Raw genomic sequence first — 276913 nt, 5'->3', positions numbered from 1 at the left:
TATGACGCTCGTTTGTGGCATTTTTTTGCCGAACAATTTTGTTGTTAATAGGTGAGGTTGCTAATTTAAATTGATTTTGTATATGGCTCTAATGGACTATCATTTATTATGTCTTATTGGTACCCATTTGCTCCAACTGCGCGGATTGATCTTTTCGGTGTTATAGTCTCATTCGTGTAAAACAAATTAATAAGGACACTGGTGTTAAACGCGTCTCCAGTCAATTGGGATCGGTGTATTGCATTGTGGTGTTCAATAACCTGTTCCCGTTAGCAGGAAATTAGTCTTGGCACTCCTGTCGCATCCGAATCAAGGGCCATCAGTAATGTTTTTCGATTTTATTTATTCCTGTTTCAGCACCCATTTGCAGTATTTTAATTCCTATTTATGTAAAGCTTGCACCAATTTGCACCAAAGACTGAGATGTTAAGGAGTTGCTAACGATGTTTATTTATACAAAAATGTATATTTGGCTATCAATACTGAAATCTATGAATTTTATTGAAAAAAAGAAAGGCGACGCTGGCCTGGGACACAGATATATTGAGTCCAATATCATTAATGAGTTTTAATATATCAAATTTAAAATCGAGTAGATTTGTACCCATATTTGACATTTTATGTACGATCATTTAATGGTGCGATTCTTCTGCGTTTAAGTATATTTAAAGTGCAACAATTGATCCTTATGCAAACTATACAAAATCAATATTGAAAAGATAACTAAACCATTTTATAGGGACAGACAAAATTCTATATAAATAGATCAAACGAAAGTTTATCATCTCAATGCACATGAATAGTTCTGTTAATGTTCGCATCTAGATATAATCAAAAGATGAGTTAGACGGGGGAGGGCACTGTTGTTGTTGATAACTTGTCGTTTACATAATCAATGCTTTAGCTTTATCAATTTATTCCTTTCCGCCTTTCATATCAATAGGAAAAAAGAATAGAAAACAACAAAATATTTTTCGATAGCTACAATAAGTCTAAAATAAAGGCAACAGTAGTATACCGCTGTTCGACATTCATAAATCGATTGAGAGAAAAAAAACAAATACGGGTTACAAGCTAAATCTGAAGGAAACACATCAAATATAAGAGAACTCCGACACAACAGAAACACAACATTAAAATATAACACACACAGAAGCGAACTATAATATAGCAATGGCCCTTTTTCTAACTTAAGTACAGGACATTTAAAAAAAAACATGATGGGTTGAATCTAGTTTTTTGGCTAGCTAAACCTCGCACTTTTATGGCAATGTTAAATATAACACTAAACAAAACAATTAAATGACATGAATACAGTACAAGTAAATACAAGAGCATTCAGGACAGAGAATTACACAAATAAACAATACCAGATAAAGTACATTTCGACAACGAAACAACAGAAACACTGAAGTGAACAATAAATAAACGACGATGCAACACAAACAGAAACAAGCTATACGATAACAATTGAAATTTTCCTGACTTGGTACAGGACTTTTTTGTAGAAAAAAAAATGGTGGGTTGAACCTGGTTTTGTGGCTAGCCAAACTTTCTGCTTTTATGGCAATGTTAAATATAACTTTAAAATGACAGAGCTATAATACAAATAAATGGGTGAACGTATAGGACAGAGAAACACACAAATAATAGCTAACAAAATGTACCAGGTTTAAAATTAAATACGTTTCGTCCACACAACACTTACCATTGACGCTCAAATAAAAAAGTTCGAAAGTACAAAGTTGAAAGAGCATTGAGGACCAAAAGTTCCAATTATGTTGTGCCTAATACAGCTAGGGTTTTCTGCCTGGGATAAGAACATCCTTATTATTTAGAATAATTCATACTTTACATACAGTTAATTTATAAAAATGACTTTATAATAGATATATATGATAACACCGAAGTGGTGACTAACTACAGAATAAAAACGGATACATAAAACAACATAAACCAGCACATTAAAATTCACAGCCGTGTTAGCCAAAGAGATCAACGCACAAAGTGACGTCACATTTGAATTTCTAAAAATGTCCAAAAATAGGATAGAATTTATTATAAGGTTTGTAATACTGATAAAACAATTATTAATAAGAATGAAAATTACTATACTAATTAATATAAAATTGTGGTAGTAATTAGATAAATAATATTGTATTATCTAGCTATGTCGGTGTTTCTACTAAATCAAACTGTAAATTAAATATATCGTTTTAATTTAGTTGACCCAAACTAAAATCTAATATATGAACTCAGTGATTATTTATCTTTTCCTTAACACACGAATACAGCAGAAACAAATAAGATTTACGATTACAAACGAGTTGGTAAAGTCCTTTACGATACTTAAAGTGTGGCAGAGCAGTACATTGTATATTAATCAACTGTGGGCATTCCTGGTGCATATGGGTCAATATTTGTAATAGAATTCTAATAGACGGTAAACATAACGTTATTTACTATAGCTCAATCTATATCGTAAATTTGGATATGCATGATGTCTCGTTTCGAAGCTGAAACATTTTCACATATGTGGTTAAATTTATGGTGTATGGAGTGATATTACTTTTGCCGTAAACTTAGCATATATCCTGACTTATTTTGTGATGCGGCTCTTTGTAGTAACAAATCGATTATTTCACACAATTAGTTCTTTAAAGATTTAAAACTTAGAATACATTTAATAGCTCAATAGTTTTTACACATATATTTCCATGGTCATTTACTTTCAAAATCAATAAATATTTAAGCTCAGTCACTTGTTGAATATAGAACAATATCCAATATCACTACATAAATTTGTTTTGTTAACACAGAACTTTTCAAATAGAGGCGCATTATGAATATTGACCTATGTGGGTTCTGAGCAGCGTTTCGGACAAAAAGAATATTTACGATGTTGTTTAAGTTTTGTTTCTGGATTAAGCCTCATCAGTTACGTATAGGTCTCTAGAATTTTCTTGTTTTTTTTAAACATGGAAGCAATAGTTTTGTGTAGGTGTTTAAAATGACAGATGTAGTTTTCATATTTGATGTAAACGAGTTGTTTTTACCAAAATTATTTGTCAGACAAAAGTGCTGATTTTTTTAAGCTTCTAAACCCTTATAAAAAAATTCTACATGAGAATACTACGTTCATTATGATATTTTGAAGTTTTTGTACTGGTTTGATTAGCATAAGGTTAGCTATATCAATAATGATTGCAACCAATCTCTTCTTTATATCAATTGCATAAATTGTGCAGGCCTGTTGAAATCGTGAATTGTACTTAGATAATAAAATAGAAATAAATATCAGTATTTCAAAAGAACAAACTATTTAGATCTGAGCGTCACTGATGAATTTTATGTTGACGAAACGCGCGATATGCGTACTAAATAAAACGTCTGATTCATTTGATAACTAAATGATGACGCTTTTAATTAAACCAAAAATGAAATAAATCGATCTTCAGATATCTATATACAGTGTACATATATATATATGTATATATGTCATTTTTACTTTTCAAACATTTACTAACAAGTCAATATATCGACACACTGGTACATGTATAGTACTAAACAGTGTCGATATGCCAATTTGTGTTCCATGTTGAAGATAGTTATTTGGTTTTATAGTGATAGTGCTGACTGGTGTACCTCAAATGTTGATATTTTTCCTAATATGTCTATTTGTATGCTCACACATTGTGGTCAATGTAATGCTTTTATATGTGACTCTCATATAAGAGAGAAGTTTGGCTATCTTTACATCCTATAATATGAGGTTTAATACATATGTTTCTTTATAAGGAAATGCTTGTACTAAGTCAGGAAAAGACTGTCGTATTTAATTCGTTTGATATGTTCTGCACCTGAAATAAAATACAAAATGTATATCAGAAAGTATATTCATGGGAATGTTGTTGTCGATTCTCCATCATAAAATGTTGCTGAAGCTACACAAAAAGGGTATAATTTATTTAATTTTACGAAATGTATGGTACTATATTTTAATATATTTTTTTTATCTATATGAACTGATAAACATAGCTTAACCTATTTCTAAAATAAACAAATCCAAAATTCTTTAACAGTAAATGTGTAATAAAACAAGATTATTATGTCAATAGATAATTGCTCAACAAATATGATATATGCCATGTTATCACAATTTAATACTGTATCACATACACATTCCTTCTGTTATAAAGATTTCACATTAAATATGATATATGTTTTTCTTCTTTCTAAACTTTAATTCATATAAATTGTAGCCATCGTTCAAGTAAGGTGAAAGTAGACATTTCATTGAGAATTATCACAAATCTTTATCAATCTTTCTGGTAATCATAATAATTGAACACAATATCTGATTATACATATGTATATGATAATATATGTGTCTCTCAGTTTTAGTATGTTACCTGGATTTATTTTCACTAAATCGACTTAAAACTTTTGAACAGCAGTATACTACTTTCTAAGTCTTTAGTTTTCTATGTTGTGTATTGTGTACTATCATTTGTCTGTTTATTTTTTTATTTTTTAGCCATGGGGTTGTCAGTTTATTTTCGATCTATTAGTTTTACTGTCCCTTTTGTATATATCGCCCCTCCTTTACAGTTGCTTTTTTCAGCACTTTTTTGTCTAATTTAATGATAATTTGTCGGCTCTAAAAACATTTAACCATAACATGGCAGTCTAAATCTATATCGGAAATTACTGGATTCTTTGTGCTGTCTTTAGAACCAAAAATAGGGGACTCACAATCTTTTCAATAACATTTAAAGCTATATTTTGTTTTACAGTAATTTATATTTTGTGTTCTATATATTTTAAATACTGGCAATAGAAGTATACCGCTGGTTAAAAGTCATAAATCAGTTTAACAATCAAAAACATGGGAAGCACACCAACTTTAAGAAGAAAACAACCGAAAAACAGAAACACTGAACGGCTAAAAAAAACAAGGTTACAGTGGCGAAAGCAGGATATTAAAAAGATGGGGAAAGAAAGCTAAGGTACAGAAGAAATAAATCAATAACATGCAATATACCATTAATGTTTAACTTAAAGAGGTCTTAGGCTACTAAATAGAATCAAGGTAACTATCATCATGGTGCTTCATTGCTTGATCATAATCCGTATTTCCGTAGTTTCATTTGAACATTGTTTTGTTTTCTATATCTAAAACGATAAAACAGATTATCATCGATACACTAAGTAAATGAAGCAATCAGGATAAAACCACGTTTTTGTATAGCTTGCGTATTGAATTTTAAACCTGGCACCTTTTGTTAGCTATTAATCGTGTGTTTCTCTGTCCATATATATGTTCTCCCATTTATTTGTATTGTAGTCCTATCATGTAATGTTGTCATGTTAGTGTTATATTTAACATTGTCATAAAAGCGCGAGGTTTGGCATGCCACAAAAAAATGGCCATTGTTAAATCATAGTTCGTTTCTGTGTGTGTTACATTTTTAATGTTGTCTTTCGGTTGTGTCGTAGTTCTCCTCTTATAATTGATGTGTTTCCCTCAGTTTAAGATTGTAACCGGGATTTGTTGGTTTTTTACCCAATCGATTTATGAATTTCGAACAGCGGAATACTACTGTTGTCTTTATTGATCGACCATTTTTTTAATAGATAAATGTATATACCAAGTCAGGAATATGACAGTTGTTATAATTTATCAAAGGTACCCGGATTATTATTTAATACGCCAGACGCGCGTTATGTATAAAGACTCATATCAATAAAATTATAAATCCAAACAAATACAAAGTTGAAGAGCAATGAGGACCCAAAATTCAAAAAAAGGACCAAAATATGGCTCAGGTAATCTATTCCTAGGATAAGAAAATCCTAAGTTTTTTTAAAAACAGGAAATTTACTTAAATGACCAAATAATTGATATTCATGTCAACATCGAAGTGCTGATTACTGGGCTGGTGATACTTTGGTGACAAAACGTCCTCCAGCAGTGGCATCGACCCAGTGGTGTAAATAGTTATTAAAGGTACCAGGATTCCAATTTATTACGCCAGACACGTTTCGTTTACGTTATCCATTCTCTTGATGTGTTTGATCTTCTGATTTTACTATTTTATCATGAACTTTCCGTTTAGAGATCAATATTTCGCTATTTTACATTTTTCTGTTAAAAAATTACTAACCCGCTTAACACAGCTTTGTCTAAACATAACAGTGTTTTGATTGATGCTTTAGTCTGGGAGAGCATGATTTATTTATTAATTGTAATTTGCTTTGAACTAACTCTCAGTAACTACGAGTACTCATATATCGGTAATATGTGGCAATTTTGGAAGGCCAATAGTTGTCTCGTCGCAACTCATACCAAATCTCCTTACTTTTATATAATTTATGTCTGTGCTGACATACGTGTTGTTTACATCACGGATATTTACTGTATGATATCAATATTTGTACCCTAAAATGAATTTGTATAATAGTTTTTCTTGTTTTAACTAATCCTTTGCAACTATAAGGGAAAGCAACACATTTTTTTTTAAATTGCATCTTATGTCCTGTATGTTACATTTAAATTTTACCGAACATTCCGGAGAACTCATATGACAGTTATATCGCCCTTCTGTTTTTCAAATAAACGAAACACTAGATATTGACCATTGCTATAAATTCATATTCATACATGATAAAGCTTTTGAATTATTTGCATTATGTTGGTAAACATATATTGCTGAGACGCTCAACAGATCAGCCGAAATTCACTTATTTGATTGAATAAATATCAAGAACCATATTTGTTTTGAATCAGTGTGAAGTGGCCTATCAAATGGAACCTGAAGTGAAAACTTTTAACTGTAAGTTGCAATTTATCTCCCTTATTTCAAGCACATGTATTTAGAAATAAATATTTTTCGAATCGATGTAACTTTTAAAAGTCACATATTTGAACCGGTATCCCTAAATTATCTGCCTTTTATTGACAAAAGTACATAGAAACCATATAGTTTTTGAATCAGTGTGAAAAAAAACCTAAAATTTGACAACAATAGTAATTATGAATAAACTGCAGTTACTGTGGCGAAAGAATAAACTATTAGTTTCTGATTAATGTTCTATTAATAATATAGATGTTACAACAATACATTGATACTGATTTAAAGTTCTGTTTGTTTTTGTTCGGCCCACGTTTTCAAGGGAGATAATTTCTGTCTATTAAAAAACTTGCTAAAATAAGTATCACAAATTTCTGATAATAAATGTAAAGTTAAACTGAATTGAATTATTAATAGTCCATAAAGAAAAATATTGTTCACAGATTGTCAGTTAATAAAATAAACTCGCGTCCTTCGCGACACTCCCAAGGAACAGAAAGTATTTGACACAAATTAAAGTCAATGTTCACTATCAAGACGTCCACTCATGGATTTTCTGTTTTGCTTGTACCGCAGCAAGTCTCTGAGGTCTAGTAGATGAGGTTTGCGTCTCACACTTTGAGTTCTGTTCAATATTATTAACATTGTCAGTTTGTTCAAAATTTTCATCATGACATTCCAAAGGATATAAGAAGTTCAAATTTCTGTTTAATGTTTTCTTCGATGGCAATAATACCTTTGCTGATCTACATTGTTCGTCACTACTTTTGGATAAGTTTATGATTTTACCAATTTTCCACATTCCTCTCGGAAGATTGTCCTTGATCAAAACAATGTCACCAATCTGTGGATACTGATTTGAGCGCACTCTTTTCTCTTTAAGTTTCACGGTTGTTCTTTCACGAATGCTGAGCAGATAATTATCACGCCACACTTTCTAGAATCTGTTTAAATGTTTTTGACCTTTTTTCCAAATTTCCAAAAGATTATCAGTTGAACTAAACTGTGATTTATATTCTGGATCTTCATCATTATCGATTCGCTCTGGTATTCCGGTGTGTTTATTTAGAGTGAGGAAACAAGACGGTGTTAACACAATATTAGAGTCAATATCCTCACCAATGTATGCTAACGGTCTACTATTTACCACGGCTTCAACTTCTGTTAAAAGTGTTTGTAATTGTTCAACGCTCAAACAAACCTTTCCTATGGTTTTTCGCAATGAACGCTTTGCACGTCCAACTAGTCTCTTGTAAAAACCACCCATCCAAGGGGCTTATTCTACTATGAATTTCCAACTTACGCCCTTGTTAGACACATAGTTTTGAATGTCCGAATCATAAAGAACCTTTTTCCATTCCTGTTGTACTACATTACTTGCAGCTTTAAACTGTAGAGCATTATCTGAAATAATTTGTATTGGAGTTCCACAACGGGCAACAAATCTTCAGAATCCAAGTAAAAATTGATCGGTAGTCATATCAAGCATCAGTTCCAGATGAATTGCACGCACAACTAAGCAGGTGTATAAACAGACCCACACTTTTTCAGATCCATTCACAGTTTTTACATAAAGTGGACCAAAATAGTCTATTCCGGTGTACGTGTACGGACTTGATTCGGTTACTCTGTTCTTGGGGAGTGGAGGGATGAGCGGCATCTTATACGGCCCTCCTTCATAACGGATGCAGTTTCCACAAGTTCGTAAAACATGTCGGACTGTCGATCTACCTTGCGGAATCCAATATTTTTGTCTTATTTGTGATAACGTTTGAGCAACTCCAACATGTAACAAGTTCCCATGGTAGCTGTAAATCAGAAATTTTGTAAATGTTTCTTTCTTCGGTAATAAGATAGGTCGTTTTGCGTTTTCGGAAATGTCTGCATGTTCAATTCTACCTACACATCGAATTAATCCGTTGTTGTCTATTGTAAGACCTAATTGACGTATAATATTACTTGACTTGTTTTTAGTTATATCATGAATCTCCTTTGCAAAATGTTTCCTTTGAATGTGAACAATCCACATGAATTTTGCATCTTCAATTTCCTTTGCCGTAAGCGGTCCAGAAATAGTGTCCTTTTTTAGTTTTTTAATAAATCTTTGTACCTAAGCAGTTATTCTCAATTGTCTAATCAAACTAGAAAAGTTTTCGCATTTCATACCATATGGTGATTCTAATTTACGATCGCAATTAACTCCTGAAGGGGGCTCCCCAACAAAAAGTTCGGTCTGTTGGTAACTAGTGCTTGGTTAAATTTCTGATTTATAAAGATTAACATTTTCAGTTGTCAAATTATAAAACCAAGTTGGCCATCGATCGTTGGAAAGCAGGAGCCAAGACGGTCATTTCCACCATAGATTGTTCAATTTAATTTCACTGAAATGTGTTCCACGGCTTGCAATGTCAGCTGGATTTATATCGGTTGATACATAACGAAATTCGGTATCAGTGCAGTTTCTGATCTCTTTTAAACGATTTTCGACAAATGTTGACATTTGTTTTTTCGACGCTATCCAATGAATGACACATTGCGAATCTGTCCATAAAGTTTTCTTCTCTACAGTGATCTTTAGATTGCTTTCAATAAATGCTAAGCATCTTATTCCAATGATGACGGCAAGGAGATCTAATCTCGGTATGCTGACTTTCTTAATTTGAGCAAGGCGGGTTTTGGAATAAATCAAGTCGACTCGGCATGATTCATCCATTTCATGACGCAAATAAATTGCACAAGCATAGGCCTTTGTTGATGCATCACATAAACAAAGTAACTGATATGAACATTTGCCATCTAATCCTATGCACCTATCAAAGGTATGGGTTTGTATTTGTTTAATGTCAAATGCAATTTCTTTCCATAAGTCGCAGTCATTTTCGGATAACTTAAAGTCCCATTCTACTTTTTTACTCAATAATGTTTGTAATAACAATTTTCCTAGCAAAGTAACTGGTGAAAAGAATCCTTACGGATCAAATATTGATGCAATTGATTGCAAAATTTCTCACTTCGAACTTGACAATTCTAAAGTTTCTAATTTAGGTCCAGACATTGAAAGTTTATCATCTTTGATAGTCCAATTAATGCCAAGTACTTTCATTTTCTCTCTGTTTGCTTGATCCTGCTTCGGTATATCGGACATGAACTGTGCTGAGTTTGAACACCAATCCCTAAGATTCATTGAAGCTTCATGAAAAATGCTTTTCAATTCCGTATACAGTTCTTTCAATTCATCACTAGTATTGACTCCTGTAAGCAAATTGTCTACATAGATATTATCTTGAATCTTCGTAGCAACTGGTGTATTGTAATTCCGCAGATGCAAATCAATGGTTGCGGCCAAGAGAAACGGGCTTGAAATTACCCCAAACGGAACAGGGCAAAATCTATATATCTGAACGTTATTGATATTAAATAACGGAATTGTTCCGTCTTTTACCCAGAAAATCTGGTCACATCTCTGTCTGGGTTCTGTAAGCCGAGTTGCAAAAAGGCTTTTTCGATGTCAGCAACAACGGCATATTTGAACATTCGGAAACGGAGTAATATTCCACAAAGATCTTTCAACATCACGGGTCCTCTGTATAAACAGTTATTCAGACTTTCATAATCATCTCTTGTTTTCGCTGATGCATCATACACAATCCTAACCTTTGTTGTCGGCTTTGTTGAATCTACAACTGCATGATGTGGTATATAATGAGTTATATGATCCTCATGTTTATTGGTCACATCTACCGTTTCGATAATCCCTTTTTCGCATTGCTCATTGATAATTTTATCATAATTTTCAAAAAGTTCCGGTTTTTTTCTCAATCTATGCAACAAGGACCGATATCTTCCGTACGCAAGTTCCTTGTTGTCATTAAGTGTTTTTAGTTCGGATTTCCACGGCCAACATACCAAGTATCGTTCATTCGTGTACTCAACAGAATTGTTAAATTTTTCTAATGCCTTCGTGTCATTAGAATAATTAGACGGTTCACTGATGCCTATAGTTTCAAGGTTCCAAAAATCGTCTAGCGGTGGTTTTATAGGCATTGATTTGTCAATAGCAGTAACGGCACACGAGTATAATAATGGGAGAGCATTTGTTCCATAGTTTAAGATTAACATACTGGGCTCTTCAAAGCCGTCTGATTTTTCAGAAGTTCGACCGGTGATAATCCAACCACATTTTGAACCTAACAAGTATATTCCTGGCTGAATTTCAATTTTCTCGGGTAAAATTATGTCTAAGTAATAATCGTTACCTATGAGCAGCTCAATTGTTGTTTTCTCGTTTTCTGTTGAAAGGGTGTCCGCAAAACTAAAGTTATTCCACAAATATTCATAATTTTGACAGTTTTTAATCTAAACGGGTCTCCTAAGTACACTTCCTGTAATTTTCGAAACTACATTTTCACTTATTTTCATTTTTGTCCCATCCACTAATTTCATCTGTAGTGTGACCTTTTCTGTTTTCACTAATTTCGGCTTATCGGACGAAAAGGTAATAACGGATACTTCTTCAACGGATTCAACTTTCAATCTAAGTTTTTTAGTTAATGTTTCAGAAACATATGTGCGTTGACTTCCGGAGTCCAGCAACAGTCTTATTTCCTCATTACAAGTGTCTGACATATTGGTAATAACGGTTTTTGCAGTCTGCATTAACACAATATCACCCGACGAAAGAAAGGATGGCTCAGTTGTAATACTAACGTTAACGGATTCTGTTGATTTGACAGCTTCATCTACTAAATTAGAAATTACAGTTCTATTCGTGGGAAATTTCTTCAAACACAAACTTCTGTGGTGTTTTTTCGTTTTACTAAAATAAACACATTTACGGTCGCTTGAACACTCACGTAATCTATGACCTGACTTCAAACAAATATAACATAATCCATTAAGTTGTGCTTTTCTGTCTTCAACAGTTTTATACAGACTACACTCATCTGACCAGTGGCTGCCTTTGCAGTAAATGCATAATTTCTTCACTTCAGTTCGGGTCGGTGTAAACGGCATATCATTTGTTGCGGAAAATAAAGCGTCACCGGAACTTCTCACCTTTTGCGGTTTACCATATGACGGTTTATATCTAGACTGCACGTTTGCATTAGACGGCTGCTGCGGTTTAGAATCATTAGTTTTTTCTTTTGACTGAATTTCTGCGGCTTCACGTGCGGCTATGTAGGATTTTAGTAAATCACGTAATTTGTCGACTCTCCATCTATCAGATCCTTTCTGGATTTCTAGTTGAACTAACACCGCTTCAGGAAGTTTGGTTGTTATCATTGAAATAAAAAAATCTTGATCTATATTCTGATTAAGCGCTTCAAGACTTCTCAAATTACGTTCAATCTTGTCGTAGAGAAATCTGAGTTCTGATGTACGGTTTGACGCGCACGACAAATTCATAAGTTCAACGTAATGTGCATTCACTGCGTTCTGTATATCACCAAATCTGTCTTTTAGAATGTCTATCGCAATATCATAATTTTCATTTGATAGCTGTAACCCAGATATTGCACTTTTTTCTGTGCCATGTAATTTACTCTTTAAGTATGAAAATTTTTCAACATTTGACAGTTTAGTGTTTTTGTGAACAGTTACTTCAAATTGGTCCCAAAATTCTTTAAATTTCTGTTTATCTCCATTATAACCCATTATTTCCAGTTTTGGTAATTTTACAGCTGCTTGATTTAGTTCATCATGTTGAGGTTTAGCATTTTGTAATTGCATTTGTTGCATCATTTGTATTTGTATTTCTATTAATTGTTCAATTTTAGAATCTTGTTCTGGTTTTGATAAGTTTTTGTATTTTTCCTGTAGGAAATTGTCAATCAGTTTGAGCTCTTCCTTGCGGCTTGTTACCTCTGTTATTATATTAAAGTACAATTCACTTTCTTTTTTAAATGTTTTCATGTCTTCTTCGGCTTTGACAGTTTCTAATGCGAGTGATAACCTTTCTAAAGGTTCTTCAAATTTTGGGCCAAATTCATCAAATCTGCGATACGATTTGTTTACCTATCTGATTTGGGATTCAAGATCAAAATCGGACACTTCCCTTGTCAAGAGTTCTTCAGATTTACCAAGTTCGACTTCTAATAAATTTGTATATCGTGTTTTAAGGCCTTTCAGATATAAGAGTGACATTTTGAATGTTTACGTTTTGTCGTTTGTATGTATCGGAAATTCTTGTCAGTTTCTATCACTTACTCCCGGGTTTCGGCACCATTCAATGTGGCGAAAGAATAAACTATTAGTTTCTGATTAATGTTCTATTAATAATATAGATGTTACAACAATACAGTCCACATTGATACTGATTTAAAGTTCTAATTTTTTTTGTTTGGCCCACGTTTTCAAGGGAGATGATTTCTGTCTATTAAAAAACTTGCTAAAATAAGTATCACAAATTTCTGATAATAAATGTAAAGTTAAACTGAATTGAATTATTAATAGATATAGGAAGATGTGGTGTGAGTGCCAATGAGACAACTCTCCATACAAATAACAATTTAAAAAGTAAACCATTATAGGTTAAAGTACGGCCTTCAACACGGAGCCTTAGCTCACACCGAACAACAAGCTATAAAGGGCCCCAAAATTACTAGTGTAAAACCATTCAAACGGGAAAACCAACGGTCTAATCTATATAAACAAAACGAGAAACGAGAAACACGTATATATTACATAAACAAACGACAACTACTGTACATCAGATTCCTGACTTAGGACAGGTGCAAACATTTGCAGCGGGATTAAACGTTTTAATGGATCCAAACCTTCTCCCTTTTTCTGAAACAATAGCATAACATCACAACAAAGAAAAACATACGATAAAATATCAATTGGCAGACTTAACTCAATCAAAAAACGTATGATTAAACAATGAACGAATAAATTTGATCTGCGATATCTGAATACAAATGTAATAATCCATAAAGAAAAATATTGTTCACAGAATGTCAGTTAATAAAATAAACTCGCGTCCTTCGCGACAGGTACTGCTGTATAAAAAAAATGATCTGGTGTGATTGCCAATGAGACAACTGTCCACAAGAGACCAAAATTATACAGAAATTAACAACTATGGGCCACCGTACGGCCTTCAACAATGAGCAAAGCCCATACCGCATAGTCAGCTTTAAAAGGCCCCGAAATGACAATGTAAAACAATTCAAAGGAGAAAACTAACGGCCTTATTTATGTACAAAAAATGAACGAAAAACAAATATAACACATAAACAAACGACAACCACTGAATTACAGGCTCCTGACGTGGGACAGGCACATACATACATAATGTGGCTGGTTTAAACATCTTAGCGGGATCCCAACCCTCCCACTAACCTGGGATAGTGGTATAACAGAACATCATAACAACGAACTAAAAAAAATCACTTTAAAAAGGCTTAACTTATAAGATGGACAAAAATACAAGTGGACATGGCCGGGTTCTTGTACATCCCAACAACAAAATGACACTAGGAACAGATCTGAGAGTACTTGCAGTTATCTGACAGCTAGTTCAAAGCCACTAACAACTAACAAAAAAAGCATGCATCTAAAACTAAATAATCAATCCGTACACATCCAACATCCAATGAATTTAGTGTAAAGACGTCATCAACATTATGTCTGTTAAATGTTGAAAGACATTCAATTGGTGTCTAAACAATTGGTTTTCAAATCTAATCAAAATAGATAACAACTTATTGTCAGTCGTTGTTTGTCTAGATTTGATCACCTTTACAATAAATAAAAATAAAAAAATGTGTCAGTAGTACACGCATGTCCCAATCACACTATCACTTTTTATGCTCATTATGTCTTATTTTCCATTAAAATTAGAAAGATCATGTCATAAGGAACATGTGTACTAAGTTTCAAGTTGATAGGACTTCAACTTCATTAAAACTACCTTGACCAAAACCTTTTACAAAAAACTTTAACTTGAAGCGGGACACACGGTCGGACAAACAGACGGTCGGACAAACAGACGGACGAACGAACGAACGGACGCACAGACCAGACACATAATGCCCATAAATTGAGCATAAAAACATGTGATACATCACACTTCAAACTTCAATCTAAAAAGCAAAACCTATCTTTCAACATAGAGGTGTCTAATTGATTTTCATACATAACACATTCGACGAACCATAATAAATCGTTCATAATGAAGGAGGAAGTTGAAAACATCACATGGACATTTGTTCATTTACAAGTAAAATTAATTCTTTAAATAGTCTTTTTTATTTAATTCTAAACGAAATGATGTAACCCTACTACTATGGTATGTATGGCAAACGCAACGGACCAGATCAAAATCAGTAATCTTTTTGCAACCTAGCATCCTATTGAAAGAATAGAATTTTTAGAAAATGTCAAAGGTAAAGAAAATTTAGCAAAATGCATATTTGGAAATAAGATGTCTAAATGAGAAAAACCCTGTATTGCATAGTAGACTTTGAGAGTCAGACCCCATATTGAATCCGGGTGAATACGTTTGCATCGGGACTCTTTTAACGGCTGCATTGCGTAACAATGCCCACACTTTAGATAGTCATGGTTCCCTTTTCGTGTAAATCAAGATGTATTAATTTCCATCAGACTTCTGTAAAATATATAATGATCTGTTACTTATTTCAACGCGATAGGCCATTTTTTATTTTTATGGAGATTTTGATTATCATGCCCGGAAATTTAAAAACGATCATTGTAAACTTGCCGATCCTTTAAATAAACTTATCATTCAACACTACATAAGATCTTTCAATATTATGTCAATTGGTATTATTATTAATCTTGTTATCTGTAAATTAAAAGCAAACTAATATTATTTTTATCAACATTTTTGAAAATATGCACTTTCATGAATCTACAATCTGTCGATTCCTGTATTTTGACATTGCACAATGTCATGTTTTTCGCTGTCTGTTTAAGACGTCTTTACACTAAATCCATTAAATTGTGGATGTTTATTGATTGATTATTTAGTCTTAGATGCATGATGTTTATGGCTGACTATACAGTATTGGCTTTGCACATTGCCGAAGGCCGAATAGCTGTAAATTTCTGTGTCATTTGGTCTCTTATAATACCACATCTTCTTTTTTATATGATTTTTAACTGTTCATTGCTGCAAAACTTATAAAGCATGACATAAATATATTACAACAGTTTATTAGTTAGCAGCGAGACATGAGATGCAAATGGTTATTGCGATAAAACTTCTCTCAGTCTATCCCAAAACACTGTATCGCCAAATTCATCGTTCGGATATTCGATATAAGAGCTAGATTGAACTAGCTCTAAAACCATCATTGGTAAAACATTCGGTGCAATTTGCTCAAGAAATACTAGAAATAATATGTTTTCCTTATTTCTCGAATAAATGCTTTCCACTTTTGCCATGTTGTATTCAAACATACACCAATACGAATCCAGATAATTATGTGACATAACAATAACCACTTTTCGGCTGTTGTGAATTGCAGATGTGATATTTCCCGCAATGTCATTTCCAGGTAGAAAATCTCGTTTATGGATACACAGCTTCAATCCAGCTTCGTGTTCTAGACAATGTAGCAGTTTTTCGTGAACGAAACCTCGATCTTTGTTTTCGTATGATATAAAAGCATCGTACTCATATTGGTTGGCATCGTCGGGTTTTCCTTTATTTTGCACTTGATATTTATGTTTTATCATGTAATACATGTATCGCAAGCGCCACCTATTGCGATAAGCCATGCCCCAAATTAGAACAAACAGAAAAACGACCAATGATGCTGCAGTGCCAACAATTAATGACGAATACGACGAACATTCTAACTGAAGCTTTTCGTAAACTGACTTCCCTAACGATTCCCGGTTTCCGCTATCCCTTTCACAGTACGTTTTGTTTTCATTATCAATCTTTAATTTCGTCGTTGTTATCCATTTAATAAAATCCTTTGTGCCGCAAGTGCATTTCAACGGATTCCCACTTAAATCTATTGCAAACTTGTTGTTCATCTTATACACATCTTCTAATTGACTACGAGCATTTTCGTCTAAACTGAAAATTCTGTTGTTAGATAAGTTCAAATTTGTTAAATTTTTCATATGATTAATTTGAAAGGAAATATTATCCATCATATTTTCTCCTAAATTAATGTCTTTCAAATTCAACTGAGATTTGAAAAAACTGTATGGTAAGCTAGTGATTCTATTTTGTGTAAAATTGACGAATTGAAGACTTGGAATATGCTGCATTATTTTTCCACCTGTGTCCTCGGGCAGTATGAATCCAAGTAGATTATTTTGTAAGAGTAATGTTTTCAAATTCGGGAAGCTTTTAAAAAAAACATTCGACACATTCGAGCACAAGTTATCAGACAAATCTAAATGATAAAGGTGTTTAAACGTTAGTAGTGGACCTGTCCATGAATAGAAAATGTTACGACTCAAATCTGCATATTCTAGCATATTATTAGAAACATATGCTTCTTGAAGTTCATATCGAAGATTGCATCCTCTGTAATGAAATACTTTTAGTCTCATAGGAACAGGTAAAACCGGTAAATATGAATTATATATGGTTTTATCGGGATATTTTTTTTGTTCGCAGACCTGATTACAACACGATTGTTCAGAATGTTCGCAATTTTCTTTTTTTTCAATATCGAATCTTGAATTAAATAAAAATGACACGTTTACAAATTCAGCTTGCACAACTATTGAATCGTATAAATATTCTCCATACGACAATTCATTGTCAGACAAAAAGATTTTTTTAATAGTAATTGGAAGCTCCTGTAATGTTCCCTTTTCTATGAGCTGTATCTTATTACTATCTGCATGCAGTTCCGTCAACTTTGTTTGTTTTAAATGCATAAGATGACGCTTTAGCACTTTCGTATTCATTTCAAATGTTTTATGAATTTTATTAAATTTCAGAACTTTAATCGACGTGAATGGAAGGTCAATTGTCACATTTTCCAAACCATCAAACTTAAGACATGTGTTAAATGAAAGATTTAAAATTGATAAATTTCTCATAAAACTAAATGAACCATTGTACACGTAATTTACTTTACAAGCAGAAATATCTAATTCATGTATTTTTGGTACAGATCTAAACGTATTCGGTTTCACGGTGTGTATGTAGCAGTTACCAGATGATCCAGAGACGTCTAGATACTCTAAATGAGGCATTTCAGGGAGATTTTCATGAGAGACATTATAATCAATCTTCAATTTGAGTAAAGATGGAGGAAATGTAACGTTGTGATTGCTCCAGCTAATATTATTCTTCTTAACATCTAAGTATGATAGTGTTCGTAGGTATAAAAACACATCTTTTGTTGTTTTTGAAATAAGGTTATTGTTTATCACAAGTTTTAAAACACTATTCAGACCATAAAACATTTTCTTTGTAAGAAAGTGTAATTTGTTTTCGGAAAGGTTTATTTTCCTTAAAATATTGTTATCCTTAAAATGTTGTTCCGGTATATTAGATATATTGTTGTAACTTAAATCAACACTGCTTACGTTTCCTGGCAGTTTCGGGATATAACTTAAGCTTAGTTTTGAACAATCGACCTCGACATACGTTTCATTTATAGTTTTACATCGACATTTGGCATTGAAGTAACACGTGATTTTCAACTGTCCGTTTACTTCCGTTCGTAGCATAAAATATACGAGAATATGAATAAGCTCTGTATTTACCATTTTTCTGAAATGAAAAAAAATATATAAACTATAATCAAAATAATGAAGATGTTTAATGAATTTATCAAACGTTGTGCCTATGAAATAGTCCTTCTTTCTGAAATTACACAATCAAAGCTTGAACAAATATATGACTGTTGTCCTGTGACTTTTACATATACAATAGCCTTAAATTACAATTTTATTTTTTATTGTTTTCTTTATAATCTTATAACAAATCTGGAAAAAGAACAATGAATATCGGCTATTCTTGACACGGCGTGGCGGTTTTGAAGTGGAGAAAAACGTTCAAGTATCAAAACTATTTTTTTTAGAATTGTTAGTACCAAATAATATATCGCCCGGAAGAAACCGAACCGTAATCAGTTTCCTGCAAATAGAAGTTGACGTTTTTAGTGACTTGTTTTCTCAAACACCTCTCCCTTGTTTTCCGTATTACAGATTTCGAAGCTTCATATGCAATTTCAAGAACAAATACTACTTTTGACGATTTTCCTGTATGATTTAGTTCGTGTTGTTTCTTATCTATTATTTATAACTGTTGATGTAAATGTCTTTTGGTTTTTTGAGTCTTTGTTTACTCCTTGGGTTTTTTTTATCGTCTTATATATAGTATAAACTAGTAATTGTTTACTAAGAAGTTGTCATTTAGTTAAATTCTATAATAGGAATTCATTTCTATATAAATCATATAGGAAAAAATCGTCAAATGTAAAATATTATCCTGAAACTTGCATATGAAGCCTAAAAATCTGTAACACGAAAAAACTAGGGAAAAGTGTTTGAGAAAAAAGACCACTGAAAACGTCTACTTCTGTTTGCAGGGAACGGATAATGGTTCGGTTCCTTCCGTTCAATATATCATTTGGTAATAACAATTCTCAAAAAAGACATGTTGATACTTGAACTTGTCGTGGTCGTTTTTCTCCGCTTGGAAACCGCCACCCCGGTTCAGGCATAGCCGACACCCACATGTGGCGTTCTGCACGGTGATATATGACATAAATAATCTGTCTAATTTAGGAATAATTCAACAGGGCTTAAATCTATACTGATTGTAACACGGGTAGAGTCTTTATGGTGAATATTTTACCACAAACTACAGCGAGGGATAAACTATCAGCATAACGAGCAAACTCGTTGTAAAAATAAGTATGAATTCAAGCCCTATTAATTATTGTTACTGATAAAGGTAAAATATGTCAATTCTTTTCAACCGAAGCGCTATAGGTGAATAATTATACTTGAGTTCTGTAAACAAACGCACTCTAACATTGACGCAAACTGATCTAGTGACATGCTATTTACAATTGCGTATTTAGTTAGGTTTGGATGAATTTAAATGATGATTTTACTTATATGTAAAACAAATAAACGGATTTTAAAGTCATATGAAACGAGTGACTGGTGAAAAATAATGTTTATCCAATTTTTGAACCAATGCATATATATATCATAAACTTAGTCTTCTGTTCACGATTTTATTATTATTTTCACAAATATATCGTGTAATCGTCAATTTTTTTCTCTCTGTCTGTTATGATTTAACAAATATGTCAGCTCGTTGAATGATGTGTTTTTACTCCGAAGTTTACCGATTGTCACCTTATAATAAACAATCAACAAAAAAGCATGAATATTGAGCACGTGTTTAACATGTACAATCAGATATTTGTTTATTTCAGTGATAGACCCATGCGTATTGCGATCACCAGATTTTTACGAGCAGGTTCACGCTAAGGTCACTTTGCATACGGAAAAAATGTCGGCGAATTGCTTCCTGGAAGCAGGAATTAAAAAAGTAATTTTTTTCTAAATGTGGACAAATAAAAGAATTTTCTTCCAAAAAAGTATATGTACATAAGTTAAATAATGAAAACTGTCCAATTTGTCATAAAAAAACATATGCATCATTTTTTTTTTAAATTTGATGTTTCATATGACTTTAACACATTTGATCATTGTTTGTTTGTTGTGATGATTTTCGATTTCACAATCGTGCATAAAAGATTTATATTCTTAGTCATCGTCAATGACGTCGGGTAGCTCATTCATAAAAAAAGCATATCACTTTGGAGTATGACCAGAACAGCACAAACAGTTTTTTTTTTTACATTTTACCACATGTGTGTCCTTAAAGCGTTTAAAGAGCATCATATTAGAATTCTTTATCGATTTTAGTTAACAGTATTGCATCAAGGTTTTGCGACACGAATATACCATGTGGATGAATCGTTATTAAATAAATGTCTTTATTTAACATGCCGTTAGTTGATGTAATACTCGTGAGGATAGGAAAGCGATACATTTTAACTTTTGTATTTCAACATTAATATAATAATGTAATTCAACCGAACGCTAAGTGATGGTGTAGAATTTTTGTTGAAAGGTACAATATGAAATATGAGCTACAATAAAACCTTGTTTTTCACTAAAATTCTCATTTGACTTCCGGATCGTTATTATAATATTATAAGAGTTAGTATGCACAATGAATTGTTTGTTTTGTATTATCAAAGAAAATTACGGTTTTCGATATTTTCCTCTTTCAGTTATGTTTATTTCCGTAATTAAAATATATATTAAGTGTCATCTACAAAGGAGGAAGCCCAGTAAGACCCCTTTTTTGGCCCCAAAAAATAGCAGTTTTACAAAATTGTTTAAAATGAAAATTTTAAGTTATTCATTGGAAAGTAGAATGCTTCTGCTACATAATTATGGGCTGTTTTTGACAATACAATTAACATATATCGGGTACTAGCATCATTCAGTCATGCTAAATTACTGAAATCTTCCCCATTTTAACAGTTTAGTTAAATTTTAGACGGTTTCCGTCTGAAATGAAAATGGCCGCATTCGTGTTCATTCTTAATTGAAATGCAAGTTGTATTTAATGATAATACATAAAGGTTGAGGATGAACACGGATGCGGCCATTTTCATTTTTGACAAAAACCATCTGAAAAGTGACATGTTTTGGCATATTTGATAGATTTTTTATATTTAAGCTTGAATCGGAGCGTTTTTAATTACTTAATGAGTTACAATCTTTCACATAAACTAATTGAATCAACTGAAATACACACTTTTAAGTGTTTAAAAAGTGTCCAAAATCTTTCGTCAGATGAACCTGAAATTTGAGGTCAATATGGCCAGTACTGGACCTACACCTTTAAATAAATAATGATAAAAAAAACCAGGTTATGTCATAAGAAAGTAGGACTAGCAGGACTACTATAAGAATCGAACAGGAAAAATTATTTACAAGGCAAAGAATTATCGTAATCAGCAGAAAAGTTTCATTGTCTTTAAAATCGTTATGTATGTATACAATGATGTATGCGAAATTAGCACATTCCTTTCAACCTTTAGATTGTGTGACTACATGCGAGAACCAATTTTGAAAATTACCGCTCTGTCTGTTTCTATGCAAAACGCCTAACAAGTAAATATGTTGACGTTTTTTATTTGATTATTTCTAATTTTAATAGGACAATTGAAGTTATTATCAAATCAACGTATATATACATATGTTTTTTCAAAGATCTTACTGTAACTTTTTACAAATTATTATATATATATATAACAAAACGTTTCATTTTGTAATACAAAGCTTTCTATGCCAAATTAACAGCTATCCCCTTTGTCTTGGCAGTATTTAATATCTGCCTTTTATTTCAAAATTGAAGTATTAAAGTTTCCTTTTTTAAAACTAGAATTAAAATTAATATTGCTTAACTCTACTTACCTAAATGGGTATTTTGTACACCTCATATATGATGTAATAATGATTGACTTCCCGTTAACAACTGGGTTTAAACGAACAGAATGCTATCCCTGTTGTTTTGCTGAACCGTGAAATCACGTTAACAGTAGTCGGAGCATTGTACCAATCATCAACCGATCATTAATGTTATGTAGTACTAATTATTTACACTTATATTTCTATCACAAAAGAAAACAATCTTTGTATCAAAACTCCTAGCAATGACACTGGTATTGAGAGAGTGTAATCTATTAAGTGAAAGGTTTATTTCAGTTAAGATATCGTTGTCTTTAAAATGATGTTCCGGTATATTATGTATATAAAGTAAAAGATGATTGTTCAGAATTGTACGTTTAATAATTTCATTTGCCGACATGATTGCAGATAAAAAAAAAGTCGTAAATAAAATAAAACAAAAAACAAATATGAGAGAATACATGTGCATTTAATAATTTTATGCCTTAACGTGCAGTAAAAAAATATATTAATACTTAACCCTAACATACTTTTTGGCTTAATGCGAGTTGATAAGTTTACAGTGTTGCTCCTAAATGATGAGCGTTTGGAATACATCAGAATTGTGTATGTTTAATAATTTTCTAGCTTAATTTCTGCATAAAATTATCAGAGTAACAAATAATATTGTTTGTTACAAATCATATATGACATCTGAGTTTATAACTTTTACTTTTAAAATACATTTATAACATTTGTCTAAATACTCGAGTAACGGTCATCATCCAAAATACTATAGTTGAATTTACGACCATCACACATTTAAATAAAATTAACGGTACCAATTTTCTTGCACCAGATGCGCATTTCGACAATATATGTCTCTTCAGTGATGCTCGTGGCCAAAATATTTGAAATCCAAAGCTTATATAAAAGATGAAGAGCTATAATCCAAAAGGTCCAAAAAGTATAGCCAAATCTGTGAAAGGAATCAGAGCTTTGCATGAGGGAGATACATTCCTTAATTTATAATAATTCTATCATTTTGTAACAGTAAATTTTACGACCATCATGCTCGAATTTTTTAATGACTATTTTACGAAAATTGGAATGATTTTGTCTATCAAATTTGGTTGGAGCCTCTGGTCTTTGTTAGTCTTGTATTATTTTAATTTAAGGTTCTTGTATACAATTTGGAAATTAGTATGGCGTCCATTATCACTGAACTAGTATATATTTGTTTAGGGGCCAGTTGAAGGACGCCTCCGGGTGCGGGAATTTTTCGTTACATTGAGGACCTGTTGGTGACCTTCTGCTGTTGTTTTTTCTATGGTCGGGTTGTTGTCTCTTTGATACATTCCCCATTTCCATTCTCAATTTTAATTTTATTTCAATATCAACGCACTCAGGGTTAGTGTATATGAGACAAGAGGTTTAGCTCAAACGAACTTTTTACTGCACAACAAATCGGAAAAGAAAAACTTATCCCCAGAGTTGTCTCCCATATCCTGGATGGTCGTAACTTTTAGTTACGACCATCCGCTTACCACCCGTGGTTATATGATCTTTTTGTTATATGTTTTTATCCTGCAATTTGCCTTTTTACTATACAAATACAGGTGTACAGATAACACGAACCGATATTTTTATACAATATAATGTCCTGGTAATTCCATTCTTCCTAGGCTGTATATAATTATTTGTAATTATGTATAAGATTATATATGGATGTTGTATTTTGTTCACCATGTCTTGCAAACATTGTACAAAACCCTTGATTTGAGATCAGAGGTCGTGAAATATATATTATAGATTAATATAAATGAAAATAATACAGGAAAATAAGAAACAGTGTATATAGATAAATATATATAATTCGTCTTAACATCAGCCCAACATTGTTAAATCTGTAAATTGGTGGAAGAAATTATTTTTTTTGTGTTCGTCGCTGGCAGGGATTCGAATTATACTACTGAGTTATGGCGGAACCAAATCGCCTTGCATTGTGTCCGACGCTTTAGACCACTCGGCTACCTAAGCTCCACTATAACTAAGCTTTCGGTGGCCGCGTGTTACCTTTCGTCGTCGTTTTTTTTTATCTAGCGTCGTATCACAGTACATGGTATATAAGGCATGAAAATAAAACTCTTACAAATCAGCTCAATTATCTATCGTACATGATCCTACAATAAAAAGCAGGATGTAGTTACAGAAATGATTATATTTTAATTACGTCTGAACCAGTGACAATACTACGACAAATTTCATCCGTCAAATCCCAAGTGATGGTTTTACAAGACTGAAAACACACTCTGTATATATAATTCGTCTAAACATCAGCTCATCAATGTTAGATCTGTAATTGTTTTTGTTCTTCCCTGCTCGGGACTTGAACTCATGCTACTGAGATATCGTAACACAAATCGCCTTGTATTGTGCCCCACGTGCTATTGTATATATGTAGGACTCTGAAACGTGTCCTTTCCCCCAAACGTGTCCACATAACGTCACTTAACTGCAAAACATGAATAAATGTAAAAGGACGCCACAGCGTGTCATTTGTATAAACGCCAAAACGTATTCAATCCCATAACGTGTCCATATCAAGATTTTGTTTCCTCTACTGGAACTATCTTTCGTGTCAATTTTATAATTACGTACTAGGTTATTTGAAAATATTGTTTTTTTAAACGTATACTCATTATACTACTTCGTTAAGACAAATAGAAATAAACTACTTTAGGCAGTATATCCCTGGTAAAAGTGTCCGTTCGGATATATTTTGAATGTAAAGCCATGCTCAGTTAAATTGTAGATATTAAATCAGATACTCGTGTAGATGAATGTTTAAACTCTGTGCATAAAAACTTTGTAGGATTTATCTCTTTCATTGTGCCATATATAATTTTATATACATTTTATTTTGACCGAAGCATTCCGTAGAATCCATATAAGAGTTATATCGCCCTTCTATTTTTCAAATAAACGACACACTAGATATTGACAATTGCTATAAATTCATATTCATACATGATAAAGCTTTTGAATTATTTGCATTATGTCATCAGATGGACAAAAATACAAGTGGACGTGGCCGGGTTCTTGTACATCCCAACAACAAAATGACACTAGGAACAAATCTGAGAGTACTCGCAGTTATCTGACAGCTAGATCAAAGCGCCACTAACAACTAATAAAAAAAAGCATGAATCTAAGACTAATTTATCAATCCGTACACTTCCAACATCCAATGAATTTAGTGAAAAGACGTCATAAACATTCATTTTTTGTTAAATGTTGAAAGACATTCAATTGGTGTCTAAATAAATGGTTTTCAAATCTAATCAAAATAGATTACAACTTAATGTCAGTCGTTGTTTGTCTAGATTTGATCACCTTTACAATAAAAAAAAAATTTAAAAAATGTGTCAGTAGTACACGGATGTCCCAATCACACTAATATTATCACTTTTTATGCTCAGTGGAACGTGAAATAATGGTGAAAGTCTTATTTTCCATTAAAATTAGAAAGAGCATGTCATAATGAACATGTGTACTAAGTTTCAAGTTGATAGGACCAAAACCTGTTACCAAAAACTTTAACTTGAAGCGGGACAGACGGGTGGACAAACAGACGAACGAACGAACGAACGGACGCACAGACCACAAACATAATGCCCGTAAACTGAGCATAGAAACATGTGATACATAACACTTTAAACTTCAATCTACAATGCAAAACCTAACTTTCAACATAGAGGTGTCTAATTGATTATCATACATAACACATTCGACGAATCAAAATAAATCGTTCATAAGGAAGGTGGAAGTTGTAAACATCACGTGGACATTTGTTCAGTTACAAGTAAAATTAATTCTTCAAATAGTTTTTTTATCTAATTCTTAAGGAAATGATCTATCCCTACTACTTTATATATGTATGGCAAACGCGACGGACCAGATCAAAATCAGTAATCTATTTGCAACCTAACATCCTACCGAAGGAATACAATTTTTAGAAAATGTCAAAGGTAAAGAAAATTTAGCAAAATGCATATTTGGAAATAAGATGTCTAAATGAGAAAAACGTTCTATTGCATAGTAGACTTTGAGACCCTATATTGAATCCGGGTGAATGCGTTTGCATCTGGACTCTTTTTACGGCTGCATTGCGTAACAATGCCCACACTTTAGATAGTCATGATTCCCTTTTCGTGTAAATCAAGATGTATTAATTTCCACCAAACTTCTTTAAAATATATAATGATCTGTAACTTATTTCAACTGGATAGGCCATTTTTATTTTTATGGAGATTTTGATTATCATGCTAGGAAATTTAAAAAACATACTTGTAAACTTGTCGATCCTTTAAATAAACTTATTTAAAAAGGTTACCATTCAACACTACATAAGATCTTTGAATATAATGGCAATGGGTATTATTATTTATCTTGTTATCTATAAATTAAAAGCAAACTAATATTAATGTTATTAACATTTTTAAAAATATGCACCTTCATGAATCTACAATCTGTCGATTCCTGTATTTTGACATTGCACAATGTCATGTTTTTCGCTGTCTGTTTAAGACGTCTTTACACTAAATCCATTAAATTGTTGATGTTTACTGATTGAGTATTTAGTCTTATAGTCGCCGTCAGCTGAAATTCGTAGCGGTTATCGGTAAAAATAATCTAAACTATCAATCGCGTTCACTCGAGATATAGTTTTTCACATTCCATTCATAAATCGCAAACAGAAAAACCACTACTGACCTACCTTTTAAGTGATCGCACTGTAATAATCCTGACCTTCACTTTTCATAGACGATTTTGAATGGTGGAATCAGCCATTGTTTTTACCGGAAGTGTTTCCGTGGAGTTCAATTTCATAAAATTTGCATAAAGCGCGGGAAACCTTATCACATCAATGAAAGGAACATTTCAGGAAACTGCGTACAGTGACGAATGTCATATGTAAACAAATGATCCTCATAGAAACGAAGATGGCGGAATTACAATGGAAAATATTCTGGAAAATGTGAAGGTCAGGATTATTACAGTGTGATCACTTAAAAGGTAGGTCAGCAGTGGTTTTTCTTTTTGCGATTTATGAATGGAATGTGAAAAACTATATCTCGAGTGAACGCGATTGATAGTTTAGATTATTTTTACCGATAACCGCTACGAATTTCAGCTGACGGCGACTATAGATGCATGATTTTTATGGCTGACTATGCAGTATTGGCTTTGTACATTGCCGAAGTCCGAATAGCTGTTAATTTCTATGTTTGGTCTCTTGTAAATAGTTCTCTCAGCAACAATACCACACCTTCTTTTTTATATGATTTTGAACTGTTCATTGCTGCAAAACTTATAAAGCATGACATAAATATATTACAACAGTTTATTAGTTAGCAGCGACACATGAGAAGAAAATGGTTACTGCGATAAAACTTCTCTCAGTCTATCCCAAAACACTGTATCGCCAAATTCATCGTTCGGATATTCGATGTAAGAGCTAGATTGAACTAGCTCTAAAACCATCATTGGTAAAACTTTCGGTTCCATTTGCTCAAGAAATACTAGAAATAATATGTTTTCCTTATTTCTGGAATAAATACTTTCCACTTTTGCCATGTTGTATTCAAACATACACCAGTACGAATCCAGATAATTATATGACATAACAATAACCACTTTACGGCTGTTATGAATTGCAGATGTGATGTTTGCTGCAATGTCATTTCCAGGTAGGAAATCTCTTTTGTGGATACACAGCTTCAATCCAGCCTCGTGTTCTAGACAATGTAGTAGTTTTTCGTGAACGAAAACTCGATCTTTGTTTTCGTATGATATAAAAGCATCGTACTCATATTGGTTGGCATCGTCGGGTTTTCCTTTATTTTGCACTTGATATTTATTTTTTACCATGTAATACATATATCGTAAGCGCCACCTATTGCGGAAAGCTATGCCCCAAATTAAAACAAACATAAACACTGCTAATGATGCTACTATGCCACAATTTATCAATGCCGAATACGATGTTTTTTTTAAGCTCTTCATAAGATCTAGTGAATCCTCGTAACGTTTCCGGTATCCCATGAGAAGTCAGACAGGAGGTTTTGCGTTTATTCAGAATCTTTTTTTGTCGTTGACATCCACTTCACAAATTCGATTGTCTCACAACTGCATTTTAACGGATTTCCACTTAAATCAATGGAAAAATTGTTTTTTACTTTGTACACTTCTTCTAATTGACTCCGAGCATTCACACCTAAGCTAGACATTCTGTTATTAGAAAGATCTAAATGTGACAACTGTTTCATGTGGTTTATTTAGAAGGTAATATCATCCATTATATTTCTTCCTAACTTTATGTCTATCAAATTCGCCTGAGACTTAAAAAATGCATAAAATAAACTTGGAATCCTATTATCTGCCAAATTAATGATTTGAAGGGCTGGCATATGTTGCATTATTTCCCCTTCAGTGTCATCTGGAAGTACAAATCCAAGTAGATTATTTTGTATCAGTAACTTTATTAGATTTGGGACGCTTTTAAAAAATACCTTTGACACATTCGAGCATATGTTATTGGACAAATCTAAAACATGCAAATGATTAAACGTAAGAAGTTGACCTATCCATGAATAGAAAATATTATGACTCACATCTATATAATTCACTTTGTTCTCGGTAACTGTATATTGTGGTATTTCATAGCGAAGAAAGCAGTTTTTATAAAGAGCTGTTTTCAAGGTTCGAGGAATTGGCAAGAATTTCCATTTTGAGGTAACTCGGGATACTGTATCATCAGCTATCTGAAATTGTTCACAAAATCGATTACAACATGATTCATCAGAACGCTTGCATTTTTCTTCTTCTTCGTTGTTTCTACGCGAACTGAACAAGAACGACATATTCAACAATTCAACCCTCAAAAGTATAAATTCGGAAACATACTTTCCATACGAAAATTCGTTGTCGGAAACATAGACTTTCCGAATGGAAGATGGAAGTTGGTGTACAGCTCCGCTTTCTATCAGCTGTTTTATATTACTGTCGCCATGTATTTCTTCCAACTGTGTATATCGTTAGTGCGCCAAATGCCTCTTCAAAACTTTCGTATTCATTTGAAAAGTTTTGTGAATTTTATTAAATTTCAGAATTTTAATAGACGTAAATGGAAGGTCAATTGTCACATTTTCTAAACCATCAAACCTTAGACATGTGTTAAAAGAAATGTCTAGACTTAATAAATATCGCATAAAGCTGAATGAACCCTTGTACACGTAATTCACTCTACATGCAGAAATATCTAATGTATGTATTTTTGGTACAGATCTAAACTTATCCGGTTTCACGGTGTGTATGTCGCATTGTCCAGATGATCCAAAGATATCTAGAGTCTCTAAATGTGCCATATCAGGCAGGTTTTCATGAGACGCATTGTAGTCAATCTTCAATGTGAGTAAAGATGAAGAAAATATAACATTGTGGTTGCTCCAGCTAATATTATTATTCTTAACATCTAAAAATGATAGAGTTCGTAGATTTAAAAACACATCTTTCGTTGCTTTAGAAATAATGTTATTGTTCGTTTTAATCTTTGAAACACTGTTCAGCCCATAAAACATTTCCTTGTTGAGAGAGAGTAATCTGTTTTGAGAAAAGTTTATTTCAGTTGAAATATCGTTGTTTTTAAAATGTTCCGGTATTTTATGTATATTATTGTAACTTAAATCAACACTGCTCACATTTTGTGGCAGGTAAGGTATATCCCTTAGTTTTGCATGTGAACAATCAACCTCGACATATGTTTTATTTGAAGTTTTACATCGACATCTTTGATTAAAGAAACACGTGGTTTTTAACTGTCCACTTACTTCCATCATTATAACAAACATAGCACAAAAAAGAGTAAGTTGCGTATTTGCCATATTTCTGAAATGGAACAAAATGCATAAATTATTAAAGGACAAAGGGACTAATACATTCATTGGCTTGTCGCTTTTAGACAAATACTTGATTACGATTTTTGATCGCGAACTTCTTACACTTTTTATTGAATTTTCATGATCATACACAGATTTGGTTTAGAAAGATTGTTGTGCCTTAAGAATCATTGTAACAAACGATATATCACTCCCGTTTTTTACTTTTTTTTCTATATAGACCGCAAGTTTTGAAGTTTCGACAATCAATGAGTCCTCATCGATACTTTAAGTTTAAATACTAAATAATCTAAACCAAATACAAACTTGATTAGCTGATATAACCGAAATAAACGAAAGGTATAGGCGTCAAAGCAGTAAATAAATAAACATCATCAACGACCGACCATATTTGGGAGAGCTATTTGGAAAACACTAAAGTCCTGGGCCTGGAGTTTTATATTGAATTTTAGGGCTAAAGTTACATTATAAGTTATCATGATTTGACCCAACTAACATGATTAATTACATAGCGACGAAAATTGTTGATCGGATCGGGCATTTTATTGATTTTCCATATAGCGCATAGTTGATGTTTGTTTATACTTACTTTTAATGATCTGGGATTGTACTGGCCATATCTATATTTCTGGAATATTCTGATTTCAAATACAGCTTTAAAGATTTTATGCCTGACTTTAATTCCATAATCTTATCTTTTACCACTCCATGATCACTAAGGTCCTCAATGGTCTTTAACAGACTGTCACATGCAGTTGTGCCATCTGCAGCCATGTTGTCCAATCCACTAAGGTTGGTTCTTTTAGCTGCTGAACATGTTGATAAGATTTTATACAATGTTGAATCAGCTAAGGGAGTAAATTCTGATTCTTTGCAATATGTCTTGTACATCTGCACAAGAGATGAATGGCATGAGGTTCTCACTACTTCTGGTATAGATACAGTCTCTCCATTATCAAACTTCAGATTTCTGGTACCATAGGAACAAATTTGAACAAAATTTGGATCTAAAATAAAATCTAATGCATGTTCCAGTTTTTCTGGATCCATTCTGTTTCTATAGAAACTACCCTGGGTCTGCTGGGGTACACCTGCACCACAAGTAGCAATATGTGACCTACTTTGGTCAATTTTCCATTTTGACAAACCAGGTATGAGAGATTGAAGGTTTTCCTTTGTATGCATGTCTGGTGATGAAATCATGGAGAGTAATTGGCATTTGAGGGTATTGTTGTCAGCTTCCATGTAGAGCTTTGCAATCAAATTTGTTAAATCTGTGTTGACTGTGGATGTAGTTGGAATATTAATAATACTAGTTTCACGAGCCAAAAGATGTAATAGTTGAGATGATTGCCCTGGTGCAATGTGTTCAAGTACAGAATGTACAGCCTCATTTTCCTTCCGTTTCAAATAACGCACAGTACTGTCTTTTACATGTTCAAGAGGCGTTTTAAGTTGAAATTTAATAGGACTTATTGAACCTTTTCCAAGTAGATCAAGGGCTGAATTCATGCTATGAAGTCCTTCTTTTAAGATACCCTGCGCATTTGATGTTGCACTCCAGTTAGATTCTTGAGAGATTTGTGAGGAAGACAAATTCTGATTTTCTTGAGATGAATCACAGCTTACATTGTCAATCTGAAATTATTATAAATTCTAATGCAATTTGGATGTAACAATTTTTTTCATTGGATAAAAGTTGACGTCAAATCCACAGTTGACTAAGAAGGGACCCGCAATTTTGAATTGATTAAATCAACAAATGTTCGGTTACTACTATATAACCGAAAATAAATAACACCTACTTCGAATTCCCGTTTTAATGTAATTTTATCCGAATTTGAAGCATGGTAACGTAATAACCTCCAGTTTGTAAGTTTTTATTTGTACGACTTCACGTTTAGCCATGACATCTTTGTGCCAAAATCATTCATGAAGTTTTGCGGATTTTTTTCTATTTGTCAAATTTACACATTTTTAAAGTTTTATCAGATTTTTTTCTTTTTGTAATGCACTAGAATCGGAATAACAGTACTGTAGTTGAAGAGTTGCCACCGTCAATTGTACATTCTTGCTGCTTACAATTATCTCTAACTATAATAAACTAGGCCCAGTAGTTTAAGTGGAAAATATTACTGAAATCTACAAATTTTATGAAAATTGTTTAAAATTGACTATGAAGGGCAATAACTCCTTAGAGGGTCAATTGACCATTTTGGTCATGTTGACTTATTTTTAGGTCTTACTTCGCTGTACATAATTGCTGTTTACAGTTTATCTCAATATATATAATAATATTCAAGATAATTACAAAAAACAGCAAAATTTCCTTAAAATTACCAATTCAGGGGCAGCAACCTAACAACAGATTGTCTGATTTATCTGAAAATTTCAGGGCATCCTAATGCTTTTGCTTTTGAGTTATAAGCCAAAAACTGCAATTTACCCCTATGTTCTATTTTTAGCCATGGCGGCCATCTTGAATGGTTGGCCGGGTTACCTGACACATTTTTTTAACTAGATACCCAAATGATGTTTGTGGCCAAGTTTGGTTAATTTTGGCCCAGTAGTTTCAGAGGAGAAATTTTTGGAAAGTTAACGACGACGGACGCTCACTCAGGACGCCAAGTGATAAGAAAAGCTCACTTGGCTCTTTTTGCCAGGTGAGCTTAAAATGGAAATTATTTAATGTTATTAAATGGGTTGCAATGAATTACATAGATTTCCCATTCATCAAAATCTTTTTTGTCCCTGTCAGATTATTTTAATAACTTAACTAATAGTTTTCCAGATAATAGATATGACTTGATTTTTCCCCCTGTGATTATTTTTAAGAATAAACATCCATGTTGGTTGTCAGGTATTTTAATCAGACACATTTTGATAACATTTTTTGATACCACTGTATCACCTTTATACAGTGTACTGCCTGGTTCTTATAAATAGCTGTACTTAAGATGGAGTCTGTTAAAAAACGATTTTGATTTTTGAAGTATTGAAGATATCGAACAAAAACGTTTGAAAACGAGTGCAGATAGAACAAATTAAACAGAATTTACAGACGGGTGCATTCCTTACCTGTACAGCAAGTTAACTTAATAACCCCGTCATTTGGACTGATCAATGTTAACCTGTGACAGGATTTAGGACTGCTCCGGCCAGTCCTCGGACCACAATCTAGTTAACACGAAAAGCGGACTTGGTCCTAGGACTGTTGTTATGTCTGCCAGTTTATTTGGTGACAGGTCCGCTACTGATATAAGTTAACTTCGAAACTAATTCTTCCCTAAAGTTAACATATTTTTGTTTTGATATTTTTATGTCAGAATAGAATGTATAAGACTAATTTCAGCAATATTGGAACACAATGATTACAAGATTTTGTCCGCATAAATTTAGAGTGTCCTTTAGGCAAAGTATGTATGCATGCATGTACAGTATGAGCATGCACTAGTGTAAAGTACTAGTAAAAATTAGGAGATGTAAACATCATCTTATTGATCTGAGGTAATGTTACTGCTAAGTAATTGAACCTTGACCGTTGGGAAATTGAATCATCACGGTCGACATCAATCTAGTTGTCCATCTGTGTCAATTTTGAGGAAAAAATCAGAATATAAAACAAACATTCTACCTTGGTTAGTATAAAAAGTTAAATCACAAAAATACTCAACTCCGAGAAGAATTTAAAACGGAAAGTCCAAAATCAAAGTGAACAATATAAAGCTCAAACATATAACCTGAATGGACAACATTTGTCATATTCCTGACTTGGAAAAACAGGCATATTAATCAGTAGAAAATGATGATTTAAATCTGGTTTAGTAGCTTGCTAAACCTCTTACGTGTATGACAGTTGCATTAAATTCCATTCTATTGACAACGCTGTGCGAACAAAACAAACAGACATAATAGGTAAAGATGTCAACAATAGGGGTACAGCAGTCAACATTGTATTCAATTATTCACTATAAAAGCAAACAAATATGTTAACAAAACTTGGCAAATACGGAATGTTTAAGTACAAAACCACGTCATATAAGAATTTACACAAAAAGGCATATAGACAAGGCATATTAATAGCAAAAATGAAATATAACAAAACAAAAATTATAAATTCTATCTCCGGTATATTCGTTTTTGGAATCGGGGTGGTTCTTCACAAAATGATTTTGTTAATGACCTATTTTATCGACATTTTCTATTTTTCTATTTCTGTGGTGGAAAACACAAACTGTTTTTGATGGAACTATGTAGTTGATATTTGAATTAATGAGAATTACTATTTAATGTGTAGATAATCGAAGGTTTTGATATAACTATGAATGTTTCTGTAGATTCCTCCGTTATTCTACAAGGATACAGTGAAATCACTGAATACTAAATAACGGGATTAATGTGTCACAACCGTATTTACAAAAACATTCCCACCCCAATACAAAGGGAGCTCTAGTGGATGTATGTAGGAGGATGATAATCCCCGCTTTGGAAATTTTCAGCGCCAAGAGTCAGAATCGTTCCCATGACCTTTAACACTGCAGCTATTGGTCTTCACAACAATACTATGATCGCTATTAGTTTTAATTACGAGAGCATCCATGATCCCACTACAATTATAAATTTCTTCACAAGCAAATAGTCCGATTTTTTCTTTAAATAATATCGTCGGATTTTTTGTCTGCCTAAACGACAAAGTACTTTTGTACTTGAAAGCTGGATAACGCATCAAGAAATATCTTTATTTTTGAAAGGGTCAGGCACCCGTTAGTACATTGTTTATCATAGATATAGAATTCGCTTCTGAATACACGAACGAAAAATTTTCCTTTTGTTCTTTTGTTTTCCTTTTATAGTTGTGTTTCTCTCGATTGTAGTTTGTAACCCGAATTTGTTTTCTCTGAATCGATTTACGACTTTTGAACGCCGGAATACTACTGTTGCTTTACTGGATCCATTTGGATAACGTTCCAGTTTAAGTTAACTGACTCGTGGGTTGCCCATTTTCTGACATATGCCTCAACTGCCCGCCCCAGTCAGCTGAAGCTCCACTTCCAGTTGATAGCCTGGGGAATGTGATATTTCAAGCATATGCCCAATATCCCTTAAGTTTGCCATGGTCACCAGTGTGATTATATTTGTATGCTGACGATGCATAAGAGAAATAAAGATATTATATTCCTTAAAATTTTCTGTGTAATACGTTAGAAATTACAATTTTAATATGCTTATTCCGAGATCATGCAGGATAGCTCTTGGAATTTATCTTTATTTATTCTACGTACAAGGTTGACTTAGTTCATATCAAGCTTCCAACTATTGAATCGCTATGGTTTGGACAATACAGTAAATTAATAATTCGGAAATCTAAAATGTACTTACCTCGTGTAAGAGTTCATAAATCAAAACTTAACATAGGAAAAACTCCTTTTCTAGTCAAAACATTCATTATTTCAAACTATGTGCAGCGATCCCATTAAAACTTCCTCATATTTAACATCGATTGTAAAGATTTTAGTCTCGAATGTCAAATTTGAATACAAGACTTAAATACAAACAAAAAAGAATAGTTCAATAGAATATTTTTATATAACCGACTTTTGACTCCGGATTGTATAATTTGTCGACTGATTTTATGTAATTGGACATCCTGGTAAGAGCAATCTAAAGATGTTAACCCAAGCTTTCAATCGGTTCAATTTTGGGTATTTACTGCTTAACGTTTATTTTGCATGACAATATCATCGGAAGACTTTCCCCTCAAATGACACCGATCATGTGTTTGATTTTACTTATTTAGGTTGCTTTTACTTGACCGAGTATCTTGATGTCCAACCACAGAAAAGGTAATCTGTCGAAAAATTATATAATCCGGACTCAAACGTCGGTAATATGAAAATAGTCAATTGCTAATACTAGTACGATATGTATTTCCAATTGAATGTGCAAAAGCTGTAAAATGTAAATGAATTTTCTACTGAAACCTTTTTAATAAAAGATTTTGAATAAACATCTTTCGTTGTTCCATGATAAAATTCTTATTCTTTTATTCTTAAAATACAAGAAATTTAGTCATATCCTGTTAAAAGAGGATAGTAGTAAGAACAAAAAGAGAAGTTAGATTATGTACTTTTGGCTATTTAGATAGTAGATCAGTTTTATTTCGTCGATTTTGACGTAATTAAAAAACAATATAGAGAGGTTCATTTACATTGATACCATTACCTATTTACATAGTAAAATGTGGATCCCAAGAGTTTGAGTCTTGCTTTGAGGGAAGGTTAAAGCCATTTTTTGAACTATTTATACTGCTTTAATTATATTCTTAGAATGAAAAACGTGCATGCAAACAGTGACCCAAATAATACCTAATTATTGAAAAGGAGGATAATAAATAAAATCGGTATTTAGTTCCTACTATTTTTTTCAAATTAAACATGAATAATAGCAGTTATAACCAGTCACTCAATAACAATAGAAAACTAACTTGATCAATAGTATGTGTACCTTTGAGTTCGTGAAACTGATTACAAATAATTGTTAAATACAATGTTGTGGAATGTTTGAAATGTTATATGTTAAATTGTGAAATGCGTGTTTTCTTTTTCTCATATTTACCTAGTACTAAAAGAATAAAAATCACTATCTCGGGCAAGGTTCACAGGAAATATTATGTTACTTCGAGGAAAATAAGAATAAACTCTTCATGGATACAAGGATTGCAATTATGTACGCCAGAAGCGCTATGCGTTCACAACAGAGCTGTAAATGACGCTCGAATCAGAAGCCAGTGTTGATATATATGGATCGAGTTACTTCAGCCATGGATAATTTGATCTATTGTCAGTTTAAGTGTATGTGCGCCGGTGTATTATTATATTTTTTATTTTTTTTTTGTATGTTGTATCTTATATAAATTTGTTTGTCCCCTCGGTTTGACGATTTCATGAGGGGTACCGTTGATGTATATTGACATTTTGTTCATTGTAGCTTATTCATACCATATTTGGTATAACTATATTTGATTCCATTATTATATTGAAAAACATCTTCCGCCAAACACTATAAGTTGCCAAGTGCGTACAATGGGAAGTAGCTCTCATTGTACCTAGTAATTGATAACGCCTTGTGAGGGTTGCCTTTCCTCGATACTTCATCCAGGTTGTGTAATGCTGTTCTAGTAAGAAAAACATGTTACAGCTACTTTTCATTATCTAATTGATTTGTTTTTCTTCTTTATATATTGTAAAATCACAAAAATACTGAACTCAGAGGAAAATCAAATCGGAAAGTCCCTAATTATCAAATGGCAAAATCAAATGACATCAAAAACGAATGGACAACAACTGTCATATTCCTTACTTGGTACAGGCATTTTCAAATGTAGAAAATGGTTGATTAAACCTAGTTTTATAGCGCTAAACCTCTCACTTATTATTACCAACAATGGTTAATGTGCTTCATATTGACACTTTGTTTGTTGTAGTTTATTGATACCATGTTTGATATAACTATATATGATTGAATTGTTATAATAAAGCACTTTTCGCCGAACACTTTTAGTTGTCAATTGTTACTGCATGATAAAACCTAATCTATCTTTTTCATCTGAAATTGTTTTATACATCTGCCGTGTTATACTTAACTGTTTGAAGTGCATTTAAACATATTTTTTTAGATGAAATTCTGATGGAGAATTTAAGTCATATTCGCTTCACCTGAATCCGTACTAAACCTCTTCTGGAGGAAGGTTTTCCTTTGAAGTATTGGACAGTCCCGTTCGTGTATGATATGTGAGAACGAGGCACACGGTATTACGGAATGGGAAAGATTCTCGGACAGAATCTCAACAGTTGCATGAACTGGAAAGCTTTTTCAGTGCACCCATAATGGCATCGACATCATGGAAACGTTGTAGTTGACAGATGATTTCACAGCTTTTGTATTCAAGGCGCCAGACAGACCAAAAATCTTCATTGAAATAAGAAAAGGGACAGTACAGATCTTGAAATTTCACTAAAAGGGAGCATTGATTCATTTAAGGTAAAAACAGGATAATTTCATAGAAAATCGTAGTTTACTGTAGGTCATTTAAAGGTCAATTGATAGAGTGTCCTATTTGGTCTTGTGTTTAAAGGGCCTTGAATTACATGCATGTGGAAATCAAGAAAACAAGGCAAGTAACCTGTTGGTTGAAATGTTCCAAAAGAGTACATCCGAAGACTCCAAAGAACGCAGCCTGAAATAGTTTTAACGTAAATACAGCAGAATCTGCTGTTTAAATGTAATTGTCGCATTAGGTATCGGACGGGACATTTAGGGACATAAACCTTAAAATACATATCGGATTTCCGAAATCAGTGTTGTCCGATAGGCATGAAGCTGACAGATGGGCTGGAGATGGCAGAAATAAATTCAGCTTAAATTTATATAACAATTTCACTTTGTGACTTAAAACCACCGGCAAATGTATAAGCAATGTCATAAAAGCACCAACAGAAAGTGTACCACTCGTCAAATTGTAAATTTATTGACTGTAGATAACTATAAAGGATACACCACAGATACATGTACAAGAAATGCAAATAATGCAATTTGCAGCTCTGTCAGTGTCCGTCCTGTAAATGTTGTACAGAGTGTACAAACAACTGTACTTGTCAAGAGAGGAATAATTTAGTGTAGTAGAGTTTAAAAAAACACCGAGAGTTTAAAAATTGCATTTTTTTCTGTAACTATTCCCTCTAACAACTGACTAACTTCCTTTGTATTTACTCGCATTTTGCAATACAGCTATTCCCTCGCCCTCTCTTATTCATTTCTATTCATACAAAATAACTTGGTCAAGAAAACGTTTGGTGAATGAGAATTGACTTGCTCTCCAACGTTGTATGAACTCGTATTTTGAAAGACATTTATTGCCTCGCCCGCTCTACCACTTCCACTTGATTTCTATTCATGCTCAACAGCTTGGACAGTACAACTTTTTGAGAATGACTCGCTCACCCCTGTTGTATGAACACGTGCTTGGATATTCACTTATCGCCACGTTCTAAGTAAAATATTTTCAATAACATTTAAAACACTTACGGGTAAATGAATAATGGCTGAACATTGTTACTATATATAGTATTAGTTCATGAATGTTCGAACTCATTTTTTGAAAGATATTTATCGCCTTGCCCGCTCAAAAAATGACAATTGATTCTGTTGATGCGTAACAGCTTGGGCAAGAAATCTTTTGGTGCATTGCTCCCTCGCCCTCGTTGCGTATTTTGAAAGACATTTATGGACTCTCCAGCTCCGACAACTGATAATTTCTGTTGTTGCTTACCTACTGGCTAAAGGGTGCATTTCTGTAAATATTGACAATGCAATTCCCCATAGAAACTCTTTTTACGACTAAAACTGTACAACTTTTAAACTTTAAAAATATTATCCTAGAATTGAAAGTTCATATGCACCACAATTTTTTTCAAAGGTCAAAATATAGGGCTGTCCAGCATATTTTCAACGCTTATATGCCCTGAACTTTTCAGAGTTTAAACTAACACTACTTTTCTTAACTACCCCTACCTCGAATGAAAGGTTACCACAGATTTCAATGTAAACTATATGCACATGTTTATTTACTGGTAACATTCCCAAGTTATGTCTCTGTGAGATGAAACACAGAGAGCATAACTGGGAACCAGTATGTAAACAAAATTAATTTTCTATAAATATTCAAGTTCTCCCCAAAAGAGGCGTGTTTTGAGAAACAGCTGTATTTACAAAGTGCAACCTATAGAATTTTTGGAGAATTATAATTGGCTAGCTTACACTCGTTGTGTGATTTCGTATCCCGAAAGACATTTGTGGCGTTGTCTTCACAACTGACAATTATTTCTGTTGATGCGTTTACAACTTGGACTACAGAACTTTTGGTGAATGGCTCGACCATTCCCGTTGTATGAACTCGTATTCTGAAAGACTTTCATGTTTAACCCGCTCTCACAACTTGCATTTAATTTCTGTTGATGCTAAAATTACTGAGTAGGGAACTTTTGGTGAAGGAGAATTAGCTCACTCACCCCGTCATGTGAACTCGTATTTGAACATTATATTAGTATCGACTCATCCGCTATCACACTGTACTGTTATGGTATTACAACTACATATTAGATTTCCCAAACTAATGAACACGTTTTGAAATATAACGAGAATTGACTCGCTCACAAGAAGTTTTGGGAACGAAGGATCTGACTCGCTTTATTGATAATTTATACTTCAAATTAAAAGCAGTTGCACCTGAAGGTATGTTTTTTAAGGTCCATCATTTCTGTATTTTGTTTTTCGCACATCTTTTTTATTTTTATTTTACTATTCTTTATATTCATGATAACTTTATTCTGGGCATTGTTCTTTATCTGTAAACAGTATATTTATACCCTTTTTTCTATTTCGCAATACTTTGATAATTCATGCAATTGGTGATTACGTTGTACACACATGCAATATGTATGTACTATGACCTCTTGTGAAGGGACATCTAGGCAACATGATTAGACGAGGGTAGGAAATATATACTTGAGGGTAATAGTTATAATATCAAAAAAAAAGATGTTGATGACAATCATTTTAAAACATTCTAATTGACTTAAAACCATTCCATCAAGCCTGATTTTTGTTTAATGCATTTTGTTATCTTAACATGTAAAATTTTAATATACATACTAAAATCAGCAGCTACAATATTTGCATTCTGGAGTTAGGTGCCTTTACGAATAGTCGAGTTTATGTTTGAATAATATATAAACTATTTTTGAGTTCCCGATTCGTGGTAGCTGCATTTATTATCTCAAGATAAGGTTATGTCACAAATTGATCAAACATAAAAATTATGAAACTAATAAATTTACATAAGATAAAAACTAGTTGATGAACTCTCTTTCACAATACATGTAAAACAAGAAGCCATCAAAATTTCCTAGTTTTATTTACTTAATTGGGTGGGGTTTAATCGGTTCGATTTACATAGACAAGTCCATCTATAGACAGGTGTGTTGGATTACACCGGTAAATAGTGCGACAGACCCGTTGATTATTTTGTTAAACAGACTTTAAACACATGAAAAATGTCGTTTTTTGCGTTGTCGATATGAAAGTATATCTTCGATGATGGCAATTGCAAAATATGAAAATGTAGTTATTCTAATAATAGTTTTTGGCATATTTGCAGATGCGTATACGTCAACGTTTATGATACGGCTGATACGTTGTTAAATGACCGACCTCTACTAGCAGGTGATTAGAAATCAGTAATAATAATTATAACATGAGTCCTCCTTGTCATACGCATCTTCAATCGTCTGTGCTTATGCATGTTAAACATAAGTTCCGACCGATTAGTTGAAAGCCCCCTTGAAACACCAGTGGTTATAAATGTGTGGTAAATTGGATAGTCAATAAAATGATATACACTATTAAATTATGTGTTCGGGGCAATCTCATCGCTTTAGTTTTATAGTGTTGACCTGTCAAAGACTAGCTATTCCTCGAAAGATTGATTTGTTTGTAACTTTTACCTCTATCACCACGCATTTCAATGTTTTGATACTGTTTAACATGTAAGATCATGGTTTCAAGTTACATGTATCTTTACATGCGTGTCTTCCAATAAAAAAAATCCTGCACATGCTATTAAATTGGTTCTACGCATGGTTCTGCTGTTATGAATTAATTAATTCCGTTCGTTTGAGAGTCCACTCAATTTTTAGTTCATATTGTAAAGTGAATAATGTTTCCATATTGAAAGTTTTGAGATAAACCGGAGTTACTATTTGGATAAAAATTTGACATTCCGTGTTTGACATTTGTGCATAAAACACTTTGTATATAATTAGTCTGGCCTTTTGATAAATGTAAAAAGGTAAAAACGATATTGCTTATAACAGAATAGATATGAATACACTGTCCTTCAAAATAAAGGACCATGCAAGATATGGTTATGTGCACAAGCGAAAATTAGTGTTTTGGGAAATTAATAATCCGCACCATCAACAGTTGTAAAATAAACATTCAATTTGCGAAAAAAAATCCCCTTACCCAACCCCTCTCCATTATTCCACTCAAAATTCAAATTTATTTCCCCTCTGAGAAATAGCAAGCGTGTATTGTTAAGACCCATAATTAAGTTTGTGATATATCAATTAGTATATAACTTGATGCATAGTTTTATTCTAATCGTTTTTATCAATAGATGTTTCTGTCTTTAATATTCCTACAACAAATAACGTACTAAAAGTCTAATTGTGTGTACACATAACCTGCACAAGGCCTACATTGACTATCGATTGCATGTCACCAAAACAAGATTTAAAATACATGCAAATAAAGACTTTTACAAATGACAATGTTTAGGTGTTGAGGACAAACCACAATTCACCGAGTTAAGCTCAAAATAAACTGCTTCGGATTGGTTATGTTTTATCCGTGTAATTAAAGTTGACTAACAAGAGGCTTTAAACTAAAAACCATTTGCCATATCAACTTAAACCTGACGACGAAGTTTATAAGATCGCTTGTCACACGGAAAAACGCGAACAGATAATTTCTCTAAACATAGACGCATGGTATATTCTGCAGTAGTGTAACGTCCAATAAAGTTGAAAATCCCTTTTCTTTGTCATTCTAAATAATCTGTAACGTGAATAAGAATTTAAATATAAATGTTCGCTCGATAAAGATGGTACGCGGACACTATACTTTTATATATTGTATACGTATATCGCTTAGTAATATCTGTACACCTATATTTTGAGAGTAAAATGAAAAATGAGTGATGCACATATATGCATAAAGCAGTGCACACAAATTCAATATTACAAATATACTGTTCAAGTAAACATAATATGTTTAACCCTGCCATATTCTGTATGTATGTGCCGATCCCAAGTCAGACGCCTGTGATTCAGTGGTTGTCGTTTGTTCATGTAGTACACATTTATTTTTCGTTCATTTTTTGAACATTAATTCAGCCGTTAGTTTTTAGTTTGAAATGTTTTGCATTTTAATTTCGGGGCCTTTCATAGCTGACACCCCGTTACGGTGACCGATAGTTATTAATGTCTGTGTCATTTTGTCTCTTGCAGAGAGTGGTCTCATTGGCAATCATACCGCATTTTTTTTATAAGTCAATTCTGGAGTCTAATTTATTGACATGACATCTAAACTATAAAACTTTCATTTTAAATTCAAAAGAAGGTAGATTTAGTAACATAAACTTTTGTAAACATCAAGTTTTCAATAATGGATACATTAATCATTCCAACAATCAGTACTTGCCAATAATATTATTGATATCAGTATTTAGAGGTTGTCACATTAAGTGTTCATTGAATTATTAAGATCTTTTCTTTGTGGATTGATGAAAAACATATGTTTGTTACATTGAGTGCTGATTGAGTTGTTTTCCAAATAATTGCTTACAATCCTTTATTAAATTTCAATCTCGTTGAACAGTTTAATCCGTCATGAATTGATACAAATAAAATCACTAAAATTGATATCAATCGAAAATAATGAATTCATAGTATATCATATCAAATGCGAATATTTATTACCTCTACATGTAAGGAATTGAGTAAGTACATTTCATCCAAAATCGGCATATATATACATAGAAACATATAAAACATAAGCTCTGATGGGCTTTTAATTGACTATCATATAAAAAAAATCATGCAGCTGCGACTAATAAATAAGAATTAAAAAAAAGCATTCAAATATAATGAAAGAAAATTATTATTGATTTATGAACCTTCAGGGTAGCAAATCACTGAAATATCATAAAATACTAATAACCCAAAAACATAAATAAGAATATTTGGTTATATTTAAACTAACGCTTTCAAGGATATCCTTTTCAAATCTCTCTTTGATATCTCCGATTCTCTTTTGTTATCGTTGTGATTTAAAGAAAGAGACTTTCAATAAGCTTAGTGCATATTCAAATTGGCTAAAAGACTTCGAACATTTATTTTTTTTTAAATTCAATCAGACTACTTGAGTATCCTACACTCTAACTAAATTCAAAAATAGCTAATGTGAATTTAAGTTTAAAATAATATTCACATGTAAGTATGCCTTACACAATGTATATATTTAGTATTTCAGTTAATCGTGGGAAAACAAAAAAAAATGGTTACTGCGATAAAACTTCCTTTAATTTATTCCAAAACACTGCATCACCAAATTCATCGTTTGGGTACTCGATGTAAGAGTGGGATTGAACTAGCTCCAAAACCATCATTGGTAAATCCTTTGCTGTCATTTGCTCTAGAAATACTAAAAATAATATGTTTTCCTTATTTCTAGAATAAATACTTTCCACTTTCGCCATGTTGTATTCAAACATACACCAATACGAATCCAGATAATTATGGGACATAACAATAACCACTTTTCGGCTGTTGTGAATTGCAGATGTGATGTTTGCTGCAATGTCATTTCCAGGTAGAAAATCTCTTTTGTGGATACAAAGCTTAAACCCAGCTTCCCGTTCCAGACAAGGCAAAAGTTTGTCATGAACGAAAAATCTATCATTGTTATCGTAGGATATAAAAGCATCGTATTCATACTGGCTATCATTGTCGAGGTTTCCTTTATTTTGCACTTGATATTTATTTTTCACCATGTAATACATATATCGTAAGCGCCACCTATTGCGGTAACATATGCCCCAAATTAGCACAAACACGAAAACGACCAATGATGCTACTGTACCTTCAATCAAAGATGAATACGACGAACATTCAATTTGAAGCTTTTCAAAAATTCTATTTGGTTTTAATAATGATTCTTGGTCCCCACGAGACGTCAAGCATGCGGTTTCGCGTTTATTTAGAATCTTGACTTTTGTTGTTGACATCCACTTAATAAATTCTATTGTATCACAACTACATTTTAATGGATTCCCACTTATATCAATTGAAAAATTGTTTTTCACTTTGTATACCTCTTCTAAATTACCACGAGCATGTTCATCTAAACTAGAAATTCTATTGTTAGAAAGATCGAGACTTGATAATTGTTTCATGTGGTTAATTTGGAAGGTAATATTATCCATCATATTTCCTCCTAATTTAATGTCTTTCAAATTTGTATGAGACTTAAAAAAATTATACGGTAAACTGGGAATTCTATTTTCTGCCAAATTCACAAATTGAAGGGCTGGCATATGTTGCATTATCTCCCCTTCAGTGTCATCCGGAAGTACAAAGCCAAGTAGATTATTTTGTATCAGTAACTCTGTTAGATTTGGGAAGCTTTGAAAAAATACCTTTGACACATTCGAACATATGTTATTAGACAAATCTAGCAATTGAAGATGGTCAAATGTAAGAAGTGGACCTATCCACGAATAGAAAATATTATAACTCAAATCTACATATTCCACTATGTTTTCGGAAATTGTATACTGTTGTATATCATATCGAAGAAAGCAGTCTTTGTAAAGAACTTTTTTCAGTTTTCGAGGAAGTGGCAGTAATCTCCCGGCAGTGCTGAATCGGGATATTGTCTCATCAAATGCATAATTTGGTTTAAAGACTTTATTACAAGATGATTCATCAGGACGCCCGCATTTTTCTTCTCGTTCTTTATCTCTTCGCGAATTGAATAAAAACGACGCATTTACAAATTCAATTTGCGTAGTTATAAAATCTAAAATATATTGTCCATACGAAAATTCATTGTCGGAAACAAAAAGTTTTCGAATGGAAGCTGGAAGTTGTTGTATAGTTCCTTCTTCTATGAGTTGAATTCTATTGCTATCGCCATGCAGTTCTTCTAAGTTTGTATAATTTAAATGCAACAAATGCTGTTTCAGAATTTTCGTATTCATTTGAAATGTTTTGTGAATTTTGTTAAATTTCAGAATTTTAATCGAAGTGAATGGAAGATCAATTGTCACATTTTCTAAACCATCAAACCTTAGACATGTGTTAAAAGAAACGTCTAGAATTGATAAATTTTTCATGAAACTAAAAGAACCATTGTGAACATAATTCACTTTGCACGCAGATATATCTAACTCATTTATAGTTGGTACAGATCTAAACGTATCTGGTTTCACGGTGTGTATGCTACATTGCCCAGATGATCCAGAGACGTCTAGAGTCTCTAAATGAGATATTTTAGGTAGGTTTTCATGCGACGCATTATAATCAATTTTCAATGTGAGCAAAGATTGAGGAAATGTAACGTTGTAATTGTTCCAGCTAATATTGTTCTTCTTAACATCTAAATATGATAGTCTTTGTAAATATGAAAACGAATCGTTCGTTGTTTCAGTAATGTTGTTATTGTTCATATGTAGCTTTCCAACATTTTTCAGTCCAAAAAACATTTCTTTTTTGAGAGTATGTAATCTATTGACTGAAAGGTTTATTTCAGATAAAATACCGTTGTCTTTAAAATGATGTTCCGGTATGTTATGTATATCATTGTTACTTAGATCAACACTGCTTACATTTCTTGGTAGTTTGGGTATATTCTTAAGTTTCGAGTTTGAACAATCGACCTCTACGAATTTCGATAGGGATGTTTTACATCGACATGCATGGCTAAAGCTGCATTTGGTTTTCAAATGACATTTAACTCCTATCATCAAAACAAAACATACAAGTAAATGGAACAGCTGTATGATTACCATATTCCTGAAATAAAAGTTTATATATTGATTTAAAGGGGAGGGAAATAAGGGCACTTTCAACATATTCAAAAGTAGTTCAATGTAAAATCATATTTAAAATAGTTCTGCTTTAATTATGGTCTTTGATTATTCTAACACTGTTAAAGGAGTTTTGATACAGAAAAAAATGTATGTTACTATTTTCCAAATTTCTAATTTTTTCGAATAAAATTGAGAATAAACGGGGAATGTGTCAAATAGAACACAGCCCGACCATACAGCGGAAAACAGCCTTAGGCCACCAATGTGTTTTCAACACGGCAAGAAAAACCCGCACCTGGAGGCGGGCTTCCGCTTGTCCATAAACAAAAATCTATACAAGTTAAGCTAAAATGGACGATACACTAAACTCCCAAACAGATATCAATATCAAAATTAAAAATTAACAAAAAGTTAAACAACAAAAATACAGAACTCAAAACGGAAAGCCCGTCATTAAAATCGAACGAATGCAAAATAGCCGTAATATTCTTCTTTGGCACATACGTGTTATTATGTAGAAAATGGCGGGTTAAAGGTGTCATACCACCAATTAAAAGTCCCTATCTGTTCAACCAAATTTTGCAATTTTCACAGATTTCTAAATATTTTACCTTAAGTTTAACTTCATAGAAACTAGGTATATCCTGGTGTCACCTTTCTGCATGCCAATTTTTAACATACATTCAAAATCATATAAGAAAGCAGAGAGCTTCCGAAAGGAGGTACCACTAAAAATAACCCCTGGTTTTCTGGAAATCTTAAATTAGTATACTATGGAGCGCATTAATCCTCAATTTTTAATGCAAACTCATAGACAGGTAAATTTTGGCTCAAAATGGTCTTAATATATTTCTCTTTCAACAAAACTTTCATTTCTGCAAATTTGTTGGTTAGTTTAGGTGAACAATGACATCAAATGCACTATTTTTGTCCGAGTAGGCCTACTTTCACATACGTTCTAAATTTGAGGGAGTAATTGGTGGTATGACACCTAAAACCTAGTTGTATAGCTAGCTAAACCTGTCACTTGTATGAAAGCTCGTATGAAAGTCGCATAAAATGCCAGTATACTGAATAACAGAGGCTAGAGGGTGCTTACTTCAGACAGGTGCACAAATGTAGCAGGGTTATACAGTTCGTAATATCTCAATCCTCCCATTGACCTTTATCTAATGTATAATAAACCAACAGGTATAATTAGTCAGGAATATATCCCATATGTTATTTTGATTAACTTTTTCACCTAAAAAGATCACAACACATCAACAACAAGAATATAGCACGGTGACCCATACTTTTTATTAAATTTTTGAAAAGAGCATAGTAAAATCTTCATTTTGGCAAATTATGAAAAAATTCTGTCTCAAAAAATATATACTTGTGATCTACCTTAAATTAAGGTCCCAGTCAGATCTCATAATAGGTAACAATGATGCAACAAAGAACTACTAGCAGTTACTGACATGCCAGACCTAGGCGACAATCAAACGAATTAAAAGATTATGTCTTTATCATTATAAAATCAAGCAGAATCTCTCCCGTTAGGATATTCTAAATGCATCAAATAAACTCGTCATAAAGAGATAATAGATACAAAGTTGACTAAATACCTGCTTTCAACAATAGTATTTAATTTCTTTTGAATTGTTCAATATTAACTTACCTCGTGAAAAAGATAAAATAAAAACAAATACTTTTAAAAAACAATTCCGTATAACAAAGAAACTTTTGTGCAAGACAAACAGTTTGTGTGATGAAACTACCTGTACATCCATTACAATATAACTTCCTCCTTCGATAAATATAGATCTTTTAAATCTACGTCGCAAATATTAATTTTTAATCCAAGAATTGAATACCAAACAAACTCAAATCAATTTTGAATAAATTCAATTCTAATAGAATATGCACACCTATCTCTTCAATTTTATAAAGAATGAAAAGTCATTTGTACTTAAAATTGTTAGTAACTGCTAGTTATACTCAACAAAAGACTTAAATCCTTTTTATTCTTACTAGAAATGAAATTCATTATAGATTTGTTGATAACAGATATTGCTGCAAGTATAACTTTCCGAAGAAGCTGAATTGTGTGCTGTTTGGCTACAGTTAAAAGGAACCGGTCTTATTTTCTTTGATTTTGGCGTTTTTAGATTAAAAAATACAGAGTTTCCGACACACCGAACCCCTCTCATGTATACGGCTTTACATAGTAAAATGTTTAGACTGACAAAAATAATTCAAATATTTGATTGGCGGGAAACTTGAACCCATTATTCAAAAACATTATCTGTATTGCTTAAGAAATATTTCCAATGTTGGAAGCGTGCATGTTAAATTTGTCTCAATCAGTACCTAGTCGTTTTAAACAAGGAGAAAGATTTATCTTTTTCCTTGTTTCAAAATTCCTTGAGAATTTTGGATCCTCAATGCTGTTCAACTTTGTACTTGTTTGGCTTTATAAATATTTTGATATGAACGTCACTGATTACTCTTATGTAGACGAAACGCGCGTCTGGCGTAGTAAATTATAATCCTGGTACCTTTGATAACTATTTGCATCGTGTTTTGTTTTGTCTTTTTCTTTTCAGAACATATACCTACCTGTAAATTAGGGAATTATTGCGTGCATTTAAATATTGCATTTTTTTTATTTGGGGTTAGTTTAAACATATTTATTTATAGTGGATTGGGAAACAAGTTTTGCAACTTCTATTAATCCCTTTCCAATTTGGGGTTAAAGTGCGATTGTGAGTGTGAATTATTGCATTTATAACCCTGTCGCAGTTTTCGCTATAATAAAAACATCTCAATATTTTCAGAATATACAGTAAATAATCGCAGTTATAACCGGTGACTCCAGAACAATAAAACAATAACTCTTTTCTCTTAAGGTAAATACGGATCAATATTATTTTAGCCTTCGAGTTTGAGAAACTCATTTTAAGCGGAGTTTTGGAAAAGTTATATTTTGAATTGTGAATTGTACACTTTCTTTCTTACATTGCTAGTAGTTCTCGAGAAGCAAAATAACTGATTGTCATATCATTTTCAATGATTACAAGGTAAATATGTTTTTGTGTCTTAGGAAGTAAGATTTATAATTAAGCTATCGTAAAGCATATCAGGATCAATATCTTAAGAATTTTAAAGTTCCATTCTGTTTGTATCAAATAAAGGCATCTTATATGAAGGCAATGTAGAATACCGATGTACAATAGTAAAGATTCAATTAAGCAAAAACAAATCCGGCTAACAAACTAAAACCGTGGAAAACATATCGACTATAAGAGGAAAACGATCGCACAACAGAACCACTGAACTACAACAAAGGCAAACACCAACATAATATAGAAACGAACTGTAGATAACGATTGCCATAGTGTCATGATTTGGTAAAAGACATTTTAAGAATAAATGGTAGGTTGAACCTGGTTTTATAGGTAAACCTCCTGCTTGTATGTTAGTGAAAACAATACGTGACAAGTACAAACAAACGTAAGAACGCTCGGCACAGAGGAAAATATACCAGTACACAAAAATTGTGTTATGTTGGACTTCAACAGGTCCTGGTAATAAGATAATTATATATGTTTCAAACCTGTTCAACATTTTTGAAGAAAACACAGAATTCATAACTATATGCTTGGCTAGATTTGAGATCTATACAAAATTAAGGTAAAGTTTTAATTCTTACCTCTTGAAAATATTTATATCGTTTATAACTACAAATATTAAATATTGTTTTTATTTAATTTTTCCTGTGTAATCAAGTAATACGGAGATAAAAGAATGATAAGATTAATAAAGTCCCTATATAACTTCCTTCTCCTTTTTCTTCCCTGCATGAAACGTGGGTCTTTTTTTTTATCTGTTTTTAAAATATACTTTTCAAATTTTTTATCTGTTTTTTAAGTATACTTTTCAAATTTTTATCAATTTAACGTGTTATACTTTTGGAGAGGACTTTTAATCTTTTTTTCCCCAGATAAATGCCCCAATCAAGTTATAAAATATTTTAATGACATACAGATAAATCTTTAATACAGGGGCTCGCAGGTGCCTAAATTGTTTGTCTGGATTCAAATACCCTGTAGGCTCGTGTGGAAACCTTTACAAACCACAAAGTATACACTTAAAGTAATCTTTCCTCAATTCACGAAAATTGGAAGACACGAAAATAAAGGAGACCACAGTATGACAGACAGCAATCAACAACGTCCACTTTTCAATAAAGAGACATTGATTGTCAAAATGCCTATCTGGTGCAAAAAACGTATATGTTATTGACCAGATGTGAATATCATAGATATTAACGTACACTACACTACAAGAATCAAAATCGATTATCACTTCAGACAACCATCTATATCAAGAATGTCTACTCAATATCAAATAGATAACGAAAATGACATAAGCAAATGATATCATTGTAAGATGTCTAAAATAATTGTAGCAATTAATATAGTTCATTTAAATTTCGGAAAATTCTATATTCCTATATTTACATGTTTATTTGTTCTGTGTTATTGTCACGTAATGTTGTCAATTTAACGGTATTTTTAACATTGCCGTTTAAGCGGGAGGTTTGGTAAGCCAGAATTCCAGGCTATTTTTTTCAAAATGTCCTGTAAAAGAGGGGCGATATAATTGTAGCAATTAATATAGTTCATTTAAATTTCGGAAAATTCTATATTCCTATATTTACATGTTTATTTGTTCTGTGTTATTGTCACGTAATGTTGTCAATTTAACGGTATTTTTAACATTGCCGTTTAAGCGGGAGGTTTGGTAAGCCAGAATTCCAGGCTATTTTTTTCAAAATGTCCTGTAAAAGAGGGGCGAAAGATACCAGAGGGATAGTCAAACTCATAAATCAAAATTAAACTAACAAAGCCATGGCTAAAAATGAAAAGACAAACAGACAAACAATAGTACACATGACATAGAAAACTAAAGAATAAGCAACTCGAACCCCACCAAATTCTGAGGGTAATCTCAGGTGCTCCGGAAGGGTGAGAAGATACTGCTCCACATGTGGCACCAGTCGTGTTGCTCATGTTATAACAAATCAGGTAAATAGTCTAATTCGGTAGGTCACATTCGTGAAAGGAAAGTGGATTGTAGTTACGACGTGAGGAACAAGTCAGGAACAGCGCAGTTGTTATCAAATAGTATGTTCATATATGTATGTTGACGTTGGTTTTTGTTTTAGTTCAGTGTTTCTGTTGTTACTTTGTTTTCCTCTTTTATTTGATGTGTTTCCCTGGGATTAAGTTGGTAGCCCAGATTTTTTTCGCTTAATCAAACAATGGTAAACTGTTGTTGCCTATATTAAAAACCTCACCATTTGGCAAATGAATACAGAGTATTTGTTTAGCAATTTGTAATGTCAATATTCAAATATCAACAATCTGGACCTACGGAGGCAGAACTTGTCAACAATGAAATTGTGTTTGTCAATATTTAAACCAGAGACAAATGCAAACAGTGGATGTTGGTAGTTCAAACGTGAAATCAACAATATGCATGACAACGAATGGATATCTAAATCCACTTAAGCTTTATCACGACACTCTCAGAGCTATAAATACCCATGTGACAACAAAATGGTGTCTTTGACATAACTCAATGTAAGATCAAGAGTGGACTTAAGCTTTATCACGACACTCTCAGAGCTATAAATACCCATGTGACAACAAAATGGTGTCTTTGACATAACTCAATGTAAGATCAAGAGTGGACTTAAGCTTTATCACGACACTCTCAAAGCTATAAATACCCATGTGACAACGAAATGGTGTCTTTGACATAACTCAATGTAAGATCAAGAGTGGACTATGATTTTGGGGTGATGGCAGGTGCATTATATCACTGTTAATCTATACTTGGAACGATTAGAACCTGACATTTTGTATACACATTTGTCTATTGTTGAAATCAGAATGCTTTTCTCTAAATGTATGATATGTATTATACCCATGTGACAACAAAATGGTGTCTTTGACATAACTCAATGTAAGATCAAGAGTGGACTTAAGCTTTATCACGACACTCTCAGAGCTATAAATACCCATGTGACAACAAAATGGTGTCTTTGACATAACTCAATGTAAGATCAAGAGTGGACTATGATTTTGGGGTGATGGCAGGTGCATTATATCACTGTTAATCTATACTTGGAACGATTAGAACCTGACATTTTGTATACACATTTGTCTATTGTTGAAATCAGAATGCTTCTCTCTAAATGTATTATATGTATTATACCCATGTGACAACAAAATGGTGTCTTTGACATAACTCAATGTAAGATCAAGAGTGGACTTAAGCTTTATCACGACACTCTCAGAGCTATAAATACCCATGTGACAACAAAATGGTGTCTTTGACATAACTCAATGTAAGATCAAGAGTGGACTATGATTTTGGGGTGATGGCAGGTGCATTATATCACTGTTAATCTATACTTGGAACGATTAGAACCTGACATTTTGTATACACATTTGTCTATTGTTGAAATCAGAATGCTTCTCTCTAAATGTATTATATGTATTATACCCATGTGACAACAAAATGGTGTCTTTGACATAACTCAATGTAAGATCAAGAGTGGACTTAAGCTTTATCACGACACTCTCAGAGCTATAAATACCCATGTGACAACAAAATGGTGTCTTTGACATAACTCAATGTAAGATCAAGAGTGGACTATGATTTTGGGGTGATGGCAGGTGCATTATATCACTGTTAATCTATACTTGGAACGATTAGAACCTGACATTTTGTATACACATTTGTCTATTGTTGAAATCAGAATGCTTCTCTCTAAATGTATTATATGTATTATACCCATGTGACAACAAAATGGTGTCTTTGACATAACTCAATGTAAGATCAAGAGTGGACTTAAGCTTTATCACGACACTCTCAGAGCTATAAATACCCATGTGACAACAAAATGGTGTCTTTGACATAACTCAATGTAAGATCAAGAGTGGACTATGATTTTGGGGTGATGGCAGGTGCATTATATCACTGTTAATCTATACTTGGAACGATTAGAACCTGACATTTTGTATACACATTTGTCTATTGTTGAAATCAGAATGCTTCTCTCTAAATGTATTATATGTATTATACCCATGTGACAACAAAATGGTGTCTTTGACATAACTCAATGTAAGATCAAGAGTGGACTTAAGCTTTATCACGACACTCTCAGAGCTATAAATACCCATGTGACAACAAAATGGTGTCTTTGACATAACTCAATGTAAGATCAAGAGTGGACTATGATTTTGGGGTGATGGCAGGTGCATTATATCACTGTTAATCTATACTTGGAACGATTAGAACCTGACATTTTGTATACACATTTGTCTATTGTTGAAATCAGAATGCTTCTATCTAAATGTATTATATGTATTATACCCATGTGACAACAAAATGGTGTCTTTGACATAACTCAATGTAAGATCAAGAGTGGACTTAAGCTTTATCACGACACTCTCAGAGCTATAAATACCCATGTGACAACAAAATGGTGTCTTTGACATAACTCAATGTAAGATCAAGAGTGGACTATGATTTTGGGGTGATGGCAGGTGCATTATATCACTGTTAATCTATACTTGGAACGATTAGAACCTGACATTTTGTATACACATTTGTCTATTGTTGAAATCAGAATGCTTCTATCTAAATGTCTTATATGTATTATACCCATGTGACAACAAAATGGTGTCTTTGACATAACTCAATGTAAGATCAAGAGTGGACTTAAGCTTTATCACGACACTCTCAGAGCTATAAATACCCATGTGACAACAAAATGGTGTCTTTGACATAACTCAATGTAAGATCAAGAGTGGACTATGATTTTGGGGTGATGGCAGGTGCATTATATCACTGTTAATCTATACTTGGAACGATTAGAACCTGACATTTTTTATACACATTTGTCTATTGTTGAAATCAGAATGCTTCTATCTAAATGTATTATATGTATTATACCCATGTGACAACAAAATGGTGTCTTTGACATAACTCAATGTAAGATCAAGAGTGGACTATGATTTTGGGGTGATGGCAGGTGCATTATATCACTGTTAATCTATACTTGGAACGATTAGAACCTGACATTTTGTATACACATTTGTCTATTGTTGAAATCAGAATGCTTCTCTCTAAATGTATTATATGTATTATACCCATGTGACAACAAAATGGTGTCTTTGACATAACTCAATGTAAGATCAAGAGTGGACTTAAGCTTTATCACGACACTCTCAGTGCTATAAATACCCATGTGACAACAAAATGGTGTCTTTGACATAACTCAATGTAAGATCAAGAGTGGACTATGATTTTGGGGTGATGGCAGGTGCATTATATCACTGTTAATCTATACTTGGAACGATTAGAACCTGACATTTTGTATACACATTTGTCTATTGTTGAAATCAGAATGCTTCTATCTAAATGTATTATATGTATTATACACATGTGACAACAAAATGGTGTCTTTGACATAACTCAATGTAAGATCAAGAGTGGACTTAAGCTTTATCACGACACTCTCAGAGCTATAAATACCCATGTGACAACAAAATGGTGTCTTTGACATAACTCAATGTAAGATCAAGAGTGGACTATGATTTTGGGGTGATGGCAGGTGCATTATATCACTGTTAATCTATACTTGGAACGATTAGAACCTGACATTTTGTATACACATTTGTCTATTGTTGAAATCAGAATGCTTCTATCTAAATGTCTTATATGTATTATACCCATGTGACAACAAAATGGTGTCTTTGACATAACTCAATGTAAGATCAAGAGTGGACTTAAGCTTTATCACGACACTCTCAGAGCTATAAATACCCATGTGACAACAAAATGGTGTCTTTGACATAACTCAATGTAAGATCAAGAGTGGACTATGATTTTGGGGTGATGGCAGGTGCATTATATCACTGTTAATCTATACTTGGAACGATTAGAACCTGACATTTTTTATACACATTTGTCTATTGTTGAAATCAGAATGCTTCTATCTAAATGTATTATATGTATTATACCCATGTGACAACAAAATGGTGTCTTTGACATAACTCAATGTAAGATCAAGAGTGGACTATGATTTTGGGGTGATGGCAGGTGCATTATATCACTGTTAATCTATACTTGGAACGATTAGAACCTGACATTTTGTATACACATTTGTCTATTGTTGAAATCAGAATGCTTCTATCTAAATGTATTATATGTATTATACCCATGTGACAACAAAATGGTGTCTTTGACATAACTCAATGTAAGATCAAGAGTGGACTTAAGCTTTATCACGACACTCTCAGAGCTATAAATACCCATGTGACAACAAAATGGTGTCTTTGACATAACTCAATGTAAGATCAAGAGTGGACTATGATTTTGGGGTGATGGCAGGTGCATTATATCACTGTTAATCTATAATTGGAACGATTAGAACCTGACATTTTGTATACACATTTGTCTATTGTTGAAATCAGAATGCTTCTATCTAAATGTATTATATGTATTATACCCATGTGACAACAAAATGGTGTCTTTGACATAACTCAATGTAAGATCAAGAGTGGACTTAAGCTTTATCACGACACTCTCAGAGCTATAAATACCCATGTGACAACAAAATGGTGTCTTTGACATAACTCAATGTAAGATCAAGAGTGGACTATGATTTTGGGGTGATGGCAGGTGCATTATATCACTGTTAATCTATACTTGGAACGATTAGAACCTGACATTTTTTATACACATTTGTCTATTGTTGAAATCAGAATGCTTCTATCTAAATGTATTATATGTATTATACCCATGTGACAACAAAATGGTGTCTTTGACATAACTCAATGTAAGATCAAGAGTGGACTATGATTTTGGGGTGATGGCAGGTGCATTATATCACTGTTAATCTATACTTGGAACGATTAGAACCTGACATTTTGTATACACATTTGTCTATTGTTGAAATCAGAATGCTTCTATCTAAATGTATTATATGTATTATACCCATGTGACAACAAAATGGTGTCTTTGACATAACTCAATGTAAGATCAAGAGTGGACTTAAGCTTTATCACGACACTCTCAGAGCTATAAATACCCATGTGACAACAAAATGGTGTCTTTGACATAACTCAATGTAAGATCAAGAGTGGACTATGATTTTGGGGTGATGGCAGGTGCATTATATCACTGTTAATCTATAATTGGAACGATTAGAACCTGACATTTTGTATACACATTTGTCTATTGTTGAAATCAGAATGCTTCTATCTAAATGTATTATATGTATTATACCCATGTGACAACAAAATGGTGTCTTTGACATAACTCAATGTAAGATCAAGAGTGGACTTAAGCTTTATCACGACACTCTCAGAGCTATAAATACCCATGTGACAACAAAATGGTGTCTTTGACATAACTCAATGTAAGATCAAGAGTGGACTATGATTTTGGGGTGATGGCAGGTGCATTATATCACTGTTAATCTATACTTGGAACGATAAGAACCTGACATTTTGTATACACATTTGTCTATTGTTGAAATCAGAATGCTTCTATCTAAATGTATTATATGTATTATACCCATGTGACAACAAAATGGTGTCTTTGACATAACTCAATGTAAGATCAAGAGTGGACTTAAGCTTTATCACGACACTCTCAGAGCTATAAATACCCATGTGACAACAAAATGGTGTCTTTGACATAACTCAATGTAAGATCAAGAGTGGACTATGATTTTGGGGTGATGGCAGGTGCATTATATCACTGTTAATCTATACTTGGAACGATTAGAACTTGACATTTTGTATACACATTTGTCTATTGTTGAAATCAGAATGCTTCTATCTAAATGTATTATATGTATTATACCCATGTGACAACAAAATGGTGTCTTTGACATAACTCAATGTAAGATCAAGAGTGGACTATGATTTTGGGGTGATGGCAGGTGCATTATATCACTGTTAATCTATACTTGGAACGATTAGAACCTGACATTTTGTATACACATTTGTCTATTGTTGAAATCAGAATGCTTCTATCTAAATGTCTTATATGTATTATACCCATGTGACAACAAAATGGTGTCTTTGACATAACTCAATGTAAGATCAAGAGTGGACTTAAGCTTTATCACGACACTCTCAGAGCTATAAATACCCATGTGACAACAAAATGGTGTCTTTGACATAACTCAATGTAAGATCAAGAGTGGACTATGATTTTGGGGTGATGGCAGGTGCATTATATCACTGTTAATCTATACTTGGAACGATTAGAACCTGACATTTTTTATACACATTTGTCTATTGTTGAAATCAGAATGCTTCTATCTAAATGTATTATATGTATTATACCCATGTGACAACAAAATGGTGTCTTTGACATAACTCAATGTAAGATCAAGAGTGGACTATGATTTTGGGGTGATGGCAGGTGCATTATATCACTGTTAATCTATACTTGGAACGATTAGAACCTGACATTTTGTATACACATTTGTCTATTGTTGAAATCAGAATGCTTCTATCTAAATGTCTTATATGTATTATACCCATGTGACAACAAAATGGTGTCTTTGACATAACTCAATGTAAGATCAAGAGTGGACTTAAGCTTTATCACGACACTCTCAGAGCTATAAATACCCATGTGACAACAAAATGGTGTCTTTGGCATAACTCAATGTAAGATCAAGAGTGGACTATGATTTTGGGGTGATGGCAGGTGCATTATATCACTGTTAATCTATAATTGGAACGATTAGAACCTGACATTTTGTATACACATTTGTCTATTGTTGAAATCAGAATGCTTCTATCTAAATGTATTATATGTATTATACCCATGTGACAACAAAATGGTGTCTTTGACATAACTCAATGTAAGATCAAGAGTGGACTTAAGCTTTATCACGACACTCTCAGAGCTATAAATACCCATGTGACAACAAAATGGTGTCTTTGACATAACTCAATGTAAGATCAAGAGTGGACTATGATTTTGGGGTGATGGCAGGTGCATTATATCACTGTTAATCTATACTTGGAACGATTAGAACCTGACATTTTGTATACACATTTGTCTATTGTTGAAATCAGAATGCTTCTATCTAAATGTATTATATGTATTATACCCATGTGACAACAAAATGGTGTCTTTGACATAACTCAATGTAAGATCAAGAGTGGACTATGATTTTGGGGTGATGGCAGGTGCATTATATCACTGTTAATCTATACTTGGAACGATTAGAACCTGACATTTTGTATACACATTTGTCTATTGTTGAAATCAGAATGCTTCTCTCTAAATGTATTATATGTATTATACCCATGTGACAACAAAATGGTGTCTTTGACATAACTCAATGTAAGATCAAGAGTGGACTATGATTTTGGGGTGATGGCAGGTGCATTATATCACTGTTAATCTATACTTGGAACGATTAGAACCTGACATTTTGTATACACATTTGTCTATTGTTGAAATCAGAATGCTTCTCTCTAAATGTATTATGGTTGATTTTTTTTAGTTGCTGTCTTACTTACAGAACCTCCATTTTTTGTGTGTTATTTATGTTTGCATTCAATTGCATCCTTAAAGAAGATGACTACTGTAGATGTTTAAAACAACATGAGAATAAATTACAAAAACAATTCCTTTACAGCACATCTTAGTTTAGCAGCAGTAGCATTGATGTAACATCTTTAAGATGCTACCCCAGAATCTCACTGACTGATGGGGATATTTAACAACTCTTTGACTATCAATAAGCTTCACTATCAATGAGCTTGACTATCAATAAGCTTGACTATCAATGAGCTTGACTATCAATAAGCTTGACTATCATTAAGCTTGACTATTAATAAGCTTGTCTATCAATACGCTTGACTATCAATGAGCTTGACTATCAATACGCTTGACTATCATTAAGCTTGACTATCAATAAGCTTGACTATCAATAAGCTTGACTATCAATGAGCTTGACTATCAATGAGCTTGACTATCAAAAAGCTTGACTATCAATGAGCTTGACTATCAATGAGCTTGACTATCATTGAGCTTGACTATCAATGAGCTTTACTATCAATGAGCTTGACTATCAATAAGTTTGACTATCAATGAGCTTGACTATCAATAAGCTTGACTATCAATACGCTTGAATATCAATACGCTTCACTATCAATGAGCTTGACTATCAATACGCTTGACTATCATTAAGCTTGACTATCAATAAGCATGACTATCAATAAGCTTGACTATCAATGAGCTTGACTATCAATGAGCTTGACTATCAATAAGTTTGACTATCAATGAGCTTGACTATCAATGAGCTTGACTATCAATAAGCTTGACTATCAATACGCTTGAATATCAATACGCTTCACTATCAATGAGCTTGACTATCAATACGCTTGACTATCATTAAGCTTGACTATCAATGAGCTTGACTATCAATAAGCTTGACTATCAATGAGCTTGACTATCAATGAGCTTGACTATCAATAAGCTTGACTATCAATAAGCTTGACTATCAATAAGCAAGCTTGACTATCAATGAGCTTGACTATCAATAAGCTTGACTATCAATGAGCTTGACTATCAATAAGCTTGACTATCAATAAGCTTGACTATCAATGAGCTTGACTATCAATGAGCTTGACTATCAATGAGCTTGACTATCAATGAGCTTGACTATCAAAAAGCTTGACTATCAATGAGCTTGACTATCAATGAGCTTGACTATCATTGAGCTTGACTATCAATGAGCTTGACTATCAATGAGCTTGACTATCAATGAGCTTGACTATCAATGAGCTTGACTATCAATGAGCTTGACTATCAATACGCTTGACTATCAATACGCTTGACTATCAATGAGCTTGACTATCAATAAGCTTGACTATCAATAAGCTTGACTATCAATGAGCTTGACTATCAATAAGCTTGACTATCAATAAGCTTGACTATCAATGAGCTTGACTATCAATGAGCTTGACTATCAATGAGCTTGACTATCAAAAAGCTTGACTATCAATGAGCTTGACTATCAATGAGCTTGACTATCATTGAGCTTGACTATCAATGAGCTTGACTATCAATGAGCTTGACTATCAATGAGCTTGACTATCAATGAGCTTGACTATCAATGAGCTTGACTATCAATACGCTTGACTATCAATACGCTTGACTATCAATGAGCTTGACTATCAATAAGCTTGACTATCAATAAGCTTGACTATCAATGAGCTTGACTATCAATGAGCTTGACTATCAATACGCTTGACTATCAATGAGCTTGACTATCAATACGCTTGACTATCAATGAGCTTGACTATCAATGAGCTTGACTATCAATACGCTTGACTATCAATAAGCTTGACTATCAATACGCTTGACTATCAATAAGCTTGACTATCAATACGCTTGACTATCAATAAGCTTGACTATCAATAAGCTTGACTATCAATACGCTTGACTATCAATAAGCTTGACTATCAATACGCTTGACTATCATTAAGCTTGACTATCAATGAGCTTTACTATCAATGAGCTTGACTATCAATGAGCTTGACTATCAATGCGCTTGACTATTAATACGCTTGACTATCATTAAGCTTGACTATCATTAAGCTTGACTATCATTAAGCTTGACTATCAATAAGCTTGACTATCAATAAGCTTGACTATCAATGAGCTTGACTATCAATGAGCTTGACTATCAATGAGCTTGACTATCAATGAGCTTGACTATCAATGAGCTTGACTATCAATACGCTTGACTATCAATACGCTTGACTATCAATGAGCTTGACTATCAATGAGCTTGACTATCAATACGCTTGACTATCAATACGCTTGACTTTCAATGAGCTTGACTATCAATGAGCTTGACTATCAATACGCTTGACTATCAATACGCTTGACTTTCAATGAGCTTGACTATCAATGAGCTTGACTATCAATGAGCTTGACTATCAATAAGCTTGACTATCAATACGCTTGACTATCAATAAGCTTGACTATCAATACGCTTGACTATCAATAAGCTTGACTATCAATAAGCTTGACTATCAATAAGCTTGACTATCAATGAGCTTGACTATCAATGAGCATCTCTCATAGTTGGTCAATAAAATCCTATTAAAACTATTTAGTCTCTTCAGTCTGCTATTGCTTATTATTAGTGTTGTCAAATTGTACACTTTTGCCTAACCGGTTACTCGGATAATCGTTCGACCGATTAACCGGTTAACCGGTAGTTTGAGTTGGTGCTTGCAAGCCATATCAATAGTACCCTTCACATGGATATTAGATGTGGTATGAGTGTCAATTTGACAACCTGTTATCCAAGTCATAAATTTATGCTTTTAAAATTGATTTATGGCATTATCAGGCTTGTCTGGGAGGATTCTTGCGAAGTTTGACTTTTAATAAGCAACTACACCGTATCAACTATAGCGTGTGTACCAACTTCAGATTGAAAAATAGAATAAAAAAAACTACTTGATGTCGTGAAATTGAATATGTTTTAAATGATTATTCTTTCCTTTTCACTTGTTGTCTCCGAAAATGATGTGGAGTGTTTCATTTTGAGCGATTAATTATAAAAAAAGAAGATGTGGTATGATTGCCAATGAGACAATTCTCCACAAGAGATCAAAATTACACAGAAATCAACAACTATAGGTCACCTTACGGCCTGTTTCTTTACTTTGTTTGCATGTTACTCTTACTATCACGTATGCATTGAGCAAATTCACATTGGTTTGCATTTCACAATTTTTGAGTTAGCATTTCGTTTAGAGTAAGACTAAGCCTTGCACGACGGAGGTTGCACATTCTCTGTAACTATGTAATTTGTAGTTTATGAGAAATAAAATTCATTCATTCATCACATTTAGATGTAGGTTTACACAATATTAGATCAGAAACAAAATAATGAAGTAAATCGTAAAATTTAATCGCATTACTGATTTAGAGTTACTGTTAAAAAAACATGTATACTAATTATGTTTCTTTAAGATCCTGCCCCGAGCTGAGAGACAAATTCTAATTAATTTTATGTTGATGGGATTAACAATAGCAATCAATTTTCTGTCAAATTAATTACCACGTCTGACGACGACACTTTTAAAGTAAAACCTAACCTTTTTATATAAAATCTATCAAAATTGAAAAAAAGTCCGGTTAACCGGTTAGCGTTTTTGGTATTCGGTATTCGGTCGTTCGACCGATTAACCGGTTAACCGGTTAACCGTTGACAACACTACTTATTATGTCTGATCAAAATCAGATTACTAAGATTTGAAGACAAACTAATATAGATATCAACATTTATTCATATTTGTTTGCCATTGGTCAAAATAATACAATGCAAAGTCTTAGATAATTGGTCTAAAATGATATAATGTTTTGGTTGCATTATATTGCCTAATACAGTCTTAGAACAAAACATGTATTATTGAATCTATCTCTGCAGTATTTTCTCAACATAGTTTCTAACATTAACATGAAGCATACTCTTGGTCTCTTCATAGACTTCCTTGGCAAATTTCTTCATTTCCTCAGAACTCTTCATTAAGGCTTTGTATACAGGTAATGTGTATTTCTGTTTTCCTGCAATTATACAACAATGTCTGATGTAAATGTCTTCAGTAAGGCTTTATATATTGATTAATTTGACTAACGTTTAATAACAAAAATATGAATTCCTTATGAAAAATTTACGTTTTTCTTTTTCAGTTTGGTGTCATTATTCAAACACTCCATATCATATGTATGAAAATGCCTATAAAAAATATTGGGAATACAGAACTTTCATAAAACTCACTTCTAAATGCATGAATCTGATTTTAAAATTATAACTAAATACAAATTATTTCTCTTGTTATGAATTTTACTGGAATACATATTGGTTCTTTGTAGTGCAGAACAATATTGAGAAGTAATTAAAAAACATTATTGCACTTACAATGTGTCACTTTAACTAACATATGTTTCCAGATTTATCGAGTTTCATTAAAAGTATGATGGAAGACAAATGACCATTGTGAAGCAGTTCTAATATCCAAAAACGGGAACAACCTACTTCTTGTTAAAATTTCAGTATAAAAATCATAATTATGTAAAACACTTGAAATTCTTGAAAGGGACATAGATAAGTCAATAACACAGCAACCAGATGATATATTAAACAAAAAATAAATATTAATTATTTAGGTCAACAACCCTCTTCAATAAAATATTGGTTTCTTTACATTATTCTGTAATTATAGAATAACTAATCGAAGAATTCAAATAGAGAAAAATATTCAACGAGTGACCGAACAACACATTATTCACGAATGCGCATGTTTTGATCCGACGTTATCGACATCTTGACAACGCCTATTGTTGTATGACGTCAGAGAGTGAAATAACCACGTTTATTTCACATGTGAAATTATCGGTTTTTATTTGACTTGGAAATCAATGTAATTCATTGCAAACAATGTAATAAACAAATTTATTTTCGTGAATATTTTATTTGGAGTTAAGCTCTTTCTACCCCATCGTGCAGGATTTAATATTCAATGTTCAAATTTACTTCATGTATACACCTGGAAAAAAGTATTGCAACACCAAATTGAAATTGAATTAAAAAAAACACTCATTATTTTTTTGTGATATAATTTGGTAAAATAGAACTAGTTAAACATTATTTAAGTATCACCTGAGTTTAATCAATAAATATCGACTCGATAAGTTTTTATCTGCACATGCAGCTACTGTACCCGTAAACAGCAAAAAAGATGTTTTGATCCTCATTGTTTTCAGCACTTTAAATAACCCAATTTTTAAAATTATGTGATTGACACCTTATAATGGGTCCTTGACAACTCTTAAATGCAGCAAGATGGCAGATTATCAGCATAAGAGAAGCAGGGATGTCGCTGTAACAACTGCACGCATTGTTGGTCATCACCATTCCACTGAAGTCGTTTTGAGAATAAAAATCAGGCAATAAACGCTGTAAAAGACCTTCCGAGATAATGAAGACCCCCTATACCATTTGCTAGAGAAAATCAAGCATAACGAAGGTTGGTCAGAAGGAAACCCATTGCATACAAGACAATCCTAAAATGAGAGTGGTGGCCATACAAGAGCCTTTTAACAAGAACTGTTCAAGATCAACTCATCGCTACTGGTTACCGTGCGATAATACCATTTCGGAGACCTTTGCTAACGAGCAGACTTACAGTTTTCCGTATCCAATGTAGTGCACAGGTCGCCAATGTTGGAAATTAGCATCGTGGAGGAAGATCAAATGTTCAAATGGAATTTGGTTCATCTTCCTTGGCCCGATCGTAGCCCGGCTTTGAACCATATTGAGCTTATATGGGACACTATTGGGCGGAAAGTGAGCGAAAGAACACCCCAGTTCAAACACAACATGAAATAAACAATTCCTTTCATCAGAAATGGTTGCTGCTACCTTAGCAACAAATTAGTCGATTTATGGCAGGAATCAGAAGACGTTAAGATGCGGTTATCCATTTAAATGAAGGCTGCGCACAAAGTACTAATTTTTTGGCGTATAACGATCAACCATGATGTGAACAGTCATCTGAAGATTAATTTTGAAATGTCTGACATTGTAAAGTTCGACTACAGTGAAACTTGTCAAATGCGTTTTTTTGTACAAAAAACACTTCATTTTGTTATTGAAATTGTGGTTATATAAATCATTTTTTTTAAAACATTTTTTGTTCGTTTCAATGCCAATGTTATCGTGAACTATGTTTCAATAATATTATACGCATATTTTATTATATTCCATAAAAAAAAAAGAGGCTGATTTTTCAAATTTTAAAAAATCAAGGTGTTGCAATACTTTTTTCCATGTGTATAGATAAATAAAAAGAAATCCAAGTTTTCCATATTCCTGACAATTCATATCTATAATACTAAAATTATGAGGTCCAATTTGTCAGCCGTCATCGGGTAAAAACGACAAATCAAAGAATTCAACTATATATATAACTAATATAGGACAATGGTGTAGATTAAAAATTACACCACTCCAGCCCCTTTTGTTTTCCACATAATTAATATTGCCAATAATTAACAAGTTCCAGGTCTAATCCAATACCGATACCAATAGTATATTCACCTGTTAGCTATTACCTTATCTGTACGTTCCGCATTTGACAGGCGCACCACCAAACGGTGTATTTAGGATTTTGCTATATACACGGTTCATAATCAAAGGGCTGACACTACTAAATTCAATCATTGTCAAATTGTTCCCTATTGTAGCTTTATTCAGCAACCAGCAAGACTTTCTAAGATAACTAATATAGGACAATGCTGTTGATTAAAAAATAACCCATTCCTGGATAGCCTGGACCTTTTGTTTTCCAAATAATTAATATTTCCAATAATTGATAAGTTCCAGGTCGACGGGTTCAAACAGAAAGATTTGAGAGCAGAGAAAACTGTGTATCTTATAATCGACATGACTTTATCAGATGACAATACCAATTACTAAAATAAGGCTTATGATAGTTATATACTTTAATTCAGTCACGGACCCGCGATATCACGGGTGTGTACTTGTACATATTATAAATCTATTGGCGAAAGTCACGAATATAAATTGCTTGTGAAAATTAGTTGGTTTACAGTAAATAGCTCACTGGTATTAAGTATGTATTATGTCCTCACAACTAACACACTGGTGTTGTGAGTATAGGCATATATCAGTTTCATTTTAAATGTCAACCAATCAAAACTAATCCTCAGAGCAATAGAATAAGCTCATGAATCATCCTTGACAATTTAACCCCATTATTCACATAATTATCATCGAATCTTGATGCTGATCTTACCTTGGCTGACTAAGAAAGCCTTAATATTGTGTAGTTGTTCTTTATATTGATCTGTGACCATCTTAGACGTACCTGTCATAATAAAATGGACATTTATCAGTAAATCACTCAGATATAGATTACCTAGAGAAGGGGGTCATAAACTTGATTCACGAAAGTTTCTGCTCATAAAATTCAAATTATCATAATTCATTAACAAATGCAAACATTTGACACCTACTAACTTCATATATATACAAAGGAACATATACTACTCATAAAGCACCTAAATGTTTAAATGATATATAGTATTTTGCTAAACAAGAAAAGAAAAATATTTTAAACTAGTCAGGGCATAAAATTAAGAAGCATACGACATATGTTCCAAAATAGAGCTTATATCATTTGTTTCTGAAAAAGACAAAAGTCATGTGTAAATGACTGCGTGAAATTGAGCTCTCATAAATAAAATAAATACATAGCACTTGTACTACAAATAAACAAATACTTGTGTACTACAAATAATACAGAACTTTGCGGAGAAACGACTTTCAACTGCTCTCTTGTAAGTGAAAAGACCTAATCACAAAAGTCATGATTTATGAAGAATAATAGTAGTTTTGTTATTCAAAAATTCACAATCAAATTTATCATACCTCAGAATTATGTGTTTGTGAAAAAGATCGATATTGTTCGATCATCTTTTTAATAGAACTTTCAGGTACAATTGCTTTATTCAGGACTTTAATTTGTCCAAGAAATGAAGAACTTGATATGTCGTCCACTTGTTTCGAAACCATATATTTTGGGAATCAGTACTAAACACAAAACAACTAAATGAAATGTGAAGAGACAAAACATACAATGATCCAATCACTAAAAGTGTAGTGGGTCGATTCCCTGAGGGATAGCTCAATTGATATATTCAATGCTTCTAAGTTCATCGATTGATTAAAACTGCATAATTTATGAAAGCACAATTTAAGTCACACAAAGATGACAGACATGAACCATCCAAAAATAGCATGGTGACACTTAATTGATTTGGAAGATATTGATTCTACTGTCCTTTCAACAAATGGAAGTTTTTAACGACCTTGACTGGCTATACAGCCCTTGCACGGTCTTTTAATTAAAACATTTATGACTTAAGGCCTTGGACTATGAAGTCGAGGAGCAAATTATCGTCATATTATTACGTAAAAATAAAAAGTTCTTTAGGATTCCTTTAAAATAATTGATTTTTACACGGTATACTATTTGTATGCAAGCATAAAGTGCTGTTGAGGGCATTTTCTGTACTGATTCTATTATACAGTTATTTCATTGAACTTTAGGCTATTCGTTGTATTTTTAAGACTGTTATAAAAATAAGGGGAAGCTTGGGTATAAAAAAAAAACTGCGTTACCGTCTACCGAAAAATCTATGACACCGTGCTAGTTTATTTGAAATATTCAAAAATAAAGTTTAGGTAAATAGATTTTAAAACAAAGACTTCAAGAGATGTAAGCACTTATATCATAAAAAGGACGTGTTTTTCTACTATAGTACAGAAACAAGTATGGTAGAAGTAACTATTTGAATATTGGTTGCCTCCTGAAATATCATTCCACTCAACTCAACGCATATGTTGTCAAAATGATCAAGAGTATAGAATTTTTGTAATATTATCTTCGGTGTATTTGTTGTTGGAATCAATGTGGTTCTTCACAAAATAAGGTTTTATATGTCCTATTGTATCGAAATTTCTATGTTTTGTGGAAACCGACTAACTGTTTTATGAAATGATGTAGTTGAATTTAAAACTATGCATGGGGAATAATAGTGTTATGTGAAGAACAATCAACGATTTTCGATATTACTATGCATATTTTGGTAGTTTCCTCTGTTATTCTGTGCGGATACAGTGGATTCCATGTATACTCCTGAATGGATTGATAGCGATTTATCACCAACGTATTTGCAACAGTATTTATAAGAGTAAACCTGATCCAGTAGAAAGGGAGTGTTAAGCGATGTGTTTTTGAGGGTGAAAATCACCTTTCTGATGTACTGTCCTGGAATTTTGTGCGCTCTCAGTCAGAATCGAGCACGGGACCTTCAGCATTGCAGCTATCGATATTAACCACTTCACCATGAACCCACATCAAAATTTTAAGAGTCCTTTTTTTTTCAATATTCCAAATAATAATTGATGCATTGAATAATATTATCAAAGGCTTTTTCTGCCTAACCGACAACACATTGTCGTTAAAGGTGAATAATGCATCTAGAATTTCCGTCCTGAAAGGGTCAGAAACCCCGAAAGCTTATTGTACATCGTAGAAATTTGAATGCGTTTAGTAAATTTTGCATGAAAACAACTACATATTTATCATCTTTGGAAGATTTGTTTTTGCCTGAGAAGCGTTATAAATAATTATTGCATCTAATTTGTAATTAGTAGATCTTATACTTTATCTTATATTTAGATATGGAAAAAATTTAGTTTGAATATAGAGCGTTTTTCTAGATTTAGGTTTATGAATACAATAATTAAGACAATGCTAGAAAATGACGCATTAAAGTGTGCGTCAATTTTGAAACCATAACTAACGTTTTTATCTTCCAATACATGTCAATTTTACCTTCTAACAATTTATGAAGGCGACTTCGGATGCAATTCGAGGATACAATGTTCTATAATAGTTAACCATGACAGAACTAACACATAAGAACTACTGGACAGCGATAACGATTTCTTTTTTTTTTATCATTTTATGTACAGGATTGCTTTGATACCTGCTTCCAACTAAAGTATTGAATCGCTATGGTCTGTTGCAAATTGTAAAACTGTATTTCAAAAATCTAAACTGTACTTACCTCAAGAAAGAGTTTATACATCAAATTCCTGTTTAATAAATTAATAAATTAACATAGAACAAAGCAACTGATAGTTATATTAAACTATGTGCATCGATCCCAATAAAACTTCCTCTTATTTGAATTTACGTCCCGAATGTCAAACTTGTTTACAAGACTTTCACACAAGAAATAAATTAATTCAATTTTGTATACTAGTACAAGAATTGCCAAAAATTAATGAATCAACATTTTGTTCTTTTCCACTAAAAATTCATTTTTGTAACAGATTTTGAACATCAGTAACATATGATCGACGCTTATAAAAACTCTGATTTGAAGATATCTGGGTTGAGTTCAATATAGTACTACTATATTGAACGCAATTTTTTTCAACGTTTTGAGCTTTAGGTATTTTAACCAATGTTATAAGTTTATTTGAAATTTTTCAGAAAAGGGGATGTCTTTTATGCAGGTATGAATGGGTACAGATAAATGTAGAACTGGGCATGCCAAAAAAGACAAAGATCAGATTAATCGGGCATGCATAATTCAGCCAGTTTTATAAGTTCCGAGCACTATTAGCAAAATGCTGCATGTATCGTATTACACGATTAATTTTAGCAAACATTTCAAAATGATTGAAATTCAAATGCATTATTTTTTCAACTTTTTGCATGGTTTTATTTCAAGTGCACGGTTTTACAACTTCTTGCATTATTATCCATGGTCACGATTATTCAAGGCTTTAATTCAAGTGCACCTGCTTCCAACTAAAGTATTGAATCGCTATGGTCTGTTGCAAATTGTAAAACTGTATTTCAAAAATCTAAACTGTACTTACCTCAAGAAAGAGTTTATACATCAAATTCCTGTTTAATAAATTAATAAATTAACATAGAACAAAGCAACTGATAGTTATATTAAACTATGTGCATAAAACTATCCCAATAAAACTTCCTCTTATTCAACAAAGATTTATTTGAATTTACGTCCCGAATGTCAACCTTGTTTACAAGACTTTCACACAAGAAATAAATTAATTCAATTTTGTATACTAGTACAAGAATTGCCAAAAATTAATGAATCAACATTTTGTTCTTTCCACTAAAAAATCATTTGGATAACAGATTTTGAACATCAGTAACATATGATCGACGCTTATAAAAAAATATTCTTACTGGAAAAGAACATCGGTTATAGCTTGCTGAAAACAGATACGCTTTTTGACTGTTTTAAAAGGGGATCAGTCTTATATTTCTTCAATTGGATGTGGTATGAAAAACAAAAACAATATAGAGAGGTATTATTTGATCTCATCCCCTTTAAAAGCTGACCGCAGTAAAATGTTTAACCAAAAAATCGAGTCATGGCTTTAATGAAGTGTAACGGTCATTATTTCGAAGAACCATTTCAAATGCCATTGCGATATTCGCAATAAACGTGCATGCAGAATTTGACCTAAACAATACCTCGTATAATTTTTTTACGTCCTGCTTTGTTTTCAATAGTTTACCTTAAAAATAGCAGTAATAACCGGTGACTTGAAAACAGTACTAACTTTGTTTTCGTCTAAGGTAAATACGGATCAATAGTGTGATTACCTTTGAGTTCATGATACCGATTACAAGGAATTGGAAAATTCTATGTTTTGAAATGATTGAATTGTTATATGTTAAATTGTGACATGTATATATTCTTTCTTGCCATAATTACTTCAAATACTGAAATAACTTCAAAATCATTATATCGGTCAAGGTTTGAATATGCTGTTGCATCTAGGGGAAAACAAAAACAATATAGATATTGACCTATACTGGTTGACTTGGGTTGAAAATTGTCTCATTGACACTCATACCACATCATCTTCTTATATCTAAATAAGGTCGTTTAGGATAAGTGTTAAGTCCCAAAATATCATACTTATTATATCACGATAACTTTGGTTTTAACTCCAAATGAATATGTAAACCATATGCCATAATTGTCGTTATTGTAGATATTGTCTTGCTGCTTAGTTTCGTTCATATTCTAGTTTCTGTCTATCGATTTTAATTTTGCAGATATAAAGAAACCCAAAAACTAAATGAACAAAATCAAAGGGCAATAACTCTAGTAAGGACTTATCTATAAACAACAGTTTAAATCAACCCCAGGTCGATGAGAGCCGCTAATGGTATATTGAGATCCTGGTATAATAATCTTCAATAATCTTTTTTATATAAAACATTTAGTAATTACTAATATAAATTTGGTATTCACTTTCATTTGTGACCTTAAAGTACGGGTTTTGAAAACTATGATTTGAAGATATCTGGGTTGAGTTCAATATCGTACTACTATATTGAACGCAATTTTTTTCAACGTTTTGAGTTTTAGGTATTTTAACCAATGTTATAAGTTTATTTGAATTTTTTCAGAAAAGGGGATGTCTTTTATGCAGGTATGAATGGGTACAGATAAATGTAGAACTGGGCATGCCAAAAAAGACAAAGATCAGATTAATCGGGCATGCATAATTCAGCCAGTTTTATAAGTTCCGAGCACTATTAGCAAAATGCTGCATGTATCGTATTACACGATTAATTTAGCAAACATGTCAAAATGATTGAAATTCAAATGCATTATTTTTTCAACTTTTTGCATGAGTATGCATGGTTTTATTTCAAGTGCACGGTTTTACAACTTCTTGCATGATTATCCATGGTCACGATTATTCAAGGCTTTAATTCAAGTGCACAGTGTTACCATTGTTTGCATAATTCTGCAATCATTTAATTCAAGTTATTAATTCAACAATTACTTTGAATTCCTAATTCATTCAATTTTGTTTAATTCAAAACAGGTTTTTTTCTTTGAATATCAAGTTAACAAATTCACGTGCATATTTCTACAATTGTTTTCATAATTCTCCAATGATTAACTTTAACTGCACAGATTAGCATTTTTTTTTTATGATTATGAAATGATTTAATAATAATGCAAGTCACAGTTTTTGGATTATTTTCATAGTTATGCAATGATTCAAGTGCACAGTTTTGCATAAATCTGCAACGATGCAATTTATGTTCACAGATTAGCATTTTTTTGTATTATTGTAAAATGATTTATTCCAATAGGACAGTTTTACAATTATTTTCAAACTTATACAATGATTTAATTCAAGTGGTTTGTATAAATATGCAATGACTCGATTCAACACAGTTTTACAATTATTTGCATTCAAATGAAATGATTTATTTTAAGTACACAGTACCGGTTTGAATCTGCAAGTCAGAAACTGTTTTGACATTTTGAACATTATTTTACACAATCATTTTGTTTTTGTCTGATGAAGTTGGATGTGAACATTTTTCTAACTTTTGTGTTGTTGCGACTGTTTTTTTTTTTTTTTTACTTTTTCTGTTTCGTTTTGTTACATCAATATCCATACTAAAACGACCTTTTTTTAAAACACAAATATCTAACACCATCTTCGAGCTGTGCTTTTTTCATATGTGTCACATGTTTGAGGTTGCATGTATGCTATTACGTGATTGTAGATGTCTGCCATTTGTAGTATGTTTTTTGTTAATTCGTGTCTATTTATCAGTTAGCTAGGTCTTATAAGTTGTATGTAAAACAAGTTGCTTTCTTTTAAAAGAAAAGAAACTTGTTCCACATTCAACTTCTAAGACCTATCCGGTTAAATTTGTAAGTTATAAATTCATTCAGAAAAACACCAACTTTACGTCTATTTCTGTATTTTTATTTTGTAAACTTTTACAATTTTCGAATATGATATAAAATTGCTAAAGTGACATATAGGTCCAATTGGCCGGGTGTAAATAATATCAAATTGATATGTATATAATTGTATAAATGTATTTTATGATTCACATCATATGTCAATGACATGTTTCTATATAACATGCCCATTTCAACAAACTTTGCTAAATTGCGCATTCCATAATAATAAACGAACGCATAGTTTAACAATTGTTTGATGATCTAGGCTTCATTGTTTTATATGCATGTATGAACTGCTCAATTGTACTATTTCCTGGGGAATTGTGCATGATGTACATATCATATGAAAATTGTAAAACAACGCATGCCCAGTTCAACAAACTTTGGTAAAATTGCACATTCCATAATAATAAACGAACGCATAGTTTAAAAATTGTTTGATGATCTAGGCTTCATTGTTTTACATGCATAAATATGAACTGCTCGTTTGTACAATTTCCTAAAGAAAAAAAAGTATAATGTAAAATGAATCATACCAATCTATTTTTATATAGCTATAAAAACCATTATTCTGTACAATTGAAACCAAATACAACAACGCTTGTACAATTTTAAAAATAATCCAAAAAAACACAGGTTAGCATTTTTTTGTATTATTGTAAAATGATTTATTCCAAGTGGCCAGTTTTACAATTATTTTCAAACTTATACAATGATTTAATTCAAGTGGTTTGTATAAATATGCAATGACTCGATTCAACACACTTTTACAATTATTTGCATTCAAATGAAATGATTTATTTTAAGTACACAGTACCGGTTTGAACCTGCAAGTCAGGAACTGTTTTGACATTTTGAACATTATTTTACACAATCATTTTGTTTTTGTCTGATGAAATTGGATGTGAACATTTTTCTAACTTTTGTGTTGTTGCGACTGTTTTTTTTTTTTTTTTTACTTTTTCTGTTTCGTTTTGTTACATCAATATCCATACTAAAACGGCATTTTTTTTAAAACACAAATATCTAACACCATCTTCGAGCTGTGCTTTTTTCATATGTGTCACATGTTTGAGGTTGCATGTATGCTATTACGTGATTGTAGATGTCTGCCATTTGTAGTATGTTTTTTGTTAATTCTTGTCTATTTATCAGTTAGCTAGGTCTTATAAGTTGTATGTAAAACAAGTTGCTTTCTTTTAAAAGAAAAGAAACTTGTTCCATATTCAACTCCTAAGACCTATCCGGTAAAATTTGTAAGTTATAAATTCATTCAGAAAAAATTCTCTGAAACCGATATTATCAAGATGCTTGATTTCTTGATTGACAACATATTTGTAACGTTCGGAGGACGTGTTTTTCAATAGACTGTCTGCATCCCAATGGGAACAAACTGTGCCCCTCTACTTGCCGACTTGTTTCTTTATTATTATGAGTCTGACTTCATGCAGGAACTTCTTAGGAAGAAAGATAAGAAGTTAGCAATATCCTTTAACTCTACTTTCCGCTATATAGATGACTTTCTTTCACTAAACAATTCAAAATTTGGTGACTATGTGGAAACCATCTATCCCATCGAATTGGAGATAAAGGATACTACAGATACAGTTAAGTCGGCTTCATATCTTGACTTACATCTAGAAATTGACAATGAGGGTCGGTTGAAAACAAAACTTTACGACAAAGGAGATGATTTCAGCTTTCCAATTGTGAACTTTCCATTTCTAAGTAGCAACATTCCAGCAGCACCTGCATACGGGGTATATATCTCCCAATTGATACGATATTCCCGTGCTTGTATTTCCTATCATGATTTTCTTGATAGAGGGTTACTGCTCACAAGGAAGCTATTAAACCAAGAGTTCCAAATGGTGAAGTTGAAATCATCCCTTCGTAAATTTTACGGACGCCATCACGAGTTGGTTGACCGTTATGGAATAACCGTTTCACAAATGATATCGGATATGTTCCTTACGTCGTATCTACAATCCCCTTCCCTTTCATGATGACCTACCGAATTAGACTATTTACCGGATTTGTAATCACATAAGCAACACGACGGGTGCCACATGTGGAGCAGGATCTGCTTACCCTTCCGGAGCACCTGAGATCACCCCTAGTTTTTGGTGGGGTTCGTGTTGTTTATTCTTTAGTTTTCTATGTTGTGTCATGTGTACTATTGTTTTTCTGTTTGTCTTTTTCATTTTTAGCCATGGCGTTGTCAGTTTGTTTTAGATTTATGAGTTTGACTGTCCCTTTGGTATCTTTCGTCCCTCTTTTAGGTATATCCAACAGAAGCTGCATCAATATGCTTCTACAAAAAGTAATGTGTCATACGAACTGGTACATTTCGAAAATTTAATAGGTTAACAAAAGTTAAGATATAACAACAAAGGCTGTGTAGAAATACATTCCTGAATGTATAGCCAACCGATGTTATCAGGGATAAAAACTTAAATATAAAATTTTACATCGGGAAAGTAATTACAAAAGTAGCAGCACATTAACACATCCCAAATAAATAGCAGTTTGATAATGTTTTTTGTTTTAACTTTTGTCAAAAGTAGCATACTTTTTTAAACTTTTGTCAAAAGTAGCATACTGTGATGTAAACTTGTACCGAATTAGACTATTTACCGGATTTGTAATAACATAGGAAACACGACGGGTTCCACTTGTGGAGCAGGATCTACTTACCCTTCTGGAGCACATGAGATCACCCCCAGTTTTTGGTGGGGTTCGTATATTCTGTTTTCTGTACTATTATTTGTCCGTTTGTCTTTTTATTTTTAACCATGGCGTTGTCAGTTTACTTTCAATCTATGAGTTTGACTGTCCCTCTGGTATCTTTCGTGCCTCTTGTGTATTACTTGAAATTGAGATATGACAAATGTAAAGGAATAGCAACAGAAACTGCGTATTAAGATGCAAACTGACCCAAAAGAAAAGCGCTGCGCGAACTTAAATCACGCCTTTTCATTGATGACATTTGTGACAAAGTTTTTAATTTTCTTATCTTAAATCTTTCCATAGTGAGTCTACCATCCTGTGACCAAGCAGTTTTGTGGTCTATGATTGTAATAGTCAGTCGATTCATGTCTGCATTAGTATGGCCAGGGGATCTCACATGTCGACTGAGAGGAAACTCTGGCTACTATTCATAGACGCTACGATGGCCGTCCCTACGTTTGTGAACTTGTTGGTCTGACTCATAAATATACTGTTTACCACATTTAAACTGTAGAAAATACACATTATTTGTAGTCTTGCAATTAATATCACATAATACTAGAACACACCCATGATATCACGGGTCCGTGACTGAATTAAAGTATATAACTATGCGCAAGCCTTATTTTAGTATTAGTATTGTCATCTGATAAAGTCATGCCGATTATAAGATACACAGTTTTTCTCTGCTTTCAAGTCTTTCTGTTTGAACCCGTCGAACTGAAACAATAATATTAATTATTTGGAAAACGAAAGGTCCTGGAATGGAGTATTCTTTAATCAACAGCATTGTCCTATATAAGTTATAAATAAAGTTGAATTATTTGCTTCGCTGTTTTACGTCATGCCCACTAACAAATTGAAAACTGTACCTATACGCCTTATTTTTTGTCCAGATTTTTAGTATTCGTATTGTTATCTTAGAAAGTCTTACTGATTAAAATACTACAATAGGTAACAATTTGACAATTTAGTAGTGTCAACCCTGTGGTTATGACCCGTGTAAATAGCATATTAATCCTGAATACAACGTTTGGTGGTGCGCCTGTCAGATGCGGAATGTACAGATAAGGTAATAGGTAACAGGTGAATATACTATTGTTATCGGTAGCGGACTCGACCCGGAACTTCTTAATTATTGGCCATATTAATTACGTGGAAAACAAAAGGGCCTGGAGTGGTGTAATTTTTAATCTACACCTTTGTACTATATTAGTTATATATAAAGTTGAATTCTGTGATTCGTCGTTTTTACGTGATGACGGCTGACAAATTGGACCTCGTAATTTTAGTATTATAGATGACATATTCCGAACCAGTGGAGTGGCTGTTAAAAGTATATTCAGTATTTGATTGCAAGTCAGACATTGTTTGTTTCCTCATCCTTTACAAGAACAAAGAAAATGATAGCCTGAATTAGGTGACAAATAAGCTCTCAACAGCAAGCCTTTATAAGGCTTTTGGGCCTACGGAAAGCCAGTACAGCTCTAACTAATAGCATAAATGTGTACGACTAAAAAGCTTTAATCAGAAACACATTAAAACTTCGTTAAACGTTTTAAAGTCAGAAATGATTGCTCTGAAACATCCTCACCTCCTCCCCACACACCCCTATCCACTCCCCCAAAACAACAAACCCACCAGAGTAGCTATATATCAAAGTATTATGCAAATTGGGATATGCATTTCATTCAGTTTTAAAGAGCTTGCAGCTCAGACATAATAAAACGTCACGTATGTCTGAGCAAAAAGTTGATGAACCAGGATTATGCCAAAAACGTCTTGTCTCGTCCTTTTTCTAAAAGCAAATCATCGGAAGATGTTTAGAGCTTGTAAATAAATCTTCCGCATTATCTTTACAAATAATATACGATGGTATTGAGGTATAGATTTTAGGTACTGACGTTAGTTATCGTCTACATTACATGTTATGATGTTCCTATACATTTCTTTGTGAATAATAACTTTTACTTAAAGCTGGGTTTATTTAACTTTCATTTACTGAATATGTTTACTATGTTCAACAAGCAATCACACAGACTTTTGAAGAATAGGATAGTTTTCATATCTACAGATAAATTTATGATGCAACATTTACAAATAATTAACATTTTTGCAAGAATTATTTTTCGACCGTATTGTCAAATAAACTCATAATAGATATCAGGATTGAAATTTTATATTTACGCTAGACGCGCCTTTCGTCTACAAAACATTCATCAAAACTACAGAACGATGGTAAATGTAAATCAATTCATTTAAGAGCATATCCAACAGTTTATTTTTGACGGTGAGAATTTTTTCCCTTTAAAAGATATATAGGCTTTTTTTACCTGTTTAAGGAGGTACCTAGGTGAAGTTTTGGAATATGTGTTAAATGTTCGGACTCCTCGGTTTTAGTTCATACCATATAAGGTAAAATATTTTCCCCCATAACACCCATTTATCTATTCATATAAGACTTAACAGCACACAAACGGTCAATTGCCAAAATTTATGCAGATTCTTGATTTTGTTTCTTTTGATTTGAGACCCAAATTATTCCAGTGCAATTATAAGGTGGAAGTCCGAGTATGCCTTTTCGCACCATATTTCAAAAATCAAATGTCTTGAAAGGGAGCCCCATGACCTATCAATATTTTTAGCTAATTTTGTTCCATAATATATGCTCTTTTCATATACAGTATCAATTTTGATTTCTTGATTTTATAATTTCACCTAAGTACATCCTTAACTCAAATATGTAATAAAGTATACCTTCGTGTGTTTTTTTTAGTAAAATGAGGTCGAAATTTCAGATATTTGCTCAAAATTTGGATTTGTTGACGTATTTTCCCTCCCGATAGAAATGCATAACTTTTTTGTTTTAAAAGATAAACACAAGCTGTCTTTTTATTAAATTATTTATAAGTTCTCTTATATATAAGTATCCTATAAATTTATAAATTGTTTTGTTTAGAAATAACTAAAACTTATCAAATGTTCAAGAATGTAGAAAAAAAACGTCAATTTTTGTTGTATATTTATCAAATTTGAAAAAAATTGCATCATTGACTTTTTCATGAATTTTGGTACAAATAATCTCCATACGTAATCAAACCGAATGTCATTTTAAAAAAGAGGGATCAATAAAACTCGTTTAAAAGTTAAATCAGTTTAAATGATAAAATTCAGTCGAAAACTGCATCCTTTCCCGATATGTCATAGTTTGACGTCGCTAAAATAACATCTCACGTTAGCAACGTTACCTCCCCTGTAACTGTAACTTATGCCCTTAAGTTGTAATTTTGTTTTTTTTTACCAATCTTTGAAAAAAAAATGTACTTATATTTTTATAATATAACATTCACCTCATCCAGACCCCACCCACAGAAAAATAAATGTGAAACAATAGCTTTTCTTTTATTGCTAAGCACGTACACAAATACTAAGAATACGAGTTGACAACATTTTACATTAACTTTTGTCAAAAACATAATCCCTGATTATACAAATTCACTGTAACACATATATATGTTATATCGACCTAATACAAAAGCAATATTTGCATCATATCGCTTAGTATTATATGTGCACCTGTATTTGTATACTGACAATATCAATTACAGGATAAAAACATATACAAATGTAATTATAAGATCATATTACAGAGTACTGCACTAAATCCAGTGCCATATAAAATTAATATTACAAATAGTCTACTGTTCAGATAAACATTCGCTACTTCAAAAGTCTATTCTAAAAATAAATCAACAAAATATCAAATGAACATTATATTAACGTTTGCGACAATTAAGTTTTATTGTTATGTAATTGACTCGTTATACAAAAACTAGAGGCTCTCAAGAGCCTGTATCGGTCACCTGACTCTACTTTGGTTTTTGAAATCATATAAAAAAGATAAAATTTGGCTACAAAGTTACAAAACTTGGTCAGCACCTCATAAGGACCATTCATGCTATGTTGGGTTCCATTCCATTCAGTAGTTCTCTGAAAAGAAGACTTTTGTATGCATTTCCCATAGGGTCCTATGTTAAACTAAACCCCCGCTGGCGGCCATCTTGGATGATGGAACTGCTACAAAGTAAAAACACTTGGTCATCATCCCATAAGAAACATTTATGCTATGTTTGATTTCATTCCATTCTGTGGTTCAATTTGAATGTATTTCCCATAGGGTCCTATGTTTTACTAAGTCCCCCCACTGACGACCGTCTTGGATGATGGATCGGCTACAAAGTAAAAACACTTGGTCAGCATCTCATCAGGAACATTCATGCTATGTGTTGTTTCATTCCTTTCAGTAGTTCACTAAAAGAAGTCATTTGTATGTATTTCCCATATTGTCCTACGTTAAACTAAGTCCCCCACTGGTGGCCATCTTGGATGATGGATCGACTACAAAGTAACAACACTTGGTCAGCACCTCATAAGGAACACTCATGCCATGTTTGGTTTCATTTCATTCAGTAGTTCTCTAAAAGAAGTCATTTGTATGCATTTCCCATAGGGTCCTATGTTAAACTAAGTCCCCCGCTGGCGGCCATCTTGGGTGATGGATCGGCTACAAAGTAACAACACTTGGTCAGCACCTCATAAGATATATTCATGCCATGTTAAGTTTCATTCCATTCAGTGATTCTCTAAAAGAAGTCATTTGTATGCATTTCCCTTAGGGTCCTATGTTAAACTAAGTCCCCCGCTGGCGGCCATCTTGGGTGATGGATCGGCTACAAAGTACCAACACTTAGTCAGCACCTCATAAGGAACATTCATGCCATGTTTGGTTTCATTCCATTCAGTGGTTCTCTAAATTAAGTCATTTGTATGCATTTCCCAGAGGGACCTATGTTAAACAAAGTCCCCCGCTGGTGGCCATCTTGGATGATGGATCGGCTACAAAGTAACAACTCTTGGTCATCACCTCATTAGGCACATTCGTGCCATGTTTGGTTTCATTCCATTCAGTGGTTCTCTTGAAGAAGTTCAAAATGTAAAATGTTAACGACGACAACGACGGCCGAGGACGACGGACGACGGACGAGAACGCCAAGTGATGAGGAAAGCTCACTTGGTCCTTCGGGCCAGGTGAGCTAAAAAGATAACAACACTTTTTGAAAAACTATTTTGAATTTACCATCATCAGAAACGCTCAAAACATAATATTTGAAAGCAAAGGTTTTATTTCTTTTGTAGCTCCGCCTTTCTTTTGTTTACTTTATGTTTTACAGAAATCGACATTGCCTCAAAACCAAATGCAAGGGAAGTGCGAACTCTGATGTTAAAAGTAATATTCGTACAAAAACGAAAGATGGAAAGTGAAAGACGATAATTCTCAGTTTACCATATAGTGAATAGTGTTTGTTGAACTAACTATAATAATTACAAATTGGATTTCAAAATATAAAAAAAAATATGTTTACATATCAAACTTTGTGTTCACATTAAGTGTATAAAATCAAACTGTCAAGGGTTTAAAAAAAATCCTATAATGTCACTGAAGACAGATATCGATCAAATGGTCTATAACGCAACATCACACCAAAACAAACGAAAGTGCAGAAAATTTACAAGTTAGAAACAGTTTAAGCAATGCTTAGCTGGAGAAGTTTTCGTCTAAATGATAAAAAGGTTTTACAAAATAAATGATTATCCTTTAATTTTACTGTTTATTGATACAAAATTTATATGGATATGTGTGTGACATATCTATAAATGTAGAAATACCTTAGACAATGTTTATATTTAGTGTTTACGTGACTAGCTGAACATGAAAATTAGAGATTGTAGTTACTGCGATAAAACTTCCCTTAATTTATTCCAAAACACTGTGTCACCAAATTCATCGTTCGGATATTCGATATAGGAGTGGGATTGAACTAACTCTAAAACCATCATTGGTAAATCTTTTGGTGACATTTGCTCTAGAAATACTAGAAATAATATGTTTTCCTTATTTCTCGAATAAATGCTTTCCACTTTTGCCATGTTGTATTCAAACATACACCAGTAAGAATCAAGATAATTATGTGACATTACAATAACCACATTACGGCTGTTGTGAATTGCCGATGTTATGTTTCCTGCAATCTCATTTCCAGGTAGAAAATCTCTTCTATGGATACACAGCTTCAATCCAGCTTCGCGTTCTAGACAAGGCAAAATCTTGTCATGCACGAAAAATCTATCATTGTTGTCGTATGATATAAAAGCATCGTACTCATATTGTCTCTCATTGTCTGGGTTTCCTTTATGTTGCACTTGATATTTATTTTTCACCATGTAATACATATATCGCAGTCGCCACCTATTGCGGTAACATATGCCCCAAATTAAAACAAACAAAAAAACGACCAATGATGCCACTATGCCTACAATCACTGCTGCATACGAGGAGCATTCCATCTGAAGCTTTTCAAAAACTCGGTTTGGTTTTAATAATAATACTTGGTGCCCATGGGAATTCAGACAAGTGGTTTTGTGTTTATTCTGAATCTTGATTTTTGTTGTTGACATCCACTTTACAAATTCTATTGTATCACAACTACATTTTAATGGATTGCCACTAATATCAATGGAAAAGTTGTTTTTCATGTTGTACACTTCTTCCAAACGACCACGAGCATTTTCATCTAAACTAGAAATTCTGTTATTAGAAATGTCTAAGTTTGACAACTGTTTCATGTGGTTCATTTGGAAGATAATATTATCTAACATATTTCCACCTAATTTTATGTGTTTCAAATTTGCCTGAGACTTAAAAAAATTAAACGGTAAACTTGGAATCCTATTCTCTGCCAAATTAATGATTTGAAGGGCTGGCATATGTTGCATTATTTCACCTTTCGTGTCATCGGGAAGTACAAATCCAAGTAGATTATTTTGTATGAATAGTGTTGTCACATTCGGAAAACTTTTAAAAAATACCTTTGAAACATTTGAGCATATGTTATTGGAGAAATCTAAAAAATATACATGACCAAATGTAAGAAGTGGACCTATCCACGAGTAGAAGATATTATAACTCATATCTATATATTCCACAACATTTGTTAAAACTGTATACTGTGGTATTTCATAGCGAAGGAAGCAGTTTTTGTAAATAATTGTTTTCAGTTTTCCAGGAATTGGCAATACTCTCCAGGTAAATCGGAACATTGTCTCCTCATTTGTATAATTTGGTTTATAGACTTGATTACAGTATGATTCATCAGGACGTAAGCATTTTTCTTCTCGTTCTTTGTTTCCTCTTGAACTGAACAAAAACGACGCATTTACAAATTCTATTTGCATAGTTATAAAATCGAAAACATATTGTCCATACGAAAATTCATTGTCGGAAACAAAAAGTTTTCGAATGGAAGTTGGAAGTTGTTGTATTGTTCCTTCTTCTATGAGTTGAATTCTATTGCTATCGCCATGCAGTTCTTCTACGTTTGTATAATTTAAATGCAACAAATGCTGTTTCAAAATTTTCGTATTCATTTGAAATGTTTTGTGAATTTTATTAAATTTCAGAATTTTTATCGAAGTGAATGGAAGATCCACTGTCACATTTTCTAAGCCATCAAACCTAAGACATGTGTTAAAAGAAACGTCTAGAGTTGATAAATTTCTCATAAAACTAAATGAACCATTGTGAACGTAATTCACTTTACAAGCAGACATATCTAATTCGTATATTTTTGGTACAGATCTAAACGTATCCGGTTTCACGGTGTGTATGTAGCAGTCCCCAGATGATCCAGAGATGTCTAGAGTCTCTAAATGAGGAATTTCAGGCAGGTTTTCATGAGAAGCATTGTAATCAATTTTCAATGTGAGCAAAGATTGAGGAAAGGTAACGTTGTGATTGCTCCAGCTAATATTGTTCTTCTTGGCATCTAAATATGAAAGTCTTTGTAAATATGAAAAAGCATCTTTTGTTGTTTCGGTAATGTTGTTATTGTTCATATTTAACTTTCCAAGACTTTTCAGTCCAAGAAACATTTCTTTCATGAGAGTATGTAATCTATTTACTGAAAGGTTTATTTCAGTTAAAATATCGTTGTCTTTAAAATGATGTTCCGGTATTTTATGTATATCGTTGTTACTTAGATCAACACTGCTTACATTTCTTGGTAGTTTGGGTATATTCTTTAGTTTTGAGTGCGAGCAATCGACCTCTACATATTTCTTACCAGACGTTACACATCGACATGCATGGCTAAAGCTGCATTTGGTGTTCAAATGACCGCTAATTCCTATCGTCAAACAAAAACACACAAGTAAACGGAACAGCTGTTTGATAACCATATTCCTGAAATAAAGATTATAAATGAATTTCCAGACGAGGAAGGAAACTCCGAAACATTATATTATTAAATATTAAACATACGCAAATTGAAAATCATACAAGACTGACAGAGGTTCCTGACTTGGGCCAGGGGCAAAATTGCAGCGATGTTTAAATGTTTTGTGAAATCTCAATCCGCTCCCTATACCTTTAGTCAATGCAGAATAAACGAACACACAGCGATACGCAATGTAATACTCATTTTAATAGATGTGAGAGTCCAATTTTAGAAACACCAAAAAGACTTAGCAGTATGACAATGATCAACAGAAATTAACAAAGAACTACTAGACGTTATTGACATGCCAGCTCCAGACTTCAATTAAACTGATTGAAAGATTCTATAAAAAAAATGTTGCATAAAAGCAATTGAGACAGCTCTACACAAGGGACCAAATGACGTAGAAATTCACAACTATAGTTCACCGAACGGCCTTCAACAATGAGCAAACTCCACACCGCATAGTCAGCTATAAAATGCACCGAAATGACAACTGTAAAGCAATTCAAACGTGAAAAATAGCGGCCAATTTCATGTACAAAAAAGGAACGAAAAACTAATATGTAACGCATCAACAAACGACAACCACTGAATTACAGGTTCCTGAATTGGGACAGGCACATACTTTAAGAAATGGCGGGATTAAAGATGTTAGCAGGATCCCAACCCTCCCCTAACCTATGACATTTGTGTAACAGTACAACATAAGAACATGATAATTCAACAAATGATGTGATATTGAATGTGATGATCTTAACGAAAAAAATCTTGAAAAAGGCTCAACTCTTTCTGTCTTGATTGTTACAAAACATCAAGCACAATCCCTTCCGTTGGGGGTTTAGTATCATGCCATCATAATTATACGAGAAAAACATAACTCGTAGTTTGACAAAAGCTTATTTAAGAATATATTTAGTATTTCCGATGCAAAGACCCTATGAGTTAATCAATATTAATAACAAAAAGGCCATCTTTAATTATTGATAACAGAATCGTGTACGTAGCTACGACATATATTCTATTGAAACAATGAAGTGCGTCTTTACAAAAAGATTCTGACGTTTACCAATTGTAGGAATATGTCTTAAATAAAAGAATGTAATCTACAACAGTAACTAAATGATTTCTGATAAATGTTTTAATGTGTTTGTAAATGTTTGTGTTTTGTATAGAATTTTACTATAAAAGATGGGATGTGAAATACTAGAAGGTATAAGATGTGTTTACGCTCATATATATTTATGAATAATAACCTTGTACCGATGATGCAATCTATTAATTGTTTGTGATATCGAAAACCCTGGTGTTTAAATGTAATGGTAATACAGAGAATTTTTTTCGTTAAGATCATCACATGTACATTCAATATCAAATTATTTGTTGAATTATCATGTTATTATTTTGTACATTGATCAGACTGTTAGTTTTCTTGTTTTAATCGTTTTAAAGTTGTTTCGGGATCTTTAATAGTGGTATGGTGGACGATTGTCGCATAGGCAATCATACTTTATCTTCTTATTTATTCTCTAAACGTTCAAAACGAAAAACGAGGATTTTTATTTTTACATATAATAGTCTTAAATTATTTTTATTCCAAATTTCTTTAAATTCATTGTTGAATTTATATATAAGTACTTATCTTTATTTCATAGTTCATTTTATTCCTATTTTGTTATCACACAATTCGCAGAATTTGCTAAATTGCTCCAAATCTTGACCGTATGACTCGCATTTTCTAAAACCCGATTCTATGCAAAACACTCTTAAGTAATGAAGAGTGTTAAAGCTTTATATTTATGAAAATAATTAATCTAGTCGAGAAAATACATTTAAATTAGTTTCCAGTAATATATGATCACATACATAAAGAAGCTTGTAGCTTGCTAACCTACATATATTTTCATTCCGAAAACACCTCCTGCAATATGCCCAGCACTATAGACCACTTTAATGTGTGGTTAAGACTTATTATTCGGTGCTTGACTCGGCCATTTGTCAACACCATCATGCAATTATCAGCATATCTTTCATTGTCTCTTCGAAAGATTCTAGAACTTCCATGCCATGTTACAATGTATTGTCTGCTTTCATTTGATAGTCCTTGTCCTCCATTACTATTGACGCTTTTCAAGTCCAGAACAGTTGGTATTGGTGAAGACGAGCTATCCGGACAACATTCCAGACTGGAGGACGATATCCCATATTGTTGTTATTGAAAGTAAAACAGTGATGCACCTTTGACCTTTTGTGTACTCTCATTTGTAAAAAATTTATGCTTTCAAAGAGAAATATTACAAACAAATAAAAATGTATGAGTGCATTCAGTCTCAAAAACACAGTTTCTTAAACAAAATGCCTTGAAGTAGGACTATACCATAAATATTAGTATGCAGAGCAGGCCATGTTTTGGTGAGTTTTTTCTTACCTTTTCAACTAATACTTATACTAGTATTCTATTCTAAAAGAAAACTTTTTCCTAAGATACACTTTAAGAAATGCATAGTTATTAATAAATAAAATTATTTTGGAGTAGTAACAACAAACTACTTTTACTGTCCTTCTTTGGAACACAGTTACGAGTTTTACGTAAGGACCTACTGAAATGTCCATGAAGTTAGTAAATTTTCATTTGGATTGTTCATTCAGCTTGAATACTTCAACTACTCATTTACTATCACATTTCTTTCAGAAAAGAGTTTAAAAAAAATTATTTGACCAAAAAAGTTGACATTTTAAAAGGAAATGAAGGGTATAAATGGATCAAAAGGGGTACTAGACGCACGAAGTCAATTGTATGGGGAAACATTGTATGGGAAAATATAATGCCACATCTAAATGAACTGAAATTGAATTAATCAATCTTTGTATATTTAACCATATAAAAATTAACACATTCACAAGGACGTACACATTAAACCAACCAACATTAATAATTTTTAAAAATTCAGCAAAAACCAAAACGAACGTCTTTTTTCCAACTTGACAAGAAAAACATTCAAATGCTCACCAATGATTTCAGGGAACCGAGTCGACCTTGAGAGGACTTACCAGCTAGTTAAGGTAGTTAAACACCACCTAGTTAGATAGTCCCCTCACAAGGAATAGTCGCTGAAACTATACTAAATGAAGTTTTAATGTAATAATTTTTGCCGAATGAAAGAATTGAACAGTCAAATCACTCTAAAAATATATTAAATGGCAAATCGTTTCAGTTCCGCCGTGTTGCTGGTCTCATATTGTTTCTTCTTTTTCAATTTGATCTAACAGTGTTCTATGGATGCGTTAGGAATAAAAATATTTAGATGGTGCTAAAGAATGTATGCTGGACAGCTTTAAAGATTTTATTTATATTGTCTTTGTTCAAAGCTGAATTGATACATGCTTTCAACTAAAGAATAGAATCGCTATGGTTTGCTTAATATTGTAAAAAAAAAATCACAATTCTAAACGATACTCTGGTTCGTGTAAGTATTAATAAATCAAAAACCTTTATAAAAGTTCAGTAGAATAAAGAAAATTTAGTCCAAGATAAAATGTTTGTTTTATGACACTATGTGCATCGATCACAATAAAATTGTTTGTTGAGAAACATATGGAACGTTTTTATGTGCGACTCGAATGTCGAGTTTTGCACACCAGAATTAATACACCTTTTCAAATTATAATTTCTTTCCAAATGACGACGATGAATTGTTCCTTTTCTATTTAAACGTGAATGCCTAATAGCGGAAAAAGATTATGCAAAATTCTCCAATAAAAACATGACCATAGCATTACGTGAACATATTTAAATATAAAATTAGGATCATCGAAGTCTACAAATCCGCTTAATCAATATAAGTAAGAGACAAATTAAGGTCGAATGGAATAGATCAACACCTAATATAGGAGAGAGGCCGGTGTATCGATAGGATAAGCATATTCTGTCATACATGCATCAGCTGTCATGCGAATTCGCACAGTAAATATGATGAGGGCAGGAACGGAAAGATGAGCCTACTTTTCTGATATATAAAGATCTCGGACTACCAAACAAAGCCTTCAGTAGTATACCGCTGTTCGAAACATGTTTCTAGTGAGCTAAAACACAGACACATCGTATAAGTTAACCAATTGTGACGGTGACCGTGAAACTGATTTAGTTTCTATTCAATCCAGTCGTTCTTTTCTGTCAATGTTCTGTGTATTGAGTTAGAATAAGATTTTTTTTTTTCTTTTAAGACATCTTAATTACTCGACAATAATGATTTTTTTTTTGAATATTCTAGATACAACAAATAAACTCATCATAAAGGGAAAATAGATACAATATTGACTTAAATAAAATTGAGAATGGAAATGGGGAATGTGCCAAAGAGACAACAGCCCGACCATAGAGCAGGCAACAGCAGAAGGTCACCAACAGGTCTTACAACCTGCTTTCAGCCACTGTATTTTAATTGCTTTTGGATTCAATATAGTGAAACTAAATTCGTTATTGTAAACTGCACTTACCTCGTGAAAAAATTCATTTAAACAAAATCCTTTTTTACAAATTAACGTAAACAAATTTTTGTTCAAGACGAATGGTTCGTTTTATCAAAATATGTGTGTCGATCCCAAAAAATACTTCCTCTTTCAATAAACATAGATCGTTTTTAAAAATCTTCGTCGCAAACATTAATTTTGAATACAAGAGTAGACTACAAAAAATAGCTCAATTCAATTTTGAAAAGAATATGTACACCCACCTGTAAAATTCCCAATGAAAGGAAAGTTGTTTGTGCTGAAAACGTTAGTATTGATATTCATATCAATGATATAGTAATTTTTATGAATTTACTGTTTGTAAAAGTATGAATTATTCGAAATATTAAGGATTTTCTTATCAGAGGCTTAGATTACTTAGCCCTAAATGGCACAACTTTTTTGAATTTTGAATCCTCAATGCTCTTCAACTTTATACATGTTTGGCTTTCTAACTATTCGATCTGAGCGCCACTGATGCCTCTTGTGTAGACGAATCGCGCATCTGGCGTATCAAATTATAAGCTTAGTAACTTTGTTAACTATTAACTGATAATCAAAATTAGAAAAAAAGTTTTTACTTTTACGAGAAAAGATCCTCCATTATATAATGCTGATAACAGACGAAGCTGAATTGTGTGCTGTTTGTCTATCGTTAAAAGGAACCAGTGTTATTTCCTTCTATTTTAGAGTTATTTAGAAATATTCCCATGTTAGAAGTGTGCATGCCGAATTTGACTCAATCAGTACCTATTTGTTTTCAACAGGAAGAAATATTTATCTATTTCTGACTTTTGCTTCTTGCTTTTGTTTTCTATTCAGACAATATCTAAATAATCGCAGTTAGAACCGATGACTCCAAAACAATAAAACAATAACTCTGTTTCTTTCCTAAGGTAAATTCGAATCAATATTAATTTTCTAGTTCGTGAAACTGATTAACTGAGTTTTTAACTATATTGTCGTGGAATGTTTGAAAAGTTTTATTTTGAATTGTGAATTGAACACTTTCTATCTTACATTGCTAATAGTTCTCAAGAAGCAAACTAACCAATTCTACTATCATTTTCAATGATTATACGGCATATATGTTTTAGCGTTATTTTATAGGGAATTTATACTTCGCCAACCACATAAATTCGTGGAAATAACCATAAACAAGTTCTTTGAGAGGGGTTATTTCCACGCACTTATGTGGTTGGCGAAGTATCAATTACTTATAGGCTGGGGTGAAAACGTTCGCAAAACCACAAAGTATCTACTAATACATAAACTTTCCTCAATTAACGAAATTGGAACACATAAATAAAAGAAACCAGTTTGACATCCACTTTTCAATGAAAATATCACGTACTCGTGGTAGTGACTTCTGGGTATCGTACCAAATTTACCCCTGGATATAGGAAGCTGCACCGTTTCTTATATTTTTATCTTTAACTTGTTAACTTTGGCCTCTGACACATAATAACAATTTGTGGGACGTGTTGCTGTCTTTGAACAGACCTTGTGTTAAGCAACATCCAGTGCTTACCTGTGCACTATTCCAAACTTTGCTAATTTCTACCTATGCGCTACTATCCTGTGCACCGCTATCCTGTGCACTATCTGGCTTATTCAGCCTGTGCACTGTCTAACCAGTGCACGTATTTCCGCACAGTCGCCTATGCACCTATTGCCCGGTGCGTAAATACAACTTTAATACTCCTGCAACCTTATTCAGGTACGCAGATAGATTCTTATTCAGATTCTATTAATTCTTTTATAAAGTGTAAATAATTACCTTTTAGTTTCTTTAAAGACTTCTTATTATCCAACAAGCGACCCTTGTTTTGACAGCGCATCAGCTTATATACTAAGGTTTTGGACCATACCATTTACGTTGGACGATACCATATCTTATTCCTATGAGTGTTTATATATTGCTAAACTACTATTGCTAAACGTTTGAATAACGGCCCTTATGTTTACAACTACCGGGTTTGCTAACCACAACCTGACCGTTACTGATTCTAAATATTATACATTTCCATAGCAATGTAAACAAAACAAAACGGAAAGTAGACAACCGTTCAATTTTAAACTTAAAGAGTTCCCACTACAATGTTTTAACGTGATACAATTAATAAGAAGATGAACCTTAGTAAAATAAAACCGATGAATCATGTTCATCACAAAAAGACATTGACTGTCAAAATGTGCCTCTGGTAAGGAAAAGTTGGTATCATTCATGTTCATGATTGCCCTGATGTGAATATCATAGATATTAACTATGTGAACACTACATAGAAATAATTTCAACAATCACTCCAGACAATCATATTATGTCAATATTGTGACTGTCCACTCAGTATTCAAAAGATAACGAATCTGACTTGAGCAAATAATATCAGTGAAAGATGTGGATAATTGAAGCAGTAAATAGTTAGTTCATTTTAATTTCAACTTTCAAGAAATTTTAACTGCCTATATTTACACTTTTATTTGTTCTGCATGCCTGTCACGTAATGTTGTAATTTTAGAGGTATTTTTAACATTGCCATATAAGAGAGAGAGTTTGGCAAGCCATTAAACCAGGTTCGACCAACCATTTCTTTCTTAAAACGTCCTGGACCAAGTCGGTAACATTGCAGTTGTTATCAAATAGTCTGTTTCTAGTTGGCGTTTGTTTTTGTTTCAGTTCAGTGTTTCTGTTTTCCTCTAATAGTTTCCCTTGGATTTCGTTGGTAGCCATTTATTTATTTTCGTTTAATCGATTTATGACTATTCAACAGCTGTGGTATACTTCTGTTGTTTTTATTACAGACATCACCATTTAGCAAATGAATAAAGATGAGTAAAGGCTTTTTCAAATGATTTTTATAGTTCGTTCTTAAGTTGTACTGTTATACCACTGTCCCAGGTAAGGGGAGGGTTGGGAACCCGCTAACTTGTTTAATCAGGAGCTTGTAATATAGTGGTTGTCGTTTGTTTATGTGTTACATATTTGTTTTTCGTTCATTTTTGTACATAAATAAGTTTTCTCGTTTGAATTGTCTGACTATGCAGTATGGGCTTTGTTTATTGTTGAAGGCCGTATGGTGACCTAAAGTTGTTAATTTCTGTGTTATTTTGGTCACTTGTAGAAGGTTGTCTAATTGGCAATCATAACACATCTTCTTTTTTTATATATATACAGTTGTTCAAAGAAACATATCATGAGGTCAATTTTTCATGTCAATATTCAAATATTGTTTGTATCAAAATCTTTAAAAAGAGAACCATAAGGATGCTAACTTGTCAGCAATGAAATCGTGTTGTCAATATTGACACCAGAGACAAATGGAAATAGCTTCAACTGAGAGCATTGAATTATAATAGAAATTTTAAATGTGGATATTTGTTACATTTAAACATGATATCAACAATATCTATGACATCAAAGGGATGGATATCTAAATCCACTTTAATTAATCAGAACACTCTGAAATTAGACAAGAGCTATAAATATCAATGTGATTACAAAATGGTGTCTTCGACGTAACTCAATGTAAGATCACAAGTGAACTATGCTTTTCTCTTTAAGGTCTGTGTGTAGATGATAGGTGCATGATTATATGCATGATTTCATTGTTTTACTCCTAGTTTATACTAAGGACGATTTTGAACATGTCATATCATATACACATTTCGTTAGTGCTGAGGAAGAATTTTTACCTCAAAATGTATTTTGATTATTTTCTTGAGTAGCTGTCTCACATACACCGCCTTTTTGTTTGTTACCAAATGTTTAATAGTACAATACAGTCGGGTCCCCAGTGTCAGCGAAACACCTGATAATGCGCATTCACTGATTTCCTCATATTAGCAACGTCATTCTTGTAATTATTTAAGTCTTCTATTAAAAGGGACAGAAAATATTAAAATTGATAGGTTGAAGAGTAAATTAAAACTCCAATCCAAAGCCGGGATTCCCTTATTTGGAACACACATTACAAAAAACCTTCAGGGTGAAACCATACATACAGAAGATTTTATGAAATAAAAGTATGTTTATGAATTTGCTCACACAATATTATCCAATTATTTGTTTTATTCATTCAATAAAGTGAATTCAAATGTCTTAGGTGCATGGATACACCGGACTACAACATACATAATTAAGGTACACATTATAAGTCTCCTGTAAAACTTTGTTAGTTCATTAGAAATATCAAAATAACAGTTATTATAGAGATACATGGTGAGTTATACAAAATTCATGTTTCCTTTATTCCTAAAATGCTCATCTTAATAGTTGACTAGAACTGGCATTGATGTATCACCTTACAGAACATCACTGACTGATAGGGATATTAAACAACTCCTTGACTACAAAAAAACAAATGGTTGGTGGTCCATAGAACCATTTTAGAAGTATTTAAGACACAAAGTCTGCCATTGCTAATAATGTTCTGTTTTCTTAAGGATGTACTTAGGTGAGGTTAGGTAAAAATTAAGAAATTAAAAAATTAAAATTGATACTATAAGCTGGTAGAGCATCAATTAAGGATAAAGATAAGCTAAAAATATTGATAGGTCATGGAGCTCCTTTTCGAGATATTTGAGATTTAAAATATGGCGGGAAAAGGCTGACTCAGACTTTTACCTTATATTTGCATCGGTATTATTTGGGAGTCAAAACAAAAGAAAGAAAATCAAGAATCTTCTAAAATTTTGGTAAATGACCTTTCATGAGCTATTAAGCCTTATATGAAAAAATAAATGGGTGTTATGGGGCAAAATATTTTACATGGTATTGTATGGAAAAACAACAAGGAGTCCGAACATTTTACACAAATTCCAAAACCTCACCTAAGTACATTTGAAATTTGACTGTATCTTTAACAGAAAAAAACAATAAAAAATAATTCAGACATTGTCTGGTCAAAATCAGATTACTAAGTTTTAATGACAAAATGATATCTATACCAATATTTATTCATATTTGTTTATCATTAGTCAAAATATCACTGTACATAGTCTTAGATATAAACTTGTCCCAAAATAAGATAATTTGTTCTGAAAGCATTATATTGCCTGATATAGCCTTGGTACAAAACAGGTATATTTCCATATCTATCTCTGCAGTATTTCCTCAACATAGTTTCTGACATTAACATGAAGCATACTCTTGGTCTCTTCATATACTTCCTTGGCAAATTTCTTCATTTCCTCAGAACTCTTCATTAAGGCTTTGTATACAGGTAATGTGTATTTCTGTTTTCCTGCAATTATACAACAATGTATGATGTTAATGTCTTCAGTAAGGCTTTATATATTGGTAAAGTTTGACTAACATTTAATAATAAAACAAGAATGTGTCCATAGTACACTAATGTACCACTTGCAATATCATTTTCTATGTTCAGTAGACTATGAAATCGGGGTCAAATCTCTAATTTGAAATTAATCGTAGAAAGATTATATCATAGGGAACATGTGAACTTAAGTTTCAAGTTGATTGGACTTCAATTTCATCATAAACTTTCATCTGAAGAGGGGCAGATGGACAAATGGAGAGATAAACAAACAGATGGACTGACAGACAGACAGATGAACAGACAGATGGACAAACAGACAAACTGACAATTGCCGGCCCAAACCCAAAAGACATAATGCCCCTAGGTGGGGCATAAAAATGAATTGCTATGTAAAATTAATGTTTTCCTTTTTCAATTGGGTCTCAATTATTCAAACACTCCAGATTATATGTATGAAAATGCATAAAAAGAAATGTGGAATACAAGACCTTCTTGAAACTCGATTCTGAACGCATGAATCTGAGTTTAAAATTACAATTGAACACAAATAAGTTCTCTTGTTGAGAATTTTACATGTATACATATTGATTCTCTGCAGTGTAGAACAATAATAGTGTATCCCAAACTCTATATGACTGACAAAATGTCTGACAAAATTTCTGACAAAATGACAGATGAATGAACTCACATACAAGAAAACATAATGCCCCTCTACTACATGTATCGTAGGTTGGGCATAAAAATAGATCTGTAGGTCATCTTATCTTAACTCCTATACATTTATAGGAAAATGATTGGTTAAAATTGAAGACTGTGTATATTTCATATTAGGTTAGTAGGGAGGCGGGGCTTATTTCATACACGGTTAGTAGCGGTGTTAAGTCCCTTTATATTCGATAGTAGGTTAGAAGGGAGGTGGGGCTCATTTCATAAATGGTAAGTAATGGTGTTACGTCCCTTTATATTCCATATTAGGTAAGAAGGGAGGCGGGCTTATTTCATACACGGTTAGTAGTGGTGTTACGTCCCTTTATAAAAACAAAACGGTACTGAGAAAAAAATCTTCAATGTTTCAACAGACGAAGAAATTCATGATTAAGATTGAAATAAATTCATAAAACCTAACAAGTTGTTATTGTTGGCATCTGTTTTTGTGAGATCAATGGACGTAGTTTTTTAATGCTACCAGTTTTAAAGACTTGCTCATTTTGATAGGTCACTAGTATAAATTTCACACGTTAAGATAGTCGGTAAGATAAATTCGTTACATAGTGTGCTAGTGACGTAATACAGTATATATGGGGGTCAGTAAATTCCATATGGGGATTTGAGCTTGGCTCTCACCCCATATGTAATTTACTGACCCCATATATACTGTATAAGGTCACTAGCACACTATGTAACTAATAAACTCTCTTCAATAGGATACAGGTTTCTATACATTATACTATAAACCAACTTATTTTCGTTAATATTTTACTTCGTGTTCAGCTTCTTCTTGCCCATCTTGTAGGATTTAATTTCGCGATTTAAAAATTTGCTTTATGACGATGAATTAAAAAAATTAAAGTTTTAAATATTTGCAACAATTTATGTTCACGTTATTTTTCTATTCTTGAAAGTCATGAAAAAAAATCATGTGCGAAAATTAGTTGGTTTACAGTAAATAGTTCACCTGGTATAGATAGATATAGGAAGATGTGGTGTGAGTGCCAATGAGACAACTCTCCATACAAATAACAATTTAAAAAGTAAACCATTATAGGTTAAAGTACGGCCTTCAACACGAAGCCTTGGCTCACACCGAACAACAAGCTATAAAGGGCCCCAAAATTACTAGTGTAAAACCATTCAAACGGGAAAACCAACGGTCTAATCTATATAAACAAAACGAGAAACGAGAAACACGTATATATTACATAAACAAACGACAACTACTGCACATCAGATTCTTGATTCTTGATTCAACCTATCTAATAAGCAGACTTCTTTACTCACAAATACCTACTGTATTGTGTATTTTGTCCTCATAACTAACACACTGGTGTAAGGAGTAACGGCATATTTGAGTTTCATTTAAACTGTCAATCAATCAAATCTCATCCACAGATCTAGACTAAGTAGATTAAGCTCATTAATCATCCTTAAAAATCTGATCCCATTTTTCACTTAAGTATTGAATGCTTCTTTTTGTAAATTAATTGGGGTGTAAAAGTGTTGACCGAAAGACATTCTGTATGAAGCGCAGAATGGCTTCATTCTAAAAATGTGCACACCGTAAATACTTTTACAACCCCATAAAATTACTAAAAGAAGCATTCAATACTTCTAATTACATTTTTTGGCTAGTATCATGAAAAATGATTTCTACCAAGTTTTTCTCTTATTTACCTGTGCACTTTATTGCGGAAGCATGTATCATCAAGAATATTGAAATTCATTTTGAGATTGCTGTTAACCAATCAAAATTATGTATTATGATGAAACAAACATGCAATGTAATCATATAATCATATTCTTACCTTGGCTGATCAAGAAAGCCCTAATATTTGGAATATCTTGTGTGTAGTTGTTCTTTATATTGATCTGTGACCATCTTAGACGTACCTGTCATAACAGAATGGACATTTATCTTTAAATTGCTCAGATACAGAATACCTAAAGGAGGGGATCATATACCTTATACAATATAGTTACTGTACATAAAATTAAAAAAAAAAAATCATTAACAAATGCAAACATTTGACACCTACTTACTTCAAATACAAAGGAACATTATATATTACTGACAAAGCACCTAAATGTTTAAATGATATATAGTATTTTGCTAAACAAGAAATGGAAAATATTTTAAACTAATCAGGGCATAAAATAAAGAAGCATACAACATATGTTCCAAAATAGAGGTTAGGCCATGATTTTTTAATTTGTTAGTTTACGGATCCGCCAACCAGATTTTGCCATTTTCCAGAATAAAAATAAAATTGACTTTTCATGCTTTTTTATTCCCGCCTACCCTAACAAATGCATTATCCCTGGAAAATAATTAAAATGTTTTTGTTTTTTTTATGAAATGAATTGCATTATTCACTAACAGAATTGATAACACTTTCTGTTGTGAAGAAATAAAACTTCCAGTTTACATTTCTAACAAGAGGCTGTCACAACGACAGCAAACCAGATTTATTTATATTTATTTGTGTCCTGGCAATATCACAAGAACCATTACTGAAGAATGGTGAAAGTGAAAATCGTCAATATCAAATTTGACCTCCATTTTGTCATCAGTATCAACATATTAAAATTTGAAAAGCTTAGATTGAATGGTTCATGAGTAAATGCAACAACATGAATGGAAATGCCATTTTACAATCTTTCAAGAACCATAACTCCTGAACGGTAAAAGTCAAAATCGTCATTATTGAACTTGACCTCTATTTTGTCATCAGTAACAACATATTAAAATTTGGGAAGCTTTGGTAGAACAGTTCATGAGTAAATGCACGGACACGACTGGAAACTCCATTTTTCAATCTTTCAAGAACCACAACTCCTGAACGGTAAAAGTCAAAATCGTCATTGTTGAACTTGACCTCCACTTTGTCATCAGTAACAACATATTAAAATTTGGGAAGCTTTGGTAGAACAGTTCATGTGTAAATGCACGGACACGACTGGAAACTCCATTTTTCAATCTTTCAAAAACCATAACTCCTGAACGGTAGAAGTCAAAATCGTCATTATTGAACTTGACCTCTATTTTGTCATCATTAACAACATATTAAAATTTGGGAAGCTTTGGTAGAACAGTTCATGAGTAAATGCACGGACACGACTGGAAACTCCATTTTTCAATGTTTCAAGAACCATAACTCCTGAACGGTAAAAGTCAAAATCACCATTATTGAACTTGACCTTCATTTAGTTGTCAGTAACAACATATAAAAATTTTAAAAGCTTTGGTTGAACGGTTCATGAGTTAATGCACGGACAACATTTGATTGCCGCCCGCCCGCCTGACCGACCGCCCGACCAGCCGCCCGCCGTACATCCCAAAATAAATAACTGACATTTTTGTCACAAAAATCCAGTTAAAAATAGACAAATCAATTGACCTTGAAATATCGTTTGCGCAAATAATTTTGTGGAACGAAACCTGTGTTTAAAACTAAATACACAATAAGTTTGTTGCCCTTATTTGTCATCAGTCCGTAAGATGCATCATCTCATAGAAATACTATACTAGTCCAAATGTTGACAGGTGGAAGTTCAAAACATCAAGTTAAAGTATTGAATATTAACAAATCATTTGAAATTTTCATAGATAATAAAAAAATATCGCTCATTTGGATAAAAAACGGGAATGCATGATAACAGATTAACCCGATATTCTCGTTTTTCCAGTGGACGAGTCTATTAAGTTTTTGACACGTGTATTGAAACTTATTTTCGTACGACGTTTTTACATTTTTTTCTTTATCAGTTTTCGTGCTTGAAGATTATTATTCACGGAATCGATTAAGAACTACGCGAATCTGTTTTTCTTGTTTGTGAAATGACGATTTAATTTCGTCTTTATCCGTGCACCCCCCTTTTTACGGGAAGTTATTAGACAATGTCATGCGATGTTTATGACAGCTGAGCAATAATATTTCATCGAACTAAAATTTAAGAAATTATGACAAAATAGCATAACAAACATATTATTAGAAAGGTGAAATATATATTTATTTTGCATATTTTTCTGTCTTGAAAGATATTTTTTTTTATTTTTTTTCCAACCGACCGACCCGAAAATCCGTAAACCAACAAATTAAAAAACCGTGGCCTTATATCATTTGTTTCTGAAAAAGACATAAGTCAAGTGTTAAAAGACTGTGTAAAATTGAGCTCTCATAAATAAAATAAATACATAGCACTTGTACTACAAATAAACAAATACTTGTGTACTACAAATCTTTGATCATATTTGTATTTAATACAGAACTTTGCAGAGAAACAACTTTCCACAGCTCTCTTGTAAGTGAAAAGCCTTAATCACAGAAGTCATAATTTATGAATAATAATAGTAATTTTGTTATTCAAAAATTCATTATTAAATTTATCATACCTCAGCATTTTGTGTCTGTGAAATGGATGGGTATTGTTCGACCATCTTTTTAATAGAACTTTCAGGTACACTTGCTTTTTCCAGGACTTTGTCCAAGAAATGAAGAACTTGATATGTCTTCCACTTGGTTATGTCTGTGTCACCCTGTAATATATGTTCACATTTCAAAATGGTAATAGGTTACCTCCCTTTAATCACATATTGCTTAAAATTCTACTATACATCTTGCAAATAAAATAAATGTAAATTAAGTTGAGCTTTAGGACCATTAATTACTTCTCATTTAGTAAGATACTGCTATTTGAACTATCAGTGAAAGTAATAACTAGCAAATTTAATTATTTTGAACAACATAACTTGAATAATGTTGATGAAATAAATGTCAGTATGTTGGAAAAAATCACCCCTGTTTTACAAAAAACAAACTTTAAGTCAGTGTCATCGATCAGGACTATATTTGAAATGAACCTATAATGAGAAGAAATTTTATGATGGACGTAATCTAGTGGATATGCCCTTAATCACAACTGTTAATTCATAAAACTTTCTGCAATGTTTATATAATTGCAAAAAATAACAAATGGGATTGTATTGCAAAAGATAAAAAAATGCATTTTAAATTCTAATAGCATTATTTTTAAGCAGCATTTTCTAAAATTGAAAAACTTATCATGCATTTGTTTAACCATTGCCATAATAAATGCTTATTAAACTCAGAATTTTCATGTTGCTCAGTCTTTAATTTTGTATGTTGTTTTTTTGTGTACTTTTGTTTGTCTATTGGTCTTTTTCTTTTTTAGCCATGGCGTTCCTTTATTTTCGACATATGAGTTTAAATGTCCCTCTAGTATCTTTCACCTCTATTTGAATATATAAACCCTTATATAATAGCTAACATATCATATCTGTTATAATTAAGTATGATTCACTTATGTAAAAAAAACTGCCTTCACAAACAATTACTGAATCATACTTCCTGATTTTGTTGTACTTACCCCTTCTGTTGTTTCTCCTGCCCAGAAGTTGGCAAGTTGTTCTGCAGGCTTTGTCAATTCCTTCCCAGCTGATAAATCTGGAACATATGGTGGCCATCCAGGAGTGTTCAACCATTTATCAAACTCAAGTCCTTCTCTGTGAACAGAAAACATTTACAAATATAATAAATTTCTCTAATTCTACGCAGATCTAGGCTGTTTCCAATCTGTTATTATCTTTTTTTAATTAATGATTGGTTTATTAAATCTCAATGGATTCAATGTGATTATGACATCATATCTTCTTACTTTCTCCTGCTTTTGTTATTGTAACTTCATGAACAGGGCAACAATGCCTGATGATGTCACATATAAAGAGCACATCTTTTTTGCAGATCATTGAAAAAAAACATCATCTAAAATCAATTAGAGAAACAGATTGCAATACCAAGTCTTCTGTAATATAATTTTCATGAACTCTTGACACAAATTTTTACATTTCGATTTGAAAACTTAATGGACTTGAGTGGAGGAATATTGTATTACACTAGTTGCAATGGTGGAATCTAAACAGAGTCAAATTTTGCTTGTGTGATATTCATGTTAATTTCATATGAATTTCACAATAATATAATACACTTTGAGCTGATTCACAGTTTATACTTTGTTAAACCATACACATGACAAGACTTTTTTCAATTCAAAGAAAAACATAAAAGATATAACATAGAAAAATTAAAAATAGCTTTTTTAAGAAAATAGCAGGAGTTCCATAACTTCAGAAAAACCATTATATTATGAAATGAAAAAGCCCATGCTTTGTTGTAGTGAATTTCAAAATAAATTTGAAACAATGACAAATAAAAAATGTATTTAAAGGACAACAAATCCAAGATGTGTGTTTCCTTGGCTAAATGTTCAGTAATCTATGACCTAAATTATACTAACTTTTTATCTACTTGTTTATTTTTTAATTCTGGAAATGATTCAAAAAAGAATCCTAAAGTATCTTCTGCTACCAAGCTCTAAAATTATAACAAAAATATTGTTAATTTACACATCTGAGATCTTTCTGCTACATCATGACACATAATTCCTGTAAATGTATTTTTTATATTACTGAATAATTTCTAGTTAATTTAAAAAGAATTTAATTAAGAGTATTCAATCTGTTGAAAATACAATTATTACACTTTTAAAAACATTACCTGAATAATGTAAACCAACTTTGTTGTCTGCTCTATTGTTGGGTTGTTGTCACTTTGACACATTCCCCATTTCCTTTCTCAATTTTATTGTTTTTGTGGAAACCTTATTTAGTATTTAACCCTTTTCAGCCTACCGGTATTTTGTGGTCCTCTAAATTTCACATATTACCCAGTAATGACAATTTGAATTCATTTTTTTTTTGTCTACTTAGGAAAATAGATTGCTCACGAAATTGCCTTGGTAAACAGTTTATCGCCGTACAACAATTTCATCAATGTGCAAGTAAAACCTCTTTTACCATGTTTATTATAATACATATATTCATATTTTCACATGCAATTTTTACACTTCCAAATTATTTACATACCTTAAATTGAAATTTCTTCACATAAGATTTAAGAAAGTTGTCAAATTTGTCCACATCTCCTACAAGGTGCTGAAGATATGAGACAAAACAATATCCTTTTTCATATGGCGTCTCATTGTATGTATCATCAGGGTCTACACCAGGCTCTATGATCACTCGTAATCTGTTCAGTGGATGATCCTATTAATAAAGAAAATACAATATTTCATGATAAAAAAATAAAATCTACAATTTTAATGCCTAGTGCTGTTTAAAAGTAATTCAATCATTCTTTTTGTCTATAAATTTTTGTAAATAAATGAAATTGCAATTCATTCAAGTATTTTGTTCATTATCATTGTTTAAATATACAGGGAACTGTCTCACAATTAGACTATAATATCAAACATGTGTATCTTGCAACACTTTTCTCTCTTGTTTCATGACAGGTACACATAAAAACTAAATTAATATCTCCCAATCCTACTTCAATGCATACAAAATTTTATTCAGAAACATTTTGCCATCTTTAATTTAGGTTTTGATTTTTAGTGTCATTTTGGATTGTAAAATATATCTGAAAATATTTGAATTATTGAAAAATTACCTCCCCTGAATCATCCATGTGTTGTCGAAGTAATGCTAATCCAGTCTCAGCTTCTAAGCATGTGTATGCTGTTCCAAATAATTTGTCCATGATTCTTCTCTGTGCAAACATGGTAAAACCCTAGAAATAGTTTCAGTGTTCATAAAATTCAACTCTAAATAAATGATTGAAAGAAATTTTAATATCAGCCCCAGAATCAGCCCAAATCTAACATTATAAGGTTGACAGCTTTAGTTTGAGGACTGATATGATAAATGATATAAGATTATGAGACAGGGACCTACTTCATATGGTTTTCTCACTTTTAATATTTACACACAGGGTAATTGATATGACTGAAATTGTATTATGATTCTACAGTTTACCTTTTTTGATTGCAATAAAAATTTGCTATTTTGTCTCAGTTATAAATAATACATTTCAATATTTCTAATATCATATCAAGCAAAACAAGAATGTGTCCATAGTACACGGATGCCCCACTCGCACTATCATTTTCTATGTTCATTGGACCGTGAAATTGGGGTCAAAACTTTAATTTGGAATTATAATTAGAAAGATCATATCATAGGGAACATGTGTACTAAGTTTCAAGTTGATGTAACTTTAACTTCATCAAAAACTACCTTGACCAAAAACTTTAACCTGAACTTCACACTATCATTTTCTATGTTCAGTAGACCATGAAATTGGGGTCAAAACTATAATTTGGCATTAAAATTAGAAAGATCATATCATTTGGAACATGTGTACTAAGTTTCAAGTTGATTGGACTTCAACTTCTTCAAAAACTACCTTGACCAAAAACTTTAACCTGAAGCGAATGGACGGACCCACAGACGAACGGAGGCACAGACCAGAAAACATAATGCCCCTCTACTATCGTAGGTGGGGCATAAAAACAATTCACACTTAACTTATCTATTCAATTGTAACATAGCGTGTTAAAGTTTTTTCAGATGACAACAGTCATAATTCAGAATGGTCATTTTCAAACAATGGTGTGTTGAAAAGTAGCATGATACCTGGTGGCCATAACACAAACAGCACAGGCATAATAGTTATATTGTTGCATTGCAGAAATTATAACAAGTAACTTCACCCTGCCCCTCAAAAATCTAAAGTAAAAAGAGTAACCAGCCTTCACCTTTAAATGAAATAACTAAAGAGTTATCCTTAAAGTTGAAGAGCAGGGTTGAGTTCAATATCGTAGCAGCTACGTAGTGCTACATAGATTTTAACTATTGAACGTGTAGCTATAGACTAGTTGCTACATAGATATTAATAGCAGATATGTAGCGGTTACGTAGCTGCTACAAAATTGAACTCAACCCAGCTTAATTAATAAGCTTATGGTTGTAAGTAAAAAGCATAGGCATATACATGATGGTATAATGCAAATGTATATATAGTATATTTATTATTTAAAATACATGGTATACCTTTTGACCTGATAATTACCTCATTAAGAGAAAAACTGCAAAAAAAAATCCCACTGTTGTATCAAAAAGAATACAAAACATTATTTTAAATGAAATATTTGCCACTGGACATTATCATTTTTCGATTTACCGATTTTCATAAACTGACAACTATAGTCATATTCATATTGATAGAAAATAAGAAAAATAAACAAACACAAACACAATCACTACGCTCATACATTATTAGAATAGTAACAAGAGTTATATCCTTTTCTATAACAATAAAATGATAAAATCTAAAATTTGTACTAGAGGATGTCAGTTAGACAAACACACACAGATTATTGTATAATTATATATATGCACATCCCAGCACTTCTGTTTCGCTGACATTCTCTGTACTTACAACAAAATCAAACAATGTCATTGTTTTAATAATATACTGGTATAATTTTTTTCATATTTTTCTATTTTTTGCTCCATTTATATATTATATATATATATATCTAAATAGGCGATTAAGGGTATAGGTAGGGGTGATTCCTCGTTCAATGACGGAAGTGCTTTTTTCTCGTCAGGGAATGAGGAATCACTAAATACCAGTATGTCTTTGGAAATTTATTTGGAATAAAATGACGCAACTTGCCGTTATGGAAAAGGAATAACTTCAACCAATCCTTACTATAAGGATTCATTATTTGCTACATCAATTGAGGGAGACGTCCTAACATTGGTTGCATTTAACTAGCACATGTCTTGTTACATGTTTCTAAATATACTTTTTTTTTTTTATATAAGTATATCACAGACGACACAAAGGTGAATAACCAGATTACATTTCTAAACAATTTTATGATACCTATCTATAAATAATGCATTTCATTAGGGACTATCATTTGCTTTTTTTTGCTTTTTTTTTTTTTTTTTTTTCATTTTCCTATTACATGTATCTTCTGTTATGTGTTTTTTTTTTTTTTTTTTTTTTTTTTGTCTCTCAAAATATATATATATTTCTGAGTAATTCAGTCAACCACGTTCGCCAAAGTTTGACATAAAACTCGCCAAAACGCAATACTAAAAATAAATTAAGGACTGAAAGTATATATACATAATACTTATGTTATATGAATTTAAGACGCAATTACTACATAAGTAAGTCGCCTACCAAAACCGATAACAACAACATTATATAATGAAGATTATGCTGACCAATAGCAATTGTTTCTAAACCTTAACATGTCTGTATTGTTGTTTAGTTGCTGTCTATTTGTCCTATACCAAACATTTACCAGTAATTCTATTCATATTTAAGATGATAATAGTGATATCAAACATGTTTTTAAATGGACTTGTTTTAAAATGGACTGGAATGAAAAACTTACTCAATGTAACAATAGTGCAAAAATTCCAGCCAATCCAAAACATATTAAGTGTAAAATCACAGTTTATTTCACATGTGAAATTACTAGTTTTTATTTGACTTGAAAATAATTGTATTTCCTTGCAACCATGACTGTGACTTTATATGAAATCTATTGTTTAAACCCTAAGATTTATGAGGGTAAAGAGGGAAATTAATTACAGATCAAGTTTGAAGGTCTCTTATTTAACACACCCAATTATTCTAGGTTAAAAATTTAAATAAATAACTGTTTAACCCTTTCCACCATAATGATGCCTTTTGGCGTCAACCCCTTTACTCCATAATGACACCTTTTGATGCCTGTGAAGTACCTCATTTGAAACGCTTTGACTACAAAGTATCTGCAGAATACTTAATAAAAGTTGTATCCAATTTGAAAAGGAATATCAAAGGAATATCCAACTTAAATTTATTTGATGAAATATTTGTTTTTTGCAATGCATTAATACTTTAAAGCATATTTTCAGCATTGTTTTTAAAAATCCTATGCGGATCAAGTATGCAAAAAAAAAATCAATGGAGGAAAGGGTTAAAAAGTAATGCTATTAAATTTTTTAAAGAATTATAAAACATTACTTTCAGACTTGTGCAGTCTCCAAACATTTTTTCTTCATAGGTTCTCAAGTATTTCAATATCTGAGTACCCAAACTAGTTCTGTCCATTTTAAGACTGACTGAAATTGCAAAAACTAAAATTTTTTTCAACTTATCAAACTTTATTTTTATATGACTTCAAATGATGTAATTGAATAAGCTCCCTTTGTCCATTACTTTTAAAATACCTCAAACATACCTCATTCAACCAGAATTCACTCCAATTAGCATTTGTCACAAGGTTACCAAACCAACTATGGGACTGAAATATGATAAAAGAAAAAAATCAATGACAAAGAATCAAACATTCATACTTTATGTCCAATCTAAAAATGTATATTTCAGAAAGGTTATTAAAGGAAGTTGAAAAACATGTGGTATGATTGCCAATGAGACAACTATCCACAAAAGACCAAAATGACACAGACATTAACAACTATAGGTCACCGTATGGCCTTCAACAATGAGTGAAGCCCATAATAAATGTATTAGACACCTGTACACACAAAGTGAAAAACAGTGGTGATTAAGCATTCTTTTCTTCCTTTGGAATGAGGGTAGAAAAGTGGAATTTATTGATGATCAAATAAGAGAAAATTATATTGTAAATTCAGAAATTATTGCATACTTTTATTATTGCAATTTTGTCAATTTAGACTTAAATCCAATTTTAATTTTTGTAATACATTGTATAGTGAAAAATCCTGTTGAATTCATAACAAAAATATCAAAATGCAAGTTTAAATTATTGCAATTATAACCCTTTCCCATTTTTTTCGCAGTAATAAAAACATCCCAATCAATTATCATTTCTGAATTTACAGTATCTAAACTTACAATCTCATGAATGACTACATCTGTCAATGACTTGTCACCCACTAGTAAACATGGCGTTACAAAGGTCAAACATGGGTTCTCCATGCCACCAAAAGGGAATGATGGTGGCATCACCAAGATATCATAGGTCTCCCATACGTAAGTTCCAAACAATTTCTCTCCAGTCTGTATAAAATCTTCAACGACACCATCAAATTCAGCCCTGGCTTTTTCCTAAAATAAAATTTGAAAGATGTACATAAAAGTTTTAATATAACAGATCATAACACTTAATAAGTAAATACCAAATTCAAATTGAATCACCATTATTTCTATAAAAATATTTCTAGTGTCCTTTTGGTAGGTAAATAGGTGTTATGTCGCAAGGAAAGATAACTGCCCCTAACTGACATTACCTCTTTTTTTCAGTTTCAGCTAAAACTTCTGACCCTTCCATCAAGTTGACCAATTTTACAGAAACTGTAGAGTTTTTATTATACTGTAACTGGGAAAATAGTATGCATTTTCATCACCATATTTATGAAATTTTACAATAATCTAAACTATGGAAAAGCACTGGGATATTTGAATATAAACAAATCCAGTTTAAGGTGTAATAAAATAGAAAATATGTAATCATGACAATACAGCTAATATTTACCAGTACACATGGTTCTGTCCATACACGACTTCTTGGTCCTATCTTAGCACTCTGTAAATCTCCAACTGCCAGTGCTACAAGATAAGCTGGAATGGCAAATGGTAAGTTAAAGTAAACATTATCTGTTTCCCCAGACATATTAGGTACAGTACCTGGCTCTTCCCTTTGACTGGTACTCATTACAGCAGTAAACCCATCTGGTACCTGAAACAAAAAGTGGGTATTTTTTGGCATTGTACTAAATCTGTTATGTTTATTCTTCATAATGATTTGTTTTCATCATCTTAATTTTATTTTTTTTTGAAAATATTTCTTGCTTGACACCTTTCTACCTTTAAAATTAACAATTACACTGTATCCATGAAATAAAACATATTTCTGCAAACATGCAACATTAGATGACAATTAACAATGATTAAAAAATGATACAAATATTCTTCCAGACAATAAATGATAAATGGAGATCTAACCTTAACATTGGCACTATAAGTTGATTTAATAGCAGGAGTGTCTTGACAAGGAAAGAAAGATCTATTCAGAACTGCCTGGCCTTGTGTGTAAAAGTAAGGTTTTGTCTTTCCTGCAATTATAAAGTATTTTGGGCTTCATAATTCAATCTCACTATTGCATTTACCATAGTGACTAATTGATGTCAATATTCTCCACACGGATAATGTTTACGGCAGATTTTACAGTATTGTGTTCTGTCTCCTACTTTCATGTTGCTAATGTGACGGAGACAAAAATGAGTAACGTTAGCGACATTTGGACATGTCACATGAGCAACAACATCTTTAAAAGTTAAAATGTATGCACACAGTGATGTTTAATATATGCCTGGAGTAATAAAATTGTACAGTCTGGTTTAGAATTTCTAAATATACAGAATGTCATTTGCAGGTGTACTTTATATCAAATGAATACACAAGAAACCAAAAAATTAGTAACGTTACCGACATTTGGACATGTCACATGAGCAACAACATCTTTAAAAGTTAAAATGTATGCACACAGTGATGTTTAAAATATGCCTGGAGTAATAAAATTGTACAGTCTGGTTTAGAATTTCTAAATATACAGAATGTCATTTGCAGGTGTACTTTATATCAAATGAATACACAAGAAACCAATTCGTAATAGTAACATTAGCAACATCTACTATCATGACATTATGTTTTGTTGCGAACGTCTTTTTGATGGACGGAATACATTTAAGGTCCTCTTGTAACGATATTACATACAACTTACCTTCTTTGCTTCCCCATCATGTGAAGGAACTGACTCCGAATCTATTTCTGCAAAGGGCGATATCGTAACTCCTATACAGGAGAGTTACAGATATAAATATATGTTGCTCACGTGACACTGATTTGGACGGAAACCTCGAACAGTAACGTTCGCAAAAAATAAAACAGCCAATGATATTGATTCCTCAAGTCCTTTGACCCCCTTACGTCATCCAAATTTAATATGATTGCTATTTTCAATTATTTATAAAACCCGGGATAAAAATAACTACAATGGGCTGTCTGAGAACTAACAAGAAAATTGCGATCGTGACATACCACAATGGACGGAAAAGACGTGACGTTAGCAACAATATTATTAAATTACCAGGCTTCTCACAAAAGAAATCTAAGTTACTCAATTTTATTACGGCACAATATATACACAAGACAAACAGATATATTTCACAGCACAGGACAAACACTCGACTGTACCACTGACAGTCACATAAAACATGTAAAGTTAATGTTCAAGAGCAAATATAGCGTCTAGCCATTAGAAATGATAAATAAATTCATCCAAACAGCTCGAATAAACACATGAGCTAGCCACAGCATACACAAGCACATCTTATAAATAAGTACACAAAATACATTAAAATTTATAACTAACACAGTTGTATGCGGCGGGTGGGAGGGTAAATAATTTCAATGAAAAATTTCAAATGTACCGCGAATCCCGAAACAAAGAAATATATAAGAGCGTCCTGTATCCAGGTAACAATTGACCAATCAAAATAAGGAATACTCGGAACAATTTCTTCCGAGTAAATGTAAACAGTGATTCACGTGGTAATTATCCATTTTTATAAAATCAAAAATTACACAATTACCAGGCTTCTCACAAAAGAAATCTAAGTTACTCAATTTTATTACGGCACAATATATACACAAGACAAACAGATATATTTCACAGCACAGGACAAACACTCGACTGTACCACTGACAGTCACATAAAACATGTAAAGTTAATGTTCAAGAGCAAATATAGCGTCTAGCCATTAGAAATGATAAATAAATTCATCCAAACAGCTCGAATAAACACATGAGCTAGCCGCCAAGCCAACGGCCGCCAAAAAATAAACAAACAACTGTGCTGAACAAAGAATTAAGCAGATTAATTTTAACTATCATATAAACAATACACAATTTAAGCTTGTTAATCTAGCATGCAAGAAATAATATCAAGCAAAAACTAAATAATAAAAGCAAGCAAGGAAGAAACAATATCAACCCTGAACATAAACTTTTCTCCATACAAGAAACAATATCTCATATGAAAAGAAACTGCACCCAACAGTGTGAACAATACTCACTGAAAAGAGTCCCTTACCTGCAATATAAAATAAAAATATTAGTACATATTAATATAAATAAACCTAACTACATCTTAACCAAACAATCTTAAATAATACCAATACATATTAAGGAAAATAAAATAAAAAATAATCCAAATTTTAGTATGGAAGAAATAATATCAACCATAAACTAAAAAAAACCCAAAGGAAGTATGGTAGAAACATGAAATTCAACCATATCTAATCCTTTAACTCCACTTAAGAAATTCATCTCAAATGACAAGTTAACCTATCTAAATTAAATGAGCAACCCTTCTTTTAAAATATAAACCTAACTGCCTTGTACCTTCACAATTGAGATGTAACCCACCATCTTTATAGGCAAATAGCTCCACCTTTGGCTTTCCACATTTCAAAAACCATCTATACGAATGAATGAATTCGACTTCATAACTCAAACATAAATTTAACAAAGCCATATTTACATCCTTTATCTTCTTACCCGTTTCCTCAAAATCAACAGGACGAGGAAGAATACCAGACAAAGCAATAACCATAGAAGGAAACAATAATTTGGCGGTAGAAATTAAATTACAATAGGCAGACTTAAACTGATCAATAGATAAAATATGAATATCATTGGTACCACAATGAATAACTAAACATTTATAACCTCCATAAATACTCCCCTTGTTCTTGTTAAGCTGATAGGTTATTTCTCCAATGGAAGCCCCCCGAAACGCATAAACATCCGCATTCTCAAGCTTCACATATTTTGCAATTGAGTCTGACACTATCAGAAAAGTTCCTGGTTCTACAAAGAAACGATATAAATTAGTAACCTAACAAGGAAACACTCTTCGACATCATTTGCGAAACTTGAAGTTTCTGTTCCAAAGTAAATTCTAAATACTTTTTATAAGCATCACTATGCCAATCTCCATGAAGTTGAATTAATTCCGTAGAAACCTCAGCATCAAAAGCTAAAGTTGCCCCCCCTCTTCTAAAACTATGCGTAGAGTAAAATAAAGAGTTACGACCTGTTTTTTGTATTAAATATCGAAGCTTATTCTGATACTCTTTATAAGTAATGGGTAGAATGCGCCCCTTTTTAACTTTACAAAATGCAGGATCCTTTTTAACCGCAGGAATAGCTTTGATCATATTCTTGTATGCATTAACCGGACATAAAATACTCCCCTGAATACTAGAAATGGGAATTCTCAACTTTCTTTGTCCAAACTGAATTGTTTTAGACCATTTCAAAATAATTATTAAAACATCATTCTCAATAATAATATCCCCTCTACATAATTGCTTATTTTCATCAAAATCTTTTTCTGAATTTGGAACAAGATTAGATTTTCTACTCATCATAAAAAAGGCTAACAAAAACAAACTCCAGAAAGTCTTATCCTGGGTGTCATCTAAATCCATAAACTCATAAATTTGTTTTAAAATCAAAGGAGTTATAGGAAGCGCTTTCCTTGGTAAATAAGGATTTAATCTCTGTAAACCTTTCAATGTAAGTTTTAACGAAAAACTTTGTAAATAAGGAAACTCCAAATCATTGTATAAATGCAATAATCTTACTCCATTTAAATAATTTTTAATAGAATTCACCGATTTAAAAGACCTGCTCAAAAATTGAGCATACAAACACACAGTATTCAAAGATGCTGGTAAAAATTTAAAACCAAAATAAATACAAAATGTTAAAAAAGTCCTCCACTGAACTTTAATGTTTTCAAAAGTGCCATGAGCAAAGGCTGACTTGCACGATGTCTGTTGATCCACTTTCAACAAATTCAGCTGTAAATCTACAATAAATTACCAATCATGAGTAAACTGAAAAAGACCTGAATAGACAAATTTCTCAAAACATTTACCTAATCTCACAACAGGCAATTCATAAAATAAGTCTTCAAATCTTGAATCAGAATGCCATCTTGACAAAATATCTGCTGTTCTATTTTCAACTCCAGGAAAATGAACAGCCTTAATTTCAAAATTATACTTTGCAGCATAAAACAAAATTTCTCTTAAACAACATTGCATATATGCATCTCTAGTACAACCAGAATTCAAAACCAACACAGTAGATTGATTATCACATCTCACTAAAATCTTTCTATTTACAAAATGTACACTCCATACTTTAACACAAATCATCAAAGCAATCAACTCAAATTGATTTATATGTAAATTCAAATCCATCAAAAAGGAAGGAAATTGAACATGAAAAAACTCTCTTTTTTCAAGAAACCAACCTCCACAACCACTCAAAGTAGCATCCGTCTCCAATATTTCATCTGGCTGAGACCAATCCTCTAAAGCCATCATAGAAACACCATTGTAAGACTTTAAAAAATGATACCACCAAAATAAATCTTTCCTTATATACAAAGGAATAATATGGTCACATTTGTCATCTGGTAAACTACGAAGCCAAGTAAGCAACCTAGAAACAAAAAGCCTTCCTGGTCTTACACAGTTAGATACAAAATGTAATTTACCTAACAATGACTGTAACTGTTTAACTGTAGCAACCAGTAAATTTAACCAAGTCTTTACCAACAATAAAATCTCTTCCACTCTCTCAGTTGTTACTGAAATTGTAAGTTCCGAAGTGTCAAATTTCACTCCTAAAAATGTCATAACCGTACTTGGAGAGCTCGCCTTCTCCACTGATTCTTCAAGACCACAACTGTCTAAAAGTCTACCTAATAAATCAAATACAACATTTGCATCTTCTGATTTTTCTGCTCCAGCAAAATCATCTAAATAATTTAATAATGAATAACCAGACTGCTTCATCATGTAAACTACAGATGAAGTCACTCTCTGGCAAATATGAGCTGATGACCTAAGTCCCATACTTAAAACTCTATCTACAAAAATGTGATTTTTCCAATGAAATCCAACAAAATTAATATCTCCAGGATCAATTGGAATTTGGCGGTAAGCCCGCTTCAAGTCCCTCTTAAAAATACCACAATTTCTACCTTTTAACTTAATAAGATTAACAAAATCATCTACAGATGGATAAGTCAAATTAACTGACTCACCCAAATAAATATCTTTATCAATACCTGCATTAATACAATTTTCAGAAGGAAAACTTAAATCTAGTATTACCCTTCTTTCACCTGGTGTACTCTTTGGAACTGAATTTAAAGGAGATAATACTAATGAAGAATATATAAAAGGGTTCACTTTTAAAGGCCCAATAACAGCTTTATATTCTAACTCCTTTTTCAAATACTTCAAAATGAAATCTGGAAAATCTCTGGCCCCCCTATGATTACGCGGCTTTTTGATATCTACTATATCACCTGCTGTATAACCAATAGGAAAACCAAATTCTAATAAGTCACACAAAATGTGATCATTATAATCAACTAACATAGATCTAAAAAATTCTATTTTTAACTTTGAAAAAACTGGTATTCTACAACCTTGATAATTCGGTAAACCTGACAATTTAATTTCTCTCTGAATATCCACAAAATACTGCAAATCTAAAGAATTAACATTCAAATCACAAATTAAACACTTTTTGTGTTTATGACAAAATTCATCAATTTTTAAATTCAAAACTGATTGAACTGGTAAAGATTTATTTACCACCCTTTTACTAGAAATTCTATAATTATCATTATTAACTGTACAAGTATCAGTTTTAGAAACCTCCATTGACTTAGAGAATTCACCTTTCTCAATCAATATTTTGTCCTCAATATTTGAATCTAACAGTAACCATTCAGGATAAAAAGTATCTATCACTTTTGAATTTAAATTCCCAATGCTATTAACAGCTTTTTCTAATTCTAGTCATGGCATATGAGGACAAGCCGATGAACTCTCTGGATGTTTCATTTTAGCCTTATCCTCCCTTAAACATGTGGCACAAATGTGCTGGACAAATCTACTTTTGCCTGCAATATCCAAATTATGTCCATCCTTCGAAATATTACATTTATTTCTCTGATACAAAGGACAATACCAAACTTTTCTATCAAAATTCTTTTCAGACGATTTATCTGAATATTTACTTGCTGTTTTATTCAACACTTTCTTTCCTATTAACATTCTAACCTCTAACAGAGAAGTATCATCAGACCATACATTCTCACCCTTTTCAATCAGCTTTACCCATGCTGCATAAAAATTTAACAGTACAGACCATTCAAATTCACTAGCATAATAACAAATTTTGTTCAATAATGATAATCTACCTTCTCTTTCTTTTTTACTAATTTTACAATGCCTTATAATTTCTAGTTCTCCAGCACAAAACTGGCTCATAGTTAGCTGTCTAAACTCCACAGCCTTTCTATTTGTAAACTCATATTTAAGCTCAGATTGAGGCCAGTTCATCTTAATTTTAACTTTATCATGGGGTCTATCTTTGATACCCGATCTGACCTTCTTTTTCTTATGCTTATTTTTCTTTTTATGTGTAGTTTCACTATCAGAATCAGAACTAGACAAAAAATTTGGCTCTGACCCACTACCCGTACTACTATCAGAACTTGAACTACTACTTATAGAAGAATCAGACTCTGAGTTAGACTCTGTGGCTAGCATTTGTTTCATATGTTTATCTACAATTTTCTTAGTCTTTGTATCTTTTCTCAAATGTTTAATATTTAAATTAGAAAGTTCATCACCTTTGCTATCTTTAACTGAGTCTTTGTCTTTATCTTTATCTTTATCTTTACCTTTATCTGTATCTTTGCTTTTTCCTTTATCTTTTCCCTTCTTGGACTGTTCCACCTTCTTGACGGATTTCTCCTTCTTCGGCTTAGAAGCCCCTTTTAACTCGAGCTCCTCCAACTCCTCCAATTCCTTCATTCTCTTCTCTATTTCCTGTCGTAATTCCACCTTTCTCTTCTTGTTCTTCATTACTTTTTCCTTCTTCTTAACTTCCTTGAGTTTCCTCACCAATTCTTTTGTTTCTTCATCGGTGTCCGACTCCTCGGAATCCATATAAATCGCAAGACGATCTTTCAGATCTTCAAAATCCGCCTTTGACATACTGTCATTTCCACCAGTCGCACCGTGCACAAGCTCGTCACCAACCTCCGATTCTCCTATAAGTGCATCGGACTGCATCCCCAGTTGATCGAAAACTCTGTAATTAAAACTCTTCTTGACACGCCTGGGTAAAACTGCCCGGAATTCCTGGTTAGCGCTACTCATGTAAATAATTTCAATGAAAAATTTCAAATGTACCGCGAATCCCGAAACAAAGAAATATATAAGAGCGTCCTGTATCCAGGTAACAATTGACCAATCAAAATAAGGAATACTCGGAACAATTTCTTCCGAGTAAATGTAAACAGTGATTCACGTGGTAATTATCCATTTTTATAAAATCAAAAATTACACAATTACCATTTTTAGCCTTTACCAATAAAAATCTGCCTTAAAGTTATGATTAAAACACAAAAGAAGACTTTTTATTAAAATATAAGTCCATGTTATTAGGCTCCACTTATAAATAATACTTCAAAATTCCACTCCAAATAAGCTGGATGTCAGTAAAGTAGGTCATGATGTCTATTCCATGTCCAATATTTTGAAATTGAAAACCCTCTAATTCTAACATAAAACACAAACACAGAGTAATTTTTATTTTTATTTACTCAGAAAGACACATTTTATTCAATAACATAATGCATTACTCCATTACACAGTCTGTTTCACAGTTTCAGCAATTGCTTTTTTGATGGATACAAAAAACAATAATTCCTTCTTATTGTAAAATCTGCCATACACAAGTCCTTTTTTTGTTGTTGATAATTCTGTTTAGAACTTCATTTGTAGCCAGTTATCCTGTTTTTTTTTTTTTTTTGTAGAAGAAGGAACTAAAAAGCACTTTTTGAAAATTGGAACTGATCAAAAAAAGCTTAGAAACCATGCATGCAGCTAATCATAAAACAACCCCCTAAAACAGCCATGGCTATTATCTTTAAAAACCATATACAAATATCTTATGAGTCGAAAAAAAACTCAGAGGAGAGGTCTTTATTTATAAGGAGTTGTAATTCCCAGCTTGTTTCAAACTGCACTGTAACTGAGTTTAATAATGTATCAATTTGGGAAAGAATATATACATGACATGATTTATGATACAATTAAGTTGATTTTGTATACACTGAATAGTTATTGCCTTTCTACATTAAAAAAAAACTTGCCTTTGCAATAGAAAATCTGTAAAAAAAAATCTATGGGAACTCTGTCATTTATGTGGATAATGATGGTAAGGGATAGTGCATGGAAAGAGGCATATTTGGTCCACCAATTTTTTAATGAGAACCTACTTTAACATTTCATGGTCTATCATACATAAATATGGTTAATGAGAAAATTATTGTTTTGTAGCCAATTAGTTATGCTTCGTTCTTTACACAACCTATTGATCTAAAGTTAAAAGACACACACAAAGAAAAAAATCTAGTATAAATCTAGTGAAAAACTACACATCAGAGGAAAATTATCTGTAAGCTTTGTTTGTATGATCTATTGCAACAAAGCTATCTAAAGGACTTGTTATTTTGTAGTCACTAACAGTTCTTGTTAAAAAAAGAAGAATGTGTCTATGGACACATATGCCCCTGCTCAAGCTTCAAACAAACAAATATGAGTTGGACAGGCAAAGAGAAAGACCAAAAGAGGGACAGTCAAGGGTAACACTTAATGCTCCATCACCAGGGCATAAAAATAATAAGATTAAAAAATGCTGTCAACCTAATATAATTCAGACCTGACTGGGTTAGACAAGACAGCCATAAAACATATAATAACAGCAACAAGATCACTGTACAACTCTTCGCAAAACAAAATATAGATAGGAAAATACTGGAGAAGGTGGGCCCATGAGCATTCCAGAACTGAAACTTTACAAAATTCTGATCTCCAAGTAACAATGCCAGTTGATTTGGAAAGACCAGACTACATGTATAGTTAAACAAGAATTTGACCGTAGTACACGGATGCCCCATCCGCACTATCATTTTCATGTTCTGTAATTTCTAATTTGGTATTAAAATTAGAAAGATAATATCATAGGGAACATGTGTACTGAGTTTAAAGTTGATTGGACTTCAACTTTATCAAAAACAACCTTGACCAAAACCTTTAACCTGAAGAGGGAAAGATGTACCAACAAACGGATGGGCGAATGACTGACGGACAGACAGACGAAAGGAAGCACAGATCAGTTACAAGAACATAATACCCATAAAGGGGGCATAAAAAAATATGAGGTAAAAAGTTTAATAAAAGTTTTGACATTGAGGAAAACAACACTACATACATCCCATACACATGATAAAACTGACCTTAACATTTGCATCATGAGTGGCCTTGACTGCAGGTGTGTCTTGACATGGGAAAAATGCACGATTCAGGACAGCGAAGCTTGGGGTGTACATAAAAGGTTTTATTTTTCCTGAAATCGTTTTGAAAAGGATTACTCTCAGTTTCTATTCAACATAGTCTACTGAATATTATTTCTGTGAAGAAATGCCAAAGGCTAATTATAAAATCATTTATCAACCATTTATTTTTCTAAGTATTCCCCTGTTCATATAATTTTTAATGATACCTGCAAAAACTACTGTTTATTTTTTCACTTTGTTTGGTTAGCTTATTTTAATGGGTTGCTGTTCCAATTATGTTTACCCTTCATTTCTTTTTATTTTATATATTAAAAATATTTTATTTCTTAAGTCTTCACATTAGACATAATAAAACTTGAATCTAGTGCCTGGTGTATTGATTTGTTCCATAAAATCCAACAAATCACATAACTTATTATATCTAGGCTAACAAGTATTTAGCAGACACATTCACTAAATATATAAAGAATTTCCAAGAAAAAGAATTAAATACAATAAAAGCATGAAAAGATAAAATTTCTTTTAATTTTACAAATAGAATGATACAAAAATCCATAGAATACTAGCTATAAACCAAATATTCTCTACTCATTTTCAATTGCATAATTTAACAGATTAAATGATGAATTGGATTTTCATTTAATAATTAAGACACAAGGTCATCACAAACATACCCTATGTCTGTATACTCTTGTGGACCATCAATATATATGATATTTTACCTGCAGTCTGTTCTGGGTCCAGCCATACCACACCTGGCCCATCTCCTGTTACATAAGTTATAAAAAGACTGAAGGTGTCACCTGTCTTCACATTTGTATTCAACTGTAACATAAAATATGAAATTTTTAAAAATGACATTTTAAAAGCACTATACCTTTGATATATTTGTTTTTGTGAGAAAAAAATGGTTGATTATATAGGCAATCAATGAAGCATGACTGGGGGGGACCCCCTCTTTGGCAGTTGGTGGGCAGCCACTTATGAAAATTTCTGGATCTGCCACTGAAATGTACCTGAAATAGTCTTCTATTATGTCTATTATGTTTATGAAAACCATTATATCATAAGTAGATAAGACGTTGGTAACAGCTGTACAAAAAATTAAGGTATTTCAAACCATGTAAAATGTCATCATAGTCATAGGATGTAGCAAGAGGAAAATCTCTGATGAAAAGTGGAAAAAATAGTTGTGCTAGTGATAGCAAAAATTAAAAATCATCTCTTTTTGTAATTTTTTTGTTGGAAATTTTCCATTGGACAATAAATGTATTTACTTTAATCATAAGCTTTATTCAGCTAACAATCTTTTTGAAATATATATTAAGCATGTTTTATAAACTGAGTATTATAAACAGCCAGTGATTTGCCTTTGAGTACATAAAAAGGGTATTTACTGTTCTTGTTTAAAGTGTCAATTAGTTTACCTTAACTTGTAACTCTGACCCATATCCTGAAAAAGGTTTCTTCTCAAACTGTAAATCAGGTTTTTTTTCCCCATCAGAAAGCTGTACAGTTTTCACAGTTAGTGTTTCATGGATGTCAAGTTGTACTGTAAGAAATTTATAAATAATTCAATATTCAACAGAAAGTTACCACATGTTAAATAATAGACGGAAAAGAGTAACTAAACAAGATACTTTTAAGACTTTGTAATAATTATGCTCAACCTCAGCAATAATTAGTGTAGTGATATGAAGTAGTACAGAACGTATTTGAGATCTGCTTCAGAGCATAGAATTACAAAATTCCTTATCTCCCCCAGGGCTCGAATTCGGACCTCTGTGCTACAACAAGGCACCTCATATATCAAACGAGCTAAAAAATACTTTCTTAGCTCAAACACTCATGACCGACTAAGTATTTCGACATTTAATCTAAGGGAAGCAATCCCGTCTGACACACTTCTCCTATCTCAAGAGTCATCATACCATTATGACTCTAACACACACACACACCAGCTAAAATTCCTCTCTCATCATCATGGTTTTTTTTTTTTTTTTTTTTTTTTTTTTTAGTTTGGCGCCAGATCATTCAGATGTAACCAGACAGCATGATTCTTCTTCCAAAATCATCTCAGTCTCTACTAGGAATTAGAATTAAGGACCTCTGTGTTACAAGGCAGCGCGAATACAGAGTGAGCTAATAAAAGTACTTTGTTAGCTCAACTGCTTACGGCCTACAAAGTATCTACCACATTTATTAAGCATTTGTTAAGGGAAACAAATTCATTCAAGCAATCCTGTCAGGAGTATTACATTAAAAGTATTTATACATTAAAAGTGTATTGTCTACCTGTCAATAAAGTTAATGTTAATATTTAACAAATTTAGCTATAAATGGGTACTACAGTCAATTTCAATGCAGAAAATTCCACATCTAAGAGGGGCATCAAAAGGGGGTTATCTGCATGGAAGAAAGCGAAATAAAACTGCTATTTTATTTATTTTTACTATAATGTACATGATGTATGCCCTGTAAATAATATTCAAAACTTTTTTAAAACTTTATTAATAACCTTTAAATTGTGACATATTTTTAATGTACATAGAACATGTAGAAGTTTATATCATGTATATTATTATTATCTTTGCAGGGATTTAACTGTACATATTTTTTTTTATGTTATTTTTAAATAGTTAGGTTTTCACTTTATAATTTTTATAAGGATTAACCAACCTTAATTCAGTAAGGTTGGTGTACTCTAACTATTGGAGGAAGATATAGAGGAAAGAAGACATGATGAACGAACAATCCAAAATTTATTGCACATTGATCTTTTTACCAATTTCACGAAACAGTGATTGACGGCTGCACATGAAATAAAAATGGAAATGTTGCACAAAAATAACCCTTTACCACCCTCATAAAAATGAGGGCTAGGCATAAAATTTGTCTGACAGTTTGGGTATACTTACCAATTCCTGAATCTTTGCAACACTTAAAGTCAACTTTCACAGCTCCTGTTATTTCTTTTCTGTCAAAATTCACATCCAGATCAAGATGGTAATGTGTCACAACAACCTCTCTGAAATTTGAAACAGAAGCAACATCTGTTGCAGAATCTGAGAAGAGCGTCATGTTTGTCCCGTCTACTTTCTGTTTGTAGTCATGTGCTGTCACGAGTCACGTTCTGACTTCTGTGTCACGGAAACAGTGAGATAAGACTCAGTTTAGCATTTAATTAACGATTTAAAAATAATACGAATGAAATTTAGTGTAGTTTGTGTAATCAAATTGCAAGGACAAAGGTTTATCACAAAAATTTAAGAAACTGTCGGTGGATTTTAAATTGAAAATAAAACCGGAAGTACTGAAATTTATAAAATTGAAAAGTCAATTTTGCTAGAGGCAAATCAACACTCAAATATATGGAAGTAAACAACTGGAACTTTAAAAAACCAAACTTCTGTTGGAGCAGTGTCAGAGATAATAAAAGAGATGTTAGCAAAGGGATAATAAAATCCAGGATACTTACAGGAACTTACAAAACCCAAAGTATTACCAACCGATTTGACGGAACAAAATCTGCAGAATGCAAATTGTGCATGGTAGGACCTGAGGATTATAAACATTTCCTAATCAACTGTGAAAGTCTGAATTGTGTGAGAAAAATTCATCAAGATAGACTAAAATCCCTACTAGAGGATAATCATATCCACTATTGCAGTATAATTGATTCTGATGAGGATCTTCTAGAATTGTTGGTTGACTGTTCTAGGAACGACCTTATAACTGTGCCTCACCAGAGAGACTTAGAACGAATCTGCAAAGACTGGATCTATGCATTGCATGCTAAAAGAACCCAACTTTTGGAAAACAAATGAACAATCAGTTGAGTTCTGAGCTTAAACTACAAGTGGCTGTCAGTCGTGGGAATGTAACATATAACAAGTATTATACTACTTTGTCTATATACTTAATTAATACTAAGTAATTCATAGTTAAACCATAACTAGAGCATATGTATTAATTACCCCTGTAAAAAATCTTATAGACCCAAATTCTATTGACAAACTCTACTGTTTTACTTAAAACTAATTTTTACAAGTCTCTTGTTTTATTCGTATCCCTTACCATTTTATCTTTTAACTACATATATTTAAACTTATTAAGAAACCATACTAGTCCATAAATTTAACCAATTACTAGTACAGTTTAGTAGTTCCTTTCACTTTCCGTTGTTAAGAGAATAATTATAAACAACTGATAAGATTACTTTTATCCATTTTATAATTTTAAATGTATAGTGTACATACAAGTTCCTGTTTTAACTAATTTTTAGTTTTATCCTATTCTAACTGTTAATATTATTTTAAATTTTAACCAGTAGATAAAATTTTAAACAACGCAATTTTAAAAATAAACAAAAATTTTTAAATGCGGTGACCCTGCAGATAGGGTGGACTTCCAGAAGAAGAAGAAGAAGAAGAAGACGACTCATATCCGGAAAACATATGAAGGTGAAGGTCACATATCAGATCACATATGAAGATTTGAAAGGTTACGAAAACGAGGCCTGAGCAGCGTGGTTGTGGATTTTCACAGAGAAGAAAATTTGAGAGTTTTTCAGGAATTTCACAAAGTCACACCCTATTTGCCATTCATTTAACCTTACAAAACATTTAATATACATTTATTCCAAATTACTATGTAGAATAAAGCATAATTAAGTAAACTAAAATCTTGGGTTTCTGCCCGTGCAGAACGAGATTAAATTTCCCGCCATTTGAAGGGTAAATAGTAAAATTTACAAAAGCTTCCTTAAAATAGTGTAAAGTTTAATTAATTACATTCTTAAAAGTTAATAATTTAACAAGCTATACAATTAATTAATTTTTTATTTTTATTTTTATTTTTGTTTCTCCTTGGAATAACTTTAAAAAAGCATTCTCTGCTGAATAGTTCCACCATGTAGGATTATAAACAAACCAGGTGACCTCATTTTATCTTTTATCTTCGTTCTTATTTTTTATCCTTGTATTAATACCCCCCCCCCCTTTTTCGATAATAGTTATTATCCTTGCTAGGCAAGACTATTCCCATGACTGATAGCTACATTAGAAGGAGCTTGAGGCAGATTAAAATCCAAACATCAGGTCTTCAGCAAAAATATATACCGGTTTTGCTATCTGATAGCAAAGGCTCATATATTAAACGTGAAGTTACCAACTTAGATGAGCTAAAGATAGAGTTTATAAACCAGTCTGGCTCTCGACTGAGAGATTCTATACTCTGGGTACGTAACAACCTTCACAAAAGAACCAAAAGATATAAAAATATCCACGTTTATGTATGGCTTGGAAACTGTGACATTACTGTAAAATCTGGTAGATATTTAAACCTACGCTTTCAGAATACCTCCAGTATAATCAAATACATAAAAGACAAACTTGAGGATATTATTTTAGCCATAAAAGTGTCCAGAAAGAAAAACACACCAAGAGTTACTTTGCTCGAAATCCCTCATTACTCGTTAGTGGAATACAACTCTTCTCGTAAACACCCTGAACCTCGTTCTTTTTATGAAGACGACATCAAGCTTTCAAAACAAATTGATTCTATTAATAGTGTAATCCGTCAGCTTAATACCTCAGCCTTGGATAACGCCAGATCACCACGATTTTCATTAGACTTAACCCGCCCAACCAAAGGTCACAAGGGACAAAGAGCAAAGGCTCGTAGCCATTACAATTTCAAGCACGTGTACGTGGATGGTGAACACCCCAACCCATTGCTTGCAAAACTCTGGTATCAACGCATTGGCAGACAGATGGTGTTTGACTGTTTCACAAAATCCAAAAAGCATCGCCACAGGCACAGAAAATCCAAAAACTCAAAATTTGAAAACTGAGCTGTAAAAACTGTTTTGCTGCTCATACAGATTTTTCTATTGTCAGTTGAATTAACATCATTACAACCAATAAGTTAAGGATGCAACTTTAATTTTGACTAATATCACACAATCCAACATAGTCTGAGGGAAAAAAAAAAGGGGGAATAACTTTAGTAAGGGTAGTAAAAACAGTTTTGCTGCCTAATTGCTATACAATCCAAGTGAACCTGAAACAGTTATAAATAAGGAAAAGAAGTAAAAGATTGCCTACGTCATCCCATCATATATAACAACATAATAACACCATATCTCTGACACAGCTTCATCACTATAGTTATAATTGCTTCTGCATAATATAGATAACAAGAGTTTGGTTCAGAAAATTTGGATAGTAAAAACAGTTTTGCTGTCCATTTCTATATATCAGACAAATTCAGCTTTGCATTACTATCAACATACATATTCTGAGAAAAAAAAAGAAAAAAAGGGGGAAATAACTTTTAGTAAAGGTAGTAAAAACAGTTTTGCTGCCTTATTGCTATACATTCCAAGTGAACCTGATACAGTTATAAATAAGGAAAAGAATTTAAATATTGTCTACGTCATCCCATCATATAACAACATAATAACACCATATCTCTGACACAGCTTCATCACTATAGTTATAATTGCTTCTGCATAATATAGATAACAAGAGTTTGGTTCAGAAATCTTGGATAGTAAAAACAGTTTTGCTGTCCATTTTTATAAATCAGACAAATTCAGCTTCTGCATTACTATCAACATACATTCCGCTAAGAGCATTTAACTAGATATTTTTATCATAACCCTATATTTATTCTATATTATAATCATCATATAACCTGATTCTTCAGCTTTATCATCAAGATAGTAAAAACAGTTTTGCTGTCCATAGGGATCACCCTATCTTACACATAGCTTACATACTCTGTGTCATCTGTGCACCAATTTATATATGTTCGTCAAACGTCAAGGATAGTAAATACTGTTTTGCTGCCCAAAATCTACCAAATTTCTTAGAGAAAGGAAAACAACAAAGTCAACAAATTTATCAAGTCACATTAGCTTAGGAATAGTAAAGATTGCTTTGCTGTCCAAAATTTATCCAGAGTTATTGAGAAAGAAAAGGCACTCCAGTAATAAATCTGTCAACTTATATTGGCTTCAAAATAGTAAAGACTGCTTTGCTATAAAAAAAAAAAAAAAAAAAAAACAACAACAAACAACAAATAAATTTATCCAGAGTTATTAGAGAAAGGACAGGAACTTCAGTAAAAATTGTCAAGTTCATTGGCTTCAAAATAGTAAAGACTGCTTTGCTGTCCAAAATTTTATCTAGTCTAATTGGAATAAGGAAAGGACCCTCAGTAAATAATTTTTGTCAAGATTTAATAGCTTCAGTATAGTAAAGACTGCTTTGCTGTTATCTGATCTAAAATGTCTTCTCCAAGGAGATCACACAGAGAGAAAATCTCTCCATATAGATATACACCAAGTCTAGCAGTTGCAAAACATAAAGCACGACAAAAAAACAGGGAACGTTTGCAACTATCTAGTCAATTTACTCCAAATAGATTAACTCAAGGGAAATCAACAGTGACTAATTACTCACTAAATCCAACCAAAGCAGCCCAAAAAATGATTGATGCTACTGAACAGCTCAATGTACAGGCTGAATTCAAAAGAGGGACCCTTGTTATGAAATTCTCTCCTGCTGCGTTTCTGATGTTTCACAAACATACTCTTGCTTACTATGAAAAATCAAGTAGATTAACAGCTATATCTCATTTCAAAAGGGACAAAAACAATCTCATAGTGGAAGAATCACTCAGTATTAAACCAATCACAAATGATAAGGTTGGTAGGAGACAAGTTTACAGAATCAATTTATACAAAACTGCATTCTCTGTTGAAGCAAATGGTAGAGAGATTAAGGACTTTATTAAAAATGACCTACATGAAATTTTAAGTACATTACCATCTATAGAATTTTTAAACAATATGAACACAGCCATACAAGATTCATGTAAATCTTTCTTGTCTGATCAGGACTCTAACAATTGGATACAATCAGATAACATTTCTTCCCATTCTGCAATCGTACCTACATCCAGTAGAGATGAAAATGATCCTCTCCTGACCAATTTAAACAGAACTCAAAATTTGACATCAATTGAGACAATAGTAGCAACAGATTCTACCCAATCTCACAAAAACTGTGCTAGTTGCTCTGAGAACATAATCGACTTCGAATTTATCATGTGTATCATAGACAAATATAATCATATAATATAATCAAAATGAGGATGTTAATTTGATGTATGCCTTTTTGTGCTTCTTCGTTACATTTGTTGTTTTTATAGTGATTAAGATGATAACACAATGTTGACTGCTGTACCCCTATTTTTGACATTTTACCTATTATGTCTGTTTGTTTTGTTCACGCATCGGTGACTATATAATGGAATTTGATGCGACTGTCATACAAGTGAGAGGTTTAGCTAGCTATAAAACCAGGTTCAATCCACCATTTTCTACATTTGAAAATGCCTGTACCAAGTCAGGAATATGACAGTTCTTGTCCATTCGTTTTTGATGCGTTTTGTTATTTGATTTTGCCATGTGATTATGGACTTTCCGAATTGATTTTCCTCTGAGTTCAGTATTTTTGTGATTTTACTTATCACTTGTGAAGAAAAATTCCATTTTCAATGTCAAAACATAACTTCTGATCAATACAAATCTATGAGTATTGATGAATTGGAACAATTCAAATGCACACAGTGTAATTCGTTAATAAATGACCTATCCATCTCAGAAATAGAAACAGATCCCGGAAACATGGTTCAATTTACTGGTTCCTCATGCTCTCCAGATACTTTGGTGAAAACAGTTCAGATAAACAGAAATCTTGAAAAATCTCCAAAATCAGACCCTTATTGTGGGAACTCTAAGGACATGCAACAAGACCATACAGGAAAACAAGTTCATACTGCTCAACAACAATCAACTAATATAGGACCTCTTAGAAACAACTCTTCTCCAATTTTGCAGACAGATAATAACTCAATAAAACAACCTAAACAAACTGGACTAAAGAAACAAAAGACACTGAAGCAAGATGATTTAAAATCCAAACTCGCCGTAGCAGAAGCACATATTGCCGCTCTAGAGAACACCATACTAGATAATAATAACTTAATCAGAAACATGAAACTGACTCACTATTATCGTATAAACTATGGCGGACTTATGTTATACCAAGAATGCTCTATGGAATTGAAATTCTCAACATTACTAAAACCGATATACAAAAATTAGAAGCTTTTCAGAAAAAAACTTTTAAACAAATTCTATCCTTACCACAAAGAACTGCAGATGCTGCTATCTATATCTACTCGGAGCCGAATCTATTGAGCAACTCGTACATAAAGCTGTCATTTCCCTATTTCTAAGAATATCAAAAGATCCCAACTCAATTGAGTGTAAAATTGGAATTAGACAGCTAGCTACAAAAGATGATAAATCAAATAGTTGGTATATAAATGTGGACAGAACTCTCAAATCTTATGATCTTCCATCCGCACATGAGATTATACTAAATCCTGAGAAAAATTGGAAACGATTGACTCATGAAGTTATAGACAAAACCTGGAAAAACAAATGGACCGAATCTGCTAGAAGCAAATCAACACTCAAATATATGGAAGTAAACAACTGGAACTTTAAAAAACCAAACTTCTGTTGGAGCAGTGTCAGAGATAATAAAAGAGATGTTAGCAAAGGGATAATAAAATCCAGGATACTTACAGGAACTTACAAAACCCAAAGTATTACCAACCGATTTGACGGAACAAAATCTGCAGAATGCAAATTGTGCATGGTAGGACCTGAGGATTATAAACATTTCCTAATCAACTGTGAAAGTCTGAATTGTGTGAGAAAAATTCATCAAGATAGACTAAAATCCCTACTAGAGGATAATCATATCCACTATTGCAGTATAATTGATTCTGATGAGGATCTTCTAGAATTGTTGGTTGACTGTTCTAGGAACGACCTTATAACTGTGCCTCAGCAGAGAGACTTAGAACGAATCTGCAAAGACTGGATCTATGCATTGCATGCTAAAAGAACCCAACTTTTGGAAAACAAATGAACAATCAATTGAGTTCTGAGCTTAATCTACAAGTGGCTGTCAGTCGTGGGAATGTAACATATAACAAGTATTATACTACTTTGTCTATATACTTAATTAATACTAAGTAATTCATAGTTAAACCATAACTAGAGCATATGTATTAATTACCCCTGTAAAAAATCTTATAGACCCAAATTCTATTGACAAACTCTACTGTTTTACTTAAAACTAATTTTTACAAGTCTCTTGTTTTATTAGTATCCCTTACCATTTTATCTTTTAACTACATATATTTAAACTTATTAAGAAACCATACTAGTCCATAAATTTAACCAATTACTAGTACAGATTAGTAGTTCCTTTCACTTTCCGTTGTTAAGAGAATATAAACAACTGATAAGATTACTTTTATCCATTTTATAATTTTAAATGTATAGTGTACATACAAGTTCCTGTTTTAACTAATTTTTAGTTTCATCCTATTCTAACTGTTAATATTATTTTAAATTTTAACCAGTAGATAAAATTTTAAACAACGCAATTTTAAAAATAAACAAAATTTTTAATTGCGGTGACCCTGCAGATAGGGTGGACTTCCAGAAGAAGAAGAAGAAGAAGAATCATGACCTGAAAATGCGAGATTTATTCTCAGATCTGCAGTGACATCACAACATGAAACTGACCAATCAATGATTAGCATTTAAGTTATGTAAACAATGCTGAGAGGTGATGCCAATTAGAATCCTCTAGATTTTCCATAGACTTCAATGCAAATTAATTTAATTGATATATCGACTGAGTATATCGACACCAGTTGAATATAATAATTTTACTCTTTTAATATTGTTAAAGACACTATATAATATCTCCAATGTTATTTTTATCATACTATATCCTCTGGTTAAAGAATAATCGGCAATATAAATAATCAGTTATCACCTTCAAATAGATGAAAAATCTAGAGGATTCCTATTGGCATCACCCCGCTTGTCATCTCATTAGTTTACAAAAAGGTTCCATTTTCATTTGTTTGTACATGAGAAGTATATTCATGCTATTTGTTTACAGATTTACGATTTGAAAAAAAAGCTTATCATGGTTCTACATTTAAATGGGCTTTAGGAGCCGGGGTCCTTACCTAGTGACATATCTTTATCAATGGACGTAAACTTGAAGCAACCAACATACAATCAATCAATCAATCTGTCGTATTTGAATCCTGTCGTCATTTCCGTTATGATATTCTACTGTCGGAAAGCTACAATGGTACCTAAGTGAATTTCCTTGACATGATTTTAAAATATACTACTGATGATTGTTTATTTAACTTGAAATGGGGAATATGTCAAAGAGACAATAAGCGGCCACCAAAAGAGCAGACAACAGCCAAAGGACAACAATTGGTCTGGTTATTGTCACCATGAGACCTTATTTTAATAAACGAATACATAAATAATTGTATAATATAAGTGTAGAGTATATTGTTGTCTATTAATATTCAACGGAAGATTTCTATATGACTTCGTTTTATGATATTGTTGGGTTTCTGTTTATTTGGGTATACGGCAATGTCTCCTTTTATCAAATTTGATTATGATAAATTGTTTTATATAGCTGCTTTTTTGTCAGATTTTCGGAATTCTCTGGTGTTATCCATTTGAATGCCTTAACAAATTTTCCCCATGAACCCAACTTTTTCTTTTTATAAATCTTTTATATGTATAATTATAAGCCATTTGTAAAAGTCTTATAAAATTTTATTTATTTTTTAATAGTATTTGAGAACCTTAACTAGTCAATGATAAAGCTATAATAAAATCAAGAGAGAACATATTCCCGCCAAACTTCCAATGGCTAATATCTCGAAAACAAGCACATTGACCCCAATATTTTTTTTGCTTTTTTGATTCCTCAATTTAATCCCTATCAATACATACTAGTTTTATGAAAAGTTATTTATTTGGAAACTGAGCAGCGAACATCCTTAAAGGTACAGTATATTACGATGATTAACAATTTATATATATAAAAAAAAAAAGAAGATGTGGAATGATTGCCAATGAGACACTGGCCTCTTCATAAGCAACCAAATGGCATAGAAATCAACATATATAAGTCACTGTACGGCCTTCAACAATGAGCAGAGCCCATACGGCATATCCAGCTATAAAAGGCCCCGAAATGACAAATGCAAAACGATTCAAACAAATAAACTAACGGAATAATTTATTTACAAAAAATAATAAAAACATAGATATGTAATTAACACAGCAACAAATGACAACCACTGTATTACAGGCTCCTAAATTCGAACAGGCACAAACATGTACATACAGAATATGGCGAGATCAAATATGTAAGCGGGATCCCAATCCTCCCCTAACCTGGGACAGTGGTGTAACAGTACACTATAAGAACGACCTATAAAAATGCGTTGAAAAGGGCTAAACTCATCAGATGGATACAAATAGAAATGCATCTAACAAAAACACAGAGTGGATGTGGTCAGGTACTTTTTGTGTGCTATACATTTAAGGGGTAGGCTCAGTATGCATCACTATGACGTTGGCTTGATCAGATTGGTCAGTGTAATTCGTCTCCACTACCTTCTCAACATTTAGAATAAAAGCAGACACATTGGCACGGAGTAACACTACTGTGATCAGCAATGACTCGTATATCTTTTTTAAACACGCAAGGGTATTTTTTTAAGATTAACTTTATCAGAAATTATTGTAAACAGGTTCCCTGCCCTTTTTCGCTAATTTTCCCAACTATTAATGTCAGACATACTTGTCTTTTTTTCTGTGGACTAAAGTATAGCTCAGTGTCAAAGATGTCCAACTCAGTTCGAAATATTTCTTTTGGCAAGGAGGGAGTAATGCTATACAGTATAAGTGGTCCATAAAAATGAAATGAGCGAGTTCAGATAGTTAAACCGAATATTTTCATGAGACTCGGAATATTTCAGTGACATTTGATTAACTTTTATCAATTTATAGTGATTCATATGTGTAAATTAATCCAGTAATTTTTGTAATTAAGACGTACTTGGATAATAAAAAGTGGTTGATTGTCCTGAGATAAAATTGACATACCATGTCCAATTTCAGGAAGAGCTGACGAGGAAAATTGACCATCATTTTCAGAATTCGTATTGCATTCCTCTGGGAATTTATTTCGAACATAAGAATACCAGAAATACTTGACCGGAATCGACTTCTTCTTATAATTTTCAGAAAAGACAAGCCGAGTTAATTTGAAATTAATTGGTAAACTGGGAAATCAGTTGATGAATTAACAGATTAATAAATGGTCATTTATCACATTTTCATATTTCACAGTTGTGTTTAATTTACTGTATCGTATTTTTGTATTAAATGCATACCCGCAATCGGCGAATATTGGATGCATTTATAATTAAGAAAGGTCAAATGTTCAAGATGAAACAAGATTTGGATTTTATTTCATACATGTGTGCTCTTTTAAATAGACTGTAATGTCCGTAAATATAAAAAGAAAGAATAAACTAAGGGACAATCAAAAACCATAATCAGAAGAAAGACAAAAGAAGACGAACAAATAAACTCATAAGATGGGTTTTAGAGCTTTAAAATATAATAGTTCAGAGTAGATATAAAAAAGAAGATGTGGTATGATCGTCAATGAGACAACTCTCCCCAAAAGACCAAAATGACACAGAAATTAACAACTTGAACTATAGGTCACCGTACGGCCTTCAATAATGAGCAAAGCCCATACCGCATAGTCAGCTATAGAGTTTATATACGGAGACGGAATGATATTGTTCAAACCTATAAGGAAAACGAATTTGAGTGTGTCTTCGTCATCAAAGGGAGAATGCAGGGTTCAAAAAAGATAATACCGCTGAAGGTAGCGAGACTAAAATTTTTGATTTTCAGCGATAAAATGTTTTGTTTTTTTTTCGAACAGACCTTTATACCTCCTAAATTCATTATGTTGTAAGTTAAATTTTTTTAAAGATAAACGTCAAAGTTTCGATAAATACAAATATACAAAATGCACTTTTTCACCCAAAGACACATATTGCAGCACGATTTATATGTGCAAGTGTCCAAAGCTATGTGGAATTCTTTAATTAGAATTCATGAAATTAATAACCCGGAAAGATACTTGCATTATCATGTTTGCTTACTGGGAACAGATGTTTATTCATACAGTTTAAAGTAATCTCTTGCACAGAGAAAGAGCTGAGCACTTGTTTGTGATTGAAAGTTTGACTTTTATGTTTAAACCATTGTCGAACTGAAAATACATTAGTGCTATAAGAATGCAAATACTGCAAATGATGCGAACTATAGGTCTTGTATGCAAATAAATTGTGAGAATTACAGAGGAAGGAAAGATCTCACATTACATATGTAAGGTTGTGTTAGGTGCGTTAATTTGTAACTGAAACCATCTGCTCTATAGATTAAATAATGAAGAGATACTGCTTTTCTATGTGGACTTAGCAGATGCAAGCAGCAATGACAGAAAACGTTTCGTCATGATTAATTAAATTAGATAGTTTATGTTATAAGAAATGTTCAAAATTATCATTTATTTGTTATGCCATTGTTTTACATGCAGAAAGGATGTCCGGTGTCAGGAATAACCACTTTCTATCCCAAGTGTTTATCATCAGACAACAACTAATTAAATATACTGATGCTTATACAGTTTCCTCATATGTCTGATACAAATTGGTCCTTCTCTCCAGGGATTTTATGCATTATTTTGAAATTTCAAAATCGAAAAAGTAAAACTATAAGAACTGCTTCTGAAAACAATCCACGTCTGTTTTTTTTCCAACTGAGCTTGACTTGACACTGCGTCGGTAAACTAGCGTCAAAACGAAATGTTGTAAAGATTCGATCACACTGGATTGGCTGTCTAACTGTTTTGAAATTTTGAAATGCATTCGTATTCAAATAATTATGTTTATTTCTATAAATTTACATGAAATTTACCACAAATATATCGATAAAAAAGAATTGTTGCTTAAAGAACCCTTTTTTTTTTTTAAATCATAATTAAAAAGACATCAAACATGTTAAAAAGAAAGTCAAATTTGTTATAACATGGCAATGAAATGAAACATATAAATACGTATAGTCCTGTATCTAAACTAGAACCTGTTACCATTAACGATGGTTGTGTGGTCGCTTCACATATTTAAATCATCATCTATATAGACATATTTTTGCAATTAAAAATAATCAGCAGAAAAATTTGAATCATCATTACTCCTTGGTATTCAAATCTGGGAACCATTTAATTTTATATCCTCTTAAAAATTCGTGCGGTCCATAATCTTTAATACTTTTTATAGTCTATTTTAATAAATGCGTAAAATTATAATGAAGTTTTGTATCCTCTTCGATCAAATATTTACGTTTTACCCTAAAACTTCAAACGAATAACTGTCAGAATAAATCTGGATATTGATGGTATCTGTCGGTTTATAATCTTTTTTGACAAGATTTTGTCAACCGTATTAAATAGTATGATCAGAAACTATAAATTATGACAGTTTTACAGCCAGCATCTGGCTAAAGACTATTTACACATTATCATTTTCCAAAAGGTCTCGACAGGGAACTGGTCATCTTTTTTTAATAGCGTAAAATTTCTCCTATTCTTTGTGGACATAAATTGTTATTTGTATGGAGAGTTGTCTCATTGGCACTCACACCACATCTTCCTATATTTATAGATTATTAGAGACATTTCTGTTTGCTTTTCCCAATTCTGTAAACTTAACTCGGGAATGAGTCGGGATTAAGTGGGGTATAAGTATAATGTATTCAAATCTTGCCTGAACGTATAATATGCAGAAAGTTGTTTATACATGCAGTTCCATTGCATTGACATTTTTTTTTTTAAAGTATTGTTATCGTTACTTTTCGTGAAAGTCAAACCATAACTCTTTGACTATATGATATGCAAAAATTTTAAAACACACCTTAGACATATATAATTTTGTCAAGATATATATACAGGGAGAATTTGACAACAGGGATCGCCAGAAATGTTAGACAGTACAACATACTATATACATGCACAAACCACTTACACCGAATTTCTGTGAAAACATGGACGTACAAACAATTTTCCCCTAGTGTATATGTTCTCTAGCTCATTTTCGGAGAAGACGTATTCATCTTCTACAATTTAAAATGTAATGGTTGCCTGCATGCAGTTTTGATATAAAACGACTATATATATTGGGAAAACGTGTTGCCAAAAGTAACAAAAACATTCTAGGATTTAAATTGTAGAAATTAAATTATTCATTTAAAATTCAATCCAAATACTTCGTGATAATAATCCATGAACGGTCACTTATTCATAGTTATATTTTAACGATCAATAACTGTCGTACATACAGACATTGACAATGAGAATCGGTTAAAGAAAATATAATGAAAACGAATATATATTTACGACAAAAGAGTGGTTTTCGGCTTTCCACTTGTGAACTTTTTTATATCTATGTATAGCAACATTCCAGCAGCGCCTGTATACGAAAATATAGCTCCCAGTTGATACGTTATTTCAGAGCTTGTACTTCATATGATGATTTCTTTTATAGAGAGTTGCTGCTCAGAAGGAAGCTATTAAACCAAGAGTTCCAGTGGTGAAGTTGAAATCATTCCTTCTTAAATTTTACGAACGTCATATGGTCCAAGTGTATAGTTACTACAATATCGTCCCTTTTCTCGATTGTGACTGACCTACCGAATTAGACTTTTTACCGGCTTTTTACTAACATGAGCAACATGACGGATGCCACATGTGAATAATATACGATCTGCTTACTCATTAGGGGCTCCTGCGAGCATCCCCAGTTTTAGTGGGGTCGTGTTGCTCAGTCTTTAGTTTTATATGTTGTGTTTTGTGTATACAATATTTTGTCTATTGATCTTTTTTTTTTTTTTTTAAGCCATGGCGTTGTGATCGCCACGAATCAACCTATGCAGCCAGATAATAAAAACGTGTTAATTTAAAAGAGAAGAATTTTCCAATTATATTTATCAGTAAATAAATGATCATTCCTGTGAGTTTAGCATTCTAGTATAGTTTCAGCGAAGATTTTTTGCTATGTTGCTGGTCGATTATCTCTGGAACATGGATGTGGTTATTATCAGGATCGTATACTTAATTATTTTCAATGTGTATGATACAACATACTATTATACATGACTCTTTATAGCCATCTTCCCTTGCCAAGGGTTACGATCCAATGCACTCCTCTCCACGTTAAAAGAAGGGGACTAGATCGTAACCCTTGGCTAGCGAAGATGCTCTTTAGCATGCATTATCATTGCATAAAAACAGATATTATGTTAATTGCGCTAATCATTGTACTGATTTTGCCCATCGTGGGTCTTATCTTATCTTCATAAAAATGCAGACGTATCTCAACAACAGAAAACCCCAAAAAGACATTCAGAGGTGAACATATAGTCTTTCTTACAATTGTCTTTTAATATCCAAGATGCAAACTCAAAATTGCACGGAGTCTAGAAGAGTTTTGATACCGAGTCATAGAATCAACAGAATACTACTATACCATATACTATAGTTTTCAATACCACACCCCCTTAGTGACTTAAATATAAAATAGAATCAAGATATAACTAAGAACAACTACAAGAGGGAGTCATCATGACTTATATAGGAATGGCAAATGAACATATGGACAAGACAACTAGATTTTTAAGATTTCAACCTTTCGCCTATTTCAACTTAATTAGTCAGATGTAACCATCTGAATATAAAGCGCAAAACACAAATGTAAACAGGAAACCCACTTATACGCTAATATATGATATAATTATTGAAATAATAAAAAAAAAAACTGCACTTGAAAACACTATAAGCATACTACACAAAAAATGCTTGAAAACACTAAAATCAAGTTTTAAATATTTAAAAGAGAGACGAAGAATAAAAGGGACATTCAAACTAACAAGTCATAAACTGACAAAGCTAAAAACGAAAAGGACAAACAAACAACAGTACACAAGACACAACATAGATAACTAAAGACTGAGCAACAAGAATCCCAACAAAAACTTGGGTGCCCTGGAAGGGTAGACAGATCCTGCTCTACATGTGTCATCCGCCGTTATGCTCATGCCTGTACAAACCCGGTAATATGTCTAAATCGGTAGGTCCCATTCTAGTGATATGGGGTGATTTAGAATTACGATAATTGGAAAATATCGGTCATCACGTATGAAACTGGTAATCAATAACGGTCGACTAACTCGTGATTGCTTCTTAAAATTTACGAAATGATGATCTCAACTTTACAACTTGGAACTCTTGGTTTAATAACTTCTTTGTGAGCAGTAATCTTTCAATGAAGGAAATCATGGTAAGAAATACAAGCCCTAGCTGGTACGTTGCATCAACTGGGAGAAACATACTCCTTTACTATGCAGATGTCTCTGGAATGTTGATATACATAGAAATGGAAAGTTCGCAATTGGAAAGCTGAAATCCTCTCTTTTGTCGAAAAGTATTGTGTTGAACCTGGTGAAATCTTGTCGTCTATATTTAGATATAAGTTGTTGTACTTCGAAGTAGAGATCCAACTATCCAACCAACACTAGTCTGCAATCCGTTGTATCACAAACACAATTGTCGTCACCTTATTCCATTTTCTAGTTAATACATGTGGCAGTTGTTGTTACTTGCATACTTAAGTTCATGCTAATTGTGTTTGACAGGCAATGCAATAACAACAGTTTTACCAAACTTTGAACAGTTTTGACATATTACAGCATGATTAAAAAAACTAGCTATCGGGAACTATAACAAGTCTCTTGAAATGTTCGGGCTATTTTGCAGGTACGACAGACATCTCCTAATCATCAAATCATTAAAATAAATGTTTTGTTGTCAATTATTATAATTCTTGCACCATCATATAACGAACCACCGATGTACAGTTACAGCTTGATTGATAGTTCCGTCATAACATCAAATCGAACCTGCCAATCACTAGCCTTGGGTGAAGAGAAGGAGTCACTGAACCGTGACATAGCAAATCGACTGGTACTCTTCGTGTGTACATCACTTACGTATGTTTAATGTTGCTGGTACTGTAGGATAACGACAGATTCTCCGATACAGTGTTGATTTCATTTGTCACGTGTGAACAAGATAAATAGTACGGAGTTTGAACTGTTGAAAGCTATTATCGAGTGGTTTTGTCCCGAGGAAGAAATATACTGTTTGATATCTTATTTAATGATACGGTTGGAAGAATGATAAAACACTATAATCTTGTTATATTTAACAGAAAACAGCGCAAACAGGTAAATATTTTAATCTTTTATTGGAATTTATTTTTTTAAGTTTCTTGTAAAGTTTCCTTTAAATGTTATATATATTCATTTCTCATACATTTTTATTTTCTTTTTGTTTTCTGAAATTGATTAGATTTATTAAGTTACTCCAATTCCTTGTTATACTTTTCAGTTTGAAATGTTAAATATACGTAAAATTATTCTCAAATACTAAATCAAACTCCTATGTATTTGTGCATTAGTTTAATCTGAGGAAACACGGACAAAGGTCCAAAACAATACAACCGGACATCAAGTTACATGTCATTTTTGCACTAATTAAACCTTTCAACAATTAAAAACCAGTTTAAAATCTTAATTTTTCAAGTATCAAATTCTGTTGCTTTCTGATCATAATCGATCAATTATAAACAAAAATAAACCTGCCAATGTTTATAGAAATACTAAAGTAATAAAATATTGTCCTGACTTAAAAACTTCATTAAATCAGAGGATGGACAATGGTCACCTCGAAGAATGACCAGCCCGGGGGTCAAGATCAAACTAGTGATATGTCAAACCTAGTAGATGGCTTAATTTTTACTGATGAATACTGGTAAAGGACAGCCGTTTTAATCATCGCCAGTCAGTTTAATGATTTTTGTACACAAATAGAGATTTATGTGTTAGACGGACATTTTTTATGTATGTTTGACCCTGGAATTTGATTGTTGTGGTCATAGTTTTGATGTGTTTATGTGATTGTATGTCTGTTTTGTCCTGACCTCTTCAATTATGCTACAAGGATGAAAATTGAGGACTATTTCACCTATAAATCAGGTAAATTTGAGAGTTTTTTTGGGGCGGTTCTTCTATACCTATGTTTTATTATGTTTCTAAAGGAGAAATAAAAAAGAGAGGAAAGATGAAGAAAATGTATTTGGCAAATCTGGATAATTTGTCGGGGAAAAAATATTTAAATTGTATTCAAATCTTTTTATACAAAATATGACACTATGTAATGAGATTTGAATGTGAAACAAATTTATGGATCATATTCAATTATATTCCTATTTTACTTATAAGTAACAAATTTATGGATCATATTCAATTATATTCCTATTTTACTTATAAGTAATAAAAATTGTGTTTCAAAAGATTTTAGCGAGTCACGGATCAAAGAAAATCTTTGATGTCTTACTGTCAAATTTGAAATGCAAGAACTCTATACAGATGGTTTTGTATGCAATTATGGCCACATGTTAAGAATTAGTGTTTTATCTCTTCCGCCTCATTTGAAGTAAAGTATAAATAGTCAATATTTTATATACTTACAACATAAACAAGCTTACCTAGATAAGTTGTATTGATATAACCTGTAGGTAATTATTATTAAATTATTCATACAAATATACGATAAATGTGAGACCTAGAATAAATCTTTTCTTGACATATATTTCCTTCTAGATATCGTAATACCGTCACAAAAAAATATCTATGTGTCTGCGTATATTGCCTACAAACTAAGGGACATCAATATATAAGTATTTTTTTTTATATTTAAAGAATCTGCAATCAAGTATCTTATCTTCGTATTGGAAGCGTTTGAATCTAAAAGTGTGAAAAATTCGACAATAACATATTAAACGTTTCCTGCTTATAATACCGTCACAAAATATCAATGTGTCTGCTTATACTAAAGGACATCAATATATATGTGTATTTTTTTATGTTTCAAAAATGTACAACTAAGTATCTTATCTTGTTATTGGAAGCCTTTGAATCTAAAAGTGTGAAAAATAGAACTTTGTTAATATTTCAACTGATAATCATGTGTCAGGACTTGTCATTCATCTTTGTTATCCAGATTCCTGCTATCAGAACCTACATTAAAATCAGAAGGCTTGTTTTAAGATGTCAGTTGAAAGAAGCAAGAAATGCCAAACATTATAACAAGCACATGCAACAGAAAATTAGTAGATTATATAAACAGATACTTGGTGTTAGTGCAAAACTAAAAGTGTTAAGATTACAACAAGATAAGAACACAATCTTTTCTGACAATGTTACAACTTTCCAAAAAATTTCATATTTTTGAAAGAAATTTAGAATAAGTAACTAAATACGTTTTATCAAATTAAACAAAGTTATGTGCAGGATCAGGCCACTCTAAAAAGGGGGGATTCAACCGAGGATTAATTGGGGTTCCAACCATATGTCCCCATTTGAAAGCATTGATCGTCAAAAAGGGGGGTTTAAACCCGGATATCTCCCCCTTTTTGGATTCTGCAGATTTTTTAGTTTTAGCTTAATGAGCTTTCAAATTTATCTCTTCTAGCATATATCAGAGACACGTACCTATATGAATAATATCTTTTGGTGCGTGCTCATAACATTACATAACTTTGATTGGACGTTTATTATAGCTGTACATCTGTACATGTATAGCAATTGTCTGACTGCTGTGAGTCTAGTTGTAACACATTCAATTTTGTAATGATCTTTAACAGACAGCACCTAAATGGACCAGGAATTTCTGTATATTAAAACAGTCAAGGTCGTTAAAAACTTGCATATATATATATATATTAAAACTACTTAAAAAATGATCGAATCAGGTTTCAAATGAAAAAGATATAAGAAGATGTGGTATGAATGAGCGCCAATAAAACAACACTCTATCCAAGTCACAATTTGTAAAAAGTAAACCAAAATAGGTATGAATTATAAAGGGCCCCATAACAATTCGAGCAAGAATATGTTTGTCTTTGACTTTTAAGGAAAAACCTCGTTACATCTATATTAATCACATATACTCTAAAGTAAAAAAAAACAATACCAGTCAATATTATATAATTTGTCCTGTCTTATCTTTTGGGGAAGAGTTGTCAACCTAGAGATATTTATATACGACTGACATATTTACATACGTTTTCTCACTTTGATGAACTTGTCACACAAGTCATCTGTACACGTCAGATACTAATATTGACATATTTGGGGTTGTCTTGTATTCCGGGTGTAGATATGTTTGTTACCTGTTATTCTATGATTAAAGAAAGTACTCGGAGAAAAACAACAAACATGTTATAAAGGGAGAGTTGACAAATTACTAAGCTTCCTGATGTAACGAAAGGTTCCGAAAGTACGTTTTGAAGAAATAAACATGACGACCATGTTTGGTCAAATTATTCGTTGACCACAATGACATGAATTTGTTTACAGTAGATTCGGAAAAAAACAATAAATACTTAAACCCATGTTTATCATTGTTAACAATGACAGTTCCTTCTGGTACTGTGAGAGCATGGTACCTGTAAAGCCAACCTAGTCTCGTTGAAAAGATCGAAGTATGTCTTTGCATTGTTTTGTTTGTGTAAAACTTTTCATGTGTATGCCTTATGTCGACCTTGGTCAACTTGGTCCTGCACTGAGTACGTATTCCATAGCGCTAATTGGATATGGACTTAGTTCTAAGTGGCTCGCTTCCGCTGACTAACTTTTGACGGACTGCAGATCAATGGCAGGCTTCGAAACAAGACATGTCAATTATGAGTAAGCAGGGGGTAAATGTTGTACATTTCTTATAATCCTATACTGAAAGACTTTTTGTTTGCTAACCAATTAAATGACCAATACAACAAAGTAAAACACACCAATCCGCCACTGGCTATATTCAGGGAGTCAAATTGCTACAAATAGATGGGAGTGTGTTCTTTGTGTTAGGGACGACATCAAAAGATCAATGTAAGATAAAAAACTTAATTCAAATAGTTTGGGGGTGGGGGGGGTTGAACTGCTGCAAGATTTGGTTATCCGACATTGATTTTTACATATATCCATATGGGTCAATCAATTTTTCCCAAATTAAGTTAATAGGGGGGTAGGGGGGTCAGTGAAAAAACTATTTGAATTAAGTTTTTTATCCTTCATTGAACTTTTGATGTCGTCCCTTATTCTATATGGGAAATATCTTCTAAAAAAGGTAGTTGAATACAATTTAGTTTTTCAATTACAAGTAATTACTTCAAATTACTCGGGTCACGTGTCAAATTTCCCTATTTTGTGTATGTGAAAATTGTTGTACGAAAAATTGAATATTAAACTTTTACAAACTTGTCACAAATGATTGATTATCAAGTGGAAGAAAACTAATATCTGTGATAGTGGTTTTAATTTTGAATTATGCTTTAAAATTTTAACAAAAATGTTCCCTTTTGCTGTTCAATTTAGAGGACGCTGGATACTTTACAAACCTATACACCGTATACATAGAGTTAGTATAGGACAATTGGTGTTTACAACTTTAATAAAATATGAAGAGACTTAAAAGATGTATAAGACTTTCATTTATAAAGTTGTTGAGGCTTGAAAAATAAATTCTCCACAGGAAAGAGTCTTTAATTTCGTATACAGATTTAATTTGAACTCAGTTTAATCCAGAGTAAGGGTAATGTAGTTTGTACAACTTTCAATAATTGTGTATGCACAGGTTTAATCCATTGGCCTATCGACAGATTCTGTTGATTACTGTAAGTAATTTTAGATATGTATTATTGGGCTATTTTTCTAAAAGTGGAGATCTATTAACCTTGCAGATTTTGCAGATTTAAAAGAATGTCGATAACTTCGAAAAGTTGATTTCTAGTTCTGTGTCTTTTGATTTATTCTGCTAAAACATTGATCAGAAAGAGTTTGTTTACAAATATTTATTCAGTAGAAAATACCCTAATGGTTTCTTTTGCTACCTGTGTGCAAGTGTAAACGAACGAAAATGGATCCAAAAAGCGAAAAAGTAGAATAAATACAAAATTAGGACACGAGCGAATATAACTTGGTATGAGATCAATGATTTTCTTTTATGATATGTTATCATTTTCTGTTTAATATTTTACACAATAATCAAAGAAGAAAAACGTGGTATAGACCTACAAGTTGATTCTTTATTTATACTTATCCTTTCAAGTCATTTATATATTATAATTTGTCGGTTTCTATTTGTTTTGTTCCGAAAACATAGCCATTTAGATGATTACCGACAAATCCATCTGTAGGTCAAATCTTCCAAACAATTCAGCGTAAAAATCGTCCTTAATCAAAATTTGTCTGTTACTTGGATGACGGAAAGATTTTTTTCTGATAAAGAAAATAATAAAACGGCAAATAATTGGAAGTTATCAATTATAGAAGATTTCTGATACATAAACTCAAGATTTACTGACTTGTAGTCTGACGGTTTTATTCGTATGAAGGCCGTTTATATGATCTTTAATCTTCAGTTTGTCCCAGAAATAATCTTAATCGAATTTAAGTAAATTAAATCGATTTAAGTTCAAACTCGTATCTTAATTGAAGTGAATGAGTGACTACTATTTGGCCATTTAAAGGGGAGGGGTAGCTCTTCCCATTAGGGTTCAAATGTTGCAATTTAAGCAACAAGTTAAAAGTAACCAAAACCACTTTGTGTGAAGACATTGTCCAATTAAAATATCGTCATGAACATGCATGAAATATTTGCCACTGTACGTTAAGCAACCAACAATCAATCAATCTAATTAAAATATAGAACTCTGATTTCTTTATACTCCATATACAGTATAACGAAATCAGAGTTCTATACTTTAATTATATACTGCAACCGCTTCTTTTACATCTAATCACAGCCGCTCAGTTCAAAGTTGCATTTCATTCACAGCATGCTATAAACTTTGTTAATCTTAGCATAAACATTATAGTTTAAAAAATATTCCAAGATATTAAAGGATCATTGACTTTTCATAAAATAAATATTCCCATCACGTTTTTCATTAAAGGTGCAAGGAAATTGTAAATTAATAACAAGTATTTGAAGTGGACTGAGACGTTTTGTTTCCTACAATGAATTTATCGGTGCATTTCATGACTTCCTATAGTTTCGTATATCTAAATACGATGTCTTCAAGCAGATTTAAACCACAGCTTGTTCATTTGCGCAGGTCAACACGCACATTCTAATCCCGTTCCAGTGCATTCTATGTTGTCCGGTATCACGATCGTTTTAGAGTTTCTTTTGAACCATATTGCAATATGTTGCAATGTCTTATAATACCTCGTCTTTGAACCGTGTCCAACGGTTTGACCCCTGTCACCCTTGATTAATTTGGTAACATGCAGACTACAAGTCGGTATATTAAAACATGACCGGATGAAAATTACATGCATTTGAATTTATAAAGTTCAAGCAAAATTCAAAGTTGAGACATTTTCATTGATGGGTTACAAGATTTGAAGTCATGCAGATCGAGCTTTAGTCAAAATGCACAAACACTTTAATATCAAAGTCGACAAGGAAATTATAGATGTCTTTACTAAGCATTTATAAAACCTAAGTGAATCATTTCTTAAGCCCTTTGGTGCTTTTGAGTTCTACAAATCTTTTGATGACGTCTACTCATTATGTTTAGTAATTATGTTGTCAGCTTCCAGCGTCGGAAAAGATTACATTTGATAAGAAGTTGACCAAGAAACTTCTGCAAAAACAGTAAAAGAAATGTTTTTGTCTAAACATTTAGAGTCGCAGGTGCTTTATACTTTATTTTGAACTTCAAAAATAAATTATAATCCGATTTGGGGATCGGCATCATTAACATGTAATTAGAATTGAGTCTAGCTAAAATTTAATGCATGTTATTTGTGGTTTAGAATTTTGCAATATGCTGCTCTTTTTATTCCTTATCATTGTTTTAGCTTCAGTTTGAAGAAAAATTCTAACAACCAGAATTACATAATTTTGGTTAATGAGGAAAACAAGTTTTGACAGTATTCCCAGCAAGCATGTAATCAGAAAATAATATATTCTTCAAGATACTTTTGAAACTGTTTTCAAATCATTCTATCATTAGTAATAAGATAAAGAGTATCTGTATATCCTCTCTAACAATGCTAATCTTTTTCTCCATGTTAATTACATCCTCTGACAAAAGGTTCGTCCAGTTCAAGAAACAAATCTTGTATAATCCTCTAAAAAAGGGGGACCAACCATTGAACTCAGTTATTATCATCAGATCAAACGAGAGTATAAAACCTAAAGATCAATTGTTCGCGCCATAATCGGATGAAAGTGTTATAGTCCGAGCTTATACAATACACAAACTGGACAAACTTAATGTGAGCATCGGCGGGAACAATAGAGAACACCCACGGTTAATTTTAAACCATTTTTTGTCGGGAATGTTTTTAAATTGTTTAACAAGCGATTTTAAGTGTGATGAGGGACAGTTAAAAGAATTCGTCACGTCCCACAATGAAAAAAGACGATCGCCTTTGGTGAAAACAACCAATTAATGTAAAATTTCTTCATTTACCGTTATGTCAAAATTAAATAAAATTGAGAATGGAAATGGGGAATGTGTCAAAGAGACAACAACCCGACCAAATAAAAAACAACAGCAGAGGGTCACCAACAGGTCTTCAATGTAGCGAGAAACTCCCGCACCCGGAGGCGTCCCTCAGCTGGCCCCTAAACAAATATATACTAGTCCAGTGATAATGAACGCCATACTAATTTCCAAATTGTACACAAGAAACTAAAATTAAAATAATACAAGACTAACAAAGGCCAGAGGCTCCTGACTTGGGACAGGCGCAAAAATGCGGCGGGGTTAAACATGTTTGTGAGATCTCAACCCTCCCCCTATACCTCTAACCAATGTAGTAAAGTAAACGCATAACAATACGCACATTAAAATTCAGTTCAAGAGAAATCCGAGTCTGATGTCAGAAGATGTAACCAAAGAAAATAAACAAAATAACAATAATACATAAATAACAACAGACTACTAGCAGTTAACTGACATGCCTTTGTTTGAAAATATTACGAAAAACCGTCTGAATGGGGTGAGATTTTTTATATTGATACGATTGGATTTTTACTAAGATTTTGTTGATAAAGATTCCAGACTAAGAGATAGTTCATAAAGTAGTAAGTTTACATTTTTTTTACATAATTGTTTAATTTTAAATCGATAAATCACATGAAGGTGTTTTTCTCGTATCGTAAATATACACGGACCTATCGTACAATAATCTTAATTTACCGTATCTTCTCATCTGATCGAAATAATTAAAATTGAAAATTATTTTTTTTCAACTTTTATCTGAATAAAAAATGAAATAATGCTTAATGTAGGTATTTTAACCACTTTTGTTGCCGAAATTCAGATCTTAAAATTGTTGAACATTTTGAGTGACACACCGTGTTCAGGATATTTCTTCGTATTTTTGTTTTCAATTTCACAAAATTGTCCAACTTATTTAAACTGACCATTTAAACACCTGACCATTGAGATTAGTCAGTCCTCATTGTGTCAAGCTTCTAAAATTTTCAAATTTTACAAACTTGTTTATGAAACGATGCGTGCCCTTTGTCTAGGATTGTGTTCGCAGTGTATTTGCCATAATTGAAATTAAATATGATAATAATTGAAAGTAAATTGAAATTTTCTGTAAAATAATCAGAAGTTATCGCTGTCAATATTTGAAGTACTCTTTAAATTTCCGTCTTACATTATAGTGCTGTGTGTGCTCTGTGATTGTAGCTTTGATTTAGCGAGTAGTTATTATGTATAAAATTGTCAAATAGGAGAATAAATTCCATAGGATTTTAGATTTTAGGTGTGGAAAATCAATGGACTTTGATGTAAGTTAGTTTTTTATTCTCCATTTAGAAAATCAATATCAAGGTTTCATTTGTAGATAATTTTTAAATAATTTTCAAATGAATTTTTGTGTGTGAGAATTTTATAAAGGACTATGGCAAATTTTTATATTGCTCGAGTGCAAAGTTAACAATGCAACCAAAAAAGACAAACTTGTCTATTAGTTTTTAGGATGCGCTTCTCTTTTATGTTTGTCGTCAGTCATTGCACAAATATTAACACAGATTTACTAAGCGAGGTCAGCTTGCTCTTTCTTGTTACTCTTTGGATGGTCTTTTGATAGTACAAATGTTCAATGATAAAGCTTTGTGTAAAAAAATCTCTGTTATTGATATATTTCTTTTACATTTAGATTTTTATCTTAACATTCGTCAAAACACGTCATATGGAAAACTATAATATCTTTATTTTCTTTGTACAGTTGATTAAATTACGTGTCTGCATCTTAAATAATTGGATTTGCGCATATTGTGCATGGTTAGTGTTTACAACCAAATGTTCCCATCAGCCAGGCATGTTTTGACATTACTTGTAAATTAATCCTTCAGTTACAGCTGGTTAACGTAGATTAAATACACGTTTGTAATTTCTATAACTGTATTATTTGGGTTTGGTCTCTATAGTGTTTCCATATTATTTGATTTGATTTTGCTTTACTGTCAGTAACTTGTCGAAATATACGTCGCTGATCTAATTTGGTCGATATGATTTTCGATATTAACAGTGCAAAGTTTTTAATTTAGCATCAGCATAATTCTAAGAGGAAAGTTTTGTCCTACATTCAAATAGAGTCGATGCTCTTAACTTTATTTTCCTTTTGTTATTATTTTCATTTATTTTCAACTTTTTTTGGGGTGTTTTTGTAGTTTTAGATATGCTTGCGGTATACAATTTGTTTTGTTTATAAAGACCAACTAAAACAGTATTCCATATTCCATAATAATTCTGCTGCCTTCATGACAAATCGATGATGAATAATGTTAGTTTATCAATAATCTAACAATTTCTTAATATTTTTCATCAGCAAGATACTATAAGCGTGTACTCGATTGGTCTTACACGACTTTTCACTATGCTTGATTAGTAGTATTAGAATCAATGAAGACTTTGAATCACCACATGTTGACAGTTGCATAATCATAATGCATTTGTTCCGTATTAAAAATTTAATGAATTAATATTGTTATAATGTATGATATCCGCTGTAGGGAAAATATGATCGACATTGTATGCCTGATTTATAGTACTACGACTTTATGATACGCTGCGACAAAGTAGTTAAAACCTGAGGATGTACATGTTACCAAATTTACAAATGGTAGATTTCAAAACCTTATAAATCAATCTGATCACAGAAAAAACAAAATTAAAAGTATATGTTTTAGTTTTGTTTTGTTTTTAGTTCACATATTCCATAGGGGTGAGTATGGTATAACAATATGGTTACCGAACGTAAAGTATTATGTCATGTGTTCGGACAGTGTGCCTCTGTATGCCAAACAAACTCTGATAGAGTCCTTCGTTGACCAGTTTGGAGGGGAAGCCTCTCTTTTTCATGTTCAGCACTCTAAATATATTTGTCTATCATCCTTATCGACGTACTTGTTTGACCTATGTTTGATTAGTTCTTGTCCGTATCGTTATTCGCTGCATGAAATATTTGGCTCTAGACGTAAACCAAACAAGATTATCAATTCTGCTAAGTTACGGTGGATGAAAAAAAGTCTATAAAAAGTAGTATACTGAGAGCAATATACAAATCTGAATATTACACTTATTGCAATTTTAACAACTTAAATATTAGTTAAAATTAAATTGAAATGAACTCCCGCACTTAACCGTATTGGATCTATTAAAAATTGACAATTAATCTTTAATTTATCAGATAAATCTTTACATGATTATTAGTTATTATTTAATAATTCGATACAATTATAGCTTCATTTCAAATACACGAATTTCGCATAAAATCCGTTGAAATAGGCATAAAATATTTATAGCCATGTTTACCAAATTTTAAGAAATTTGTATTATAAATGTATGTATCATACACCTGCTATTTAATTGAAAGTAAAGGAAAGGTGGGATCTTCTTGAGTAGATTACAAGACTATAGGCGGAGAGAGAAAGTAATAGGTTTTGCAGACAGATACTGTTTTCGCGTAAAATAATTATTTTGCCACTTTGAATGCCGAATGGTTAGCTTTAATACCTATATCGGTAATTATTTTTCATTCATTTGACAAGTTTTTTAACAAAAGTTTACAAACAATCCGTTAACTTTATTTACATAGCAATCAGATTACATGTGCCATTTAATACTTAATGCCATTTTCTGTATAAATATTGATCTAATATTACATTTGCAGGGATGTGTGGTATGACGGTCTGACCAACCACCGACAAAAACAGTGTTTTAGCACACACAGCCATTGCCTTGAGGTGCTATACTTACCAGTGTCTAACATTACACAATCATTAATTGGAATCATAAAAAAAAATCGGATTTTAGAAAGACTTACAAATAGTCACAGGAAAATTGTATTTCGTGAATGATTCAAATTGGATTTAAAAATGCTTGGATGAAGAAAAAAGTATGAAGCACTTTTGGACAGTATGGATGTTGTTAATGAATATTGCTTTAAGTATATCCGATGTTGTGTATCATGTTCCAGAAGAACAGAGTGCAGGAATTTTCATAGGAAATATTGCATTCGATTCAAGCTTAAATGTAAATATGAGTGATGATGATTTTCGGACGTTGAGATATAGTTTTTTGACCGGAGATAGTCTGGTGCGTTCGATGTTCACACTTAATCAGTCAACAGGGAATTTGTACACAACAGACAAAATCGACAGGGAAACAGTTTGTCAATATTTAGAATCATGCTTATTTTCATTTCAAACGGCAGCGCAATCTACAATCAAAAGTTTCTTCAAGAAAATAACAGTCAACATTTTCATAGATGACATAAACGATCATTCACCTCTTTTTGATTCTCCAAAAATTGACCTTGAAATAAGTGAGTCTGTTCTCGTGGGTACAGCATTTAACATTAATGGAGCAAGAGACTTAGATACCAGTCCAAGTTACTCCCTACAAAAACACATACTGGAGCCTGATAATCTTCCATTTTCATTATCATCAATCAAAAATTTAGATGGAACTTCCGTTGTAAGATTAGTAGTAGGAGGGCCGTTAGATCGAGAAATCCGAAATTCATATCAACTCAAAATTATTGCACAAGACGGTGGTCTTCCAATCCGAAGTGCCGAATTACATGTGAATGTGTCGATTCTGGATGAAAATGACAATGCACCAATGCTTAGCAATTCAATTTATAACGTTACAGTCAAGGAAGGAGTTAGTTCTGGGTACGTTGTATTAAAGTTGCAGGCGTATGATCTAGATTTAGGACGAAATGCAGAAGTTCGTTACGTTTTAAGCCCTGTTCAGTCTGACACTATCAAAAGTTTGTTTTCTGTCAATGCCACATCAGGTGAACTTTATGTACTTAGTTCATTGTCTCACGGCACATACAAAATTATTGTCGAAGTAAGTGACATGGGTGTACAGCCTCTCACGACACAAGCGCATGTTTTTGTAACGATAGAAGATACTGGAAACAATCCACCAAAAATTCATGTAAATCTCCTGAGCGCTGGTGATGTGGCCAGTATATCAGAGGGTGCCACCATGGGACAGGCAGTGGCACATATCGTCGTGGAAGATCATGATTCTGGAAATAATGGAATTGTAGCATGTTTGCTGAATACCAAATATTTCGCTTTACAAGGTCTGGATATCAATGAGTTTAAAGTTATCGTTGTAGAGCCGCTGGATAGAGAAACATCTTCCTCACATTTAATTACAGTGACTTGTCGTGACGCTGGGTATCCCCCGCTCAGCTTCAGTCGAGCATTTTTAGTTGAAATTTTGGATGTAAATGACAATCCCCCTATTTTTAGTATGAATGTTTATTCTGCTTCCATTGCAGAAAATAATGCTGTCGGGGACTCCCTAATTCGAGTTGTCGCAAATGACGCTGATTTTGATCAAAATGCACACGTCCGGTACATGATACCACAAATCAACAGTTCTCTTGTTCAAATCGAATCAGAAACAGGCCTTGTACGAACTAATGCTGTACTCGACAGGGAGCTTATGCCAAATGGATTTACGTTTAGTGTAATCGCCTTCGATGGCGGCAGTCCCGCACTCTATGGAACTGCAACTGTCTCGGTTAAAATAAATGATGTTAATGATCATACACCGGAGTTTGCAGAGAATTTATTTATATTCATTGTTGAAGAAAACGTTAAGTTAGGTTCAAGGATCGGGAGCCTGACTGCATTTGATCGTGATGAAGGTGATAATGGGAAGGTAGTGTTCTCTTCCGGAAGTGATACAATATCGTCACCATTTGTACTCTACTCTGATGGTAAAATTAAAACAGCGAAACCAATAGATAGGGAGGTCACTAAATCGTATAACTTTACAGTCACGGCGTCGGATCTAGGAAGTCCAGCACGCAGTAGTACAGCACGTATTAATATTTTCATCGCTGATCAAAATGACAATTCGCCTATTATCTTATTTCCAACCACAAATAATAAAACAGTAAGAATCCCAAAGACTACTTTACCAGGTACTGTTGTTTCAAGGATACGTGCGGTCGATCCCGATGAAGGCATGAACGGGTCACTCGAATACTTAATTGATAGTAGAAATGATTCTGGCGTTTTCCTTATATACCCGCAATTAGGAGATATAGTACTCCAGAAGAGTGTGGGACATTTGTCTGGCAAGAAATTTATCTTAAGTTTGATAATTTCTGACCGAGGTATTCCGAAAATGTCTAGTTATGGAAATTTGGAAATTATAATCGGGAAGGAAGAGACTTCCGGTCTGCAGACTAACATCGTGATTGTTGTTGCTCTTGTTGGTGCTACAGTAATAACGTCAGCGTGTATAGTTGTCGCCATATGTATCGTTCGAAGACTTGATTTTCATAGAAGAAATTCTAAAAATAAACAAATTGCTCAGGTTAGCAATTCTACAAATTCAAACAATGTATTGATAAATGACAATGGTGCTACTGACGATCAGAATTTAGAAAATGAACGAAAAAAGAAGGAAGTGACTTTTGCCTTTCATGTGATTGATAATCCTCAAAATCAAATGAGATTTGAAACAAGAACAAACATTAATGGTCCTGTTGGAACTTATGGGGTGAGTTTTTAGACTTAGGTATATTTCAGTTATCAGTTAGAACTGTAAATGAGTCCTTTATAGACATACATAAGCATTACTTTGCATTATGTATTTCCTTAACACTTAAAGAAACGCCCACCTCATAGTCAAATGAGAAATAGGTAACACGAGAAATGTCACACAGCAGATAGATAAACAATGCTTTATTTCTATATATATAACAGTCAAATATTCAACAGAGGCGTCAGGCAAGCTCAACTCAACTCACTAGTATTATCAATTGGGTCTGTTATGATTTCATAGTGAGCAAGTAAATCTTTAAATGCTTATGCGCAAAAACACTGAATTCATTTTGATCACCAGCAATTTAATTGGAGTTATAACTGTGAATTGAATCCTACATATAATACAGTAGATGAAAACACCCACAACCCAACACACACCTGTCATTAGATGTAAGCGTTGTATATCTGAAATCTATTTCAAAGTCAAAGTATCCCTAAAACATGCAAATATATAAATGTGTTAAAATGGTGTTTTTTTTTCAAGCCCCTTCATTTATATCAAACACTTTGCTCATTGTGTAGCAAGTCTTGCCATCGCCAACTGGACACTGGCTGTAAGTTTACTTAATGTAAATTTCGTCAGCGCTGTACTGTAAATGTACCGTTAGTTTATTTTTGACGCCTGTGTCATAGTTTTACGTTTTATTAGGCAAGGTCTAAAAGTCAGATAGTAAACAGACCACCTCATCTCGCTTCGTCCGTCATTTTATCGTCAGTTGCCATCTGCACTAACAGGCATTTCATACTTCTGAAAGATGTTTGACACGTTTGTCATTCTCATGTGTGAAATTGATTTTCCAGATTATGATTTGGTATATATACTACTTTACCAGATATATTTTATGCATCGATCATTGACCAGAAAAGTAACAGCTATTTTACAAGTGAAAATACCAGTTTTCTCGACGGGATGTCCAATCAGTAGATATCTCTCACCACGTGGAATTAATTCTATAATGAAGAAAATTGTTTTCATTTCGCTCGTGTTTTATGCACTGAAAATTAAGTATTTATTTTGTTATCTTTGATTGGGAAGATGGTTGGAATATATCACTTATTTGATCAATCAAAATTTTAGTATTTTTGATAAATAAACTATTATCAGACACATATGATGAGCATCAATTCTGTGCAATTTGAACTGAGTTTAATCAAACATTTCATATCTAACCGCGAACAAGATAATTGAATTTGATAGATGCGTGCATTTTTACAATTTCTGACCGAACTTCCGTAATAAAATGCAGGTTTGATGAAAAGTCCTGTCTAAACAGACTGTTTTGAACCTTAAAGTTATCAAAACTGATAAAACTTAATCTAGTATGATTCTTAAATACGTGCTTTTCTAAATAATGTTTTTGCTTATCTCAAAACTATCTTTTCTCTATCTTTGAAATATAGGATAAAGATCTATCAAAATGTATTTTCTGCCGAACTACAAAAGATTCCAAAAAACGTGTTTATAATTTCACCGACACAGGAAGACAGAACAATTCGTCTTATTCCAGTTTAATGCCAAAAATTTCTCAAAATATGTTGTAACGTCTTCTTTGTTTTGGACCATTTGTTCGCAAATTTGTATTTTGTTGTATTCCAGTTTAGATTTACCCCACATGTCTGTCCAATTTATAAGAATTGATCCCGCCTTTTCCGTTTGCAAAGAATGTGTAGTATTTCTTAAATCGAAACAGAAAGGATCTACAAATATGGATATGATGAAAAGGAGGCTATTTTCTTACAGTTCAGTCAAACTTCAAATTTTAACATTGCAATCGGCATACTTGTGAAATAATTTTGACGATTTGCATACTTATATAAGTACTTAAGATTTCTTTTTAATATTTTGATATTTTAAATTTAATTTTAGAAAACATACAAATAATTCTGTATAGCATAAGCATGATAAGTATCAACACTTTTGTTATTATGCAAACAGATAAATTGTATTTCAACAGCAATTTAAACGTACGGAACAATAACGAATAAAAGTGTTAAACCAGATATTAAATTATAGATACACAATGACAAATACAAGAAAATCATTATTGTCAACACAAGTATTGCACATAAATGTGATTTAAATTTGTCAGAAACTTACTAAAATTGTCGACAAATTGATTTGTATCAACCTCGTTTGTACTTTTATATACTGTCTATTTAAAGCTCTGAAAGTCTTCTATGTTATCTAGGACCCAGAGGCAAAGGTTTATTTTTGATGGCGTAATACTTCTCAATTTGGAAAATATAATTTCGCGCCTGAACTGTGAAGATTTAAAAACATTTGTTCATAACAACTCTTTAAAATTTTCTATATCTTTGAATTTATTATAAAATTTTCTCGTCGCTATACAAAAAATGCTAACAAATATACATTTTAAAATATATAAAAGAAAAGAAGATGTGGTATGATTGCCAATGAGACAACTCTTCACAAGAGACCATATATAGACAATTTTTAAAACAGTCGAAGAATTATATATAAACTATACTGATTGAAAAGCCCGACAGAATGACTTTAGTTAGGCAAATACAGAAAGATGTATCTTCAAACATACAAATTGCTCACTACCTTTTTATTTGCAATAATGTACAATGATGAAAGGCTTTAGAAAAAGTAGATACTGAAAGGATGCTTAATATTTACGATTAGCAAATTCTTCAAACAAACACAACATCATCTTAAATTTTGGATTACGAGCCAGGTTGCGACAAAGATTATAAATTTTATTTGTGAATTGAAATTTATTATTATTTGGTTTAAAAGTTCCCACAATTAAAAATGTGAAAAGTCGAAAATGTGTTCGAAAATATATTTTGAATGCATTTTGATTTTACATATAACGGTATTGGAATTTTCAATGTTAAATAATCCTTTCTCAAAATGGATATATAAATAAGACATTGACAAAATATCCAACTTTTAAAACGCATTAAACCAAGCTAAATTAAACAAATATGTACATATTTTTCACACTCAAATTATTTCTTTGTATTTTCGTTTGTAAACCGATTAATTTAGATAAAACTTTTACGTGACCATCACATAGATAAATCTGAGTTGCCCTCTTGATCTCCGTAAAATATGGCATGCTGATCCGTATTTGATATGCTTATTAACTTGGCCGTTAGGTAGTTAGAAGTTAAACGTTGACAAGACACCTACTTAACATTATAATATATACAAATGATAAAAGATGACTTATGGCTCTCAGAATTGTAAATTTAATCCTCTGAAAGCCGTATCTGTTACATGATCTTCAGAATATTTAGTTTTATTCATCGCTTGTAGATGATATTCAAATTCTTTTTCAAAAGGTGTAGGTGGGATTACTACAAAAAGGGGTCTCATTTGGGGGGGGGGGGGGGTTCTGATCCCGGATCCCGCTTACTGTTTTGACAGATTCCCGTATCCCGCTTACACTATGTACTTTCTCATTTTTTTGTAATTTCACGGGTCCCGCTAGACTCCATTTCCCGTTTTCACGGCACAATAATTCGACTTTCACGTGTCACGTTTACAAAAAATCGGCAATCCCGCGTCACGCTTAGACTCCAATGAGACCCACCTAAACATGGAGTTTGACGGACTCGATTTGATTAAATGCTCAAGAACCAAATTTTGAAGATTTCAATACATTTATACATAGGAAGCCTGTTGCATACATGAGCCAATATAAGAGACCATCCAGGCAAAATCCTTGAACAAAACAAAGGAAAATATTATAATATATATAACTTAAAGGCAACATTATTATAGTATGAAAAGAGGCAATGCGTCTGAGATTGAAAACTGCCATTGTTGTCACTTTTTTCATTATTCTGAGTTCAAGTCTTGATACTTTTGAGTCGCGCTTGAACATTATAAAAAGTTTCAAATTTGCTCAACATATTTGATTTCAAATGATTCTCGAAACGTATTCCCATACATTTCAGATCTCTTTGACTTTTATGTTCGAACTCCTTAAAACACGATTATGGTCCGAAAGAAACGTAACAAGGTTCCGGGTAGAAAATAAATTAATCATGCGCACATAACTATTTTGACAGTTACATTGTACCGGAGGGTACAGTCCTGGATCTAAAGTTCTCTTATCCAAATATCGGCAATATTTCATGTACTTAAAACCAGATTGTTGCCCCGAAGACTTGTTATTTAAAAGCTTCGTACTGATTTAGCTCAGATATGGCGGGAAAACAATACACATCATACGACATTTTCCATGTGTCTTGGTCTAAACCATCAATTTATTCTGATAGAATCTTTTTGTTTCCTTGTAAAATCTTTTTAACATTTACCATAGATTTTACATTCATGAAACCAAAGTTTTTCTTTTCAAGGACTAACTTTTAGTCAAACAAACAGATCCTTGAACACAATCAAAGGAAGATTTATTAAATCCAGTCTGTATATATATATATATATATAATTCTTCTTACCACTTTTTTGCCACTTCTATTTATCGCCTCTATAAAGAACAGCCAGCATTCCAGAGTTTCATTGGGGTTTCAGTACTTTTATTTTGGGAGAAACGGGAAAAGAAGTTTGTAGAATTTAAGGTGTGCATTGTGTATATTTGTTTGATAGTATGAATCTTGTACGACATATTCAAGATTTCAATTATAAAAAAGATATCAATTCTATCATTTAACCTTTGAAACAACGTGAAATTTGCGATAACAGTCATTGGTATGATGAGTACCAACTGTAAATAAATTGATAAATTTGATTCATGAATCTTATTATTTCAGGACCCCCTTAACCAAAAAATATTAAGACATCAGGAAGACAATAACAGTGAGACATCCGGAGAAACAAACACAAGTGATAGTGGCAGAGGACTAAGTGACGACGAAATTAATTTACAAAAAGGTTTGTTCTGAACTATAAATAGATAGCTTTTTATACAGTTAACACTTTCTGTTTACTCCATAAATCATGTTTTACTACACAAATATCAATCATTAAGCGTTATGAATATGAAAAATTAAATATACAAAGATGTGGTACTACTGATATCAATGAGATAACTCTTCACCATAGACCAAATGCGGTAGACGTTATAGCAACTGCAGGCCCGGGGGCACCGTTTATCAATTTGATTGTTTGTGAAAATTAATTTAATGCACTGTATAATATTACAAAATTTGAAATAATCCAACTTGAGTGCTCTGAGAACAATTTTATGTTGGAACTAATGCAAGGCAATGCGAAACATGTGTAAACGGCAAGATAAAGAATGCAGAATAGCTGGAAACTAGTATTTCTAAAAAAGATATTTGAACCGACACGAGTATTTGAAGGTTTTATCCATTCTTGATATGTGTCATATTAAGCTATGCTTACTTTAAGACGATTTTATCAATGTCTTTCAAAATTCACACTTCAGTAAACCTACAATCGATAATAGTGTACCAAACATACATTCCTGTCAGATTTCATGTTGATCTTTTAATTTGATAAGCAATGTCAAGCAGAGAAGATACAAAGACATTGATTAGAAAAGTGAGAAAAAAAATGATGAAGTGGTTTTGTGATCTATTTATACTTCCAGATTTGCTATTATTTAAAGTGACTTCGGTTGATAAAATAAACATGAATAAGATATTGAAAGGAGGTCTTGTGGTTCTATTTATACTGACCCGGTGTCGGTCATTTGTACAGTCGTTATGTTTCAGTGACCATAACAACCGAGGCTGTTAACATAAAACCGATTATTCCCCTTTTTTAGGAAAAGGGTTCGAATCTATCAGTAGTCAGAGATTCTTCTTCTAACATTTCTGTTTGCCTTTTATGATGACATATTTTCCAAACCTTTTTGTTTCTTCTTCTTTGTTTTGATGGTTACTGGTTTAATTTTATGTGATGATAGCACTGCAGTTTTCTTCTATGACATACCATAGGTTCATTAAGGTTTTACTGACCTCTCAAGAAACCAATATGTTTTTCAGTAACAAAAAATGTAGACATTGGACTATTTATGATCAACAGATGTATTATATATAGGTCCGATTACTAATATATAGTTGTCCATGCATACTGTTACATATACATCTTTCAAATGCCTGATGAACAAAACTATATGAAAATCACACAGGCTCTTGTCTTAGAAAAAAAATTCCGATATACCTCAATATATAGGAAAAAATTCTGAGACAAGTGCCTGTGGAAAATCATCTAGAATGCAGTATTTGGTACGTTGAACCTTACGAAGTTGATGACATTTGAGTTAGCATGCAAATGACTCAACTGGAACATTGTAAATATCTATTAAATTGATAGGACTATAACAATGAAAACATGTATAACTTTATATAATTCATATTATAATATTTTACAGGGAAGGATCGGCGTAGACAAACATCCAACATCCATCTACACCCTAACTTAAAGTCGTCACATCCGTTTTTTCATGATGGTCGAGTCCCTATATCGCCAATAGATCATCCAAAACGACTTAAATTTTCATTTGATCCAAATGCAACTCCAAGTCCGAATAAGGAGATGGAAATCATTGGAAATACATTTTACTATCATCCAAAATCTCCGTCGTTTGAAGAGGATAGTGGATCTACTTCCGGTATACATACGATTGATGAAGATGTCCATAGTGTTCATTTCGCGAATAATGTCGTCTGAAAGATAATCAAAATAATTCCAAAATGTATCTGTGATATATAAATTCATTCATAACTATTTCATTAGTGCAACTAATAAACACATAGTATCATATGCTTTCGTCATAGTTTTAAGAGGTTATCCGATATCTACAGCAACTTGCGACGAGGAGTGTCCGTAGTATGTAGAGGAAACGTGCAAAACACAAATGGAGTGCACGATTAAAAGAAGAGACAGTCATCAAAAATTAGACGTAGCTATAAAAGGTATTAATTTAATGAAGCAAGTTCTATTTTGTTAACATTCACTAATGAAGCAATAATTTTTTTTTATTTTACTGTCGGTTTGATCCCTAAAAGAACGATTATGGAAAACCAGAGACATATAGTTCCATATCACAGTGTAGTATCGTAGAAAGACATACATGCACTGTATGAGGGTTTGGATGGGGTTAAATGATTAAAGAATAATTCCCTTAAAAGATGAAGATTAGAGAATAACGGGCAAAAAAAAAGAAGATTCGAGAAAAAAAGGGTTAAGTTTTTGAAGATTAGAGAAAATAAGGGGTTAGTTTTTTGAAGATTAGAGAGAAAAAAGGGGTGAAAATTAAATGTTTGCAGAATAACAGACCCCCCCCCCCCCCCCCCCATCCAGACCCTCCTGTATAATCGTGCTTAAACTTTTACATGCATATTGAAAGCAAACCAGATAGGAGAATCAGACACAAATAAAAATGACAACCGCACATGAGTAATACATTTTATATTCCTTACACCATAATTTACACAACTCCTAGTGCAATGACCAGTTTTACTGTGTTAATAAAAAGATGTGTGGTGTATACGTTACTGTGTTAATAAAAAGATGTGTGGTGTATACGTTACTGTGTTAATAAAAAGATGTGTGGTGTATACGTTACTGTGTTAATAAAAAGATGTGTGGTGTATACGTTACTGTGTTAATAAAAAGATGTGTGGTGTATACGTTTTGATTGATGACATACTGCTTGTTCATAGCTATTGTTCACCAATATTTATAGAACTGTGATATCCTTATTTTTTAGTCAGCAGTGTCTCTGTTCTTTCATCTTTTAATAGGACAGTGTACTGTGTTTATTTTAATCTATTATAGATCGTTCTTGTCACGTTGTTACCTATGGTATAGACATGTTAATGAATTTACGTTTATTTTGTAGTTTTAAAGTTTGGTGAACAGACATTTGCTATGCTGGACTTAAACTAGATGATACCCAGACACCAAAGACATCGAATGTGTTCATACCGTACAATGTGATGTTGATATATTTTACGGAATTAGATATTTGTCTGTTGTAGTCACAACCCTGACAAGATAATGTTGGAATCGCGGCGAAAGAACTCGGAAACTTGTCACCGGCTATATCAGTATGGTTAGCTGACTTAGACATTCGTTTAAGATGAACTGAATATATAAATCCAGGGCCGGGTATATTCAGTGCAGAAAGCTACCTCTATACTAAACCTAAAATGAAATACTCCTTTAACTGGTCTTCCCTCCTATACATAAGTATTATGATATATAGTCTATGCAAATGTTGTCTTTTTGTGAATGTGCTATTCCAAAATATGTAAACCTTGTTTCAATGTTCAATTTTCTGCGTGTTTAACCATTATTATTCCGTCCATATCATTTTTATATGTAATTTTTATCATATGTTCTAATACTGTAATTGTTCAATTATTGGTAAATGATTTCATGTCGATGATCATCCAGCGATGTACTGAATAGGTTTTTACATTTTGAAAATCAACCCTATTCGTGAAAGTGCACATGAAGTTGTATCATTGCCTTTCAGAATAGTTTATCCTAACAAACTTAAGAGGACTATATTCTGATTAAAATACAAAGCACGTGTCCTCACTTCTCTTACGTGAGTTCTTTATGACCGAAGCGTGGATGTAGGATATGTATTTCAATTAATCTGAAGTGGAACTGTGTCGTGTTGACATTCGTTTACCCCGCTCTAAAACTAAAAAAATATCAAATTTAGCAGTATATTGTTTTTTTCAGTGAGTCGATATTTTGTTGGCTTCAACAAAAATACGTTCAATAAATTGACAGTTTTGTGAGGTATTAAGTCACAGGCTAATGTTTGTATTTTGCAGTTCAAATGATTTCTTTTTTTGCATCAAGTGATATTAATTATCCTGGGACTCTTTTAATTGCCAGAGGACAGCAATTGATAAAGCAAAAACTGACACTGTATTAATCATACACAAATGTGAAGACTTCATCAATCTTCCAGAGTTTCTTTGGACACAATATTAATCGCCACCGGAATAGGACAGATTTAATTTTCCTGTATTTCCCCATTGATTAACAGCCATTAGTCATGTCGAGTTTATACATTGCTGACCCTTCGTACTAAAAACCGCGATAAAAAAACAACACTGGAAGCTACAAAGATGAGTCAAAGTAAAGATTTGAACAATCTTGTCTTTTTGTATCGGTTTCCCTGTATGTGTGTAAATATCATCGGATATTATTATCGGGGTGATATCATCTGTTGCATACTGATAACTATAGTGATGCTAGTGCTTGGTAACCACTGTGTCGTAAACATCACAAATAACTTTGAACATCATTATGAGATAGTTGATGGTGTTTTTGTTTTGAAAATTTCTCTTTTAAATCTATCCATTTTAGAAAAATAAAAAATGCGGTGTTTATCATGGCAATTGTTTTTATTGATCTTTATATGAAAGGTTATGTCGTTTTTACTATAAAATTAATGATTATTTTATAAATTTTTTTTTTTTGGGGAGGTGTTTTGACACCGTTTTCAACAGAAATACAGTTTTCTTTAAATCTTATTAGTTATTTATTTTGAACATTATATTGTGTTCAGTATTTTGCTTTCAACTAAAAACATAATTTCAGATGTGTCTTCGTTAAAATTTGAGTTAACAATACCCAGAATTTAAGTATAAATGAAAGACTTTTAATGAAAAAAGAAAGATCAGTCATTTTTGATGTATGAAAGTATCGCCCAAGTTCTGAAGTAAGGCAAATATATAAAGAGTCGTTGTAATTGTTTCGTACTTTTTATGCCAGTCTTGTATTGTTTCACAGTGTTTTCTTAAATCATATTCTAACATTTTCATGTCAATTTTAACATAATGTAAACTCAGCCAAGACTAAATACTTGCCAAGGGCTGTGCAATATATATGTAACAAAATAATGAGATATTAATAAAAGAATAAAGACATGATTTGTGAACTTTGTTGCCTCTTTATATTTGTTGTAAAACATTAACATGAAAATCTCCATGGCGTCTAGGGTATAAAATCTTCCACTATATAATTTCCTCTTGATTAGATACAGCGATTTTTCTAATTATTTAAGTATACCACCACAAGGATTTTAATTAAATGTGAGGGCAATGTGCAAAATTCTTCACGTTTAATTTGAACACCAAGAAAAAGTTATCAGCTATAAGACTACAGATGATGTTTATAAAATCCTGTTTCTCAATTGAGAATTATGTTTTGATGAAACTTTTTATTTTGTATTAGAATAGGATCAGTAGTCGGGAAAATAAGAGCCAGTCTATCAGAAATAAAAGATTAAAAGTCTTTTCAATGAGATTAGAGTTACCTCCCTTGCAGCTTTGTTAAATTTTACTACTAGTTTATGGAACAAGAAGGTATATATATAAATGGTTTTGTCATTACGCAATGATTTCTTTTTTTTTAATATAATTGGTACTGTGCTACTCATTAGAATATCAAAAGGTTGATGCAAGTTTTCTCAGCATTTCATAATTATGCACAGTTCAAAGAGAATCCCAGTAATTAGTATACTAATTTGTTGATTGAGATGGAATGCTTCGTCAACGTTGGCGTTTTTCATAGCTGCATAGCTTTCAAATGTTGTGTAACATAACAGGAAATACCCATTCCGAGTCACTTCATTTCATTGTAGTGCTGTTAACTTGATACGGGTTTGTTCCTGGTTTGTTTATAATTGAAATTTTATTGTTGTTTATCAGTATGATACTATCATTATTCAACATTAAGTGGATATGTATAAAAAGCGACTTCACAAATGGTACAAAAATGCAAAAACATCTATTGCAATGTGAAATTTCTATCATGCTTTTTTCTCAAACAAACTTACAAAATGCGACTGAAAAAATTGAAGAAAAAAAACCAATCGAAGCAAATGTTTATTGAATGCTCTTTTTGTTAGTCTAATGGTTGTCGAAGTTAAAAATGTATTATATTATTTCTTAATTTGAGTTCATTCTTTTTTGAGAAATTTTGTGATGGTAACAGATCTTTGAAAGTCTGTTCAATTTATAGACGTCTGCATGTTTCGGAGTTTATGATCTTGATCCCATTTTGAATAAAAACTGTCAGCAGATGAAGTCCGTTTGCATTGTAGATTGTTGTGAAGAACATCCACCTTTCGGGTTGGTTGTAAGCGCATAAACGGGATTCATTCTTTTTCAAAGAACATGAAAATAAGGAGATAAGTATTACTGACAATGAAACATTACAACTATCCGCATTAGAGGGCAAGGATGTTAACAATTATACAGGTCACCGTGCTGTGAACTCTGAAATAGGATAAAAGTTTTTTTTAAATTCGAGGATTTTATTCCATAATAACTTGATGAAAGAGGTGCGAGAGTTACCAGAGGAACATTCAAACTCATTTATCGAAAATAAACTGACAACGTCATGACTAGATTAAACAATAGTACACAAAACACAAGATAAAAAGATAAAGACTAAACTACACAAACCACACCAAAACCTGGGGTTGTCTCACGTGGTCTGGAAGGGTAAGCAAACCCTGCTCCACATGTGGCACCCGTCGTGTTGCTCATGTCTGTACAAACCCGAGAATAAGTCTAATTCGGTAGGTCACAATTCAATTCAATATTTTATTTACGTCTCACCTTATGTATAAAATTACACAATACATTTATAAAAGATACATTTTGTATACATAAACCATTCTGTACAGATTTATGAGAGACGATAATCAACTAAAACAATATGTATATGTACATAATAAATATTAAACCTGAATGGTAAAATTAGACAACAAAAAAATTTAATTATTATTTACAATATAAAACTTCTCGGCGTCGTTTAAGAATAAAATTACAGGTTTTGGCACATAGTCTTATAATATCTTGATTCGAAAATAAAAATACCATTTTCTGACAATCTGTAAAACTATTAAAATGTTCATCAATTTTAAGAGACTCAGTAAAAAGAACTTGTCTAAAATCAATATAAGCAGGACAATGTAAAATAACATGATATTCATCTTCGACAGTATTAAAACAATTAAAACAACATCTCTCTTCCAGCGGCAAATTGTCATACCTCCCAGTTTCCAGTCTAATAGGAGTCACCCCACATCTAAATTTTGCAAAGGCGCTTCTTTCACAAAAAGGCATTAACAGTTTGCAGTAGTTTTCAACAACACATTCCTGCTTTAAAATATTATAGGTTCTCAATTTATTACGCCCATGTCCCCGTCTGGATTTTTGTGAAAAGGGGACGGGATTGTATACAGTTACGACATTAGTAACATACCAGAGTTACCAATGAGACGAATAAAAGTTACTATATAAATGTTTTATGCCTCCGCTGTAGCGAATAGGATCATTAAGTTTTACCCATGTCCGTCCGTCCCAACATTTTTTTCCATTCAGTAACTTTAGTTTGTGATAACCAAATGTTACACAATGCTTATTACCACATAATACAGATCAAGTTTGAATTTTGGTGGCGTCACTTTTATTGTTCTAAACTTTTGCCCCTTTACAAATAGGACAATTGCTGATTTTTTCCTTTCCGTTCTATTACTTTACTATGTTTTATTAAACTTATGCACAGTGATTATTATCACAAAACACAGATCAAGTTTAAATTTTGGTGGCGTCACTTTTACCGTTCTATCATGAGAGTTATGCCCCCTTTTCTATTACTCTAGCTTGCCTCAACCATATGATATGAAGCTTACACACTATATAAATTACCACAAAACTCAGATCCAGTACAAATATAGGTTACATTGCTTTTGCCATTCTTCAGTTATGTCCCTTTGTAATGTTTTATGCAAGCGGGGGCATCATCTGTATCACATGGACTCATCCCCGATTTATTTATCTCTATCTTGCCTACGACCAGCTCAATAAAATAAAAACGTATTGTCGCTGGTGTTGTGATTAGTCACTACTTATTAAGGAAATAACTAGAGTGAAAGAAGCGTGAATGCTATTTCTCGAATTCTTAGCCGAATTATACCGTTTCTCCGACCGGTTGAATATTTCTAATATAACGTGTGTTTTGTTTGGACTATCCACGGCTCCTTCTTGGGACAAAAGGTTAAAAAAATTAGCTATACCATATCGGCCGGCATGGAGAAACACAGAAATCAGATACCAATAAAAAAATATATCTATATACATGTACTAGAATGAGACTCCTGTACAATGAGCAAACTATGCCAAAAGATCGTCACTATCGTGAACCTTGTGATACTTTGACTGTTTGGTGTATCTTTACTGTTTACTTCATAGTATTCAAGAGCCAGGAAACCATACAAATTTACCTCAATTCTACATTATACATGGGCAGTGCTCTGACAGATAAGAAGATAAGTGATTTAAAAGTGGGAATCAAAGCAATGCTATGCCACCATACACACATGCAGCCATACGGATACATGCAATATTTATCAAACGATTTCTTTATGAAAATATAGGTTTACAAGCAAAGGAGACGGTCACCAGCACGTACTTTCACAAGTGAACCGAAAATATGGCATATGTTTTTAATATAATCTGAAGTTGTTGTGACAATAACTGCATGGTAAACTGTATCATACCAAAAACTTTAACCTATTAAGTGACATACCAAAAAGGACGGACGGACGGACAGACGGACGCGAAAGCTGGCACAAACATATCAATATATCCTGTGGATACAGCAAATCAAAATTCTTCATTTGTATTTTTTTTTTTTTGTAGCCCTAAACCACAATTTTCTTTGGTGATTTCACTGTGTCTTTTATGTTTTCAAGTATTCTTTTTGATACGTATTTATCAATAGATTGAAATAATGTATAATATTAGTAATAACCTCTGATGTTACGCTATTTTCTAAATATAACAAATATAGAGAAAAAAAAACCCAGTTTTTTGTAGATTTTCAAATCCTTTTTGCCTTTTGCAACAAAGAAACATTAATTAGGTATGGGGGTGTTGTAATAATTGCTTGTTTCATTATCAGGACCATCAAGTACAGTTCTGAAATAACAATTATCACTCCTATACGACTGAACACATTATTTTTTATGTTTGACAAAAAGATCCTTGATTCGATTGTGATGAAAGATGCTTTATATCATAGCATTTTAGTAAAACAAAGAAGCATATTGAAAGGCAGTTATGTGCAGAAATGAAAGACTGGAATTGAAAGACGTCTATTTGTTATGAGAAAAGATATACTTGCTCGATTTGAAAGTAAAATAAGAGTATGAAAATGAAAATAACTTCTCTTTATTGCGTAATTTAAAAATCAAAAAGAAGCGTTAATTATATTTTCCAAAAGAATCACTCAGCACAACAAATATACGTACGCATCCAACTTGAACCATAGAAACGGCTGCGCTTGTTGCCGGCTACAATGCAAAGTTCTTACAAAATTCTACAATACTCAAGTCTGAAGATTCTTTAGTGCCAATAGAAAATATATGAGCAAATGTCCAACTCACTAAAAGTAGTGCGCAAAACCTTAATAATGATCATTCAAACAGGAAAGGTCAGAAAACACGGTCTCTTTTGTGCTTCTTCTTTGCTACTAAGTTTACCCTTCTGTATTTACCATTCTCGTATTGAAACCTACTTTATTCTAGCTAATTTTTATTTTCTTATTTTTTTTTTATCGTTCTCTTTTTAATGAATCAATTATTATGTTTCTTAATCATTCAATACAGATGAATTGCCAGTGTACCATGAGATAGTTTCTGTGTCAGTTGTCTTTTTTAGTTCTTTTGTTTTTAATTTAGGTTCCTAAAATTATACAGCGTTCTTCTGCACATGTGATAAAGATATCTGTTGTTGCGTTGTTATTGGCTTTTTGTGTTATTTATTTATTATTTTACCGTTTTATTTTGTTTTTTAATAGTGCATTCAAGCTGGCTTGTGCATAGTTGTTGGTTTTTTTTTTTTCATTTTTTTTTTTATTAAAAATGCTATACTGGATTTCAAAAATGTCTATGATTTTGAAATACCTCATTATTTGCTGGTTATAAAATTATCCTACAACCTTGATGTGCCAGTGGTGAATTAATGTCACTCTTTGAAGTTAATCATTACATTTAAGCTCTGATTTATGTTTGCATTCTATAGATATGAGATATCATCACGCAGATATGAAATATGATTTACAAAAAAAGTATTACATTCATACAGAAAAACATGAATACCATTTTTATTCCAGTGTAGGTCTTAAACTTAAGAAGAATACGATGTTGAAAACATCTTTTTTCTTATTTTAGTCTATAATCTATACATTTTGTCATTTAAATTTGTCCGCGTTATGCCTATGACAGCTTATCTTGTTAAATAACGACATAAGAGTGGTCCTAGATGTTTAAAACACATTTGCCTTTGGTAGTCGGTTGTTTATATTGGCAATTTAACGGTAATTAATTGCTATCTGGGAGTTGTTTATTTTTTGTGTTATGGAACAGTAAGCAATCGGGTACCTGTCTACAGATGCTCATAAACCCGATGGTATACCACGACTCTGACCAGAAGGGCGGGATTGTGAATTTGACCAATGAAACATTCCCTTTGTAGATCTGTACAGTCTACGACCAATAAAGTCGCGGCTGTTAATCTTTCAAACTGATTAAACTGATTTTAAACAGGAGTAATGTGTCCGTAGCTCCAAGCCAGCAGCAACACTCTTTCAAATATTTCTGAAAAAGGAAACATATGTTCTTAAAGATCATATCAACTATAAAAGAGTAATGAATATGGTACTTGCAGGTGCTGGTTACAACTGCTAAATAAACATTGAAGAAAAAATTGAAATGCATTGTTCATTTATAGGTGCAAGTCTAGTGTGAAACAGAAGTATCTGAAGAAGCACAGTCTATATAGAGAAGAACATATATTACATATCAATAAATTTGGTATATTTGTACATGTATTTAGTGATATATAAGTTTCATGATTTGCATGTTTCGGTAGAACCCCTTGCACAAAGCTTTCTTCATACGACTGACGTATCAATTTTAGAAGAATGCAGCCGATAATCTGTTGTAAAAGCGACTACAAAACAACGAACATGTTGACTATACAAATTAAGCATTGTGTCTGTTTTAAAGACAACCAGAAGTGCATGGAAATATCTCTTATTTACGAGGGCCCTCATGGGGTTTTTGATTATGTGATTACTTGGCCGTTTTTTTAATGATTATTTGATTAAGCCAAATATTTCATGATTATTTGATTACCTAGGACTGTATTTTTAGTTTATGATTATTTGATTACTAAAGATAAGCAAATATTTAATGATTATGTGATTATATTGGCAAAAAAATGGTGATTATGTGATTACTAGGACCCCCCATGAGGGGCCTCATTTACGCAGGTTATTATTTGTTGATACATTAAATTTGAAATGTCTTAAGGAGACACATCAATGAAACAACACTTAAAAATCAGAGAGAACATCTATAAGTAAACGTATGCATGGTATTCAACATGTAGAATATATTGCCAATGAAGTAAGCAAAACAAGACGATATCAATTCAAATATGGTACGCTAGTAGTTACCGAAACCACCATATTAAAACTTAATCTTGATGGTGCGTTCTCACTGTCTATAAATTGATACGTCTACATCATACATGCTTCCGGGTAAAGATTGTATACCATGTTTCTTCTGTAATGCTTACAGTAAAAGTAAATAATATCAAAACTGCAAAAAAACGAAGGAAACGATCTCCTCGTGACTACCGAAGTTTTTCTAAAGACAGACAAAATAAAAAAGGCAATAACAGATGGAAAGTCCAATATTTAAAAAAAGACAACATCATTGACAAACAGGAAAAAACAACGGAAAGACAAACCACAATAATAAAACAGTAAACGAAAAACAAAAATTGAACTACCATGCTTAATATAGAACTTTTGTGAAAGGTTATTTATGATATATTGTTGAATATCATGATAATTTTGACTTGCTTTTATAGGATTAATGTTGAAGAAAGAACTTCTGTGATGTTTATTTACGTCATATAATGCATGCACACAACAACTATCTGAAACCTGCTAATGAAACCAATATAAAAAAAGCTAGAGTTTCTGATGTGCAAGTGACTCTTCGTCCGCTTTAAAATTCAGTTAGAGAATGGAAACTTAATGGGAAAAAATCCGAAAATAAATCAGTATTACACTTGCCTTCAAATCGTGAGAAACAAAAACATAAAATGTATTACTTGATCGCTCTGATAGTTTTGGGGTTCTAAAAGAAAATCATAAGAACAACAAATCAATTTGACAAGCCATTATGGTATACTTAACTTCTCACTTACGGGACTAAGTTTAATGATTATTATTGAACCTCATCACACACATGGTGTCATCATGACAAATAAATTCACACATACTAAAAACATTTACAACTTTAATTTTTCATGTTTTATTCACCGTTTTTGTTTTTATTGCCTGATAAAAGCCCCGATAACAATTACTGAGCAATTAAAAACATTATAGCACGTTCCGTGTTGAAAAGCTCAATACTGGTGTTACAAGGATCCGACCACTGCCGCAGGTCAAATGGAATGGACAATATGGTTTTGGCTATTTGATCTCTGGTTTTATTTCCCCCTTTCTTGTTAAAACGGGTTTTACATTCAAACGAGAAGACTTTGAAATCTTGTTAATCCTGGTCGTAACTTTGAAAGTTATCTTTGTAAAACTTTTTAATGACAATTTTGTAATTTATGATCTGCCTATCGGCAATTTTGAAATGCACCCGTTTTGATTCCGCCTCACTCAAAAGGAAAAACTTCAGTTATTTTGGTTTAAATGTTCCTTGCATCTTTGATTGGAAACAAGAAAATTTTATTGAAAAAATGTTATACAGTTTTAAACAATAGTATATATAGAGGATATTTAATTGTGTTAGGGCCTTAAGAGTAAGAAGTGAGTATATATTAATTTAGGGAAACTGTTCTTATCTTTATTTGTAAAGATTTTTTTCTGTATACTTTTAATATATTTCTTCTTTTTTGGGGGCATTTTTAAATAAAAGCATTTATATGATTTCATTTTACTTGTCCCACCATTTATTTTTTTTGTCTAGTAATTTTAGTTTATGTCAAATGAAGACTAGTCCAAAAATTATTACATTTTAAAAACATGGTTTATAGTTCAATGGAAAACAAGTTTATTATCTACTGTTTGCTTTATGTTGCTTACGACGCGTTTCAATATGATGGTAAAACGAGAGACACTCGGCATACAAGTGTAAATATGTCTCTGGTGAAAAAAACTTAAATTCTATGTATCCATTTGAATTCATTGTCAATTATGGGAATCAAATAATTACCAGTATATAGGGAGTTTCAGTGTGAAGTTGAATTTAAATAATCCCGATATTCGATTTAGATTCAATGGTAGGATTATTATTCTTATAGTCCGAGATTGACATATATAGGACCATCATGTGATGTTCAGTATTTTGTTTGTCTGAATTGTACATTTTGTTCTTGGAGATGATTTTTATCGGTACCGTGGCTGTTATCCAATTCATTCATTATTTTACAAACGGTAATGTTCGTCAATCAACATGTCTGAATAGTCAATGGTTTTTGTGCAAACCCCGACATTTTATTAAAGTTTATGTGTAACAAGATCGTCGTCGATCGTGCTAAGTGAAAATTTTCTGTTAAATTTGAAATAAAACTTGCTTGAAACCAAAATACTAGTTTCACCATGATTTAATGCTATTAAGATAAATTCAATCTCGCGGACTGCGATTCTCGGCTGGTGTTTGGGTTACACCAATTTTTAATTCTTTATTCGTGTTTTTCGTATCAAAGAATAATGGTCTGCATATTAAAGGTTTTCCTGCAGTTTGAATCAGACGAATTGTGCCATATAGCTTAGATCATTTTAGAATTCCACACCAACATTTTACCCCAGCTGGGCCGGATTATTTGACAATATTTTACTATGTCTATATTTTTCATATCAAAAATTTACTTTAAAACGTTAATAAAACATGAATATTATTACATTTCTAATATTGCTTCTTTGGTACTGAATGAAATCCTGACTTCAATCGTGGGTCGTTTTGATTTAGATTGTCTTTGACTTATTCCCCTTTTACCGGACAAAAAAAACGCGGGAAAACCTGTTACAGTTATTTGGAGTTAGCTCCCTTGAGCGTACATGCAACCAGGAGAGTCCCGAGAACCTGTGATCTTGATTTGTGTCAGCTGTATTCATTTATTTGGTTCTGTTTGTTAGATAAACTCTAGTAGTCTCAACGAAAACTTAAATGCATTGTATACTGTTATAAAGAGAACGTAAAAACTGTTCATGTCTTTATATGTCTCTGATTGAGGCATCTCTGGTCACTTCTGGCTCTGTATCAGTTGGGACTGTCTAAAAACCTTTTCTGTGGTAAACTTGTTTCAAAATGTTTTCCTTGAAAGTTGTCTCATTTCGTGTTTCACTGAAGAAATTCCCGGCGAAGTGTCGTCTGTATACAAAATGGATCAGATTTTGCTAATTTTAAATTGAGTTGTCTCCCTTATCTCACACCTGTCCCATATTTCTCTGGCATATAATTTTGAGAAAAAAGTTGATGTTCATTTTTAAGTATTGGAACAACAAATATTAAAATATTTGAGATCATTTTCAAATTACAGCATTTTTTAAAGATTTATTCTATATATAATTTACAAAATCTAAATGGAAAAAAGGTGAGCAGAAATTTAATGCCACATTTCAGTCATTCCCAAAAAATGGGTACAATTACAAAATTTCAGTGTCGCCGGCAAATAACCACAAAATGCAAGCTTAACATATGTCACAGATAATCTTTTTCGTGTTCTAAGTGATTAATATGTATACTAAAATAAAATTATATTATTTTGTGATGTATATCGTAAATATATTTGTGTGATTTTCTATTCAATATACGGAAGTCACACGAATTCCGAATGTCGCCAAGAAAAACTCCAAATATCGGTGTGAATTAAAATACTTTATTTCATCTAAATCATGAATAGATTTGCTTTTTTTATATGACACTATTTTGATTTTTATCCACAAAAATATTTTAGAATCAAAAGTTATAATATACACTTTGATTTACCCATTAAACCAATGTCGCCGATAAACGTATAACCTACCGTAACGTATCTTTAGGTACAGTCAAAACATATTTATATGATTGGAAATCATGCCCAAAGTGACTTTAAGCAAAGTTGATACATCAAATTTTAAAATCCTGCCTTTAACTTTTATTGCAATGAAACGAAAAAATAAAAAAAAATCTTCTCTCTCTTTTTTTCGATTGTCGCATATAAGAATCCAACCTACGTAACGCGTATTTTGGAACGCACTAACCAAGAACAAATCAAAATGATGATTATTTCATTGAAAGCACCCATAAAGATTCTCAATAATCAGTTTTGAGAAAGCAACTCAACAATATTGTTACATATTTCCATGTATAATGTAAATAAAACTAACCTCCGTTTAAATAACCTCCGTGACGCAGTTATTTACAGTTAAGTTGTCAGACTTTTTTATCAGTATCAGCGGCTGCCGACACTGCCGAAAGTCATTTTTGTAGCAGACATCATTTATTATAAAGAAAATAGACAAACAAAATACAGGTTTTGAGAAAAAAAAATGTTGTTTTGAGAAAGGTAGGTTAACTTGTTTTTTCCCTATTATGTGAGCAACATTATAACGTTTAATAAACGTTATATCAGCCATGTTCTTAGATTTAAAATAGTCAACAACACAACTTGTGTAATTACGACGACAATCATAACTTTAACAGCGGTTTATGGCAAACATTTTCAAGATTATTTAGGACTCATCAATGTAACGGAGGTTATGCAAATAAAAAAAATCTAAAGATGCATGTAAACACGATCATACCAATTGAAATTCTTGTACATTGTTATAGATACCAAATCAGTTCATCAATTATCACTAATAAAAATCAAAAGGTGATGTCAATCATAGACGACATCATTGATTTACGTTACGGAGGATAGAAATTTAAGGAAAAAAAGTTTTTTTTTCTCTAACAGGACTTTACTCTTTTTAGATAACGATTTACTAAGAAAAATGTTTAATTCTGTTGTCTTGTTTGTCATTTAATTCCAATATTTACATTCATTTATATGTTTGCTGTTGGTAAGAACTGGAATTGTCCGTTATGGAGGTTTTAAATGTCGTTATGGAGGTTTTAAATGTCGTTACGGAGGATAGAAATTTTCGAAATGAAACTATTTTGACTCCAAAACTTCATAGTTGAGTATAATACATACATTATGGTGTGAAGGAAGATGACATTATCTGTATAGAGCTAATAAAATTTAGTTGAACAGTATTCGGTTTAGGTAAAACATATTTTTGAGTGAAAGTTCATGAATCGTTATGGAGATTTTGACAAGAACAAGTCCATTTGACTAAAAGAAACATATAACTTGATAGAAAACAGTTTTTTTAGTTTGTAATGTCAATAAATTGTTTAGAAAAGCTAGCATTAAAGAGTTCAGTGTTACTATGTATCAGCATTCAGATGCTGGTTTGATATCAACCTCCGTAACAAAGATGGGGGTGTGGATTAATACAAGCATAAAAAATACATACAAGTGATTCAAAACATAAATAATAGGGTTTTTCCTGGAAAGCTGTATTATGAAACTAAAATATTATACAGCATAACATTTCATTAGTTTAAATTTATAACTAAATAAGTTGTGAAAACTACTTATTTGAATTATTTTTTAAACACTATATTAATTCAGACCTTAAAATTTGTATTTGCTTTCAATATATACAGAATAATACGTATAAATCAGTTTGCTATGGTGGTAAATGTAACCCATTTCACATGAGCCTGGATTTAAATCTTGTGTTTTTCTCTAATGCAATTTTTAAGATGACTTTATACAACACTAACCTCCGATATGTTCATACTTACCTTGTCTTACAAAAAATGCTAAAACTAGAAAACAACTAAAATGGTGTAAGTAAAAATTAAAAAAATGACAGACTAGATATAGACACAGAAGAAAACAACACTCTCTCTCTGCGCAGTTGAAATTTATTTTTTAACAGTGTCTACATTCGAATTGTACCCATTTTTTGGGAATGACTGATTTGCACTTTTGTGATTCGAAAGTTAAAAATCAATAATAGAAAATTAAGCAAAGGTATTAAAGTAACTGCAATAGATCATGACCATAAGTATTCCTCACTTTAGATTTTCCCCTATATATTTTATATATAACTACCTAAATTTTTTTCAGAAAATCTGAAAAATAATTTGAGGTCAATTCTGGTTTGTTTTTAAGCACCTTGATACCAATTGAAGCAGAATTGTCACAGGTTTATTATTTTATTTGGTTGTATTTTTGTTGTTGATTATTGTCATTTTCACATGAGATAAACACATATTATTTTCTGTTCAGAAATTTGCTATACATATATTCAACTAAATTAAATTATAAAATTTTATTTGTTCAAATCAAGAGAAAACAAAAACAACTGACAACAAAACTAGAGCCAACAAACAAATATTCTTTAATGGACAATTCTCTGTCTTTTTATAATGCCTTGTTTATAAAAATCCAACCATAAATGCCTTCAAAATTTTTTTTTGAAAAAAATGTGTTTTTATATGAAATAATAGCAAATAAATGCAGGTGACATATACTTTTGGCCAGGTTCTGTAACTGTTACTATGGATTCTAAAATAACCTGACTGAGGCTGGTAAAAGTATTTAGTTTAACCAAGGATTTTACAGTTGAAGCCTTAGTTCTTGAAAAAGTCTAAGTCTTAGCAGTATAAACCAGAGTCAATTCAATACTGCAGCTAAAAAAAATCTTTTTGTTGTCTTTATTTTCTTACAAACTAGTATTTGAGACATTCTATTTTTCAATTCCATGTCCAACATTTTCTTCAGTCAGTGATTTGTTTTGGGATTGTTAAAAAAACTTAGCTACTTAGCCAAGAGATTATTAGATCACAGAACATTTTTTTTTTTTTGTATTCCAAGCAAAACTTTAAAGGGCTTGGTAAACCCTGTCCATCCCTATTTTTAAAGCCTGATACATAAAAGCACACACTACATGTTCTAATTATAAAATCTGTAAGTAAGGGACTGTATTCTTTATGCAAAGGTTGTTTACTTCATGTGAGCCTTGGAAACACTTTGAAAATAGGGTAACCTTTCTAATAAGGCACTTTAAATTTGATCATTGGTTCTGTCTGTCAGGTTCAATTGTTGAATTTTTCTTTAACTTTCAAACAAAAAAACAGAAGATGAGGGACACCACATTCTTTTCAATTGTCCTGATATAAACTTGTATACCAAAGTTAAATAGTAATATTACTGAGATATCAAATTGACCCAATGTACAGTAGCTGTTTGATTATCTTATGATTAATAGTACAAATCAACTTTCCATTGTCCAGTTTTAATTGAAAAGTTGTTACTTGTAACAAATGTCAAAAACTGACCATTGGTCTTTAGTAGTTACATCACTGGTTTACTCACCTGTCTAAATGATTGTCACTGATTTCCTGTCCTTTCAATTTTTCTAATGATTTGTTCTAATTTGTACCCTTGTTTTCCCTAACAGGTTGACGAACGAGCCACCAAAAGTTTAAGAAAAAATAGTAAGCTAGCTAAAGATGGTCATTGTCAGTTGAATTTTTAATATTGGACAGCAAGAGGAGTGTCAAGCCTTTGATCTTGCAAGGAAAAAATAAGGTAATGTTAACACCTGTACATCACCTGTGACCACTTGAAGTATTCTTAGGACAGCAAATACTCATCTTTTAGATCTTAAGTACAGAATTTAAATATTTTTCATTGGAGTACTTAGGTTTACTTATAATCTGGCTAATGGTTTCATAAAATTGTCCAAATTCTGTGCATGGATATAAATATGTAAGTTAAATTTATTTTTGATCGATTTCTACTCCTTTACTTTTCATATTTGTAGTTTCTGAGAGAGTGAAAATAAAAATATTGGGGAAGTGCCGAGTTATTTTTGAAAACTTACTCATAAATTTAGTAAAATACAGGAAAAAAATAAATATATGGTACACAAGGGTTTGTTTATGATTTGCAAATGTAATAAATTAAATATAGAATAATAATATTAAAAATAAATTGTCAATTAAAAGTATTATATGTATACAATGCTAAAGAATTGAATTATTTTACTGACAGTGAAGAGAACAGAGTATTTGTTTTTGCCATTCTTCTTGCAAAATTACTGTTATCAGCTAAAATAAAACTCAAGGTTTCTAACCTAAAGCAGAAAAACACAATTTTATTTAAATTTAGTGCATTTTCTATAATTTACGAGTGAAAGAGAGATTGAAATCTCATAGTTGCTATCAGAGGGACAACTGTAGTGATTTAAAATTATATGCAGAATGTGTGATATTCTCTGTAATATGATTAAATAATATCATCTGATGAAATCAGAGCTGCTACAAGCAGTGAATAATAAGAAATATTATCTTTTTAATTTCTGTATTTTTAATGAAACCAAATTATACAGATCATCTTGTCGCCTCACATAATTACCTACACATTCAAATGAAAATTCATGAAGAATATGTTTTTGTCTGCTAATAGGTTAAGATGACAAGCAAAGATTATAACACTATTCTTTCTTTTTTTTCAATTTAGTTTGAAAATAGATTTTTAGGGTAACCTAGATAGTTAGATAATACCTTTAATAATTTTTAAATCAAATTTCAGGTTGCAAATTGAATTAAGTTTAGTTTTTCAGAAATTTTGACAAATAAGTGAAAAAACTTGAAGATTTTTGCACTTGTTGTTTTGATGATTATCTGCAGTGGTAATTGTTATTTTGTAACCTTTTTGTTTATCGGTTTTTTTGTCTTGTTATCATTAGAATAATCTTAACCTCTAATAATCACCCCTTTAAATTGTTTGTCAAATATAATAGAGTAAAAAAAGAAAGCACTAGGTTATCAGGTGGATATAAGTTTCAACCAATTGAGTCTCCTTCAAATGACAAAATTTTAACTTTTTTTAAAACTCTTTGATTTTGTAAAAGATATTCAACAATTACATGATACAAAATATGTATCTCTTGTTTCAACACCGATGTAGAACAAAATTAACACAAGAAAAAAGATATTCTTACTATTTTGAAATATTACAAGAAAATTGTCCAAATAACAAAAGTAAGACAGGGTTGTTTCTTTTAAGATACTACAAATCAGAATGAGTATATTTGATAGCTTTTAAGGAAAATCATTGAAAAGTTTTAAAATAAGATGGTTTAGTTGAATTTTAGGGAAGCTGGTATTGAATTGCATCTCAATGACGAAAACACTTTTTATTCAAGCTTATGAAGACTGAGAGATACTGAAATGTTAGGTTAAATTGTCTTGTCATAATTTCAAACACATAATTTTTTTAATGTACCACACATTCTATTCAGCAGCCAAAATTAAATGCTAATAGACCTTCACGGAATATTTTATGTATTTTGTTGAATATGATTATAGGATACATATAGAGATTTGTATTATTGCTGTTGAAAGGGATGCTGAATGATTTCCTAAAACTTGAACCATAAAGAGTTCTGAAGAGTCGGCATTACCACAAAGATCTGTTTCAGGTAAGTGATTTATAAATTAATCATATGTGAATAAAATGCTGACAGATACAACAAATATTAAAATTTAATTTATAGGATGAAGTACATTTGACTTATTTGAAATGTCCTTGTGAAATCAACCATGAGAATCAATTTGTAAGGTCAAAATGCACAAAATTGAAATTATTAAAGGATTAACTAAAATGAGAATTATATGTTACTTTTGACTTCAACTGTTAGAAATTGGCGTCTAAAAAATTTGAAGAGTTTTTTTTTACAATGTTTAATAGAAATTGTTTTTTGAAGTGGCATTTTAAAGGATCATTTTATTTGAAGGTAGGTATTTGCTTAGAGCAATGAAAGAGGATTATACTAGAGTTAGTTCTGATGAAATATTTATTCTTGCCTATGCTGTGCTCACAGTACTATTTTCTTTCAAGGAGGATTTGTCACTAAAAATCAATTATTTTTAAAATTGCTTGCAATCTGCAAACTATAAAAACCTTTGGTCTTTAATAACCTTTGCTTTAGGATAAATGCTGTTCATTTCTACCATATGCTCTTGCTACACTGCTTTAAGCTATGAAGTACTGGGAAGCATGTTTTAATCTATTCGCTAGATTGCGTTGTTTAATTGTCAACTGCTGAAATTGTAGTGGCAAATATGAAAAGCCTATTTGGAATTATTATTATTTTGAGACTTTTGGTCTTAAAACTAACTAAATTATCAAAACTAAATTATCTGTGGGAAAGAAAAATTGAAAATATCATAGAACCAGGGACTTTTTGATGTTTTTTTCATTGAGAGTTTGATAATGATTTTAAGAGATTTTAGCAGTAAGCTGACACAGAATATTGTAATTGACCAAAATATTTGTGTGGTTGCTTATGTTTTGAAATATCTAAAGTAAGTAAAATGTAATTTCATGAATACATAACTTATATATATCGATTAAGACTATGTACATTAACATTATTTAAGGTGCGCTATCTGAAATGGATCCAGGAAAAAAACAAAATGAGTAAACAAGCATCTGAAAACATTAAAATATACTTTAAACAAATCTCAAAGAAAATCTGTTTTAAAAAACAATTACCTAGAATATTTTATCATCATTGAAGTAACCTAGCTAATAAGCCATTAGAGTTTTCAACGCTTTACATTTATAAAACATCTTATCAGTAAAACATTATGAATTTTTACATAAGCATTATATTTCATCTTTCTGTACTTTACACTAATATTTTGTTAAATACCACTCTTTAATATCAAAAGACAAGATATCCATGTAAATATTTACATTGTGACCTTACTAGTGTATTGAAGAATTATCAGTGATCATAGATGTACATTATAGTGAACTTGACACCTCTGAAGTTCCTTATATCCCCCAAATCTAATTATATTAAATAAATACAACACTTAGATGGGTAATTCACAACTTGATGATGAAATCTGAGTCAAATTAACGATCAAAAACAAAACTTATTGAAAACTATGCATCCTCAATAGCAATTTGAAGTGGACATTGGCAGATTAAAATTAAGTCAATATTTATACACAAAATGGTTCTTGTTTCTCAAAGAAATATTTAGAGCAACCTTTAATGTATAGCAACCATTTAATAAGTGATATATTGATAAAGTTTGCAGTGACCCAGGAACATATATATATTAGATATACTGTTCCCAGAGTGACCCTTAAATATTTTCCCTCTATATAAAATTTTTAATACAATTCTAAGAGTAGTTACTTCTTTGCAATATTATATTTTTTTGTGTAAAGAACTAACTACCAGTTCATTTTATGTGGACATCAGTTTCTGTATAAAGACAAGTTTGACACAGTTATAAGCAGTTTAAAGAAGTGTTTTTCACTATCAGAATTTTTTGTCACCCAAAATTGTTACAGTAGAAAATTGTGTTGTCAAATATTTCAGTTTGAGCATATTTTGTCGCACAAATAATTACACAGGTAGAAACAATTTGATTTCATTTTGTTTTTCCCAAAGTATATAAAGCTGCTTTTTGTTCATAAACAATGTTGCTTGCAATTAGTATTTATAGTAAGTATAATCAAATCTTTTTCTTGGACTTTATGATACCAGATAAGCCAAAAGGGAAGTAATTTACTTGTGTCGTGAAACATTCACTGTGTAAATTTGCTTGTATTTTGAGTTTTTAAAAGACTAGGTGGTACAATGGCAATGCCACTGAAGTTGGTTTGTCCAGCCCAACATGTTTAATGTATAAAAATTTCCCCCAGTTTTTATGTCCCACCTAGGGGCATTATATTTTTTTTGTCTGTTCGTTTGTCTGTTCTGACATCCATCTGTCTCCTCCTTCAGGTTGAAGTCTTTTGGTCAAGGTAGTTTTTGATGAAGTTAAGATCCAATCAACTTAAAACATGTTCCCTATGCTACAATCCTTTTGATTTTAATGCCAAATTAGAGTTTTGACCCCAATTTCATGGTCTTCTGAACATAGAAAATGATAGTGCAAGTTGGGAATCCATGTACTATGGACACATTCTTGTTTGGTTGAATATAGTCCTGTTTAATTCTAGATCTATATTTTAATTGCTCATATTAACCAGCAGAAAATTTCTGATGCTATTGCGAGCTTAAAATCAGGCAAGGCCTGTGGACCTGATTTGATTTCAAATGAAATGTTAAAATATAGTCAGTCATATTTGATAAGTTGCTTATATAAATTATTTAATTTGTGCCTCAAGAATAGTGTGTACCCAAAGATTTGGGCTGATGGTTTTATTTCGCCAATTTTTAAATCAGATGATCCTTGTGATCCATCTAACTATAGAGGTATAACAATTACTAGTACCATTGGTAAACTTTTTAACAATATTTTGAATACAAGACTTGACAAATTTTTGTACCAAAACAACTTAATTCATAATTCTCAGATTGGCTTTACAAAAAATGCCAGAACTTCAGATCATATATTTATTTTGAAAACACTGATAGACAAATACTGTCACAGTAAAGAGGGTAGACTATATACTTGTTTTGTAGACTTTCGCAAAGCATTCGACAGTGTAATTCATATAGGTCTTAAACTGAAGCTTATTAATATGAAAGTTGGTACTTTATTTTATAATATTATATCAGATATGTATAATAATAGTAAAGCATGTGTAAGAGTTGGAGCTTCTCTCACTGACCCTTTTAGCATTAAATTAGGTGTAAGACAAGGAGACAACTTGAGTCCTTCATTATTTAAAATTTTTATAAATGACTTCCCATCCTATCTTGACTCCTGTCTGGATGCAGTTTCCCTGCACTCAGAGAAATTAAATTGTTTAATGTATGCGGATGATATTGTGATTATGTCAACATCAGCCACAGGGCTTCAAAGTAGACTTGATCAGCTAGAAAAATATTGTGCTGACTGGTGCCTGAAAGTTAATATTAGAAAGACTAAAGTCATAATTTTTAATAAGGCTGGAAGGAAAATTCAGGAAAATTTTCAATTTTCGACTGCAGAATAACTTGATTGACTGTGTCGCTCATTACAAATATTTAGGTGTTCACTTTACTGCATCTGGAAGTTTTCATCTAGCTAAAACTGAACTTTATAATAAGGCTCTTAAGGCCTACTATAAACTTAGAAAGGATTTTATCAATTTGTCTCCTGGAATAAAATCTTGTGTTCATATTTTTGATCATACCCTAAAACCCATTCTGTTATATAATTCAGAGGTATGGGGAGGTTATAATGTGTCTTGTAATAAATTACAGTCTTCCTCATTCAATCTTGAAAATGTTTTTAAAAATCTTAAGTGTGAGAATCTCCATCTTAAATTTTCCAAATTTATACTTGGTGTACACAAAAGGAGTGTCAATTTTGCTGTATTATCAGAACTGGGACGTTTCCCCTTACATTATGATATTGTAAAGTCAATTGTAAAATACTGGTATAGATTTGAAAATCTTACAACTGAATTCAGTCTATTGAAAGATGCTTATAAATGCAGCCAAGAGCTTCACAAATCTAACATAACTTCTTGGTTCTCATTTGTTAAAAAAGTGTTAGAAGTTTTTGAAATTAAACAAGAAGTAAAACATTTCGGACAATATAAATTTTTGAACATATCTAGTAAATTAATTCACACTAAATATATTAGCAATTGGTATGCTAGCCAAAATAAAGCTTCTGATGGAAAACTGTTTAATTATGTGAAATTTAAGCAGAATTTTGGTTATGAAAATTATCTCTCTTTAATTAAGAACTTTGATTTTAGAAGATCTATATGCAAATTACGTATTTCTGCTCATAAGCTTCAAATTGAAGTTGGTCGTTTTTCAAATATTCCACGAAATGAAAGAATTTGCAAAAAATGCTCCTCTGGCTGTGTTGAAGATGAAATCCATTTTTTAACTAACTGTGAAAATTTTAAATCGGATAGAGATGCTCTCTTTGACTTTGTTTGCCAAAGAATTCCGAATTTTTCTATACTTGATAATCAGCATAAATTTATTTATTTATTAAACTGTGAAGACAATCAGGTCCTTAATGCTGTTGGTAAATTTATTAAAGTGAATATGAGTTAGTAATTGTATTGTAACTGTATGTAAAAAAAAATTGTTTGTATCTATGTATCTATGCAAATCAATATTCTTTTGCCTTATTCATGTATGCTCTGTATGCCCCTTGTGGGCCCTTAATTGGAAATAAAATATGTTCTGTTCTGTTCTGTTCTGTTCTGTTCATAGATCAAAGATATTCTTATAATTAGTGTTCTAGATTTATTGAGGCACCATAACAATCAATTTATGCTTGTTGAAATGTGTTGAGTTAGTTCTTAGGTCTTAGTGGTTGCTTCTTCAGTTTACTGCTGTAGTCATGTTTTTTGCAGACACATTATATAAAATTCCAACCTTAATTATCTGCAGAAAGCAGAATAAGCATATAACTTTCCAAATCTTTTATTTATGGCAGAAATGGTGTTGTTTTTTGCATGCATGACTTTAGTTCATTATAGAATGATACTTGCATGTTTTGCTGTGATGATATATTAATGTAAGAAACAACTTTGCTGTTTAGTGAGAAGAAAGCATTTCAACAGTGTCATGTGTTAAATGTGAAATTGTCAAAACAAGAATAAAAAAATCTCATTTATTTTCAAAATATATGTTTCAGTCTGCAAAAACATGCATAATTGTTTAAGCAGGGTTTGGTAGTCATCTGTTTTAAATTGACAGACTTCTAAGATGATGTAGGTTTGCAGGGAAACTATAACTATAAGAACAAAGTGATTCAATACAGCCATTTTCAACAAGCCTATACAGTGTTTATTGGTGTAATAATTTTCTTTTTATTTTGTCATTTTTCAATATCCTTCTTGGTATGGTCATGCCTATGGCTGGTTGCAAACGATTCAGTTCTGTCCAGATGCCATTGATAAATTCTATCCTAGTGCCTATTTCAAGTCTTTTCCAGTAGCTAAAGTTCTAGGCCTGTCCAGTTGACATTGGTTTAGCCCAGTCAACAATGATCTATGATTTAAAAAAAATCTCACTTCAACCCTCATTGGAATTATCTCAAAAAGCAGAAATGACAACAGTTTTAAACGATATTGACTCTCGTATGGTATTATCATATAATATGCTTTTACCTATTTTACACTGTTTTAAAATCAGAAAGTCTGCTATGCCATAATAATGGTAATTTATATAGTATGGAAACATGTTATGCAAAAGCCATTAAAGAAATTTCAATTTTTATTGACCTTTTAATGAACTAAGTGGTCAGTTTCACTCAGAATGTTTTAGAATTTTCACCTCAGACAAAATATTTGTCTATTCACATTACAATGTCATAAATGTGTGAATATAGAGAGAAAGACTAAATGACGAAGTAACAAAAAAGCAGACATTGTTTTTATTTCAAGTTATATAAGGTCCCCCATTATAGTCAAGTTTTATTGTCTTCCAATCAAAACCTTAGACACTCGGTAATAAAGTTTTAACAACAATTCTGGTGTTTTGAGAGGAAATATTAGCTTAAGATTGAATTAACTAATACAATGGACTTTTGAAGGAGTTAATTAAACAGATTTTATTTTTGCCATTTACACTTAGTCGTGATATAGTATTTAGTCGTTGTTCTTTTGTATGTTATAAAAGGTATTTAGTTATGTAATCTTTAATTGAACAATTTTGTTGATCAATGCTTGATCCTCTCCTGTCTTGAAGAATACTCCAGGTAACTTAATTATTGACAGGTAAAATACAGGTAGGAATTGGTGAAAAGATGAAATCATAGCTTTTATAAAAAAAAAAAAAACTACTCTCATTTAACTGAAAGTGATAAGGAAGACTCGTGTTAAGAAAATTATTTGCGTTTTGTTGTATTGACAATAATTATCAAGACGTTGATCGCTTATTTAAGTCGTGTCAGGCAGTCGTTTAATTTAATTAACAACAGGAAATTACGATAATTATACAAAATTAAATCAGGTAGGTAAGATGTCTGCAGATAAAAAATAGACACTGTTAAAAGGTATTTATGTATTGCATAGTGAAAATTGAAAATTAAGTAATTACAATGTCATAATACTACATGGGTTTTTATTTTTGGAATACAACCAAATTTATTACAAAAAAAGGTAGGATAGTTTTTATTTGTTGTTTTTTCCCCACTAAATTATAGTCAAGTGTCAAAAATATCTTGTCTTAATTTTAATGTTTTTTTAATTAGTAAAAAAAGGTACACTTTATTATTAATAAATATTTTAAAATATATACTTAATGAAAACATGTACTTTTTATAATAGAATGCATTTCATAAATACCTTTAATTGAGGGGTTTTGACATACGTTTAAGTTATTTTTTTGTTTTAAGGAAAATACTGTCAAACAAGATTCATTTTGAGAATAAGGGGATTTACCTGAAGTTCTTTAGCTAAATCATAATTTTTTAATACTCAATAGGTTTAAAACAATGAATTTATGAAATAAAATTCCTAATCCAAATAATATTTTTTTCTGTTTCACTTGCCCCCTCCCCCTCTTTTCATGCAGATAAATAATAAAAATGTAAAGGATGGTATAGAAGTATATATAAGGTTCTAGGTATAGTTATCAAGAATTATTATCGTTTCATGTTAAAACTTAGCAGAAGTTTGTGTTAGCCAAAATACTAATTTGTAATCAACAGCTGAAATAAAAGCTGATTTAAAAAAAATATTTACCCATATTAATCTGTGGTGAAGGTTGTAAAGCCAGCTATCTGATTTAATTGTATTTTTTCAGGCAAAGTTTTAAAATCTGTTTCAGATACAAAATCATTTTCCCAAATAATCAGAATCAATATTTTTACAATTAACAACACAGCATTGTCCAAGAAAACAATCAAAATCACTTTAAACTAAGGCAGGTGATGGATTTTATTGCAGAACATATCCCGATTTATGGTGATTTACATAAAAATGTCATAAAATACCTTATAAATGACCAAGATTTGATAGATTGGTAACAAAACATGGACATGCTTATTTCATTGAATGCAATATGGCAGACCTATCTTGTCAATAGTATAATACTTTGATCTCTTTCAGTCTGGCCATCGATAATTGGATAGTTGGTTCTTCACTGTAAGTTTTCAGTCGTTACTACAGAAAAAGGGGGGTTAAGCCATTTTTGCTTCCCTTTGATTAGAAAACCTCCATTGACCTATAAAGGTTTGAAAATGGTCAAATGCAAGCTTTTCGAAACTTAAAGATAATAGATAATATGAATGCTATAAATTTGGGTGTGCAAATCTACCTGACTTTTAGTGTGAAACTTCAGTTGTTTTGCACACTGAAAAAAGAGCTAAAATTTTGTGTTCTGATGATCACTTTTTAAACACTCATGTACTTTACAATTCCTTTGTTAACAATTTAAAATAAAGAATAATCTTAGTGAATGACTAATACTTTAATTTTCCATATTATTTTTCTCATTAATCATAAAAACGTTCTCCCAATTTGTCTTTTTATAATGTTTTACATGGTAAATTAGCAGGCAGTGATGTTATTTCTGACATAAGAAGGACAGTTAATTACTCACTGTTAGATAAACTAATGAATTATCAACCATTTAATTACAAATTTTATCGCTTATCATAATTAAGATTAAGATGAAACAAAGCCTATATGTTCCTGCTGTGTCCATTATTATTAGGGAGGTGTGTTAAGCACTACGGACAAAGGGTTTGGATGTTGCTTTTGATTTGTATTCATTAGGGGTTGCATGTGTTGTTTCTAGAAATTCTTGTTTTCTTTTCTTATCAGTGTTATCTTGAAATAAAGGAAATTGGGGGAGGAAGAATATCTGTAGCCTTGGGTATTGATGTGTCAATGGTTTCTCAAATATTACATATATATATCTGCAAAATTGAAAAAGAGGCCAAATTTTAAAGATTTCTTAATTTTACTCTTCATATTGGCTTTTTAATTGCAATAATCATAGAAATCATTGACATACAAATGCCTGATATTCCCTGCGTCCCCTGACATTTGGAGAACTCTTACATCAAAGTTTTTAGTGGATTTTTATCATTTTTACAGGATGTCAATCAAAAGCAGAGCCAGTCTTAAAACTTTATGTGAGTTGTGCTTCTTTGAATGGACAGAAAAGCCCTTGAAAATATAAATTATTAGTTATTTGAAAATTGCCTCATGAAAATTTTCTGGAGTTGTTGTTCCCTGACTGGAAATTTTAGCTTGATTTACAACAGATTGATTGAAAAGGTATTTTCTTACTGAATTGATCATATAAAATGTTACAGACCCATATAATGTATCCATTAAGTACATCATGAGAAAAAAATACAGACACCTTTTATATAATTCTCCCCCATTATATAAGTATTGTTTTGGTAGTATTTTGTCTGAAAAACCACAACCATGCAAATCCTTTATGGGTAGTAAAGGCTGTTAAAAAAACCCTGGTAGTATAGGTATTGAACTGCATTGGGATTCAAAAACCCATATTAGCTCCAAAACCAGTAACTATTTTATCCAAACTCACAGAATTGATGGGTATACTGCAATAATTGCCATTGTCTATGACTTTCACCCATTACTTATTACATAACAGTATTCAGCTTTAGTAAAAAGAAATAATTTAAGGTTGGAAAGGGAACTTTATAATGTAGCTGTACTGTGTAAGGCGCTTGCAGATCTGCCATGTTACAGGTGGCCACCACTTTAAAGCATGGTCTTTTCATTTATGTCTAATAATGATTAGGAGTCTACTTTAGCACTACATTTTTTGAAACTACCAGTTCCTCAATGCTTGTAGCAAGGTAGATCTTTGGAGGTTTTATTTAAAGTATCTGAATATAATTCTGATTCGGTTTTTCATTTCATTCATGCTAATGTAATTTTTTTCAAATTGGGTTGTGATGAAATAAATATAAACTCCTAGATTTGAAGCAAGTTACATAATAAAAAAACAATAGTGCTTAGTTTTTTAGAAGCAGTTACCTATATGCTGAATGATCTAAATGCATGCATTTTCTTTTTTCCTTTTACATGAATCACTTTGATTCATTGTGCAAAGTGTGTTATATCAGTGTCCTTTGTATCACTAGAACCTTATAAAAACTACTTTTGATACAGATAAGGTACTTATCAGTCCATAAATAAAATGGATAAGAATACATATATATTAGAAAAAGCTTTGCTATAATTTTATTTATATCGTAATTATCAGCATGATAGTAGCTTACAGGTTCAGTATTATGGTGATTTGACTCAATGTTCAAATAATTGAAGAGCTATTCATATATTCACATTTGTTTTGCTTCATGAAGGTGAAGAAATGCATCTTATGTAAAGGTAAATAATCAAATACAAATGCATGTTTTGTTTTTATTCATGAAAAATTAAATGTGTTTATAAATCCTTCTAATTTTTGCATCTCAGTCCATTTCACTTGGCATTCATTAATAAGCAATAAATAGTGATAATTATCTACATGTTGAAGTGTCTGATAGAACCAGCTAATTAAACCTGAGTTAATTAGGCCCTGTCTGGCACTTTAGTAGAATCACTAAGTACTTTAGCTCAGGCTTTAACTCTATGGGTTGTGAGTCCTTTATTGTCGACTATAATGATACCTTACTGCTATTTGTACTTGTGGCTTTTTTGTGGAGGATTAGTTGTGCTTTTTGATGTTTTTGGTAATTATCGACAGTAAGTAAAAAGACGACTTTTTAATTACCAAGTTTTTATCCCAGAAAATGGGAAATTTTAATGAAGTATGGAAGGAACGCATTTTGGTTAATCATAAAATATTTTCATAATTGCTTCAGAATATTTTGTATGCTAAATAATTGCATTGGCATTATGTTGTGTTTATATTTTTTGCACCTTTTTCATATTAAATGCAAGAAAGATTCCTTAAATTTCCTAATATCTTGTTCCACTATCTGATTTTGACTGGCTGTTGATCATCTGATTATCATTAAACAGCATGTTGTAATACATGATTATTATAATTTAAGATATTCACATACCTGGCAAACATGCATACCTTTCCCTAGAAATATTATACAATCAGAAATAAGTCTGAAGGGTGATAAGAATTTGCCTGACTATGATACAGTTGTCTGTCTGTCTGTTTGTTCATAATTTGTTTCTGGGTCCTAACAAATGGTGTTGTCTACAGCGAGTTTTATTATTCTCTTGTATTCCAAGAATATGGAATTTCAATAGTTCAACAAACCAAAAAGTGTTCTTTGGAAGCCTGCATTTAAAATTTGTTAAAGCCCTGAAATTAAGTTATTTCCACAAAAAAAATGTTTTTCTTTGTCACCAAATATTAGTACTTTAGCATCAAGGATTTGTATAACAATATCAAATCCTTGCACACATGATGAAATTATACCACAGTTTTAACTGTTATGTTTATTAAAAAAGACAATGGATCCTCCAAATCCAGTCTGTGCATTTAAAGTGTGGAAAATGATATGGGGATAAAAAAAAATCTCAAAAAAATAAGTTTTGTCTAAACATATTTTGTAATATTTACTCCAGAAATCAGTCTGTATTTTCTAAACATATGTAATAATAACATTAATGGGTAAACATTTTATGCAATATTTAAACCAGAACAGGAAAATGTTGTTTAAATTTCAAAATATATGGTTCTACTTATAAACTTGTAGGGGTAATTTCTAAAGTTTTTACATCTGTATAAATGCTGGAATAACAGAAAGTATGGAAAATCTGTATATTAACTTATACATGTTGTAGATGTTATTTATATGTTATGAAAATAAACAACAGAGTTGGTGTGAAACAATGATTAATGTAAGATTTGGCTAATTACTAGCAGACCAAAGGTTGAAGGTTACGTTTGAGAAAAAACGAGGTGGCGGATTTCTGTTTTGTGAAAAAAAGTTAGAAAAAATGTTTTCTGTATATGAAATTGATGAGGCTATGCTTAATTAATAGGTGATCAAAAGGTTAGGTAGGAATTTGGTAATTTTTGCATGCTGACTGACAATGTTCTTCATAGGAAAATGTAAAAACAAAAGAGTTCGGATCATTAATTTGTAATTAATAGGTTAGATGTTAAAATAAGAAATCTTTTGTGATTCATAAGAATAAAAGACAATACAAATAGTTTCTGCCATCAGAATGGGGATGAGTTTTTGAACTACTGGCTCCAACCTGTATAGGTATGTACATCTGTAAACTAAAATAGGTTTATGGCTTGGGTGTCTCAATGTTCAGGCAATTTTCTAAAACTTATGTTAGACTTATGTAAATGTATTTTTTTGATAAATTTTAAGTCTTTAGATTTGAATTTTATGTGTTGCTAAGACTTTAAACGATTTGAAAAAAAAATGTTATAAATTTCATACTTCCATAGTGCTTTTATTGGAATTCCTTTATCAGGAACGTTGAAAAGTAAATATTTGAAAGCTAAAGATGTATAAGAGTGCTGAAACAGTTGCAAAGCTATATGTATTATGATCGTAATGAACATAAAATGATAGCCAAATCCATCATAGGTCAACTTTGCATGTGTCAGAGGAAGGTAAAACCTAAATTTGGCTTCATAATAATTTTTCAAAATTTTTAAACAGACAATTTAAAGTTGCTTGATTGTTGAGATACAGTCTATTGTTAAGAACTCTTATATTTCTTGTTATACCATATTGTTGGATTGCTGTCTGATTGACATATTACTTTTATCTCCTTTCATTCAGAAGTGAAGGTGTATAGAATAAAATTGATATTAAAATATCCTTTGTAATATTTTTGGACTTGCATGGTCAGATGTAGGTTCATAAATCTGTACAAATTTTGATAGACATGTGCTAGTTAACTTTGATTGATCTTTATTTTTACTGAATAGTAAACTTACAAGTGTCATTTTCAATAGGAAATATCCTTGGGAAAACTTGACAATTTCATCAAGGTTATAATAAATTTTGATTAAATTATGATCATATTTTTTGCAGTATGAAATTATTTTTTTTATAATTTTGGTAGGCATTTATTTGTTGACCTTTTTTGTGTTTGAAAAGTTAATTCAAATGTTAAATGTCATATAAACTTAAAATCTTTTGTTTGCTACAAGGACAAAAAATATAAGTACACAATTATAGATGAAAATGTATTATTTATATACAATCATTTAGTTCCAATATATAGTCCAGATTTCCCCTGCCCTCAGTTCTAATGACTTTTTAATGTTGGACCCCAATTTATTTACTATACAATATTGAAACTATGAATACAATCATTAAATTATTATGAAATATTAATATATTTTGGAGCATTATAACAGCTACAAATAGATTCATGAAGAAATTCAAACAGAAAATGAGTTGGATTTCTTTTTATGCCCAACTAAGGGGCATTAAATTTTTCTGTCTGTGGTCAGTTTGTCCTTTCGTTCATCCCTTCATTCATCAGTCTGTCTCACTTCAGGTTAAAAAAAAAATTGTTCAATGTAGATTTGGATGAAGTTGAAGTCCTATCAACTTGAAACTTTAATAAGTACATGTTTTCCTTATGATAAAGTCTTTCTAATTGTAATGCCAAATAAGAGTTTTGATCCCAATTTCACTGTCCACTGAACATAGAAAATGATATTGTGAGTAGGGCATCCATATACTATGGACACATTTTTGTTTGATTCAAATGAAAGCAAGTTCCTTGACTTTTTTTCTAAGGTCAGGTAAAAAAGAAAACGAAACATATTTTAATCCTGCATCCCACACAAGAAAAAAATAAAAACATTTTACTAATGCGATTTCTGTGACTTTAATACAATAATCTGTTTTTCATAAATCCTTGGAATAAAAGAAACAAAGCTTTATCTTCTGATTCCAAATTTAGGAAACCTTGAGGTAATAAAGCAACAAAACATATATGGTCCAACCCTCTTTCCCATGTCTAGTCTTGTGACTTCCTTTTCCCAAAATATAACCACTAAATTGAAGGTTTTAATTTTTGGCTTAGGTCCTGTTATGTTTTGGCTGTAAAACAGCATGCAGTTCTGGTCTGCAGGCCATGCGGCTTTGCTTCTAATTACAGGCTCTATCATTTTAAATCTAAAAATTTGAAAAGACTGGATATGACCAACAATACAAACCCGCTATATCTCTAAATCATATCATCCCTACTTAGTAAAGATAAGTAGCCCCTTCAGTGAATATAAGTATTTAGAGTACTATTATTATTACGATTATCTCTGTGGTGAGCCACTTAATTAACTCTCTCCCTGATTGTGTATAGAACTGTCCTTTAGAAGGAATCTATTGACCAGATTAAAAATTTATTTGTCTGTCCTGTTATGTTTTGTATTCAGATGTTAGGAAATTGTAGAAGGTAGTAGGACATACATAAAGACATTAGGTGATGCTTGGCAGTTGAAGTGCTCGGTATTTCCATCCAATTTTCAAGTTTTCTCATCATCAAAGTATTTGTTTGGTAAGCATCAAACAATTCAGATTTTTTAAATTCTTTCTTGCAAAAAAAAAATAATCCATTTCATGTCCTTATAACAATTTCACAATGCTCTGTCATGCTTATATTTTTAGATCAATCAGAATTATTTTTTATTTTACAGTTTCGTATACACTTTCGCTCAAGAAAAGAAAAAGAAACAGTTGCATGTTAAAGGTAAGATGACGATTTAAATAAGCAATTGCAAATACAAAATTGTTAGATTTAAATGTGCCTCTGTGCAAAGGGAAGGTTTGAACTGATATCAAGGAAGTTGCACCTAAAATTATTACTGTAAATTGTTGTTTAGCAGACAGGCTTTAGAGGATGTTTGATACCGTTTATCAATACTTAAACCTATTATTTACATTTTAGTAAATTACATATTTAGACTTGAAATTTATCAGTTAATCATTATGTAACATTAGAATCCAATTACATACAAAAATTACAGGAAATTTAAATTTCAAGTATGTTAAAATGAATATCAAATTTACAGTACAAATTTATTGCAATTCAAGATGACATTTGTCTAATCCATTCCTGACAGACACACAAAAGAAAATCGCCATTTGTCTGTAGAGTTTTAATATCTTGGTCCGTACACTTTTGGATACTTGGAGCATATGAAGTAGGTCTGAGATAAGATGACCAGTTGTATTCATTCTGAGTTCAGACATTGATTTAGACCACTGTCACTAGGTTTCTAAGTCAGATAATATTGTACATTTTAATTAATTTATGTGATGTGTTTAAATCTCTGAAGATAGTAGTATATTCAGTAGTGCTTTTCTCTGCATTGAAAAAGGTTCAAAATTTGTAAGTTAAATTTTCATACTTAAATTTTTTTTTTTAATTTTTCTTTCCTGTAATATTATTTAATTATCGAAAAAATATCTTGTGTTTCTATAATTTCAACATGGAAAAATATAACATGCAATATAGTTTCTGTCAGAGACGAAATAGTATGTGTTTCTTTACCAGAGATCATGACACAGGGTGGAACCATGCTCTTCATTGTTCAATATTTTAATATATATGGGGCATCTTATAATTTTTCACTCTATTCAATCATGGTACAAGTTGAATTTAATCTAGAGACCTGTATAAGTTGTATTGAGAGATATGGCAAAATGATCTTTAGGTAGGGGTACTATTAACAATACTCTTAGACACCCTCACTTCTTCAGAATCATAGGGGGGAGTGACTTTTTGAAACAGATAGGGAGAAATGGTGAGACTCTATCTACATAACTACATGTTTTTGAAAAGGACTTCAAATTTTGCAGCAAAATTCATTACATGTATTACCAACTCAAATATCAGGTTCTTCTAGGCGTTGGCTGTTGGACTGCCATATTTAATGACGTACCAGCACTCAGTGTTGTGTGATGGATGTTACTCATTAGGGTTTGTGACTTTTTGTTCTAGTTTCCAGCTTTTGTTAACCATGAAATTGGAACATTAAAAAAAAAATCATTACTGAAACTGTAATAAACCATAGTTTTACCAGTACATTGTAACTACTTTCTGAAGACTTTCAGGCATTTCCGATTAATTTTTTCTCAACCTCTCAAAATGGGAAAAATGTGGGAAATTTAGGGTTTTTGTGTTTGTAAAATTTGACCCATTGTTTATTTTATTTTCAATTCATTTAACACCTAACTAATTACTCACTACCGGTTATATATTTTACCTATAGTTGAATTTTATCTTGAAATCTTTCTTTTTGTAACTGTTGACATCTTAAGTTCTCACACCGTTAAACCACGCATTAATTAAAACATTAATCCAAGGAGGACAGCTTATGAATGTTATCTCCAAAGACCAGTTAATGAAGATTTTTACAATTTTAACGATATCTGATCGAAAATAAAAGAATATCTTTGAAGTGACTAACACTGTTACAGATTTAGATATAAAAAAGATTCAAAGTGTCGATTTGACGATTGTTTGTCGATTGGTCTTATTGTCCCTGGTTAAGTTAAGTCGGTGGTAGTATTGAAGAAATCTATTGATGATTTCATAGCTATTGTGGTTTCCCAAAAGCTCGATAGACTGTTGGCTAGCTGATCAAGATGACCCGAACCATGTAAATAATGTAGTGTTAGGTTGGGAAGAATTATCTGGCTTTATTAAATAGAATCAAACATTGATGGGACAATAAAATTGATATCTCATTCTGTATGGCAGATGATTTCCTTGATAATAGAAGTCTATAGTATTATTGGAAATTAGGAATATAAATGATTTAGAACAACGATTCAGCATGTCATCAAATCTATTAATAGGGAAAATGAATGGCTTTTGTAACGTCTTCCTATTTACTAAAAATTTTCAGCACAAAAACTGATGTCAAATATTCCAGTCAATTTAACTTTCTGAATGAAAACTAGATTTTGAGACGGGGCCTTTTCCCATATTGCAAATTATTTCAATTAAAATTGTTTCAGCAATAAGCTTGTGTTTTGCAGAAACTATAGGCAAAGTTTTGACTGCTTTCAAATATGATCAAAAATGTGTGTTAAGGCTTCCCATAACCTAAGGGTCTGCAGAAGAAAATGTACTTTTTTTTTTAAATATCCCAAGATGGAGTGAATTTGATGAATAATGATCCTTGAAATAAAAAGTTTAACTTCAGGCATCCAGAGTGCAAGTAATACTATAAAATATGTAGATAAATAATAGGAATTTATGTAGATTTGTGGGAAAGGAAATGCTAATTTTCAAACAACTGATTAATTCCAGACAAAATATTTTTATAAATAATAAAATATGCAGGAAAAGTAAAGTGTATTTCATGTGAATTTAACATATTAAAATAACTATTACATATCCCTTGTAACAGGCTTTGTCTAAGCAGTTTTATTGGATTTTGAACATTTACAAATTCCTTTACACTTTGACCTTTGTATAGGTTAAGGATAAGCATATTTTCATGGACAATTAAAAGTTAATACTTAATTTATTTATATAAACATACAAGGCATTCAATAACATCAAAAAGCTGTGTTTAATCCAACAAAAGTTAAACAAACAGATCCCATTACCTTCAACACTTTGTTGTGTTTACAATCCTTTCATGTTACCTACCCGTAATTAACAGATAAACAGCTAATTGTTATGACTAAAATACTTAGGAAGCCCTTCAAAGAAGAGTATAAGAAAATATTGAAAGATTATAAATATGTATTATCTATGTCCCTTTTTTCAAAACAAACAAATTGAATAAAATATGAATGTAGAGTTTTCACAGTTATTTATTTAAAAATTGTGGCAAAACTAAGGTTGTTTCCTTTAAGCTAGAAAGAATAATCTTTGAATTGATACTGGAATTGAAGGATCATTTCCTAACTGTAGGTATGAATTATCATGGTTCCAATGTTAAATCTTACATAACAAATAAAATAGGCTAATTTGGGCATATGTCAAATAAGTTGAATTCATCATCGGTTTATATCTTGACAAGTTTCAATAAAGGGATTTTGTTTAAAAACTACTTTTATTTTATCATATTTTGTATGAAATTTCTAATAGTGTATCAAGTTTTGGCATATGAAATTAATCCTTGGATTAAACATTCTCTCTTTATTTACAAATATAATGACTTCTGTTATTTTGAAACAGATATATCATCTCATAAAGTAGGAATATTATCTTACATAATAGTCCCAGTTGTCAAATTGAAATTTCTTCTTTTGAAAAGATTCATTTAGTGATGTAAAGGTTTTAACAAAACCCTAATTGTTATACATGTATCATATTATGGCATAAGTTCATTAAAAACAAAATGAAATATACCTGACAGTTTGATAAAAATGCAACCTCATAGTAAATGCATTAGATTTATATCATCTGGACAAAGGTATGATCATAAAATTATTTCTTGTTCAAACTATATAGTGTAAAAAATCTAAATTTAATGCGAAAAAAGTTAATTGAAAGCTGTCATATTTAGTTTGGTTAGTCAGTAGTTTATTTAAGGCTGGTTGGTTTGCACAGATAGCAAGACTGATTTGAATTAAGGCTTTTTTGGCACTTTTTCAAAGTATGTGAGGAATACTGACAACTCCTGGATGTGGATTTTTTTTAACCTTCCAGATGTTTTAGTAATAACAGGTGAACATGTCAAATATAATACAAAAACATTCAATTTATACATTTAACATTACAACATACGTTTTCAGTATGCTTCTAAAAGTCAAATCTTGTAAACCTAAAATTTTGTTTTAAATTATTTTTAGGGATATAATTTGCATGTTAATTCTGAATGGAAAGAATGATACGATTACTACAAAGTTAATTGTTATAAACCTGGCAAAATATAAACTTAGTAACTTATGCCTTTTGTAACAAGATTCTATCTTAGAATATTGAATCTAAATCGTGTGAACACATGCTATATAATGTCTGCCCCCAGAGAAAGACAATCCTCCATGGTCCTGATCGGAAAGAATGATATCCTCCATTGTGTGACCTACGTTCTCAAATGATCCATGAAATGTTTACCTGTTGTTAAATAAGTGTTTATTATGACTAAAGAGAATTTGAGTGTTAAAAGTTATTAGGAGACTAATTTCATCTTATTTCCGGGGTTTCAAAGGGTTCATGATCTTTCAAATCTCAACAAAAGAATTTGATGCTAAACTTTTCATATTGTATTTTTTTTCTGTAGGGTTGGTTTGCCTGTCTAATAGATGTTAATTCCATTCTTCTATTTAGTGCTGTTTGCTCAGCATCTTTCTTTGATTCCAATAGTTCAAATAAGCATGACGATTAAATGGCTTTGTACTAAACAAAATTGTAATTGATTTTTGAAAGAAGTCTGATATCACATCTTAATTTTTATAAAAAAATTATGTTATATGAAATAATAATCAATGTTTTAAGATTCCAGAAAAGGGACTTAAAATAATCTTGTTAAGTTGTCAGTTACAACCCTTGACACTTATTTAATTTGATAATCCTGCTTACAATCAGACGAATTCAAAAACAGGTTCTGTTTTTCACACACAAAGTGTCAAAACATTATTTTATTTCACAAACTTCTTTACAAGTCCTAAATACCAGTTTTGAGTTCCCTCCAGATGACATGTGGTCCTCATGTTTTGATCTTAATCAGCTGATAATCACCTGTGTAGGTCCCGAAGGTACCTTCAGGGCCTAGCAGTAATCTGGCATCTGGTTTTCCTACTATGTAGCGACCAGCTCAGTGCTGGTGGTACTTTTTGCTTATTAGTCATTGTTAAATTTTATCAAAATATTAATCTACAAGTTTTTGGGGGTAAATTTTATTTATTTAGGATTGTAAGATGACACATTTTTAGTCATATGTGAGATTAAGGTTAAGAAGGATCATTAAGTTTCTTGTTCTGTATTTTGGTTAAATTTGGGACCAATACTTATATATACATAAGGTAAAGTATTTTTTTCTTTCTCAGCACTTCTTTCAAAACAACAAATAAGAATATCAGATACTGTTTTTAATTGCAATTTTTATTCAATTTTGGCTTTTGTAAAAAAAAAAAAAAAACTGGAAATGTTTTCAAAAAAAAAGGGGGGGGGGGGGAATTACATGCAAACATTTCTAAGTTATAACAGTATTACCATCATGCAGATGTTACTGTCCATGTTGTATGGATTTTGGTCAAACTAAAGAGCATCTGGTACCTTTAAAGTTTATATCTGCTATGAATCTGTTGATTTAAATGTTGATATTATGCAAATGGTTGCTGAAGAGCACTTTAATAGGCTGGAGGCAATTAAAGATATTATCATCAAAAAGAATCGGCATTAATTATTGAAATGCAACTGAACAAAGGTAGTTGCTTTTTGTTTTGGTTTGTTAAAATAGTTTTTTTTCTTGGAGGAGTTGGTAATGTTGGGTGTAACAATATGTTGAACTTATATTTTTGGTAATTCCTGCGATCCTAAATTGTGAGCATAATGCATTTTTAGTTTATAAACAGATTGAACTCTTTTTTACATGAAGAGAAAAGGGAGAAGCAAGGGGATGGGGTTGGGAGGGGTAACTGACTGACATATTCAAAGATTTCCTATTCCCGACTCACCCCTCCCCCCCCCCCCCCAAAAAAAAAGAAATGTATAAGAAGGAAAAAGTAAAAAAGTATGTAAAATAATTATTCACAAACAATGGCAAGTTTCAAATAACCCCTGTTTGCAGTTTAAATATTTCTTATATATATTTATCTACTGCTGTCCACCACTGAGTAGTGAAATAGCATTCAGTAATGGTAATGAACGTAATGAAGACAACTTCACTTTTCCATAATAGGTCAGTTGTCTTATAGATGAAACTATGAAGTTTAAGGATATATATATAAGAATTATTTTAGCAACAAGAATATTGAGCTTAATATTAATAATCTGTTGATAGGGACAAAGATTATACTAGGTTGTTTAAAAGATGCAAGTAATCCTCTGAAACAAGCACACCTGGTTACTTAACCATTAGTCTTCATAAAGGTGAGAAACTTGCACTTTATCTGGTTAAAATGGCATTTACTTTCCTTTAAAAAAGTTATCTTGAAGTTTGTATATATGCATAAAATTTGATATGGGGACTTCAAAACATAAGGTTAAGTGAGTTTGGAAGTAGAACCATTGACTTTAATTGAAAGGTAAGGTTTTTTTGCTGACATTTGAGTGTTTTGCTTGTAAAGACCATTCTAATGAAAATGATTTGTTTGATGAAATCCTTCCTCTCCCAAAAAAACTTCATATATGTTGCATACAGTCTCTAGATATCCTTGGTGTCGATGAGTTGCTGTCCCTTTGGTTCTTGGTTGTAACTGAGTGCTATATTTTCTACCATGGGTCTATCTTGGTTGAATTTATAATAGAATGTATAGGGGCTATATTTTTTGGAAAACCAGTGCTATGTTAATTTCCATGGTGCTCTTTTTAAATTCTTGGAAAAACACAGAAGTGCATGATGCAAATCCCTACACACATAACCTCAATAACATAAGAAACTTTACCAAAAAACTTTACCAAATAAACAGCCCGTTAGTTGATGCTGGTTATCCTTACATGTATGTATTATTTTACTTTATATAAATTTGTCCTCTCCACCACTCCACAACCAGTTTATTTTATTTTGGGTTAAATACCTGAGAAAATTAGATTTTTTGCATACTAAAAAATGTGATGTATGTATTGTCCCACAAATTAGCAAAGAAATAAATATACAAATTGACATTTTATGGAAAAATACTGGTTATTTATGTGTTTTTGAATTTCTAATGAAGGACATACAATTTTTATTGGATTTTTTTTCTTGTTTGTAAATAATTTATTCAGTCCATGTACTTAGGATATTTAAGCTGAATATTATTAATATTTTAGATATTTTTTTTATCATAAACCTGAGCTTATATCAATAAATGAATTATCGATGTCAGATTTTGATTGATAGATGAAATGTGACAATGTTTTTAAAATGCCTTATTTTTCTATCAATATATATTTTGTATGTTGCATAATATAATAATAGATAATCAATCTCAAAATAAAATGTCAGTTTCTTGATGAATTTGATAGCACTTATTTTGATTAGACCAATTATTGAACTTTCTACTGAAAAATATCAAAACTTAAAGGTGATAAGAAATGAATGATCAGACAATTTGATATAGAAGACGAAAAGTATTATTTTGACTTAAAAATAAAACACTGTTATCAGTGTTTACAAAAAGATATAAATTATAATATAATTGAATAAACTTAAACATTGGAAACAGTTATTTTACTGTTGTAGTTTAAAATTAATTTTGACTTTAGCTAGTTGTTTGAAGGTGTGGTTTTCTCAAGTTGTATTAAAAAAGAATTGGGTGATAATTATAGACAGATACTCAAATTTCAATTAAAATCTATAAACTTACACAGTAGCCACCTTATATTTAAATAAAACAATTATGACCTTCATCAATATTTCATACTTCATGATTAAAAGCATGTGGGGCACCTTGCATGGTAATAATAGTAATAAATTGTCAATCAGAAAGAAATAAAATTGTATGTTTCCTAAGCCTTTCATTGGATTAGAGGTATGTCAGAAGGAGGAGCTAAGTGTGTTATTGACAGAAGATCACACAGAAGCCAGCTGAGTTAATTACAAGTTTGAAAACATTTCTCAGTCACTTTGTAAACTTGTTGATTGATTTCACGATTTGTAGGCAGGTATAGTTTGCTTCAATAGGGGGATGTATAAATTGTACTTTTCAACAATTGAGGAATTTTCTGTATTAGTTTTACAAACATTCAACAAATTTTCTCAAAAGAAAACGGATTTAACTTTTTCATGTCTATAGAGCAATGGTTATGTTTACTTATTATAATTGTAAACAATTAGCTCAAAGTTCCATTGTTGTGCTTTTGTGTATAAAACTAAATGTAAATATTTATTCCAATATTACATTTACAGATTTGTTAGAAGTGGTGGTCTGATGAGCCGTGATTCCTGCTTCAACATAGAGGATTAGTTGACTGTCCCTGTCTCTGATGTTGTGAATCTTTGTAGACTTGTCAAGAACTAGTTAAACAGTGCTTCTTATTAAGATATTGGATTTTTAATGAAAGAATTATTCCTATTCGAAACAGTGTCATCATTATTTAAAAGGACTACTATTAATTAGAATAGGAAAAAGCGACCATATAAAAAGTACGTAAATCAGACATACTTATTATCAACTTACATTTCCAGGCCATGCTGATAGTTAAATACTGAAAATGGCAGCAATTCATGTTTTTCAGTGTTTTCTTCTTTTAAACATTTATTCTGTAGTTGATGGAAATTCTGTGGTTTACAATGTTGACGAAACAGACACCCCTGCAACATACATAGGAACTATATCTAATAGTACTAACTTAAAGGACTTAGCAGGGAAGGATGACTTTGGAAATCTTAAATATACATTTCTCGGAACAGATAGCCAGATTTTATCCCTATTCAAGATAGACGAAAGAACGAGCAGATTGGAAACAAAAGGCATTTTAGACAGGGAATCAGTTTGTGAATTTACTAAAATTTGTTCACTGAGCTTAGATATAGCTGTTCAATCTACGAGGACCAGTTTCTTCCTAAAAATTCCAGTAAAAATTAATGTTAATGACTTGAATGACAATGCTCCTGTTTTCGATAAACCAAACATAACTTTGTCTTTATCAGAAGCATCTTTAGTTGGTACCAAGGTAACAATAGATGGCGCCAGAGACAGAGACACTAGTGATACTTATTCCCTCCAAACTTATCAGGTGTCTCCTGCCAACACACCGTTTTCGATAGAATTTGAGAAAAAATTGGATGGAACTTCAATTGTCCGATTGAAAGTGGAAAAAACCTTGGACCGTGAGACAAAGAGTTCTTATCAACTTGAAATTGTTGCCAAAGATGGCGGGTCACCTCCACAATCTGGTACTCTTTTCGCTAACATAATCATCACTGATGTCAATGACAACCCGCCAAACTTTGAGAAACCTCAATATGACATCACCGTGAAGGAGGATGTAAACATTAGCTCTGTTATCGGCACCATCAAAGCTGTAGATCTTGATGAAGGTGATAATGGTAGGGTGACTTACAGGCTTTCGTCTCATCAGTCTGACACAATTCTTAACCTCTTTTCAATAGATCATTTAACCGGGGAATTACGAGTCTCTAAAAAACTTTCATATGCACCAGGGAAAAAATATCAAATAATAATAGAGGCTAGTGACACTGCCGATCAGCCTCTAACATCACAAACTCGTGTTATAGTAGTTGTTGAAGATGTGGGAAATAGTGCACCTGTAATTGTAGTAAACCTTTTATCTGGCTCAAATGTAGCTCATATCACAGAGTACGCAAATAAAGGAACTGCCGTTGCTCACATTGCCGTCCACGATGATGACACAGGGGATAATGGTAATGTCTATTGTACAATGATGTCGGACTATTTCGAATTGATGTTACTTGGGAATAAGGAATATAATGTTGTTGTGAAGCAAAAACTTGACCGTGAGCAAATTGCAAACCACCGTGTTTCAATTTCATGTCAAGATAACGGAAAGCCACCTTTTAATGTATCATCTGAGTTTAACATTGAAATTGATGATGAAAATGATAGTCCGCCAAAATTTTCATCTATTCAATACACGGAGACAATCTTTGAAGGGAACAAGAAAGGAGATGTAATTGTACAGGTATTTGCTATAGACAGTGACCAAGGTAAAAATGCAGAAATTTACTATTTCCTTGACAATGAGGGGAGTAAAATATTCTCTGTAGATTCAACAACAGGAGTAGTACGAGCTGGTATTGAGTTAGACAGGGAACAAACACCAACTATAACAACCAAGATCTTTGCTATTGATCAGGGGACACCATCAATGACTGGTACTGCAGATATAGTAGTTAAGATTTTAGATCTGAATGATAATTCACCAAAGTTTGAGAAAGAAGTATTTCCAATGGAAGTTTTTGAGAATAAAGAGTCAGGAATTGAAATAGGACAGCTTTTTGCACAAGATTTTGATGAAGCTGACAATGCAAAAATAGTGTTTAATCTACCTAAAGGTACACCCATTGACTTGCCATTCCTAGTACTACCACATGGTCAGATAACAACGAACAAGGTACTGGATAGAGAAACACAGCCATCATATGGATTTTATGTGATAGCCTATGATTTAGGGTATCCTCCAAGAACTAGTACTGCTAGTGTTGTAGTCACAGTGAAAGACATGAATGACCACCGTCCAGAAATCAAAGGTCCTAACTATGCCAACAATACTTTCTCTATCAGTCAGTCATCTAAAGCTGGTCGTATCATTACCACTGTTGTAGCTTACGATAAAGACAAGGATAAAAATAGTGATTTGGTATTTTCCATTTTAAATACTGCTGCATATTTCTCTATAGATCCTCAAAGTGGTGCTATATTTTTAGAAAAAGACATAGATGTGAAGCCAGGGACCACGTTCAGTTTAGAAATAGAGGTATCTGACAAGGGTGTTTATCCCCAGAAAAGTTTTATGACCTTGACAGTTGTAATAGGAACAGGAGAACAAACTGCTGCATCTAACACTACAAACATGGTTATAGTGATTGTTCTTGTATCATTGACAATCGTAGCATCGACAATTATCATTGCCGTTATAATTTTCTTACGGAGAGTTGATAGAAATGCCAAAGCGACTAAATCAAAGTCAGATTATTATTCTGGTGGACATGTGATTGACCCGAGTGTGACAGTTTTCTCACTTCCAGATGATTCTATTCTCTGTAGCGACAAGAAGAAAAAGAAGGAAGTCAGTTTCTCCATTGATGATGATCAGGATCACATAGATGCTTTACAGCTTCCTTCAAAGACCAACCATCCATTTGATAAAATGTTTGTGGTAAGTCTTTTTATTATAGTCTCAATATAAGATGTCTTTTTCTGGTGTCAATCGCCATTGCTTCTTGTCACTATGGTTTGGGTGGTGATAGTAGTCTTTTACATGAAAGAAAAATAGATCCAATACCAAGCATATGTGGCTCTGAAGTAAAATCCTTTTTTTTAACCAATATATGTCCCCAACATAAATAGAAATTAAGGGGGAGTAATATTTCTTAAATCATCAAATTTTTTGTTAGTTTTTTTAGATAATCTTTTAATAATTTGTTCATATTCTCAGGGCCCAAGTTCCCTTTTCATTAATATTAGTTCTTGATTAGAAGTTTTTCAGTTCTTTGTCATTTAAGAGTTGTGTTGAAATTATCTTTTTTTGAGAAGGATAAAGTTTCTATAAATTTGACTTCATTTCTTTGAATGAGCATTTTAACAAGTACACATTCCTTCTAATCTGAATTCCCTGAGCAAATGTATACCCAAGTTAAATCTCTGAAATGTAAAAACCTTCTACCTGACAGAACTATTGATATTTTTTATGCCAGGTGTTTTCATTCCCTGGAGATGAGGTAGATAAATGGTTTTGAAAATCAGTTTTTTTGCCATTCCAAATTGTTTTAACAGATACTAGAAGTTAAAAATAAATTAGATATGATATATTTCTGTAATAAATGTATGTTGTAGGGGGATTGATATAAATCTATAAAGCACCATTAAACAGCTATAATAGCATGAACAAGGTTACGGTTTATCTGTAAAAACATTGCAATAAAAATCCTCTTCAGTATATAAAGTTTGAACACTTGATCAATATCTGTTTATGAAAATTGTGAAGTTTTAAAAAGTTTGGATTTTCAAATTGTTTTGTTTTTCGCCAATTTTACATTTGCAAAGTCTGCCAAATTAACATGAGTAGATAAATTCAATTAATTGTTGTACAAATATATCACTTAAAGTTTATTAACAATCTAAGTAGCCTGTTACACAAACACCCTAAACATTTAAAATACTGATAACTTTTCTTTACCGCTAATAAAACAACAATTATGGACTCTTTGTAAAATACAAGAAGCTGCATGTAAGTTGTCAGTTTCAACCTAGTGCCTAATTAAATGCTGGCTTCTAAAAGTCTTTAAAATTTCAGCTTATCTCTAATTTGAGGAAAAAACAAGTTTCAGTAGCAGATAACTCCAAGTGTAGTTCAGTGCCCCGTGATAACACAGCCGATTACTGATAAGATAATTACATTTTGTCTTTCACCAATTATTTTCATTAATGATATGTAAATAGAGAGGTTTATAAAAGTTAATTTATTTGATTTCTATGAAATAACAATTTAAGGTTTGCATTAACTAAAATAAAAGAAGCAAACTACAATCATAATTTTGTTATAGTGAAACAAATTAGTTTTCTAGATCTTATTTTCATTCAAAATGTAAAGAGACTGCTGACATCAGTGCAGTGTTAATTTGGTTCATGGAAAATTCTTAAATAGTTACTATAAAAGACAAATTCAACTTTTTTTTCTTATATTCTTATAGAGTACAATGCAAACGGTTGGAATCTTGTTATGTTCAAAAAGTTTGAAAATTTCTCTAAAACATATTTAGTGGGTTGAGAACTATTTATTTTAAAACTCTCTTGAAACATTTCTAGACCTGTGTTTTTCTTTCATGTGAAATCTGGACGTTATACCATAAGTTTAATATCCTCAATTCATTGATGGTCAAATTGTTTCTCAATGACTTATTTGGACAGGATTATATTTGATTTCCTAAACTGGACAGGTGAAAAAAATCCTGTGTTTTTAAGTACTAGCCAAACATCCCTCCACTGGTATTGAATTTGTAAACTTGGAGGACAGGTGATCATTATACTGTCAACATAAACAGTGGTACACAGAGATGAAATCTGGTCAGATCTAAATTATTAAGTGTTAACCCTGTCATTTTCCAGCCTCATTAAAATATCTTTAATTCTCAACTTTATTTTTTAATGCCCTAATGTCAGAATAAGTTTTATGTACATTCCTCAAGCAGTTAATGCTGCAGAAAGATTTGGGGCAAAAGTGAAAATGTGAGCTGGGTCCATGGACTGGACTCAACTTCATTTCCAACATACAACTAACTGAGATCTCATTCATTTAGCAGTTTATCTTCAGCTGAATCTAAAGAGCAGTAACTTGTTTTACAAGATACCAAGATAAGACATGATAAAAAAATCTTTGCCTATTAGGCCCATTCACATTGGTGGCTATCTCTTTGATAAGCTCTTAACTGCTACTGACATTAGAAAATCTGACAGATCTGTAGGAACATAAATATTTTGTAAACAAGATTACAACAGAAATCCTGAATTTTATGAGTCTGAGGTGCTCTTAAACTAGAGTTTTATCTCTTGGAGCAAATAGTTTGTGAACTTCTGTTAACTCCAATCTGTAGTTTTAGCTAATAAATAATTGTTTTAATGAATTAAAATTTCCCAAAACAACATGCTAATATAAATTTTAGTGTTTATATTTTTTACAACCGAGTTGTTATAAATATAAATCCCTCATGATTGAAAAAAAGATTTTAGAATGACGTGAGGAGACGGACAAGACATAGAACAATTTTTGAAATGAAGAAGATATTGGGTATTTGACAGCAACCTTACAAAACAAAGCACTAAAATATATCTTAATGTCAACATGAAGTCTTTCAACAAAAGACAAATATGTCTGTGCATCTGTATATATAAAAAAGAAGATGTGGTATGATTGCCAATGAGACAACTATCCACAAAAGACCAAAATGACACAGACATTAACAACTATAGGTCACCGTACGGCCTTCAACAATGAGCAAAGCCCATATATTTGTTTATGGTTTTATCCAAAAGATTATAGACAGGACTTAAATTAGCAGATACCATAGGTTCAACAAATCCATAAATGATAAGTATGTACTCTGAAATCAGATTTATGGAATGTATAGTCCAACCCTTGCACCTGTCCTTTAGACATGCCCATCATTGAAAAAATAACAGATTTTGAATCACTCTTTTATGCACAGATCTTGTAGAATGTTAATGAGTACACCAGTGTGTAATAGCAAAAAAACTTAAAGATGTCTCACCTTTGTAAATGACATTCTGACATAAGCTTTAAAAAATGAAGATACTTTTGTGATTATTATAATTATCAATCCAGACAACAGGTCTAAAGATAAACTATTAGAGAGATAGTGTGTCCTAGAAGGTGTACTGGATTAGGTGGTTCACTTCAGTTGTATTGCTTCACACAAACCAACCATAACATTCTCAATGTCAAGACAGGCAGATTTGAAATGAAACATGCAATTAATAGTGCATTTGTTTCTATCTAAAAATGTTACTTGTTGTAATTAGCATAGTTTGGCTCTTGATGATTGAAAACATGTTTTTAATGGGTAAGCATGGTAAGAGAAGAAAAATTATTTCCGTTTCTAATTCATTGTTTGATAGCAATACTGATAAGGACTCAAATTGGGAAATTTTAAATCAAATTTAATTCTCCTTCAAGATATGATAGGATTTTCTATGCACACATCACTTTAAAACTATTTATTGGGCATGCTAGAAACCAAAGTTTTAGAAAAATGATTAAGAAAACCAAAATGGCCTAAACAGAACAGCCCAACTGTCTGAGGGACAATTAGAACATAGTGAAAGAGACTTGACGTTTCAAAATTTGTCAGATTTTTTTCTAACCACAGACATTAAAAGTCTGCAGTGGTAGATAATGCTAATGCTTAAAGTGTGCATGTTTTTACTACACCAGACATTAACCCTTGTATCTGGTCACCCATATAGATAGTCAATGATTGAAAGACTAATTTTTGGCACTACTTGAAAACAAAAACTCATAAAAATGAAGCACTCGCACTTAAACAATCAAAAAAAAAATTCTGTTTACATCTTGGAGGGGCTTTTGACTTTAAATTTTGACAGTTGGTTCTCCATTTTAGGAGTCTTCAATGTGGTAAAGTAATGAAGCAGGGAGATAAGTCAGTAGTTTATCAAGTTTAACATTAATTAAGGGGCACCATCAATCATGTTCTAGGGAATGGTAAATTAGCACTGAAATCATCATTTGGAATGTCAGGGAATATCATTCTCACCTTAAAACTCATAAATCCTATCACTTATATTATTGATGATGTTGTTTTACCTGTTTTACCTCTGTCAGAAGGTTATATACACAAAAAACTGCAGTTAATTTAAGGAAGATGACAAATGTAATGTTTCAGTCTGCAGTATCTTTATCATTGGTCAATTTATTTATAGGAAATAACTTTCACTTTCAATAAATTAAAGTTTTCTTTTACTCTTTTGTATGAAAGAACTTAATTAGAAAATCCGTTTTTTATCCAACTGGTTTACTACAGATCTATTTTATTTTTTCACTGCTATATGTCACATGTCAGCAGATTGTTAAATTATGTTTAAATGTGCTTAAAATAGCAAGAACGCTTCTAAAATATATGTGCATCTGGTGCAGAAAAATCTGCATCATTTAATTTAAATATAAAAAAGTCACAAGATAAATATACAAGAAGCAATCATAAGTTTCCTTATTAATGTCAACTATAACTATTTTCAATAGTAAATTATAGATTTGAAAGAAAAAAAATCAGTTAAGACGTGACTTTGCTGATTCAGTAATAGAGTCATATTTAAAATTATACAGGACTTAAAATTATAGTTTGTAAATTACAAACCAAAAAAACATACTGACAAGAACCTTCCAGGCATGAAAGATGTCATCCAAGATTTTCATCACCAATTAAAGATCTGAATTTAAACTTAATCAAGCCCAAAGATGCAGATAAACTAACAAAAGCCAGATCATCCAAGCGTTTGAACACATTGATTATTGTTACAAGTTTATTTGGAAATATTTCAAGCTTGCCAGGGTCTGTGATGGTGTTTAGTTGTTAAAAAAGGATTTTGAATTCACACCTCGATCAAGTCGATCAAGTGTTCAATGACTTCAATTTTGAAATGAACACAAGAAAACCATCTTATGTTAATTGAATTTTCTACTAAATTTTATCAAAACTTAAAGAATGATTTCGATGATTGGCATTGGAAGCTGTTCAGTGAACATTTATAAAATTTAGGATGTAAGATTGTCAATATTTGTCAAAACCCAGTGGGTGGCAGATAAAATACGGGGAGAGGCTTTCAATTTTGATGTAATCAGAGTTAGATATAGATAAAGTACTGACATACTGAGGCTATATTTCATGTTTAGTTATCAATAAAATGTGAATTTTAATGTTTTTGTCTACTTAAAAAATCATAAGTGTTAAACTTACACTTTGCTGCACAAGGAGCTTTTTTCTGCATTGCTAAGTGCAGTAATATCTGATCTTCTAATATCTAATGAAAAAACACAGCATGTTTTATTCTTGTTAATTGACACAAACATGAGAATTGTATAAACCTAATTCACTACACCTCAGTTCATCTTCACTTTTTGAAATGATCAATGTGAAAACATAATTACTTTTAAGCAGATGTATTTAAAACATTAATGCAGAATCCTGTTTCCCTTTATCTTATAATTAAAAAAATTCAGTCAACATGGCATGTTAATTTGATATAGGTTGATTTTTCCGACCCAGTATGATGTTAATTATTTAGAAGTTGGTTTTAATATTATAGTAATTAGCAGACATGTTGTTAGTAAGTGCTTCATGAATGAATTTCTCTGTGTTCTGAAAATAACAATAAAAAAGTGAAAAAAAGGTTAATTGGAGACATCAGATTCTTTGTATTGAGTTACATAGCTTTTCATTAGAATGAAATTTGTAAAAATTAGTAAAATATGTGAATTACAGTAAATTTTATAGTTTTGCAATCTGTGGTGTTAATTTTGTTTAGATTGAAGATTGATATGTTTTAAAGAAATAAAGTAGGCAGATAATTGCTTTAAAAAAGGAGAAGTTTGGATGGATTGGGAAACTCAAAGGGGTGTACTTCTTGTGGAAACTAGGATAACTTTTAGATTCTAATATCTACCAAAATACAGACAAACCAATGTTTGTCTGGTCTCGCTAGACTCTACCATAAAGAAACTGGCAGAAATGTCCTTCCTTCCCACTAACTACTCTATACCTCCAACAGTTTTAAAAGGTTATAGAGACTCCTTGTACATGTTATAAACTACTAGTATTTAGGTATTACACCATTTTAAGGTCTTAATAAACAAATATGTGAAACTTTTTTCAGTTGATTGATAACACTATATGGTTTATAGTTATGAATTGTTACGGGAAGTTAATTAAATATTTATAACATGTCTTCCCATTTAACATATTAATTAGCCAATTCTACAGAATTTCACTGTATATTGATTTTGCCTTGTTCAGTTCCAAGATTTATAGAATTTTGTCCTTTCTTTGAATTTACAAATTTATAAAATTTTAATAGCTCACTTTTCACCTAATCAATTATGGGACAAAGGCTGGTTTTATGGACACAAATTGGCTTAATTGATTCATCTTAGGTGTCATACAAAGTCAGAAAATATTTTATAAAAATATTTAACAGAAAACCACACTTGTTATCTAGAGTTGCCACCCCATAATTTACAAAATTGATAAATAAACTGAGAATAATGCAAACATTGTGAAGCTTTAATTTTTAGAGCTAAGCCTATAATGTGTGGAACTTCAGCTACTTAATTCACCTTTTATAAAAAGTGTCAGCACTTTGACAAAGATTTCATATTTAATATGGCGATAATGATCGGAGATGATTTAGAAATGACAAACTTTAACCATGGAAATTGATTTTCTCTTTCATGATAACACCCATTGAAAAAAGTGCAAACAATAAGCCCCTCTAATACAAAACAGCAAGATAACTTATCTAAAATATAATGCTTTTATTTATGATAATAAAAAACCACTAACTTTTCATAACTTATTCAATAAAGTTTGTAAAGCCTGTTTTTCATAAAGATAAAAAAGTCACTTAGGCGTTGTTATTGATAACTCATCCATGGGTACAATGGCTTTTCTACATTATAATGAAAAGTACCTGACTTTTTAATTAAAAACTCATACTGTTTATTATATATACATGGTACATAATTAGCTGCTTAATGTTTGAAGTTGTACTCGATCTGACCTTAATGCTGTGCCCAGTTGGGGTCAGAGGTCCAACCCACTTGAAAAGAAATGACCAAAACAAACTTTGAAAGAAAAAAGAAAAAAAACTTGTTATTAATTATTTAGCAAAGATAAGAAGATTCTATGGTGTTTAAGTCCACTGGAAAGTGAAATTAAATGATTTATTGTATTTTGATAAAATCTTTGCTAACTGACTTTAATTTGTGAGGAATATAGCATCGAACATAAATTTTATTCAAAATTTTAGTTTTTTAAATGAAAAGAGCCATTTTAACTTTTCAAAAAAAGAACTCTAAACCTATGAGTCCACCCACAGCTAGCCATATCTACACCCTATCCTCTATACAACTCATTTTGGACCTTAGGTTAGGGAAAACTTGATAAGATCTTTATCACAATGTGCTAGTTACATAGTCTCTACTTATTTCCTGTAATTTTATAAGACCTAAGGGCAAGAGTTATGGACCTTGACAATATCTTGTCAATTTATGTATTTTTCTAAATTTTAATTAAAATATAATTCTACTGTTGTGACTAAAAGCCTGACAGATTGATTCCTACTGCAGGTACAGAGAATCAGGAAATTTTATTTAATATGCAAGTAACACTTCTTTGAACAAATCCAACCTATGAATGAAACATTTGCCACTGAACAATAAGAAAAAACTCCTCACTCATCTTAGGATGAAAGATTATACAATTCTCAATGGTTTAAGTGAGCTTTACAATCAACATAGCTACATCCTAACCAATCTTTTTTCTATTTTTCAGGATAAGGATAAAAGACAAGGAGATGATAGTCACAGTATAGGATCAACCAGTGATAGTGGGCGTGGCAACAGTGATGATGAAACCAGTCGATCGCCACATTCTACAGGTAAGGAATCTAAAATTATGCAGTTTTAATGTTATTTACATTTTTGGAACAAAAAGTGTGAAAGACTAAATAATTTGGATTGATGTGTAATAACTAATATTTTTAAAACAACAAAATTTAGGGGTAGGGATAGAGGGAGTATTTTGTTGGTTTTTTTTGCATTAGGGAAAGTAGCATTGTCATTAGGGATGCAAGACAATATTTTGGGAGTTAAGTCATTTAGAATTGCTATTAGACATTTCTAAAAGTGTTTTAACCTAGTTTGTTAACACAAGGATAGATATTTGAATTTTATGATATAGCTCAGAGGTACAAAGTCAAGATAAGAACCAAGTTCATCCAACTGAAATTGATGGTTAAACATCTTTGTTTTTACATAATGTTTTCAATGCAAATAGACAAGATATAAAAATTATAAACATTAAAGTTTAGAGACCCAGGAATGACCAATACTTCCCAAATTAAAGTGTTAAGAAAACAGAAATATCAATTCAAACCTCAGTGGTAAAGAACCTTTATCATCTGATAGTATGATGAAAATAAACACACCAAAGGTTTAGTATGCCTAGATTCCTCTTCATTAAAGATTCTTTGAAAATGATCACCCAGATTTCTTGAATTATCTGTTCCATGTAGTTATTTCAATAATATAAATCAATTAAGTCAATAGAAATGAGATTCCTCTATATAAACATGTCTGTAGCTTTTTGTGTTTCTCCTTCATGATCTCATATATCTCATTGTTGGTCAGACCAAAATTGATTTTTCAGTACAAAATGATGTAGTGTCAATATGATATGACCTCCACCAAATTTAATAAATTCAGACTTTAAAACTTTCTAATAGAACCTAACAAATTGTCTTCTGCTAGATAAACAAAGTAAAGATTTGAAAATAATACATATCATATTTTAAATGATCATTGCTATAGTGAGAGCTATAGTTGTATATATATGATTAAATTCATCAATGATAGTATGCCTTCAAACACATGAAAAAAAGTTTGCCATCTCAAGTAAAATATTTAAGTAAATCACTAGATTTTGTAGTAAATTCTGACAGAAGTAATCAGAGAACGTGAATAAAAAAATATAATTGACCTGCAGTTGAAATGTAGAATGTTTTAACAGGGAGAAAAAAAATAAACAAGAGGAAATATTTTGACACCAGGAAATAATTCCAGCAATTCAATTAGAACATTTGTATTGATACTAAGTATCATGTCCATCTGTCCATAGTGTCCAAATTCTATAATTGAGAGCACCTGTTCTAAACAAGTGTAAATAATCAAAAATATTTGAGGTGGCGATTATTTATTGGCTTATAAATTTCTATAATTATATTGATCATTTGGATACTTTATTGAAAACTGTGATTTGTGTAAAATGCTTTTAAAATTGATTTGCAAAACCAATATATTTATATGGTATTTTTTTTTGTTTAAATTTTTAATCAAAATTATTGTGAAGATATTTTACAGAAATTACTTCAATAAACGTTTCTTTTTGAAGCTTTGAGTGTTTTACTTATGCAGCAGATGATAGTTATACTGTTATAAGTTAAAAACTATTATATATATGCTTTGTTTTATCTTTGTAGGTAACAGAACCCAACATAAAGGAAAACAGGGAAAACATTCTGGAAACTCAGACTCATTGTTCTCACCGAGAAAAATCTCACATTCCCAACCTCTACTGTATAGTCCATCTAAAATGAATGAACAGCATGGGTCTAGACAATTAAAGTATCATACAGACAATCCTAGAAATATTTTTCATTTCGACCAACAAGAAAATGGACCAGTAATTGACTGTGTAGTATGACCAATCAAATACCAGTCGTGACTTTACCGCCATATTGTTGTCTGTGATAAAACTTTAAAATGTGTTCAAAAAACAATATTTATGAAACTTTGAATGTTGTATTATTCGAGTGCTGTTTTGATTCTACAAAATATCGCCATTTCTACAAAACATTTTGACGTGGAACTGTGATGAAGCATACATTCTGCATCTGGTCTAAGAGAAAATCTGAAAATCCAAAAATCTTCCATTGTATGAAACTCTGTATACAAGTATGAAACATTGAGTAAAGCTATCAAATTAAAAAAAAAGTAATGTTCTCAAGTTGGTTGGTGGATAAAACTCATGGAATTGGTTGAAGAAAATCATAGTACCTCATACTGTATGGAAGACTTGATTTAAACCAACTGAAGGCAGGATTATATAACATTTTCATAGACATCTTTTGATCAGGTAAATAATAAATCTAGTTAATTTCATGCATAAAAAAGTTGTATTCATTTGTGCTGTATAAGAATGTAATATAAATCTTGAAAATACATGTTCTATGTTATATATATAACAGGTTTATGCTTTTGAAATCAAGAATTACTGCCAAGAAATCATTTATAATTGAAACAAAAGCAACATATCACTTAATAATCAGATAATATCAGATGTAGCCATGTATACCCTTAATATAATGTTAGAACACATATATATATACCATTCTATAAGGGACATTGTGTTGCATGCACATATCAAATTTAAATTGACAAGAGGAAATAACTACATATTTTGGTATGTTCTCAAATGACTGTACAGCTGAGGCTTGTCTTTCTCTAAATCTGCCTCCGCAAACTCGAAATTGTAGGGATAAAGATCATAAATATTTTTTATGTTTAAAGCTTCTATTATAACTTCAGTTTCATTTGTATACAGATTATGCAATCATAACTATAAACTTCCAACTCAACTGGTAAGAAATTGAAAGACCAAAAAATATGTAAATGTTCAGCTTTCTCCTAAAAATCTTAACATCTTGTACATTTTCTTTTTCAGAAATGGAACATGTGTTCTTTGTGTTATGACCTGTATGAGGAGCTGAACACATATTACAGTGTAGTGGGACTGCCCCAAATAGATGTTTTATACACAGAATAAAAAAGATAATGGAGAACTGTCTTGAATGTGGTTTAAATGATGTTTGAATGATGAGAATTTACAAGACACTTGTTTAACATTATGTTAGAGATTTAATTTATTTATTTGGAAGTAGAAGAGACTTTGAAATTTTGTCTCTAAAAACTTTCATTAGAGGTATCAGATTTTTCTATGTGTATGTTGGAATGAAGTTATGGCTCATTGACACTCTTGTTCTTTCCTAACAGTGCTTTAGGTCTTTGATTCCAATAACGAGAATTCTAGCATATAAACATGCACATGAAAATTAGATGGCAATGTGTTCTTTAAAATGTAAACTTGCTCAAATCTGCATGGTATAAATAGGGTAATTTTAAACCAATAGACTTATCAAATTAAATATATTGAGCTAAAATTAAATATAAATTCCTCTTGAAAATATTTGTTTCTCTCAATAATAAATAGTTTGTGTAATGTTTTGTTCAAGATTTTATCATGCATCTGTATTAATAGAGAAGTTGTGCAATAATGAAAGTCATATTAAAGATTAAAACCAGATAAGTACGACATTTATTTTAATTTAAAACGGTTTTGAATAAAAACTGGCATGATGTAAAATTAGAATAGACATGGCAACCAACCAACAAAAGAATAATGAAAAATTGTAAAAATCTCCAATGATGATCTTGATCAGTTGTGTTTTGCAAATTTTAACTTCAAGTTAACAACTTAATTAAAGAGAAATATTACGATTTGTCAAATGAGTTTTTGGAAATATTTTGCTACTTTGTCAATATGATTGAATTCATTATGGTATCTTAATAAAACGGAACTTATTTTAGCATTAAAGAATGAACTAAGGCACTGCATGCATGGGTTTGAGAAATTTATATTTTTTCATTTATTTTAGAAGAGAATAATCCCTTTCGAGTATTAAAAGTTAATTCTATAAATCCCTTGTTTATATAAACTAGTTATATCTAGAAAATAGGCAGCTAATTGAATAAAAATCTCTGTTTCGCAGTAGGCTATAACAGATTTATAATATTTTCTTTCATCTAGGGTTTAGAAATGAGATGTTGGAAGAAACGTTAGGGGTTTATATACTTGCATAATGTTTATAAAAAAGTTTGTATCAACTTTGAGGTTAACTTTTCTAAATATTTTGACAGAACTTTCTCAGCATACAGCTATTAAATTTCAATCAGAAAGTTGGCGAGTCAAAACTATTTGTTATTTTGTAACAGTGTTTGATAACAAACTGGTTTTTAGGTATATAGGAATTTTCTTGACTTTATTTTGCATTCAAATTGCAGTTAGATGTAAAAGTACATCTATGGTACATCTATGGAGTTGAATGTTAGTTGATATTTTTGTACTTTGTAAATTTTAAGAATTGTTTTGAATTATGACACAAATTATGCATATGTCCAGTTATGTTTGTATATTTTTTTATGAAAAGGAATCAAAATGCATAATAACAGAAATAAAAAAGATTTGAAACTGAAATTATTTTTTTGACTTATGTTTTTAAGTTTAATGGTCATATCTTAAAAATTGCCATGGGCATCTCTTGATAGTGTGTCCCTCCAACAGAGGGTGGGTTTCTAACCCTAGGCAATATTAAACCAAAGACTTTAAAATTGATATTTGCTGCAAATCTGCTGAGCAAGCAGACTTAAAAGGAGTAAAAGCAGAAACTGGTTAGTTTTGAGCCCAAATAATGTGTCTTGGTATGGTTGAATATATGTCTTTTGTGGACTGTTATCTTGTGAAGTAGCTAGTTTGAAATCTTGATTTAGCATGCGAGTCAAGTACAAAGCAGAGTTAAAATTCATATTCCATTATCATGTTCTTGTCCTGAATATATAAAAAAAGAAGAAAATGTGGTATGATGACCAATGAGACAACTCGTCACAAGAGACCCAATGGCAGAAATTATTAACTATAGGTCACTGTATGGCCTTCCAAAATGAGCAAAGCCCATACCACATAGTCAGCTATAACTGACCTTGAAATATGCATATTTGTTGATGACTTTTAAACAGACATCCATCCATTCATCAATCATATCTTAAATACTTTCATTGTTTCCCAGAAGTATATGTTCCATGATACTTTGAAAGATGATTGAACAAATGAATATGTTAAGGTTAAGATTTAGTTCTTGAAAACCTAGTCCTGAAGATTAATTTTATATCATTAGATTATATCCCCTACACAATTGAAGGACTAGTTTTGTCTTTGTCTGCATAACACCTACATGACTTTATCATTTCATTGAAACTTCTAAGATAAGCATGCAAAATGCACAGTAGTAGTGAAACATGAAGATTTGGTTTAACTTATGGGAATATAATTTCATTTCTGCAGTTTCAATTGTTGTATTGGTATATACAGAGACATATATATTATATGTCTCTGGTATATATAATCATGGTTTTTGTCTGTAGACACTGACATCCCAAAGTATGTGTCTTACACGATGCCCCACACATGACTGAATAAAATTGTCTAGGAACACACGACAAATACTTTACACTAAGTTATGACAGTCTTACATTGCCATGGCGTGCAAGGTCAGTAGTTTACATTAATTGTTGAAAGTGTTGCATAGTGTAGGAAAACACGTAAAATAGTTTACATTAAGTTATGACAGTGTAACATTGTCACGGCATGCAGCATGGACAATAGTTTACACTAAGTAAAGGACTACGATAAGGAACGCACGGAAAATAGTATGATATTGCAACATTTTGTAACAGATAACAAACGGTTAACACTTTAAATGTTATGTGGCTAAATATGTATTACAAATATATCGTTCCCAACACTAACACGACCTCCAGAATAACACCTTCCACCAAGACATTGCAAGATAGCCTAAAGTTTAGAACAGAAACACTACAGTTTTACTTTAACAGTATATGTAATAAAAAGCATATGTCAAGTTGTCAAGTATTATGTTAATATTATTAGATTCATAAGTCATTGAACAATAAAGAAAATATTACTGTGTATTACAAGATTAGAGAACACATTGAAATCTATAGATGTATTGATATACAAAAAGATTTGCATGTAAACATGTTTCATTTTCGCAATATTACGGGTCATGTTAGCCTCCCACGAGCACAAGTGGATAAAAGTCTCCTTATTTTGTGATGATAACGAAGCCAACACCATATTTATATCAACCCTGCCATTGGGACTTTGAACACACAAAAAATATGAAAATAATGATGATACATTAATTCCAAAAGACAATCGTTACATGTAAAAATAAGTAGATGTGGTAACAGCTTCAACTCTCCACAAGACCAAATGACAAAGAAATTAACAGCTATTATTCCTCAACAATGAGTAAAACCCATACCACATATAGTCGGTGATGATCTTGAATCAACATTAGAATTTCTATGTTACTATATATTCCGTAGATGCCACGTAGCAAATGAGTTATAACTTATTTCTTATTTATGTTATTGCTCTTGGAGCAAGTCATTGAGTATTTTGGCAAAGTGCAACTAAAACATTTTGGTAATTGATGAATATTTGACATGTATACCAACACGTTTAGTTTATCAAGGATGTTTGTTCAGTAAATCAACGCTAAAGCTGGCTTCTTTCTCTTTATTCAGTAAATCTTCACTAGGAGCCCAGGCCACTGTAGGTTAAAGTTCTATTTGAATTCACGCAATGTTCGGGGTCCATCGTCTTTCTTGTCAATCGATATGTTCAATCCATGTGTTTGATCCTCGATTTATGATTGAAATATTGCATTAAAGTTTCCCGGTGTTGTCAGTAAATGTGACCATTAATGTACTGTGACAACTTGATATTATAATCCGTATAAGAAAGAATGCTACGGTTTATACGATATATCGACAGTTTTGGATTAGTTGAATAAAAATGTGTTTTATACCTTTATTTTGTTTTGAATACCACTGTTTATAAAATGGAATCTTTAAACATAGATTGAAAATGTTTAAGCTAATATAATAAGTTGTAAGTAGCGTAAGAGTGGACTGAAAGACTGAGTGTGCGTGGAGGATGGAGACTTCTGAAACGACAAGCAAAAAACAACATAGTTTTTATTCATTCCCTCTTTCCCCCTTTTTTATTTTTTGCTAGAATCCATGGACCTACAATATACTAGCTGGATGTAAAAGGTCTTACATTTTGACACAAACCAGCGGTATAAAAACAATTGTTTTAAACTTATACTGCTATACGTTGGCATTTCTGAAGTGGATAACCGCCACTCAACACCTGACTCAGACTGGGAACTTTAATTGACATTTGTGATGATCCACACATGCATTTTCAAATTAGTTTCAAATGCATATTTTGACATATGGTCAATAAGGTGTGCAGGGAAAACAATAACTGACCAGTACAGATATTTATTTACAGTTTACGACCAGCGAGAAAATTGTTTTCCCTGGTTAATTATAGTGGAATCTGCATGGTACTGCCATTGTCAATATTAGTTCCTGGTTTTCCTATGACTTTTTAATGATACTGGCGATTGGTATGGTCATCACTGTTGAAACCAATCAGATTCTTTTCAGAACTTATTATTCTATCATGTCTCCTGACATTTTAAGGAGACGTCTGATGCCTCGTGTAGGAAGCTTATTATATTTCTTATTGCTATCTCAAATGCCTAAAAATAATCTGGTTTAAACTACCCTGAACATTTTTCGCGCACTTTATTTCTGGATTTAACTTGAAAAGCCTTTGTCCATGAAACGCTTGTGCAGCGACTAATATGAATGCATTTGGATCTGTCATCAGAGCACACACCGTGAAAATCTTTTTCTTATTCTAACCTATGCAAAACTAATTAGACAAATATCTCATAATCGTAATAGTTTTTACATGCGTTGTTTTGTATTTAAGAATGAAAGTTTCTGTGAGGTGCTGATAGACACGTGAACTCTCCTGAATCAATTGTACATTTCGTGTCTGCTGTAGAAATTGCAATCAAGAGTTACGGAATGTTTGCATCAGAGTCGCTTGAAAGAGAACACTAGTCATTTGCACTGTAATACATATTGAGGGAACATATAAAATTCTATAAAAAAATATTGGTACAAGATTACAAGACTTTAAAGTGATGCGACCGAACTTTCGAGTATGCCCACGAGCTTCGAATAAAAAAGCTGTGTTAAGTACTAGTAAATGTCTGTAGAACTGCAAAACACCGGATTATACATGTATAATATATAAAGATCAATTTATACTATTGTCTCATACTTTAATTGTATTTAGAAGATAAAATATTTTGATAAACGCCTTCTAATTATTAATTATCCTCGGCAATAACTTCTTTTTGCAAGACGAAGACCATTGAGAGACACAGTCGGGTGACAATGCTTTCTGTTTCTAGGATTTCTAAAATATAAATTATGCACTGACTTATACAGTTTTAATATTTTCTTATGATGTTATGAATGAATTTAAATTATTTTACGCAACAAATGTAGCCTGGGATGTATACGAAAGAAAGGATGACATAATTGTAAAACAGTATTCATTTTAACTTTTAGTTTCTTGTGTACAATTTGGAGTTTAGTATGGTGTTCATTATCACTGAACCAGTATATATTAGTTTAGGGGCCAGCTGAAGGACGCCTCCGGGTGCGAGAATTTCTCGTTGCATTGATTGAAGACCTGTTGGTGATCTTCTGCTGTTGTCTGCTCTATGGTCGGGTTGTTGTCTCTTTGGCACATTCCCCATTTCCATTCTCAATTTTATTGCTATCCTTTTTCAAATCAAAAATTTGTATATAGTAGCTAACTATACAAATCCTTGTTCAAATTAGTTACATATTTAAAACATGCATGTACACCGTTTATATCATCATCTACCATTTAAAATAACCTCAGAAATGAAATATTACGTCTTATACTGCCTTTCTTCAATATAATTGTTCAGGAAACAATCAAAAAGTAAAATCACAAAAATACTGAACTGAGAGGAAAATCTAAACGGAAAGTCCATAATCACATGGAAAAATCAAATGACAAAACACATCAAAAACGAATGGACAAGAACTGTCATATTCGATCATATTCCCGACTTGATACAGGCATTTTTAAATGTAGAAAATGGTGAATTAAACCTGGTTTTATAGCGCTTAACCTCTCACTTTGTTGACAGTCTCACCAAATTCCCTTATATTTACAATGATGCGTGAACTAAACAGACATAATAAATAAAATAGTCAAAATATGGGCACACGCAGCAGTCATCATCGTGTAACAATTTTAAAAGGAACAATTTAACAAAACACAAAAACATCTATCTACATTCACATTCATTGATTCGCGTGTCTGACGTCAGAAAATTTTATACGTCACATATTTTTGTGGTTCAATGTTTATACAATTTAACAATTTTCAAATTTCACATGGGCAATGTTAGCATACAGGGTTAAAAAATCAAAAGTATGTAAGAATTAATTTCAAAAATAGACCGAGATTTAAAATAGTCCAAAAGTTATTTAGAGAGGAATGATAGACATTTATTTTATTTTTCACGCTGTCCAGTTGTACCTGTAACTCAGGAAATCAAAATTAGGAATTATTTTAAAGAAAATGCTAATTTAGCTGTCCAGTATTAATTCAAATGTGATCTGATTTATTTTAAATCTCACATTTCACAAGGGTTGAAATTTGAGGTATCTGACGATTTTATTTATGAAGTTATTTTAAATGGAAACGGGCACTGAGTAGGTTAACACTTCTACATTCACGAGATAAATCTTTTAAAAAGACAACTACTCAATTGTTTAAAACCTCATTAAACACTTCATTTATTTACCGAACGATCAAATGACAACAAAAAACATTTCATGAAAATTGATTTTTGATGTTAAAAATTAGCTTCTTGATCATCTGACCCTCTCTGCGTTCATTCACGCCTCTATAAATCTTTTTAATTTAATGTTTGGAATTTTGATAAATAAATAAAACACAGCATGAAACTGCATTGAGGTATTCACACAACTGAAATTAAATTCGATGTTTTATCAGACAAACCGTGAGATGAACGTTGGTTCAGTGGTTGACAATAGCCCCGCACATGCAAAACTGCTTGACTCAAAGAACTTATTTTTGGGAGTTGAAAAATACATCGAAAATATACAATGATCAGTATAGATTTTTTTTTATCAAAATAAAGAAATATTCGTATGATTGTCAGTGAGAGAGTTATCTAGGACCAATTGACAACACTGTGATCTCAATGAATTGTTTCATTTATAGCAGTCTTATTGTGTGCTACTATAGTATGTGCATTTTGTTGAAGGGTTACATCGTTATATGGCGGAATTTTGTTCATGGTCATGGTTGACTTTCTGTATTATTTCTGTTATTTTGACCGTTGGTTTTCCCGTTTGAATGGTTTTACGGTACTAGTCATTTGTTGGGGCCCTTTACCGCTTGCTGTTTGATGTGAGCAAGGCTCTGTGTTAAAGACCGTTCTTTGGCGTATATTGGTTTACTTTTATATATCTACAAAAAAGTTGTCTCATTGGCCATTATATCCCATCTTCTTATATCTATAAGGAGGAAGTTTAGTTCAAGGTCATGTAATTTAAAAGTATCCGTCTGATCAGATGACCATCTGCAAATGGTAATACTAACGTCACATAACAACAATAAAATAAGGAAAGTTTCATTTCCATTTCACGATTGTAGCATTTCATTAAATGCATATAATACTTTAATACCACCTTATGGACATCTTTTACTGTCATTTCACGGGTAGAGTGGGGATACTGTTTCTTGTTCAACACAAATTAATGTCTCGAAACATTGTAATTACATATCAAACTTCAATTTATACACAAGAAGGTCAATACTTCTATGTGCAATTGTCTCACCTTTGAAAAAAAAGTAACTTCATTCCAGATTTTTATATCTATAATAAGGGGACAAGCTGCAGTTGTGTGTATTTATCTCGATCCATGATGCAGTAAATTAAATTCTTTCCTATTATTATACCTTTATTAGGCGACGATGTGTTGTGTTTTGTTTGTGTCAATAACTACTTAGTATAGATATATAAAAGTTAGAATGCTAGCGCATTATCAAAATGCATTTATCTATCTCTTATTCAGATTAAAATATTACATGTGGATAAAACGGAATTTCTGTGATGTGCATGTTATTACTGTAAAGCTCGTTATATATAAATAGGTATAATTAGCATGTTTATCCATACAAGTGCAAAAATTGGAATAAAACAAATTCTTAAATATAAAAAAAACTATCAATTCATTTTTATAGTTGGTAGAGAGCACACGGAGTCACACTGGTGAAACGTAGACGATATAAGGGAAACAACTCAATATATTTTGTTGAAAATTTTAAGAAGACTGTTGTTTCCTGATTAGAATTATCTCCCTTGCAATATTACTACTTTTTAAAAATAAATCATCACAAAAGGATGCAATAAAACACACACACACACACACACACACATGTATGTATAATAGATAAGCCAGTCTATTTGTCTTACCATCTAAAGACTCATTGTTGGTTGATTAAAGTTCAGTGGCAAATATTACACTGTCGATTGTCTTTAGATGTTAGGTTGTGTAATGTGTAAGTTATAACTGGTGATAAAAGTCTACGTGTTTGAAATTATACAGATAACTTCATCATGAACAATATTGATGGGTTTACTGATATATTTATGGCATTATTGACAGAGTTCTCACTAAATTGTTCAAAAAAGTAAATTATTCTCTGTCGTCGTGCGTTTTTTCTTCTTCAAATTCATCTCTTTTTTATATCAGTATACTGTTATGAGGAAATATAAATTAAAAAAAAGGATGTGGTATGATTGCCAATGAGACAACTCTCCAAAAGAGACCAAATGACACATAAATTTACAACTATAGGTCAGAGTACGGCCTCAGTCAACAATGAGAAAACCCCATACCGCATAGTAAGCTATAAAAGGCCCGAAATGACAAATGTAAAACAATTCAAACGAGAAAACTAACGTCATAATTTATGTGCAAAAAATGAACGAAAAATAAATATGTTTCACATCAGCAAACGACAACCACTGAATTACATGCTCCTGATTTGGGATTGGCACATACATACAGAATGTGGCGACGTTAAACATGTTAGCGGAATCCCAACCTTCCTCCAAACCCGGGACAGTGGTGTTAAGTACAACATAAACAAGCTTGTTCTCTACATCTTTTTTGCATAGGTGTTTTGTTAATATGCTAATCTTCAATTTATATTTTTTGTCTTGTGTTTTTATTTTTTGATGAATCTGTATGTTTGTTTTCTTGACTCTTTATTTTGTTAAGATCATTTATATACATTATACATTATATATTATATCACTAACCACTTCCTAAGAGTTCAAGTAGAACATTCTAAGTAAACTCTTTTACGATTTATCACTTATATAATTAGTCTTAAATTCAGCTTAAGTTTGTCTGAAAATAAAGATAGCAGTATATCTCCTTAGTTTACACATGAATATAATTTCATTTTCGATGAGATAATTATACTTTATACAATCACGTATAGTCAGAGTGTCGAACAACAATAGTAATGATGATGATAATGATACTAGTAATTCTTCCTTTCCCCTAAAAAAAATGGAATAAAATTAAAAAAAAAAGAGTATATGGATCCATCTCATGAATCTAACTAAAAACTTTCACACTTTTAATTTTGTTGTTTCTTTGGAGTTTAGAATTTATGATTCTTTATAGATTAGAAATTTTGCTGTACTTTGCAGTTTAGAATTTTGTAGTGAAGAATTATTGAAGTTTTTTTTTGTGGTTAAGAATTTTGTTGTTTTTTTGTCATTTAGATTTAAAGATCTCCAGTTTGGTCTTGAAGTTTGTAGGTTTAGGTTAGTATACTTATAGAGATTAATATTGAAGTATCTCGGATTCTTTGAAAATGGATACTAACAGTTTTTTATAAACACACCGAACACGTTACACTTTGAGCTTGTCTCCAGTAACGGTTAGTATTATTTATACGAAACTGTTGATTTTTCTTTTCCTTATAAACTTCTGCTATTTAAAATAGAAAATGGATAGTTTCGTGTGTTTTATTTTTTAAATTTCATATCTTACCGTTTTTTATGTTTCTTTTGATCCCAATATCAAGTTGTAAAAGAAACTATAATTTATTGATACTACGTATAAAAGGAGATGTGTGGTGTATGTCAATGAGTGGGAAACGCAAGTACCTACCAACTGACAACATTGATGCTATACATATATAAAAAAAAAAAGGCTTTTCTCTCGTTTACGATTGACGTATACCTCATCTCTCCTTTCATTCAAGTTTTTAAACCAACTCGTGTGAGAGTATTTTCCTTGAGTGCGTGAGATGGCGGGTTAAACAAAAGACTTTATAATAAACATGTGCTCACGCTTCTTTGTTAAGCACGCTGAACTATGGAGTGAGTGCACAGACTGTTTGGCTGGGAGTTAGAAAAATGTGTCTGAGTTTTATGTGATATGTCTTCCGGCGGACTGTTACCTTATGAACTATCAGCGTGTCGGTCTACAGTACAAAGATTGGTTAATATTATATTACTTTGTTATCGTCCTGAATATGTATCAATTTGCCGCTGGACGTTTAAGCAGCTATCATCATTCAATATTTTGCTTATTGTTTGCCCTTGTAATTACTGGCTTATTACCGACGTACAGCAAATAACGAGCCGATTTCAGACGATTAATGTCCAGAGTTTAAACACGGCATCAAAGTAAATAAACTCATCATTGATACCAGGATATTAAATTTTGTATTTACGCCAGACGTGCGTTTCGTCTACACAAGACTTATCAGTGACGCTCGAATCCAAAAATGTTAAAATGACCAAACAAAGCACAAAGTTGAAGAGCATTGAGGACCAAAATTCCTTAACGTTTTGCCACATACAGCTTATGTAATCTATTCCTGAGGTAGAAAAGCCTTAGTATTTCAAAATTGAAAAGTTTTGTAATACAGTCAGATATCTACTCTTTTAAGATAATCTTTAGAAAAATGCATCAGAATGTTAAAATATAACGAAACATCAGGTAGCTATAACTTAATCAATGTGAAACTTTCAATCGGTATATGTCACGTCAAGCACTCACCATTGTAAATTATGACGTAAATTACTTCACTTATAACAAATTGTTGTATCAAAATAGAAATAAGAAGATGGAGTAAGACTTTCCACCAGAGACAACATGGCTTTACCCACTACAAGAACTCATGTATTTATGTCTGGTGCCATGGCTTTTATGAACGCCAATTACTCGAAGTCCTAGATGGAATAATTCATGTTCATGCGGCTCTTGTTTAAAGATACGAATGCATAGAGAGATGAAAAGAAAAAAAACTTAATAAAAGCAAGGATTTGTATATCTTACTATAAAAATCCTTGATAAAAGGCCCGTGGCGCAATGAAAATGCCTGACTACGTGCATTTACGTATGATGACCGACTGTAGCAATGGATATTTAGTAAGAATTACAAATATGATTTAGAGTGATACATAAGATATATTGTAGAAATGCCCATCCATCAAATTGTTTAGTTCTGAAGGGATGTACTGAGGTCAACGGGAAAAGAGTGAAAAATTTCGCAATACAAAAAGTCGTTTCAACTATCCTCACTAAAATAAAATAAAAATGAGCAAGGTAACTTATTTTCAATTGTTTTATTTTTTTATTTTTAAGGGATGGTTCGATCGGCATTTTCATAGATATAAAATTACGTGGTCTTTAATATGTGTAGGAAGGAAAATATACATATTCTATCTTTTTTTTAAATGTCAGCAAAACATGCATGAGTTTTTTTTTACTCAAGATATAAAAAATAATGCTTTTTATCTAATGATTGTAATACGAGATAGTCGTTATCAACTAATTCCTTTTTTTCAAATTTGAAGACCAAATGTGCGACATACGTTATTTAAAGTATTAAATTCGACGCAGTCTTCACGATCAAGGAGTCATCAAGGTTATTTATAAATTAAAGTGCCTGTACCAAGTCAGGAATGTGACAGTTCTTGTCCATTCGTTTTTGATCCGTTTTGTTATTTGATTTTGCCATGTGATTATGGACTTTCCGAATTGATTTTCCTCTGAGTTCAGTATTTTTGTGATTTTACTTTTTTTCCGTAATATGTTAGAGTTATCTCCCATACACTATACTTGGTAAAGATCATATCATTCTATATGTTGAGTTACTTAAAATAATATGTAATTTTATATACAAACATCTTCCTTAGTGAAGATTAGTTAAAGGAAATCTATGTGTGTATATACATTTGATTGGACATAGAAAATTATATTCATCTGAATATCACAAACATACTAGCCGATTAAAAAAAAAAAAAAATTGTTAAGATATATTATTTATTCAAATGTTCTCTTATATCCTTGAGGCATCGTCCCCTGGTATCAACTGCATTCAAGTTACCTATGATGCTTCCTTGTTTGCTTTTGATACAGGTAGGAAAGAGACATTTACACACATTTTACATGCCTATGGCCCATAAGGTATCGTCCCCTGGTGTCAGCTGCCTTTAGGAAACCATAATGCTTTCCTATTTGCTGCTGACACAGGATGAGTCATGGACATGTTTAATTTCTACTTTCTTTTTGGCTAATTATTATATATTTAATTGATCCAACTTTTTGTGTACTATACATATGTGGATATCTATTTTTCTTTTTTTTTTTTTTCTTTTTGGGCTGCTTGTTTGTTATCTATATCAACCACACTTGTAATAAAATGCATTAGTATTAAAAAAAACCAACATACTATAGATTCTTTATCTACGTATTCTTTAAGAACTTAAATAGTTCTCGTTTAACTTTTTTTTTTTTTTTTTTATCTCATTGTTTGTATTGTATTATAAAAAAATTATTGATGTTGTAATGTTTATGCCCTTTGGGGCCCATAATTGGAAATAAAAATATCTTATCTTATCTTATCTTATCTTATACTAGAACACACCCGTGATATCGCGGGTCCGTGACTGAATTAAAGTATATAAATATGCGCAAGCCTTATTTTAGTATTAGTATTGTCATCTGATAAAGTCATGCCGATTATAAGATACACAGTTTTCTCTGCTTTCAAATCTTTCTGTTTGAACCCGTCGAACTGGAACTTATCAATTATTGGTAATATTAATTATTTGAAGGACAAAAGGTCCTGGAATGGAGTATTTTTTAATCAAAAGCATTGTCCTATTATGTATAAAGTTGAATTCTTTGATTTGCTGTTTTACGTCATGCCCGCTAACAAATTGAAAACTGTACCTATACGTCTTATTTTTAGTCCAGAGTTTTAGTATTCGTATTGTTATCTTAGAAAGTATTACTGATTAAAATATTACAATAGGTAACAATTTGACAATTTAGTAGTGTCAACCCTGTGATTATGAACCGTGTATATAGCATATTAATCCTGAATACACTGTTTGGAGGTGCGCCTGTCAGATGCGGAACGTACAGTAAGGTAATAGGTAACAGGTGAATATACTATTGGTATCGGTATCGGACTCGACCCGGAACTTCTTAATTATTGGCAATATTAATTACGTGGAAAACAAAAGGGCCTGTGGAGTGGTGTAATTTTTAATCTACACCTTTGTGCTATATTAGTTATATATAAAGTTGAATTCTTTGATTCGTCGTTTTTACGTGATGACGGCTGACAAATTGGACCTCGTTATTTTAGTATTATAGATTATCAGAGACATATAATCAGAGACATATAATATATGTCTCTGATATTATTAATGATATTTTCGAAGAGTGCTTCCACATAATCCCTACTCCTCAATATCACAGATGATACATTTCAACATTTGTGCATTCGTTCTATTTCAATACATTTAATTTCTCTCCAAATGCACTGAGCTGCCGAAATAAGAGTCTAGATAAACAGGCTTTAAATGCATATATCATGCCGGTCTTGCACCCATCTCCCAATTCTTAATTTTGGTTGATTTTTGCTCTTGTTGTTTCGCGCAGTATATATAATGTGTCCTCTTTCTTGTTGTGTGTGCTTGTCCCAAGTCATCTGGAAGTACCGCAGCAGTTGGTGTTGGTTGCCATGTTGCTATGTGGTATGGGCTTTGCTCATTGTTGAAGGTCGTACGGTGTCTGTGTCATTTTGGTCTTTTGTGGATAGTTGTTTCATTGGCAATCATACCACATCTTCTTTTTTATATTGTTAACTTATCGCTTAAGTATACACCAGGTCGCTTGTGTTTGCATTTGAATTGTTTATACCTTTTTTTCAAATCAAGACATTTTATAGAAAACTATACATTATGCTTGTTTTTGCTTATTGTAGCGGATAGTAGTCTAATTGGCAATCATACCACAATACATTATTTTTAAAGTATTTTCTTACTGATTCGGACATATATTTATGTAAAGCTCTAATTCTAACTATAGCGTATGATATTCTTTAAACTGTTTGCTTTACATGCATGCTCATCACAGTCTTGTCTCAGATTTTTTCCCCCCTATATACCTTAATGTTATATTTAGGTATATAAGAAAAAAAATCTGATACAAGTGCCTGTGATGATCATTATGATATTATTGTATATTTATGTATTGTATTATGGAGAAGACTTCATGAATATAATTTACTTGTGTCTAATCCATTTTGCTTCAATTTGCCAAATAAAATGTGTTTAAACTTAATAAGAATTTTTTTTTTAAACTATTAAGTAGATTTTAATTTTAGCGTTTTAAAGTGCCCAGTTACTATTGTTATATCCATGAATATTCTTGGAGATTCGACTTCGAAAACTCATTTTTTTCTAACAAAAATGACAAAAATTGTACACGTTACACGTAATTGTAATAAAGGAACATTATGCACTTGCAATAGACACAATATTGTACATGTAGACAAAACATTGTAGTAAACAGTTTAGTTGGTACTTTTGTGTGCTCTTTAGTCTGCGGGCAAAAAAAATCTATCTTGAAATTGACTGGAATCTTATTTTTTCTTCACAAAATTTACCCTGTCCGTGACGTCTATACTGCATATATTTAGTGTGTTTATCGCACCTTGTCTATACACAACTCCTCTTTTTCTCAATTTAATGAATGTGTTGTAATGACTACTTAATGAAAGCAATGTAATGTTTAGGTCCAGTTAGTGACACTATCTTGTATTCATTTTAATGAATCGTATTGCTTTGGTTGGGTGAATTTACTTCAAGTCATAGGCTACTTTTTTTTACAACAACAAAAAAGATTCTTTCAATTTACCTTGGAAATATCAATTATAAGATCAAAATTTTTGGATCAGTTCAGTTTGAACTTTTTTTGTCTTTCTTAAAACAGATTTTATAGCGTATATAAAAAAAAGATGTGGTATGATTGTCAATGAGACAACTTTACACATTGACAAACCGATTGACACAGAAATTAACAAGTATAGGTCACCGTACGGCCTTAAACAATGAGCAAAGCCCATACCGCATAGTAAAATATATAAATCAGCTTTGCCCCGAAATGACAAATGTAAAACAATTCAAACGAGAAAACTAACGGCCAAATTTATATACAAAAATGAACGAAAAATAAATATGTTAAACATCAACAAAAGACACTCTGAATTTCAGGGTCCTGAGTTGGGACAGGCACATACATGTATACCGAATGTGGCGGGGTTAAGCATGTTAACGAGATCCCAACCCTTCCCTAACCTGTTACAGTGGTAAAACAGTACAACATAAGAACTAACAATGAAAATCAGTTGAAAAAGGCTTAACTCATTAGATGGATACAAATAGAAATACATCTAACGAAAACACAGAGTGGATATTCTAAAATATAACGCCGGCCATTTATGTATTCTGTAGATTGAATAAATTATCAATTCTGAAGTTTTAAATATTAGCAAAGTAATGGATGTTATTTGAGGTTATTTTTATTATCAAATTCCTTTCAACTCAATGGGACAGAATGTACTATCAACGAAGAGACGATTTCAAGGCTACGATACATTTTAGAGTTACCTCCCATACACCATACTGGATGAGTTGTGCCACGAAATGACGAATGCTCTCTCTCAATTAATCAAACATTTAAACATATCAAGTGTATATTATAGTTTCAGTACCAACTTTGCACTTTACAAAGTTACTGAACTCCAAGGAAAATTCAAAACGGATAAAACACATCAAACGACTAGACACCAGTTGTCACATTCCTGACTTGGTACAGGCATTTTCTTATGTAGAAAATGCTGGATTGAATCTGGTTTTAATTTAAGCCAAACCTCTTACTTATCAGATTTAGACAGATGTTCATACTTAATCGTACAGAGAGCAAAGTATTTTTTTCTGAACTAAACATATTTTTATTGGCTATTGTGATTTTCGTTTTATTGGAATTTTGATTAACGTTCCCCATTTTGTTTCTTCTCTCTATTTTTTTTTTATAGGCGCTATTCGGATAATTCGAAAATATCTATAGCGTAAATAAAAAAAAATATTTACTCAGTATCATATAGCCCTTCTTAAAGAAAATTGTGACTTCATGCCACAGATAAGCTTTTTTTTATAATTTAAACCTTAATGATAGTTTTTCCCCCTTAAGTTATGCGTGGCTTGAGGATGTGAAACGTTTTTGTTTTATTGTCTATTTCTGTTGCTTTTTTGATATTTTGATATGGGTTATACTTGTTGTAAGCTATATTCTATACTGATTTTTTACTGTGTGAAAACAGGTATTTTTTTTTTATGTGGATGGTGTTTCTAGTGTCGATTTCCTTAACTCCTTGGTCAGTATTTCGTTAAAGTCTCCTTATGCTTTTTTTTTAGACTTATATTTAATTAATGTATTTTTAAAATATCGGACTTGCAAAGGGCTTATCGGCTACCGTTTCTAGGATTTAATATTGGTGTAGCCGTTTTGGATTGAATTTTGATTTGTGTGTATATAAATTACATTCAAGTCAGCTATCTTTTTCAATTTAATATCTATTACCGTATGTTCCTGTAATGATCTTTTGATAAACATCGGCCAAGTTTGTGTTACACGCAAACAAAATTGAAATAAAATTATTACTCAAGATTTAAAATCGAAAACATGGATTAATATTTAGTATCAAAAGGCTCTTAACCCAGGACAAGGTTTAAACAATGACCAACACACCAATTAGTGAAAGCCAAGGCGGTATAATCTTGACTCCGTGGGGAAACGCTTACAAATCTTTTTATTAAGTAGGGATTTTTACTTTTAGTCCGAATATCGCATGATTTAATCTGACCCAAATTGAAATTAAAATCAACTAATATAATAAAACCTGAAAATATCAACATAGGTAATTGAATGAAATATGGCATTTTCTATGTATTTGTTGGTGTTTTTTTTTATTTACTTTTGTGGACACATAATTATGTCAATTCCATGCTCAAAGTGGAAGTTCACAGAAAAGGTAAACACTAGCAACCTACGTCAGAGCATGGATGTAAGACGTAATACTTCCATGGCAAGATTTCAAGATTTCAAGATTCAAGATTCTTTATTTCTTAAACACCATAAAGATACAATGGTACAAAGAAGTTCATCAAAAGTCATATAACATAACACAAACACACATGACAAGATGAGATGAAAATATCAAATAATACATGATAAACAGTATAGTAAAGAAGAGTGGTGATTAACCAGGAAGACTCACTTGAAAAGTTATAACCCTGATAAATTTGCACAGCTTTTTCAACTTATTTTTAATTTTTAACTGAAATAGTTTTTCAAATTTTAGTATGTTACATCTGTGCAAGAAAAAAGTATCCAAATATTGTGCTCGAAAATTTGCCAAAGAACTACACTGCAAAGTGTAATGAAATTCATCACCAATCTCGTTACAATGACATAAGTTACAATATCTAAGGTTTCGCTCAATCTTATTCCATCTACCAGTTTCGATGGGTAACTTATGGTTACCCGTACGAAATCTACAATATGTTATTCTATCTTTATCATTTAAAATATTCAGATATTTCTCAAATTCAAAATTTTGTTTATACAATTTGTAGGCCAAACCTTTTGGCGAACAGTCAATATCAGCTCTCCATTTCTGTTGAAACTGATCAAATAACTTTTGTTTTAAACTAATACCCAACCACTTAGAATTAAAATTTCCTTGTGACAACCATATATTGCTGTATCCACATTTATTTAATATATCTTTAATGCATTTCAACCAATCTGACCTAAATTGGTTGTCCGAATTTTTCAAGAACACGTATTTGTATAGTATTTTAGCAATCCTGTTATCATCCCCATTAACCATTTTTGACCAAAAATTAACCATACGCAGCTGTATATATAAAGACATGGGATAAATACCAAGTTCACCATAAATCATAAAATTGGGTGTCGACTTCTTAAGGTTTAATAATAATTTACAAAATTTTAGGTGCACTTTTTCTATAATATCAGTATTACTGAAACCCCAAATCTCACACCCATACAGGAGAATTGGCTTCACAATTTTATCAAAAAGATCATATTGTGATTTCACTGACAAGTTGTGCAACCTCCCCTTTTTCAATACTTCATACATTGCTTTATTTGCTTTTCTAACTAAAATCTTCTTAGCACTCATAAAGCTACCTGTTCTTGAAAAATTCAACCCAAGATATGTCAATTCATTGACTATCTCCAATGCATTCCCGTCATATATAAAGTTAATATTTTGGGGTAATCTACCACCAGAAAAAATTATAATCTTAGTTTTACTTGTGTTAACTTTTAATTTCCAGGTACTGCAATATTCAAAGAATATATCTAATTGCAACTGCAGATCGGATGCATTATCCGAAAATAACACTGTATCATCTGCGTATAATAACACAAACAGTTTTAAGTAGATATCAAACTCATTCTCTATTTCATCAGTAATACAATTAAAACCACATACATTTTTTTCTTCAATAAACTGTTGTAGGTCGTTCAAATACAATGAAAATAAAAAAGGAGACATATTTTCACCCTGTCTTACACCGATATTGCATGAAAAGTATTCTGACATTTCACCATTATACATAATACGAGATTTAATACCAGTGTACATATTAAAAATTACATTATACATTTTACCGTTAATATCATTCACAAGTAATTTATGCCAAAGACCCTTTCTCCAAACAGTTTCAAAGGCTTTAGCAAAATCTACGAATGCACAGAATAGTTTCTTTTTCTTATTTTTCATGATACTAATAAGCATGTAGATAACAAATAAATTATCTGTAGTAGAATAACCTTCTCTGAAACCAGCTTGATTCTGACATAGTAAACAAAAATCATCAGAAAATTTATTCAAACGTGAATTCAAAATAGAAGTAAATAATTTCCCAAAGCAGCTTATAACTGTTATAGGTCTAAAATTGCTAGGATCATGTTTGTTACCTTTATTCTTAAATAAAGGTATAATATTTCCAGAAAGCCAATTTTCAGGGATAGTTCCACTGTCAAATATAATATTAAAAAGTTTCACAAACACCTGTGACATAACACTAAAAGATCAACACTTGGTGTGAGCCAATGCTCCATGTTGAAGACCGTACCTTGACCTTTAATGGTTTACTTTTATAAATTGTGATTTGGATGGAGAGTTGTCTCATTGGCACTCATACCACATCTTCCTATACCAACACTTGGTTTTTATAAATCTGTTTTCACATAGTCTTTTATTTATAAAATTGTAATTGCAAAACCTTCCTTTTATATATACATATTCAAAGTTACAGTGTAGTAACCGAGGTAGTAACAGTTTAGAGGATAGGAGAAACATTATATTCAACATTGCATATGCACATCCACATCTAAATAAATATCTGCTTTCTCAAGTTAACTTATATGGTGCTTGTCGTTCGTTTTTTCCAGCTTAGAGTCAGTCGGTTTGGTTTATGTAAGTGCGGTTGCTACGAGAGATAGTTGTTCAACCTGAATTTTTGGTGAAAACTTTTTGAGGAATGAAAATAAGTAAAGATACATATTCTGGGTACACATGCAACTTAGTGCGACCCTCATATTGATGAAGCATGCTGACCAGCACATATATAAGGTAGACCAACGAGTGTTTTTTTTTTCACCGCTCCGATATGAAGTATATTTAGTAGATGACTTTTACTTGTTTGGTTCGTTTAGTTTAATTCTGTCTCATTTACCCGTACCCTTAATTTACATTTATGAAAAAGTTGATGTGAATATCATTCAAAAAGTCTTAATATTGGATACAATTAAGATCAACTAAATGTATAGGAACTTACTTTTATTCCTAGAATGTTCATTTATGGTGTGTAAACAATGATTGTTGTTACTAATAACTTTTTATTTTGATTCCACTGTACAATATCAGAAAACTCAGTCACATTTAACAAGAATTGAACTTGTATGGTAAAATTTGGACGATAAGACCAGAGTGAAATTATTTGCACACCATTACTTTTTTGTTTGTGTGTTTGAATAAAAAAAAACGTATAAGTCTAACACATTATTTAGATGCTTATTTTGTACAGTAGTTTAACTTTGTACTCTTTATGAACATTTTTAAAAACAATTATTTACTTTAAGCATTCTAAAAGAGGAATTTAAAGGATTATCATTTTTTTTTATTTGACATTCGCTTGGGTACAGAATGAATAATTTTCCGTCCTCGTGCTGAAGAATGGCGACCAGATCACATTTCAAAGGCCAAAATATGACAACAGCGAATGTTTAGATGATGAATATTTAAGTCTATCTCCTCATGTCGTGTCATGCTCCGTCAATATCAATTTCTATCTAATGTAAGTGTCCGCACTCTTATATTTACAACTTTTTGTAATATTTATCCGGCATTTTTTAATAATTATGGTATTAATCAATATTTAATGGTTAAAGTGAAATTTAAATACATGTAATTTTGATAGATAATGGACCAGAATGATAAAATGGGTGGTCATATTCCGGTAAATAGGACATAACTAATAAATATTAACCTTGAATTTTAAAATTGTTAGTCTGGTTTTATGCATGTTCGTTACTTTGCAAGTTGGTTATTCTTTATATTCAGACGAAGTATGTGTTCACGAATTCTAGAAGAAAGTAACCGGTTAAAGGGTTATTATTAAAGACAATTGTATCCTTTAAGTTATGCATGCACAACTTTTGCTGCTGGAATAATCATAAGAAAAGATATTATTTTTGTTTGAAAAAGACACATCAAAGCATCTACATCACACTTTGGTAATTATAGAACACATGAAGCTTGTATACTAAGTAGGCAATGCAACTTGGATTCAAACCTATTTGTGACTTGAAAAATTTTGCTCATAATCTTGTTTGAGCAGTATTTGAGATGAGACGCCTCTCTTATTTATGAAATAGACAAAATGATACTATACAATTATGTCACCTCGAAGATCTGTTATGTAGCCTTTTGTGATAGAGGAGAGCAGCTGCGACACCGAGAATCAAAACGTTCGAATAACAAAACTAAATATCCTATCATATATTTTTAAAATAGATTTCTACAGCTATCATGCTTACGCATTTTCATGAAAAGATAAATATATTTGGCTAAATCTTATGCATTATTTCGGCTGTAAAAAAAACACCGACATCTGAATAGTTTAAGATACTTGTGAATCAATCAGCAACCTTGTAATATATTTCATCTTAATGTTTCGTCTCCCTATCATATATCATAAAGCTAGAAATGATAACCTATTCAAGTCAAATCTCTAAAATCCTAACGTATAAATTGCATCATATATCGTTCAGAATTATTCCAATGAAGAACAGGGTCATATATGATGTGAATGTGACAAGGATTTTTAGATTTTGAAATTTTTTACCTTTGCCATTTTGTTTCTCTGAAATTTGTATACATGGTGAGGGTCTGGATGTGGTGTTCTTCACTATTCTTTAGATTTTTTACGCCACTATACTCTGACTATTCTAAATAAAAGTCCTTTTTTTTTGTTACACTTTAGCATCCCATTATTCTATATTATTTATTTTTTTGCCTTTAATAGAAGATATGAACAAGTTTGTGATTATGTCATCTCACAGGCACTTGTCTCAGAGAAAAAAAAAACCCTATATACCTTTAATATATAACACGTGTTTAACATATAACATATAACATATGATTTTTTCTGTGTGTCATCTATAGAGAGGAAACACTGGTGTGTCATATTTGGCATGCAGACGTATTAGCATTATCACATTTCATTTCCATGGATATTGTTTTGCCCAGCTCCCTTAGTTATGGTCTATTGTCTTTTCAACTTTTGCTTAATTAACATGAAAAAGTTTGTATTTTAGTTAGGGGCCAGCTGATGCCCATCTACGGGTGCAGGATTTCGCTCGCTGCATGAAGACCCATTGGTGACATTCAGCTGTTATCTGCTCTTTGGTCGGGTTGTTGTCTCTTTGACATATTCCCAATTTCCATACAATTTTATAAGTTGGCGATTAGTTCTGATGTGGAGGAACCACTGCATGGTGGAAGGTCAATGATATTTGAAATACAGATGTATAAGCATTGTCACATCTCATTTCCTTGGAGATTTGTTGTTCCAGTTCCCTTTGTCATGGTCTATTGACTTTGAAACTTCTGCTCTGTAAACATTTACAAGTTTGTGTGATTAGGTCAGCTAAAGGGGCACTACTAGTCGAAGGTCAAGAATATTTGGTATGCAGATGTATTAGCATTGGCACATTAGATTATTTGACTCTGACACCTCAGTCATGGCCTATTGACTTTGAAACTTTTGCTTTAACTTGTATTGGTTTGTGATTATGTCAGCTAAATGGGGACCACAAAGCCAAGGTCAATGATATTGGGTATGGAGAGATATTAGCGTTAGTACATGTAACTCATTTCCATTGAAATTATTTGGCTCTGTCACCTGTCATTTCTTTAGACTATATTGTGTTTCATAGTATACAAATTTAAAGTTTGTGTGTTAAGATACTTAAGATACGTTTACAGGAACCACTTATGACAGGTCGGCTGTATTTGGTATGCAGTTATACAACCATTGGCATTTCTCATATCCATGGTGGTTATTTAGCCTTGCACCTTCAGTTATGGAAACATTTGCTTTGAGCATTTTGCCTTGTTTACATGTTTCAATATTGCCATTTTAATGTCAACATTTGCATCATATTTTTTAAAATAACATGTCAACATTTTATTTTATTAGTGTAACTTTCAACATTTGTTTGTGCTATTTTAATGGACTCAATTGTTTGTTCCTAGTACACCTCGTACTTTTCTTCCTAAAACTTTTTATGAATTATCCCCAAATCCTGGAACATTTTCCATTTATGTGTAAATAATTTTTCAGAATGAATACACACTAAATCATAGTATGCCTTTTCTAATACATGGGCATTATATATGTCTAAACAGTCCAAGAATTATAGATTTTATGATATTTTTATCAGTCCTGTATCAAAGTGCTGAATGAGGGAATACTTTAGTCTAGTTTTTTTCATTTCTCTGATCACTCTCATCAGCTCAAACATTTAGAACAAACAACATTTAATTGTATATGATTTTGGAAATTTACCATCTAATGTGTTTAGGTTATGTTTGTCATTGGGTTGCCGTCTCAATGATGTATATGTTTACCCTATTTTCCTTTTATTCAAATGTTGATCAAAGGCAAGATGCTGGAACAGGAACATATATTATCAGAGATCCTGTTTATATGTTTGAAACCCTGCCTCTGACTGTGGGATGTTCTTGCTGTGTTGAAAACCCATTTGTGGACTGAGGCTATTATCTGCCCTTTGGTTGGGTTGTTGTCTCTTTGACATATTGGGTTGTTGTCTCTTTGATACATTGGGTTGTTGTCTCTTTGACATATTGGGTTCTTGTCTCTTTGACACATTCCTTATTTCCATTCTCAATTTTATGTTGTACAAAACAGAATGTCATTTTTTCATGTCCAATAACTCATTGACAAGGATTTGTGATAAAAAATCAAATTCTGTAGGGTATATAAAATATTTAATCATAACAATATCAATAACATTCTTTTATAAAGCAACAGTAAAAGCAAGGTATCAAAAATAATAACAACTTTAGGCTTAGTACGACCTGACATTACAAGATATCTATACATGCTGTATGAATTGTCATCTTACTTTGATGAAAATATTGTCATAATTTTATATTGTCTATAAATTGCAAAAATATATAATTAACTCTTGAGATCATTTAGAAAAACAAAAGAGCAGCAGTCATTATAAAGGTCATTAAAATAGGTTTTATAGAAACATGTATTAGGGGAAAAAAGCAACACACAGGTTTTTATAGATAACGAACAATAGAAGTGTTACACAGTTCTTGTTTTAAAGGGAGATAATTTGAACAATAGAAGTGTTACACAGTTCTTGTTTTAAAGGGAGATAATTTGAACAATAGAAGTGTTACACAGTTCTTGTTTTAAAGGGAGATAATTTGAACAATAGAAGTGTTACACAGTTCTTGTTTTAAAGGGAGATAATTTGAACAATAGCAGTGTTACACAGTTCTTGTTTTAAAGGGAGATAATTTGAACAATAGAAGTGTTACACAGTTCTTGTTTTAAAGGGAGATAATTTGAACAATAGAAGTGTTACACAGTTCTTGTTTTAAAGGGAGATAATTTGAACAATAGAAGTGTTACACAGTTCTTGATTTAAAGGGAGATAATTTGAACAATAGAAGTGTTACACAGTTCTTGTTTTAAAGGGAGATAATTTGAACAATAGAAGTGTTACACAGTTCTTGTTTTAAAGGGAGATAATTTGAACAATAGAAGTGTTACACAGTTCTTGTTTTAAAGGGAGATAATTTGAACAATAGAAGTGTTACACAGTTCTTGTTTTAAAGGGAGATAATTTGAACAATAGAAGTGTTACACATGTCTTGTTTTAAAGGGAGATAATTAAAACAATCTGAGATGTACTTATATGTCACACATCTTCAAAGAACAATTAAAATATTCATAAGAATTTAATTCAAAACCATAAGAGTGCATAAACAAATTCATGTTAAATATGTTTATAAATATATCTATCTAAATAATGCCTCACTGTCCTGTATAGGATAGGTTAATTGACAACCACCCGCCCCAAAAAGGATATGTAAAATTGACCCTTGACTGCAACTTTTATTTGATTATCTACCTTGTATGAATATGAATATTGAAACAAAACGGTTAGCAATGATCTTCAGATATGCCAATATACACACATGAATACTTTATTTCTAGTGTTAACAACAATTGAATTTCTTTTTGTACTTTTCATTAAGATTGCTTTGAAAAAAACTACCCAAATTGTTAGGTCTAAATTTCAAACATATGTTATATGTTCTATTTTCAAGACATTAGGAATTGCCTTTTAAGAAAGCTCAAGTGTTAAGCCAAATACATTTACCATTTCTCTCAATAAAATGATAACTTGATACATAACAAAAATATATATGAAATAACTTCATAGTAATTAATATATAATACTTAAGAGTTCATATATATAAAATAACAGCACTTTTTAAAATCATTTTTGAACAGTTAAATCAATTTGCGAAATGAGTATAAAAATGACTAGAGGAGCACCACATTGTCCAATCAAAATCATCAATTAAACAATCACGTCTTGGATTTTATCAAACTTCACTTCCGTAGGAAAATCGTCAGCATCAATTGTGTAACTTCCAGACGTGGTTGTATTATCATCGTCATCATAACCGGTGTTTACACTGTCCATTGTCTCATCTAAATATGGTCGCTGATGCAATCCTTTCTGGAAATGTCCGTATGAAATGTGATCTCTCCCTGTGTATGGAATATGACGATTTTGATGATGTGGATTAATGTTTTCATAAAATGGATGATTTGGTGGATCTCTTGGACTACTGATGTTTGTTTGTTTATGTTGGGTTGATGGCCCCAGTTTATTTACAGTATATGGAATATGAGATGGATTTGATATATTTTGTTTGTGAGGTGGAGTCCCTCTTCTGCCTTGCTGACCTGTTGGGTGTAGTAAATATTTTCTAAAGTCTTCTGGAAATAAAGAAAATACATTATAAACATTTATAAGCCAGTAGATTAAAACACTAGTCTAAATGACAAATTTGCTCTAAAATATAGATCAAATAATGAAGATTTTTAAAAAAAATTTTGATTTTCACTTGCTTTGTTTTTCCTTTTTAACTTTATTCTAATTTTTCCTTTTTTTTTTATTAAAACTTAATTTTAAATCAAACATGTCATAAGTGGATAAAAACAGATTAACACTGACATCTCATCAAAGAGCAAAATTAAGATTTGATTTCTCAAGTCTAAACGTAGTCCATTTTGTCACAAACTTTGACACATTCTTTTGGGCATTTATTACAAATTCAATCACTGTTAATTTTAATAAAAAAAACTTTCTTTTAAAAAACACTTCTATATTTACCTGATTGGTGTGATTTGGACAAATTATGATGGTCATCATCTAGGCTCCCTCGCCCGCTATCACTAGGAATTGTCTCCCCTGATGTGTCACTATGGTTATCTCCAGGTCTCCTGACTGGATGCTGAAATAGAAAAGAAATATTAGTATAAACTAGCTGACAACCTGATATTCACAAAACTTTTTACTTGTTTGACAAATTGGCAAAGAAATCTTAAACTTTTTTTACTGTATATTGTACAGTAAAAAATATAGCAATTGTAATTATTGACCCAAAAGTTATGCAAATGCTCAGATCTTTGAACTGGTTAAATTTTTACTACATATGAAAGACTTTTTTTACAATAACCTTAACCAGTAGTTTTTTTTATAAAGTATTTCAATATTTTTCAGACAAATGACCATTTCATGAAAACAGTCATGAGCTGCTGGTTATGAAAAATCCATAAATATTTTATTTGTTGATGCTTGCATGAAGATATGAATTAATTTTTATAAAACTGACCACATAAAATTATTAATGTGTAATTTATGAGAAAATGTAAAATATATGTTGTGCCTAAGAATAAATTCACTCAGATTTACATCAATTTATTCACAATTAATAGTCAAATTTTTGAGATATGGCTGAACAATATTTTTCACCCTGTCAAATTTCTCACTGTTTAAAGGATATTAGACTTTTTATATTCCACTAATATTCAATTTTCTTTCATTTAGACCACTACTTTCGATATTATCTTCCCTATAAATAAGATTTATCAATTTTTCCACCCCATATAGTATCATTGTAAACATAGCCCTTTTGTTAACTATTTATAAAGTTAAATCCAAAATATTTTCACAGATAAAAAATCTTTTTGGTTCTAGGAAGTGACCGTCCATAACTCTGTTCTACAATCTTTCGTAAACAGTTTGATCAAAGCTTTGATTAGTACTGATAATCCCAAAATTGTGATTGTGTGCTGTTTTAATTGGCAATGATTTCAAACAATCAACATTTATCCGTTTTTCCAGTTCAAAAATTATTTAAAGTTGTTTCCAAAATCAAACAATCCAATTTCTTTACCTCTTAGACAAGTGTAAAACTGTTTATTCATGCCCGTATATGCCACTTAACAAAATCACACGGCATGAAATTAATTCATGAAGATCTTTTGTTTCTGAATCAAATTTAAATCTTTATTATGGGTCTTGTTTGTCTTTGTTGATACATTTTCAAATGGATTTTAGTTACATAAAACCTGTAACAGTTTCCAAATGAAGGCTTTATTTCTTTTTGAAAGAAAAACTCATTTTGCTCACACCTGCTTAAACTTGGATAATTTAATCTTAAAATAATAATATTGTATATTCGAATTGGTAAATCAAGCATCATGCTGGTAAATATAACTTTTCACTGACCTTATAAAATCAGGTCATTATTATAAATTTTTCTATCAAATCTTTGCCTAAAGCTCCCGCAATTTTTCTTGCACAGACAAAATTAAAAAAAAAATTGAATGCATTAGAAATTATTCTAGGTAATATTGTTTGACAAAATTTAAGATAATCAGTATTTTTTGTGTTTTCTTTTTAAAGCATTGACAATACCAAAAATTTTATTTATTTCAAAACATTTTTGCAGACTTTTGTTTAGCTCAAGTTTTTAGAAAAGAACAACATGCTAGAAAGTGTGACCTAAAATTGATATGACCCCTACTGACAATACCTATTTTCATGCTTCAATGTATCGTAACTAATTTCTCCAATATAGAGATGGAAATTTAATATCTAGTCTCCGAGTCTCTGAGTACAATGGATACTCTGCATATTCATTTGATCACAAAATTTCTAAATAAATGCCTTCACATGATATATGTCTAAAAATTTAATATAAATCCCAACAAAATAATCTTCCTTTTATCCAAAATATATAGGTAAATTCATATCTCAAAAGAAATTTAGATCGGAAGATTGCCCCTGATAGCGCATTATCATGTATTTATCCGCCCAAAAAATTCATTTCATCGAAAAATTGATCTGTTAGAAAGTATTGTGATCCAAAGGTAGTAAGGTTAATCTGAGGGCATTTGAAAATAATAGCTATTTGGTTTTCTTTTCAATAAATTCTTTCGTAAAATACTACAATTTAAAATATTAAAAGTGCAACTAGTTTTAAACCGAGATACATACTGAAAGTCAAGGTGTAACTGATTTAAACCAATTCAACTTATTTAAAAAAAAGTTTATCTTTAATTTTAAAAAATTGCTTTAAAAGATTGAGAAGAAATGAGTACCCGTGACTGCCCTTAAAAGTTTTACCAAGATTGATACTAACATCTTTCATCATTGAATCTGAAGGGTCTTTAAGAGCTGTTATATTTATTCCTTAGAAATTACAGATTTAAAAAAAAAAGTTTTTACCTCTGAATGCTGATTGGTCCATGGTTTGTCATGTGATTGAGCAAACTGCTGGTGTAATCTGATGGAAGCAAGTCGTGTAAGTTCTGATTGTCTCACATCACTGTTCGGAGAAATAGCTCTTGAATATCCCCCAATTTTGTCTCGGCTCTCATCATGGCTTATGTCTGCTACAGATTGAGGTCTCTACAAATAAAATAAAGACACGGTTAATTTGGAGTTTCTTAAGAAAAATACAATGAATGTGCACACACTTTTTCCTATGTCCTGGTTATACCAACCAGTTGAATGATTTCTGTGGCTTTGTTTTCCTCAAATATCTTAGCACTCTCAAAACTTGATTACAGTATAAATAAGACATGTGTCAATAAACTGAAGAAAATATCAATTTGAGTGCAGTCCTTTCTTAAAATTTATTATGATCTGATTTATTAAGGGCAAGTAAAAAGGGTGAAAACATCAATGGCATGTACTGTTTTTCTCATGAACTTTTCTATTCAGTTTTGTAGGAATGCATATCAACATATATAAATTACTTTATTAACACCTTAAACACATACAATTGTAACTAAATGTGTCAATGCACTTAAGCCACAATAAAGTTGAATAACACCTGATTGGCTTATGTTGTAATTCTTATTAATATTTAGATGTAGCATTCGTAAAGATACATGGCTAATTTGCTATATATAAGAATTTCTATATTTCATTTCAAAATAAATTGAGGAACTGATATCCCATCAAAAGGCAATTACTCAACCCATTGTCGCCATATCAAAAGTAATAGAATGAAAGATTGAAGCACAATGTGATTCTCAACAACCAATCAGTTTTCCCTAATACAATATAATTATATAATGCCCAATACATCAAAATGACAATTTTTCCTTTATTTTTCACAAGAATCGATATTTTCCATCCATTATCTACAAATACACCTGAATATTAAATATGACTCAATATTCAGTGACTTGTAATCTAATTGTCTGCTGGCTGAATATATAACTAGGAGACAAACTAAGATTGTCTCCAAGGACAGAACTGCTATCTTCTGTTGTAAATCTTTTGTGATTTCAGACTGTCAGATTATATAGCATATAACATGTAAAACTGAAGATTAAAGATATGCAGTAAAATTTTCCTTAATTTACCAATGATCTAAATTACAGTGCCCTTTTTATCTAACTTTATTAAATACTTATTTTATGCATAATACTTTTTTTTGGTCATACTTGCATTTTTCAGAAATTTAAATACCTCAACACTTTTTTAAATATTTATAAGAAATAAAATTTGACATGGCTAAACATTTGTAAACTGGCAGGGCTTGTTCAGATTAGTAAAAACCTTAACTTTGTTCCTTTCCCTTGAAAAGAAAATCATTAAAAATTCCAATTAAATGTATACAGACATCTTCATTTGAAATTTAAATTACTAGACACAAACTTTTTTTTGATAATAGCCACAATTTAAAAATTTAAAGATTCTGTATTTCATCCAATTGAAATTAACAATACCAAATAATAGAGTGAGTAGGTTCATTAGCAAGGCCTTTACTATCATGAAAAGAAAGAATTTAGTTACAATTTGAGATTTTAATCTATTTGACACTGATCCACCTGTATTAAGTTCCGTCGGCCCCAGATCACAGTGGCATGTTCATTTGGATCTGTTCGTTAAACAGATATCCCTGCGGAGCTACACCCTATACCATAATGCTTTGTAATGAGACAAATATCCTTTAATATAGTCTCACACAAACAAGCAATTATTCACGGCTTAATCCAGTATTATTCATACGATAGGCAAAACTGTGAAACTCGGTACAATTCAAATTACTTGTCCATTTCACAAAAGGGGATTAGGATAAAAACACAATAAGGACTTATGCATCGCTTTGAACAATGAGTGCAAAGAAATAAACTTGCTTATCGAAAGTTTATTTGAACCTTTCATGAGTTTAATTTGTAAAATTAAATTCTTTTTCGGTGACAAAACTGATATATTCCCCCATATTTGATTATTAAACGATATTATTGAGTACAATAATTGACCATCTGAAAAAGTTGTTATGGATTTAGAATTTATATTGTCAATGTACACTGGACTTAAACTTCTTTTATAAGTTAAGAAAATCTCAATTTTGGTTATGAAAAGTCGGATTAAATAGCTAGAACTAAGATTCATAGATATGAATAAAAGGAATACATAACTGAGACAGAAACCTATCAGTACAAACAAGCAAACTAACTAGAATCTTATTTTACACTTCAAAGGCACCAACAATTTGAGATATTTGGACCTCTTATTGTTTTTCATGAAATTTGTAGTCCTCAATCCAAGTCTTCAGCTCAAAATACAATGTTGCATAAATAAAGCAAAGTATTGATAGGGATGTCTTCCTACTTTGGAATTTACATTTACATGTCTGTTTTTTATAATTTAACAAACTGATTTGAATTTATACTTTTTAACAAGTTTTACTTTTGAAAATGTAATTATGTTTGGGACATGGGAACATTTTTATAAAGTGTAACACTTTTAAATTTGAACAATTACAATTTACTGACAAAGGTGTAAGTTAATAATAATTTTGAAATTTGATTGTAAAATGACATAATAAATAAATCAAAAGTTGTAACAGTATCAAAATCTCTGACAAACACATTTATTTTCATATAACTAGGATGAAAGTTTTCAATTATACTGCCACTCAAAAAGTTATCAAAAAATCTACATTAATTTCATTTTTTCATTATATTTCTATATTTAAATATTCTGTTTAAAAATTCTTACAATCTGATATCTATGTCAAAAAGTACAATGCAGCAAATTTTCAGCTAAATCTTACAAACAAAAAGTTATTGTGCAGCAAATTCTTATGTGAAGTTTGACTATTGTCATAATTTATTTGTAAATGAACAAGTGACTCCATATCATAACCCTGTTTACGAGGACACTTTTTATCAGAGATGAAATCATGAAAGTTATCTTGAAATCAAATATTTTCACATAATTACTGTATTGAAACTTATACTTTTTAATTTCTGTCTCAAAATGTTTAAAAAGTTTCTCTCCTTTTAATCAGGTAAACCGAATTTATAAGCAAAAGAAAAGATCTGAACAGAAAAAAATAATTTGTCGAAATTCAGAAGTTTGCTGGGCCTCTTTTTCTAATTATTTAAAGTTAAAACTTTTAATTTCTATAACCAAAAGTATAAATTATATTCCTCAAATTTCAACTTTTACCTGATTTTGACCGTTAAATTTATAAAGAACTAAAAGATGATAGGTTTGATAGGCTAACAGTTTAAAAGACTCGTCTTTTATTTCAGTAAAATCATAAATATCTTCTTCTTTTGTCCTTTTATCCTTTGAGCATATTTATACAGTTTTAAAACCTTTTTCAGTTATTATCTAGATTATCTTTATATGATATTTACGAGTAATTTCACTTTGACCTAGACTAAGACTTCAACCATAAAAATCAGCAAAACAACGCTAATGCCTTATGGTCATACACATACTAGACGATATTTTTAAAAACCATCTTGGATACATTTTAACTTTTTTTATTTTTTTCTGAGCATTAATTATCATAATTCATATTAAATGTAATTTTGACAGGTAGTAAAACATGCCACATGTATTTAGAGTACATTTTTGTAACATTCTATTTATTTGCCCAATTTTCAATTTAAAAAGTATCATGAATAAGACAATACACTTTTAGCTTCCAGTACAAAACATAAATTTCATGTTTTGAGATTATCATCTTATGACAGTTATGAATATGAAACAAGGTAACTATTTGTATAATTGTTCTCCTTTTTTCCTATTTGTCATCAAAAGTAAGAAATGATTTTTCTGTTTTTTTATCATAATGGCCACTTCACTTAAGTAACAATTTTTTTTCTGAGTGCCAACACTTATTTTCTTGCACTCTTAGTATCATGGAATGGCACAATCATGATCTATTAAGTTATGTGCATGGTGCAAAACTACACTTAAATATCGGTCATGACAAAAGTCTGAATGTACACAACTCATAATAATTTGTAAATTCAGAAACTATATAACAAACAACTGACATCCACAAAAATGCTATATAAATGTTTGAGAATTTTACAAGACCTGTGTAACTTTAAGACCACCTAAGTTCTCTTGTTTTTTGTGTTTATTTTTGTATGATGTCTGTCTGTCTGTCATTTTTTGTTTGTTATAGTGTTTTCCGTTTTTGATTGCTCCTATACTGTACATACATTCAAGCTGTGCATAAAAACAGCAATATTTAATACATTAACCCTGTAATGGTATATAGGACGGAAAATTCCAGTTGTTTCCAAAACTGAAACTAGAGTCTAGTCAAGTAGGGAGTTGTCACAGATGTGACCATTAATTAACTCTATCAATGTAAATAATCAAGTTATATATATCAATTAGTCAGAAATTGATTTCTATTCATCTACGCAATACACACACTGCTGTTTGTGTGCCTCGGAACCTTGAAACGCTGAAGATGTTTGCACTGCGATAAATTAGTTTGACTTCGTGATTGAAAAAGTAAACATACTAAGTATGTTTTACAAAGAGAACTTGTTGAGGGATTTAAAGAAGTGATTTTGCAGAATAAATGTTTAATAGGGTGTCAAACAGTTTGACATTTTCCATTGCTCAGCGGGAATGTTTACTAACAGAAATGATCAATGCCTCCTACTAGTCTCTAGCACAGCAACACTGAGTATCGTCTTTTTTTAAGGAAGAAAACATTTAATTTTATCTTTTGAAGTTACCTAATTCAAAATCTGACTTCTTATAAAGCATATTATTATTTGTAAACATAAGTCTCCAAAATCAAACTGCATTGAAAATCAAACATATAATTTTGAAGACCATATTATAAAATTAAGGAAATTTTTGTAGCCAAAAAATCTAGTGAACAGATATACTCTTGTTCATTTAAAGTTGACATTTTAAAAAGTAAACAATCTCTCAAAATGATTCTCCTCCTACCATTACTTAGCAAATTTAAAAAGTAAAGAGTATTTTAAACACCCCAGTTGTGAATGCAAAAGGTACAATATTTTCAAACTTATTTGGTTAAATGGTATCACAAGCTATTCTTGTCATGAATATTTTTGTATGTGAGCACTTTTCTGTGACCTTTTATACATATATATTCTTCAGTTTCAAGAAACCCTATTTCATTTTTAAAAATAAAAAATTATTCAGGAAAACTTATAAATGGCTAAGAAAAGTATATATCTATATCCAACTCTGATTTCAAAACTCAAAGTACTTTATCACACCAAGATTCCTAAGCCCAGTCTTCACGATGAACTGTTAAATCTACAGGCCCGGAGCTCAATTTTTGAATTTTTTTAATTAGATTCTGTTGGCCTGTAGATATGATTTTTACAGGCCCAAGAGCAATTTTACAAGTCTGGGCTGCCAGGGCTGCCACTCAGTGTGAAGACTGTAAGCCACTGGTAAACAATGGTAAAGTCATGAAAATAGAACAAAATATCTGATTGAATAAATGTATAAATGCTTGTAATATCATTGAAAAGCAAAGGTTAGAAGTTGGTTATTTTACAAATTCTTCTTACATGTAGACAAGCTTTCAAATCATTTAAAATGAAAATACATCAAGGAAACTTAAGGTGGTATGAGTGTCTTTCGCCATCTTGGATTGTAAAAAACAGGGAATCTAAGGTTCATATTTTCTATCAAACTAGCAAAATTTGATGCCGGATTGCAGATTTTTAATGTGAATTTTCATTTAAAAGAACCAATTTATAAGAATATAACTTATAAATATTAATATTTGTACAAGTGTAGATTATTTTTGGTCGTTTTTTGAATATTTTCAAATTGGCAATTTAAGGGGAGGTAACTCTTAAACAGTGCATTTTCTGAAGGACTCTACATGAAATTTTCCTATTTTGTCTTTTAGCCGGAAAAAACGTACGGTGACCCTATCTTTTCTTTTGATATCCTCAAAGCATTGTCTGAAAGCAATCTTCTCCTAATTAATTTTACAATTCTATCATTTTGTTTAGTTTCTATTCACAAACTGTTGTTTTTTCCTGTATAATCCATACAAAATTTGTCATTTTATCACAACCTGTAGCTTGAGAAAATGCGCGGTGACCTATCATTTTTATAATATTTTTGAACATGTATCAATAGATACTACATTTTGACAAAGTATGAACAAATTCTATCATTTTTATTTTAGACTCCTATACCACCTTAAATGGCTATATTCTGACATAAGCAATTATAAAAAATTTAAAACAAAACTTCAAACTAATTTAAACCTGTGTTCGAACCACATTTGTTTCAAAGCATTAGGAAATGAATGGGCCAGTTTTGTTCATGCTTCAGAAATTTAGATGCTGGTATTTAGATAGTTCAGGTTGTTAATCAACTTTGACAATATCATATCATGTCATTCCCACAACTATTTACTGAGTCGCCACATTGTAACAATTTGTTTGACTTAAAAAAAACAATAGAATATTTAATTTGTCATATATCAATCAATCAATTATTAAAAATGTTTACATATAAGTGCAGTATTACAATATATGTACCACAGAAGGTTATTAGTTGAAATTTTCAACAACTAATGTACTTTGGTGAACAGGACTTTTTAACAATTTTTAGTTTCGTTTTTTTTTTATACTTAGTGTACCCATTAGCATCAAATTTATTTACAGCAAATTGATTCTAGATCTTATTGATGGAAATAATTAATTGGTCATATGAAGGAGTCCATGTCCAAATAAGATGGCTGTATAGATACTCGATCTAAAAAGGTAGAGCGGCCATAAAAAATAAAAAAATTAACAAGGTTGACATAGTGAAACAAAAATTAATCAAGCTTGGTTAGAATTGGCATTTAATTGAACTTTATTTCTGTTGAACACTGTGGCTTGCAAAGAACTGACCAACAAATGTTTGATCATACATGCATATTGTGAGGTCTAATGTCTCACTGCAAATAGTCAACTGAAAATGATTTTTTTTCATGGTATTTTCATGATAATCATTAAAAGTAAATAACATTTGTTTTTACACATGAAATTCATATTGATATGAGAGGAATCTTAATTTCTTTACATAATATTAATGCTAATGTTATTTTTTTGTTTGTATTTTTAGCCGAAGCACACCTTAAATAAAGTATTAACATTTTTTGTGATGGAAAATCCTTTTGTACTAAGAATTTGTCACAATTTTCTGTAACAGCTTGATGTTGGTGTTCTTATACAAAGTAAATAAGTTCTGGTCACTAAGTTTTTGTACTTAATTCATTTGACATACACACGCTATTTCTTATCCTTCTTAAGACATTTCTCTTCTAATGAGGGATGCATACCAGAAAAGCTTACCCAGAAAATTAACGAGTTTCAAACACACAAGATACAAAAAATCAATGACAATGTTTAGAGAGATAACAATATGTCTCTTTGTTGATATAACTTAAGAGACTTAATTCCACCACTAATTGGTGTTTTGCCCAGAGGGAAAAAAATAAGCAAAAGAAAAATGTCTTTCTTCATGAAGTATGTTATTTTTTGGTGTACTATATCAAGGGGTTGTGTAAAGTGATTTGATATCTATAACCTTGGTATAGTCCTATTTGGTATTTAGAAATTGTACTCGGTTTCTAAAAGAGCTCTTGAAAATAGCTATGAAAAGGTTATTTTTTTAACCTCAAGTAGTTTAAAATAGAAATGACCAAATCTGAGAAGCTTTATGTACCCTTCAATTGTAATTTAAACAAACATAAATTTAACCTTCCATGCTCAAGTAAGTTTTTTCCTCTGTCATAAGGAAATGTATGGACAAATAGGATCAAGTTAGACAGATTAAATTAATATCTCTATTATTTTATATTTTTCAAGAGTTGTCTCCCATTTTTAGAAAGAAATTTACCTGATATGTATTTTGACTGGCTACACTGTTGGCATCATGGGAAGGATTGTACTCTGTATGCTGACTGGATGATCTATCACCTGGTAGACTGTACAGGGAACCTTTGTCAGAAGAGGAGGAAAACAGATTTTTATTCTGATCTGGTACCACAGTCTCCTGGTACATTCGTTTCTGTTTATCCAATCTACGAATCACGAATATGGTAATGATAATTGTGGCTGCTAATACTATAGTTACCACAACAACAGTTATAGCAATGGCAATACTATAGTCCTGCTGTTCTTGTGCCATAGGTGAGGCTGAGGTAATATTCCGTAACGACACAACAATGTGTAATTTTCTTGTTGATGTTAAAGATGTTGGTAGTCCTTTGTCAGATACGGCTATCTCCAAGAAATATTTTAGATTCATGTTGAGAATGGTCATCCTCTGAACCACAACCACTTCACCTGTTGTACTGATTATATTGAAAATATCAGAGTCATTCCGTGATTTGATTGAAAACAGCAAGTCGCTATTAGGTCCCAAATCTGGGTCAAATGCTTTGATTTTCGTTACAACAGAATTAACAGGTGACTGATATGAAACTAAAACTGTGTCATTGGTTGTATTAGGATACATGATAATTGGGTGATAGTCGTTCTGGTCATCTACATCAACAATCACATTGACGGTACTGGTTCTTGGTGGATTACCATGGTCGAATGCCACCACCATGAAAGCATATCTATCCTGATCTTCTCTGTTAAGAAGTTTGGTTGTTTTAATTGTTCCGTACGGCATTACTTGGAATGGTACTCCTTCAGAAGATTTCGCTAAAGAGTAAGTTATAATTCCGTTCACATCAGTGTCTTGGTCGGTAGCGTGCAATGAAGTGACATTGAAATCTTTAAGATTTTCAAGGACACGAGCATGATAGACATCTTTGTCAAATTTAGGATCATTGTCATTTACATCATCAATGTTAACGATAACAGTACATGTTGAACTCAGGGGTTGTTTCCCTTTATCGACCGCTAACACTCGAAATTTGTATTGGTCAATTTTTTCTCTGTCAAATGTGTTGTTGGCTCGAATAAGTCCTGTTGCACTGTCAATGGTAAAGTCTTGACCTGAATCTGCATGAAGTCTGTATGTGACATCAGCATTTACCCCAATATCCCGATCTGAAGCAGAAACATGAAGTATTACATCATTGAAATTGTTGTTTTCAGCAATGCTTGCAGTGTAGGTTGTTTTCATGAATACTGGTGGCTGATCATTTTCATCAATAACTTGAACCACAAAGTTCTTGGAGCTGTTTAATGGTGGACTTCCGACATCGCTACAGAATACGGAAACCAAATGTTCTGGTTTAGCCTCACGGTCCAGTGGTTGATGAACTATGACCTTGTACTCTTTTACTTCCATGCGCTGTAGTTGGAAGAAATTGTTCTGGATTTGACATGTGACTATTCCATTACGACCAGTGTCACCATCGTCAACTTTTACATGGGCTACAACAGCTCCCATGTTAGCAAACTCAGACACCTCTGCCATGTCAGAATCTGATAACAAGTTTATGTTTATTGTAGGTGGATTATTCCCAGAGTCCAAAATATTTACATGCACAAAAACTTGAGATACGGAAGGCTGATCACCATTATCAACTGCTTCTACGATCATTTTGTAAGACTCGCTTGGTTCATATTGTAACTTCTTAATTAGTTTGATATCTCCAGTCTTAGTATTTATTGAGAAAGTTGAAAGAATATCCTGGTTTTGACTTGCACTAAATCTGTAACTTACTTCTCCATTTTTACCGGAATCAGAATCAGTTGCTGAAACAGTTACAATAGTTGAATTAATAACCACATCTTCTGCCAAAGTTACATTGTACAAAGATTTACTAAATTTAGGAGATTCATCATTAACATCGTCAACAACAAGATTTACATCCAAAGTGCCTATTTTTGCTGGGTTACCGCCATCTTTTGCCAAAATTTGAATTTTATAGCTGTCTTTTACTTCTCTGTCCAATGTTCTAATCACTTTCAGCCATACAGTTGTGGTTTGTCCATCAAGGTTTTTAGTAAATTCAACATTAAAAGGGGACCCAAGAGGTGAGATCTGGTAGTCTATCACAGAAAAGTTAGTACTATCTTTGTCTATTGCACTGCTAATGGTAAACTTTGTTCCAACAAGAGAAGCCTCGGAAACAGACAGATTAACACTAGATGATGGAAAATATGGTGTGTTATCGTTTATATCATTCAAATGAACAAAAATGTCAAATGTTTCAAAAAATATTCCATATGTTGACTTGGCAGAAACTTGTAACGACAATACACATGAAGGGGAATATTCACAGATTGTTTCTCGGTCTAAATTTTCTTTTGTTCGGATTTCACTTGTTGTTTCATTTATCTTGAATTTTGATGAATGTGGATGTCCCTGAGTTAGAAAACTGTATTGTATTGTTTTAAAATCGTCAGAATTATTAACCATTTTTTCTAAGTTTGTATCCGTTGCAATGTTTCCAAGGAATTTGTTTGAACCACTTTCTTCGTCTATGTAATATACCAGTGACTGTAATGTTGGTAAAAACATGAAACCGATAATTAATATCTTCTCCATCTTCCTGTGACTTTGTCGAGACTTTACAAGTCCCTTAAGTGGTTCCAGACTGTTATTTTCTCATGATCTTTTTAATAGTCGATTATCAAATTTCCAATTTCTTCCAATCAAAACTTGTTATTACTTCAATTCAAATATTATTACTGCCTTGCTTTCACTCTGAAAAATAGATGTAAAAATATTGACACATGGTATTAAAACACATTTAACCACTAACAGGAAACCCAGTAGTGTTTGACTGAGTATAGTGTGTTGAAGTCTTATTTGTTTATCCATATGTAATTAATCCAATTTGAAGTAAAGAAAATATTTTTCTTACATTACTGATATATTTCACACTTAGACAGATTGTTAAACAAAGTCTGCCAACACTTATATTCTTCACTTCATTTACCATTGTTTACAAAGTTTGTACAATTACACAACTTTGAACAATTCAATTTCTACTGTATTCTAATGGTTTTGACCTTCCTAAAATATTCAAGTTCTTAAAGTAATTTTTCTACAGGTATAAGCTATTATACTCTTTTGCACTATTAAATATATGACTAAAAATTCATATTTTAGTTTTTCATTATTTGAAAGTCATCAGTTATAGGTGGTAAACTGTATATATATGACAAATATGTATACTGTCTTTATATTAAGTAAAAAAAATATACTTCAGTTCCTGGTAATTGTTTTATGAACAAAACAATGCAATATATATCTTTATTTCATATTCAATAGGAGTAATATTTTACTAAAAACTTTTATCTTTGTGTAATTCTAACAGTCCTATTTAATATCATCCTCTATGACTTATGAATATATAATAACTAAAACATATTTTTATATATTAATCAAATGTACCCAGATCACCTATTATCTATAACATCTTCAAACTAATTTTTCAAAACATTATGTTCCACGCCATGATATTCAATCTATTTTTTGTTCAACTAGGAGCAAATTAAACTATTATGTCTTTTTAGTTATCTTTTAACTATCATTAAATGTAACTTAAATTGTTCAACATGTGTGTCACGCAAGGTAGAAATAAACAATATAGGCTAAAAATATCATATAAATAACCTTATTTACTTTGTTAATGAGATTAATTGTTACTTACCAATTTAATTAACATGTATATATTCCTTTAAAAGTGACTTTTGTTATCAAAATAAGCACAAAAACACAATTTTATCATGAAAATATAAACGAAAAAATATGTCCTTGCTATTAGAATTAATTCACAACCTTTTCTGCTACTATAACCACAAAGTCAGTACACATTGGCTCAAAACAAGTTAGCTCCTCCCATAAAATATTATTTACCAATCAGAAAAAAGAATTAAAAAAAAAGTGTGAAACAACTGTCAATCAAGATTAAGACTTTTCCCTAAGGTAAAATACAGCCAGGTAGATTTATAGCCTAGGTGCTAATGAAATCTACACCAAGGTAATGAATTAAAGAAATAAATTTGCTACCAAGGAATTTCACAGCTAGCATACAGAAGCTGTTAAAAGTTAACTAGACACACGTTAGCTTTTAAAAGGGTTTTCTTACTCAATTTAGTTGTATGTCCTCAAACAACCTGTGTCCATATGTTCAAAGTTACAACATTTTTATTCTATTACAAAATTTAACTCTGGAAGCCAATTATTGTGGGTTTCTGAAGTAAACAACTACACAATTCAGCCAATTATCGTGTGCACGAAGTGAAAAATTAACGGATGTGACACCAAGTGCTTTTGCATTTAAAACCATAATCCTGAAATTACAAGTACTTTTATTTTTCCTTCATTTTCATATGAAAATAAAATACCATATATATAAAATAATCATCAATGATCAATACTTATTAAGTTGGAAATTTTTTCGAGAAGGATTTATAACGATTAATATAAAATTGTGGAAAAAATTCTCTAACTTTAATTTTATCTTGAAGGAAGATATTAATAAGACTTGAAAACCATGAAAGTAAAACCTTGCGAACAAATTTCCCCTTTGATTTCTATCACATGATTTCAATATAACTTAATATGACACCATTTCGATGTATCATTGTATGTAAAGTTTATTGAAATACATGTACTAACAAATAGGCCCACTATTTATATATGATTTTTTTTTTTCACACCCAACCCTCTTTTTTCCAATGAGTCAGGAGACAGGCAAATTTATTTTTTCAATTTCATCTGATAATTATTACTCAGTGGCGGATCCAGGGGTTGGACCCCCTTTTTTTTGGACGATCAATGCATTTGAAAGGGGACATGTGGTTGGAACAACCCCACCCCCTTTTTAAAATGGCTGGATCTGCCCCTGTTGCTATTGATTTGTAAGAATTAAAAATACTTGAAAATGAGTAATTCAGTCCACACTCCTGGGTGTTTTCTGTTTTATTCCATTTTGCTGTGTCCCCAAAAAATAAATAAAACAAAAACATTAAATTTACCACAAAAAAGTCTTCAGTCAGAGCAATTATAACCGTCTGTTGGGTAATAGAAGCAAACTTCTTTTAAACTTGGAATTGAAGTATCAATTAATGTAACTAAATTTTCGGTAATTCCTGAAAGTGTCATTGATCTTTTTGACTCCTTTCTGTTTACAGAACATGATTTTCATCTTTCAGACTATTTGAAGAACATGTTTATAGAATTCAAACTTTTTTTAAAGACAAATTTTTGATTGACATTTGGCAATCTCATTTGGGCCCATGAAAAGCTATAACAAATACTGTACATCAAAATCAATGTCAACTTATTCAGAACATTAGAATGGAAACAAACCTTTGCACTTCCGATATGTGTCCTTTGCTAATAAAATCTTGCAAGTAGATAAATAATTCTTATTGGAATTATGTGCATAGAGTGATTTTCTGATTTTTGGAAAAGGAAAAATTTTCTGCCCTTAGTGGGTAGCCAATTAAAATGATCACTCTCTCTGAAAGAATCAAAGAGGTATGAGAGAATATTGCTTACATGTTATACAGTGCATATTCAGCATTTTAGTATAAAAAAAACTCTTTGAAGAAAAGTAATTTTTGAGATTGTAATGACATAATCAAATTACACAAAGAATACCACTGATGATATATATATACTCTACTTTACATGTAAAAAGTATGAAGACAACAACAGATCTCAGTGTAAACATAGAAAGATGCAAGAGAACTAAATTGGTAGGTAGAACACATCAATAAACAATTTTATACAAAAAACCTGTTTTTCACAATAGCATAATTAATATCCATGAAGATATTAGCAAAATCTGACCATAAAATAGTAATAAAATATAACCACCATCTATTACTATGGTCCAGGGACCGTGAAATTAGACTATCCCCTATAATTAGGTTACCTTACTACTAAAAAAGGAAATAATTATTCAGAAAATTACAGACTTTTTACAATTTAAATAACATTAAAACACATAAATTTGTTAAATGAACTTTAAATACCACCACAATTACTTAAATTGATTTTTTAAACCTTTTTTTTGCATCAAAGGTTCATATTAAATGATTGGTTCAGATGATGGGGGTACTATCAAATATTTAATGCTTATGAAATATTCTTTTAATCTAAGGTATCAGATTGAAACTTAATTGAGACATAAGTTTGCATTAATTTTGTGAAGTGTTTCATTAGATCCAATTTTCTGCTTTAATTGGTTCACAAATATTCGTCTTATGCCTTTAAATTTGTGTCAAATTTTTCCTTGTTCCCTTTATCATGGTAATGCGATCCAACATGCATCTTTAAGTTCACATCTTATCTTTTTATAATAGACGAGCCGAATTTACCTGCACTTTGTAGCACCTGCGTTAGTCATTCAAGGTCGTCAAATCGCGACCCCCTCACAAAACTCCTATTGATACATCTTTAATAGTTCAATCTGACTTGATAAACCGTGAAATAGAACACAAAATGCAAATCTATAGAAAATCGCTTTTATCAGATTGAAGATAAGTATTACTCTTTGTAAAATTTTAGTCAACGTGACGGAATAAGCTGTTAACAAACAATCCTATCTGACGGCAGTATTACAAAGAACCGTACTATTGTCGAAGATGTGTGTGGCTATACGTATAAACCTATACAAACTTTATTCAACTGTTTTCTAAGTTTAATACGTTTTAACAAGAGTTTTACATGTGAAGGTGTCATTTTGTTTCTATTTGGCTGTCACCTGAGGTTAAGGTTATGAGCAATGTGTCCCTAATGTCACACCTGAACATGTTAATAAGTCCAGTCACAAACAAAAATACATAATAACCTGTTAAATTGATATATGTTACTTTTTTATACCTTTTTCATTCAATGATTTTAAATCATATAAAGAACTGGGATTTCTCAAAAAGTAGACTGAACCTTTGATGACTTTATGAACTATTTACAGAAAACAGTACAGGAAGGAAGTGAAATTGTCTATTGCTGGAATTTATTAGAAATGTCCTTTTTATTCTTTAATTTACATCAACAGAAACAATTACTCAATACTCAAACTGATTCTAGATTAGAACTAAGGTTGAAATGAATTTCTAGAATTTGGTAGATATTATCATGTATGAATAATACGTTGAAAAAACATTGGATTCATTAAGCTTAGTTGCCCTATTAATTCAATTATGTATAAACATTCTGCAAACCCATATGTATCATTCTGCATTCTGGATTTTTATACTACATAAATATAAGTAACAATGCTGAACACTTCTCTGCCCAAGTCACACTGGAATCACTCAAAATTTAAAGTACTTAATAATAGTCCAAAGAACACTGAGTTCAAATCCATGAAAATTGTTTCAGATGTTATTGGAAACTACAGTATCATTTTAGACCACATTTTTGTCCAAAATGATAATTTATTAAATCATTATTACAATAATTTATAAGCAAATAATTCTAAACTTTGATAAGTTTATGTATAACACGGAAAACAACATTATTTATGACAAGATATTGAAGATTTTTCATAAAATTTTAAGGATTGAACATGTTTTGGAGGTGCAAAACATCTATTCCTTTGACAGCTAAAGAATACTCTTTTTACACAGTATCATGTGACTATCATGGTCTATTATGACTGCCTACACGAAACACAGGTTGACTGACGACCGGGGATCATAGGTTTCTATAGGTTTATTGTAATGAATTTTAATTATGAGCATCATATTAGATTACTTTTGTGATACAAACCGATATATCTTTGGTATATCATGTATCATCTAATCACTTTACCTAAATTTGGATCTTTTCAAATTCGAACATGTGTTTTAGACGCCAAAAATTATGACAGAGATTAATATGATACATGTTTTAAAATGATATAATCTTAAAATAAATTAGTTATTGAAAAAAATTGGATCAGTGTTGGAATCTTATGAAGAAACTATAAAAATACAGGAAAATATAAATGGTCAATGTGCCGAAGAACTCCAAATAAAGTTGACCGTTTATCAGCTATGATAATATCTTTCATTTTCAAGGAATAAAACTATGCTCAAACTTTAAGAAATAAAATTTACAACCCTCCATGACATAGACAGACCCAAGAATTTATCTGATATAATACCAGTATAAATCCCCTCACATCAAACAAAATCAAAACTTGCCATTTTAGTAATATTTAATCTAGGTCTAAATATTCAATGATCCAGATATCAATGTCTTAGCTACAGGGAATCTTTCTGTTGTCAGGTACACCTTTGTCTCCCTGATTTGGGTCTGTTTGATTAGACAGATAACAACATCTCCTCTTTATCGAATTTTACAATATACTCTTGAGCCTGGCTGTGGATACACTGGTTGTAAATCATTAAATGGAAAAGAATCAAGTTAAATAACTAGGCAGGTGTGAAATCTATCTAATTTACTCCAGATAGCAATGTAATCGTTTTGATATAAAACACCTTCGTCAAAAGAATTACGATTCTGATAGTGGTCAATTTGACAACTTCTTTTGAATGGTTTTAAGTTTAAAGAGCTACTAGATGAGCACATCAAATAAAACTGGATTCTCAGGGAATAAGTTGAATAAAACGAAACTGTGAGAATCCATTGTAAATATTAGTCTAAATTTAATAAAGAACTTTATTAAGATAAGAAATTAGTAATTTAAAGATTAAATATTCAATATCAATATAAATTAATGCTAAATTTTATTTACTTTGATCCAGATATGAAACATTGAGATGTCACTTTTGGAATTGTCAAGTTTATCCAACTTTTTCCAGAGCTCCTGAGAACTCATTGGTTATAGTGGGGTTTTCAATGTTTGAAGTCATTAGTTTACTAAGTAATTTATCTTGTCATTATTTTTACCATGGTATGGTCTTTTTTCTTTGACTTCGGATTCCATAATGTCCCATGAGTATCTTCAGCCACTTTTTTACAAATTATTTTTTCCTTTGTCATGCTTAAAAATACTAAATAGCTAGTGAAACTTGTGGAACATTCTAACATTTAATTCAATTTTTTTCACATTATCTAAAATTTTAGTAAATGATTATTTCTTTTTCTGTTTGTTGTCTTCTTTCTTATTTCCTTGAAATCTGAGAACAATATTATCTGACTGCTTCATGCTTTCCCACTTATAAATCTTTTTTTGACATCTTTCACTTTTTAAAACTTTTTTTGACATCTTTTTCCTTAAATATTTTTTTGACATGTTTCTTTTTTTCAAATTTGCAAATATAAAACAAACAGAAGACAACTAAATCTGATTTTAATCATAACAAAACCTATTATTCCACTATTTAAATAAACTTTGCCAAATAAAGGTCTGAAATCAGATCCTCCAATTAAAAGAAAATCTTTGTTTCTTGTCAACAGGCCTTCCTTTCCCCGTCCTCTCAAAACAAACAGTAAACTTTGTCAAACATGAATTTATCCTGTTAGATAAATATTTGTACCATGGGGGAGACATGAAAATTGAGCTTAAATAATCCTGGTATTTGTTTTAGTTAAGGAGACCCAATCATCCAGGTCGATTTCTCACTATCTCTGTAGATTAAGAAAGACTTAAAATAATGTATTAGAATGGCATGTGTTTGATTCATAAGAATGACATCTTTGCATATACTTTTATTTAGCTTATTGAAGATCATACCAATTGAATCGGTGACTCTTGTCCTTGAACTTTAAAAGGTTAATATTCTGAAAGAATTTAGTCCTTATTTGTAGCCAAGTCAGTCCTGAGTGTCCTATTGGTATCAAAGTAATGAAAAGTGAGATTGAACTTGAACATTGCAGGAAACATTCATGACTGTTTCAATTAAATGGAGAATGTGTTCATGAGACACATATGATGTCTCTGATTGCATAAACGTTATAAAGGGGCATAATTTAAGAAGGGTAAAAGTGATGCCAACCAATTAAAACTTGATGTGTATTTTGTGGTAATAATAATAAGTATTGTGTACAAATTTTATAACATTTGGTTGAGGCAAACTTGAGTAAGAGATCAGAACCCAATTTTTGGATGTACATACAGTCAAGACAAGGGTAACACTTAAAGCCCCCTCCAGTGATGAAATGTCACATTATACAACTCTTTAAACTTATAACCAAAACAAAACAACAACTATCTCACAACTCTCCTAAAACTTGAAATTAGACTCAAAGATTGAAAAGAATCCTCCCTAATTTCATGTCTTATTTAGTTAGATCTATTTTAAATTTTCATTAAACGACCACCTTATATATATCATATTTTTTAATAGGAAGTGTGGGGCGATATAATTTGTAATTCTAATCAAAGAACTTAAACAACCCTGAACTTTTTTGTTTAAAACACATGTTTTTATAATCATATAATATGCATATAATTATTAAGTCCTTTATACAAAATGAAAACAATTTTGCAAAAAAACATTTTTCATAGTTGACACAGACAAAGATAAATTATAGAATAGGTTAGCAAAGTAAAGAAAATTACAATCATGAATATGTAAATTAATGAAATGATGAATTGACATTTTGTCAATATTGTTTCTGATTAATATTCCATTCAAACTTCAAGATGTATCATATGATATTAAATGTGACATCATATTCATAATTTTTTTATGACTTTTCATCTATTATTTAACCGATGATCCTGTTTGTTTTATAAATAAAAGTTCATTGAAGTTAATCAGTGCATATAGAATACAGCTGGTTTATATTCTTTCCTTGAAAATTGAGTTTCTTTTTAAAATGACATATTTGTTCAACTAGTTTATAATTATGTAATCAACATTTTCATAATAGAAATACAAGTTTATTTTTTCCTCGAAAATTTAGTTTCTTCATATAATGACACATATATTTGCTTATTTAGTTTATTAACTATGTATTCAATATTTTCAGAAAGTAATACAAGTTTGTTCTAAATGCAAACTTATAAACAGTTAAATGTTTCAAGTCATCGAAATATGATAACATTTTAGACTTTACTGTATATCAAATTCCAACTGAAGTCAGTTCCATTTATTCTCTCATATGTGTATACATATTTTTGACAGATTGTTTTTCTTGATAAATACATATATTTTTGCTAGTATTATGATATTTTGCACAACTTTCTTGCCTAGGTACTTAATTAACTGACGAAAGTGTGAAAATAACATTAGGAATTAGTGTAATAAAATTTAATTAATGCAAGAAATTGCCTTTAGCATATTAATAATTGCTAACTATTAACAATACATCAAAAGGCTTACCTGATCAATTACAACAAAATAAAATGTAATTATTAGTAAACAATATCATATTCAATGATTCATTTTTTTGTAATTGGTAGTCAATTAACACACAAATGTAAAACTACAAATTCCAAGATTTGTATCTTATAAAGGATCAAAGAGGAGGCAATAACAGATTGTCTCCCCTTAATCTGATCAAATCAACACCTTGATGTAACAATTTCAGTGATATCTGATATACATATCTTTATTGGTAACATAAACTGTATAAAAGTGGTCATCATAAAAAATAAAATGTCTCAGACAGAAGAGAATAAAAAAATAAACCTTCAGGTAAAAAAGAAAAATGTAATACCTACTTTCAATTTAAAATTTAAAAATGTTGACACAGAGTAATGTCTTGCCTTCATTGCAGAAATATGAAAAACATTATAAAATTATACTGCCTTAACATGTAAATAGGATTGGATATCTCTTTAAAAGTACCTCAAAAGTTTTCTTGATCATTATTCTTGTTATGAAAACTGCAATACTAGTAATTCAAATTCAGTGTAGCACTTATTGCCATGCTTCAAAATTTGACATATTGATGCTGTCATAGAAGCAAATTAATACCAGTTCAAATTCAGGGGTCTAATCATAAAACATACCAGTAGTACCTATTGAAAACAATATAATTATTCATTTCTGGAATGTTAAAATGATCACTGAAGAACTTTTTTAGGATACTTCTTTGGAAAAGTTACTACAACAAAATTGCAAGATATTGATATAGGAAGGCATATTTTCCCAGATCAGAAGTACCCTTGGTACACACAGGGAATTAGCACACTTTAAATGCAATTAAAGGTGTGTTGATTTTTTAGCATTAACCAAGATTCATATGCCTTTGTGATGGAAAGACTGTCCTTTTTTTTGTTACTTATTAAAAGAGAAGACCTTTTTTTAAAAGAGCTTTAATGCTTGATATTGCATAATTGTGCCTATGTCCCACTGGGGATGGTGACGATAAGTAAGGAAGTAATTGCAAAATTTAATAATGAAAGCAAAGGGACTATATTGAGAGACATCTGAGACTTTGTAATATGTGTGATAAACAAGTAATTGAAGATGAATATCATTTTATTTTAGTATGTGAAAAGTATAATGAACTTCGAAAGAAATTTATCAAACCATATTATTGGAGAAAACCTTCGATTTTTAAACTCATACAACTGCTATCTGTTCATAATGTAAAGGAACTTAACAATTTAGGGAAGTTTTTATTTCTGGCCGAGAAGGCAAGTAATTAATTTCAGCATTATAAATGCTTAATATGTGTTATGTTTAATCATACTCTGCTGTACTGCTATATGGGTATACTTACTTATATGATTATTTGACTAATTGTTTAAATGTAAATATATTTCACTGATGTAATTAAATATTTGTAATATTTATATTCTATAAGCTGTATTCCTTACGAATAAAAGATAAATATAAGTTAGTGGTTTTTCTCCTTTTGTATTAACCTGACTAAACAAGGCCCTCACTTTAAATGATTTCAATACTTGTTAAAATTGGCATAGTAGAGTAGCAGAATATAGCGACTGAATTATTCAGGGTACTTTTGTATTAGTAGTTTTATATGTGAAAACTTTCAAAATCAATTTCTAGCAGGACATGAACAAAGGATCACAGTTTGTTAATTTTACAGCAAAGGTGGTAATAATTACTACATAACAATAAGATACATGTGTATTAATTTCATGTAGCTTGAAGCTACAATAGATCAAAGGTAAAACCAAAGGGAGTTAATAGCAAATGGTCTCCCTTTATCTGGTCAAATCAACACATTTATATAACAATCTGTAACCATTATACATGTTATCCTACAAAAAATCTTTATTGGTTAAATAAACTTGTGGAAAATACATTGTAAGGAGGAAAATATGTCATAAATTAAAATATTTCATTTTAGTACTTGGTTTCAAATCCTAAGGGCAAAACTACCAAATGGAAAATTAGCGTAAAACAAGCATTTTCTGTGTTTTTAATTCTGAATAAAAAAAGATGTTAAAACAAGTTATCTAATATCATGCTTCATAAGAATCAACCAAGTCTATTCCATCCAGATTTTTCAATGAAATAATTTTATTTCAATCAATAAATTTGAACTCAATCAGTATGCTGACTTAGTATTTTAAAAATAGTATTACTGCCATTTGCTGGAGAGAATAACAGATTTCTTTATTTTTCTTATCTTTTGCATTCAATTTAAAAATATATTTCTATCTCTGCTAACATTTTCCTTTTGTAACATGTTAATTTCAACAAGAACAATTTAACTTTGTGATGTCTATGTAGGACTTAATATATAGTTTAGTTGTCTCTGTAAGTAAAATTTGCCCAAAATATAAACCTGTTACTTAATGTAACATGTTTCAGCATTTATTGAAGTTTTATCTATTTTGATATTATTAAAATAAGATTGAGTGAGGTTGTGAAGTGGCATTTATTTAGTGCGTAATCAGGATGAGGGTAAAAGAAATTGAGGGATGCAATGCTATGTAACATAAACCTAATTGAAACAACAAAACCTGAAATATATATTGAAGCAAGCATACATTTCTCTTTATTGGTCAACACTTTTGTCACCAATAGATGTGCAGACAAGCTATAAATTCAATAGAACTACAAATAATCAAATTCTTTGATGGAATTCAAACTTAAAAGAACCACTGGCATGGTTAGGACAAGCACATAATATCAAATGACAGAGTTAATGATAGTTATGCTCTAACTGAACCCTGAGGACCCTTTTTTTACTTCAATAAGTAAAAAAGTAATGTGAGCTGTATGCATCATTTAGTACCTCAAATGCTTTCAAAAAGATTATCTATATACATTTACTAGTTTTAACACAGTTGATTCTTAAAGCTATATGTCAAAGTATGAAATATTTGCAACTGGAATATATGCTAATAAGTCAATCAATCAAAACAGTAAAGTTACATATGGCAATAGGTGTACTATTAAGGTAATTCATGTAATAATTTTTGTGAATTAGAATAATAGAAAACTTTAATTGAGAGGATCATAGAAGAGTTAAAGATCAAGAAAAACTGAAAGAGAAAGAGAAAAGAAATGTCCAAAGATAACCCAACATGGGTTTACTTCATTTGGTTCAGAAAAATGATTAAATACTGTAACATTTGTCATTTGTAACTTCAAAGCAAGATTTATCTCCATAGGTATAATGAAAACAAAATATTACAGTTAAAAAGATTTATATTTTAGTGTATGAGTATAGGAAAAGCAGAATTTTGGCTTATGGGCAAAATTGGCAAAACCATGAAGTAAATTTTTGACAAAAATACATTTTTTTCTCTATTCATGAAAATAAATATCAAAGAAAATAAAGACATGTAATGTCAAGTATTTAGTCAAATTCCTAATTATTTGTTTTTTTTGGGGTTCTCAATTGAACAAAATCCTAAATTATCAGTTTGCATAAGACTAAACCACTGACTCTGCAGATAATTATGTGACCACAGGACTCAGAACAATGCTCAAACAACTTTACACATACACACACAGCCTACACGGAAGCACACTCATACATAAATGTGTGAAAAATGAAGAAAACATGTCTGACTCATGTTTGCTTTTCTGAAACAAATAAGCTTGGACACTGTGTGATATCTAGTGGTCATTGACAAGGCTGAACAAAAACAGGCTAACATTCTCACTATGACGTCATTTAATTGTTCCAATCATAAAACACCCCCATTTAAACCAAGATTAGTTATACTTTCTCCCTGTTAGACAAATCTTTTTGTTTGTGACAGAAAAATAGACACCTATGTATCCCCTACAGGTAACCGACATGAAAGAAACAATCAGGTGAAAAATATCCATTCCTAATTAAGCTGATCAATTTTGGAACATGCTGTGACGATGAATAGAGCACACCCCAGTAACCTGAGTCTCAATGTGATTCAACTTTGTCAGAAGTTCTCAAACAATAACACTTTACATGCTTTGATGTTTACAAAATTCTTGTAAACAGTCTATAATTGTGACTGAGCAAAATTATGATGGTCATTTATAATTCATTTTGGACATATGGAATCCTCTTTCATCCGATTAGATAATTGAATAGAATTATGAACAAAAATAGAATTGTATCCACTTTCAACAGGTATAATCTCTCTGAAGAAGATGACATGCAATTTTTTTTTAAAGTAAGCTGTTTGAATATTTGTGATGATGAAACACCTTTCTTTAATTCAAGTAGGAATGTGTTGCAAGGTGCCCAATTATAATATCATTGTATTGGACAGGTGTAATTTACAAAATGGTCAAATGTAATTATAAACATTTTTTTCTCTCTCAGCTGTTTAGAGTAAAATATTTCCCTCAAGGTTTTGAGTCTGTTCTGCCCATTGCCCTTTCAAACCTTATGTCATAAAAATAAAACATACAATTTAAAAATAAAAACTTGCTCAGTCCAGCGACCAATAGGTTGACCACTAAAAACCTTGCAAAATAGGTAACAAGAAATGCAATCAGGACAATTTTTTGCAAACACTTGTATTAAACAGGTTCGCTATAAGATTGACAGTATTTTTTTGATTTTTTGGGTGTTTGTTTTAGACAAAATCAGTTCAAACGGTAATATCATGGCAAAGGTTTTTCATATACAGTTAAATCAATGTTTGTTGTAATATAAGCTAATTCTGAAATAAATCTGGATAGTTAATAAACAGAATTGCCTTCATGATTAAGGAATAAGAAAAATCGATTACATTCCGTTTGATTTATGAATTTTTGTCATCAACAGCAGACATAAAGATTTCCTGTAATGGTATCTGTCTACAATGGTCAGCACACATTTATATTTCTATTTACAGATTAGAAAATATTTGCTGTTATGAAAAGGTCAACAGATGAATATACTTTTTCAGTGTACCTCCGAAAATATGCTACTTTAATATCATAAAACTGTAATTTTTAATCATAATGTATTTAGATTGATTTCCGAGATGATACATTATACTCTTTCCCCTAAACACGGAAATACATCACAATGATTCTGTAATAATATTTGTAATATATATAAATGAGTTTTATGTTTTGAAATCAAACATTTGTCAAAACTGACATAATTTAGTATAATAAATTACTATAAGTTCATGAATATACAACATAATTATAATACTATTGCTAATTAGAATTCTTGTTCAATTTTTTTACTAATCATTAGTAATTTTATGAGAAGTGTCAAAAAATAAAATGTGATAATGATAGATCATTGTTTACTGGAACGTAAGTAATCATCTTTATAAAAAGAACAATAAGAAATTTATTTAAGAAAGTGTCGACACAAGATCGAGAGTAGTTTATCCTACTTAAGCTTTCGGATTATTACTTATAATTTCTTTAATCTGCTTACCTGATATGAATTCAATAGATTTCTTATACATTTATGTAATTTATCCCTCATATAACAGTAGTCTGCCGATTAAACAAAAAGCTGTGATTTAAAACCTGTTGAAATCGAGGAACTGCTTGATTTAAGCTTCTTGTTTGTGTTAAGAAACTGATCCCGTCATTTAGCCGATTTAAACGTAACAATTGGAAATTGGTGACATGAATGTATTGTGTTTGGTTGGTCAATCAGGTAAAAAAAACTGTAGGCTGCCATCTTCTTAAAAGAAAGTTATAGAAGATTGAAGAGATTAAAAAGACCAATTCTGAGAGCTGATCAAGTGTTTTGATCAACATAAATAAAAACACTTGTTATGAAATGAAAGTAAATACAAATATCATGCTGGGATGATATAACATTGAGATTTATTCTTTTAAGACTGTTAGCAACAATACCAAACATTTTGAATATCAGTCTTTACTTGGACAACTAGGAGCTGGGAACAGTATGTGTTCTACACTAAGTGATTATCATTAACTTCAAGGAGGGGGAGGGGGCGTGTATTATGTTTTTTTCCTAAAAAACTATATATTCTGGTCCCCAATTTGATGAAAAATAATATTATGATCAAGCAGATGACAACAAATAATTCTGAATCTAGATTTACCCAATTGCTTATAGTGTTAAATTTTGAAAAAAATATTTGATTGACAACGTTGAAAAACAAAACAAAAATGTTTGTAATTTGTGCTTAAATTTATTTCTGACTTAGACGAAAAACCCTAACTTTCCCTTGAAATGAAATGGTTGCTCCCTAAATTATAAACACTTACCGTGTTATTTACATCATGATATCATTTTGTCTTCTCTGCTTGGCTAGATGTAGTTTGACCTACAATTAAAATTGACATATCATTGAGTAATAGATATTTAATGACACAAATGTAGGTAATTAACAGTAAATAAATTGCTCAAAATTCAATGTTTAACATAGAGTATTTGAAAACCATGAAAACCTGAATATATTCAATCATTGCATTTTTTTCCACCTTTAATTTCAGAATCCCTTTTATTGGATACTTTTTATTTTTATACCTATATCATTCTTTACCGTAAGTGCATCATTTCTCCTATTTATGGTAAGCCTTACTATAATAGCCCTGTTGCATGGTCTGTAATCATTATTCATTGTGGCCTAAAATAATTCTTGTTGGATTTTTTGTCTCTTTTCTTGAAACGTGAAAATATCAACCAACTTCTTTTGCCCTATATGAGTGACTGGAAAAGCAAAATTAATTAAAAGACTCTGTGTTTTTCATGACTTTAAAATATAGGTTTGCAAAGAATATCTTTGGTAGGTTTTATATCTGTGAAATAGTTTGTATAATTTGTAAAATGTATAAAACAAATACTGCTGTTCAACTCTAGTTTTTACATAACATAACTTTTAATCAACATAGACTTTATTTTGTTGACATTTGCAACTTTTCTTTTGCTGAGTAACATTCCTAATTCCAGTCAAGTGCAAAAATGCATGATTGTAAAATGTGCATGACATAGCTCTTGTTTGTTTATATATATATAGGTGAGTTCATGCATATTTTTACTGTTCTGCATGTATAGGTAACTGTTTGTATTGCTTTGGCTGCATTAACTATATTTTCTGAATATTTATCCATTTCTTGATTTTATGTATCTTTTTTTTCTTTGTCCAAACATTTCTATTTTCTGTTTTAGGAAGTATTGTAAAAGAACTGTCATACTGTAAAGCTAACAGGCCTTGGTATAGTTTCAATGACAATTAAAAAAGAAATCAGAGATAATTTTCTAGAGGCTCTAATGTGTTGCCCTCCTTTGTCTATATTCATATTCATTTCTACAAGTTAGAAAACTCCATCTTATTCACAACACATCTTCAATTTGTACTTGGAATTCATAATATACCTGAAACCTAGTGTTTGCAAAATACTGACAAAGGTGGTCTCATTGGTGGCAGGGTTCTCATCCCAGATCCTGCTTATTGTTTTGTCAGATTACCATATCCCACCTATCATTGTAAAGATAATGCTGGTAATTTTACACTTAGTAATTAGACTATCACGTGGAATGATTACAAAAATTGGCCAATCCAGTATCATTCTTAAACCTAAATCATACACTGAAATTCCACTGAAGGCTTCAATTGTTTTTTCCTTAACCTTGTTTACCTTCTATTTATCCTACTTAGTACAATACAAAGATCCTGGCTACAGAGGATGTATAGAAGGTATAATTTGTAACATGAACTTTTTATTTGCTATCTTTAACAAAGTATGGGTGTTGGAGTCAATATCAACAACATGAACCTAATATATGCTTCACTCTACCAAGTATCAGAGCATTTAGACAATTCACTAACAGTAGTTCTTAAGATACAGAGTGGAAACTACATTGTATATTTGAATGTGAACATTAGAATCTGCAAAATTAAAATAAATTTGTGACCTTGAACTTCAACTAATGTGTTTAAGTTTGCATGTGCTACTCTTATATAAATACTATGTGCTACTATATATGTGCTGATATTAGACATTTGTTTTAATATATCTTGCTTAGCTTTTATTCTGCATGTGCTATCTATGTATTAATATATATGTGATGTCTGTATGTTTGTGTTGTATGTGTATCTGATGTTATTACATGTATGTTTTGTTTATTAATATCAGTCGGTTAAAGAGCTCTTAAGAGCTCATGTTCTTTGTTATTATGTATATATGCAACCCAACTTTAAATAAAGATTACTTTACTTTACTTTACTAACTAAAGGTTCTGAGCTTGTTTGAATATAGTGGTGGTGGTGAAAGTTCATGATATAGACAAGACGAATTGGTAATTATGAATTTAAGTCTGCAATTTTGAACTAATTTGTTACCTTGACCTTTAGAAACTGACAATTATTAAAATATAGTTATCACCTTAGATTGCTAAGCACCATAGCAATGTCATTACATACATTTTTTGTATAAATTTGGAAAATGGGAAAATTTTAAATATTGTTCGACAAGCTTTTTCAAAATATATACCCCTCTTTATAAAAGGAAACATCTGTTAAAAAGTTTGAAAAATAAAAGGACTCATTAACCTCACATCTTCCTTTTATTCATATTTAAGAACACAAAACTCTGCAAGGGGAGATAACTACAAAAAGTAAAGTTTAATTTGCAACTGGTGTCTATTGGTCATGGAAATTAATTTATACAATTAAGTATTTCAACATGTTACTTTCTTATAATAAGTACATTTCTATAATGAATACATACTCAAGGACGTCAAAGTTCAAATCCCAGCGTGAAATGAACTGTCAGATTTAAAACTCACAATACAATGCAATTATTACATATAAATTTATTCTATGGAGAATAAAATAATATTTGGGAATATAATAAAAATATTGAATGACATTAAAAATAACAAATAATTCAATAATTAAAATATATAATTGAAATTTTAATAACATTTACCTACCAAGTGAGCAATTTATAATCCCCCATATTGTTTTGATATTGATATTAAATAAGAAAATCGTGCTAAAATAAGACTTTATCTGGATATTTACCAAAATATTATTAAAATGTTCAATGGCCAAGTTTTTAATTCAGATTTAGGAAATAAAATCAAAAGGATAATTCCTAGAGCTATTGTGTAGACTGTTCAATGTTATAACAGTTCAGATTTATAAAAAACGGCCACGGTACGTCTTTTGTTTTCATGTGCAGTTTTAAACTAAAATGAACTGTGCTGATAAACCTAATAAGTTTTAAGTTTAAATGAACTTTTTCTTTATAGGTTTGTGGTCAGATTTTTTGTTTTACATAAGGGATAAGCTATACAAATGTAAAACATTAAATTACAAGTGGATTTGCCAAATGTGCAGGATTACATGAAGTCATCCAAAATGTGGTTGATATTCCAAAGAAGTGCATATGCTTAGCTACTTGACATTGGGTTCAGTAATTAGGTCAAGGATAGGCAAGTGAAGAAGTCAAAAGTGGAAACACTACATCTTTTTAAACTAATGGAAAAAACGAAACAGAATCCATTAAACTATTTTAACCTTGAACACCATGTGACCATCAGACTAAGAAATTGTCCAGTTGAGTGACATACAGGCAGGATCCTGTTTAAGAATACTTTCAGTTGTGGAAATTTAGAACAATTAAAATTAAAGATGTAATACAAGAGAAACTGAGGATATATTTGTAACTTATAAATTTATTCTACAAAAATTAATTTACTTTTCAAAGGAACTGTCCAGGAAACTATATCATACGAGTTCGTCACTTCCAGACAAGCACCTTCCGTATCCATGTCAACCCTTTAGAATGAATGATGTTTCTGCATGTCAAAAGATATTTATCATTAAGTCTCATATTAAACTATAATCAATGCTATCAACCTGAGATTCAGTTTTTATGGAAGTCAAATGTCCACAAGCATAGCTGAAGTATGAAGGAAAATATCATTTTTCTATCCATAACTTTAAACAATAATCGAAAGTAATATTACATATTCGAGCCTTTACAGTGGCGGATCAAGACATTTTCATAAAGGGGGTGGGGTCCACATCAGTCATTCCCTATATAATCAACCAAATTTTTCCCACACAAGCAGGTGGGGGCCATAATCTTTCAACCAGTTTAATTGAAGTTTAAAGCTGGCATGTCAGTAATTGCTAGTAGTTCTTTGTATATTTATGTATCATTGTCATTTTACTTACCTATTCTGACTTTGGACTCAGACTTCCATTTAAATGAATTTTACCATGCTTATTGCTGTGAGTTTGTTTTTTCCAAATTGACTAGAGCTAGATATATAGGGGGAGTGTTGAGATCTCACAAAACATGTTTAACCTCTACATTCTTGCACCTGTCCCAAGCCAGGAGACTCTGGCATTTGTAAGTCTTAAATTTTAGTGCATTTATATGTAGTTTTAGTATGACGTTCATTTTCACTAAACTAGTACATTCTGTTGTTTTGGGGGTCAGCTGAAGCCCTACATGCATTTCTCGCTGTGTTGAAAACTCATTGGTGGAGTGGGGAGCCTTAATGTGCAACATAAGTAACAATGCAATGCAGCATTAATCCCTTCAAACTAACAGAAAAGCAATAGCATCATTTTAAAAAACCGCACGAGTCTGGATGTCAAGAGCCTAAATCACTCTCTTATAATGTTTTGCTTAAATCTTTCATCAATGATTATTTTTGCTATACAATATATATTAATGAGTGGCTTAAAAATGTCATTTAAACTCTCTTCGTATCCATCATATTTTCTTCAAAAGCAAAAAATATGCATTTTGGCTATGACGTACAAGGAAATAAAATGTGAAACTTAAACTAGATACTCTGAAACTTATAGAGACAAAGTTTGGCTGAAATAGATTCATTAGTTTCAAAGGAGAAGATTTTTTAAAGTAAGCAAACTATATAACAAATTGAGAAAAATTGTCTTTTAAGGGCAATAACTCCTTTAGAGGTCAATTGACAATTTTGGTCTTGAAAAAATATTTGTTGTTCTTACTTTGCTGAATTTTTTTGCTGTTTACAGTTTTATCTTTATCTATAATGATGTTCAAGATGGTTATAAAAAACGGCAAAATTTCATTAAAACTACCAATTTAGTTGCAGCAACCAAACAATGAGTTGTTAGATTAATTTGAAAATTTCAGTGCTGATAGAACATGACCAAATGAACAATTTGAACGCATGTCAGATTTGCTCTAAATCCTAATGCTTAAGTTTTTTGAGATATAATCCATGAACAGTTTTTCTTCAAGGACCACCATCCCAAAAAAAGATTGTGAGAACTGTGGTTTAGCCTAGAAATAGAGACGGAATATTATTCAATGTATATAACATCTTTTGTTTTATATTATAAGAGTATTAAACCCATTTATATTGCAGAAAAACATAGCATTAGATTCTGAAAATAATCTTACAGATTCACAGTTATTGCTATAAGCCTAATGTTGCATGACAGGACACATTGTAGTTTTAATCAAATTTCCATTTTTTTCGCTTTTATCTTATAAATGATCGTGACCTCACAGAAACTGTCAGTCATAATGTAAATTTCTTCTAATTACCATAGAACATATTATATTTCAATAAATTTCACAAAGGACAGTGAATTAGCAGAAATATGAATAAATGAAAAAGAAAATTTCAATTCCATTTTATACTGAATATTTTCATTATGGTTTGCTTAAAACAGCTTTCACCTCATGGTGTGTCACTAATGTCCGCACGAAATACAGTATGCCTTCGGACTATGTAGACCAACAGATCTTCATCTTAATTAATAGCTCACTAAAGAGAAATCATATTTCGATAATTACACAAATTATCATTTCAATTAATGGCTTTTTTCTTTTGTAGCTTAAAGGTATTTAATGATTTTCTGCCATATTTAAACCGACCACAGAATTACCAACAGTACATCAATGTCTAGGATACAGGGTGAATTGGTGCTGTACTGGAAAAAGTAAACAATGTTTGGACAAAAATCTAAATTGATCCAAAGACAACTGGACAAACGATAAAGCACCAGATTTTTTTTTAATATCAACTTGGTCATTTTTTTAATTGTATTTACTTGATATATTAAGCCCTAGATGGTGATGATGGATGGCTGCTTTTTTTTTTAAACAAAAGGTGCTTTCTCTTCTATAGAGTAAAAGGAAGAATTGGCATCTTCAACATACAGATACATTGTAGTTAATATTATAGGCCACTAAAAGTGGTGAGACTTTCAGGAATTAATCCATTTAGATTTTGGACTTGGGGTGCAGATAATTGATTTCCCCAAAAGAGGAAGATACTTTTAAAATGATTAAAAAAGTTAGGTGACTATAGGACACACGACAATGAGCATAAACCCTGCCTTTCAAAAATGATGCCTACAATTTACTGCAAATTTAATGGTATTATCATTCTTGGGATACCAATTTTCGTTGATTTCGCGGGTATAGGCAATCCACAAATTTGAATTATATGTAGACGTGTTCACATGATTTGGCAAAACTCTGACATCCGCTATCCCCCAAAGTATAGTTTCTCCTCATTATAAAAAATTGGTACCAACGTAAAATAAATGAAGCCATAGCAGCTTGAACTCTTGCATAGAAATACTGTATTTTGGTTCATTTTCTTCATAAGGAAAGACCTAAAGCCTTTTATCATTTTTAACAAAACTTACAATTAAACAAATTATAAAAACAATGATTTTATATGACATTTGACATTTATTTGTCTTGTCTGTCCTAATGATACAAGGTAAGCATTAAGTGGCATCCTCGGTGGCACCAGCCTAAAAACTCAGACCACCTTCAATTACCATACTTTGATTTAATTGAAACTGACATCAGTAAAAAATAACCAAACAAGTATTTAAGTATCTAATCTTTTATCTTCAATAGTAAATTAAAACTGAAAGTATAGGCAAGCATTATTAGACCAGGTAAAAATCCATATATCACTGTATATCTTTACTATAATCTACAGTAATACAACACTTCAAAGGTTTTATTGTATAAAACATTATAAACATTGTCATTTTTATCTCCTGGCATCAGTTATGATGTATACACTTTCAATGTGAGAATAAATTTAGGATCCTGTAGTAATCCGTCTCAATTTTTTTATGGATTCAAAGCCATGTAGTAGACCGCTGGCTAGGATTTCTCAATACAAGTGAAGATCAGACTTAAGTCCTGATTTTTTTTCAAATGTTTTAACTACTCTGATATGGTGATATAATTGAGAGAAATTTAAGACAATAAGTCTGCCTAATTTTCAAATCAATTGAAGATGTGTTTCTCTTTAAGTAACTGCAGACAGTATAATAACTGTGTATTGTGAAAAATCCCTTTTGGGCTGATCTTATCAATATCTTCAAGTAATTATGATGTAATTTATCTGCAGAGGTCAAAACTCTAGAATTAGTTTTATTTATGAATTATGCTATGCTGATGTTATGATGACTTAAAAGTGGCGGATCCAGCAGGGTTTATCCTTGGTTTTTAATAATGTAGCAGTATTTGATAAAAGCGACCAATGCAAGAAAACCTATATTACATGAACTATTGTGTGACATATACTGATGATATGCACAGACAATTACTTCTTATTTCAGACCCATTTCTCTGCTATCATCTCATATTTTGTAAGAATTTCTAGACACTTCAAAGTGGAATTCTGTATTTTTGTTATACTTTTTTTCTCTAAGAGTAATACCCTCAAAGGAATTACAAAAACACATTGATCTAAGTACATCCACTTCTTAATGAGATTAATTCTATATCATGGTAAGAACTATTCTGATATTTATTTCCATCAACAAAATACTTATTGCTTACTAGGACAAGTGGTACTTATATGACAACTTCACAAAAATGCACTCGTGTGTTTTTTTCTGGTCTAATATGACTTTTTCTCACGCATGTTTGGCCACTTTGGAATGCTACTACTTATGTTGTGGGTAAAATATCTTCTAAAACCAGACCAAAAAAAAACACCTTTCCCAAAATTATATGATAATTTTTCTTGGTTTGGCTCAAGTTTTCCCACTAACAAAATAACACTTGTGTTGTCGTATAAGTGTGAGAAGAAAAGTGTAAAACCAAAATAACATGTACCCTTCAGTGACCTCAGTATATAATATCATCATAGTAAAACTCTTTCAGGGCAAAAACAAAAGTTCATTATAAAAAGTTTATTACAACAAGGCCATTTGCACTTTACAAAACTGTAACAGATAAGGTCAGATAAATGCAAATAGGTTAGAATTAGGGAAAACCCTGCCAAAAATAATGATAAAATAAACATAACAAATGTTCATGTTTCTCAGAGACCAGCAAATATTGACGTTTCTTTAAAACAATAGTTTGCAACAATTTCACAGGTGCACAGCTTTGAAAAACGGTAAACTGTGAAACATTTGATTTGTTTAAAGGAAAATGTCATAACACTTTAATGGGTTTGTGCATCTAAAAAGAATACTTTAAGATAAACATCGAGGTTTTGATGAAACGTAACACTGCCCAGGTCTTATCAGCAGGCATGTCACAAATATATATGTGATCAACCTCATAGAAAAAGATGAAAAAAATATTTTAAAATGAATTCAATACAAAAAGCAATTTTAAAAAGATACTATCCTATATTATTCAGACTAGGGTCTTTAGCTGTTTTTCATGAAGTAACTTGATACATCTATTGACGGGAGTCATCTTGACTATTTGAGGCTATAATGATGGGTTTGTATACCACAATGCACTCTAATGAACGACTCACTCTATCATTATTATTATTAGATATATACAGTTTCATATCCGATTGGGGTAAATTGAAAATTTCGGCACTAACGTAAATCTCTGATGACTAAATTGATTTGTGGTCAACAGGTTATTCAAAGCCGCTCAGCGATAAATGAAAAAGATAAGTGCCAAGCAAGAAAGATTTATTTTGATTATTAAAATGATAAGTATCAATCTAAGACTTTGTTTAAAGGCAATTAATGACCTCAGCGAAGTTAGATCCAAATACAGATTTATAACATATGATTAATTTTGATATCTATAATGATAGGTGTAATGCACAATTAGCTTACCTTTGTTTTATTTAAGTAATTGAACAAGTTATCCAGAAACAAAAACATACAACTTCTGCATATTTTTTTGTGTCATCTCGATAAAATTTATTACCAATTTAAGGGCATGATATAAATAAAGGTCATTGAATGCTTTTATTTTGAATCATATTATCAAACTGAAGCATCTATTGACAATTCAGATGTGACCAAGAACTATAGCACCAAAATGGCAAAATCTTTTCATTTGATCTGATGCCAATTTCAAATCTGATTCAGTTGATTAAGACAAAGGATTGTGGGTAGTGGGAAATATCTCTTAATCATATCCATTCATTTAATTTTAATTTGATTTAATAGTTCAGATATATGACCCCAATCTGACACAATGTAAATTAATTTACTAACACTCCTTTTAAATTTGTTATTGTTATTTTTTTGTTAGTTCTAAAATATGATTTGCAAATCTTATTAAAAACTGTTCTCACAGACCTTCAGGAAGTTTTATGATAATGGCTTATGATTCCAGTGGTTTGGAAATTATATATTTCTAAAATTAGATAGCTGGGTAATATATAACAGTCCATTTGCCAATCACCAATTACTTCCCCTTGTCAATTGTTGACTGTTTTTTCACTGGACAAAACAGGCTTTGGCCTAGAGATCTCTCTATAGACAATTATATTCCATTACCAAAACTACCTTTTTACCTTCAAACTAATTTAGCTTCAAGGTCATACCAGTTTTTCCACATCCCTGGACAGAAAATCTTCATCATTTCCAAAGAGCAGTTTCCTCTTCTCACTTTTTACACTGTTTGAACATATAGTAAGTAAACTTTTTCAGGGCTTGATAATGTCTACATTTCTAATAGATTCTTTGTCTGAAAGAATGAAGTATGTAAATGTATAATGAAGCATAATTCAACAGTCTTGAAGAAAACATTTAATTGATAGGTTGATGACTGCTTTATGGCATTAGCATGAAAATAATCAAAACAGTGTCGACAAAATATAAGATGAAGTTTTGAATTTATCACAACTATAAGTGAAATAGTTCTGTAAAGTTCTTTCTATGAAATATTTTGATCTATG

At 31.5% G+C, this 276913-nt stretch overlaps 7 protein-coding genes, 2 long non-coding RNA genes and 1 pseudogene across 14 annotated transcripts in view; 2 read left to right on the top strand and 8 right to left on the bottom strand.

The window, feature by feature from the left end:
• Positions 1–15954: 15954 nt before the first annotated feature.
• Positions 15955–22447, bottom strand: LOC143085299 (toll-like receptor 4). The gene is made up of 2 exons (XM_076261566.1): positions 22317–22447; positions 15955–18573 (listed from the first exon to the last, which is right to left on the bottom strand). The coding sequence occupies exons 1-2, from the start codon at positions 22340–22342 to the stop codon at positions 16071–16073; spliced, it is 2529 nt and encodes an 842-aa protein (XP_076117681.1). The 5' UTR covers positions 22343–22447; the 3' UTR covers positions 15955–16070.
• A 4207-nt stretch (positions 22448–26654) lies between these two features.
• On the bottom strand, positions 26655–30235 carry LOC143085298 (toll-like receptor 4; annotated as a pseudogene).
• A 13468-nt stretch (positions 30236–43703) lies between these two features.
• On the bottom strand, positions 43704–48728 carry LOC143085297 (toll-like receptor 4). The gene is made up of 2 exons (XM_076261564.1): positions 48625–48728; positions 43704–46944 (listed from the first exon to the last, which is right to left on the bottom strand). Exon 2 carries the CDS (start codon positions 46938–46940, stop codon positions 44430–44432), a length of 2511 nt encoding a protein of 836 aa, XP_076117679.1. The 5' UTR covers positions 46941–46944; positions 48625–48728; the 3' UTR covers positions 43704–44429.
• A 14625-nt stretch (positions 48729–63353) lies between these two features.
• Positions 63354–66937, bottom strand: LOC143085296 (uncharacterized). Its single transcript, XR_012981294.1, has 2 exons — positions 66905–66937; positions 63354–63650 (listed from the first exon to the last, which is right to left on the bottom strand). It is a non-coding gene; the product is annotated as an uncharacterized LOC143085296 (long non-coding RNA).
• Positions 66938–81524: 14587 nt separating this feature from the next.
• Positions 81525–84479, bottom strand: LOC143042986 (toll-like receptor 4). Its single transcript, XM_076215486.1, has one exon. The coding sequence runs from the start codon at positions 84477–84479 to the stop codon at positions 81975–81977; it is 2505 nt and encodes an 834-aa protein (XP_076071601.1). The 3' UTR covers positions 81525–81974.
• Positions 84480–93966: 9487 nt separating this feature from the next.
• Positions 93967–120687, bottom strand: LOC143085295 (aminopeptidase B-like). 2 transcript variants are annotated; one of them, XM_076261563.1, is made up of 14 exons: positions 120381–120687; positions 118890–119014; positions 118185–118287; positions 117403–117512; positions 107470–107673; positions 106830–107042; positions 106192–106254; positions 102552–102671; positions 101966–102145; positions 101338–101414; positions 100411–100546; positions 99416–99559; positions 96828–96912; positions 93967–94269 (listed from the first exon to the last, which is right to left on the bottom strand). In XM_076261563.1, exons 1-14 carry the CDS (start codon positions 120541–120543, stop codon positions 94121–94123), a joined length of 1872 nt encoding a protein of 623 aa, XP_076117678.1. In that variant the 5' UTR covers positions 120544–120687; the 3' UTR covers positions 93967–94120. The 2 variants fall into 2 exon arrangements, with proteins under 2 accessions (XP_076117678.1, XP_076117677.1); XM_076261562.1 differs by lacking the exon at positions 117403–117512 and adding an exon at positions 107940–108049 and having other exon boundaries at positions 120381–120686.
• Positions 120688–136553: 15866 nt separating this feature from the next.
• Positions 136554–160636, top strand: LOC143085293 (protocadherin-9-like). 4 transcript variants are annotated; one of them, XM_076261557.1, is made up of 5 exons: positions 136554–136816; positions 147851–150714; positions 155511–155631; positions 157100–157643; positions 158573–160636. In XM_076261557.1, exons 2-4 carry the CDS (start codon positions 148078–148080, stop codon positions 157396–157398), a joined length of 3057 nt encoding a protein of 1018 aa, XP_076117672.1. In that variant the 5' UTR covers positions 136554–136816; positions 147851–148077; the 3' UTR covers positions 157399–157643; positions 158573–160636. The 4 variants fall into 4 exon arrangements, with proteins under 4 accessions (XP_076117672.1, XP_076117673.1, XP_076117674.1 ...); XM_076261558.1 differs by lacking the exon at positions 136554–136816 and adding an exon at positions 137427–137626; XM_076261559.1 differs by lacking the exon at positions 136554–136816 and adding an exon at positions 144651–144746.
• Positions 160637–174303: 13667 nt separating this feature from the next.
• On the top strand, positions 174304–214148 carry LOC143085294 (protocadherin gamma-A10-like). The gene is made up of 7 exons (XM_076261561.1): positions 174304–174434; positions 176219–176331; positions 190410–190462; positions 198732–201685; positions 209610–209715; positions 211315–211970; positions 212559–214148. Exons 4-6 carry the CDS (start codon positions 199037–199039, stop codon positions 211536–211538), a joined length of 2979 nt encoding a protein of 992 aa, XP_076117676.1. The 5' UTR covers positions 174304–174434; positions 176219–176331; positions 190410–190462; positions 198732–199036; the 3' UTR covers positions 211539–211970; positions 212559–214148.
• A 22851-nt stretch (positions 214149–236999) lies between these two features.
• LOC143085288 (protocadherin beta-13-like) lies at positions 237000–253359 on the bottom strand. 2 transcript variants are annotated; one of them, XM_076261553.1, is made up of 5 exons: positions 253215–253359; positions 249488–252262; positions 241544–241726; positions 239141–239261; positions 237000–238743 (listed from the first exon to the last, which is right to left on the bottom strand). In XM_076261553.1, exons 2-5 carry the CDS (start codon positions 252101–252103, stop codon positions 238319–238321), a joined length of 3345 nt encoding a protein of 1114 aa, XP_076117668.1. In that variant the 5' UTR covers positions 252104–252262; positions 253215–253359; the 3' UTR covers positions 237000–238318. The 2 variants fall into 2 exon arrangements, with proteins under 2 accessions (XP_076117668.1, XP_076117669.1); XM_076261554.1 differs by having other exon boundaries at positions 237000–238740.
• A 23169-nt stretch (positions 253360–276528) lies between these two features.
• LOC143043172 (uncharacterized) overlaps positions 276529–276913 on the bottom strand; it is a 15062-nt gene continuing 14677 nt past the window's right edge. Inside the window, exon 4 of the long non-coding RNA XR_012968239.1 lies at positions 276529–276702. This is a non-coding gene — a long non-coding RNA (uncharacterized LOC143043172). The remainder of the gene's footprint in view (positions 276703–276913) is intronic.

Source organism: Mytilus galloprovincialis, chromosome 8, assembly GCF_965363235.1.
Source record: "Mytilus galloprovincialis chromosome 8, xbMytGall1.hap1.1, whole genome shotgun sequence".
Classification (NCBI taxonomy): domain Eukaryota; kingdom Metazoa; phylum Mollusca; class Bivalvia; order Mytilida; family Mytilidae; genus Mytilus; species Mytilus galloprovincialis.
This window is presented reverse-complemented; position numbering and strand designations above follow the sequence as displayed.

Coding starts and splice junctions, on each gene's coding strand:
- LOC143085297 (XM_076261564.1), bottom strand. CDS start 46,940: ATGGTAATCATACAGCTGTTCCATTTACTTGTATGTTTTGTTTTGATG.
- LOC143085293 (XM_076261557.1), top strand. CDS start 148,078: ATGAAGCACTTTTGGACAGTATGGATGTTGTTAATGAATATTGCTTTA. Junction 150,715..155,510: donor GTCCTGTTGGAACTTATGGG/GTGAGTTTTTAG, acceptor TTATTATTTCAG/GACCCCCTTAACCAAAAAAT. Junction 155,632..157,099: donor CGAAATTAATTTACAAAAAG/GTTTGTTCTGAA, acceptor AATATTTTACAG/GGAAGGATCGGCGTAGACAA.
- LOC143085288 (XM_076261553.1), bottom strand. CDS start 252,103: ATGGAGAAGATATTAATTATCGGTTTCATGTTTTTACCAACATTACAG. Junction 239,262..241,543: donor GGACCAATCAGCATTCAGAG/GTAAAAACTTTT, acceptor TTTCTATTTCAG/CATCCAGTCAGGAGACCTGG. Junction 238,744..239,140: donor GTCCAAATCACACCAATCAG/GTAAATATAGAA, acceptor CTTTATTTCCAG/AAGACTTTAGAAAATATTTA.
- LOC143085294 (XM_076261561.1), top strand. CDS start 199,037: ATGGCAGCAATTCATGTTTTTCAGTGTTTTCTTCTTTTAAACATTTAT. Junction 201,686..209,609: donor CATTTGATAAAATGTTTGTG/GTAAGTCTTTTT, acceptor TCTATTTTTCAG/GATAAGGATAAAAGACAAGG. Junction 209,716..211,314: donor TCGATCGCCACATTCTACAG/GTAAGGAATCTA, acceptor TTATCTTTGTAG/GTAACAGAACCCAACATAAA.
- LOC143042986 (XM_076215486.1), bottom strand. CDS start 84,479: ATGGTTATCAAACAGCTGTTCCGTTTACTTGTGTGTTTTTGTTTGACG.
- LOC143085295 (XM_076261563.1), bottom strand. CDS start 120,543: ATGACGCTCTTCTCAGATTCTGCAACAGATGTTGCTTCTGTTTCAAAT. Junction 118,288..118,889: donor GGTCAGAGTTACAAGTTAAG/GTAAACTAATTG, acceptor TTTATGTTACAG/TTGAATACAAATGTGAAGAC. Junction 96,913..99,415: donor CACAGACACAAAATGCTGAG/GTATGATAAATT, acceptor CTGTTATGACAG/GTACGTCTAAGATGGTCACA.
- LOC143085299 (XM_076261566.1), bottom strand. CDS start 22,342: ATGAGGTGTACAAAATACCCATTTAG. Junction 18,574..22,316: donor TGTACAAAATACCCATTTAG/GTAAGTAGAGTT, acceptor TTTTCATTTCAG/AAAAATGGTAAATACAGAGC.